General features: G+C 40.3%; 1 protein-coding gene and 1 non-coding gene across 5 annotated transcripts; both read right to left on the bottom strand.

Annotated features, from left to right (window-relative positions):
• Nucleotides 1-33,411: 33,411 nt before the first annotated feature.
• On the bottom strand, nt 33,412-143,200 carry KIZ (kizuna centrosomal protein). Of its 4 annotated transcripts, XM_069495544.1 has the most exons (14): nt 143,073-143,162; nt 136,638-136,700; nt 132,965-133,127; nt 126,561-126,653; nt 107,571-108,210; nt 106,906-107,221; nt 105,656-105,666; nt 70,402-70,484; nt 62,518-62,683; nt 61,536-61,601; nt 48,393-48,497; nt 45,551-45,647; nt 35,647-35,690; nt 33,412-33,557 (listed from the first exon to the last, which is right to left on the bottom strand). In XM_069495544.1, the coding sequence occupies exons 1-14, from the start codon at nt 143,159-143,161 to the stop codon at nt 33,451-33,453; spliced, it is 2,043 nt and encodes a 680-aa protein (XP_069351645.1). In that variant the 5' UTR covers nt 143,162; the 3' UTR covers nt 33,412-33,450. The 4 variants fall into 4 exon arrangements, with proteins under 4 accessions (XP_069351645.1, XP_069351643.1, XP_069351646.1 ...); XM_069495542.1 differs by lacking the exon at nt 105,656-105,666 and having other exon boundaries at nt 70,402-70,495; nt 143,073-143,200; XM_069495545.1 differs by lacking the exon at nt 105,656-105,666 and having other exon boundaries at nt 70,402-70,495; nt 107,616-108,210.
• LOC138401272 (U6 spliceosomal RNA) lies at nt 74,710-74,816 on the bottom strand. Its single transcript, XR_011236436.1, has one exon. It is a non-coding gene; the product is annotated as a U6 spliceosomal RNA (small nuclear RNA).
• Nucleotides 143,201-206,762: the final 63,562 nt, after the last annotated feature.

Raw genomic sequence — 206,762 nt, 5'->3', positions numbered from 1 at the left:
TTGTCTGCCCTCCTGAGTCTTGAACTTGCTGGCGCACACTGAAGATTTGGATTTGCCAGTCTCTATGTATGAGCCAAAATCCTTATAATAGATTTCTTTGTCTCTGTCTCTTTATATATACACATCCTGTTGATTCTATTTCTCTGGAGAACCCTGACAACTATAGATTCTGGTACTAGGGGTGGTGTGGAACAGAATCTCAAAGATGAATTTTCTGAATTGGTTCTGGGGTTTCTGAAAATGACTCTCTAATATGATTAAAGAGATGAATGACTCTGTTTCCAGTAGTTAAGAAAGCAGTGATAGTCCATGGCATGATCAGGTAATAGGAATACACAAAATATCACCATTAAATACTCCTAAGCAGACACTTTTAAAAAGCCTGGATCTGGGTGACCACGTGTGTGATACTTTCTAACATATTTGTAAAACAAGTGAGTATAATGAGATTGGCTGATCGGTCCTAATGTTGCTGGACAAAGTGGGAAAAGAAAAGGATGAGCTCAGGGATTCCCAGCTCAAGTACAACATAGAGGACCTGAAAGCTTCTATGTCTGCCTTATCTCCTATAACTACAGGGCTGAGATTGCTGAAGATCAGACTCAGAATCTCATCCAGTAAGTGGCTGAATTATAACGCAAACTGAACTCTTGGCCTTGGAGAGTGTCTACTCTTAAAGTGAGAGAACTGATTGGGAAAGAATAGGATCACAAAAGTTGGAATAGGGACATGTGGGAAGACCTTGATGGTACCGGGAATATTGAGCCCCTAAATTCTGATGAGTCCTCTTTGCCAGTAGAAGCAGCCTCTCTACCCTCAGTAGAAGTGGCCTCTCCATTCCTGCCTAGGGGATTAACCTTTCATTGCCTGAGCAATCTGTAATGACCTCTCCTGAGGCAGTGGCTTGCAAGGCAATGTTGATTCTCCTGAGGACCCATCTCCATCACTCCTCTTGACTTCTAGAGCTATAACTAGACTCAAATCCTAGTAGTCCTTAAAGGTTAGGTAGAAAATGTTATCCATGAGGTGCACTATACTTCAAAAGAACTACTTGAGCTTTCCAGTTTATACAGCGAGAAATCCAGAGAATATGTATGAGAATAAATATTAAAAGTGTGAGATCAAGGTGGAAGAAACATAAAATTGGATCAGGCTGAATGTATTGATATGGGCCCATTGAGCAGAATTTCTGCATTTAATGTTGCTGCTCAGGGAGTAAGGGCTGTAACTGGTTGGTTGGTTGCTTGGCTAACACGTGGACCAAAAGGTAGGCCACAGTAAGTTAGAAATGACAGACCTACTTTGCTTTGCTGTAGTGAAAGAGAAAATTCAGGCCTTGTTTACAGATAGTTCTGCACGATGTGCAGGCACCATCTAAAAGAAGAGAGCTGTAGCACTAAAGCTCCTTTCTGGGATATCCCTGAAGGACAGTGGTGAAGGAAAAGCCTCCCAGTGGGCAAAACTTTGTGCAGTGTACCTGGTTATTCATTTGCATTGGAAGGAGAAATGGCTACGTGTGTAATTATATACTGATTCATAAGCTGTGGCCAGTGGTTTGGCTGGATGGTCAGGGAGTTGGAAGGAACATAATTAGAAAATTGGCAAAAAGAAAGTCTGGGGAATAGGCATGTGGATAGACTTCTCTGAATGGGCGAAAAAGTAAACATTTGTATCCCATGTCAATTCCACAAAAGGGTGACCTCAGCACAGGAGGATTTTAATAACTGGATAAGATGACCCATTCTGTGGATAACAGTTAACCTCTTTCCCTAACCACACCTGTCATTGGCCAATAGTCTCATTAATGAAGTGGCCATGGTGGCAGGGATAGAGGTTAAGCATGGACTCAACAACATGGACTTCCACTCAGCAAGGCTGACCTGGCTGTAGCCACTGCTGAGTACCCAATCTGCCAATAGCAGAGACCAATGCTGAGCCCCCAATATGGCACCATTCCCTGGAGTGATGAGCCTACCTGATGGCAGGTTGATTACATTGAACTGCTTCCATCGTGAAAGAGGCACCTTTTTGTTCTTATGGAATAGACATTTTGGATATAGATTTGCCTTCTCTGCATGAAGTGCTTCTGCCAAACTACCAGCCATGGACTTACAGAATGCTTTATCCACCACCATCTATCCACTCTTGTGAGAGCTGTATTCCATACAGCATTGCTTCTAATAAAGGAACTCATTTCACAGCAATGAAGTATGGCAGTGGGTCCATGCTCATAGAATTTATTGGTCTTATCATGTTCCTTACCATACTAAAGCAGCTGGTTCGATAGAACAGTGGAATGGCGTTTTGAAGACTCAGTTAAAATGCCAGCTAAGTGGTAATACCTTCCAGGGCTGGGGAAAAGTTCTCCAGGAAGCTGTATATCTTCTGAATCAGAATCTGATATATGGTGTTCTTTCTCCTATAGCTGGGATTCACAGGTATAAAATCCTATGAGTAGAAACCACTTACTATTACCTCTAGTGTATATTTGACCCTCCAAACTTTGTGTTGAAATTTGATTCCGAAAGTTGAAGATAGAGCCTAGTGGGAGGTGTTTGGGTCATGAAAGCAGATCCCTTATGAATGGCTTGGTACCATCCTTATGGTAATGAGTGAGTTCTCACTCTATTAGTTCTCAAGAAAGCTGGTTGTTAAAAAAGAGTCTGGTACCTTCCGCCTCTCTCACCTCCTCTCTTGCCATGTGATCTTTGTACATGCCAGCTTTCTCTTCCCCTTCTATCATGAATGAAAACAGATTGAGGTCCTCACCAGAGGCAAACACTGGTACCATGCTTCTTATACAGCCTGCAGAACCATAAGCCAAATAAACCACTTTTAAAAAAAAAGTTACCCATCCTCAAGTATTACTTTATAGCAACACAAAAGGATTAAGATATCCACTAGTAAGATATCATAGACAAGCCATATATTTATTGTGTAAATTGAGGACCTGCAGGTTTGTCTCGTATAGTCTTAGGCCTATTAATGAGTTGCAAACGGTATCTCCAAGAAGGGAGAGGGGCATGATGAGGCATATCTGACCTGCCTTCTCAAGGCTGACAACTCAGTTTTAGAGTATCCCCTTGGCCAAAAGGGAGTCCATTCAGTTGGGGCTGGGGAAGCCTTAAAATTTTATTTTAATTAACATCTTTATGACGTTGCCTTCCATTGAAGTTGAGGGATTTGCTGACATGGACTCAATTCAAATCTAAAATGAACCTTAGCCTGTTAGGGACCTTCATTACTTTGGAATCAGAGAAACTCAGGGTCTAGTCCTGGGGTCTTGGGTGTGGTGGTTAATTTTATATGTCAATTTGGTTGGCCCATGGTACCCAGATATTTGTTCAAACATTATTCCAGATATTTCTGTGAAGGTGTTTTTTGGATGTTATTAACATTTAAATTGGTGGACTTTGAATAGATTACCCTCCATCATGTGGGTGACCTCATCTAATCAGTTGAAGGCCTTAGTAGAACAAAGACTGACCTCCCCTGAAGAAGAATGGATTCTGCCAGCAGATGCTACTCTTCCCCAGGCCTCCAACCTGCCCAGCCTACCACATCAGATTTTAGACCATGATTGTGAACCAATTTCTTAAAATAAATCTCTCTCGCATTCTGTTGGTTTTGTTTCTCGAGAGAACCCTGACTAATACATTGGCAAGATGCTGGACCTATCTAAGCTTCAGTTTCTTTATTTGTAAATGGAGATTATAGACTTCATAGGATTTCTGTGAAGATTCCATGATACAATGCTCAGAGCACAGTCCAAAACATGCTAAGCACCAGGAAGCCTTAGCCATTGTATGGTTATCTGTTGTGTTCCACACTGTTTCCTTAAAGAGGGCTGCTGCCCACTCTCACCTTCCAGATCACTCCCTGACTCATCTGCACATGGTATTATGTCTTACATTATTTCCTATTTCCTATGTGAACATTCTCTTGCCTCTAATACGTCAGGAAAAGGTAGGCTTTGCTGCAGTAACAAGTAATCCCTGAAATCTCATTAGCTTACTATGGGTAGAGTCAGGCTACTCTCCAGGGCTGTCTTCCCTGTGGTGACTCAGGGGTCCTGCTGCTTTCATGCTATGGTTCTGCCATCATGGTCACTACCAAAAGGGAAGACAGAGCAGGAGGGCTGTACAGGATGTTTTAAGGGCCAGACTTGGTGGTGGCTTATATTACTTCTACTCCCATCCGCTTGGCCCAAACCCAGTCACGTGGCCCCAGCCCAACTACAGAGGAGACTGGTAAATATAGTCTTCCTGAGTGCTCAAGAATTGGAAAAAGAAATAGGATTGGTGAGCACATGGCATTGTTCTGCCACACTCCATTAGTTGCAAATCAAATAACTAAATATCTAGCTAAGATCCATAACCTTTGCTATGTATTTTGGGCACCATAAGCAAAATAAGTTATTGCCCTCAAAGAGCCCATCAGGAGCAAGAACAAGATATAATCACAAAATATGAAATATTAATAATTAAGTCACAGTTTGACCAACAATAAGTCTCCCACTGCAGTGTTTCATTAAAATTCCAAGTGGATTGCATAGATAATGATTGCTACAGACATTTAGAAACAGTAGAGATCTTTTTATCTAATGGAATCATCAAAGACAACAGGGAGGAGTAGAATGACACTGAGTCCTGAATATTACTAAGATTTGGTTGGAAATAAAGAGGTGTGGAAGGAGACACTGTGAGTGCCTTGGAGGCAGGGATGTGTCTTTATTTTTCTTGTGGTGGGTGTCTAGTAGATTCTCAATAAACATTTTTATTGAATTGAATTCTTACAGCCATAGCTCTTAAAATGTGGTCCAGAGACCCTAGGGGTCTCAGAGACATTTAGGGTGTCCATGAGGTCAAAACAATTTTCATAATAATATTAGGATGTGATTTACCCTTTTTAGTCTCGTCAGTGTATAGTGAAATTTTTCAGAGGCTCGGTGGCATATCACAACAGAATGAATCAGAAGCAGATGTGACAATCCAATTGTTTGCTATCAAGCTGGACATTGAAAAGATTTCCAAAAATGTAAAATAATGCCAATGTGCTCACTAATTTTATTTTTGTTTGGGAAAATATAGTTTTTCTTTTATTTCTATATGCACAACTAAAATATAGTTATTTTTACAAAAATGTTACCTATGGTAGCATGTTATGAGTTTCTTATTGTTATTTTTAAGTGAATCAATGAATTAGTATTTTTAAATTTTCTCAGGTTTGATTTCTAACATAGTAAATATTGATAGATATAATCTGAAACAAAAGCTCCTTGGAGTCCTCAATGATTTTTAAGAGTATAAAGGAGTCCTGAGACCAAAATATTTGAGAACCTCTGTCTTAGAACATAAAGCTAGAAATGGAATCTACAAGTTTCTCCTAGAACCCATCCAAAGCTAAATTTATAGGGTTTTGATATATTCAGATTTTGTCTCAAATGCTCCTTGTTTCCTAAAACAATCTGCAATCATTATCACCAAGTGTAATTCACAGGTACAAATGAGCATGACATTGGTGAGCAAATACACAAAACATGTTTGTTTATATGCGGTCTTATCCTCTTTGTGCTTCAGAGCGTTGCTCAGAAACATTGGTACAGAAATGTAATACAGAAATGTAGATAATGGAAAGATGCATTTTTAAGGCCTCAATAAGTGTACATTGATAAATAGAGTCAGAAAGCTTATTTAATTCTGAACTTTCTCAATCTATGCTCATTCCTTAAGTCAACAAAAAACATAATAATGAGTAGTGTATCCCAAAGTATGTGAGAAAGAGGTTCTGTGGTCAAGTAACTTTGGGAACTCTGGGTTAAATTGAACTTAGCAGGCTGCATTTATGCAATCATCTTAGAGCGTTTTTGGTCACCCCATTTCTAAATTTCTCAAACCATAAAAATCCTTTTTTTTTTTTTGGCAATGCATTTAGTAGGCCTTGCATCCCTCTGATACTCTGGGAAATGATGCAATAGGTGTATAAATGTACATAAGCTGCTACTGACATGTTTAGCCACTTTGGCTGTATGTACCTAGGTTTCAGATAACAGGATGTGATGAAAACCATAAATCTAAATCCATACTTGCTATTACATGGATTTAGGTGACAAATCCCATGCTCTAAAACATAACCGCAAGTGATCAAAGCCTGCTAGAACACGATTCACTTATAAAGCAGGTACAAAACATCCTAGATCCAGCACTATGAAAGGATCTTCCTACATTTTGTTCTCTAATGTGACATTTGAGAAAATTCTGGCAGATTTCTGTTTAAGGCCACAGATTGTATTGTCTCTTAAAGGAAAAGACAGGAAGTTGACAGAAGTCATATGTTTCAAAGAGTTGAACAGTAATAATTCCCTCTAGGGGTATAAATGGAAGAAGCTGGATGGAAAAGACCTCGTTTACAGGATAATAAAGCGTAAAGCACTCTGAGAAGTGTTGAAGGTAAGACCTCAACCCTACAAGCTGATAAGCAGGCCCAGACTTTTATTTATAGTGACATGAGTGACATTTATCTGCCTTTCACTAGAACCTGTAATCCGCATGTCAAGGTGTGTCTTAAATGGAGACCTGATTTCTGGTCAGAGTTGGCAGGCTTCGAATACAAATGTGACTGCCCTGGCTGAAGTTCCTGATTGGAAAAAAAAAAAATCCTTGAGATGTGAAATCACCAGGTAACTATATCAACTCAATTTCAATTTGCCTCAGAGAGGACATTGCCTGAAGAGGATCTTGGCTTTGTCATAGAAGTTATAATCTGTCAATTAAAGTAGGCATGGAATGAATTACTGAGGAGTTCACAAATCTCAACATCGCCCTACTTATTAATAGTTTCTAAGTACAATCATGATAGAATTGTAGATGTCGCTTCAGTACCCCAGTTGTTACCTCAGTCCAGTTTTAGGAACTGAAAATCAAGATGAATCAAGGACAGCTAGCTATGGAAACTGCCTGGCTGCTATAGTTAAAGGACTATGGGAGATCGGGGTATAGTAAGTATTCTCTTAAGGAGCTTGTCTTCTAGATAATGAGATAAGGCATAAACACATTTAAAATTAAATAGCTATAAGCATATTCGAATAGCAGTTCAAAGAAGGAAGAAAGCCGTAATTATTTACAAATAACAAAACTTACTAGAATAGTTCAAAAGAGGGAAAGAAGAAAAAGTTGCTGTGGGTGAGGAGTCAAGCAAGAATTTGGGAAGGCAGTGGGATTTGAAACCAGTCTTGATGGAAGAGGGAGATAAGACTTTCATTATGATGATATATCATTCATTAACTGCAGGCCCTGGTGGTCCCACTCTCCGGCCTCTCTCTGTCTCTTTTGCCCTCCCTCCCTCTCCTCTACTTATTGTCCACATGCTTCTTTGGACGCTTGATTCATTCTCCCATCCATTGTTCTTAAACACAGGGCCTTATGTCATAGATCTGCACCTCAGCTTCATCCTAGGCCATAAACACCTTAAGGGAGTCTCTTTTGTTTCCTCCTCTTTGCCTTGTGTAAAGCTGTGCCCAAATATAGTTCTCTTTTTTTAACCAATCAACTTTATTTTGGTATAATTTATATACATGGAATTGCATCTATATGGTTCAATGAGTTTTAAGAAATGTATACACTTGGGCAACCACCATTACAATCAAGATGTAGAATTAATTTCATCACCCTAGAAAGGTCCCTTGTGCTCCTTTGCAGTGGAAACTCCTTCCCTGGCTCTGGCCTCAGGTAACCATTGATCTGGTTTTTGTCCCTACAGATTAGGATCTTAGAGTTTCAGACCACTTGTAGTCTTTTGTCTAGCTTCTTTTACTTTAGTATAATGTTTTTGAAATTCTTTCATGTTGCGTGCATCAGTAGTTTTTTTTTCATTGCTGAGTGGTATCTCATGTAGACATCCCACAATTTGTTTACCCATTCACTGTTGATGCCTATTTGGGCTATTTCCAGTTTGAATAAAGCTGCAATGAACATTCAAGTATAGTACAAGTCTTTTTGTGGAAACACATTTTTATTTCTTTGGACCAAATACATAGGAATAAGGGTTGCAGGGTAGGTGTATGTAAGAAACTAGTGAACTGTTTTCCAAAGTATTTGTACTGTTTTATCTAAATATATGCTTATTGATTATAGGAATGTCCTCCGCAAACTTTACTGCCATTGTCAAAAACTGTGGAAGCCTTTCTTGGAATTCACACTTGTGGGTCTAGCTTCCCTGGCTCGCTACTGTCTGCCCTCATTTCACTTTTCCGACTTTACCTTCCACTGATCTGGTGAGGGCTTACTTCCCTCACTCACCGTTGAACTGCTTACCTGTCCACACCTGAGCCATATGTAAGTGTCAGTGCTTCTGGGACTGCAGATGGACTTACACTAGCCCAGCTCTTCTTTTTGCCTGACTGTGCACATGTTCTATGATGTACAATTACCAGCCAAAAGCTCAGGGTTAGGGCTTAACGGGATCAGGGTTAGGCACACCAGTGTAGATGTGTGACTCACTACATTCTTAAGACAAATTTCACAGACATTATTAATCTTGGAATCTTATTTATTTATTATCTCTAAGGAAAGCCATTCCAAACATGTTTTCTAGGATTTCGGTATCATTTTTGAAGGGAGAGGAGTACAGAGGACATTCTCTCTTCACAGATTCAGTCAACAAATATTTAGTGAACATCTGCTTTAAGCAAAGCTTTCTGGGAGACACAAATATGTAGTTTTTCTCGGTAGGGTGGATAAGAGTCACTGTAGCAGTAAAAAAAAAAAAAAAAGGAAGAAATTAGCAGAGGCTTTCAGAGAACCTAAAGTAACTAAGTGGACTGATGCGATTTTAACTGAAGCACAGACTGGAAAATTGGAATGTACTGTAGTTCATGACAATTACAAAGAGGAAGAAAAAGAAAAATGCAACCCACCCTGTCTCATTATTCATTCATTGCTTAAGCGAATAACTTGCATCATCCATTTGGGGATGATGAATTTGAATGAAGCCTGTGCCCATTAGGAGCACCGTCATGAGCGAGATTTGGTTCCATAAGTTCTCCTGGGCTCAGCTTGTGGTTTCCTCAAGGTTTTTCCATCAGGAAGATGGAAACAAGGAGAGGAGGGGGCATGGGGGGAAAAGCATTATGCATTTTTAAAATCATTAACAGCCAGTTTTGCTCAGTAAGACAATGATATCAATTTGAAGGAGAAAATACCTTAGTAATTTAGTGTACAAAATATGCAAGCACCGTTTCTCATTTCTTCTCTCTGTTTTTTAATCCTGATTTGCACTGTTCTGCAAATCCCCATATTCTTTTCTGAAATGAATCTTCCACCTGGACTAGTGTGTTTCTTTGTCCGAACACATGTTACTTAAATAGAGTCGTTCAAGAAACTTGAATAAGAACTAAAACATGGAATTGGACACTTGTGTTATGCAAAAATGAGTCATTATTTGGCATCTGGCTGGCAATGTGGGAGCTACTCATACTCCAGAATTTAGTACTGCACAATAGGAGAATGCTTTAAATTAATTAGTGCTCTCAGAAATGTAACAAACGCAAGGATCAAAAAGCTTTTCTTCAAGTGAATGGCAGGAACATGTTTCTATCTTTCTATCATGGAGTCAGTTGTTTAAAGAAAACTGGTTTAGAAATCTCCACCTTTTATAGAGAGCACTTTAGCCTATGATTAGGAAAAAAGTGGATATTATGACACCAGAAGACCAGGAATATTTTTTATGTGGCTGACCCCACCACCAGAGGCAAATCGAATGACCTAAAACTCTGAAGAAAATGCATTTCCCTTCTGTCTAGTGCAAAGAGAACTCAGAAAGTGTGAGCCTTTCATTGTCCAATTCATAGAGTCAGTCTCATTTCTGACATTTCATTTGTTTCTATCCAACAGCACTGCCAGGCTAGAAACACTCCTTTCCCAAAAGATGCTGCACTCGAGGGAGGAGGCAGTCCTTCTGCAGAGGGCTAAGAGCCTCGAGCTGTAGCTAGTGACCCAGTCACGTGGCTTGGCTTCTAAACCTACTACTGTGTGGCCATGAATGAGTCTGTCATCCCCTTTTGATCCCACTGCCCTCATTCCATAAACAAGCAGCTAAACCAAGTCACCTCTAAAGACTCCTCTGGCTCTAATGGTTCAGGTTAGATGCTCTCTTCTTTGCCTGAATGTCTGTGACATTTGTGATCTGCATTTAACACATTGATATAAACCGTCTGATCACCACTCGTGTCAGCTGTGTGGGCTCCACTTGTCTTCCTGGAGTCATTCAATTCATTTACTAACCTGCAACAAATACTGACTGAGCAGCCTTGCGCCAGACTCATTTGTAGGTGCTGGGTCTTCAGCACGAAGTGCCTGCTGCCCTAGAGTTGACAGTCTTTTGGGGTGGCAGGTGTGGGTGGGAGAGAGACAGCAAATAAATGGACGGGACAATCTGTCAGGCTGTGGCAGGCTGTGATAGGTGCTATGAAGTGAACGAAAACAGGGCAAAGGGAGTGACCCTGGGGTGGGGACTCTATTTTTAGGACAGGGAAGGCCATTTTTCCATTTCCTAAATGGAGGTATAACTGACATACCATAAGATGCACAGTTCTTTAAGTGTTCAATCAATGAGCTGTGCCAATTGTACAGACCTGCGTTGGTTCTAAAACATGTCTGACAATTCTGTGACATTGTTCCCATCATTCTCACTGTTTCCATCCCTTCCCTTCAATGTGGAGTGGCCTTAGTGATTTGATTCCAATGCATGGACTGTGGCAGAAGGGACATGATGTGATTTCTGAGACTAGGTTGTACAAGGCAATACCGCTCCCGCCTGGCTCAATCTCTCTCTCCCTCCCCATCCCCTTCCCTGTGCCTGTCCTCAGAACCCATTCACCAAGCTGTGAGGAGGCCACGTGTAGGTGTTCTGGCCAACAGCCCCTGCTGAGGTCCCAGCTGATGAGTGAATAAGCCTTTGGATGATCCTAGCCCCAAAACCTTTAAGTTTTCTAGCTGAGGCCCTTGACATTACAGAACACACTGTCCCCATTGTACCCTGTCCAAGTTCCTGTCCTGCAGAAATCTTTAGAGATAATAAATAGTTGTCTTGTGCAAGTAAGTTTGGGAGCAATTTGTTATGCAGCAATAGATAAGAGAAACAACATCCATTTAATTACTATTCAAAATATTGAACATTTTATCACCCCAGAAAGTTTCCCTGGGCCCCTTCCAAGCAATTCCCCCCTCTGCCTGGAGAGACCTGTTTCTTATTCTACTGGCATTAATTGTTTTTGCTTATTCAAGAGAGGGAAGGCTTTTTGGAAAAAATGCTTTTTGATTAGACACCTGAAGGGAGTAAAAAGTGATTCATCCATGCAAAGATCCGTGGGACCTAGGCAGAGGGAACATCCGATGAAAGGCCTCCGGACAGGAATGTGACTGGTAAGTCTGAGAAACAGCAGAGACTAACGTGGCCTGAATGCAGTGAGTAGGAGAGAGAAGCTGGGGGAGGGAGCAAGGGTCAAATTAGGTTGTCTTGACAACCACAGTGAGGAATTTAATTTTTATTCTGGATGAGAGGAGAAGCTAATGGAGAATTTTTACAACTTATGTTTTAAAAGGAAGTCTCTGGAAGTTATGTGGGGAATTATGGGCTGGTAAATGTGGAAACAGACTTGTGTGGTGAACTAAAGATGACCAAAAATTTTTGCCACTGTTGCCATCAAAAGGTGGATTCTATTTCTCACTACTTGAATCTGGGCAGGTGCTGTGACTAGTTGACTAAAAACATGCATAGAAGTGACTCTGTGCAACTCTCAAGGTTGTGGTTTAAGAAATCTGCAGCTTTCCTTTCAGTGCCTGGAATGCTCCTGCTCACAACCCAGCCACCATGCTGTGAGGAAGCCTAAGCAGTTACGTGGAGAGGTGAGGCCCAGGTAAAGGAAAACCAAGGTCTCTGGCTAACAGCTCCAGCTGAGCTCCCGCTGGGTAGCCATCGCCAACTGCCAGCCATGGGAGTGAAGCCATACTAGGCCTTCCAGCCATCCTAGCACCCCAGCTGTCATCACATGATGTTGTAGAACGGCCTGATCAACCCACAGAATCACGGGAAATAATAAATAAACTGATGTCGCTTAAGCCATTAAAGTTTGGGACCATTACACAGAAATAGATAACTGAAACAACCTGTTAGGAGACTGTTATTCTGGATGGGAGATAGTAGTGGCTTGACCTAGGATAGTAGGAGTGGAGACAGTGAGGAGAAAGATGACAAGATTTGTAATTGTGAAGTAAGAGAGAAAGAAAACACAAGGATGACACCAAGAATTTAAGCCTTAGTACTTGAGGAGTAGAGTTGTCATTTACTAAGACAGGAAGAATAACAGAGGAACAGGTTTGGGGAGAAATCAAGGATTCAGATTTGAACATGCTAAGTCTGATATTCCAATTAGACTTCTAAGTGGAGATGTTGAGTAGGCAGGTGGATCTGTGAATCTGAAATCCAAAAGAAGAATTTGGGCTGGAGACTTAATTGGGAAATCAGCAGCATATAAGTGGTATTTAATGCTACAAATATGGACATAGTTACTTTAGGTTAGTATTAAAAAGGAAGAGGAGTTCTGAGGACTGAACCCCAAGATACTCAATATTTCAAACTCAAAAAGACGAGGAGAAATCTCAAAGGAGAATGAAAAGGAGCCACCAGTGAGATGGGAGGGAAATTAAGAGCATGCTCTGTGAGGCCAAAGAAGAACATGCTTCAAGAAGGGAGTAAACAATTCCATCCAATACAGCCAATACACTCCTTGAGTGCCAATGTGAAGGCCACTATTTATACCAATCATTTGATATTTGTTGAAACTTTCTTTGTGGCTGAGTGTTCAACTGATATTTATTAATGTGTATTCTGCAGCAGAGAGGTACAGCATTCTATACATTGACATATATAGAATATATATTATATATGTAATACATATATCAGATAAAGTCTGCTAATTGTGTTCATATCCTCTATATCTTTCATGATTTCTTTGGTCTATTTGATCTACCCACTACTGAAAATCATGAGTTAAAATTGCCCACCATAAGGCTAGGCACAGTGGCACACACCTATAGTCCCTGCTACTCTGGAGGCTGAGGTGGGAGAATCCCTCGAGCCTAGGACTACAAGTCCAGCCTGAACAACATAGCAAGACCCTATCTCTTACAAAAATGCCTACTATATTGATGATTTTGTGTATTTCTCTTTGTAGTTTTGTCAGTTTTTTTCTTTACAAGTTTTGAAGCTATGTTATTAGGGGCATTCAGATTTAGAATTGCTACATCTATAGGAAGTGACTCACTTTATCTTGAGACATTCATTTTTGTCATAAAAATTTATTTTCTGTGACATTAATATAGCTATACTAGCTTTCTTTTGCTACTTGCCAGATATGTTAATATCATTTTCTATCTCTTTTCCTTAACCCATTCTGTATTCTGATTTCTGGTTTTGTTTTTGTTTTTGAGACAGAGTCTTGCTCTGTCACCCCTACTAGAGTGCAGTGGCATCATCAGAGCTCACTGCAACCTCAAACTCCTGGGCTCAAGAGATCCTCCTGCCTCAGCCTCCCAAGTAGCTGGGACTAGAAGCATGTGCTACTACACTGGGCTAATTTTTTCCATTTTTGGTAGAGATGGGATCTTGCTTTTGCTCAGGCTGGTCTCAAACTCCTGAGCTCAAGTGATCCTCCTGCCTTGGCCTCCCAGAGTGCTGGGATTACAGACCTGCACCACCATACCCGTTGTAGTCTTATGTTTTTAATATGTTTCTTTCAAATGGAAAATGGCCATTTTTTTCTTTCTTCTTCTTCTTTTTTTGTATCCAGCCTGTTCCAGCTATCTCAGCCCAGATGCCACATAGGAGACTCAAGAAGTCATCTTAGACATACAGCCCAGTTTAGCATTGAGGTAACTCCAACCACAGCCACGGTTACCACATGCAAGACCCCAGGCAAGCACCACAACGTCCAGTCAACTCACAGAACTATGATAAATAATAATAAATCATTGTTTCAAGACATTAAGTTTTGGAGCAGTTTGTTAGAGGTCAATAAGTAATGTTTACCTGATGCCTGTACCATCATTGTATCTTGGAAGTAAATAACTTGATTTTGATTTTACAGCTTCATAGCTGGAAGAAACTTCCCTTGAGTCTCAGATGAAACTTTGGACTTCTGAGTTGATGCTGAAATGAGTTAATACTTTGGGAACTGTTGGGAAGGGATGATTGTATTTTGCAATGTGAGAAGGACATGAAATTTGAAGGGCCAGGGGCAGAATGCTATAGTTTGAATGTTTGTCCCATCTAAATCTCATTTTGAAATTTGATGCCCAATGTTGGAGGTGGGGCCTAATGGAAGGTGCTTTTTCATGGGGTTAGATTCCTCATGAATAGATTAATGCCCTGGGGGAGGGTAGTGTGGGGGTTCACTCTCTGTTAGTTCCCATGAGAGCACTCGTTAAAAAGAGCCTGGTACCTTCCCTCCAGCTTGCTCTTGCTTCCTCTCTCAACATGTGATCTCTGCACACACCAGCTCCCCTTCACCTTCCCCCATGAGTGGAAGCAGCCTGAGACCCTCACGAGAAGCTGATGCTTGCACCATGCCTCTTGTACAGCTTGCAGAACTGTGACCCAAATAAACCTCTTTTTCTTTTTCTATTTGTTTGTTTGTTTGTTTATTTAAGAGCTGAATCTCTCTGTCACCCAGGCTGGGGTGCGGTGCTGTGATCATAGCTCACTGCAGCCTCAAACTTCTGGGCTCAAGCGCTCTCTCCAAGTAGCTGGGATTATAGGCATGAGCCACCACATCCAGCTAAACCTCTTTTTTATATAAATTATCCAGCTTCAAATATTCCTTTATAGCAACACTGAATGGACTAAGACAGAGATATTATGCTCCTTTACCCCTGAATATCTGATTGCATTTTCTAAGAACAAAGAAATTCACTTACACACAACTCCTGTTCAGTGATCAAAATCAGGAAAATTACTTATACAATGTTATTACTAAACATTCTATATTCAAATATTGCCCTTTGTCCCAGTAGTATCCTCTATAGTAGTTTTTCCAGTGTAGGAGCCACCTATGATCACACATGTACACTGAATTGTTGTGACTCTTTAGGCCTCCTTCACTTAGGGACTGTTCCTTATTCTTTCTTTGTCTTTCTTGACCTTAACATTTTTTTTAAAAGTACAGGTCAATTCTTTTATAGGATGTCCCTCAACATGAGCTTGTCTGATATTTTATTGTGACTAGTTTTAGATTACATATTTTTGGGAGGAATATCACAGAAGCAATGCTTCTCTCTTCTTAGTGCATTGTAGGTCGATAATGGCTCATCACCAGTGATGCTAACATTGATCTCTTGGTTAGGGTGGTGTCTGCAATGTTTTTCCACTGGAAAGTTACTGTTTTTCTCTTTGTAATTAATGAATAATTTGAGAGTGAATATTTTGAGAACATGTGAATATCCTGTTCTTAATCAAATGTTCACGCACTGGTTTTAACATCCATTGATGATTCTTGCCTGACTCAATACCATGACGGTTGCAAAATGGTGATGTTTCTCACTCCGTCATTCCTTCTGCATTTATTAGTTAAATGTGGAAGAAGGGAAAGCTCTTCTTTGCTGTAGAATGCCAACTAACAAGGTATAACTACTATATACAAATACACACATATATTATATATAATATACTAATAAGCTATATGTATACAAAGGCTGTCCAGAAAATATCTAGCCATAATTTTCATAATTTTTCATATTACATGGCTGGATACTTTCCAGACAGCCCATGTATATACTTTATATATATATAGTAAACATTATACTAAATAGTATGATGTCATTACTAATGTATACTAATATATAGATATACACAATATATAATATACTAGTAATGCTATGTACATAGACTTTATATAAAATATTCATTATTAGTTGGCATATATGTAAACACATAGTACATGTGCATGTAATAACCATGGACAGATGGATTCTTTCATTTATGGGTGATAATCCATTACTGTCATTATTTACTTTGATTTATTTTGATGCTCAAATTGTCTCAAATTTGGTCAATGGGAGCCCTTCAAGTTAGCTCCTGCATCCTTTTGATAGGTTTCCAACATTTTTAGAGTATGTCCTTTCTTTCTGACACAATAAGATGTTCCAGACTCATCTTGAACTTTCCCTGCCCCAGCACTGGAATCAGCCATTTCTCCAAATTGCCCTGGAAGTTTCTATGCTCAGAAATAAAATTAGTCCCTTAATAAAGTTCCCAAGTGCCCTGTCTGCTCCAGTGGGATATCCATTAAGCTCCCCATCTTATTATAGTAAAACCTTTTCTTCAGCACTAACATTCCATATAAAATTAAATTTTATCTCATTTAATTTTATTTCTCTTAATTTCTCTTTATTTCTCTGTGTTTTTGTAATATAACACATTGTAAAATGATTATCTATTATAAAGAGAGATTTTTGGCCAGGCGTGATGGTTCATGCCTATAATCCTAGCACTCTGGGAGACTGAGGTGGGAGGATTGCTTGAGGCCAGGAGTTTGAGGTTGCAGTGAGCTATGATGACACCACTGCACTGTAGCCTGGGTAACAAAGTGAGACCCTGTCTCTAAATAAATAAATATTATAAATGAATGAATGAACGAATGACTTTTGATGTGTGCCATATGTTTAAACATCTTATGAAATTTAGAATAAAATATAATATGGTTTCCTACCTTTTGTTTTTGTGCAAAATGAATAATTACAGCCACATTTTGGGGTAACGTAGAGTATTGATTGTATTAGAAAATGCATTCTGAGGGTAAAACCACCAATTTATAAGTGGACTTTGGAAGATAAGATATTTATAAGATGGGTTCAAAGGTAGCTGAATGAGTTGGTGAAGTTTAAATCCTCCTTTGCTTCTAAAATTCTTTTGCTTCTATTCATCTATGATTACCTTTAATTGGAAACCAACTCAAAGTTCAACTCTTGCAGTTGGTGGCAAGTGTCATTTTAGCACATGACTCAGCATTTGTATTTCTTTCCATGTTCTACCAGGAGTCAGTTCAGAAAATACCTGTCAAATGAACCCCCGAGAGAAAAGGGTTTCCTAACAAGTCATATGGTTTGGTGTCATAGTTTGCCCACATGTAAGGATGCGCTCAGAAAACAAGGTGAGAGGGGTAACTAGTTGAACTGCAGAGATACAAGGCAGTGGTTCTCAAAGTGTGGTCCCTGGAGCAGCAGCAATAGTATCTCCTGGGAACGCTTAAGAAATGTACACTCTCAGGCCCCACCCCAAATTTTTGGATTTGAATTTCTGGGATGGGTTCCAGGAATCTAGGGTTTAACATGCCCTCCAGGGGATCCTTATGCCACTTAAGTTTGGGAACTGCTGCTCAAGGGTGGCGGGGTCAGCGCTGCACCCTCTAACAAGCCAGGTGGCGTCCCAGCAAGCAGCCAGCCAGGGAACAGGAAAGGGAAGCTCCGTTACACGTTGGGGACAGGGGCAGTTTGCTGCCTCAGGTCTGGATAAACACTCCCAGGCGTTCAGATGAACCAGAACCTGCAGGAAAAAGCACCACGCAGAGAGTCCCCTACATTCACAGAAAATCACAGTGGACAGTGAGAGCCAAGTTGTGTTGATATTTGCTGTCTCTGGTGGTTCCCCACTGGACAGCTGATTCTGTTTTCAGAGCAGTCTTCTTGGGATGTTGGTTTTCTCCTGGTTGAGTCTCATCTGACAGGTGAGGACATGGGAAATTTAAAGCAAACAGCTGTGAGAAGCCCTGCAGAACATTCTCACGGGGAGAGGGTCAGGGTACGGGGGCGTAGGGCTGGTGGGTAGGGGCCAAGGGAGGATGAACCTCTCCCCAACCCCGACCCGCAGTAGGAATATGGCCACCTCAGGGTTTATGTTTCTAACCACTAGGATGGGGGAAAATGACCGTGATCCCAACCTGCAGCTATAATAAATTTGACATCTATTTTATTATTTATTTATTTATTTTGAGACAGAGTCTCACTCTGTCGCCCGGGCTAGAGTGTCGTGGCACCAGCCTAGCTCACAGCAACCTCAGACTCCTGGGCTCAAGCGATCCTGCTGCCTCAGCCTCCCGGGTAGCTGGGACTACAGGCATGCACCACCATGCCCGGCTAATTTTTTCTATATATTTTTAGTTGTCCGGATAATTTCTTTCTATTTTTTAGTAGAGACAGGGGTCTCGCTGTTGCTCAGGCTGGTCTCAAACTCCTGACCTCAAGTGATCTTCCTGCCTCGGCCTCCCAGAGTGCTAGGATTACAGGCGTGAGCCACTGCGCCCGGGCTTGACATCTATTTTAAAATTTCAGAGCAAAGCTTTTGTTGCCCGAGAAAAGGGACTGGTTGTATTTAGCAGATGGATGCAAAGTTAGAAAGGAGGGGTCAGGAATAGTCATGGACAAGCCTCATGAATGAGCCATGCAAACAGGGACCCGCCGTGCTATTCTGGCTTCAGGGACCAACGTCATCTCCCATTTTCTGAAAAGAGAGGCTTGGAGTGAGTGACTCCCACCTTAGCCTCTTTAGGAAATTATAAAGCTGGGAGCTGTGACAAATGCTGTTCTGATCAGGGCAGCATGGGCAGCCTGAAGATCCACACGCTGCTTACATAATGATGGGCTCAGGCCAAGATGAGCCTTCAAGGGGAAAGTGCCGTGTCTTTTCTGCTCACTCCAGAGCAGGGCTTGAGAGTCCTACTGGGCTGAGAGGCTCTTCAAGGATCTCAAGTTTGCCCAGCAGAGATGATATTGACCTTCCGTTTTTAATCAATGGTTTGTCCCCTGAGGCCACGCAGAAGATCGAGACTGCAATCTGTCCTTTTGCCTTCTTTTCGCTCTCTCTCAAGTCCTTCCCCAGGTCTGGCAGCACTCTTTCCCTGGGAAGAAATCGGTAAACATTTGCATCTGACTCCCAAGGTCCTTGTTATAGCCAGTGGGGTCCTACAGCCTTCTGTTTTCTCATGGTTTCCTGGGGGAGAGAGTGGAGGAAGGGAGCCAAGGGTCATGGTCCCTTTCCCCACTCAGAGGACTTGCAGGAAGGGGCTCCCAGCCTAAAAGGATTAAGATCACTAGTCCATCTTTGAAAATCTTTGTAAACAGTTTAACGTTTATTTCAATAAAATAATGACTCCCCTGCGTGATATAAAGGCAGTGTAAGCTCACCAGGAACCTTCAGCATCCTTCCGTGCAATGTCAATAAGAATCTTTGGAATTTACTAGGCTCTGAAGGAGATAATGCCCACACCAACATGAATTAGTGTGTGTAAGTCTGGCTCTTCAAGTCAAAAAGAAGTGGCTTAAATGCCACGACTAGCATTTCTAGGCTCCCATATCCTGGACTCCTCTCTGGCTCTGGAAGTGTCCCACCTCCTCAGCCACCAACAGGAGCAGGGAAGCCCTAGGTTTACTTACTTTCTCTCTTTTGATACCACACTGCAAAAACTGTTTTACTTTCCTCTTCTTTCCCCCCATCCCCCGATCTCATTCTTTCTAAGTGCCCCCATCCGAGTGATGCATCTCTACTCAGAAAAGGTACGCGCAGCTTGGAATTACTATACAGAAAAACAAATGATCTATCAAGAAATAAAGTAAGAACACTGATAAGGCCCATGGAGAAGCCAGTATGCCAAACAGCAAGTACGCTGGGTGCTTATATGTGAGCAGAAATGAAAATAATACATGTGAAAGCATTTTATAACCTAGAAGGGACCAGTTAGAATAGTGCTCAGCACAAAAAAATGATGGCTCTTACTGAACCTCATAACCTGTGAGTAAGTATTGCTCCCAATTCAGAGAGGAGCAAAGAGTCGCCCAGGTAATAATCACACAGTGACTTCTAGTTATAATCTTTTTCTTCAGTGAAATGCCTTTCCAGAATTCTTTATGTCCATAAAAACCAAATGCAACAAGTAAGCCCTAAGTGGCTCCTTGAGTTAAAAACAATATACTATAAGAGAAGATTTATGTACAAATAGGGAAATTTGAATATAGACTGTATATTGGATGGCATTATTGAATTCATGTTATCAGTCTTCAACGTGGTAATAGTATTGTGACTGGGTAGGAGATGCTGGCTGGAGGATTTAGGCCAGCAGGAAAGAAAAAACCACAGAGGAAAGGAGAGTGAAAGTATCAGAGGACCCAGCTGGTCTGCTCAGGACTGTGCTCAGTGGATGGAAAACACACTGTTTTGAGTATCTACTGCTGCGTAATAGACTGGTCCAAAACACAAGGCTTAAAACAAGAGCAATTGCTTACTTGCCCCTAGTCTGTACTTTGGGCAGGCACTCATCTCTGCTTCATGTGGCATCACTTGTGGTGCTCAAAAGCTTGGGGGTGAAAGGAGTTACTTGCTGTGGGCTGGGTTCCTTGGTTCTCCTCCGTATGTCCTCTCCATGTGGTTAGCTTGGGCTTCCTTACAGCATGGTGGTCTCAGAGTAGTTGGACTTCTTACATAACCGCTGGCTTCCCCTGAAGTGCAAAAGTAGAAGCTGCCAGACCTTCACCGGGCTTAGGCCTGGAACTGGCACTGTGTCAATTCTGCCACAGGTCACAGGACTTATATGCCAGAAGGAGCAGAAGGAGAGCCTCATGGCCTGAGGTGTGTGTGTTGGGGGGGACTAAACAGACATTTTACCACACATAGGGTTGAGGAGCTGTGGCCAGTGGAAATTTCCTGTAGGCCAGCAGCCATGGGAACAGTATCCTCAAGAGGAGATTGTATTTCAAAATTCTTCAGCTCCTTGGCCATATCAAAGTGCCTCAGTTGAAAAGCAATGATCAAACTACTCCACGAAAAAAGGGGAAAACAGGAATGTCCTTATTGAAGGATTTCTCCAAGAATTTAAGAAGCTCACATGCATTGGGGGTATAATATTAATATAAAGCATTTCCCAAACCTATCTGACCACAGTGCATACTTTTATTTTTTAACGACTATCCTTTATGACATTAAAACTGTAAAGACTTCAATTTGGATTCTTATCCTCCAAGACATGGAGGATGAGTTTCTCATTGGATCATAGTCCTGGCTTTTCCGCTGTCTGTCCTCAGTGCCACTGTGACGCCTATTCACTAATCTCATAATGCACATTGGTAGTCTCTCTTCTCCCACAGCCTCCCAAGGGAATTTGCTGAGGTTCAATGTCATGACAGGGTTGGAATGTGAGTCTCAGGAGCCTAATATGAACTCTCTTGGTATGAGAAAATTCTAACTGCTCGCAGGTAAAAATGATAGGGTCACACACTTCCCTTAGCACACATGCGCAGAATGACTGGATCCCCAGCTGTCCACTTGTGACTGCCTATAGGTCCTTTGAAATTCAGTTCAAAGGTTACCTACCGCCTTATCAAAGCCTAACAGGACCAACTCATAGGCAGTCTATCTAATTCTTTAAGTCCATTTCCAAGGAATAGCAAATAATGTGCTGTCAGCTAATATTTATAGGATACTTACGATGTGTGAGACACTGTGCTAAGTACTGGTATTCTAATAGAGGCTTGTCCTGAACCTGACTGTTTAACCATTGCATGGTTTGGCTTCTCCAGAGAGGTTCCTCTATTCATATTTAGCACATAGCATTGTGTGGCAAAAACTGCCAGTTTTCCACCCAAATTCACTTTCTTCTTCTTCCTGGGAATATGGCTGTCCAGCTGATGGTTGTTTCCCAACCTACCCTATGGCTTGGTGTGACCAAGTAACTAGGTACTCACAAATGGAATGTGAGAAATTCCACGGCACTCCTTAAAAGGGCATTTTTCCTAGAACTGCTATTGTTTCCCTCCTGCAAATGCTTGCACCCACCTTGGCCATGTAGACCCGGATGATACACTGGGGACAGTAGAGGAAAAAAATGGAAGAGACCTGAGTTTCTGAACATGTGGAGCAGAGCCACCTGCCAAACTTCGGTCTGTTAATGGGAATGAAATAAACTTCTGTATTCTCTAAGTCACTGTATTTTGGGGCCTACTGGTCACAGCAGCTGAAAGATCACCCTAAACAATTCACCTTGAGATGATCTGGTTTTTCCTGATGAGACAGAGAAGTCTCAGTCTCAGAGTTTGGCAGGGACCATGCCAAACTCATCTCTCTGTACATCTGGCCTGCTATAGTGCCTGGGGCAAAGCAAGTACTAAGAATGAATGCTCCTGTTAAGCTAGTGATTGAATAAAGTGCTACTACTTGTATTGTTGCAAAAATGCCTATGAGAACTGTTTGTGTATTGAGACTGGATGCAGGCAAATCTGAAAAGGCAGAAAAAATGGTCCTCAGAAAGAGCTGGGACCAGAATGCAGGACTGACAGTATTCTCATGGGACTGGAGGGAGGATGCAGTCTGATTTGGGTTGATTTCATACAGTGGCCATGAGTGTGTTTGGTAGTGCCAGAAAGGCCTGTCTGGCTAGACCCTACGAATACCATTTAGTGAACTACCATGGTGATTAAACCACAGGATGCCGCAGAATGGCTTCTAGCTCTTTTCTCTGGCACGTTCTCTCACTCGAGTAGCACCCGGCTTTAAATTTGGGAAGGCAGGAAACAGCAGTTGGGCTGTCCATCAGTGTCATCTGTTGTCATCTTTGAGCTGCCAGCAGGACAGCTGGGGAAGAGGAGGACCAAGTTGAATGGCAGAGTGTTTTACATCTAATGAGTTTGTGCACAATAATAGTTCAATAAATAAGGCTTCAGGGGAACTCGGTTATCTCTAGCATTCCAAAAGTGAGATATGGCCTTACCAGAAGCTCACAGAGCCATCTGTCAGTAAATATTAGTTTTTGTGTCAATGGCTGGACTGGCCTGAGGAAATGGAAAACATCAGTGGATCAAGGCAAATGATGACACCGTGTTGTTCACAAATATTTAAAGGGAGCTGCCTTGAGGAGCCAGAGATTTCCAGATGATTTTGAAATAAATATATAACACCACTACCAAAAGGAGTTAGACTTGAAATCTGGGCTGCTGAATGCTAAAGAGTCTTTCCTTTGGATGAGTTCAGTTTCTGTCACTTGAGGCAAGTTCTTGAGTAATATCATCCTTATCTGCTTGGATTTGGGGCTGGAATTATTGCAATCTTCTTTAATATGTTTTTGCCAGTTTGATCCATCAAAATCTGATTGTCACCAAAGCACTCTGCTGATGACACAGCAGACAGTGACAGGAATAGCAAAAGTGGACAAAAGCTTGAGAATTGGATAAAAGCTGTTAGGATTGGTAGTTGTTTGGTTTCTTCATTTTATTATTGAGGAAATGGAGGAAAAAGCTCACAAGCTGTCACAAATAGACAACTGGGGCCTGAATAAATCTCATCAATCAATAACACAAGTAAACACTGAGTGTATCAAGTCACATAGTAATGGGGGAAGTCAGGGAGGACAGAGTGGCATGTTGACCATTGAAAAAGGATGCAAAATTAGAAAAACAATCCATTGAAATGAAAAGTTCAAGTATAGCCAAGTCCAAGTAGCAGCAAACACTGGAGATTTTATAGGCCTTATATGTCTGTGTAAGGTCTACAGCCAAGACTTGCTTTGGTGGGTTTTTGCCTGGAGAAAGTACGATTTTTCAGTATTGATGGGAGACCCTGGATTGGCCTCTGTTGGGGGGTAACAGGGATAGGTCCCTACGAACAGGATTCAGTGAGGTAGATTTTAGTAGTTTAGACTCACAGAATTCACTATTGGATTTGGTTTCCCCTGTTGAGAACAACCCTCAAATGTATTCCAGGAGCAGTACTGGTAGATATTTACAGTGGATATGGTAGAATGGTACTAAAGCATCCATTCTAGCCCCTTCTCGTATATCTCGCTACACTGCAGAGCCTGGAAAGCTAAACACTACATTTTCTAGACTCCCTTGCAGCTAGAGTTCTGTTGTGATTTAGGCAGGTCCTACCAATCAGGTGTACTTGTAGGAGACTTGGAGAGTGGGAAGCAGGCATGGCAGTGTTGCTGCTGCTGGGGTTTCAAGCTTGCTCACGGTGGTGTCAGCAGAGGTCCCAGAGCATCGAGGCACAGCACCTGACATCCATTTTGCTGGGGGAGATGGTAGAAGGGTAGCTTCATCCAGTAACTGGCAGCTCTAATGGGGATTTCTGATTATGGTGGTTTCCTGATTGCGACTGCTTTCTGACCACTGTAATATCCTGATTGTGGCAAATGGCATGTTTCTGGAGCTGGCAGCTGTAGAGTAGCTTCCCAGTTTGGCAAGTGGTATCCTCTTCGAACAAAAGGCAACAGATCCTTTGATGTCCAGTTCTGTGATGTGTGGCTACATCTGTTTTCTTTAGCCTTCCCAAAGATTCTTGAAGCCATTAATGGTCTGTTGTGGTAGAGAGTCTTCAAAGACAGCCCCTGTCAATTGTTTCCCTTCTTGTGTACACATGCAACAACACCCATTAAGAGGCGGAGCCTGATTCCTCTTCCCTGGCTGGCCCCATGGACTTGCATGAGCAGTGGAATGCAGCAGGAGTGACATTGTGGGGCTTTTGAGGCTAGGTCATAAGAAGCATTGCAGCTTCTGCGTGGGGCTCTTGGAATGCTCACTCTTGGAGGACCGAGCTGCCATATAAGAAGTCAACTGCCTTCAAACTGCCACACTTCGAGGAAGCCCAAGATAGCTGCCTGGGAAGCCAACTGTAGTCAGGAGAAAGCTTAACAAACAAGAATGATGGTGTTTCGGTGCTGGCCTGGTGTGTTCCTCTTCACTGAACCTAATATCCACGACAATTGAATCTATTTTATGTACTGGCTGGGAAAATGGAGGAGACACATTACAAATATTTGCTCTTTGGGCTCTTGTTCCTAAGAGCACATGTTGCCTATTCATAATTATGGCAGTGATCACATGAGTGTATCCATTTATCAAAACTGTATACTTAACATGGAAGCATTTTATTACATATAAATTATACCTCAAGAAAGCTGACAAAGTTGTCAGCTATCTCTCTGGAAGCCAAGTCATGTGACAGGTCTGAAAGGTGGATGTGAGCTGACTTGTACAGATGTCTTTGATACCTGGCTTCATGGAGCCCAAACATTGTAAATTATCAGAGATCTTTAGGACAAAATCTTTCCAGCCAATATATCCATTGTAATACAATCATATACTGTAATCATTCAATGAATTCTTCGGTAATGAAGTCGATGTACAAGTAAGTCTTTTCTCTTAAAAACAAAGAGAAAACCTTTCATAATAAAGACTCAGCAGAGCTACATTTGAAAATGATGAGAACTCCTGTTTGTCCTATCCTGTTAACCAGGCCTTCCTCATCATAAGTGATGAAGTGGGGAGTTTTTGTCTGCTCCAGCCTCAGTTTACTGCCTTGCCTGGTTCCTTTCCTTCCTCTGAGAATGTGTTCTCAGATGCCCTCCTTGACTTCTGATGCCCAAGCCCCAATCTCTTCAGGGGACCTTGTCTTACTGAAGTTGAGAAAGATGCAAAGTTAACTATCTATGCTTATTGATTCATTGCTTATATTTTATCTAAAGTTTCAGTCCAGGGGTTTGGCAGCTACTGTCAAATTTGCCAACCCAACCCACATTCCCTATTTCAACCCCTTTTATTTGCCTTCTTATATCATAGAGATGAGAATGTGGCAAATGACCCTTTCTAGACTCCTTTGCAGCTATGCTGCAGGCCTGTGACCTAGAACCTCCCAATCGAACATCCCCCTGCACAACCTGGATGTAGAAGTGAACTATGGAATGATCCTTCTGTAGAACTGGGCCTTCCAGCAAGCACAGTGGCAGAGGGGTCAGGTTCCCCCAAGCAGGCTCCCCGCCACAATGTCAAGGCAGACTTTGTGACATCACAGTTGGCAGGCAGTGGACAGTAATGGCATTTTTTCTGGTTTCATTGTAGTGGCTGGATGCACATACAAGCCTAGTTAGCTGGTTCTCCTGGAGATTCTGTAGCTATCAAATATTCCTCGATAAATCCCTTTCTGCCTAATCTAAGCTAGAGTAGGCACTGTTGTCTACAAGTAAGGACTCTGACCATTACAAGTGATTACTGCAATCAGGCAATTGTATTTTAAGTGTTATCTCATTGTGAATTAAGAGACTTTTTATTCAATGAAAGGAATTTCAGGCATCAGGGACAAAGGAGTAGAAAAGATAGAAGGGTCAGTTCAGTCTAAGGAGTTTCTGCAATAATAACAGTTGTACTCCTGAGGTCAGTTCTGCTAGATCTAATTTGATGCTTTTGGGTGAGAAGTGGAAAACGATTTGGGACTGTATATGATCTCCTTTCACCAAGGAGATGGCGTCCCCCTCCCCCCACCTGCCAGTTTTTTTTCCCTGTGAAGCATGGGCTGTTTTTTTTTTTTTTTAAACAACCTGAAAACAAATGCATACTGATATACTGTCTCCTTTTCTTTCCAGTTTTTGGTATTATCCCCGATTCCTACTTGCTAAAGTAAAATTATGATTTGCTATTCAAAATTCAACTATTTTAATTCATTTACTACCACATTTGGATTCCAAATAATCCCCTATTTAAGTATATTTTAAATCCTATGTTCTTATGTGTTCAACATTTATTTATAGAAGTATTTTAAAATTATTTCGGTCCATTTGACAACAGTTCATTAAATCTTCCTCTCATTACATATTAATTATTTAATTGAACCTAAAATGTCATCAATTATAAAGTCCAATGTTATTTTATCTACCACTAAGAAGAAAAAAACGCCTTCACTTAATCTATGATATAATGCTTCTTTTTCACTTAGAATATTTGTTTTATATTTTTTGAAAGAACTTTCAGACTTAAACATGGGTACAAAAATCATTCCACAAAAAACCAAACATCTCAATTAAAAAATGGACAAAAGACTCGAATAAACATTTCTTTACAGAAGATATACAAATCACCACTCAGCACATTAAAAGATGCTCAACATCACTAAGCATTAGGGCAATGCAAATCAAAACCACAATTAAATTTCACCTCATATCCATTAAGATGGATACTATTAACATTAGAAAAAAAGACAATAATCTGTGCACTGTCGGTGGGACTGTAAAATAGCACAGCCATAAGGGAAAACACAATGACAGTTTCTCAAAAAATTAAAACTACAATGACCATATGATCCCACAATTTCACTTCTGGGTACATACCCAAAAGAATTGAAAGCAAGGTCTCAAAGAGATATCTGTACATGCATGTTCACAGCAGCATTATTCACAACATCCAAAAGGCAGAAGCAACCCAAGGTGTTTATCTGTGGATAAATAGATAAACAAAATGTGGTATGTACATGCAATGGAATATTCTTCAGCTTTAGAAAGGAAATTCTGACACATGCTACAACATGGGTAAAACTTGAGGATGTTATGCTGAGTGAAAAAAGCCAGACAGAAAGAAAAAAATGTATGATTCTGCTTATATGAGGTATTTCGATTCATAGAGATAGAAAGTTAGAATGTGGGCCAGGCACCCTGGCTCATACCTACAATCCCAGTACTTTGTGAGGCCAGGGTGGGAAGATTATTCAAGGCCAGAAGTTCGAGACCAGCCTGAGCAACATAGCGAGACCCCATCTCTACAAAAATAAAAAAATTAGCTGGGCATGGTGGCTTGTGGCAGTAGTCCCAGCTACTTCAGAGGCTGAGGTGGGAGGATCACTTGAGCCCAAGAGTTCAAGGTTACAGTGAGCTATGATTGTGCCACTGCACTCCAGCCTGGGCAACAGAGCAAGACCCTGTTCTCTAAAAAAATAAAAAATAATAAAATAAAAAGACACTGCTGCTGACCCAGTTAAAAAAGAAAGAAAGAAAGAATGTGGTTGCCAGGGACCAGAGGAAGAGAGGAATGGGGAGTTATTGTTTAATGGGTATAGAGTCTTGGTTTTACAAGATGAAAAGTTCTGGAGCTGGATGGTGGTGGCAGCTGCACAGCAATATGACTGTACTTAGTGCCACTGAACTGTATGCTTAGTAATGGTTAAGATGGTAAATTTTATGTTATATGAATTTTTACCATAATTAAAAAAAATTTTTTTTTGAGACAGAATGCCACTCTGTTGCCTGGGCTAGAGTGCCGTGGTGCCAGCCTGCCGTGGTGCCAGCCTAGCTCATAGCAACCTCAAACTCCTCGGCTCAAGTGATCCTCCTGCCTCAGCCTCCTGAGTAGTTGGGACTACAGGCACGCACCATGATGCCTGGCTAATTTTTCCCATTTTTATTAGAGACAGGGTCTTGCTCTTGTTCAGGCTTGTCTCAAACTCCTGAGCTCAAGTGATCCTCCTGCCTTGGCCACCCAGAGTGCTAGGATTACAGGCGTGATCCACCGTATCTGGCCAAAAAATTTTTTTTTTTTTTTTTTTTTTTTTTTTTTTTTGAGACAGAGTCTCACTCTGTTGCCCAGGCTAGAGTGAGTGCCGTGGCGTCAGCCTAGCTCACAGCAACCTCAAACTCCTGAGCTCAAGCGATCCTCCTGTCTCAGCCTCCCGAGTAGCTGGGACTACAGGCATGCACCACCATGCCCGGCTAATTTTTTCTATATATATTTTTAGCTGTCCATATAATTTCTTTCTATTTTTAGTAGAGATGGGGTCTCACTCTTGCTCAGGCTGGTCTCGAACTCCTGAGCTCAAATGATCCGCCCACCTCGGCCTCCCAGAGTGCTAGGATTACAGGCGTGAGCCACCGCGCCCGGCCCAAAAAAATTTTTTAAAGAAAAAAATAATTTCATTCTTGTGCATACGTAAACAAGAAAATACAGGCCAACTAAATAAATGAATACATTTCCCAAACACTCTATGTGTGTTGTATGTGGTGCTATGATAAGCATAAATAACACTGATAACTCTAGGCTTTCAAAAGGGTAAATCAGGATCCAACACAGGACCCCACACTGTATTTAGTTGTCATGTCTCCGCATCTTCACTGATATGTGACTTTCTTAGTCTTGCTTTTCATGTTGACAGTTTTGAGGAACAATGGCTAGGTGTTTTGTCAAATGTTCCTCAATTTAAGTTTACCTAATTTTTTTTTTTTCATGAGTAGAGTGTGGTTATGATTTTTCAGAAAGAACACTACAGGTGAAGTGTCTTTCTCATTGCAGCGTATTGGGGTACCCGTTATCCACACGAATTATCACTGGTGATGTTAACCTTCATCACTCAAAGTGTTGTGAGGCAGGTTTCTCCACTGTAACATACTATTTTTCCCTTTCCTACTCCATTCTGTGGAAGTGAGTCACTGAATCCAGCCCGCACTAAAGATGGGGAGAGGAAGGAAGAATTAAGTTCCACCCCCTGGGTCAGAGCATTGGAGTCCAGTTCATGTGCCATTTTCCAGATCAGATATATGCAGATACCCAGAGAGATGCTCCAGGAACTGTGCCTGCCACCCTGAGACCTTAGTGGGCTTCACAGTGGGTGGGGTTCCTGGGGGATTTCCCTGCCAACTGGCTCCCATTAATTGGCTCCCATTGTTCAGTTATATAAGGGTCTTCCCCACCCGCTGCCCCAGAGTTGGCAACTTTCCCCCTACATTCTGCAACTGTTAGTAATTGTAACCACTTCATTTAGAAATAGTCCAACCACGAGTACTTAAGGTTCTCTACTGGGAAAAAATTTTTCTTTATTCAGGATCTAATTTGCTTTTTTAAACAAATTTTCAAAGGTGTAATGTTTTTTCAATGAGCATTTGGGAAAACTTACAAGTCTCACTACTCCAAAATTAAATTACACGTGGCCTAATTAGAATATATCTAAATGGGAAAGTAGTGTATTGGTCAGGATAGGCCAGAATTTTCCTATAGTAACAAACTCCCAATTCCAGTGACTTAAACACACATCAACAGGGGAAGTCTGTTCATCCTAGTCACTTAGGGGCCCAGGTTGATGGAGGCTTCATTTTGTCACATGCTTCCATAATTGCTCACCCAGGAAAAGAGGACATGGAAAATAACACATGGTACTAAAGCTTTGACCAAAAGTGGCATAAATTACTTCTGTTCACATTCCATTAGCCAAAGTAAGTCATACTTTTACCTTTTTTTTTTTTTTTTTAATTTTTAGAGATGAGGTCTTGCTCTGTCACCCAGGCTGGAGTGCAGTGGTGCAATCACAGCTCACTGCAGCCTCCAACTCCTGGGCTCAATTGATCTGCTTGCCTCACCCTCCCAAGTAGCTGGGACTACAGGCGTGTACCATCACACCCAGCTAATTTTTTTATTTTTTGCAGGGACAAGGTCTTGCTGTGTTGCATAGGTTGGTCTCAAACTCCTGGGCTCAAGTGATCCTTCCACCTTGGCCTCCCAAAGTGCTGAGATTACAGGTGTGAGTCACCACACCTGGCCATATTTTTTCATTTAACTTCAATCTTTGCCAGGCACACTGCTACCCCTTCCTTGTCTTTTTAGTACCTATTGACAACTTAGTGCCTATATTGCTCTTCACTTGGCTGCCTATCATATTTATATATCACTTAATTTTGATTTGTTTTTTTTAGAGATGGAGTCTCACTATGTTGCCCAGGCTGGTCTCAAACTCCTGGGCTCAATCGGTCCTCCTGCCTCAGCCTCTCAAGTTACTGGGATTATGGGCATGAGCCATCACATTCAGCTCATGTATCACTTTTGACCAACTTTTCTAAAGTGAGAAGGTTTGATGAATAATGTCCCTTTTGACTCTAAAATTCTAAGACCATGTGATGTCTAAAAGCTTTTCCAGTCCTAAAGTAGTTTGATTCTAAATCTTCCCACTGTGTGCTTCAGGCCATAATGTACTCCCTTATTTACCTGCAGAATTGACTATTAGCGTCAACTCCAATTTTTAAATAATGGTTAGGGAAGAAGGAATACTGAAAAAACAACGCTGGAGTATAAAGCTAAAGAGTTTTAAAAACCAAAGAATAAAATAATATATTTCTTACTAGAACAAACAAGCCAGAAAAATATAAATAATGCAAAAACAAAAATAAAACCGCCTATAACATTCCTTGCCTCCCCCCCCCCACGCAGACAAAACCATGGATTTCAGAATTGGATTTATCTTCCCATAGGAGACTTTCTAGAAGAGTGATTCACACTGGCTGCTTGCTAAAAATGCAGATTCCTAGTCTCTGTATCAGATCTGAACTGGTCTCCAGGCTGGGTTAGCAAAGTGTCTGGGACATATTAGCTATTTTTATTATTAGCAGGTAGAACTATTAAACAAATTATACCTTTTAAAGAAGAAAGGAAGAAAAAGGAAACCCATGGCAGGATTTTTCCTAGTTGTCAAAGGCACTATCAAGGCAGCTGTAGCAGAAACTCAGGTGTGAAGGCTCATGTAAGGGTGGTGGTGATGAGAAGAGAGAGAGGAAGGGCCTTGCTAATTTGAGTGAAAAGAAAAAAGAGCACAGGAGTGAGTCAAAGACAACACCAAGTTCTTGAGCCACGGTGAGTGACAAGCAGGAAGTGATTTAAAAAATATATTCACAACGCTCTTTCCATCATTACAATTTCAGAGAATTGGAGGGCTCAAAGAAAGCCACAGTAGTCACAAGACCCACTAGGACTCCAGACTCCTGGGATACACAGCTAACATTTTTTTTTTTTTTCTTTTTTGACACAGGGTCTCATTCTGTTGCCCAGGCTAGAGTGCAGTGGTGTCATCATAGCTCAGTGTAACCTCTAACTCCTGGCCTCAAGTGATCCTCCTGCCTCAGCCTCCCGGCTAAGGCACTATAGGCATAAGTCACCACGCCTGGCTAATTTTTTCTATTTTTAGTAGAGGTGGATTCTCGCTCTTGCTCAGCCTGTTCTCAAACTTCTGACCTCAAGGGATCCTTCTGCCTTGGCCTCCCAGAGTGCTAGGATTACAGATGTGAGCTACTGTGCCCAACCTACCATCCCTTTTTATTGAGCAATGATATTCTATTGTGTGGATATTGTTTATCCGTTTACCACGTGATGGACATTTGGATTGTTTCCACTTTTTGACTATTATAATACTTCTATGAACATTTCTGTGCAAATTTTTGTGTAGATATGGTCTCAGTTCTCTTGGAGTGGAATTGTTAGGCCATATGGCAACTCTATGTTTAACCTTTTGAGGAGCTGTTTTCCGAAGTTGCTGCACCATTTCTCACCCCTCTCCACAGCGTATGAGATGATTTCTCCACGTGCTCCACGACACTTGTATTACATGTTTTTGATTCTAGCCATTCTAGAGGGCATGAACTAGTGTCTCACTTGACTTTGATTTGTATTTCCCCGAACACTAATGATGCTAAGCTTTCTTTCATGTGCTTATTGGTCATTTGTGTATCTTCTTTGGAGAAATATCTATTCATATCCTTCATCCACTTTTAAATTGGGTTGTCCTTTTATTATTGAGTTGTAAGTGTTCTTTATATATTCTGGATACAAGTCCATTTTTAAATATATACATATTTTTTTTAGTAGAGACAGGGTCTCACTCTTGCTCAAGGCAGGCTGGTCTTGAACTCCTGACCTAAAGGGATCCTCCTGCCTCGGCCTTCCAGAGTGCTAGGATTACAGGTGTGAGCCACCGTGCCTGGCCTCTTTGTAAATATTTGATTTGCAAATATTTTCTCCCATTTTGTAGACTGTCTTTTCACTTTCTTGATGGTGTATTTTGTAGCACAAAAGTTTTAATTTTTGTGAAGGCCAATCTATTTTTCTCTTGTTGTTAGTGCTTTTGCTGTCATATCTAAGAAATCATTGCCTAATCCAAGATCATAAGGATTTACACCTATGTTTTCTTCTAAGAGTTTTATAGTTACAGCTCTTACATTTAGGTTCTTGATCCATTTTGAGTTAATTTTTGCATATAATGTGAGAATCAACTTCATTCTTTTGCTATTCAGTTGTCCCAGAATCACTTGTTCAAAAGACTGTCCCCCATTGGTCTTGGCCACTTGTGGAAAATTATTTGACCATAAATGTGAGGGTTTGTTTCTGGATTCTCAATTCCAGATTACATATATCAATCCCATTGATCTATTTGTCTGTCCAGTACTGTACTATTGTACTGTTGTAATTACTATAGCTTTTTAGTAAGTTTCAAAATCAGGAAATATGAACATTCCAACTCTGTTATTTATTTTTCAATATTGTTTTGGCTAATCTGGGTCTCCTGAATTTCCATATGAATTTTAGGATCAGCTTGTAAATTTCTACAAAGAAATCAACTTTTGTTTTGATGGGCATTGCATTCATCACTTTGCTTCCTGATGACATTTAAAAACGAATATGCTAGGTTCATATTTATATCATGAAATTTTACTTGGATAACAATGTGGTCCCAAGTTTTCCTATTAAACAATTAGAAAACTTAGAAGGACATGTTTATTTTGAATATCAGACATGAACACAGGGTTTCAGTTTGTTTAAAGACTTTATTTCCAACAGCTGTTACAGTTTACGAATCATAAAAATCATCAAAATCATCAATGGATGTGTTAGGGTTTCTAGGACGTAAAGCAGCTTCAATTTCTGAGTTACTGTCATCAGACTCACCCCAGAAGGCTGGAAGACAAAACCAGACAGCCACCTAACATTTCTGCCCTCTGATTAAGAGTTTACAAAACAGCACAGCAGGACTACTGTTAACTGGAGCACTGGCCTGCAAAAGGCCTACTAGGGTGCTACATGATGTATCTGACCAGACACACCTGGAATGCATGTCAATAGTGTACAATGTGTAGAGTATGTTCTATGCATTGTTATAGAAAACACGTTGTAGAATACTTCCTTTCACCTTCTGTTGTGCTCAACTCTTTACTATAGGATAGGGATTTCAAATCAGGGTTAACCTGGAAGCAGGGTGACCTGGGCTGTTCTAACAGGCGTGGCTCCCCTCCACCTCTGCTGCTCCTCCACTTCCTTTCCCTCCATTCTGTACAAGAGCAGAGAGGAGAAGGGAAAGGCATGGCAGGGGAATAAGCAGTGATGTTTAGCTTGAGACAGGACTTGGGTCCACATCCTTGATTTGGGAGGTGATCCCAGGAACTGTGGGGGGAATGACACAGGGAAGAGAGGAAGCCAAAGAAGGGCATGTTGACCAGCAGGTGCTGGCAGTGGATGGGAGGCTCGATCCTGCTGGGGACCCTTCTGAGAGACTGTAGCACTCTCCTCAGATTGTCCCAGTGAAGAGTGAGGAAGCCAGGTAACTGGTTCGCCAGTGCCCCTCTCTTGTTTGAGGGTTGTTCTCAGCCCAGGGCATCAGCTCCCTGGCACTGTGGGCTGCCCTGTGAGGGCTGGGCACCACCCTGTGGGCAGAGGAAGCCCCCGGACACAGACACACAGCTGCCTGGTGTGAAAGGCTGCAGGCACAGCTGTGAACTGGAGCTCAGGTGACCCCCAGGTGGTCTGACGGGATGTGGAGGGGCACGGACGCATCTACTACATGGAAAACTTCCCTGATCACACTGACATCCATGTGGCAGGACCTGCCAGCTCTGTGCTGGCTTCTTATACGTGACTCCATTTAATCCTCGCACCAGCCTGGTGAGGTAAGTATTTCTGTCTCCATTTTATTGAGCAATCTGACGCCGGGAGAGGTTAAGTAACTGGCCACAATCTTGTGGGTGGTCAAGCTGGGAGTCCCACCCAGGTCCTCTGACCCACGCTCTCCATCACAACCCACTGGAGTTGGGGCTTAAGGAGATAGGCGCAGAGCGAGCCCTAGCTCAGCAGGGCACATGGCACAGTGTCATGGTGGAAAGACGGTTACATTCTCCCCCTGTGTGCTGGGCATTGAAGGATGAATCAGAGCCCACTGGGCTAAGGAGAAGGGAAAGGGACTTCACACAGAAGGAATGGTGTGAGCAAAGGTACAAGGCATAGGTATGGTGTATCTGGAGAAAGCTGGCTGTGGCTAGACCCAAAGGAGGCAGTTCCTGGGAGGAACAAGCTGGAAAGTAGACGGGGCCAGACCACAAATGGAGAAAGTTTAGGCTCTGTCCTGCAGGTAGTGGGGAGGTATTGGCAGCTGTTAAGCAGGAAGGTAAGAAGGGTAAATCAGGTTTTGGATGCTGGTGGCGAGGTGGACAAGTCAGGGGCTGGGAGGGGCTGGATATGAGGAGGCTGGTTAGAGTTACTCCATAGAGCCCTGGCACGTCATGAGCAATGGGGACTTGTGGGGCACAGGCAGTGAGGACGGGGAGAGAGGCAAGAAACCTTCCGTGGACTATACGGGTGGTGGCAATCAATGAGATGTGGAGGCCAGGAACCCCTGCACATCACACTTGCAAATGAGACTGCTCTGCCATTGTGCTCCACGGCACCTGGGTGGCCCTGTCTTTGAAGAATGTGCCTCAACACGCCCTCAGACCCCAGCCCAGGGACAGCTGCGAGGGGTCACAGGCACGCTTCAGGCCTCACATGAGGGTGTAGAAAACCAATACATGTCACACACAACTTTTTTCATTCAAACACGAAATGAAAATCTGGTGTCCTATGGCTTAAAAATCTACCTTTTGACATAATTTACTTTTTTTTTCAGCAAAAAAAGTTCCACTAAGGTATAATTTTCTAGGCTAAATATCTGTCAGTGTTCCCTTTAAATTTAGTGCCTGTTTCCTTATTTGCCATGACCAAAAGTTATTTCTCTTACCTTTGGACTTTAAATGGGTCAGCAGTTTCGTTTTGTTTTCATGCCTGTAAAATAAAGAAATAGCCTAAGTCCTGAAAAAAGACAACCAGACTAATATTTTTACAATGAGCACATTAAGGAAGAAGCCCTGTTATTCACTGAAAGGCCAGAAATTTACATTTATTTCCCAGATTTTATAAGCAAAAAGAAAATGTTGGGACCCACTATGCCATGGTGGGAGGGTCACTGCTGTGAAGCCATCACCCCTGTCCGTATGTCCCCCTTGGTGCTGCCCCCCGCCGGCTGTGCCATGTGTGCCAGGGCCCGTGTTCTTCCTGGAGGATGGTCACATGGCCGCCGAGGCCGAGGACCCACTTCCCTGCAACAGTCCTTGGAAAACACTGACGTGTAAAGGTTTAGCGCTTTTAGGCAAGCGAAGAGCAAAATAACCTGAAGTAGGAAATTGAAGATGTTAGAATTCTTGAATGCTGGTTCGGTTGACCGGTGTTGGTGGCAGTGAGTAGGGAAATGCAGAGGACCATGGGAAGTATCGGAGGGTAACCTGGCAGGACCTAGGGGCTGATCAAGTTGGTGAGGAAGTTAAAATACTTAGATCTCAGTCGAGCCAATGGCAGCAATACTAACAGTTTCACAAAGGAGTTCAAAGTAGACGTGGGGTAGAGAAAAATGCAAGTACCATGCACACCTATGCTTAGGATTCTGTGTATCAAATACATAAACATGCTGGTGTTGGGAGCGCCTAGTACCTAGTGACTTATCGACTAAAGCCAATATGATAAGCAAACTGGCCCTATGGGATATGATTTCTCCGTGTGCCTTTTCAGGAGCTGTTGCAATTTTAATGAATTTAAAAGTCCCCTCTGAGGCCGGTGGCTCACGCCTGTAATCCCAGCACTCTGGAAGGCTGAGGTGGGAGGATCGCTCGAGGTCAGGAGTTCAAGACCAACCTGAGCAAGAGCAAGACCCCGTCTCTACTAAAAAGTAGAAAGAAATTAACCGGACAACTAAAAATATATATAGAAAAAGTTAGCAGGGCATGGTGGCACATGCCTGTAGTCCCAGCTACTCGGGAGGCTGAGGCAGAAGGATCGCTTGAGCCCAGGAGTCTTGAGGTTGCTGTGAGCTGGGCTGACACCACAGCACTCTAGCCCAGGCAACAGAGTGAGACTCTGTCTCAAAAAAAAAAAAAAAAAAGTCCCCTCTGAGAGCATCATTTGAATTTTTCATTATACTTAGATTCTTTAAGGCTTGTACTGAATGGTCAAAGGTGATATTAGACAAGAAACCATTACCCTGTGCTGGGTGTTTTGCTTCACACCACGAGCTGCCACTGCTCTCTTGGCCAGGCCCTGCTCCTCTGGATGCAGGAAACGCTGTGAATTCATCTTTTCCTTCTCTCTGGGCCAAGTCTGGTTTAACCTATGGCTTAAAAAGCTGCCTTTTGCCTTAATTTACTTTTGTTTTTCTAGTAAACAAAGCTCCACTAAGGTATGATTTTCTAGGCTAAATATGTCAGTGTTCCCTTTAAATTTAGTGCCTGTTTCCTTATTTGCCATGACCATGTAGCGCCCACGCCGTTGCTCCATGAAGAGCAGAAGACCCCTACAGCCATCTGGAAGCTGACAGCCATGGTGCTGCCAGGAATGTGGGGAGCTGCCAGGAAGGTGAAGCTACAAGAATCCATCTCACAGAAAGCGCACACACCTGTGCACACGTACAACAAATGCAGCTGTCGGCTGTACCTACTATTTCCCCACCTCCCATTCCTGAGGACATGGAGCTAGGTGCTGGAGGGGAGGTAGATTATAAAAATGCCGGTAGAGGTGCAAAGAGAGGCTAATTTGCCAGCCACAGGCAGAACAGGCAAGATCACTGACAGCTGGGAGAACTGAGGCAGTGGGCAATGCTTCACACCTGAGGAAGCAAGGTGTGTCCTGGACTCTGCTGTGAAAGACAGAGAGGACTTCCCAGGCCTGGATGAGGGCCAGGATGTGGTGAGTGGGGCATCAGGGAGCCCCTGACACGGGAGCAAGGGTACAGAGGCAGGCAAGTTTAGGCCAGGTCACCATGGCCCCAGGTCATGTCTCTGAGCTCCAGAAACATATACAGTGCCCACCTGGTGGCTCCACTTGGCTCCTCCAAAGTGCCTCATGGTCAACACTCCCGTCTATGACCAAACTCATCATCCTCCAGCATGGTCCTCTCTACCCTCAAAACCCAGCCCTTTCTCCTGTCTCAGCAAATGGCACCCCCAACCTACTAGTGCCTCACAAATCCCTCTCCACTCCTTTGCCCTCCACATCTAGTCAGCCCCTAGGGTCCTGCCAAGTTACCTTCCAATACTTCCCATGGTCCTCACCATCTTCTCTATGCACTGCCACCAACACTGGTCAACAAAATCAGCGTCTCTTGTTGCTTCCCTCCAACAGCCTCCTAAGTGGTGACACCACACCCATCTTGTCCCCCTATGATCCATTTTCCGCTAAGCAGCAAGAATGAGCTTTTCTTTTCTTTCTTTTTTTTTTAGAGACAGGGTCTCACTTTGTTGCCCAGGCTAGAGTACAGTGGCATCATCATAGCTCACTGTAGCCTCCATGGAACTCCTGGGCTCAGGGATCCTCCTGCCTTAGCCTCTGGAGTACCTGGGACTGCAGGTGTGAGCCACCATGTCTGCCAAGAGTGAGCTTTTCAAAGTGAAAACCTGATCACTTCACTTTCTTGCTTAAAACTCTTCAATGCCTTCCCACTGGGTTTGGCACAAAGACCTAAATCTGCAACAGTGCCTAAGAGGCAGATGCTCCAGATGGTCGGTCTCCTGAGGCAGCCTTCCCCATTACCCACCCTCACCCCCCATCCTTAATGCCAAGTCCTCGTCAAAGTTGCTGTTTCATACCCATTTGTGCAGCTAACCGATGTGCCCCGCTCCCCCCTCCACCAGGCTGCAAGCTCCATGAGGGCAGTGACCATACCTGTTTCAGCTTGCCTAGGTAGCTAAGTGCGTAGCACTTTACAGGTGCTCAGTTAGTATGTGTAGAATGAACAAGTGAACCTCACTAAGCACATGGCCCACCTTAAAGGCACTTGATCAATATTCAACAGTACAATATTTGATTTGCATGTTTCTACTTAGTATGTGACTTCAGAATCACATTGTTCAAGTTTCTTTAGCTTCCCTGCTGGCAAAGAAAAAAAATAAAAACCCAGAAAAGCCAAAGGAGGAAAAAAGAGACAGAAAAAGTCATGAATAATGCTGCAAACATGGCCATGTGAAAACCATCTATGCACGTGAGGGTCAGTGGTCACTTAACTCATCAAAAGCAAGTCAACCAGCAACACCGAGTCCCACTGTGGAGATGATCCACCGAGCATTTCAGGGACCCTCACTTGTGCACAGGGCATTCTAGGCAAAAGTGAATTCCAGAAGCCGTGTCTCCACAAGGCCGCTTGAACTTGCTTTTTCTGTTTGTCCTGTGGTTACACAGTGTGGCTCTGAGAACATTTAAGCCACAGGAAGCCAGTAAATGTCCCAGTGAAATGTGAATTAATTGCGTAATGGTTGTTAATTGTCTGTTTTATTAGTTTTCTCACAAGAAACATGTCAGAACTAAGTGTGTATAGTCTACCCACCGAGAAGAGCAGAGCTTTCCAGTGTTCTCTACTCCCCCCTCGTGACTAAGGGGCAATTACTTTTCCTTTTGGGAACTCATCTCTGAAAGTCGATGTGACACTGCAATTCAAGGTTGATTTTTATTACACACAATTCTTAGGGCCAACATTTCTTTCTCTGGGTCATTACCAGTGTGTAAAGCTAAGGCAAGGCTGACAGGGAAAGCATGGGAACTTTCTCTGGAGTGCTGGATGGAGCCAACTTGTTTAGCTACTACAGTGAATAAAAGAAAAACAAAAATAAATTCATTTAAGAAAGCATAAGAAAGGAAAGTCAAAGTCATAGGCCATGGGATCTGGTCACCATGCTCCATGAAATGTGCTTGGAATCCAAGCGCCTAGTCTCTGAGTGTGTGGAAGTGATGTTTCTATGTGATAAGGCAGAGGGTGGCAAAGGTTTTCTGTAGAAAGCCACATAGTAAACCGTTCAGGCTTTGTGGGCCACAGGGCCCACAACTCAGCTCTGCGGCTGTAGCACAAAAATAGCCATAGACAATTTGTAAACTAATGTACGTGGCTGTATTTCAATTAAACTTCATTAATAGACACTGAAATTTGAATTTCAGATAACTTTCAGGTGTCATGAAACATTATTCTTCTTTGACTTTTTTCTCCAATCATTTAAAAATGTAAAAACCACTCTTAGCTTGCAGGCTGTGCAGACCCAGGCAGTGGTCTGAGCTTGGCCCAAGGGCCATAACTTGCATGTTGTAAAAAACTGCCAACATGAGATGCCCGTGCAGCAAAGCAAGGAGCCCGCTTTTCCTCTGCACAGTCAGCCATCCTCTCAGCAAATACAATAATAAATTAACAGTGACACCATGCATCAGGCTCTGTGCTAGGACTGTGGCAGAGAACAAGAAAGAACTCAATCTCTGTCCTTGCGGCGCTCACGTCCTAGTGGGGGAGACAGACACCAAAACAGTAACTGTGACACAGGCCAAAAAGGGCAACTGAGGGGTTGGCTGAGAATTGATGGCAGCGAAACTGGATGTTCCAGGCCCCCCGAAATGTACCAAGAACCACCATGCCCTTGTCAGGGTCAGGGCCATAAGCCAGACATTCTTCCCATCAGCAGATAAGACAGCCATCAGGAAAGGACCCCAATAAGGCTCTCTGTAAGTATGTGCACCCAGGTTCTGCCTCTTGAAACTGTAAACACAGAGTCCATGAGCAGAGAGGTCACAATCAGAGTTGACTGCCAGAGTCCCCTTGAAACTGTGAGTCAACACACACACATACACACACTCGTGCAGCTCAAGTACGTGATGCCACACAGTGGTGAGGGCGCTTGTGCAACTGACTTTTATAAAGAGCAACACTGGTGTGAGCAGTGGAGCTATATATATTGATGTTCATGCACTCAGAAAGTTCCACGGTTATCTAGCACCGGTGATTAAGAAACTGCCCGACCCAATGAGGCACTCACACTGGGTGGAGTGCAGTTACCAGCAAGCGGGTCCCACCCCTGCACTACAGGTGATAACAGAAATAGCTATGGGAGCCACGGGACATGGTGCTCGTATCCTGTACAGCCAGGACCTCTGCTTAGGAAACTTTCAGAAGGGTGAGCTAAGCCTTGAAACATCTAAAAGGCATCAACCGGCCAGGTGTGGTGGCTCACACCTGTAATCCCAGCACTGTGAGAGGATCACTTTAGGCCAGGAGTTTGAGACCAGCCTGGGAAATATAGCAAGATCCTGTCTCTACAAAATAAAAATAATTAGCCAGGCATGGTGGTGTGTGCCTGTGGTCCTAGCCACTTGGGAGGCTGAGATGGGAGGATTACTTTAGCCCAAGAGTTTGATGTTACAGTTAGCTCTGACTGCACCACTGCACTTTGGCCTGGGTGACAGAGCAAGGCCTTGTCTCAAAAAGAAATAAAATAAAATAAATAAAAGGTATCAACCAAGTGAAAGAGTGGAGCAGGGCATTCCAGCAAAAGAGCAGGAATAAAGCCAGGGACATGAAATAGTATGTTGTTATGAGGGTGTGACACACAGCCTAGTGCTGTTAAGAATGTTCATGATATAGCAAAATTGCACTGTACCCCATGAATAGATACAAATAAAAAATAAATGCAACAAAAACAATTGTTCACGAGCAGGAAGGCATGGGGGAGCCGGCTGGCAAGGGTGGGCAGGCCAGCCATGCTTAAGGGGATGCTGGCAAGCAGGGCCCCTTGAGAGATTTGTAGCAGCAGAGGTAGGTATTGGATACTCATTCCTGGCCCTAAGTGGGGAGGAATTTGGAGAACAGAGTGGGTGATGTCCTAATATTTGTAACACACTGACTTTCAACTTCATGGTCAATATCAGTTTTTTTTTTAAAGAAAATTATCCACAGCCCATTACCAAACATACCCAAGTTATTGTGACTTTGAGGCGATGTCTGTGGAGTTTGGCAGTGAGACTCTGAGGGCCCTGCCAAGAGCAGTCTATGGTGTCTAGGATAATGAGGAATGGCTCCCAGCGAGAAGTGTTCTTCCAGTTCTAAGGTCTTATTATAAGGCTGAAAATAACTACTTTTATGAAAAGACATGGTCTCTAGATTGTGAATTCTAAAATTTTTAATGATTTTGACTGCTAGCTGAAATCAGTCTTAAAATTTCTCAAGTAGCATCATCAGCCGGAATTTTCCTCAAAACAGACATGTTTCTGAAAAATAGAAGGAAAAAAAAAAAGCCAGAAAGAAAAAGCTCCCAATGACTGTGCCAACAAATCTCTGTAAATATTAAGTTTTAAAGGCCCACCGGGCTGAAACGCTTTTAATTTGACAAAGTCTGAGCGCCCCCTGATGGTTAATCAGGGGTCCTACAACAGATACCATTTTTAGCTGCTTGGGGTCAACTTAACTTTGTCCCTTCAAATAATCAAGCAAGTGATTGTTCTTATGTGCTCTGTGCAGAAAAAACAAAGTATGTGGGCTTATGATAAGAAATATTGAATATTTAGGAAGCTGCTAATTCAGTAGAATTTAAGGAGAATGTAGTTTTGCCAAGCCAATGACAAAGAAGGGTACTTTTATTTGAGAACCTAAAAGGAGTTCCAGGAAAAACTCATTTTTATTTCACTGGACTATTGGTTCCTTGTGATCTTTATGTTACCCCAGGGAAAATGGCACAGTGATCAGGCAGGAAGAGACAATGCCATGGCCCCCATTAGAGACTCAGCTGCAGGCTGGCGCCCTCCGCTGGCTGCTCATGTCACTGCAGGGCTGGCATGGAATGCCACCCACAGTGGCCCTGCCAGGGTGCAGTGGTTGGGTGACTTATGCTACTTTTACCCCAGGCAATTATGTTGCAAACACATACCCTTTTCTTTTGGTTAAACATTATCTCGATCCAACCAGTAAACTGAATTTACAAGGCAGGAACCAGTAAGCTTAAGTTACAAGGCAGGCTGTTAAAATATACTCTCCATTGAATAAATGGATCCGGGAGAGTGAAAACCGCTTCCTAGGGAAGGTAAAGCAAGACAATGTCTGCAGAGGAGAGGAAGCTCTGGCATGCACCCCTGAACAAAAGGGAACAAGTGGTCTTTACTCGGAGAACGGCTTCCTATTAGGACTCATTCCTTCGTACATTATGCCTTTCATCCCCACTCAACCACAAAATGATTTTGCTGAAGCAAATACAATGGTAGAAAAAGATTTACACTGAAAGAATCTTTAATAATAAACTGTTGCCGATCTGCCTACTTGCCCGTGATTTATAATACAATAAACATCGGATTCTATTACGGCTCATGCACTGAAGCTGCTGCTCTGAAAAACAGAATATGAAAGCACCCAGACCCCACCACCATCACCATGAAATGAGCATGTATAAATGTGCTAAGAGTATCTCTTTGCATCTTTTATAGCTTGTGTGTATTAATCTGTAACGCTTATTAAGAAAGTCATTGCTATGCAAAGCAGCACCCAATCCCTTTCTCTGGCTTTTCAACAGGAGTGCACTGTTTAGCCAATAGGACGGACCCTCTGGCCCTCATTCTGCATTCATCACAGGCAACATTTGCACAATGTATCTCTCAAAGGCGGCTGAAAAGAAGGCCTTAATACTCATGTAAACAACTGCAAACCAATTACTTAATGAATCAGGCCCACACATAATGAGGTGCAGACAAAGAGCTATAAATGCATTTTTGCACCCAAGCCGCTGCTTTAAAGTAAAATCCCTCAGCTGTAGTTTGGGCTTAACTAGCACATCATAATTATTGTCTCTAGGACATCAGAGGAAGCCTTTTTTTTTTTTTTTTTTTAAGGTCCAGTGGGTCTTTTTTTTTTTTTTTTTTTTTTGAGGTTGCTCATCAGCTCACTGACAAAATAGAGCAAAGAAGAATTTTTAAAAGTGCTACAGCAGCACTGCACTGTTATGTTTATTCTCAAGTACTGGGTTTCGAGACCACTTGTAAAAGCAATAAAGCACAAGGAGTGACTGCAGTAAGTGGGATCCTTAAATGTAAGCCTCTAAGAAATTTCAGTGAATCCAGGCACAAATAGCAAAACCGGAGCTCTCCAAAGCCCAGGGTGGCATATTAACAACACCAAACCCAGCACAAGAACCAAACCGTGACAAACAGTGCGCCAAACCCACGCACTCGACGCTCAGACCTTTACATCACTGGATTATTATCAAGTGTCTAGAACTAAGGGTTCCTCGAAGACTCTTTGTGGTGGTGTTTTTCTTTTTAAAGGGGGTGATGAGATTACTTGTAATTTATTAGGAAATTAATTTTATGCAGAAACAACAGCAATAACAAAAGGCCTCTCTTTCAATTTTGAAGGGGAAAAAAGTTTAGTGAAACATAAATCTTTAGTGAAATACAGAAATATTTTCACAAAATGTGAAATTACCAGGCTGAGAAATGTTCTACAAAATCCAATTGCTTTCTGAATGCATTTAAAAATTGCCCAAAGAATATACACGAAGAAAGTTTAAGAAGAATTGGGTTTCTTAGTGCCTCTAAAATATAATGGAGACAAATACTTCTAACAATCTTTAAAAACTAAAAGGATGTATTATTGAGCCAGACGGTAACATTAAACTCTGAAAAACTATCCGTAGAATTTGTCTTTTAAAATTTCTTTTAGTGGACCTAGAACTTGAATTTATAATATAATCATAAAAATATAATACTTTACCACTCTTCCTGTCCTACTTATCTCCCACTTTCTTAAAAAATATGGATGAAAACCCAGGTATTAAAGATAATAGTTTTTGATAATTAAATATTTCCCTAAAATTGAACTTTTCAAGTTTCTAAAAGCAAGAATTTTAGAAAATCAATCTCAGTTTAATATATTCCGGGTCCTGTAATGTTTTTACAAAATATAAATGACAATAGAATTTTTTTCATTTTAAAAATACTACAGTTTGGGATCAAATTATTTTATCTTATGGGATATTATGTGTTACATTAGAAGTGCAAAGTTCCTCTTTCAAAATTTCACTGGGGTAAATAGTTAATTCACATGTAATGCAATCATCTAAAGGACACCTTTTAATGAGCAATGCAATTATCAAAAGAAACTTGCTATACTGTTTTAAATGATATTTAGCCCAAAGCCAAAGGGTAGATATTTCATCAGATGATTGCTTATACTCCCATCTATAAATTCTTTCTAAGTGACTTGAAGCCACTGCATGATTAGTATTTTATGTTGATGACAAATTCAACACACTTACCATTGCTAAAGCAACTTACAAGAAGTGTTAGTTTAACAAATGTGAAAAGATAAAATATGTTCTTTATGGAAAATAAAGTATCAGAAAAGGTAAGAATAAATCTAGCCTAAATACTTGGTAAAAAAGCGGAATATAAAAATGAATACCCAGCAATTGCTTGTTTATATATCAGCCATCTCAGAAAGAAGAAACATGCCACTTTATTTCTTTTAAGGCCTTATGTTTTCTCTCTGCCCTTTTTCTGACAACCTCCATTGTGTGGTCTCTAAGCAGTCCTACTGAGAGCAGCTGTAGACGCTAATTTGTGGTTCACTGAGGTGTCAATTGAGTCTTAAACCAAGGAAACAACAGCTGCAAAACAATACTTGGCTCTGGTGCAAATATTTTCAAAGGTAGACTAAAGTTTCAACTGTTATTTTAGATAAACAAAAACCCAAACCATAACCCTCCAAGTCACAAAACAAAATAATATGCAGCCAGAGTTTATTCATCATGTAGTGACATTTCTCATCTTGTTGCTGCTATTCAGAAAGGCTTTCATGACTTTACCTTGACAAAGGACTTCCTTCCCTAGATAAAAAACTAGCTTCCGAAGTGATTTTGTCAGTTGTCTTTGTCTTGAGTGTACCGCTGCCAAAATTCAAACCTGTAATGAGCACAAACACGGAGAGTGTGTGTTAGCTGCCATGCAACAAGGAAACGAATGAAGAAGCAGCCTCACAATAACTTTGGTGAAACAAATGCCAACAGAGGAAGATGCTGTTCAAGCCCCAGAAGGCAAGGGAGCTTCTGAGGCAAGGGGCAAAATGCTGGTAGAATACTGAAAGGAATGTGTGTGTGTCTGTGTGTGTGAGGGGGCGGCAGTGTTCCTGTGATACTCAAACAGAAGCCCCAAAAAATAAAAAATAAAATCACCCAAAGAGCTCAATTTTAAATCCCAAGATACACATGTAAACACATGAGTCTCCATTATGGCACAAAGCACTGGATAATTCTCATTGTTATGATGCATCAGCAACAAGCCAGGTCTCAGAAATACCTGACACCCTGGATGACAGTTATACACCCTACCCACCCTTAAGCCTCTCTTCCAAATCCTCTATTTTTCATCCCACAGAGGACAATGAATGTCCATCGAAAACCATCACGGCCACTCTTTAACCAGCCTACAAAGGATGAGAAGGATGCACAATCCACCTCTTTCCTGGAACTGGCCTATCCCCACAATGCGCCCACCTGCAGGGGAATCCCTGAATCCCTGATCTCTGCCTCCTGGGAGTTCTCAGTCTTGGATGTTTCTGCTATAGGTGTGCTTCTCAACTGTCAGTCACCGGGGATCACAGATCGTGCATGGGCATCTTTGCAAAAGGCATCCACTGACTCTCTAACCTGTAACCTGCCTGCCTGAATGTAACCTCTGCAGCAAAGTGAGTCTCTTAACAATGTATCTACATTCAGCCCCAAGAGGGTTTCCACATGCTTAACAGGACATGGTCTTTTACAACTTGAAAACTATGGTTCAGGGTTTAAGTGGCTTTCCTTAAAGTGACAGGTCTAGAGACAGAGACCTAAATAGCTCACTCTGAAAGTAACTGAAACATGCACTACTTCTTTGCTAGTTAGGTTTGGGGGTGGCTCGCTGAGTTGAGTGCACATCCCCACCATTACCGGTAACAACGCTGTGAAGTTTCCCTCTGCTCTCCCAACCCACTTTCTGCTTCTCTTTGGAGCTCCAAGAAGTCCCCAGGATCAGAGAGAGAATAGGGATGAAAAGGCAACACAGCGCCAAAGATAAAATGAATCCTAGAGGCAGTATCTAACTATAATCACAGCAAACACCAGCAGAAGCACTTCCATGATTCTAATGCCAGGAAACCTGGAATCTTACAAAGCACACAGTGTAATTTTGCATATGGAGTCAAGTAATTGAATCTAGGGGTGCTTGACTATACAACCCATGGGTGTCATTTCCCTTACAAGTAAATTAATAAAAATGCATTAGTTATTAGTATATTAATAGTTCCATAATTTTTTATACACATCCAAGGGACTACAACTTATGTCAAATTTACTCATCCTTTGCACTTGTCCAATTAACTATCCAAAATATACTTACCAAAAACAGATTTGTAGAGTTGCCTTCCAAACTACATGTGTCTGCTAACCAGCTATCATATTCCGAGGAAGGCATCAGTCCCCTGGGGCCTCATGTGTAAAAGGACAGGGCGGGATAAATACCTTCTAAGATCCCTCTGGATTCTAATTCTGTGACTCAAATGTGAAGAAGGTGATAAAAACCAAATAGTTAAGAGTTTGCAAGTTATATCTATCCAAAGTGATGATGCCTTCCATCAGGACACTCTGTTTTATTCCCCAATAAACTACAATGTCTTATGTTTGCAAAGTTCAAGTAACCACTACTACCACCATGGCTGGCTCTTCCCAGGGGCTTTTTGCTGCCAGGCACTGCTGTACATTTAACGTGCAGTAATTCACCAAATCCCTCAAAACAATCAGAATAACTGAATTTTGCAGCAACCGACCCTACTACTAATTTTATCTAGAAAATAGCTCTCCAAACAGAGACAGCTAAGTCTGATGCACCATAAGTATGTCCCTAGAAAATGTCTGTCTGAAGAAGATATCTTTGAGGCAATTGGGAAATCTGAATATGGACTGAGAATTATATATTTAAAAATCACTGTTCATTCTGATAGGTAAAATTATGGTATGGTGGTTATGTAAAAATAAGAAAGCCATTAATGTGTATTTCCTTCTATATTAATCCATTTTACTTTCACAAAGGGAGTTGAGGTGACTTACAGTTTAAAAAATGGTATAAGAAGGGAAAACCACAGAAAATAATAAATGCACAAGATAGTATTAAAAAAACAAAGAAAATTTCAATTAAAACAAAACTCTAAATTGAAGGAACTATAATTAAGCTTAAAATGTAGCTTTCCTGGGATTTATAGTCTTTTCATTAAAATAACCCAAAATCTCCCAGCATTCTGGTGAGGGAAGGCAGCCCAGCACAACACTGCCCTTTAGATGATTAAGCGGCTGGCAGACTGGGGAAGAGAGGGAATTTGGGGCACCTCCTGTGGTGGTTAGTGACAAGCTACTTTCATGACATGTCAGACAGAATCCAAGGGCCTGTAAGGGCCATCGCCATGCTGGGGCAGCATGTACCCAGGATAAAGGGCTCTTCCAAACGTCCATTCGCTAAGGATGAGAAAGTACTCACTTATTCTGACCTGGTGACAGCTTGTTACAAAGCAAACTCCAGAAACCTTCAAGGAATGAATGACTCCCCTTCCCTGAACACAGCACTGGTTGCTGCCCTTGGCCCCTGGACACTGGCTTTGAGTGTGACTCTGCCCTTGCTCACCTGACAATTGTGATACAGAAGCACTGGCCTTTTGAAATTTGTCTTCAGTTACATTTGTATTATCCTGAATGGTAGACTTCTTCAGCAACTGGTAGGCTTTTGTCTCTATAGATTAAAAAACAAAGCACAGAAATACTGAATTTTCTATGGCCCAGAGCAAAGTTGCTTAAATTCTGAGATTAACTCTTTTCAAATGCATGCAAATTATTTTTTTGAAATTCTGAAAACAAACAAAATATAATTTAGCTGAACCCACGTTTCAGACTGAAAGACAAGTTGTATGAGTTTATTTGAAGTGGCTGAATTCCAGTCATTATTTTGAGAGTGTCTGTGGATAGGTTTAACATCATAGTAAAATAGTTTCTCTTCCCTCTGGGCCTTACAGAAGCAGCTACAGGAATGAACCAGAAGAGACAGCACTAACTTCCTAGGCGGTCAGGTCCCTCAGGTGCTTCCTGACCTGGCTCTCGGGCTCTCCCACTCAAGTGTGGGGGCCCTGGGAGAGGGCTGGGGGTATGGGGAGGTCAGGAAGGGCAGGGGTAGCAGGATGAGCTCAGAGTCCCACAGCTGAGGAAATCTCACCAAGGCTTGCTATGGGGGAGGAGAGAGTGGATTTTCAGGGAGCAGCAGCAGCCTGGACCTGGCCTGTGTTCACAGGCTGCCCTCGGCCACGCAGGGCTTCTAACAGCATTTGCTGTATGCTAAATTGGGGAAGACTGTTGGGAAAAACAGCAAACAAAATCTACATAAAGAACCCAACTGACACAACCTTCCTCATCACTTTAAGTCTTGAGGGAGGGCACCTGGATAAAATGGCAGACAGAAAATTAGAGTTTTAGCATAGACATAACAAAACAGCATCCATGTCCCCATCTTCAATGTGGCCACAAAAGGATTCCTGCTGTCAGTGCCAGCAATTGGCACTGGCAATCAGCTACATTCCTGCTTTTGTTGGCTCAGTTTAAGAACTTAACCATGAGCCCCTTATTACTGGTTTAAAACTACCATCACACTGAAGAATAAAAATATATCTTGCCCTTCTGAAAACCAATCAAGATAAAAATGAGTATTTAAAATGAGCATCATACTTTAGAATATTAAGTACTATATAACTAAAATATGTACAGATCAGAGATTCTTAACTCGGAAGATAATAAATTCTAAGGCAATCCTTTTTAACACTGTTGGATTGTGAAATCAGTTTGGGATGCTGGAACTAGTATTTTGAAAAATGTAATAAACACTGGATGCAGTGCATGCAGAAGGGAAAGTACTGTTTCCTGTAATGTGCAGGTATGTGTGTGTATGAGTATGATCTGGGGTAGAAAGTGTTTCCTGGTGAGGTTGGTCCCATCGTCCCAGGATGGCTCCAACAGGATGGCGTTGTAACACCCTCCAGCTAATCCTAACGACTGTGTTCCTTCACGTGTGCTGTAAGGTAATTTTGGGAGAAGGAAGATATTAATAAAATCAAAGACAGTGTCTGAACTATAAAGAATCACTATCAAAAAGGTGAAAATGCCGTGCTTTTATTATATAAAAATCACCCAGACCAGGCACGGTGGCTCACACCTGTAATCCTAACACTCTGGGAGGCCGAGGCGGGAGGATTGCTTGAGCTCAGGAATTCAAGACCAGCGTGAGCAAGAGTGAGACTCCATCTTTACTAAAAATAGAAAAATTAGTCAGGAGTGGTGGTGCATGCTTGTAGTCCCAGCCACTCAAGAGACTGAGGCAGGAGGATGGTTTGAGCCCAGGAGTTTGAGGTTGCTGTGAGCTAGGCTTATGCCATAGCACTCGTCCAGGTAACAGAGTGAGACTCTGCCTCAAAAAAAATAAAATAAAATAAATAAATAAAAATCAACCAAAAAGTTTTTCAGCTTTTAGGATACAAGCCCAGATCTTCACGAAACTTATTTGGCCAACGAAAAGATAGCAAAGACAGAAACTGAAAAAGAAACAAAAGGAGCAGCTTCTTGGTTAAACAAAGGCTCCCGACTGCTGGAGGCTGGAGCTGTGTTCGCAGGTCCTCTTGTCAATTATCTTACGGAAAATCATTTAGCTCCAGTGAGATGGCTCTCCTGCTTCTCAGAAACTAGGAGAACATGTGTCATTGATGTTCAAGAGAGGATTTCTGTGAGAAACATCGAGCTAGTAGTCCTGAGGTAATTTTAGATTTGTGGGGATTAAGCATTCTGCCCAAATACAAGACACTACTGATATTATTGCTGGTCTGAGTCTACTAGCAAGGGAGGAAATTACCAATGTGAAGTGAATTCACTTTTAGCAACAAGGGACCATTTTAATACTCTGAAAACGATAAGCCCTTTCCACGTTCTGCACACTGGTCTCCTTCCTTTCCTTCTCGATGAATGTGGGCTCTATAATTGGGCTTTCCCTTCAAGACTCCGAGTCTGCTTGTCAGCTGGTCAACAGTCTTGGAGACGGCTCACTCTTCTGCTCCACTCAACCAGAGCCCAAGCCCTTTCCAACCATGCTCCTCACTGGTGTTTCATCCTTAAACCTCTGAAGCCCTTCTCCAAGCAGAGTCACTGAAGCCCACTGGGCAATTTTTATCTGGGAATCAGCTGCCCTGGCCTTTCAGTAATGAAGGGCTGGCAAAATCAGGCTGAGGACTGCTGGGCACATTGCCTACCCCCAACCTCAGTGCATGCCTCCTTCAATGGTTTAAGGGCAAAGTGAAGTTCAACGGGTACAAGGATTAAGTGCATTCACTTGGAGAACAGACACTAACTGAGGCAGGACCAGAGACATTGAACCAGCCAGAGAGGGTGGCGCTGCCAGCACTGCTGCCATCTGACAGCAGGATGACTGTACTGAGGATCACATGCAGCAGAACTGGAGTTGTTCTCCCCAGGGCATGTATCACCCCTTACTTTAGTCAGAACTGCAGCACGGAACAACATATGAAGGACTGGGAGATGATCCTGATAGGAAAAACAAAATTAATAAGGTATGGTTAAAAAAACCTAGGGGAGGTTGAAGGATATACAGCCTGCATAGAAACAAGGCTGGAGAAAGGAAGGTGGGTTCAAGGACACAGACACTGCACATTGACTGGACAAGGTGGGGATTGTGAATGCAGATGCCTCTGGGGCCAAGTAGGTACCACAAATAAGTGACTCTCACCAGTGGGAACTGTGGCCAGCTCTGTGGCAAGCTAGAAAGCACATGCCCTGTCCATAGGGGACAGCTGTTCCTTCGCTACAGCCAATTGCTACCATATGGGAAAGTGGGCCTGCTCTTGCAAGACTTCTGCCTTTTCTTTCTTTCTTCTTCTTTAAATAAAACACTGCACAGGCCAAACAGAACATATCTGTAACCTTGAAACTAGACAGTAGGTGAGCAATTTTTTGTGTTCCCTGAAAGTGGTACAAGAACACATAGGGAAAACCTGCAGCCAAAGGATATAAGCTAGATGTTAGGAAAAGATTTCTTTTTGAAAAGCTTGAAACCCTGGAACATGTTATCCATGGAGGCTACAACAGCTATATGAAGATTGTTAAGTAGCTGTCTGTATCATCAAATGGACCAGGTTTCAGACTCTTTAGAGACAAGAGAGTACTTTTTGCTAGGAGTTCTCAAACAATTTAGGCATCCTCCTGAAACAGCCTAGAAGACTTGACCAGGATGCCAATTTCATGAAGCAAAAGGGTAAAATTACGGACATGATGTTTGTGGCAACTCAAGCTCAAGTTTTTTGGAAAGAAGACAGTGAAGAATCAAGGGGTTAAAAGCTACACTGTGCTGCCTTGCAAATTCAAGGTTATTAAGAATGAACAAACAAAGGAACAAAAGTAACAAATCTAGAAGTTCAAGTTAGCCTGCTATAAATGAGGAAGGAACAAGGTTCACATATTTCCAAGTGGAAAAGAATTTACTTTTCTCAACTGCAAGTAAACTCTAAGTCTGGAAATTTGAGAACTGGGTGGTCAGTTAAGGCTTCGCTTTCTATTAATAGCCTGACTTAATACTCGGGGAAACATTTCCTCCCATTGGTAAAGTTAAACTCTCAGAAAATACTGAGTAGTGAAAACCAATAGATAAAACAAACATTTCTAAAGAATAATTTTCAGCTGGAATGTTCTGGTATACACAGAAACAAATACACATGCACGCTGAAGCTTTCAGTTCTGAATTTCTCAGTCAAGCATCTATTATATACTCAAACCTGTGTCAAGATTTAGTTTAAAAAGCAGAAAATATTGCAGTTTAAAACATAAAACAAGGCAAGGGGTTCCATCCCATGCAGTATCCAGCTCCAGGAGGTTAAAATCTATCCTGCCTATTAATTCCAGACTGATGATGTAATGAGATAAATATACTTTTCTCTACTTTGTTACATAAGCTGCCTGAACCCAATCATCTATCTTCCTGCAAAGTGCTAAAGGATCATTGAGACTGTTTTTTTTCTTTTTGATATGCATTTATTTTCTGCCTAGAAAATAGAAACAGCTAGAAAAAGAAAGTGAAAACATGCTGAATAAAGGGAGGTAGGAGAGAGATGATGCTGAAGAGAGGAGAATGAAAAAGCCTCAACTTCTTATCTTTTATTCTCTTTTATATGCAAATGTACACCTGCTATAATACTTCTAAATCTACAAATAAAAAGAAAAAGAAAATATCTGATGAACAAGTGCTTTTAACAACCCATTACAAGAGCCAGATAAACACGTGGTTCACCAGCCTCTAAGGGGTGTCTCAGAGGCAGGGAATCTGCCCATTGCTTTTGCAGAAATCTTTAATGAAAAGAAGAGTTGGGCCCAGAAAAGGAGACACAAAGGGAGATGCAAACAATACTATCACTATAGCTAGGAGAAACCGACCTTGAACCGACAAAGAACTGGGCATCTTCCAGTAAGGAAGGATAATTACTATTCCTATATGAAGTGTGCAGAAATTTTAAAAATGAATTTGAAAAATATTTTCTGTCCACTGAGTTTCCCAGCACCATTACTTTTCATGTATCTCAACAGCCATTGGAGTTTTTTTCACATTATACTAGATGTGTTGCTGACATTGCAAACTCATTTTTGAAAAAGAAAATAAAAATTGTGAGGTGTATTTCTTAAATTAATTGATAAGATATATATTATCACTGAAAATCCAGAAATCATTTGCCCAATAATCTGCTTAAATAAAAATGAGAAAATAAGATGTGGGTGCTTTCGCAATTCTGAAAATACAAAAAAGTCATCTATAAAGAGGCAGTAAGTCTATGCAAATATGAGATATACAAGTTTGGATGCGTAACCAGAATCTCTTTTCATGTTCAGACTTTCTGCAATAAACTCCACCCTACCAGTAGACGTAGGCCTGTAAATCCACGGTCAAGGTTGCTCTCTGCAATCTCAGGAAGAGGGCTGACGCATAAGAAGAGACAGGAGCCACCTGGGACTGCTTAAGAAAATAGGGATTTACATTATAGTCTTCATTTCTGTGGGGGGCAGCTCAACAATGAAAGCTGAAAATAAATACTAGGCTTGTAAATGACCTTTAACAAATGTTTCCAAAATGAAATGAAACAGTTTGCTGGTATTACTTCCTACATAAATTTATAACCACAATGCTTGTCACTTAACAGTGCTCAATCTTGGGAGGTAAATTTTCAATTCTCAAACTCATGGAAACTTTGACTTTTCAAAGCTTAAGCAATCTTGATCAGAAGCTGTATCTTATTGGTATAATTAGTTTTTTAAAACAGTATTTTTAGCAATTTTAACTCAATTATTTATATAATTAGAGGAATCAGGAATAATGTCTTAGTCCAGACACAGTGGCTCACACCTGTAATCCTAGCACTACGGGAGGCCAAGGTAGGAAGATTGCTTGAGCTCAGGAGTTCAAGATCAGCCTGAGCAACAGTGAGACCCCATCTCTACAAAAAACAGAAAAATTAGGTGAGTGTGGTGGTGTCTCAGGTACTTGGGAGGCTGAGAGGCAGGAGGATTGCTTGAGCCCAGGAGTTTGAGGTTGCAGTGAGCTATGATAACGCCACTGCACTCTAGCCAGGGTGACAGAGCGAGACTCTGTCTCAAAAAAAAGAAGAAGAAAAAGAAAGAAAAAGAAAAAGAAAGAAAGAATGTCTTCATCATCAAGTAGTAGTAGGACTATATAGTAGGACCAGGAGTAATTACTGTATAAGATGCTAAAAATGTAAAATATGAAACAAGTCTCGCTCACCCCTGTAGTAGGCTGAATAATGTTACTGTGTCTGCCTCTCCCACCGCTATTTGGAAATAGGTTCTTTGCAGATGCATTAGTTAAGTGTCTCAAGATGAAATCATTCTGCATCTACCGTGGGCCCTAAATCCAGTGACTGGTATCCCTACAAGGAGAAGAGTACACACAGAGACGCAGAAAAGCAGGCAATGTGAAGATGGAGGCAGAGACGGCAGTGATGCTAGCACAAGCCAGGAGCCACCAGAGGCTGGAAAAGGCAAGGAAGGATTCTCCCCAGAGCCTTCAGAGGAAGCACAACCCGGGTTACACCTTGATTTCAGACTTCTAGCATCCAGAACTGTGAGAGAATAAACCTCTGTTGTTTTGTGATACTTTGTTACAATAGCCCTAGAAAAATAATACAACCTTGACTTCCCAATTTGATTAAAGTATCTAAAGGCTGACCTCTTTTTTCTCTCAATTTGAGTTTCCTGTATAAAATAAGGTGCTACACACCATGATCTACAAGGGCTCTTTTAGCTTTGAGGCCCCTGCTCTATAGTTCTCAAGCCTAAGAAGTCACTTGCATGTGTTATAAAATAGTTATGCCTGGGTGCCACCCTCCCAGAGGTTCTGATATAATTGATCAAGTGTGTGGCTGGGGCATGGATATGTTTTAAAACTCCACATGAGATTCTTCTGTATATACCCCTGGAGAGTTCCTCTTAGCACTTAGGAGTTTATTTCCTTGAACACAGAAACATCCAATCAAGAGCCCCTTTTCAGAAAGGTGCCTTTTATTCTTTCATGGCCACATTAAATAAATCCCCCCCCGCACCCCCCCGTAACATAAGGAGGAATGCTTTGCTACTGCAAGCAGCAGGCTGCAGGCCGCAGGCCCCATGGGTTAAGCCCCAGCAGGCTGGCCCCTGCCACAAAGGCAGGGCAATATGGACTGCAACGGACAATCCAGCAGCATATGGTGGTTCCTTTGGTTTTGCACAAGTTGGAGGTTCCCTGTCCCAGGCTCAGCAGGTAACACGTCTTTCCTGATTCTTGTCAGGAAAGCACTTCCAGAACAGGACAGGTGAAGCATGTTCCTAGTAAAGTCTCAGTACTGGAGGTGTTATGACACTATATTTTGGTGGCCCAAAGTTCTCACGGCAGCTTTTTCCCCCCAGGAAAAATCTTGTCACCCAATGACAACCTAGCCACTGTATGTTTCTAGCCCTTTTCCAATTTGACATAAAACTCAAACAATATTTTGGGAAGCACTGCCCAGAACTCCAAGTGGCACCCTCCGCATCTTTGCTGACCTCCTGGAAAAGATTTTAAATGGATGTTTTAGTATGACCTTGAATATTTCAGCTTGCCAAAGAGTATCAGTGAGGAATGGCACAGTCAGGCAACCACTTTCAACACAGCTTGACCAACAGAATTGGTGTCAAAAGAATGAGAGGCTGAATGGACATTCTTAGTGGCTTAATCCTCTTGAGATAAAAGCCCAGGGCCCTTTTCACATGGAGCTTAAGGAGACTAGTTTTGCCAGGATGGGCACGTGGGGTGGGAAAAGTATTGGTGGAGTGAATGACTAAAAGAGATAGTATTCTGGCCTGAATCAACAAGCATTTAAGGAAATTCCTTAATATTCCCATTTTTATTCATTCGTTTGACAAATTAAGTGCCCACTGTGTGCCAGATACTGTGTGAGGTGCTGGATTTTTATGATATTTAGCACAAGCTACCCCGTTTGCTAGAACTAAAGCTCACTTAATGCTGAAAGGTAAATTTAGTGTGAAAACAAATAAAATTGCCAATGTGGGGAATTTCACTTTGGGGATATGTGTTCAAAGGGAGGCTTTCTTTCACAATCTAGATAAGCATCACTTTCCTCCTGGCTTAAGTGTTTCAGGGAAACACTGACCTGAATACTCTATCTAAACATGGTCTCAGCAGCCTAAGTATGCTCTGGCTTGCTCCACTTTATAAAGGCCAAACCTTTTGGTACAATCCACACTTGCAAATCTTTGCAAACTACCCACCTCTCCAGGCCTGGCCCAACAGAAAGGAAAAGTATGGCTTTGTTCATCATTGTTCTCAAAATCATCCTAGCAAAGTTCATCTCTTGTTATGATATACGTTAATGTTTAATTGACCCTGATTCAGCTGACTTTCTGATAAAATAAAAGAGGCAGTGGTGGAATGGAAGAAGTTCAGGGCTTAAATCTTGATGTTTGTGTTCAATTTAAGATCCAACACATGAGCTACATGGCCTTGAGCAGGATACCACCTTTCTAAGTTTCTGTTTGACCATTATGTAATGAGTTACTAATATTTCCCCTATAGAACTGTTGTGAAGCTTAGAGATGATAGGGCTTAGTGAGGGAAGGGATCTGGTATTTTGAAGACCCTGGCATTCCAGTATTCAGCACAAGTAAAGGTGTAATATACATGCAAACTATATGCTACTCATTATATACAGAAAACCACCCATTCATAGATATCAAAATTAATGTTTGATTTCTAACTGGATTCTTTAGTGAGAACTAGACTAATAAAAGGGGTAGATTGTGTTAACAACAACAGATCATACAGGCTGTGAAATACTTACTCTGTTTGTGTGTGTAGGGGTATGTGTACGTGAGGGTTTCTATGTAAATCTTAGCATAGAAAACTCACACACTCCATAATGATGATTAACAAAGCAGATGCCTTCAAAGTGAGGGCAAACTTTTAAGGAGGAGCCCTCAGCCAAGAAGAACTATGTTTTGAGATGATAAGCAAATGAGAAAGGGAAATAAAGATATGAGAATATTAGCACATTTGATTCCATTAGCACAGAGCGAGAATCACAGTCTCTTAGCATTAGAAGCAATGTCAGAGGTCCCAGAAACAAGAATTCCTTCCACTGTGCCCCTATAAGACATAGTTCCCACCATGGTTCAAGCACACAGCACAGAATCTCACACCTGGAAGACACTTAACCTGGTTTTGCTGAAATGAAGAGCTAGAAAGTTCTTTTGTTACTGAGCTACACTCTATAATTAAGCTGATAAAGGTTCTGCCTTGTACCGGCAGCCCCACAAATATTTAAAGAGATATTGTGCCCTTCTCGGGTAAAACATCCCCAGGACCCTCATCATTCTGAAAATGGTATAACTTTAGAGCTCCCATCCCCAGCTTCCTGTGCCTGCCCGGATTTCACTTCAGCCTGTTTCTCTACTACATCTCTTCTGAAATGGCTGTAAAGCAAATAAAGACACACACAAGGACCCCACACAGAAGAACACTTCTGGACTGCTGGAAGTTACTACTGTAACCTTCTGGTCAATTCCAGGAACAGCTTTAACAAGTAGTTTTCAATCATACCATGTGGGTATAGTTACACTAAAGTAACCCAAAGTCTCATTATAAAACAATCTCATTGACAAGAGAGCTTCCCATAAAATGGAACTACAGGAAAATGTTGAAGATAATTTTAGTGTATTGAGAAAACTGGTTCCCCCATTAGACTCATTGTTTTAAAAACCATTCCACACATATGGGTGTATATTTTCCAAAGCATGTTCCACAGAACATTAATTCTGTTGGCTGTTAATAGGAAGTATTTCATTTTCAAATAGATAAATTATTAGAAGCTCTAGGTTTGCACTTTTAACAATTCCTTTACTGAAAGTCTTCTAAAAGTTTTCAATATGCTCTTGTGTATTATGCAAACTGCAGAGGGACAGAGAAGAATCACCCAGGGTTTGGCCACAAAATATGTATTCGTTGAAGTATTTTATGGGTGGAGCATTGCCCAGAACACATTTTGGGAAATGCTGCATCAGCACATCAACATGCGTGAGGCAGCACGTCAGCCGCCTGGTGATCAGGTGCCCTGCGATGTCTTCCACCATGAGCACGTGAGGGTCACTGAGCATATACAGGCACTCGCAGGCAGAGATGTCTGGGCCTTGACCAATCAGTCCCCAGGAGCCACTTTGTCACCTGTTTGGGATTATTCTCTAAAGGTGTCCTTACAGGACTAACTGGAAGTTCCAAATGTATCATGAAACTCTCCTAAAGATTCCTTTTTGATAAGGTAAGCAAATCATCAGTTCTAGATTGGAATCATCAGTTGTGTTCTCAAGTGGCAATTCCTTGCGGAAGCTAAATTAGTGGTACTGTGGGGAGCGTGGTCTCTGGGGAATCCCAGCAGCACTGTGATTGTTGGGTGGGTCTTGGTCCCAACTGGCTCTTGCAACTCAGGGAAGGTGAGCAGCTGCCAGAGTAACAGGCTGGAGGTGTCCAGACTCTATTCTGGGTGCTTGCCACAGAATGACTCTACGACACTGCATTCCCACTTCCCCTGCTTCTTTTACTCTTTGAGTTTGCTTTGTGAGGTTCCTTATAACTAGACATCACTGGCTTGGAAATGTAAATGATTGCGGGGGCTGGCACATAAGACCAATAACACTATTAATGTTCACATGAATATTACCATTATATATTGCAGATAATATGTATTGAGCAACTAGTATCTGCTTAGGACTTTTTACCCACATGATTTCTTTTATTTTTTTATTTTTTATTTTTGTTCACCCACATGATTTCACTTAAACTTTAAGACAACCCTGTCAGGTAATACATCTGCCTTCTCGGTTCAGAGGCTCAGTAGGGATAGAGAAACAGAGCAAGGAGTGAAAGAGCTGATGCTGATGGCTGTTTCCAAAGCCCCAGCTCAACTACTACATCTTCTCAAACCCTAGGGAACAGCCTCTGGAATATTCCTTTTCTTTGGAATATTCTAGAAGGAGTGCAGTCTATACAAACACAACCAACACACACCTACACAAACAGGAAACCCCAACAGAACTATTATAAAGGGGCAAGCAGACGTTATCTAAACTATAAACTTGCCTTACTCTACTACAAGCCAAATCTCCAAATAATTATGCCAAAGATGCAAACATTTAATAAAGGGATGATGGTCAAGAACTTAGAGATCAAAGTAGCTGCAATGACAGGCACAGCAATAGTATCTAGTGGAGCCAAGGTTAGAAGGCCATGAGGCCCTCAAGCATGAACTCCACGGGAGGTCTGTGGGTGGGGAGTAGTGGAGGACAAGAGAGAGTGTGCTGGTAAGAACAGAACAGCAATGCTCCTACAACGTACGTGGCTTTGCTAAGTTTTTTTCGTATCTACTAAGGTTTTTTTTTATGTCTAATATTTTGGCATATGACAGCTACAAAGCATTTTTTTTTTAAAACTGTCAACTATTGGTTCAGTAGGAAGTTGCTGGAATTATGATTTCTTTTAAAATCTTAATGGCAAATAGCCCTGATTACTTCTAACACATTGGACTTCTTTCTGCATGAAGAAATATTTGAAACCCCAGTATTTCTCTTATAATGCAAGTCTATGAGAAAATAACATTTGCATTAATTTTGGGGAGAGTCAGCTACTCCCAGCAAGGGATGAATGGAAAGAATACTGAACAGAGAATAAGCAACTAGGTCATTTCCTGGTTTCTCCTCAATAAACCTTCATAACTTTAACAGAAATAAATTCAGGGGCCATTGGATACTTCTGCATTCTTAATGGGTACAAATACACAGTTTGATAGAAGAAATAGGACCTAGTGTTTGATAGGTTAGTAGGGTGACATAGTTTACAATAATCTATAGTATATTTCAAAATACTTAATAGCTAGAAGAGAATAATTCAAGTGTTTCTAGCATTAATAAAAGATAAATATTTAAGGTGATGGATAGCCCAGTCACACTAATTTGATCTTTACAAAATATGTGATTGTATTAAATTATCATATGTACCCTGATATATAATTATTACATATCAATAAAAAAATTAATTTAAAGAAAGTAAATGCAGGGAAAAAGCACCCAAATGACTTCTTGGTTATCTGCTGTTTGGAGTCATCTATATTTCCATTAATAAAAATAATCAACAGGGGACCATACCAGTGTTTTCTCAAAATGAAGAATAAAAACAAAATATACATATTACTGGAAAAAAATGTTCAAAAGAAAAGAAAACCTCTGCATTTTGGAGTGAAATATTATCTGATGTGATAATACATACAATAATTGCTCTACTATAAACTCCAGTTTCCAGGACTTCATCACAGAAACATGAGTTTAAAAAATTAATCATTGTGCCATGAATTGCATTGCTGTAACAGCAAGCCATTCTTTTCTGCTTATAAACAACAACAAAACTACCACATATGCAGATGCATGCTTCAGTACCTCGGTGCAATGGTGTATTTACTTGTATAAATATTTAAAGTCAAACCTTTGAATTTATAATGAAGTAGTATACCACTTTACAAAATAAGGTACTAGTAAATTTAGGTATATGACAAATAGAACTCTGTTCAGCATACTAATTGCTTCTGTTGCTATTTTAAAACTAAAAAAAAAATGGTATCATTGAGATTCCATTTAAACAAGCTTAATACATGTGCACAAATCTTAATAAGTCTTGATGAAGCCTGATTGGTAATGTTTGTAAATTATCAGGCTTTGTAACTGGGGCACCTGTTTGGCACTTTTTTCCCCTGCTCTTATTTTAATGATGCACATTCAATTACTACAGGAAAGAAAAGAATAAAATGAGAAATATCCACAGTTTGCCATATAATGACTGGGCATTCTCCATGGAGATGGACATTTTTCACACAGACAGAGGTGCTGAAAGGGTACACGATGGAGGATGCTTACAGGTGTGAATGTGTAACACAATGATGAAGAATTCAATAGATATGGTTATTTTCCACCTTAGTTTATGTTAACATAAGCATGTATGTTCTGTTTTTATGATTAATCTCCTGCTCCAGCATGTAGTAGTTGAATACACTTGCTCTTAGCGGGGTCCACAAACCACTGACCTAGAATGTTCTGATTACATAATAAGGCTGAATCCTTGTTTGAAACTCTTGGGCAACCATGGCTTTACCTGTGATTGGGATCTTTGCTGTCATGCTTTCTTCCTTGCTCTCATCTCCACAGCCGTTTGAAACTTCTAAAAATTCAACACATAATAATAAAAATGTTATTTCAAAGGTAAGGAACACTCATTCAGGTTGCTTGATTCCAGAAAAAAAGAAAAAACAAAGTTAAGGAACAGATCTTTGTTTGGGTTTTTAACTGTCATTGCTTTTATTTTCATTGCCTTCCCACCTTATTTTTTGGCTTAGTTTATTCCTTGTCTGAAATAATATTGTTCCTAAAAGGAAACCTATTCTAAAATTAAGGTATCTCTATGTTGCTTTCATGCAAAATAATTTAGACTGACATCTATCAAATTTGGGTGAGACTTAAAACCAGTGAGCCTCAAACCCTGCACTGACTTCTAAATACTTGCTGAGCTACTCATAGCTGTTCTGGAAATACCATTAAAGCAGTTTACTGGCATGTCTTAGCAGTAATGCTAAAATAATCACAATTTCTGCATACTAAAAGTTGGTTATTAAATTTTGAGGGCATAAATTCATTGATTCCTAATCATCTGTTTAACTTTGATAAGGTTCTATTATAATTAAAAGGCATATTTAAAATTATAAGTAAATTCTATTAAATGTAATAAAAAAACTTCACAGAACTTTATGGAATCATTTTAATAGAATCATCTTCATCTTTGTGGGATGAAAATTATCTACTGCCAAGTGATTATTTTTGTTAAGATTTCATAACTTAGAAACACTTATTTTGTTAGAAATTCAATAGAACTACAGACCTACAATTAGGTCTCCCATTCCTATTGTACTAAAGGAGAACATATATATTAATTAGAAGGCTGTATAAAATAACATATTATGTATATTAAAATCAAAGCTATTCTCTAGTCAGTATTATTTTATAGGTATACCTTGAGAAAGGATGTCGCATTGACTCTGAATGCCTTTTTGCTGTGGAAAGACCCTTTTGACAATAGTTACCTTGTTCCCTTGTACGAACACTGTTGAGCCATAGAGCGGGTTTTGCTTCCTTTATTTCACTATTGTCATTGAGAATAGACGGCAGGCTGCAAGATGATTCATTACTATGAATAGACGACCTATCTTCACACTCTTCAGTAAGGGCTTTCTTCAATAATGCTGTTGCCTACAGTGTTTCAAAGAGAGCACAAAGAAATCAAAACAAACTGTAGCCATATTTCCCTTGGTCTCAAAGATCCAGCCTTCAAATGTAATTTTAGGTTAAGCTTTATGTATGATTTAATTTGCTTCCTAATATTTAACTGAAATTAAAATGCTGTCAAGATAAAATAACATCTGGTTATTTTCCAGCATAATTTAATTATTTCCAACAATTTACCCTGACAATAATATATTTTTTGAGGACGGAATCTTTTGCAATGCACAAGTGTTGTTCTCCTGCGAAGCATGTATATGAATGAGATGTGGCCACCTCTGTTAATCTGCTCTGATTTATCCTCCCTTCGATATATACAAAAGTCAGAGCCCCACATCTCCATTCTGAAGGAAAAATTAACTCTTTCATTGCATGAATCCTGTTTTCCAGGCATGTAAGACAGTTGGTTTGGACTGAGAAAGAGATCTACAAAAATGTGACCTTACATAATCCCCATCCTCCTGGCAATGGTCCCTGAACTTCCCTCAGATGGGAAGACTGCAGAAAAATTTGTGGCCGAGGAAGATGCATTGAGCAAGAAGGTAACTTTTCTTAACCTAAATCCTAATCTTCAATCAAGGATAAAGACCGACTGCACTTTGCCTTTCAGTCTGCTGGGGAGCTGGGGAAACTCACACCCCACATTGCCTATTTTTTCCCCAAGGGCACCAGATTGTCTTACCTATATTACCTCATGTGTCCTGGGCAAGGAGGAGGACACAGATTTTTATTGCAGCCAACTTGAGAGGTGGAGAAAAAGTGGCAGTTCACAGGACCTGGATTAGTAGTCATGACTCTTAATTTTGAGGTCAGCACTTTTCACCGCCAAAATAAAAATAAGCTAGTAACAAGAGTTAAACCTTTAGTAGACAACCTTTGCTCACATCTTTCTGCTGACAGAGTGTACGTTTCTCTTTCACTTCCTACTAAGACGTAGAGATTTGCCCAGGTAGTTGGAGAGGAAACCTTGGTGGTGGTGGTGACCTTTTCCTGCTATGTGACAATGACAGTAAAACAGGGCAGTGTCCAACCCAACCTATGGGAGATGAACATGAGACTTTACAAATTAATATGAAGAGAAGAACTGGACAAAGCCTCACAGGTCATCTTTAGTCTAAGAGCACAGTGGTGACAATGCAATTATCCAGTGAACAAGAGGGGAAAGAATAACCTGTTCTAATGGGGAAGAAGTGAAGAAGCTGGGACAGGGAGAATCACTGAAGCACCGCATGGAAGATCTGGCCTTGTACATTTGGCTTTGGCACTGACATCCCTGCAGAGTTCTTGCCCTTTGCCCTCTGCCCTCCCTAGGACTGGCTGGCCTTCTGGACCCATGGCCCATCCTAGGAGATGGAACAGCTGATTTGGGGGGATTTAAGGAATTCTAGTCTCCTTGGCCAAAGAACTTGGTGTCCAGTTAGGCTTGTAGCCAGGACATTTCTGTGGTCCAGTTCTATGACCAGGGACTTTTCTCTAAACTAGTCCCTGGATTTTACTACAGTTGTGATAAAGTCTCTGTTGGGATGACCTGCTCAGTACCCATTTCTGCAGACCGGGGTTCTGGCATAGAGTCCTACCCTCAGAGCTGAGGCCATGGTTGGTTCTCGTCATTGGCCACCACACTGCTCCCGTGCATTGGTACCACACTGTTGCCTAACCACTGCACTGCACCTGCTTCTGGAATTTGGTCAGGAAAAGTGGGTTGAAATGTAAACACCACCTCCTTGAACTGCTATCTCTCAACTGTCATTGTGTTCTCTGAACTGTTCTGGGGTGTTTCTACCTATCCTGACCTAGTCTGTCTGTACTCAATAATCCTGGATGTATGAAAAGCATTTTAAATTATGAACCAAAAGAATTGGCTCAAATCCCTGTACTGAAAGCTATAATCTTCTTTTTCTGAGATTTACAATACTGCATACATTCTGAAAGCACCTCAGATATGTATATCTACATTATAGTACCTTATGCAATAGTTATAACTAATAATTTCTTGACATGATCTCGTAATAGCCACTGTCTTAACACACATTTAAGAATCAAATTATTAAAGAATAAAGTTTTCTACACTTTTTGCTATAGAATTTGCAGACATGGAAAGATCCATAGGTTTTCAGCAATTTAAAATAAACAACTTTATCGTTCCTTTCCTCCCCTGAACGCTGGCACTGTTTTAGAATGGCAATGACTCACTAACTTCTCACTAGTCCTGCAATGATGACACAATTGATCTCACTGTTTTGCCCTTTCATATCTGACTCTATTTTGCTTTAGCTGGGTTCCAACTGGGCTTCAAAAGTACACCAAATAAAATGTAATAATAATATTGAAAACTGAGGAGGATGAGAGCCTGCAGCGTCTAAGGTCATGGAGGACCAGAAGCCCCCATGGGCCCATGTGGCCCACAGGTGGGCCAGGGTGGAGGGGCTGCAGCGCCTGTGGACTGACCTCACCCTCCCCCCACCAGCCTCACCTCACGTGCTCCCTTCAGCGACCTTTGCACATTTGAGCTGCCCCTGCACCTGTTGCCTGGACTCCAGCCTCAGCTGTCGGTGGGACTCTCTGTCACCCCAGACTGTCTGCCACACATCACATGTTCCTCTTTATCACAACAACAACAAAGTTGCATATAAAGATGTTCCAATAAAGCATAGTTTAATAAATTGCACTTGAAGAAAAAATAATACTATAAACGCTTCGTATGCTTGATAAGAATACCCCCACTGCCACCAATTCTGTGCTGGGCCCTCTTTTCCAAGGTGAGGCAGGTAATGTGGTGAGCACACTGAACACCAGTTTAATTTGCCTCATATACAGATGCTCCTTGACTTACAATGGGGCTACTTCCCAATAAACCCATTATAAGTTGAAAATATTGTAAATTGAAAATGCATTCAATACACCTAACCTACTGAACATCATAGCTTAGCCTAGGCAAACTGAAACTGCTCAGGACACTTATATTAGCTTACAGTTGGGCAAAATCATCTAACACAAAGCGTAATTTATAATAAAGTGTTGAATACCTCATGTAACTTATTGAATACTGTACTTAAAGTGAAAAACAGAATAACTGTATGAGTACTAGAAATATGGTTTCTTCATCATAAAGTCAAAAAATCGTAAGTTGAACCATCATAAGTTGGGGACCATCTGTATTTTATCCCATTTTTCTCCACTACTAAATTCTCACCTCCAAGGTTTCTTACTTTTTTTTTTTTTAAATAGAAATGTTTATAAAAGGACTCATCTTTTAAGATAATTCTATAGATAATTTCTCAAAGGTGAGTATTTTGTGGATGGTCACATTACAACATGAGAATGGTTGTCTTGACTCTACTGAACCATGGAGCCAAGAAAGAGAGCAGCAGATCTTCCCAATGAGTCACCTGTGAAGATATCCACACTGTCAAAGTGCTCATCTCTAAGAAGCAGGGGAAAATAATGAGCAGGGACCCATGCAAAAGTCAGCCTCAGACAGGGACTGGTCATAGGTTTCTAGCCAAAAACAACTTCTGCAGAGTCAGGAAAAAACTGTGTAACACATTCTCAAGATGTATTGTTTGCAGATGTCCTAGAAAGGTGTATTTCCAAGGAAACCCCCAATGTGAAGGAGCTTGCAGCCTGAGACTAACAACACTAACCTATACTTGCAAAGACATAAAAGCCCAGAGAAGAGTTAATAGGTTGCCTCATACATCTCATGCTGGGGCTGATGGGCTATGCAAATTTGAGCTTATTCTCTGAAAATGTCACCAACAATTTTACCATGAGCCTTCTGATAGTGCTTATGAAGGGACTATGCATGAGATTTAACTTATCTGTTACTAATAAAGGCTCTCTTTGAATTATATAAATTTATATACAACCCAGGAGGGAAAACTAGAGATCCTTTCACTGTTCTCAGCAGTCTGAAGCCTAAGTCAATACCAACAAACTAGTCCCTCACGTTTCAACTTTCCCAGGAGCCAGGAGAAAGAGCTTAACAATTAAATGCCAGGGCACACACTGTTTGCAGAATGACTGATGTTGATAACTCCATATTTCAGATCTTATGGCAGAGAAATCATTCTATGAATTACACTTAGTACTATTCTGAATTCTATTAGAATTTTCCTCAAAGTTCAGATTAAATGTGAATCCTACGATGTCTAGAACCCTAAGAGTCATCTAGGCTAACTCTTGATTTATATCCAGAAACTTATCAATTGTTTTATTCAAATGCATAAATATATAGATGAAGATATTAATGGAAAAAACATTGTGCCCACAACACCATTAAGAAAAATAAAAGGCAAAAATCAAACTGCTAAAAATATTGCAACAAAATGTACAAATTTATATAAAAAGAGTTCTTGCAAGTCAATAAGAAAAAATATTACTACCCTAATACAAAAATGAGCAAAGAACATGAACCAGGAAATTATAAAAGAAGAAATACAAATGGCTAACAAATAGGGAGGAAAAAGTTTGACCTCAATTGTAACAAAAAGGTCAAATGAACAATGAAAAAAAATTGGATGTCATTTTCACCTCTCAAATTGGTAACAAAAAAAAGTTGATAGTATCTAGTTTCATAAAGAACTCAGAGAGATGATATTTTCATCCATTACTGGTAACTCGGATGACCCTTCCAGAGTGAGAGTTGGTGATGCATAGCAAAAGCCTGAAAGATGTGCACACCTTTTGACCTAATAATTCTCCATGTAGAAATTCATTCTAACGAAATATCATGGATATCTGTAAAAACTGAATTGCACAGATGTTCTTTGAAACATTTTTACTAGAGGAAAAATTAGAAACAACTTAAATGTTCAACAACAGACAACTGGTAAAGTGGACAAGATGTTAAAGAATATGAAATGGTACAAAAGGAAGTTCACTTTGCAATAACCGGGAGAAAAAAAACAAGGTTATGTATACACATAATACAACCCGTTTGTCCATATATTAAATATTAAAAACCATACACACCACAATGTTAGTAGGGTTATGTATAAATGATAATGGCTAGGGTTTTTTTTTGTTCATTTATCTTAACATTCCAAGGTTTTTTCCTACTTGTTTTTAAAACATTCTAGCTCTAAAGGAATCTAATTTCTGCTATGGCTGGTACAAATACAAAGAGAAGTGAATGCAAAAGCATTTGATAAAATTAAGTTCCCTTCTATATATAAACAAGTGCTACTAATACAGACACAGAAAATCAAGAGCATTAAAAAACACGCTGGATGTAGACAGTGGATGACATTTTCCCCTAATACACAGGTTTAACAGACTCTTCCTCAAGAATCTTCCTTTTGGACAGAAGTAATTTTTTAGTGTTTAAAGAGAAATGCAAGCATTATAACTCAAGTTATATCTAAGTTAAAGGAGAAGAGGGATTTTATCTATGTAGTAGTAAATAAAAGAAATGGGAAAATATTCATATGAGCCGGCAAATAAATATTCAAGAGAACAAGAAAATAGTCCATCATTTAGGGAAGGAATCTCCTGGTGAATAAAATTGGTGTGTGTATGGTGGGGATAGGACCTGACCTACTCTATGAGTGTCACCAGCAAGTTGCTCTGCAGTGACAAACTTCTCCTCAGTAGAAACAGGTATCACTTGGGAGAAAAGGAATATTAAAGCACTTTGTATTTTAATGAAGCACCCAACTCATTTTTTTTCACATAAAGTAATTACAAATTTTTCTGATTTTAAAAGCATGCAGCTCAATTATGTAATTGCCTAATAGGCTATGCAGGGGCTGCAGACCTTATCCGGTCTCAAGGGGACATAATTTGAGTTTCTGTGGCTTTGATGATGTATTTACTCAAGAGAAGGGATTGACTCCAGCTGACAGCACAGGGACCCACAGGTAAACATCATTTACATGTGGCTGTTTAATTAGCCATTTACCCAAGAGATCAAAGTAAATATTTCTGAGCTTCATTAGACTCTTAACCAAGTAATTTCTAGTACAGCTTTCTTAAATTTTGAAAATCACTTACTTTTAAGATTTTATCTCATAAGAGAGGTATTTAACCCAGAGTATTTACTAAATGTCTATATTGTTTCAATACACAGAAAAAACTCAAAGACATTTTATTTTGCTAATTGTAAAAGGATGACAGGTAGACCAAAACAGTTTTAGGACCCACAAAAGCATTTTGTCTTGAAGTTCACAAAGCTTGCCTTACCTGTGTCATTCTGGTACCACTGTTCTTTGGGGCTGTGCATTTCTTCAGTTACAACCTAACCATTTGAGAAACTGCCTGTTTATTTCCATTTTAAGGATAGATTTTGTCATTAATTTCATTGGTAATTTTTATGATTGTCACTAAAATGAGATCACAATGATTTAAAAAGAAACAAAGACCTACTGGGGGAGGCAAAATATCATTTAATTCAATAGTTATTAGTTAGACAGGCCCCTCACCCTGATTATTTGAAAAATTATGAGTGGATTGGTTGCTTGGGACTTGGAACACATTTTCTAATATAAACAGTATGTTTTTTTAAAAAAAATATTAGATAGCAAAGGGCAGCCAACCAACACTTATTTCATCCTTGACATGGCTGAGATGTGATGCACTTGCAGTGAACAAGCATGGCAATGGACATACTCTAAACTTGGGGTTCTGGTTCTTCCCCTCGTGCTTTCCTTGGGAATTTGCTCAAACTCTTTCCATTTGCTGTTCAGCATCTTCAAACGCACTCTCAGCAACAGCTCCTAAATCAGGCCACACCAGGGCTCCCTCCTCCACCATCTCAGTCCCAAACCAAAAATAAAATTTCCTTAGTCGCTGCAGAAATCCTATCATAGCCCAGCTCAAAAAGCTCCAAGGGCTTTCCAAAATCTACTAAACTAAACACAATCTCTCTAGCCCAGGGCCAGACCTGCACAACATGGCCCTCAACTACCTCTTGGGGTTTCCTTCTCACCATCCCCAGCCTGGAGTCCACACTTCAGCCACAAGGACAGCTCCATTGCCTGAATATGTGTTGGGTTTCTGGTGCACTCTTTGGCTCAAAATAGCCCTTCCTTGTTATCCCTGTCCCCCTCCTCCATTCTTACCCTGTCAAAAGCCTGTCTGTCTTTTAACGGTCACCTCACATGCCCCTGTACTCCCTCCAACATGAAGTCTGCCCTTATTGCTTCTCCAGGTGGCTGAAGGCCTATGTTCTTTGTCATTTTCTTACTGCATGCATCCCCCTATGGCATACCCCAGAAGGAAAGGGCCACAGTTTATTTATCTCTTTCCCTCCAACAGATCTGGGCTGGTATCTGTGCACAGTAAGGGATCAATATATATTTGCTGAATTGACATGAATGACTTTACAGTATTTTTAAAGTATGGAGTGGAGACAGAAAACCAGAATATTATAAAATGCTTCTAAACTCCTTGGAAAATGTTGTGGTAGATGTTTAGGTCCTAGATGCTACCTCTAGGACCTACATCAACATTATGTCAGGAGTTGAAATTCCTACACAGAACATTATGCAAAAGGCCTCACAAACTAACCAACCACTTACTACTTTTCTTATCACTATTTTTTTCAAATATTTTAAATCACCCTTAAGAACATAACTATTTCCTCAAATGAATAACTTACACATCTTGAAACTTTTTTTTTAATTACTAACCTTGCCTTCTGGTCCACGTTTTTGACTGAGACAACTTCAGACAGCTTAGCTACCTACCTCTTCTTTGAGAGAATTATCCTTTTCTTCCGAGGTGGCGACACACTGACCCAAGTGTTCCCTCGTTAAGACTGAGTCTGGTGCTTGTTCAAATCTGTAACACAGAAACAGGAGACACTATGGGTTTGTAGTACTAAGTTACTTATAAAAGATTGCCACATTAAACAATTTTTTAATTTATTTACTTATTTATTTTGAGACAGGGTCTTTCTCTGCTACCCAGGCTGGAGTGCAGTGGTATAATCATAGCTTTGGAGCCTCAAACTCCTAGACTCAAGTGATTCTCCTGCCTTAGCCTCCCAAGTAGCTGGGACTACAGGTACCCACAACTATACCCAGCTAAGTTTTGTTTCCTATTTTTTGTAGAGATGGGATCTTTATGCTGCCTAGATTGGTCTCAAACTCCTGACCCCAAGTGATCCTCCTGCCTGGGCCTCCCAAAGTACAGGAATTATAGGTGTGAGCCACCATGCTCAGCCATTTCCCACATTTTTAAAGGCCTCAATCAAGTTAGTGGAAAGCTTATCCAGAAAAGTCTAGAACTTAACATATTGTGGACTATGGGAATTTTGAATGTAAGTATCTCTTTTTTTAACTTTAAAAAAATTTTGGTTATGATTTCATTGCTAAGCGAGCATGCTCACTTCTGCTGCACACAGAGCTGCCTGGGGAGCAGCAAAATCCAGGTGCCTAGGGCCAGTCCTACGGACTCCAACGAGATCGGTCTGGGGAGTGGCCTGGCCAGTGGTATTTTTTAAGGCTCACAGAGTTATTCTAAAGTGCAGCCATGGTTTTGGATCATTGCATAGATGGTCAGTCTCCTAAATGTGGTTAAGAGAAATGGACCACATTTTCATTCCAACAATAGTTTTTTTGTTTTACTCTTACTATAGTCTACTTACAAATAAACAAAAAAATTAAGACACTGTTAGGAAAGAGTTAAAAAGTAAGCCTATACTGCTGCTCAGACTGTAATAGTTATATACTAAAAGAAACCAGGGTTCTTTAACAAAATGCCCTTTTCCAGGTCTTGGGCAAGAAATGTATAAGCCTAGAACATCTTGTTACACCAGAAAGTAAGGAAGCTCTCAAAGACTACTGAGTATTAAAAGGATCTGGGGAACGGGATATCTTGAAGGAGCTCTCACTGGTCAAAGATGGGACAATTTGAGCACCAAAAGAAATAATAACTGCAATGGGCTGAAGCACAGCAAATACCTAAAAATCTACAAGTTTGCTTAGAAATAAGTAAAATTTTAAAAAATTAATAAAAATCTTTGGGTTCAGCCTTGAAAAGGAAGCAAATCCTGTCACATGTTACAACATAGATGAATCTTGAGGATATTATGCTAACTGGAATAAGTCTGTCACAAAAGGACAAATACCATCTGATTCCACTTACATGAAGTACCTAGGGTTGTCAAATTCATAGAGACAGAAAGTAGAATGGTGGTTGCCAGGGCCTGAAGGGAGGCAGAAATGGGGAATTGTTTAATGGGCATAGCCAGGGCTTCAGTTTTATAAGATAAAAAATTCTGGAGATCTGTTGAACCACAAAGTGAATACGTTTTAACACTATTGAACTGTACAGTTCAAAATGGTTAAGACGGTTAATTTTATCCTATTTATTTATTTTACTGCAATTAAGACAAAGTAAAAAAATAAAAAACCTTCAAGGGCTGCTAAGGCAACAATTCAATATTCTGCAAATTGGTAAATAAAGGGACAGGATCAAGTATTTATCCTGTTTTTGTGGTCAAAAAATGCATTTCAGAGTTACTGAGTAGTTGATGAGGGAAGGTTCTTCCAATAAATGGAGAAGAAATGAGCAAATTAAAAAAGTCACCATTTTGTAAGTTCAAATTAATGAATGTATCTAAGAAATGATCATAATTCTGTGAAAACTGCATAATGGTAAACTTTTACACTAGAGTCATCAATCTTCCAACATTTGAACCCACAGAGCAGTCTTAATATCACTACCAATGGGAAAACCAGCATTATGTGCTGTTTGAGAATATGTAATAAGAAGTACCTGTACCACCTATGACAGCTTCCAGCAAAAATAACTGGCCTGGAACGTGATCACATATTTAGATCTAACCACCAGTTTACAGGTAATAAAGAGGAGAGAGGAACTGGTTAAACAATACCATGAGGCTACAACCAGCCAAATTGAGCATGTGAATTCTCCAGGACAAATGACCCAATTCCTTTAACAAATCAGTAGTATGAGAAAACAGAGAAAGGGAATATTATAAAATTAAGAGAGACTTAAGAGACATAACCAATTGTAATATGTAGACCTTATTTGGATCCTTCGAATGAAACAAATGAAGAAAGACATTTCTTGAGATAATCAGGGCAAACCGACAAGGACTAGGTATAAGATAAACTAAAAATTTTGTTGATTTTTGTTAAATGGGAATATATTAAATCCTTAGATGTAAGAGATAAAATTATTTGTGAGCAAAATGATATGCTGTTTGTTTTAAACTACTCAAGAAAAAAAAGAGTGACTGAGGGAAAGAGATAAAACAAACAAGACTGGCAGAATGTGGGCAGCTGGATCTGAGTACATGGGGCTTCAAATGTTTAAAAAATTTCAAAGTGAAAAGTTAAAAAAAGTATACTAATGTCTGCAACTTACTTTTACATGCATAAAAATAAGAGATGGATGGATGATGGATGGAGGGACTGATCAGCAGACAACTATGGGAATGCAATAGAATGTTAATGGTAAAACCTGGGTGGTGGCATATGGATGTTCACTACATGGTTCCTTTTAGTTTTCTGTATATTTGAAAATTTTCATAATAAAATGTTTGGGAAAACAAGTCAGCCTAGCTACAATTCAGAACCTTCTTTAATAAATCTTAATTGTTATAAATTTTGCCTGACCTAACCTTAGTTTTTCCCAAGACTTGAATAAAGTGGGACAAGTCATTGGAATCCTTTAACTTACTTAAAAGCTTCCAAGAATAATTCTAAGGCTTCTGACCAGTTTGACAGAAAGACCCTTCAATAACTTGCCTTTCTTGGTTACTACTGTACCTCAATGATATCATAAAACCACCCAATTTCTTCGTTCTGACCTTTGCATCCTATTTGGTTTCGTAAAAGATTTCTTTACTGGGAAAATGCACTGACCAGTCATCAGTAAATTCTAGCCCATTCAGCAGGTATAATTCTTATAATAAGTAACTCAATTGTGTTTCTGGCTTGAAAATTTAACTAGAATGAATTAAATTAGCTAAATAGTTGGGTAAATCAAATTATCAGAGAACAGTCCCCCTGGTGACTAATACACACGATTTTCTATAGAGGCAAAGCCAAGGTGAGACTCTGTTTATTAACACATCAGCCAACCGCAACTACCCTTTGGGTCCTGGCAGGAAAGAATTAGCTAAAGTTTCTTATAATTATTATACTAATTTCCCACAAAAGGATAAAACTGATTAACTGACTTGCATAAGGTCAAATAGCAAATGAGCTGTCGAAGGAAGCACAGCATCTAGGATTTGTGACTTCTAAAGAGCTAAGCCAACCCTTAAAGTACAAAACCAAACTTTCCTGAAGATTTCTCGCAAGAGCCATGGCTGTCCTTGAATGGAGTCTTGCCCATGGATCTACATAAACATATCATTATCAGAAAATCTGCAAAGTGGTAAAAAGGATTAAATTTTTTTTTCTCTTTTATCTACTTCACATTGGAAAATTTATAACATTGATGCCACACAGAAAAAACAAAGTTTGATGTCAGTTCATTTACATACTTCTTTAATTAAAAAGATAATAAAGGAACATATTTTAAATTGTCTATAATTAATTTCATATGCTTGAAATGGCTTCCCATCAGAAAATTGCAATTTAAACAAATGTGTCAGCTTTTCTAACTTTAAATACAAATTAATAAACACCCTGAATTTTACTCTGAACACAAGCAGAGTAAAATAGGGGTTTTTACATACTTTAATCCAAACAATATAAAGCTGACTTAATTTTTTAACATGAATTTGAGAACACAATTGAGTAATCTGAATGTAGCCACTAATAAGAGACAACTACTTGTACCTGGAAAAAAATAAATAATGGGTAATCTCATTTTTTTTTTCATATAAAACTATTAAGTAATCATTTTTATGTTAAAATGTTTTCCAGAATAATGAACAAAATTTTTTATCACTTATGCCAAATGACATGAATCATATTTTAATAATTCATAACCATATAAAATAATAACTTGGTCCTCCACCTTTCATATGAAGGTCTTTGAACACTTAATCTTTTTTTTTCCCTTTTTTATTTTTTTTTATGGAATGCTTCACGGATTTGCGTGTCATCCTTGTGCAGGGGCCATGCTAATCTTTTCTGTATCGTTCCAATTTTAGTATATATGCTGCCGAAGAGAGCACAACACTTAATCTTTGACATAACATAAATCAACAATGATGACAGGAGTGGTTTTGTTCTTTTATTTTCCCCTGATGATGCTTCATTTTGTGAGCAGGAATTCAGAACTCTCAATAGTATCCCTAGAGTATGCTATGGGGCGGGTGTCCCATTTTACAGATCAGATTAAAAAAACAGATGTGACTGCCATGGCTTGGTCAGAGGCATAGGCAGGGCTGCTGCCACACCAAACATGGCTCTGTTTCGCAGGCTTTAAGGATTCCACAACCTGTTAGAGCCTTTCTACTCTGCCTGGCTTAGAATTCTAGGTAATGACATCAAAGTCATTACTATTAAAGAATAAGAGTAGGTAATTCTCTCCAATTCAGTGTTTCTGGAATGATTTATCAAATTGGCGAGGTGACTGCTTGAGTCCAGGGAAAGATCACACAGCAAACAGGAATATTTCACTTAGAGGAGTTCCCAGCAAAAACTCCTAGGTGCTGAGGGGCGAGGCAGATAGCCAGAGCAAGAGGGGTAGGGGGGAGCCTGGTGATTAAAATCCGCTAGAAACAATCTGTATTTAAAGACCTGATCACTTGTCTCTAAAAGATTGCAAACACTTGGCACTGTTTCCAAGGCTAGAGAATAAAGCAGTGATAATCAGTGTGCATTCGACAGCAACCCCAGTCACAACATACATGACAATTCCAACAGTAACAATGTAACACTGATAGTACAAAACCTTCCTGACAACTTTATCTGGCTTTAAAATATGATTGTGTTAAAGAAATAGTCTTGAAGCCTCCAGATATTAATTTTAAAATTTATGTTGGTCATAAAGAAGGATCATTTCTTATGGAAGGCTGATTTACATATAACTGTAGATCAATAGTCATGCAAAACATAATCTTTCATAATGGAAATGCACTATTATGAATGTTGAGAAACTCTAACAATGCTCACTCTAGTAGATGCAGACAACATAGCTTATTACCCACAATCACAGTTTGGCAGCCTAGGTTAAGAGAGTCACACAAAGAATCATTTACTCTAATAAGCCAGTATGCACAGAAAACTATCAATGCATACATGCTTTCCTTGCCACATATCACATCTGTGGTTTATGCTAAATAGTATATAAACACATATAAAAGGCAGTGAGAAAGAAACAGAAGATTGGTTAAAAACACGTAATCACCAAACGACCTATAGAGCTCAGGAAGACTCCTCCCAAGCCAGCTTTTTCCACAACCTTGTAAAGGAGTATTTTAAGACTGTGGTTTTTATCTTGCATAATAAAAAACATGAAAGAGTTTTCTTGCATTGCCCTTTACTGCCTTAGGTTGAAAAGCTACTGACTGGGAAGGTCATTTCCAGCATTTTCCATAGCTCAAGATCACTTCTGCAGAAGGTAACATAAAACGGAACCACTTCATCTGGTGAAGTTTTCTTGTGACAAAGTCCATTTAAAAACTATTGTCCTGACTTCTACCCATCCCTTGACCTTGATGGAATCCAGTATGTACTAGATTTAGGCTGAATTCTACTCTAAAGAAAATGTTATCCTCTTTATTTATATCATTAACATAAGACAGCCTAAGGGCACGTGAAATGTGAGAAGAGGGCCTGAAATGTAATCTAAGCAGACCCAAAGCCACCCGCTCAGCGCTCAGCCCGACAAGGTCCTCTCAGATGGGCTTTCACTGCCACGTATCTACTGACCACTCCTGATGTGTTTTAATAAGAGGATTGCAACTTTGTGATCCTTTTGATTTTGAAGCATTTGGGAACAAGAATGGCCATCCCACCACAAGAGCAATTTCATGCCAGTAATACCTAACCTGCTTTTCATTGTTGTGGCCCCCAGGTAAGTGTCTTGGGAGCTGGTTGAAGGACAGCTGCTCTGCAAGCTTCAAGGTCTTCTTTTAGAATGTCACTGTGATTACAGAGCCTATAAAATAAAACAGGTGCTGCAGGAGGTGCTTATTTAAGCACAGGCCGTCAGCTTCTAGAATCTATGGTGGTTCCTTGCGGTTTACTGAAATATATCTGTAATATAATCTAGACATTAAAATGCAGGAACTATACTCTCTCGACAAAGATAAAATGGGGCAGTTTGAAAAACTTGTTTGTGTGTATGTAGCAGTTTTAAATCTATCAGAGGAAGTAACTTTTAACCCTTTGTAGACTTTAATGATGTTCAAATCCACAGCTGGGAAATCTCATTCCACATTCCACCTGACTGATAGGTATGCTAGATAATCTTAACAGCAGAAAAGGCTAATTTTATATTGTCAATCATAACAAAGTTAGATCTCTACAACTCATATGAAATTTACTTAAATTGTCACTGCTAAGAAATTGAAAACTTCTGGCCTAGGTATAGTTTATGTCCCTGATTTCTGAATGTAGAAAAATGACTATTATTTTTCCATTCAGATCCCACTGCAGTAAAATTTTCTTTATTCTTAGTAAGAACAGGAAGGCACAGAAAGAGGGATTTATTCCTCATTATCTATTTCTAGTCTATTGAGTAAGTGGTAGAGTCTAACACTTTGGCCACTGTTTTAGGTTAGGTCTGTCATTGTATTACAGTAGCCTCCAAACAGACTGGTTAGTTACTACCTTTTAAAAAATGTCTATTTTTGGGAAACATGATTCTAAAAGCTATGGAAGAAAATATCAAAGACAAAACATTGCTTCTATTTTAAAGGAGCTGATCACATTTGAAGTTGGGAATATTCAACACATACCCCCAAAACAACAAGAAGATTTGCAAAGCAACTTACAAAGCAACATGTTAATTTGTAAAGTATTACTAATTTGCAATTAGACTACAGTTGGTTAAGTTACTGGACCTATTTGATGGCCATGTACCTATCACAAGGCTGAAGGAGACGTGGTCTGTCTACTAGAGGCTGAGTGACAAGTGCAGGCTCAGGCCTACCCCTACTCTGAAGCAGATCTTTATGCTGGAAAGGAAATATTAATGGTCCCACTAGATTCAAGTGCTATTCTTGAAGTGCTTACTCTTATCCACACTGTTGGTGCCCCAGCTTGTTGCCAAGTCCCAAGCTTCTGTCTGAACTCTAACCCTGGATTCTTAGTCCTTGTGGGCCAGACCCAGTGTTGGGTCTTCACTCCTGAGCTCTGCTGCCCCAAACCTTCCTGACTCCATGCCTATCTGACTTATAGTACCTATGAATACTAGGTATTTGTTGCCTAAGCAAAATCTGGATCCTAATTCTTCCTGGAAGCCTTTATCTTGTGGCCGCTCAATTCCCAGAATAACACCCTCCCTTAAGAGGTCCCACCAGTGGTGAGACAGTCTCAGAGCAGTAAAAGGCAACATGTAATCAATGGTAGGATGTACAGGACAGGTCAGCAGACGCTCAGGAATGATGAAGCAGGAAAGAGACAAAGAGATCACTGGGGTCCCAGGGGTTTGATTAAGGAGGAGGAACTTCAGGCAGGTTTTGGGGGTCGGGGGGAAATAACATTTAAAGCTAAAGAATGGCACAGGCAAAGGTGATAGGGAATGGCAGGGTAAGAGGGATGTGCGGACCAGCAAAGGAGACAAGTCTGGCTGGATGGGGCTTGCTGCTAGTGATGACAGGACAATAACAGGGAATTATATTACTATGAAACTTTGGAAAGAATGGACCAATAAACGCGTAGATTTCTAAGCCATTGCTGGTTTCTTGAAAGCAGTGTTTTCGAGAAGGTTAGCCTGGCAGTTCCTGCAAGGAGTTGGTGAAGAGAGAGACCTGAGGCCCTGAGACCAGCCAGGAGACCGACCTTGTGCTCTAGGTGGCAGAGGAAGAGCAGGGGAGGAAGAAACAGTCCCTCATCACTCAGCTGGGGAGGCACTCAAGTGCCTACAGGGAAGTAACCGAGACCTTCCCTGGCTGCTCATGGGGAAGGGCTACAAAAGAGCTCGGGCCAGTCTCCTTCAGTTCCCGCTGCGGAATATGTGTCCCAGTGAGGCTACATTGTCCCAGTTTTTAAGAGATGCTGGCAATTCACAATTGCAAATTTTATTTTTATGTGACAACTCCCAATTTTTAAACCGTGGTGACTAATTCAAAAGAGGATTACACACTGCACTGGACAGACAGAACCCATCTGCAGCCCACAGCTGGGCTTCAGGCCACTAGCTTGTGATCTCCAACTCAGACTGTCTTTAGTCTCACTTTCCGAACCACGTTGTAAGCCCAGAGCAAGGACCATGGCTTAATGATTCTGTACGTCCTCTAAAATGCCAGTACTGTGCAACAGTGAAAACTGGCTGACACTCGATAATGCCGGTAGGGTGCAGGTTAGGTGGGAGTGTTGTAGTGGGAGCAGCCTGCCTCCTCCATGGGGAGGCATATTTTATCTCTGCCATCCTTAAGAATGGTAATAAGAGAAGTCAGACTTACTTTTAGTGATCTGATTACTGTTTTAAAATTCTCTACAGAAAATGTACCCTCTTATTACCTGTATCTGCATTCCCCCTACACCCCCGCACTATCACTATGGCATGCCAGGGCTCAGGAACACTTGAATGTCCAGCCAGGACAAGTGCCAGGTAACCTTTGTGCTTTGCCAAGCTGATCAATCCAAATGTCAGGCTTACTTAGACTAGCTCATCTCATCTCCTCTAGAAGCTTCCCCAACTACCCTACTCACAGGGATCTTTCTTATCCTTGAATTCCTTTAGCACAACACAAGGACAGCCTACCTTGTACTGTCCTGTAGTTATGCCATGTCTGTCTAGTCTTCCCAACAAGACCAAAAGCTTGGTGAGAACAGCAACTGAACTTCTGAACTTTCATTTTACTTTAAATTTCTCACCGCTCTCCTCACAATGCTGAACACATAATTTAATGATACTATGCGCTAAATGACAGGCCAAGATTTAAATCCAGATAACAGAAATTCATATGACATAGCTATTTTCACAGTATTTTTTTATGGTGGTTGTTATACCTGTCCGGGACTTCCTATACCTTTGGCACTGGGTGATCAATGAGATGGTCACAAGCACTGTCTGCACAGTTTATCATCTACTCCAGATTAACTCCCAGCTTTCTCTGGCTACAAGATGAGCTGGTCTGTGCTGAGGATTTCAAACGGTACCCTTCCCACATGATATCAGACTTTAGTTTATAAAATACTCATCAGTTCTTTTGCTGAAAATAATTTTACTAAAGAATTCAAACACTGTATGGAGTTAAATATTAAAGACTGTGTTATAAAAATACTGTAATTATTTTAGAACTCAAGACCTTAATTTCTTTCATCTTTTCTTATATATATATATATATATATATATATATTTTTTTTTTTTTTTTTTTGAGACAGAGTCTTACTCCGTTCCATGGGCAGGCGAGTGCCATGGCATCAGGCAAGCTCCCAGCAACCTCAAACTCCTGGGCTCAAGCGATCCTCTTGCCTCAGCCTCCCGAGTAGCTGGGACTACAGGTGCACACCATGACAACCAGCTAATTTTTCTATTTTTAGTAGAGACAGGGTCTTATTCTTGCTCTGGTCTCAACCTCCAGAGCTCAAGGGATCCTCCCACCTAGGCCTCCCTGAATGTTAGGATTACAGGCCTGAGCCACCACACCCAGCCCTTTTTTAAAATACTTTTTTAAAAAAAAAATTTTTTTTTTTTTTGCTTACTCAGTTATCTATTCTTTCATCTTCTATGTATATTTCTACCAAAATAATTCCTGCTGTAAGGGCAGTGGCCTGAGGAACCCGTGTCCAGACTTTCCTGGGAATGTGTGGACCAGCCTGGCACCAACACACTAGACTAGCCCTACCACCACCCTGTTCTTTGTCAGGTCTGTAAAGTAGTCAAACCTGTCAAATGACAAGTAACCCCTAGAAACATTAATGGCACTTTAAAGAGGGTTTTTTTTGTTTGTGTTTTTTACCCAACAACAGTTAAAGAATATAATAAATTTTAAAAATTTTTGGCCAAATTTAAAATAATTGCTTTCTAGCTTCATTTTCATCTTTCAGTCACACAGCATTTAGGAGATAATTTATGACACCAATTGCATATCAGACTGAGGTGGGGGGTGGGGGAGGGGATGGGGGTATGCCTACACAATGAGTGCATTGCGCACCGTTTGCGGAGCGGTAACAAAAATTGCACCGTTTGAGGAGCGGTAACAATTGAAGGTGCTGACTCGGGAAGGAGGCGTGGGGAAGGGAGGGATATATACTTCATGATGGGTGCAATGTGCACAACCTGGGGAACAGACACGCCTGGAGCTCTGACTTGGGGGGAAAGGCGGTACAGGAGCAACGTATGTAACCTGCAATTCTGTACCCCCCATAACAAGATGAAATAAAAAAAAAAAAAAAACAATCAAAAAAAAAAAAAAAAAGAAAGAAAACAACTCCACTCCAGGCTATTATGAACACCCAAATTAAAGTACAGCTTTTTTTAAAAGTAAGGAAGAGAGAAAAGGAGCTATGCTTTTTCTTTTAGTGTTGTAAACTGAGAATTACTGCTTAGCAAAAACAACCTCGTATGAGGGCTACAGGAAATAAACTTCTTTTCCTTAACCCTAGCAGATAACTTTTACATATTCCTGGGAGTCTTATTTTGGGGGGGGACTAAATGTATATTTCAGTTGTAGCATAATAGGCTTGACTTGCGGGTTTTATTTTCTCTAGGGAACAGCCATCTCAAAATCATGTGGTGATCACTTATCAGAAACCCGATACCCCAAAATATGGCGCTGGACTGACAAAGCAGCCTAAGGTCTCCCTGGCCTTCCCTCTACCTCACCCCTAAACTTCCGTCTCTCCCAAAGCACAGGATGTAGTTCTCTAAAGTTCCCTTATCTGCCTAAAGTCTGGACCTGTCAAAGAAGAAAACAATTCCCTCTGGTTCCTTCCCTGATTTTCACTAACTTAACTCATACTGCAGGAAGAAAGACTGAAGTCTGTCAACACACATGGAGAGACTTTTGTCACAAACAATAGTCTGCTCTGCAGGCCCAAAAGACTTTGCCCTAGGCCACTGTATGTTCTCCAAGTCCATTCATTTTCCCCTAAAAATCATTTACTATCTGCAATTCCCCTGCGCTATATATGTTAAAAATAAATTTTGTTTGTCTTTTCTCCTATTAATCTATCTTTCCTCAGTTGATTTTTCAGTAAATCTTCAGAGGGCAAAGGGAAGTTTTCCCTTTGTCTATACACTTACAAATTACATAATATGATGTTACTTTAAAAATATTTTAGAAGATATTTTTACTGTATTTTTAATGAGACTGAAGAATCACAGAACACTGTAGTTGGTCACATCCAGAACAAAGTTTTAGAGAAGGAAATGGTATTTCAAAATGAGCAACAACAAAAGGCACCATTTGGAGAGGTGGTCCACAAGTGATGAACATGTAATTTAGGAATAACTCATACCCATAAAAGTGAGAAAGTGGCAAGGTGACCAATCTTTGTTTCCAATTCCAGTGCCACAGAAAAAACGGCTGGGAAACTCAGCTTGCACCTGCTCATGGGTTTGGCCCTACCTTCCTTCCTGGTCTTGCTCCTTGGAGCCCTGGCTTCCTTTACTCCAATCCCCATGTTCTCCCCACATCCCAGTCCTGCCCCCCAGCAGGAGCTAGGGTTGGTCTCAACAAGAAGGGAAGGTTTGGAGGTGGAAAAAAAAAAAACTAGAATATTCTTCAAAGGGGAGCTCCAGTTTTCTCACACAAAATTCCTTTTACTTGTAGTAGTCTGTGGCGTGTGCTCGCTCTCTCTCTCTCTGTTTTTTGATAAATGAAAAAACCAAAGAAACAAGACAAACTTTTTGGTCAAACTCATATGCTAAAAATTTTTTTGCAAGTGCAAATCAACTAAGCTAAGTTCTTTTCTGAATGCTTTTTCCCCTTTGTTCTCTTTTGGCACATGTACACAGACACATGGAATCAAAATGAGCAAGCTTCCTTATTTCATATTATTTTAATTTTTAAATCATAATTATTTCTTTAGTCTCTGTAAGGTTGAATTAACAGATCTAGTCACTGTCTCAAAATTATTGAAAGTAAAGAAAAAAAAAATCTAGTTGTTGTTGCTTTCTTGGAACCCCAAAGACTCTGCCTTGGCCCACCGCCCCTAGAATGCCTGGCCACTGTGCTTTACCCCTAGAGGTTCAAAACAACAAGATGCTGTTGTTATTTCCTGGGGAGCCCCTCAAATACCCTTCAGTCCAATGCATTCAATTCCCTTAACATTTCTTAAAAGGGTGATATTTATTCATAAACAGTTGTGTCTACCTTCTTTTTGCCTGGCATGCTAATTATATGGAAAACTTGTAGACTGAAGAGTCCTTTCAAATGATATTTACCATCCTGACCACTCTCAGCAACCAATATAATTCTTTTTACTCCACGTACAATATCACTAATTTCAGTGGCTGGCATAGTGCCTGGTAGGGATACTTAATAAATATTTGTTGAATAAATGAACAAATGCTTTATGATAGAAAAACTGGTAGAATTAATTGGTGATGAGGTGGTCATTAAAATGCCCCAAACTTTCTGTTTCCATTCTAACCTCTGTCAATTTCCATCCATTTAATACAGTGTAATACCCTCTCTCTCTCTTCCCCTACATTCCTGACCAGCTAGTTTCCCTCCCTGTCCCTCACCCCCACCCCAGGCTCAGTATCTTATAATTAGAATTCACTCAGGCCAAGCTGGGCATCTGAAACTCTGACGTGTAGTTCCAGCTTTACAATAGAGAAAAGACAATTTCATCTATTGTCTATAGGTAGGGCAATTCTGAACATAAAAAGGCTTTGATCTTTAAACTAAGAACATATAGTCTGGAGAGAAAAGATTACTTTTAAAACTATCGCTTTATCAAGTTCTGGTCTGGTTTTTTACATTTAATTCCCAAGGAAGTTTGCTGATTAAAATCAACATTTAAAACCCTCCTAAGACCCATGAAGGTTCTTGCTTTACACAGATGTAACAGAATGCATCTACGTACCAAACACTTAAGGACTACAACTGCTACAAAATATAACTAATGAACCAAAGCAGACTGTTGCTGACAGTCAAAATCGGTTATCCTGAAGCAATTTAGCACCTTCACCAATAAGAGAAAAACTTCTAGTGACTCTCCCACCCACAGGTACACAAATAGTACTGAGAACCACAGAGAGGCCTGTAGAAGCTCTACCTCCATAAGGATGCAAATTAAGATTTAAACAGTGTAACAATGGGCTAGAGCTAATCCTTTTACAGAGGTGTAAATGGCTATTCAGAACTGAATTCCGGGCTGCTAGCTTTTGTTAAGTAGCATTACAGACAAATTTCACCCAAGAGCAATGCCCAGACACCAACTCTGAGGACTACTGATATAGTTTAATAAAACCAGTGCAATTTGATATCAAATTTCCTGGCCATAAATCCAAGCATGTAATTATAAAACACATCAAGAATTAGTATCCTGGGAAAATAAACTGGAAGCGACTATCTCAAGCCGGACATCCAATGGCTGGAACAGCTGTCTGTGAGGCCACAGTGAAGTTTGTATATGGGGTTTTGTTTACCACACAAAAGTTGTAGAAAGGACAAACACATACATAGTTAAACAGTATTTTTCTTTTAAAGGCCTGTCTTACAAAACCTATGTTTTGGTGGCTACCTCAGTCTCCATTGTGCAGCCCCCTGGGTGGTCCCTTCCAGGGGGCCACTTGAAGGGAGCACAATGCCAAAAAGGAGGGAAGGAGGGGACAGCGACACAAAGGGCAACAGAGCGAGGCAGGCTGCGGACCAGGGGTCAGCAAACAACGCTCCTTCTCTTTACTCAGGAAACAAGGGCTCCTTCTCTTTACCTGGAAACAGTGTGATTAAGCTGACAGCTTGAATTATGGGCTACATTTTGTAGGGTACCTTCCGTCTGCACTAAGGTCCTCTTTATTGTAGCACAGCCTGCACAAGCAAAACCCCTGCCTTCCCTCCTCCTCCCCCCATCCCCGCCCCCGACTTTGCCCTCCAAACAGACCTCATCATTCTGTTCCACTTTAACTCTCAGAACTACCCCCCTCCCGTACCACTTTTTTTCTTTTTTTTTAAGTTTCTTAATGAGGAGCTAGAAGGCCTGGGAGAATTTATAATAGGTATTTTCCTCTACCTTTAAACAGAGATAACCAGCCTGAACCCATCACCCATTTTTAGCAGCCAAGAATCATTAGTGATGGCTGCAGACGTCCTTTCTGAAATGAATATGTGTTCTCAGTCCACTCTCTCTGGTAACTGTATGGATCTCAAACTTAACACACAGGTTGACAAAAATCCTCCTGACTGAGATGGTTGAAGATGGGAAAAATTTACTCTTGCTTCCCTCAGTTTCTTTTAAACCAGCACTGATAGAGGCATGTAGTCTTTAGGGTGCTGGCTGAGCTCTCCAATCTGAGATGTATAAATGGATCTCTAGGATTTACAGAGCCAGTCACCTAACGTGACCTTGCTTTAAAAAAAGAATGTGGAGTGTGTAGGGTGGAAAGCGGCTGATCCCTTTCCTCCCCATCTAAGAGTCATGGCCGACACCCCCAACAGGTTAATGAGAGAAAAGCATAATGAATTTATTTAGTCATAGTTTTCCAGGACATGGGAGCCTTTAGATTGAACACTCAAAGACACAGGGAAAACTACCCATTTTTATGCTTAGGTTCAGTGAAGAACGGACAGCCGCGTAGAACTGTGACTGGACTAAAAGGGTACGATCTAATGCTAATAGATTGAATGGGGAGACTCAGCAAGGCCTGTCCACATTCTTCTCGGCCTCTCTGTGCAGCATTTCTTCCTCCCTGGTATAGGGCAAGATCCTTTCTGGAATGGGGGGTCTTATGACCTGCAATCAAACAAGGCAGTTTAGAGAATTTCTTTATGGCCAGTTCTTATACAGAAATGCAGAGGAAAGTCAGACTAATATTTTTAGGTTTTATGGCTGGCTTTGGGGAAAAGGGATTCTGTTTCATGCCCTGCTTAGGGAAGAGGAATTCTAGTTTCAATGGCTTGCTTCAGGGAAGAATGAGGTTGAAAGACAGGAGGGCAGGAGAAGATCAGAGAGAAACTTCAATTCTGAGGTCTCCACTTTGGGACATCATTTTCTGAGCCCCAACAATGGTCTTATTATCATACAACTTATGCCTTCCCCAAACTTAATACAATCAAGCCCTGTATTATGGAAAAGTCTTAAAATACTATGAACATATTAATTTTATTTATTAGACATTACTATAATCAATTCTATAATTAAACTCTAAAGGGTGCTTATGGTAAAAAGGCACCCAATAGGGTCAATGAAGAATTACTGCTGAGCTTAATGGCTGATATAGGATCATAAAACAAAACATCAGACTTTGCTGTGTTGCTAACATGTCTGTCTCTCTTTGTACAAACACACACATATATGTGGGTATGTGAGAGAGGAGACAAGGGGACTCAGACTGGGCTGGTAAGGGTTACACTATGTGAGCATATCCAGAAAGAAGGGAAAACAGAGGGCATGACAGGATAGTAGACAGGCTTACTGAGGGCTCAGGCAACATTCAGATCCTGAAATAAGTTGCCGTGTCACTTCTCCAGGATAAGTGAGACTCCACAGAGGCCAATTAAGTCTCATGAATGGGAATGGGGTCCAGTGCAGAGTCATCCTCCACTGAGCAGGTGCTCAGATGAGGATGACAGGTTCCTTCCTGGGCTCTGACTCTGTTCCAGGTCTACCTCCATGATAACATTGAAATAGGAGTAGCAATACCCTGGGAAGGCTGAATGTTTGGTTATTAACATTTGCCCCCTGTTGTATGTACAGGTCCACGGCCTGTTAGGAACTGGGCTGCACAGCAGGCGGTGAGTGGAGGGTGAGCAAGCAAAGCTTCATCTATACTTACAGCCGCTCCTCATCACTTGCATCACCACCTGAGCTGCCCACACCACACTTCCTCCCTGGTCCGTGGAAATACTGTCTTCCATAAAATCAGTCCCTGATGCCCAAAAGGTTGGGGACTGCTGCTTTAGAGGATCAATATAGGTTGAGTATCCCTTATCCAAAATGGTGCTTAGGGCCAGAAGAGTTTTTTTGGATTTTGGAATATGAGCATCCCAAATCCAAAAACCCAAAATCTGAAATGCTCCAATCAGCATTTCTTTTGAGGGTCACGTTGGCACTCAGAAAGTTTCAGGTTTTGGAGCATTTTGGATTTTTACATTTGGGATGCTTAACCTGTACTGTATCAAATTGAAGAAGCTGAATCAATTTATTATTCAAATACTCATTCACCTACGAAGCTAAGCATAAGCCAAAGACAAAAAGAAGAAATAAGAAACAACAAACAAGAAAGTGAACAAGAACAAATTATCATTATGAATGAATAAATGGATTAATTGTAGAAGGAAAGTAGGCAGGATGCAAGCAAGAAAACAACAAAAGCTAACTGGCTCTCCTAGGTAGACCCTGGGAACCAGGTGAAAAGCCTTCTCTTGTCAGTGTCAAGAGTTCAGGGGATGTCAGGTAAGTGTATTCCAATTCTGGGTAAGTACACTTTTCAAAACAGTAGAAACCAATTCCAAGTGTGTTCACGATTACAGATGTAATAATGCTCCTGCAACAACCACGCCCAGTACACATCCACGTGATGTGTAACACATCGGTCCCATGGGCCAATACTGGAAATTCTATTAGGGTTTCAGTTGTCCTGGAAAGCAGTGCTTTTCAAGGGTTAAGGTGGCAGAACACCTGAAATTCACAGAACTTTTTGCCCTGAAGTATTTTATATATTCCATTCAGACAATGAATGTATGTACACAATACAACAGTCAAACCACTAGCACATTTGCCCACGATTAAAAAAATCTGTGAAAGCTAACAAGATCAGCTGTTTTCACACTTTTCATTATTTTTCATTTGGTACTCTCATTCATTTTATTTTCTTCTAGTAGACAAGCTACAGCAGGTACCAAAGTTTTAGTAAAACAATTTTGAGAAAATTCTCAAAATCACAAAGATTCATTTTCCTATGAACTTGGAAAAGACCACTTAACTGTGGAATAATTCTACTGAAATATATCTGAGAATCACTGCAGTAAACAAACCCAAATCTTGGCCGGGCGCGGTGGCTCAGGCCTGTAATCCTAGCACTTTGGGAGGCCGAGGTGGGCGGATCGTTTGAGCTCAGGAGTTCGAGACCAGCCTGAGCAAGAGCGAGACCCCATCTCTACTAAAAATAGAAAGAAATTATATGGACAGCTAAAAATATATATAGAAAAAAAAAATTAGCCGGGCATGGTGGCACATGCCTGTAGTCTCAGCTACTCGGGAGGCTGAGGCAGTAGGATCGCTTAAGCCCAGGAGTTTGAGGTTGCTGTGAGCTAGGCTGATGCCACAGCACTCACTCTAGCCCGGGCAACAAAGCAAGACTCTGTCTCAAAAAAAAAAAAAAAAAAAAAAACCCCAAATCTAGCATTGTTTTTAGCAGATTCAAACACGTTTCTAGTCCATCAAAATGACAAGCAAATGAAAATAAATTTACCCTGACAAAGGAAAATGGTCAGAAAAAAAGTTAGAAAACTAGTTGAAAGCCATAAAAGATGGGATTCAGAATTACTTCTCACATGTCCCTTGTAGGTTAATGTAATACTCTAAGTCTCCCAACCCAAACTCAAAATAGTGAGATTCAGTAGAAGAGTACAGAAAACATACTAAGGTCTCACTTTTTGCTTAACTTTTGAGTGTCAGATTGTTTTACTCACTTGGCCTATCTGCACACCCTTCCCCCTCACTCAAGGGAAGTTTTCCCACTCAGTCATCCAGCTTGAATGTTCTTCAAATCACACTTTAAAATGAATTTGGTTTTTCCAGAAGCCAATCACCAGTAGCTCAAAGACTGTTTTTCACAGGTGAGAACTATGAGTTAAAGAGCATTAAAGGGAAGATATGCCATGAGGAACTGAAGCAGGAGGAATAAAATGAGCAACAAAAGGGAGCAGTGAAGGCAGGGATGCAGAGGATGTCTGGGGGTTTGCCGACTGCCAACAGGGAGCAGATCCCAATTTGCTCTGATGAACCACACTCCCCTATCCTAACCCATACACCTTGGGTGGGGCTGAAGGTGAAGCATGGAGTCCAGGTATAAGCTAACGGTACTCTCCCCTTGCTACAGTCATTATGCAGGGGGTTAGCACATGATATGGTCAGAACCAGTGAGAGAATTTGATTCAGCAATCAAGGACAAAGGCCTCTAGCTGCTGGGCCCGAGAACTGAGCCAAACCAGAGGGAATGGAGCCAACGGAAAAAGAGGAGTCAGGGCTCACTGGCACCAACTGAGCCCTGGGGAAGCTAGCCTGGAGACTGTCCACCTCTGGGATACACTGACATGCGCTACTAAAGTCCTCTTTGACTTAAATCAGTTTAAATTGGATCCTCTGTTACTTACAACAGAAAGAGTCCTAACAGACTCAAAGAGAAAATAAATTTTAAAAAGAGGTGATGTGGTCAATAATATTCAGTAATTTACTGCTTCAGTATCAGTTTTATTTGTATTGTAAGCATGTTAAGCCTTTGACTATAAAATATAAAATACTTTGTACAGATGAAGAATATTTACTATATATGTAAAAAGGAACGGTCATTAAAAGCATCCCCATAATAGAAAAATTTCTAAGGCCATCAGTGAAAGCTATGGAGCTAGCCATGCAGACAAAGATGCCCTTGCCTCCACAAGGCAAGCACCACAGAGCTACAGTACATGGTTTTTAAGCTTTGGCATTCAGGAGATAAAAAAAAAAAAACCCAGCTTTATCAAGACATAATTCACATATAAAATTCACCAATTTGAAGTGTACACTTCAATACAACCATCACACAACCTAATTTTAGAACATTTCCAAAAGACAGTTTGAGGGCTTGTTTTACTTTGATTTTTTTTTTTTCTGATTATAAAGGTAATACTTATTCATCATAGAAAACTTGTATGTGGCATTCTCATTTTAAGCCACCAAGGTCACAGGTCAAAAATCTTGCTGGGGTAGAGTTCTGCCTCTAGACCCGGGTCCTTTGGCTGTTCTCTGCACCTACAAACTCTTCTTTTGACCAAATCCAGCAACACTGTGGTTGCCTACTTAATGTCCATCTCCCTTCCTTTTTGTGGAATTCCAATTTTGTTCAGTAATCAAACTCTCCCTCACGTAATTCTGGGGAGATAACCCCTTGTCTGATTCTGGAGTAGATCATGATTAGTCTAAGCCAGGGGTGACCAAATTCAGCCACAGTCTGCTTTTGTAAGCCCTTGAACTAAGATTTAAAGAGAGAAAGAAGGTAGGGCGCAGGGAAGAAGAGAGAAGCCTAAAATATTTACTATTTGGCCTTTTATAGAAAAGGTTTTCCTACTCTAAGCTAATTGTAATAACTCCTGCAAATAATTAGCTTAGGAATGGACCTGTGACCAAATTTTAGTCGATGAGATGTAGGGGAGTCTAATGAAGGCTTTCCTTGCTCCTAACAGAGACCTAAGAAGAGAGGGTCTCTTTTATCTTTGGAAGATGGACTGTCTAGATGAGGCCCTTCGCACTTATATTAGTCTGCCTGAGGGCACTAAAACAAAATACCATAGACTAGGTGGCTTAAACAACCAAAATTTATGTCTCACAGTTTTGGAGCCTGGGAAGTTTAAGATCAAGGTGCTGGCCCATATGGTTCCTGGTGAGGGCTCACTTCCTGGCTTGCAGACAGCCACCTTCTCAGTGTCCTCACATGGTGGGAGAGAGGAAGAGATCTCTTGTGTCTCTTCTTCTAAGGGCATTTAATTCCATCATGAGGGTCCCACCCTCACGACCTCATCTAACCTGAATTACCTCCCAAAGGTTCCATCTGCAAATACCATCACACTGTAAGTTAAGGCTTAAATATATGCATTTGGGGGGCGGGGAACACAAACATTCAGTTCATAATAGCATTGTTATTGCTAATTTGCTCTTGGCCTCAGAAAGATGTCCATATTGAGGATGTCAAAACAGGGAAATGGAAAGGATCTGGGTCTTAGATGAAAAAAGTGGAGGGCAGTACCAACCAATCGAGGGCCTACTCTACCTCTGGACCTCCAGAAACGAGATATAACAACAAATGTGCTTCAAGCAATAAGTATTCCTGTTATTTGTAGCCAACAGCATCCTGATACATCAAGAAAATTAATAGTTAAATGTTCAACAAGGCCCAAAAACTAAGTCTGAAAAAAGAACTCTGAGGCTGGGTGCAGTGGCTCATGTCTGTAATCCTAGTACTTTGGGAGGCCAAGGCAGGAGGATCGCTTGAGGCCAGGAATTCGAGACCACCCTGGGCAACAAAGAGACATCCTATCTCTACAAAAAATAAAAAAATTATCTGGGTGTGGTGGTGCACACCTGTAGTCCCAGCTACTTGGGAGGCTGAGGCAGGAGGATCACTTGAGCCCAGGAGTTTGAGGTTGCAGTGAGCTATGATGATGCCACTGCACTCTAGCTGGGGCAACACAGTGAAACCATGTCTCAAAAAAGAAAAAAGAAAAAGAAAAAAGAGAAAAGAACTCTGATTGATAGTTTTTCTGTAATTCCAATGTATGTTTCACTGAAAAGAATTTAAAGAGGTATCTTAAATCAACAAATGTGCATCCTGCCCTGTCCCCCTCTTCCCCTAACATGTTTCCTCTTTGTCTTTTTTAAAAATATGAGCTAATAGCAACATCCTTGCCCTTGGTGTAGCAGGGCCAGCATGAAGCAGGACCAGGTGGCGGCTCATGTGCTAGGACTGAAGAGATGAGGAAAAGACCCATGCAGACCCTGAATGTATCCCCTTGGCCTGTAGTGGTGCTATACACTGACATGTGAGCCACTCCTTTGGTTGGAGTAACCAACAGTTCCCAGACATGGGCCATACTGGCTTGTCTCCAGGCCTTTGGTCACACTGCCCCAAAATCTAGAATGGCTAATCTTCAAACAGCCCAACCAACCACCATGGCTACTCTGGTTATCTACTGTTGTGTAACAAAATAACCCAAATGTAGTGGTATAAACCAACAATCAACAACTTTTTATTATGCTCATGGTTTCTGTGGGCCAGGAATTTGAACACGCGCAGGGGAGTATGAGGGGTAGAGGACCTTAACATTCCATTGGGAGATCTACCTAAAGTGTTGTAATTTACTTATATATGAAATAGTGAGAGGAACTGTAGGAAAACAGTTACACAGTCATCACTGCCATCACCTTTTTTAAATCTCCCTGAAGTTCCTTATTAACACATTAACTGCCATGTGAGTTGTATTTAACTCATGCTGTTTTGAGCCTGGGACCTTGTGAAGCATATGTAAATCACACATCTCTTTACCTTGGGGGCCTCTTGAACTATTTTTCAAGTTGCATATAACTCACGCACAGAAAACAATAAAAAATAGCAAATTTTTCATTAAATTAGAAAGGACCGTTTTGTTTTCAAAGTTTTTATTCTATTTTTGTAATAAAACACTGTGGCCCCACAGTGTTTCTTTCCAGTGTGACAATGTGTTTTTTTAAAAAAGAAGAAGCAGCAGAAGAAGAATGCCAGCAGGAGAACAAACCAAAACTCATGGATTTTTCATGAGTTTAAAAATTAAGTTATAATAGACAGCAATACAATATTAGCAGAAGGCTTCAATATCCCACTTTCAATAATGGATAGAAAAACCAGACAGAAAATCAACAAAGAAATAATGAACTTGAACAATGATACAGAACAAATGGACCTAACAGACATATACAGAATCTTCCACCAACAGCAACAGAATATACATTCTTTTCAAGCACTCACAGAACATTCTCCAGAATAAACCATATGTTAGGTCACAAAACAAGTCTTAAGAAATTTAAAAAGACTGAAATCATACCAAGTATTTTTTCTGACCAAATGGAGTGAAATTAGAAATCAATAGCAAAGGGAAAACTGAAAAATTCACAAACATGGAAATTAAACAACACACTTTTGAATAACAAATGGATCACAAAAGAAATCAAAAGGGAAAGAAATTAAAAAATATCTTGACATAAATGAAAATAAAAATACAAGCAATCTTAAGCAAAAAGAACAAATTGGGAGGCATCAATTTACCAGACTTCAAGCTATACTATAAGGCTATAGTAACTATAGGTTACTATAAGGCTATAGAATAAATGGTGTTGGGAAAACTGGATAGCCACATGTAGAAGACTGAAACAGGATCCGCACCTTTCACCTCTCACAAAAATCAACTCATGATGGATAACAGATTTAAACCTAAGGCGTGAAACTAAGAATTCTAGAAGAAAATGTTGGAAAAACTCTTGAAGACCCCAAAGGGAATCATAGCAACAACAAAAATAAACGGGACCTGATCAAATTAAAAAGCTTCTGCACAGCCAAGGAAACTATCATGAGAGCAAACAGACAACCTACAGAATGGGAGAAAATATTCGCATGTTACACATCCAATAAAGGGCCAATAGCTAGAATCCATATAGAACTCAGGAAAGTCAGTAAGAAAAAATCAAACAACCCTATCAAAAAGTGGGCAAAGGACATGAACAGAAACTTATCAAAAGAAGATAGACTAATGGCTAACAAACATATGAAAAAATGCTCAACAACTCTAATCATCAGAGAAATGCAAATCAAAACCACAATGAGATATCACGTATCCCCAGTGAGAATGGCCTTTATGAAAAAGTCCCAAAACAATAAATGTTGGCGTGGATGCGGAAAGATAGGAACACTCAGACACTGCTGGTGAGTGTCTAGTTTAACCTCTGTGGAAAGCAATATGGAGATACCTTAAACAGATACAAGTAGACCTACCATTTGATCCAGCAATCCCATTACTGGGCATCTACTCAAAAGAACAAAGGACATTCTATAAAAAAAAGACACCTGCACTCAAATGTTTATAGCAGCACAATTCACAATTGCAAAGATGTGGAAACAACCCAAGTGCCCAACAATACATGAGTGGATTAATAAAATGTGGTATGTGTATACCATGGAGTTCTACTCAGCCACAAAAAAAAAAAAAAAATATGGTGACATAGCACCTCTTGTATTATTCTGGATAGAGCTGGAACCCATTCTACTAAGTGAAGTATCCCAAGAATGGAAAAACAAGCACTACATATACTCACCATCAAATTGATATTAACTGATCAACACTTAAGTGCATGTATAGTAATAACATTCACTGGGTGTTGGGCAGGTGGTAGTGGGGGGAGAAGGGGATGGGTATATACACCTAATGGGTGCAGTGTGCACCGTCTGGGGGATTCACATGCTTGAAGCTCTGACTCGGGTGGGGCAAGGGCAATATACGTAACCTAAACATTTGTACCCCTGTAATATGCTGAAATTAAAAAAAAAAAGATAAAAAAATAAATAAATAAAAAATTAAAAAAACAAGAAATACAACATATCAAAACTTATGCGATGCAGTAAAACCAGTACTAAGAGGGACATTTACAGCAATAAACATTTGCATTAAAAAAGAAGAAAAGCTTAAATCAACCAACCTAACTTTACACCTCAAAGAAACAGAAAAAAGAACTAAGGTCAAAGTTAGAAGATAGAGGAAATAATAAAGATTACGGCAGAAATAAATGAAATAGAAAATATAAAAACAGTAGAAAAAAATCAATAAAACTAAAAGCTGGTTTTTTGAAAAAATAAAATTAACAATTAAAATAGCCAATTAACCATTAGTTAGACTACCTACGAAAAAAGAGAGAAAGCTCAAGTAAATAAAATCAGAAGTGAAAGAGGAAATATTGCAACTGACACTACAAAAATTTAAAGTATAATAAGAAATTATTATGAACAATTATACACTAACAAACTGGGTAACCTAGAAGAAATAAACAAATTCCTGAAAACATACCAACTACCAAGACTGAATCATGATGAAACAGAAAGTCTGAACATACCTAAATCTAGTAAGAAGATTGAATCCATAATCAAAAACCTCTCATCAAAGAAAAGCCCAGGACCTGATTCCTTCACTGGTAAATTCTATGAAACATTTAAAGAAGAATTAATACCAATCCTTTTCAAACTCCTCAAAAAAATTGAAGAGGAGGGAATACTTCCAAAGTCACTTTATTAGGCCAGCATTACCCTGATGAAAAAGCCAGAGAAGGATACCAAAAAAAAAAAGACAACTACAGGCCAATATCCCTGATTAGTACAGGTGCAAAAATTGTCAACAGAATACTAACAAACCAAATTCAACAGCACATTAAAAGAATCAGACCCCATGACCAAGTGAGATTTATCTCTGGATGCAAGGACGAATCAACATACAAAAATCAATTAATGTGACACCACATTAACAGAATGAAGGATAAAAATCACATGACCATCTCAATAGACACAGAAAAAATGTTTGACAAAATGCAACACTCTTTCATGATAAAAAAACTCTCAATAAACTAGGAATAAAAGGAAATTACCTTGACATAATAAAGGTCATATATGGAAACCTCACAGCTAATACTATACTCAATGGTGAAAAACTGAAAGCTCTTCCTCTGAGATCAGTAATAAAGTAAGGAAGTCCACTCTTGCCACTTCTACTCACTATAGTAATGAAAGTCCTAGCCAGAGCAAGTAGGGAATAAAAAGAACTAAAAGCCATCTAAATCAGAAGTAAAATTGTCCCTGTTTGCAGATGACATGGTCTTATACGTAGAAAACTCTAAATACTCCAGGAGAAAAAAACTGTTAGAACTAATAAATGAATTCAGTAAAGTTGTAGTATATAAAATTAACATACAAAAAATCAGTTGTGTTTCTATACACTAAAAACAAACTATCTGAATAGGAAATTAGAAAAATAATCCTATTTATAATAACACCAAAAAGAAAAAAATGCTAAGAAATAAGCTTAATTAAGGAGGTAAAGATTTGTATGCTTAAAACTATAAAACATTGATGAAAGAAATTAAAGAAGACACAAGCAAATAGAAAGACATCCATGTTTATAGATGAGAAGATTTAATATTAATAAAATGTCTATACTGCCCAAAGTGATCTCTAGATTCAATGAAATCCCTATCAAAATCTCACTGGTATTTTTTTCCAAAAGAGAAAAACAATACTAAAATTCACATGGAACCACAAAAACTCCCTAATAGCCAAAATGATCTTGAGAAAAAAGAACAAGGTTGCAGGCATCATACTTCCTGATTTCAAAATATATTACAAAGCTACAGTAACAAAAACAGTACCATAAAGAGGGATATACTGACAAATGGAATGGAACAGAGAGCCCAGAAATCACTCTATGAATATACATTCACCTGATTTTTGACAAGGGTGAGAATACACAACAGAGAAAAGATAGTCTCTAACAAATGGTATTGGGAAATCTGGAAATCCATACGTAAAAGAATAAAGCTGGACTCTTATCTTACACCATGCAATAAAATCAACTCAAAATGAATTAAAGATTTAAATGTAATACCTGAAAATATCAAACTCCTAGAAGAAAAGAGAAAAAGCTTCATGACTGTGGTCTTGGCAATGATTTCACAGATACAATACCAAAAGCACAGGCAACAAAAGCAAAAACAGACAAGTGGAACTATTTCAAGCTAAAAAACTTCTTCACAGCAAAGGAAAAAATTAACAGAGTGAAAAGGCAACCTATTGAATGGAAAAAAATATTTGCAAACCGTGTTACATAAGAGTTTAATTTCCAAAATATATAAGGAACTCATACAGCTCAAGAGCAAAAAAAAATCCCCAATAACTCAATTAAAAGATGGGCTAAGACTTGAATAGATATTTCTCCAATGTCTCCCTAAAACATACAAATGGCCAACAAGTATATGAAAAGATGCTCAATGTCCCTAATCAGCAGAGAAATGCAAATCAAAACCACAATGAGATATCATTTCATACCTGTTAGGATGGTTGTTATCAAGAAGAACAAAAGAAAATAAGTGTTGGCAAAGAGGTGGAGAAAGTGGAACTCTTGAACAGTGTTGATAGGAATGAAAAATGGTACAGATGCTATGGAAATCAGTACAGAGATTCCTCTAAAAATTAAAAATAAAACTGCCATATGATCCAACAACCCCACTTCTAGCTATTTATCCAAAAGAATTGAAATTATATTTCAAAGAGATATTACCACTACGATGTTTATTGTAGCACTACTCACAATAGTCAAGATGTGGAAACAACCTAAATGTCCATCAGTGGATGAATGGATAAAGAAAATATCTTTATGATACATACATAAACAATGGAATATTATTCTGTCTTTAAAAGGAAGGAAATTCTTACACATGCTATAACACAGATAAACTCTGAAGACATTATGCCAAGTGAAATAAACTAGACATAGAAGTTTTTGCTTACATATCTTCAAGCTCACTGATTCATTTCTCTACCATGTCCAATCTACTGATAAGCCCATTGCAGTCTTTCTTCATTTGTTACAGTGTTCACTTCTAGCATTTCCTTTTGATTCTTTATTATAGTTTCCATCTTTCTGCTTACATTACCCATCTGTTTTTCCAGATTATCCTCTTTTTCCATTAGAGCCCTAGCTTACTAATCATAGTTATTTTAAATTCACAGTCTGATAAATCCAACATCTGCCATATGAAAGTCTGGTTCTAATGCTTTCTCTGTCTATTCAAACTGTGATTTTTGCCTTCTAGTATGCCTTGTAATTATCTGTTGAAAACTGAACATGAGGTACCAGGTAAATAGCCCTTTAGAGTGAACAGATAAATAGGCCTTCAGGGTGAGGTTTTATGTTCATCTGGCTAGAAGTTAGGCTGTGTTTATTGTTTGTTGTGGCTGTAAATGTAGGTATCAGAAGCTAAAATTTCTTTGGGTGCCCTTGTTTTTGTCTCCCTGTTATCTTTGGGTTTCCCTAGAGATGACTTCTTAACTAAGGTCTGAGACATATGGTTCATTCAGTGTATTTCCCTATTATTATACAGGAGGCCTACTGATGTGGTGGTAAGGTATGAGGGAGAGGAAACATTCTGTAGTCCTAGGATTAGGTCTCAATCTTCTAGTGACCTGTGCTTGTGGGCTGTGACTTTTACAAGTGCTTCTCAGTCCCAACCCCTTCCTTTGCTCCATGTCATCCATGTTCTTCTGAGGGAGGCCAGCAGCCCATGGTGAGATGGCTGGCAAAAGCTGGGGAATTGAGTTCATTCAAGTTGGCCCATGGAGATTTTTTTAACATCTCCTGTACAGACACCAAGTGACAATGACTGTGATTACTGCCCACCTTGCTGACAATCAGGTCTCAGAACTACTGTCAGGTCTCAGGACTACTGCCTTCTTAGAAACCTAGCTTGGACTTTTGAAAATTTAAATCAAAATAAGGATAGGGAAGTCTTAGATTTTTCAGAACAAAATAAGTAAGCTAACAAGAGAGGCACAGGCGATACTGGGGAATGAAGTGCCAGGCAGAAGACAAAGGGGATACCCTGATGGCCACATCTAATAGCACTGGATTATTTTTCCAGAAGTATAATGCACAATCTTACTTTGGGAACAAAGGCCAGAATCTATGTGGTGGCAAGAAAAGGATCAGGGCTACCTGTGTTGAGGGGGCACGGGTCATGTCCAGAAAAAACAAGTGACTGTGCTGATGTAAACAGACATGAAAGCCTAACAGCATTTGAAGCAATGTTGAATTTGTAAATACGCTTCCAGTTTCTCATAAAGTGACCTTAGGGTAAATTCTAAAAGAATACAGTTCGAACCCATTATGTCAGGCATATGATCTCCAGCAGAAAGTCTTTCTCAGATGCAATAACTTCTTTCCTATATTTTAACTTTGAAGAGGAGCTAAATTAAAATCACTGGATAGGATTCAATCTATGTGATCACATTTTTATGACCCTGAGAAACCAAGGCTTTCATTTGACTTAGTTTAAAAGGCAGCATTACATTCTGTTTTCAGTCATACCCCAGAGGGAGAGAGAACAAAGCAACTTTGCAAGTAGTTTGTTCAAGCCTGAAGAAAGGCACATAGCACTTTATTGGCCTATTTGAGGCTAGAAGGCCAAAAATCAATATAGATAGAGAGAAAGGTCAAATTGCCACTGCTTAGTTTTCTGGTTTCTTTTTCTAATTAAAGAATCTAATTTGCTTCTTGAGCTTCCTTTTTAACCTTATGAAATATTATCCACTAGCTTTCTAGAGTTACTGGGAGCCAGCACAGGGGACCAGTTAACAACACGGACTCTGGACCCAGGGGGCCAGTTCAAAGTGCACTGAGCCACTTTATGACTTGGGACAAGTTACTTAACTCTCTGTACCTTAGTTTCCTCATCTTTAAAATGGTGATGATAATAGGATTAAATGATTACAAATAAAGTTCTTACAACAGTGCCTGGCATGGAGTCAGTACTATCGAAGGCTATACCACCATTATGATTGTGATTTGGGAGGTAGAACATAGAAATTAAGAGCATGAGTTCTGGCACCAGCCTGTCAGTTTGGACCCTAGCTGCATCTCTGACCAGACTGGTGACCTGGGAAGGTTATTCAATCTTTCTAAACCCTAATTGAAACATTCTACTTGGCATCTACGGAACAACTATTCCTGGTTCTCCTCATTCTTTCTTGAAGCTTCTTCTTAGACTCCTTTACTGATTCCTTCTAATTTTCCCAAGCTTGAAGGTGGAGTTAAGCCTTAGATTGCTTTCCTATTTATGCTCACTCCCTAGCAATCTTCTCAGAGTTTACGGCTTAAACATACATTTATATGCTGATAATTTACAAATTTATTTCTCCAGCCCTGACCTTTTTCTGAATTCCAGATTCATAAAATCCATTTGTCTACTCAACACCTCCACTTGAATGTCAAAAAGGCATTTCAAATGTAACATATCCAAAACTCCCATCTTGATATTCTTTCCCTCAAACATGTGCTTCCTATATGCTCCTTATGTCAGTAAATGAGTCAATGGCTACACTCCTAGTCACTGTGCCTCCAAACCTTGGAGTCACCCTTCTGCCCGCTTTCTCTCATAACCCACATCCAGTAATGAATCCTCCTGGTTCTTCTGAAAGATATATCCAGAATCTGACCATTTTTCCCCACCCCACTGCTGCCACCTCTCCCCCAGATCACTGCGATATTCTTCAAACAAGTCTCCTTGCTCCCACCTTTTCCCCCAGTTTATTTTCCATTAAACAGCAAGAGTGATTCCCCATTTCCCTTGAAGTACAATCCAAAGTTCTTCCTACAGCTTACACGACCCTTCAGGATGTGGCCCACTGATACTTCTCAGTCCATCTCTTCCCTTCTCCCTGTCACCTCTTCTGATCCAGCTGCACTGGCCTCTTCGCTGTTGCAAAAACACCAAGTGTGCTCCCACTACATGGCCTCTGTACGGTGGCTCCCTTTGCCTGGTATGCTCTTCCTCAAGATATATCCCATTCCTCTCCCAGATACAGAAGAAGAGAGAAGAAATATAAACTGAGAAATAAACAAATATGCCAGGGTAAAAATTAAGATGACAGAAAACAGAGCAGGTTAAGTGAATAGGAGAGGGCATGATTTAACATGGCTTACCCACTCACTTATTTACTTCAGGTCTCTACTCAATACTGTCTTACCGGAGAGACCTTCCCTGACTATCTTATATTAAATTGCACCCATGCCTTCTTTATCAACTTAACCTGCTTATTTGTTGTCATAACACTTTTCACACAGGTGGCTTATCCATTTTTGTTTCCTTCCTGCCCTCCACGTGCATGAGCATAAGTGCCATAAGAGCAAGAACAGTGCCTGGCACAGAGAAGGCATGCAATATTTAATGTTAAAAGAATATACTCTTTTTCTAGTTATCTTTAGACTTATAACAAACTACCCTTCTGGTTCATATATTACTGAGAGAGGTCATATGGTGATATCTAACTGTGGATGGACTTTTCTGTAGAGTCCTGGAGGCTTCACTTACATGTCTGGCACTTTGGTAGGGATGACTGGAAGGACAAGGCTCAGCTGAGACTAGCGACTAGAGCACCTACAAGTCATTTCTTTAGCACAGCAGCCTCAGCATGGTTAGACTTCTTACATGGTGGCTCATGGTTCCAAGTGTGAGTGTTCCAGCATGCAAGGTAGAAACTGCATAGCCTTTTATAACTCAATTTTAGAAGTCATATAGCATCAATTCCACCATGCTCTATTTGGCTGAAGCAGTCACAGCCCACCCAGATTCAAAGGAAAAGGACAGAGACCCCATCTTTTGATAAAAGAAATATTGAAGAATTTGCAGTCATATTTAATTTAAATTGCCACAACCCCATAACTCACAGAACAGAGCTTTAGGCCCAGTAGATGTTCAGGAAATTTTGGTTGAATCAAAATGAAATTACTGAATGGGATTTTCAATTATAGTATTATAACTGGAAGGGAGAATAATTTGATTCTCTTTTTGAAGATTAGTCAAGTACAGTAGTGAGAAGGGGAAAAGAGTAGAACAAGCAGTTCAATCTGTAAATAACATTAGTTTGATTCTTTAATACAGGGGCTTAGAAAGAATAATTAATTTTAAATTGTCTGTGTTTTCAATACAAAAAATAGTAAACATCAAACTCAATACAGAATGCCTGTGGTGATTTTACCAGTAGAATGGACATGGTTAAGAAAAGTATCAGTCAGTTTTAAGATATGTCAATACAAATCTCCAAAACCGAAGTGTAAAGAGAAGGAAGAATGAAAAAATTGGAACAGAATATCCAAGAACTGTGGGACAATTACAAAAGGCATAAATACATATAATGGGAACACCAGAAGAAGAAGTAGACAGAAAGAAAAAAAGAAAAGAGTAGAAGAAATATTTGAAGTAATAATGGCTGAGAAATTTCCCAAATTAATGACAGATCCCAAACCACTGATCCAGGAAGCTCAGAGAACACGAAGCAGGATAAGTACCAAAAAATCTAAACCTAGGAATATCATTAAATCCTTAATGTGAATGTCCCTAGCAAAGGAGTATCAAAGTACAAAGGCACAAACTGGTAGAAGTGTAAGGAGAAATAGATACATTCATTATAGTTGGAGACTTGAACACACCTCTGACAGTTCCAGCAGGCAGACTATAAGGACATAGTCAAACTGAATAGCACCATCAAACAACTAGACCTAACTGACATTTTTAAAACTTCATCTAACAACAACAAAATACACATTCTTCTCAAACTCAAAGGAAATATTTACCACGACAGACCACGTTCTGGACCATAAAACACACTTCAACAAATTTAAAAGGATAAACTCACAGAAAGTTTGCTTTCAGAGCAAACACAATACAAAATACCATAGATGAAGTGGCTTAAACAAATAAAATTTATTTCTCACAGTTATGGAGGCTGGCAGTCCAAGATCAAGGTGCCGGCCAATTCAGTTCCTGGTGAGGACTGCAGGTGGCTGCTTAATCTTGTTGTGCCCTCACATAGTGGAGGAAAGAGAATTCTGGTGTCCCTTCCTCCTCTTATAAGGGCATGAGCCCTGTTGGATTAGGGCCTCACTTTTATGACCTCATTTAACCTTTATCACCTGAATTGTGTTTTGGAAGGCAAAGGGGACACAAATATTCAGTCGATAATACTAGGCTAGCCAAAAAAAAAAAAAAAAAAAGACAAACATCAGAAAACATAAATATCAGAAATGAAAGAGAGACCATCTTTAATATCTCATGGATATTAAAACAATAATAAAGGAATATAAGAACTCTATGCCCCAAAATTTGATAATTTAGACAAATGGACCAATTCCTTAAAGGGCACAATCTACCAAAACTCACATAAGAAGGAACATATAATCTGAATAGGCCTATATCTATTAAAGAAATTGAATCAATATTTAACCTTCCTAAACTGGGCTCAAATGGGTTCAAATGGGTTCAAATTCTATCAAATATTTAAGAAAAAATTATACCAATTCTCTACAGTCACTTCCAGAAAACAGAAGCAGAGGGAACACTTCCTAACTCATCCCATAAAGCCAGCATTACCTAACACCAAAACCAGATAGACATTATAAGAAAGAAAACTACTGATCAGGCTCTTATGAACAAAGAGTCAAAAATCCTTAACAAAATATTAGCAAATTAAATCCAACAATGTATACAAAAATTATATACCATGATCAAGTGAGATTTATCTCAAATACACAAGGCTGATTCAGCAATTGAAAATTAATAAATATAATCTATCAAATCAACAAGCTAAGGAAGAAAAACCATATGATCATATCATTAAGTGCAGAAAAACGTGACAAAATCCAACACCTGTTCATTATAAAAACTGTCAGCAAACCAGAAATAGAGGGGAACTTCCTCAACTTGATAAAGAACATCTATTGATACAAAAAACCTATAGCTAATATCATACCTAATGGTGAGGAACAAAATGCTTTCCCCATATAATTGAGAACAAGACAAGGATGTCCCCTCTCACCACTCCTATTCAACATTGTACTATAAATCATAGCTAATGCAATAAGACAAGAAAACGAAATAAAAGGCATACAGATGTTCACAGATGATGATATGATTTTATATGTAGAAAATCCCAAAGAATTGACCTAAAAACTCTTGGACCTCATAAGCAATTACAGCAAGGTTGCAGGATATAAGGTCACTTGTTTTCCTATATACAAGCAATAAACAATTGGAATTTGAAATTAAAAGCACAATACCTTTTACATTAGCATCTCCCCCCAAATTTAAGAATAAATCAACAATATATGTACAACAGCCACATGAAGAAAATGACACAACTCTGATGATGAAAGAAATCAAAGAAGATCTAAATAAATAAAGAGATATTTCACATTCATGGATAGCAAGACTCAATATTGTTAAGATGTCAGTTCTTTCCAATTTGATCTATGGATTCAATACAATCCCAATCAAAATCCCAGAAAGTTGTTTTTTTTTTTTTTTGGATATTAAAAAATCAATTCTAAAGTTTATATGGAAAGGCAAAAGATCCAGAGGAGCCAACAAATTTAATTCAAATTTAGTTTTGAATTAAAACAAAATCAGAGGACTGACACTACATGACTTTAAGACTTGCTATAAAGCTACAGTAATCAAGAGTTTGTAGTTTTGGTGAAAGAATAGACAAATAGATCAATGCAACAGCATTAGTGAGCCTGAAAATAGACTCACACAGATATAGTTAACTGATTGTTTACAAAGGAGCAAAGATAATTCAATGGAGAAAAGATAGTCTTTTCATGAAATGGTACTGGAAAAAATGAAAATCTACATGTAAAAAAAATGGGAATCTAGACACTGACCTTACACCTTTCACAAAAATTAACTCAAAATGAATCATAGATTAAAATGCAAAACTATATATAAAACCTCTGGAAGATAGCATAGGAGAAAATCCAGGTGACCTTGGGTTTGGTGATAAGTTTTTAAGATACAACACCAAAAGCATAATCAATTAAAGGAAAAATTGTTAAGTCTGACTTTATTAAAATTAAAAATTTCTGCTCTGTGAAAGACACTGTTAGGAGAAGGGAAAGACAAGCCACAGACTAGGAGAAAATATTTGCAAATATAAAGCTGTATTAAAAAATTAAAAAAAAAAAGCAACACCAAAAATGACACTTGGCTTTACTTTTCTCCTTAGATGGGAACCATTCAGCATACTGCACTTCCCTTTTCACCTTCACTGGTAGGAAACTGAAGACCAAGTTTTATGTTCAAGCACAACAACTTAGCTGGCACAAAGATTTGCTAAAACATAATAGCTACTATCATCATTGTTCTCATCATTATCATCAAATGAGAGATTCTAGATTCCTGTTCATATTCTCTTTATGTGTCTTCCTTTGTCCCACCTCTTCATCTTTGTTAACTAAAATTCATTCAAGTGATTTTTCTCCAGGTCCCCAACAGACTCTAAAGTAAACTGAGATACTGAACCTTTGAGGTTATAGTGTTAGCTCTATAAATATGATGCTACAGTCTCAGACTAATACTTAACCCTCAGAGCAAAAAAGAAGAGCTCATGCTAAACAGTAAATAAAGAGAATGTGGGGCCTCAAAAGCAGTGGAGATGTCAGCAAGTTAACCAGCATCATTTAAAACCACCTTCAACCTACTCCTTGGAGAGTACTTTTACCATAGAAAATCAAAAGGTTGTCAGAAACAACCATTGCTGACTGATCTTTTCATTCTGGGGGCATTTTACTAAGAGAAATACTCAAATATTCTCCAAATGCCCATATTTTCCAATAAATATTGGAAAACTGCACCCCAAAATTCCAACATTCTTGACTTCTAGAGAAATGTTAAGCAGTAATTCTATATACATATGCAACTTTTTTCCCCTCAGAAAAAGACTGAATCCTGGGTAAGTACACTAGTTCCCCAGTTAGCCTATTGAAGTACTAACTTGTCCAATGTGCTATAAAAATAAGCCCACAAACACAAAATTAGAGATAGATACATTCTGTGTCTGGTAATAAAATTTCTGATGACATAATAATGTAATATGTATTACCTATATCTCTTTAATGAGAGAAGTATCATTACTAGAAAAATCCATTTGCTTGCCTTTCCGATAAGTCAAATTTCCCATTGACAGGAACCATGTTGGTTCTTCCATCCATAGTGCAAGTACTTTCTACTAGGACATGGTCTTAATAAATATTTCCTGAGCATCAGTTTGGACACAGACTGTAAATTAAACTTTTCACCATAAATAGATAATGAATGGTGAAAGGCAATATTTTAGATGGTGTAAGGGTGCTCTAAAACAAAACGTGCCCTTATATACAAGAATGCCCACTTGGCTTCAGGACTTCACTGCTACCAGGACTGTTGGGATGAAAGACGGCCAGCATTACGGTGTAACTGGAAGTTTGGCAGGGTGGGGGTGGGGGTGGGGGTGTCAGGAAAACAGGGTATATGGAGGGTTCTGCCCTAGTGGCCTATGTGGCACTACTATGCCCTTGGCCTTCGTTTCCTCATTTGTAAAAGGTGAGAGCTACCTTAGGTTTTTTTTACTTAGGTTTCTTCTATCCCTAAAAGAGATTTGATATTATTAGTACTATTTTTTATCACAGAATCAGTTTTCAACAGTTAACAAGTTTTCTACACAGTGGATACATAAAAACTTCCTACAAAGTTTTCTTCCACCTAGTATCTCCAATCAATAGTAAAAAAGTATATAAGAGCTTTTATGAGTTAGGTAAGTGCTCAAAATGTAGAACCCTAATATTCCTATTTAACATTAGAGATTCCAACATTCTCCTATTTACATTCAGTAAAGGAAATCTGGTTTAGATATAAAATTAGAAGGACTTGTTAACTCATTTAATCAGATGGTAAAAATGACACTATGGGAAGGAATATAAGGATTAAGCAAATTAATTAGATACAAACTTCTTAGTCTTGAAAGCTGAATTACTAGTAAGTTTAACAATTTGTCACCTTCTATGGTACCAAAACTTCAAAATGGATTTATTTTCTAAAAGGTTGGAGTGCAGGGGCTGGGGGAAATGACTTATAAATTAACCAGGGATTGTCTGGATATAATCATAAACTGCCAATCACCATGATTCAATGATATTCAGACTTTTCTGAGACCAGGGTCTCATTCTGTCGACCAGGCTAGAGTACAGTGGCATCATCATAGCTTATTGCAACCTCAAATTCCTGGGCTCAAGCAATTCTCCTGCCCCAGCCTCCAGAGTAGCTGAGACTACAGGCATGCACCACCACACCTGGCTAATTTTTCTACTTTTTGTAGAGGTAGGTGTCTCGCTCTTGCTCAGGCTGGTTTCCAACTCCTGGCCTCAAGCGATCCTCCCACTTCAGCCTCCCAAAGTGCTAGATTACAGGTCTGAGCCACCACGCCTGGCCAATATTCAGACTTTTAAGGCTATTCTGTTAAAGACAGACAGAAAGAAAATTAGGTCTTATCTAAAAGACTACTTACGAGACTTAAGGAACTTACACAAACATAGTTGAGTTTTCAATAACACATTTCCAGTGAAGTAGTCTCTTAAAATGTCTACAATTAAAAAAACAGTAAAAAAAAATTGAATGGCTTACTCTCTTGTTGGTGAATTAGTGGAGGATTCCTTTTTTGAATCAGCAGAGCTTAGGGTTTTCAAAATACAATTATTTTTTCCAGTGGATAAGGCATCTCTTTCTTGCTCAGTGTGGATTAATTTTAAGGCTTCTATTCCATCTTCTCCCTCTATCTTGTCACCTGGATTTGGCTGTGGTTCTGGACTCTTTAAAATCAGATCATCTTCACTTATAGAAACTGTGAGGTCATTGCTGCTGCACGAACTTTCCTCCTCCTCCTCTTCCTGCATTTCTCTGAAGGGTTTTTGTGACTTTGGGTCCTCATGAGCAAGATGATCTGTAAGAGAGGATATGAATAGATTACCAATTGCTAACTTTAGAAAGAAGCGAGGTAACACAGAGCAGAATTACTCATCGGTTAAAAATGTGTAGAAACAATTACAGTATTTAAAAACTTGAAAATATTTTAAAATATAGTAGGTTTTAAAATCAGCAAATTCACTTGCAAAATTATTTCTACATACATATTTCAGAACTCATTAGAAGGGAATTTGTTGGCAAAGTCACTATATTGTTTTTGACAGAGATAAAATTAGAGCGTATATAGTCCTTCTATAAGACCACTACCACCCAGAAAAACTAAATATCAACAAAAACCAGCACACAAACTCAGCCTCTCATCCCACCTGAGACACCTGCCCCAGCAGAATACTTCTCTTGAGACCACTTACTTTCAGATGCACAGTATTCTGAAACTGATATCGCAGAGACTGGCAGGCTGGCTCTTTCTTCCTCGACTTCAATATGTTTCCGTGTCAGTATTTCTCCCTCTGATCCCTCTGATCTGTGGGAACTGTCACACTTTAAATCAGTGGTTCTGTTCTCAGGACTTAATCTTTCCCATAACGGGGAATGGAGTTCAGCAGACTTTTTCCCTTCAGATAAATTACTCTTGCCGTGACGTGTGTTGCTGTCTATCTCCAAGCAATGAGTTTGTTCCTCCTCAGACAATACACCGGCTGTGACTGGCGTTTTCTCACCAATCTGAAGAGATGTCTTTCCATTTATTTTGTCAGACTTATTTAAGCACTGTGTGTCACTACTAGTTTGTACTACACAGCTGTCTGTCACATTACTGCTCTGGGCTGTCTGTTGGTGTGAATGTGGGTCAGGAATTGAAAAGTTCTTTGTGGGTTGGGGAGATTTCTGCTCTGCACTGAAATCTCCAATGCCTGAGACAGCTGACATTTGGCGGCCCATAAAGATTGTTGCTGGTTGATACAATCCTCTTGACATGGATGTTCCTGAGTCCGCCTGCACTACAACCTGCAACACCAAAAGAGATGTGAGTTACACATCTTATGTATGAACAATTAGTATTTTTCATAAATAAAAGGAGGTAGAGGAAGCATGACTACTGAAGTCAGCACTTACGATGTTTTATAAAACTCAAGGCTTCCTACATAATGAGTGAACAAAAAACAGTACAGTTAAAACTATTTAATTTTATAACAATGATATTTTATAAAACAAATATAGTGAAGCAATTAAAGAATTTACATTTTTGAAAAAAGAACTGCATGTTTCACATAACATCATCAGGAAAGTAAAATGATAACCCAAAGAATGGGAGAAAATATTTGTAAATGATATACCTGATAAAGGTCTAGTATCCAGAATATATATAGAAGTCATACAACTAAGCAATAAAAAGACAACCCAATTAAAAATAGGAAAAGGATTTGATATACAAATGGCCAATAAACACATAAAATGATGCTTAACATCATTACTCATTAGGGAAATGTAATTGAAAAGCACAAAATACCACTTTATCTACTATGATGGCTGTCTTAGTCCATTCAGACTGCTATAACAAAATACCATACACTGGGTGGCTTATAAATAACAGAAATTTGTTCCTCACAGTTCTGGAGGCTAGGAAGTCCAAGATCAAGGCACTAGCAGATTTGCGGTCTGGTGAAGGCCTGCTTTCTCATGGGTGGTACCCTTTTGATGTGTCCTCACATGGTGGAAGGGTCAAACAAACTCCCTCAAGCCTCTTGTACAAGGGCACTAATCCCATTCATGAAGGCTTCACCCCATGATCTAATCAACTCCCAAAGGCCCCACCTCTTAATTCCATCATCTTAGTGGTTAGAGATTCAATATATGAATTTTGGGGGGACACAAATATTCAGACCATAGCAATGGCTATAAAAAGACAGGTGTTTTAATTTAGGATCTTTAAGATAGAAAGCAACCCTCTAATAATTAGGCAAGAAACAGATGGAAATAAAGATTTTTAGGACTTACAGGTCCTGGGGGCTACATGGCATGCCTGGAGGCCACACACGTGGAACAGAGGTCAGGGAGTGCAGGCAGGAAGAGAGAAAATGACCTGTACCTTCACATGGTAGAAAGGGGCGGGGGGAGGAAAGGAAAGGAAAGGAAAAAGGAAAGGAAAAGAAAGGAGGAAGGAAGAAAGAAAAACTGACCCGTGGTCCAACACCTTTATTGGGTCCAAGGTGTTATTCAAACAGGTTTCCATAGGAAGCCCAAGAAGTTTGAATTAGTGGGTCTAAAGCAAGCAGGCACAAGTTTTAGAAGGTCACCCAGTGACCGAGAGGTGGTCATTGTAGCACATCTGCATAGGCTATGCAGGGTGTGAGGGTCAGCAGGGCCAGTCAAGCAGGCTGCATCTAGCTGTCTCACAGGGAAGTGGTCACCAGGGACCAGGTATGTAGGACAGATACTTGTATCAGCCACATTGAGGAAGTAGAGGTGGGGAGGGGGAGTGGAACTGTAAACTGTGCCAAGGGTGACTTAGCCCTGCTTCTGGTATGAGCAAGTCCAATTTATATTTAAAATGGATGCTGCTGCAATATAAAATAGCAAGAATTCACTACAAAGGGCAATAACAAGTGTTGTCAAGGATGCGGAGAAATTAGGAACATCATATATTGCTGCTGGGAATGTAAAATGGTACAGTCACTTTAAAAAACAGTTTGACAGTTCCTGAAAAAGTTAAATACAGAGTTACCATATGACTCAGCAATCCCATACCTAGGCATATACTCAAGAGAAGTGTAAATATTATATCCACACAAAGTCTTGTACAAGAATGTTCACAGCAATGCCAAAAAGTGGAAACAACTCAAATATCTATCATCCAGTGACTAAACAAAATTTTGTCACATTTTGTCACACAATGGAATATTATTCAGTCATGAAAAGGAATAAAGTACTAATACCTATTACAGTATGGATGAATTTTGAAAACATTATGCTAAATGAAAGAATGCAGTCACAAAAGACCACATATTTTAGGATTCCATTCGTAGGAAATGTCTAGAATAGGCGATTTTTTAGAGACGGAAAGTATATAAGTGTTTGCCTAAGGCTAGGGGCTGGATGGCAGGGTGGGAAACTGAGGGGTGGAAGGAGTTGGTGGAGACAGGAAATGATTGCTAAAGGGTGTAGGGTTTCTTTTTAAGCAATGAAAATATTCTCAAATTGACTGTGATGATGGCTGCACAACTCTGTGAATATAATGAAAACCATAAAGTTGTCACATATAAAAAAGAAAAAGAACAAATGAACAAAAAAATCTTTATAAAATAAATTAAGTTACACGGCTAATTTAAGATTAGGAAAAATACATCTGTGCCCACAGAGGGGGAAGAGAAGGGGTAAGAAGATCCAGTAGGATAAAAAGAATAGTAGAGAAAGGAAATTTTCTCTCTCTGATCCTTTAGTCCTCCACCTATTCTCCCCAGAGATAGTAACTCTGACAAGTTTCTTGCAGAAAAGATCTGCATAGACTAGTAAGTATTTGTGTGTATACAGGGTGGCAGACTGTGCTTTCTAAGTTTAACAGAACATTATCCTATTCTATAGATATACCATAATTTCTTTAACCAGTCTGTTATCGAGGGACATTGGTTTGTTTTCCACCATCTACCACTCCAAACCACATCGCAGTAATTTTTTTTTTTTTTTTTTGAGACAGAGTCTTGCTCTGTTGCCCGGGCTAGAGTGTCATGGCATCAGCGTCGCTCACAGCAACCTCAAACTCCTGAGCTCAAGCAATCCTCCTGCCTCAGCCTCCCAAGTAGCTGGGACTATAGTACAGGAGTGTGCCACCACACCCAGTTAATTTTTTTCTATTTTTAGTTGCCTGGCCAATTTCTTTCTATTTTTAGTAGAGATGGGGTCTCACTCTTGCTGAGGCTGGTCTCGAACTCCTGACCTCAAGCAACCCTCCTACCTCGGCCTCCCAGAGTGCTAGGATTACAGGCATGAGCCACCACACCCGGCCCGCAGTGATGATTGTTGATTGTCTATCTCTCTGAACACAGGTGAGTATATTAGTAGGAAATCTTACTGGAACTGAAATTGCTGAGTCAAGCCTGCCTTACAGGATATTGCCATTTTGCCATCCAAAGAGGCCATTATGTCATTTTTGAGAATTTCCCATTATACCATATGGTTTAAGTAGCATTATAAATATGTGTTCGTAAATAGTATTAGTGACACAATAGGTCTTCTTTCCTTTTGTAATCAAAAAGCTGATTTAATAACAAAGACAAATTTTAAAACAGGCAAAAACCATCTATTACCACTACCCTAATCTAGCAACTACTATCATTTTTTCTGCTCAAAAAAAAAAAAAAAAAAAAAAAGCTGTTTAAATAGATGGTTCCAAGGGATGAGTTACTGTGGACTGTGTGGAACTGTGGCTGCTGAGTGCTGAGGCCTCAGAGTGCATGTACAATGGCGGTCATTTGGTGAAGGCCTGAGGCAAATCAGTGATCAGACTTGTAAGTATGGGACGCCTTTGATTTTTCACTTTCGAGATCATTTGAGAAAGTGTTAATGAACCAATACCAGAGCAATTGCTGACCCAGCACAGGGAGGACACAGCAGTCCTAAGCACTTCCCTCTTTTTTGATCTGCTAAAGACCAAGACACAAAGCAAATAAGAAGGCACACCTCAGAGATAAGAAAGTCACCTAGGGAGGACCAAAGGAAGTGCCCAGGAGTTACTCCTTTCAACCGGTAATTCTCAAACATCTCTGACCCCTATGAGAGACAAAACTGAGCAAAGAATCCAGAGAGCAAAGAGCTGGAGAGAAACAACAATTAAAATGGTAAACTGCACAATCAAGAAAAGTGGCACAGAACCATGATTTAACTTAAGAGTAAATGCTTCCAGAACCATAGACAGGGAAGACAATGACCAATTCAAGAAATGACACTATTAACAGAGGTTTACTTCCTTAAAAGAGAATTTACAACTCTCTGTGAGAGTTGTAGTTATCAGGTTTGCTCTGTAATTTTGTCAAGCATTGTCAGGCTTCTTGGAATAATACCTCTGGGTCCTCAACAAACTCAAGCAATACATAATTTAACGAGAACATTACATTATAGTGGCCTGCAATAAATCAGGAGTAATGAAAACGTGGCCCTTAGTTATATGCAAAAATGAAAGCCTATGGACTGGTGCATTATTCACTCATTAGGACCAAAAGTGGCAACTTGCATTTGAGGATTTGCTGAAACCCAACAGGAAGTTTTTCCTGCTACATATATTTCTAGTTGCTGCTGGTTTTATTTTTAGGGAGTGGTGACTTTTTATTTTGATATAATTTTAAACTTACAGAAAAGTTACAATAATCACACAAAACACTCCTCTAATACTCTTTAAATGGATTTACCAATTGTTTACATTTTGCCCCATTTGTTTTATCATTCTCCTTCTACATATATGTTTGTATAGATATCTGTGTATGTATATTTATATATATACATACTATTTTTTTCTGAATCATGTGAGAGTAAATCGAGATACCCTGCCTCTCTACCAGTAAACACTTACGTGTATATTTCCAAAGCTCAGGGACATTCTCTTTCATGAACATAGTTCATGATCAAAATTAGGAAACTTAACATTGATATAATCTTATTGTTTATTCCACAGTCCATATTCAAATTTTGTCACTTGACCCAATAATGTCCTTTAGAGCTAGCTACCCTTGTTTTAGCTTCAGGATCCAATCTAGAGTCACGTTTCTTGAGTCTCTATTCATCTGGAGCAGATCCTCAGACTCTGTCTTTCCTGACCATGACATTTTTTAAGAATATAGCCTGGATACTTTGCAGACTGTCTCTCAAAGTATGTTTGACTAATGTTTCCTTATGATTACATTTAGGTTATACATTTTTTGGCAGGAAGCCACAGAAGAATGTTTCTAGTTTTTAAGTAACAAGAATAATACTTTGATAAAGTAAGTTTATTCAGGAGGGGATTAGCTCCCAATCTTCCCACTATCAAACAGAATACAAAAAATATACTCATGTGCACATAGTGACAGGGATATACTCTGCGAAATGCGTCATCAGGCAGTTGTGTCATTATGTGAATGCCAAAGTGCACTTACACAAACCTAGATGGTATAGCCTTCTACGCACCTAGGTTATATGATACAGTCCAAGGGTGGGGAACCTGTGGCCTTCTAAGTCCTTAAGTGTGGCCTTTTGACTGAATCCAAATTTTACAGAACAAATCCTTTTATTTTTATTAATACATTTTTCTTCATCTTTTAAATTTTTATTTTATTTTCAAAATGAACATATTTAAAATACCAAAGAATAAAGTAAGTTTCAATGAAATAATCCTCCCAGATTGACTGGCACAATTAGAACATTAGTAAGGCATAAGAGCTAAACTGACAGCTGCTACGCTAATGATTTAGTTCTAACTTCCCCGCCTGACTTGGCGCCACTACCACACGAGGCTGGTTGGTGACAGTTTATGGGGGTTGAGTATGCCAGTCTGTCATCAGCTTTTGACAACGGTGCACTGTGTTTCTGTTTGAAGTGGAATTTGTGAATAGTTTTAGACAGTATTTTTAAATTCTGTCTGCTTAATAGCCCATCATGTCAAACAAGACCAAGAGAATGCTGAGGAAGAAAACAGATTTTTTAATGAGGATTGGGAATTGCAATATTATCTTGTTTCTGCTAAAGATAAGATGATTTGCTTGCTTTGTGATGCTGAAATATCAACATTACAGAAATTCAATGTTCATCAGCATTCTAACCCTCATAAGGATCACAAATATTTTAAATTAGAGGGAGAGGCGTGAAAGACTGTACTACAGAAGGAGAACGATAACTGACTAGCAGCATGAATTAGGCTTCAACTTAACAGAACAACTTCATAAAATAGTTCAAAAGGAAAATGTATATTATTCAATCACTTTGGATGAATCAACCGATACTACTGACTCTGCACAGGTTTTATACCTCATTCAGGTCATAACAGAAGATTTTCTTTGCTATAGAGTTACTTGCTTTGCGCACTCTTGTGAACAGAACGTGAGGAACAAGATATCTTCAACAATTTTCAAGATAAATGTAGTGAAATTGGACTGAATTGATAAATTTAGTAAGTGTATGTACAGATGGTGTACCTTCCATGTCAGGAAAACATGAAGGGTATACTGCACAGATAAAAAAATGTATTAACAGATCTAGATGCTCTCGTTTCTTTTCATTACATCTTGCATCAGCAAAATCTCTGTGCTAAAGCTATTAATACTATTTTAAGTGACATTTTGCAACAAATTATAAGAATTGTTAACTATATTCATGCAAATGCAACAAGACATTGTCAGTTTTGTAACATGCTAAAGTTGAAGGATGAGGTATTCAGTGTGGATTTGCCATAACAATCTAAACTGCACTGGCTATCACAGGGACAGGTGTTAACCAAAATTTTATTAATGTCTCTGCAAGAACAGATAGTTAAATTTTATGAAGAACAGAATCAGCAATGTGAATTATTGAAAGAAGATTTCTACAGGAATGCAGCATTTTTGTGTGATAGCATGTCAAATCAAAATGACTTGGATATTTCTTTGCAAGGTAAAACTAAGTCTGTATATGATATGTGGCAAAAAAAATCCAAGCATTTTGAAAAAAGCTACCTTTTTTCAAAACACTTCTTCAAAAGGAAATTTTGGATGAACATTTTCCCCAGTTAGCAAAGGTCATTGATGAGCAGGATGATATATGCGAATGATTTGAAGAATATGCAGCTATTATAGACCTATTAATTAGAGTATACAATGAAAGGTTCACTGACTTTGAGAATCATGACATCATACTCAAATTAGCATTTCAACCTCACCTATTTGATATCACCAAAGTATCTAAAGAACTACAGATGGAATTGACTGAGCTCTCAGTAGATGACATTTTAAAGTCATTGTTTGATGCTAAGAAAGATCCAATTGAAATATGGAAAATACAGTAGAATAACCACACCTTTGGCAACATGTCCCCAAAATGCTTTTTTGCTTGTCAACCACATATTGCTGCAAATCTACATTCTCCTACCTAACCCAAATCACAATGCCATAAGGTCACAAATGACTGATACCTATCTAGAGGATCAACTGACACTGTGGACCTCCATGCTGCAACCAAATATTCAAATGCTTTCTAACAAAAAGCAGACAGAACAAAGTCATTAAAAGTTTAGTCAACTTTAAAATTAACAAATAGTTTTCATTTTTTGAAATTATTAAATATAGGATAGTTAGATTTTTACAAAATAGTGTACATTTTTAAGTATATGTAATTGAAGTTTCTTGAATGCAGCCTTATTTGATTACAGTTATATTAATGCGGTCTTGCAACATGAAATGTCCCCCACCCCTGGTATAGTCTATTGCCGTTAAGACTACAATCTTGTACAGCACATTACTGTACTGAATACTGTGAGCAACTGTAACACAATAGTAAGTAGCTCTGTATTTAAACGTAGAAAAGATACAGTAAAAATATGGTGTAAAACATAAAAGATGATACACTTGTATAGGTCACTTAACCATGAATGGAGGTTGCAGGACTAGAAGTTGCTCTGGGTGAGTGAGTGGTAAGTGAATATGAAGGCCCAGGACACTACTGTATGCTAATGCAGACTTTATAAACTTTATATACTTAGGCTACACTAAATTTATTTAAAAATTTTTTCTTTCTTCAATAATAAACAGCTTACCGTAATTTTTTTTCCTTCATGAACTTTTAAATTATTTTTAAACTTTTGACTCTTTTATAATAACACTTAGCTTAAAACACAAACACATCGTATAGCTTTACAAAAGTATTTTCTTTCTTTATATCCTTTTTTATAAGCTTTTTTCTATTTAAAATTAAAAATTTTTTTTTTTTTTTTTACCTTTTAAACTTTTTTGTTAACTAAGATGCAAACACACACATGAGCCTAGGCCTACCCAGGATCAGGATCATCAATGTCAATATCTTCTGCCTCCACATCTTGTCCCACTGGAAGGTCTTCAGAGGCAGTAACACACATGGAGCTGTCATCTCCTATGACAATAATACTTTCTTCTAGAATATGTCCTGAAGGACCTTCCTGAAGCTGTTTTACAGTTAACTTTTTTTTATATAAGTAGAAGGAGTACACTCTAAAATAACAATAAAACTATAGTATAGCAAATATATAAACCAGTAACATATTTCTTATCATTATCAAGTATTATGCACTATACATAATTGTATGTGCTATACTTGTATACAACTGGCAGTGCAGTAGCTTTGCTTATGCCAGCATCACCACAAACACAAATAATGTGTTATGCTATGATGTTACGGTATCACTAAGAGATAGGAATTTTTCATCTCCATTATAATCTTATGGGACCACTGTTGTATATGTGTTCTGCTGTTCACTGAAATGATGTTATGTGGCACATGACTATAACTAAATATTCTCTCAAAAGCTTGGCTTCTTAAAAAAACAAAAAAACAAAACTGACAACTATGTAATATTAATTTATACTTATTACAATAAATATATATGTATTTTCTTTTTTTTCCAGACAGTCTCTGTTGCCTGGGCTATACTGCAGTGGCATCATCATAGCTCACTGCAACCTCAAACTCCTGGGCTCAGGCAATCCCTCTGCCTCAGTCTCCCGGGTAGTTGGGACTACAGGTGCACATCACCACACCCAGCTAATTTTTCTAGTTTTTATAGAGACAAGGTCTCATTTTTGCTCAGGCTGATCTCAAACTCCTGGCCTCAAGCAATCCTCCCACCTCAGCCTTCCAAAGTGCTAGGATTACAGACATGAGCCACTGCGCCCAGCCCCATTACACTCAATTTTTCAAAATTAAAATTACAATACTCAATCTTGTGTTGGGTCCTGGAACGGAAAAAGGATATTAATGGAAAAACTGGTAAAATGAATAAAATCTTGAGTTCAGTTAATAGTAACGTATCTGTGTTGGTTTCTCAGATTTGACAAGTGTAGCGTGGTAACATGATATGTTAACAATGGTGGAAACTGGGTGAGGGATGCAAGGGAATTCTTTTTACTATCTCTGCAACTTTTCTCCAAATCTAAAATTATTCTAAAATAAAAGTTTATTAAAAAAATGAAAACCCCCCAGTACTGAGGAAAGTTAGGTGAAATAGAAGCTCTCACTTACATTGTTGGTAGCAGAATAAATGGGCAGAATCCTTTTGGAAAAGAATATGGCACAAAAAATCCTAAACATGTTTGTTGCCTTTTATTCAGTAATTCTACATGGAAATCCATCTTAAGGAAATAACAGGAAAAAAAAGCTATGTGGACAAACAAGTTCATTTGTAGCATTACTTAAATCATGAAAAGTTGGAAGCAACCTGTATGACTATACAATAGGGCAAGATTATGAAGTCATAAAAATGAGGCAAATGAAGACTATCTCATAATAAGGAAAATGCTTAGATATGGTAAATTAAAAAATTATATACCCAGCATTACCTATATAATGATAAATTTAAACACAGGAAAAAGAAATTCACTTAAAGATTTGTATAGGATTATGTCAGGAATATAAACATCATTATTTCCATCTTTTCTTTTTTCCAATTTGACAAATTCAATCTGATTTAAGCTTTTAAAAACAGTTTTATTGAGATATTATCCACATACCATAAAATTCATCCTTTTAAAGTATACAACTCAGTTGTTTTTAGTATATTCATCACTCCAGAAAGAAACTCCATAGCTTTTACCAATAACTCCCTATCCTCCCTGACCACTAATATACATTCTAAAAATTTGCCTACTCTGGACATTTTATATAAATGGAATCATTTAATATGTTGTCTTTTTTAACCAATTTCTTTCATTTAGCATAATGTTTTCCAGGTTTATCCATGTTGTAGTATGTATTAGTATTTCATTCCTTTTCATGGCTGAATAACACTCTGTTCTATGGATATGCCATATTTTGTTTATCCATTCATCAGATGAACATGTGAGTTGTGTCCACTTTTTGGCTATTATGAATAATGCTGCTATGAACATTTGTGTACAAGATTTTGTATGGACATATATCTTCATTTCTCTTGGGATATATACCTATGAATGAAATTGTTGGGTCAAATGATAATTATATGTTTAACTTTTTCAGGAACTGCCAAACTGTTTTCCAAAGCAGTTGTATCATTTTGCATTCCCACAGACAATTATTTAAACTTTTATGACAAACAGTGTATGAGAAACTTGCAAAAATCAACTGCTGCTCGCTATAAGGCAATGCTACATTTCAATTAGCTCAATGTTTGCACAGTAAAATACTGGCTCCAGGAAAATACAAGTTGAGCTTCTGTAGGTTGGCAGCTTTCCCATTTGCTGAGAGATCGGGCCCTAAGACAGGTGTCTCTTTTCTTTTTAAAAAGAGTCTGTCATTTTGTTGGCTTAGCAACAGGAAATAGGGTGTACTTTAATCTTAAATTCTGAACATTATTATGTGTCTTCTCAAAGCAGTTTCTGAGCTAGGGAAGCTGAAAACAGAATGCCATGTTTCACATTATTGTTGACACACGAATATTACAAATTCAAAAGTTTTTGAGAGACAGGTGTTACTGCCAAAAGAAGAAGCATGTATCAGTATTTAAGGATCTGATACAATGACCAACTTTTCCACACCTTCCTATTACTTTCTGCAGTTGAGTGCTAGAGATAAATCTATAATCCAAGATTTTAGTTCAGTTCTTACTTTTTCTGCCATAGTTATCCATCTGCAGTCTTAAAAAAATGTTGGAAGTTGGGGAAAGTAATAGCAAAGCAAATGAACACGATTGAAAATATTTACTGTGAGCAGAAGGTAACTTTTTAAATCAGGAATTCAACCTTACTGGGGGAAAGAGGAGGACCAGACAAGGAGATAGCAGCAAGTTTAGAATCATTGTAATGATGTCTTAATCATCTCGAACTATAGTATTCATAGCAAGTAGATCTTGACTAATATTGGACTTTGAAAAAAATATATTTATGTTATACTTCATGTTTGGCAAAATACTAAGGAAATCTTTGTTTTTTTCTTAATATTTTTTTCACAGACAAGAGGATGAGAAGTGAGAGCATGTTGTATGCAACCCTCTGCAACTTGCTTTTCTTGATTAACGATATACCCTGGAAAGCCCCAGATCATGAGGAATACACTCAATTCTACACGATATATGCCAGATTATGAGGCTGCTCCCTCTTCCCTAGTTCAACCATCCCTCTACACTGGTCATTCTGATTGCTTCCATGTTTTTGCTACTAAAAATAATGCTGCTACAGACAGACTATATTTTTGCAATTTTGAACCAAAGCTTTTATTTCTAGGGGACAGATAACCAAAAGTGGGACTGTGGGGACAAAGCATATGTGTATACTAATTGTGATAGTCATTGCCAGATTCCTTTCCAAGAAAGTTCTAGGCACTAACACTTTTTTTTCAAGCTGCATAAAGCATATCTTTTTCTAATATAGTATTTCATGGACTATAAGTACATGAAATTTGGAAAGCCTTCTAAAGAACAAGAAATCAATATTTGTTCTCTTGTGGAGGTTCTGTAATCCCTTGTACTATCAGAAGGAGAAAAGAAACAGTGTTTTCCACAAAATTTATCTTCCCCTTGTTAAACTGACTTATGTTTCTTTTCCCCTTCCCATTCACATTCTCCCTCTTCCCCATCACTCCACTGCAAGAGATGCAAGCAACCGTGTTTATGAATACACTTTCCTCACTTGTAAGAACCTTTGTCACATAACACACTTGTCACATAATTCCACTGCAGAAGAGAGCAAAGGAAGATAGCTGGCTAGCCAAATGTCCCCACAAAAGTTTCAAAAATGTTGTTTTTCTTCGATTCTTGACTATGAGAGAGAAGCTAAATCCCTTAAAGAGAGGCCCTCTCCCACTATTTTTCTAAGTAAATATTTTCTTTCAGTAACTGAAAAGCAGGCTGATGTATTTGTTTATTAGTTAAGACTCTGAACCAGTCTGCTGGGATCTGAATCATGGCTCTGCCACTTACCAGTTGTGTGACCGAGGGGCAAGTTACTTAACTTTTTTGAGGCCCCATTTTCTAATCTGTAATATGGATATTAAAATAGTTCTTATTTTGTAAGGTTGTAGTAACAAATGTGTATGTGTGTGTTCTTATATGAATATATATATAAAGTCCTTAGAACAGTGCCTGAAAGACCAACGTGTTAGCTATTAACTCAAGCCACACTCCCCACTGGCCACTTGGAAGGTATCCCCAAAAGGAAACAGGATGTGGAAAGTCCAAATTTCATCTGCCTTCTAAGGCTACCTGGAATGGAATGCATGCCTCACTCAGAAAACAGCTCTCCCCTCTTCCTCCTCTCGGGTCAGCAGGGCATGGTCACTGACAGGTGCAGAGGGGAAGGGCCTGGGCCCTCTCCTGTAGAAGTCATGGTCTGTGAGCTGGGAGAGAAGAATATTTTCTACCCTCTCCTGAAAAAAAGGTCTACAAATCTAGTCTTATGGCCATGACTTGAAAAACTATTTATGTCATGAAGGTGAATTTCTAATTGTTTTCCGAATAGAAACACGTATAAATAAAAAGCAATTTAATACAAAAGAGGCCCTGCTGAACACAGATAGACGACCTTGTGACTTGTCATGGCTCTAAGTCAAATACAGCCACAACTCTGAGGATGGCAGAGCTGAGGGTCACCATCTCGGTGAAGGCAACTGCTCAGAGCCCTGCTCTAGGGAGATTTTTCTTTTGTTTATAGTTCAGCAGAGATTCAAGGAGGCTGCTGGAGAAGGCAGCACCATGGCTAGTAAGGGTAAGAAATCAGGCTTATACAGATAACTAAGTAGTCACCCAACCCTCTCCCTCCTCGAGCTGTGGTTCCTTCCCTTAGCAGGTGTGAGAGGGCCAGGCCCATATCCCTGGGCTCTCCGACTCCCAGTACATGCCCAGTGTCCTCCTGAAAGCACCTGTGCCTCTTGGCCTGCGCACTTCTCTCAGCTGATGTGCAGTACCAGAAGAGGAGCCAGGCACGACACGCAGTCAGTGGCTGAGTTGGAGGGGAAACACCCCTCTTTCCTACCCCTTGGGTGAAATACTCCTGAGCCACGTTGTACACAGTCTCGCAAAGTTCCTGAATGGGGCTGAGCACCAGGTGCTCCCAGCAGTAACCCACTCAATCGCACACTCTTACAAACCACTTTCCCTTCCCCCCATCACTTTCCTCCCTCTCCTATCTGTGCTTCCTGGGGCCACTTCCCAAATAAAGTACTTATATTCAAACCCTTGTTTTAGGATCTGCTTCCAGGGGATTCCAACCTAAGTCACTTGCTGTTTACATGGGGACATTTCAGCATAGTTTTAGGACTCCTTTCCCTCTTGCTACAGTATTTATTTCAATCAGGTTTCCCTTTCACAAGATCTCTTCACTCCTTAGGGATGAGCCAGGCCCTACAGCCTTAGTCTTATGAATACTGCTCATATCCTGGAAGCAGCAGTCTGTCCCATCAGGAATGGAAGAACCCTTCCCACCACCTAACACTGGGGGGTTATCTTCTCCATCTGGTGCCTCTCCCACAGTGGAGCTGCTCCCGGTCGCAGCTCAGCCATCTCTCCTGACCCACTCAAATCCATGGCTAAAGCCACTGCACGGCTCATCCCTGCACACCAGGCACAGCTGTCTCCTGTGGCTGTGTAGGCTTTCTGCCTTCAAGTTCTTCTTCAGTAGAGCTGTAAGGTATTTCTTCTGCCCCACAAAGCCAACTGAAAAGGATGCTCCTTTTATTGCAAACGTGAGCAGCTTAGAGGTAGGCACTCTGCTTGCTATGGCTCACCTGATTCAGGTGAAATATTAAACACCAAGAAGACCATTCCACTCCTTCCCAAGGTTAGGTAAAAACACAGCACTCAAAGCTGTTTTTATTTCACCAGGAATTTCTCCTAATTTTTGAAGAGCATTTTCCCATACTACCTTAGAAGGTAGTCTAACAAGATGATTAATAGCATGGATGCTGAAGTCAGATAGTGTGGGTTTGAATTTTGGCTCTGCCTAATCCTAGCTGTGTAGTATTGAGCACTTAACTAACTTTTCTGAGCCTCACTATAAAGTGGGGCCAACAACTGGGTCTCCTTCCAGAATTGTTGAGAAGATTAAATGAGTTGATGCATATAAAGTGTTAATGCAGCACCTGGCACAGAGTAAGAGCGCAGTGATCATTACCCACCATTACTACAAGTATTAGGAGTGGGAGTAACAACCTTCATAACCATTCTCCACGTGACTCTTGCAGGGAGGATTACAACATTGGAAGTGACACTCTCCAACCAGCCTTTAGCCCTGGGATGAAATGTTCTGGTCCTCCACAGTTCTCCAGCCATGATAGACTATAATCATTTCATTTCTACTGCTAGTAGAATATATTTCACAGCATAATAATTCAAAAAAACTTGAAAACCCTATTCCAAAATTTATACTATCATTCACAAATGCCATCACCATCTCCCTAGAGTACAAATGTTTTGATGTGTTTTTATGTATATTCTGTACTGCTCATATCAAAAAAATTGAGCAACCAGAAGAACATGCCTAGAGACAAAAAGAGTTTATCCCAAAATAAAAAATGACAACAGGCTGGGCATGGTGACTCATGCCTGTAATCTAGCACTCTGGGAGGTTGAGACAGGAGGATTTGCTGGAGGTCAGGAGTTCAAGACCAGCCTCAGCAAGAGTAAGATCCCCATCTCTACCAAAAATAGAAAAAATTAGTCAGTCCTCGTGGCGTGCATCTGCAGTCCCAGCTACTCAGGAGGCTGAGGCAGAAGGATCACCTGAGCCCAGGAGTTTGAGGCTGCAGTGAGCTATGATGATGCCACTGCACTCTACCCAGGGTGACAGAGCGAGGCCCTGTTTCAAGAAGAAAAAAAAAGACAATATATAATAGAGGGGAAGAATTATTATAGCAAAATTTATGAGGATTCAAATGGGGCCTAAACTTTGTCTTTTTACTATATCAATTTTTGTTAAGTTTACTAAGTGAATTAATAGTGGAAACAAGCTTGAGGGATGAATAGACTTAATCCTTTTAAGAGAATGCATGATTCTAAAGAGCAGCCACTGGATGCATGCAAACAATGGATGTCATATACCAAAACTGAGCCAGGAATTTTACATTTAAAAAACGGACACTCACTACTTGATGACTTTTCTTTTCTTTTTTTTTTTTTTTTTTTTTTGAGACAGAGTCTCACTCTGTTGCCCGGGCTACAGTGCCATGGCGTCAGCCTAGCTCACAGCAACCTCAAACTCCTGGGCTCAAGCGATCCAACTGCCCCAGCCTCCCTAGTAGCTGGGACTACAGGCATGTGCCACCATGCCCGGCTAATTTTTCTATATATATTTTTAGCTGTCCATATAATTTCTTTCTATTTTTAGTAGAGATGGGGTCTCGCTCTTTCTCAGGCTGGTCTTGAACTCCTGAGCTCAAACAATCCGCCTGCCTCGGCTTCCCAGAGTGCTAGGATTACAGGCGTGAGCCACCGCGCCTGGCCTACTTGATGACTTTTCTTGGCATCCAAGCCACACTGCTTGTGGTTGAAAGTTGTCCAATCACTTTTTAAAAATATCTTTTTATAATTCAGAATCATCACCAATTTGACAGATCCTATCCCCTTCATTAGTATTTTCCAAGTCAATAGCCACCGCCAGTATAGGCCCTCAGCTAATTCTCCCTGTCTGAACTGACCCTGATTTCCTCAACTCCACTTACTCCTTCCCCAGGTTCATCTTGTACAACCTTGCCAGCCTCATCTTCCTACAACTGCATACCTGTGGTAACTGCTCTGCTCACACGTCTTTCCTTCTTCTGCTCAAACACACACCCACACACATATGCACACGTGATAATTCGAGGAGGAAATCTCAGTTTTTGAGCATGGTACCATAATTTCAGGTACCTATCCCATGATGTACCTTTCTGAGCTCATTTTCTACCACTTCCCTATGAGAATTTTAGACTTCAGCCAGACTAGACAACTACCCACTGGGATTTTCTGCTCCTGCTCCTTCATTTATAACATTTCCTACCCCTACAATGTCCACCATATCCCCATGAACATCTGCCCATCCTTCAACACCAGCTCACATACCACCTCCTCTACCAAGGCTTGGGTTACTCATTTCAGAGGAAGTAGTACTTTCTTTCTTCTGTAGCTCATGCCTGTCCCATGTAAGCAGCACTTATCACACACAAGCCTGTGCCTTAGGAAGAACATTTCTTGGTAAGAAGCACCTTGAGGGCAAGAACTGTGGCATTCATAGAGGGGCCCACTGTGGCTTCTCAAACAGAACAGTTGCTCGACAACTATTTACTAAATTCAACCAGTGAGACTATACTGTGCATCAGGAAAGTCCCTGGAGACCAATGGCTCTGGGCATGGAGACTGCCCAAAAAAGAGGAACTCAGATTTCCACTAAAAAATAAAACATCATTCATATAATAAGAAATTGTTCAGGAATTAGAATATAATAAGGATTAACTAATCGTGATTTTGCTGAAATATATTTACCTTTTAACTGATCAAACATCAATGGAAAATTGGAAAAGGCAAGATATAAATTTCTCAAAATGTTACCTAATTGAATCTATGTAGTTCACTATGTAGTGAACAGTTAAAGCTTTTGAGATGACATTTTTTGGTATAAAGGAAAAGACTTCCCCTCTAATTATTATATGTAGCATTTTAAGGGGTCATCAACTGTCTCTTGTCCTAATTTTAAATATGACTTAAAAGGAGACTCCATAACAACATGTAAGCAATCCGTGCTGTGGAGCAAATAGAGAAAAAAAAGTCTCCCATTTTACTTAAGTACCATTGACACTGCTGTACTAAGAATGTGTCTATCAGGAATGGCATAGAAAGAACAAACCGACCTATAGATTAAAAACTCATCAATTATTTCATGACCAAATGTCAAACAGAAAAACTGCCTGAATGGTTTCGAAGTCTATCACATCGTACCACATTTGGCCTACATCGAATGGCATATACATCATTTATCATTAAAGGACTTTTTATATAGGTCAAGGTTGCTGGGTGTTTCGTATCTTACAGTTTAAAGAATGCTCTAAATTCTAGGTTTTTTAACTTTTTAATCTATGGGGAAAGAAAACTAAAACTTCCTATAAACTCAGATTAATGCCTGCTAATGCACAGAAGAAAGAAAAACTAAAACCTTCCCCCTACTATAAAAACAAAATAGTGTGGCCTCTGTTTCTTTTCTGATAAGAGTCTTAAATACCAAACAGTTAACTGCATAATAACATTTACTGGCAGCCAGGCAGCCTGCTTAGCAGATATATAAAGCAGGTAAAAGGAGAAAAAGTTAATTTCTTGGCTGAATGATTCCATCGGTAGCTATAGGGCAAACCTGAAAGTCTTTTAGTAAAGTAGCAGTTGATTCTTCTATCAATCTGTAGCACACATACTCTTCCAAGGAAAGCATTAAATATGAAAATCATATCCCGTTATCATCTGTTTCCAGCTTTCAGCCCAGTAAGCTTTTCTTAATGAATGCTGCAGCCTAAGGAACAAGCACGCTGTTGGCTTTTCTGAATAATGGAGTGATGCTACCATTTTTGCTTATTACAATATCGACTGGCTGAGGGGGTTTCACACATAGTCACAAGTGACTACTCTTGCCAGCATGCTCCAAGTTATTACAAGATGTTTTTAGACATTTCATCTAAAAGAGCTTTACTGCTTTTAGTGAAGAAAACATCTATGGTCTTGAACAGAATCATTTATATGGAGATAGGCAGGAGGATTAGAAGCCTGCATTACAGCAGATACATAGTAGAATTTATTTAAGTATTCCTTGCCGATCTTTTTGTCTATTGCTTAGATATGCAATTTTTTCTTTCCACTTTCTCTTTGAAAAGGTTAAAATGTACAAAATCACATATACAAAGGAAACAATCAAAATGCCACATTTGGTTACTTTTCATTTAAAACATTTCTCAAACTAAGAAAAAAGCATCTACAAAGCATGTTTTACAAAAACACAATTTTACCTACTAACACCACTAAGGTTTTCTTTGGAGTTCATCTCTTAACCCCAAGTGATGCCTCTCAGCAAATTTAATTAAATTAGATACTAAAGCAATATTCTATCAGCAAAAATCTTTAAATAATCATTTAAGGTTTAATCAAAAAGATCTTTGTAATAAGATAATTTTATTTAAAACAATATCTTAAAATATGAACACTCCAGAAATCCTTTGTTAATAGAAAGTTTATCATTTTAATTTATTACCTTTTCTCTGTCTTCATCTTTCAGTTCACTTTCTATTCCCAGGCTATCTTTTGAAAGTAAGTGCATCTTCTTAGTTTGAGTCTCATATTCAATCTAAATATAAACAAAGTTTGATTTTGTGATGAATATTATTACAACTAGGTCCTGTCAATATCTTGCAGTCTTTACAACATAAAGGTAACAGTGAAGTAAAAAGGAAAAGCTGATGTTGTCAAGAAATTTGATTTATTTAGAAAATAGACAATTTTACAAATAACAAATATCCAAAGTTGAATTCTATAAAGTCCTATAAATTTTTAAATAAAATAAGGCTTGATGGACTTTTACTTAGTCTTTCATCAATTTAGAGAATAAAACCTTAAGATATATATACATAATAATGGCTTGACATTTCATTACACTATCATAAAAATCCAGTTACTTTATTATGAAAATAACACATTAGACAGTGTTTCCCTTGAAAACTTTTGTCCCAAAGGGAAAAAAAAATCAACCCTACTGATTTCCTATCTATTTGATATCTACATAATATCATGGTCCTGATAGTCATGGCAATTGAGTATATACTATTTGCTAGATCATCACCTTAAAACAAATTCCATTTTCTATGACTAAAAATACACTGTAGACATCAATGATGAGTACCATACGAATCAAGTTTGCTGTGGCACTAATAACTATATAAAGATGTTTGCATCATTACCACACTATAATTGGTGAATGTGATTCAATCATAAAATGACTTTTTCTTAAAAGGCATAAAAAAGCACTTTGATTCAGTACATTAGTAATTAAAGCCTTAAAAAAGTCACTGATTGTGGTCCATCAAAGATAAATATCAGAACATTTTCTAAATTAGGCAGTTATGAATTGCAATTAGAAACATACCTATGAGATAATGAAATTGGAAAGCTGCTTCCTTAGTTCTCAGTCTGAACATAAAATAGGCCTGAGCTGTGTTTTGACAGACAAAAACTGAACAGGCAATAATAACCAAAACTGATTTGTTTCCCCTCAAAATATTTTAAAAGGTCTTATTTGCTGTCCTATTTTTAATAACAGATAAAGATTTTTTTTCTCTAGCAGAATGCTATTAACATGATAGATGGCAGTAATGATTTAAACGGATACCTAATTAAGTAAAAATTTTACTGATAAAAATGATAAAATAATAAACTAAGAAAAGATAAATAAGACAATCATGAAGATAAAATTTACATTTCTCTATTCTATATCTACTCCTTTGAACTTAAAGATGTTAAATTTTTAACCCCAAGAGCTTTAAACAGGAATACTTGATAGATTCCCAGGGAAAGTATCTTTAAAAATGGATGGGGGATAGTTTACAATATAAACATATAATTACAGGTTAGTTAAAAATTCTTTTTTCCTGTGACTACAAATGTTTTCTTATGCTCTTTGAGATCAGTGGACATTGTACTTTATTTCCTCATTATGAGATCATTTCAGAGCCACGCCTTCCAAAGGCAGAGCACTTTCTTATGGAAACATGAGAGTTTTATTCGATTCATTTTGCTGAAGGAAAAAGGAAGTGATAACTACATAAGGGTTTCCTAAAGAACAGTAAGAAAAGTATCTTCAAGAGCTCAATTTAGATTGTTCTCAATACATTTGAAAAATTTACTGAACTGTACTTTTTATAAATTAATGATGCAAACAGAAACTGAACAATGTACTTTGAAATCAGAGAGATACTATGATAAATTGATTATTGATACAAACTGTAACTTTGCATTCCCTAGGACAATGCATTTCCTTCCATCTAAAAATGTTTTGTTTTCTTCTTTTGCCTTTTATTTTTACATAAAACACTTTGTTATTATCCATCAAATCCACCTCCTGAACGCTGTGGAAAACTCCTGTTCCACAGTGCTCTGTGGGGTCTACTCGTGCCACAGTAACCTCTCCTGCTCTGAAACCCCTCTAAGGATAAGCTCCTTATCCTCCCCCTTTTGCCCCCGGGAAACCTGCTTTTAGAAACCCAAGAACATTGAGTTAATCGGTCAGGGAACTTGTTCTGTCTGTTACTGTATTGCTTCATGGCACTCACTGGCTTGATGCTGCCCACCTAAATTTAGGAGGACCTTCCCATTCACTTCCTCACTAAGCACAAGCAATTTATTTCAGCTAAGTTACTGGAATCTGTTAACAATGATCTGGGGTCATGGGAAGAGGAGACGGAGGTTCTGGCAGATGTTTCAGGTCTCCGGGATGTCTCTCATGCTCACAGCACATCCCATTTTCCATTATGCTTCCTCCTTCTGTGTTCACACATTCACCCTGTCAATTTTCCCTCCATCATATTACTGCTTGCCTGAAAGTGCCACCACTACCTTTTTTTCCACAGGCTTCCTTTTTTCATTCATCTCCAGGATTGCACAGTTAATTCTCAAGTTACAGAATAAATGAATAATTGAACTGAATAGTCACTGAAGATCGGCTGGCCCTGCCTCCTCAAACTAGAGTTGAGGAAATGGGTACAGAGAGTTACATACATTGGCTGATTTGATTCTCGGGTGAATATGAGAGATGGCCCCCAGATTCACAGTCTTTTGTTTTCTCTTCCCCATTTTTTCCCAATATATGTGCTTCCTCTCAGGTGGTGAACTTTTACCAAAAGAGATGAGGAACATTTATTCATTCAACTAATACATATTAATAGGCAAGACACTCTGGTTGATGAAAAATGGAATTTGCTACAGACTTTGTCCTCCAGTGTCGTGAAGGCTATGCCCTGCCCACAGTGTCTGTCACAATGCCTAGTAGGAATAGAACGAGAGCTCAAAAGATTTGTTCTCAAATTTTATCCCCTTGGGCACATACAACCGAATGCCTGCATTTTCAAAGAGAATCACATCTTTAAATAATGACATTGTATCTTCAGAATGCCTCTGCTATTAAATGCAAATGCCTCCTGGGAGAGTATAACATAGGGTATAATCAATACCACATTAGTTCTCACATACATGTTCATGGTCCATAAGAGAAAGAGACAAAAAATATGGAAGAATGAATTTTCAGTCAAACAGGAAGTTTCAATGCTAACTGAGTGCTTGCACTCAAGGGGGGGGGGTGGTCTCAATGCTTACTGAGTGCTTGTTATGTGCCATATTCTGGGTCAGATACTGAGAGCACTGAAGTAAGGAGCTCACAGTGAAGTGGGAAAACAGACGCATAAACAATTACAATACCATGAAGGAAGTGCTTACTGAGATAATTATGACACAGACCTAAGGCAGGGCAGAGGGAGAAAGGCCTTCTAATTGAAGGTGGTATGAGATAATGTGGTGCTTTTAAGGAAATGCAAATTGTTCGGCACGTTTAAAGTACTGTGGGTGCATGTGAGTGTGAGTGTGTGTGTGTGAGACAGTGCATGTGTGCAGAAGATAAAGATGTAGAGGGACAGTGGGAAGATATAGGGGTGGAGGAATTAGAGAATCTGGAGGAGATGGGTGGGGAGATTTAGGGGTAGGGAGAGACAGGAACGGGGAGGGGAGCAAGAGGAGGGAAAGATGGGGATAGAGGGAGAAGGTGGAGGGGGATAGATCAGGAAGAGATGGGCACATGGTTGTATTTGTGTGTGTGTGTGTGTGAGAGAGAGAGAGAGAGAGAGAGAATCTGCCCTTCCCTTCATCAGGGGAGTCATAGGTTGAGGCTGGGCAGTGGCGTGAAAGAGACCAGTGTCTGGGCTTTGACCTGAAAAGCGTGGGCCTGCACTTCAGGCCAAGGAGAGACATAACCTGATGATGACTCTCACCCAGCACAGGGACCCTCCCTGAATGCCTTGACACACCAGCCCCACGCCTGGCTCTGCTGCCATGAGGAGGCTAAAGCAGATGCTTGCGATGCTCTACACATGTCCTTACGACCTTTCTGGATGCTCCTAAGTTTAGTATCCAGGGCTCTATACTTAAGGCTTTTCAGAAGCCTGGGGAGGCTGCTCTGCCCACAGGAGCACACGGTTAAGTCCCTACCACCTGCACCCTCGCCCATCAGTGCTCAATCAGTGCTGCTCAGGAGCTGCTGTATACATATCCCAAATACTTCAAACTACTTGCCAGAGACTCCTATAGAATTAGGCTCCAGTGGCTGACTGTGGCAGTTGTCTTAATAATACACCCTGTGCCCTCTCTGTCTCCCCTCCCCACTAGCCTACTGATGTTCCTTCATCCCAAAAAACCACTAATAGTTGGATCCTCATCTCAGGGGTCTGCTCTGGGGAGAACCCAACTTGACACAAGGACAATGGGCACCTGAGGAAAACTGTTCTAAGTTAGGACCAACTGAGGCCCCCTCTGCAAAAGCAGCTAATGCAAGGAGTAGGGGGGGACAGAATGATGCAGAGAAGGACCCAATCCTCACCGCACTAACACTAATATTTACATTCTTGAACTGAGTTTATTCTGTCTCTTTATCCAACTGACAAGTAGCAATAGAGATGCAACACTGTATTTTCAAAACTACATACCAGATCAATATCCTTAAAGGCCCTAAAAATTATTATAGGCCCCCAAATAGAGTATTATGAGTCATAAAATAAGCTGAGAGTGTTTTCAGCATTTAGCTCATTTTAAAAGATTTTAATTTTATATAATAAGGTGGGCCCAGCCCACCTCTACAAAGAGGGAGAGATTCACTTGGTATAATTTGGGCAAAATCCCCACTTTCCCACACTGTTTCACTTTCTGGAATTCTACCCCATTTTGAAGTTCATTTGCATTAATTGTACTCCACTGGAGCAGAAATACCCCTGGCATTTTGGGGTGTGCACTAGACTTGCTCTTAGACTTAATGGGAGGTCAGTCAACAAAGGAGATCTGATACCTGAATGGGCAGCACTAAGAGGAGACAGGTGATTCTGGCATACCTAAGGCCACCGTTAGACACTGGCACAAAAGGCAGAAGCAGAAAGAAATGGAAGACACCAGAGACAACCATCCCCCATACTGAACCTCGGCTTCCCGCACACTCTGCTGAGGTAAGTGGGATCACTGGTTGGGTTTCTGACATTGCTGTCTGGGTTTGTGGGCACAGAACAAGCACTGGTTTTGGACTTACAGTGACTGCCAAAGTACAGTTCTCCATGGAACTCATATCCTTCCCCACTATAGCTACAGGATCTGCTCTTTTATGTCATCAGCAGAATTTTCTTAAAAAGGCATTCTGTATCCAAAATTCAAAAAATGAACATCTACATAATTTTTGAGTCATGTTTATGGAGAAAGGTTTTCATATTCCTAGTTTGTTATTCTTTTCTTTAACATGGTCCCCTAAGCTGATATTCTCTAGTAGCTCATCATACAAGTTTTTTTTTTAACATAGCCTGTTATATACAACTAATGCTCTCAATATAAAAATATTTACAAAAGATGATTCTTCCTTTCAAACTCTTTCCTCCCATATTTGGTTATAATAAGAAATCAATAATTAAATAAAGTCTCAATATGAAAATAAGAGGACATTTTCTATTATTTCCTTTATTCTATTGGGAAGGCAAAATTCCCTGCTTTGTCCACCACTTTAGTTTTCTCCATGAAACCTTTGAAAAGTGGTTAACAATGTTGATAATGACAGCTTTTTGTGGACTTGAAGCATTTTACTTGAATACTAAGAAAAATTGGGAGTGCTGAAACTTGCTATTGCTTGAGCGCATCGAACCTCAGATCTTGGTCTCTAAATATCCTTCACCATTAAAAGGAACTATAGCTTCTTGGATAAAACTCTAATTACACGACTGAGCAGTTGCTTTGGGTCACACAGCCCAGGAGCATGAAGGCAAACTCCTCAGGGACAGTTCTACCCCTCATTGCTATCCCAACGCACTGCTTGACCAAAGAGAAGTGCCCATACCACAGAAAAAGAACCCTTTAAAGAGGGAAGCAGTTTCTAGAGTGAACCCTAATGCTGCTCAAATTCAATCATTCAGCCAACATATACCATATGTCAGACACTGTGCCAGGCAATGGTGCATGATTTTGCCTGTGTTATAGATATTTCATTAAGTATGGATCTTAGAAAACGCAATTTCAAATGCTCTGATCAAATTTAGCCATACGATAATTCACAAAGATGATACTTAATCTTATGTATGAACAACTACACATTAGTGACTATCATTGATCTGATCAATGAACTTACTGCTCATTATTTCCAATTTTAGCAAAAAAAGATTAAAAATAAAACATAAGCCAGACATGGTAGCATGCACCTACAGTCCCAGCTACTTGAAAGGCTGAGGCAGGAGGACTGCTTGAGCCTAGGAGTTCAAGTTCAGCCTGGGCAACATAATGAGACCCCATCTCAAAAAAAAAAAAAAAAAAACAAGAAAAACCCACCAAACTAATAAAAAATAAAATAAAATATAATACAGAACAAGATGTCACCTTCAGTTTTTGAAGCTTCTCTGTATTTGTGGTAAATTGTCCAACATGAGCTTGGAAACGCTCAAATTGCTTTAAATATTCTTGGTTTCGAATATGAGCCTTCTTTTCAGATTCACATATTTCCTCTAGGTATTTCTTTAGTTTCACATATTTCAGCTTAACTCTAGAAAAATAAAAGATTTTTAAACAATGGAATTAGACTTTGACAAAGCTAAAGAGGAGGATTTTCTTCAAAAAAAAAAAAATTGATAATGAGACAATGTAGTCTAATATATTTTACCCAAAGCACTGAAACCCAAAGGACGGAATGTATACACATTTTTAGAATTAAAAATTAATGTAGTATTACTGAGGTATCACGTTGGTTACCTCTAGGCATAACTCCTGAGAAATGTATACAAGGCCACATAACATTCACACAGTAAAGATTTATATGGATTTATTTCTTACAATTAAATGTGACTTCAAGAACAGTGTCTATGTGGCCATGTTCAGACAAATAGCCCATTAGCATTCTTATATATGACAATTTCAAAACTACTTGCTCATATGGAAATTGAATCAAACTATAAATCACAAGCCATAAAATTCAGAAAGTTTAAAATTTAAAGTACCAAAAAAGCTCTCATTGAGATAATGTAAAAATTATTTGTTAAACAGGACGGTAACTCTACTCAAACTGTTAAACACCTTTAGAGACTCTTATCCAAAGAGTAATATCAAATAACATACTGGATAAAGTTGTACAGACTACTCTTATGGTACCAACACTACTAATTCTAAGTCTTTCTTTACAAGTATTTAAATTATAAAACAGTACCTGTTACGCAGTATTTCTATTGCTGACTCAATAAATTGTTCAACATTCTTTCATCAAGCAAAAATAGGTTAAAAAACCCCACAAAAATATTCACCCTCAAAACACAGATTTGCAAAGATGCTGGAGATGTGCAAAACTGCTCAACAACAGGCTTTAAACTTTTAACCCAACAATTTTCAAGGAAGTCTTTATCTTGTTAATAATGCTTTGTCCATGGTTGGCTGTCTCCATTTTTCTTTCTGAACAAAAAACTTAAGACTGGTTTTACTGCTGCCCATGTCTGCATTTTTGACACAGGCGATAGTGATGGAGGTAGAACCTAACATACTGTCCTTTACACTCAGGCATTTAATAAAGCTGTTTGTGGTGTCCTATGTCTACCTGGAGTAGGTACAACAGTAACCATGCCTTCTCCATCCAAATTCTAGTTCCATTCTTGCCACCACATTAACCTTCAAAGCTGACCACACAAGTAAGTCATTCATCTATCCATGTGATCATTCATATATTCAGCACTCTGAATATGAAAGCCTTTCACCTGAGGTCAACAGTGAAAGCAAACAATTAAATAAATACAATGTGATGAATGCTATGAGGGAAACTAAAAAGGACTTCTACACACTAGGCAACTTGACCTAGTTGAAGGGGTTAGGGAGGCCTTCCCAGTGGAAATAATTTTTCAGCTGAGACCTGAAAGACAAATAAGAGTTAACCAAAACTGGGGAAAGCAAGAATGAAAAGATGAGGGAAAAACACTCCAGACTGGGGAAACAGCATGTCAGAAAACTCAAAGGCAATAAATAAGACCAACAATATTGATAAAAATAGTAATAAGTAATAATTGCCTCTTACTCTAGGTCAGATACTGCTTTAAGGATCTGTATGTATTAACTCACGGAGTTCTTATAATTATCCTTATTCCTACTTGACAGATGAAGAAATGGAGGCACAGAATTTTGAAGTAATTGTCCCAAGGTCACAGGAATAGGAGTGATGAGGCTCAGGGTGAACTGAGGCACCTGATAACAGAGTCTACAGGCTTATATTACACTACAAAAGATTTTGTCATGCTTAAGAAACCAAAGTGTCAGCCAGTGTAGAATTTTAGAGCGAGGCTGAAAAGAGATAGTGATGATGAAAATTAAACAGGGAGCAGAAAATGAAGAGTTTGGTGGGCCACTGTATGGGACACTTCTTGTGCCTCCTTACATCCTCCTGGCCCTTTTATTCTACCAGCCACAGCTGCAGCAACCTGCTGTATGTGGTGAACGTGAACCCTGAGAACATCTGCTGTTACCTGAGCCGCACTTGGTATGTTGCTTTCTCAGGGCTGCTCTTCTCAGTTTGCAGCATGGAAAGCCTGGATGTGGGAAGCAGTTAACTCCCTGTGGGGCTGCCTCTACCCCTTCTGGGGGTCAGAAGCCAGCAGGAATACAGCTCCGTCTTCCTTCACTTGCATGGACACTTGTGTGGAGCAGAAGGGTAGTCTACAGGGCTCCTCTGAAGGCCCTTTTGCAGGTCTGCAGGGATCGAGCCCCAGGTGCCCACAGCAGGGAACAGCTCCTATTTCATTCTTTCCAGCCCTGAAATAAACCACCACCTACACACAGGCCCCATCTCAGACTCTGCCTCCTCAGGGATACCAGGTTAAGGCAGCCATGTTAGACAGTTTGGATTTTATCCTACAGGCAGTCTGAGAGAGGCTATTTTTGGCAAATCATATTCTCTGTGTTCCAGGAAACAATAAGAGGCTGAGAGAGAACAAACTCAGCAAACTTGGTAAAGGTACCCATTCTTCTCTCACACTCACCCCTCCCACCACCACTATGCCAGGAAGCTGCCCAAGAATAAGGTGCATGAGAATACTCTACCCTGTCCTCTGCCCCTTTAGCCATGGGCTACAAAAATATTAATAGCAGCTGCCATGGATACTCTCAGACATGGGCCCACTTTGGAGGCCATGGAATCCACAATGCTACTATTTCTTCCAGAGACAAAACAAGCTATTTCCTACCTCTTTTAGAGCTGCAAAAGACTATGTCTGTCTTGACTGGAAATTTTGGAAGTACCCTAAAATTTAAAACCAAAGAATAATTTTGAAGATGAGGAAATAAATGGACCTAATAGGTGATTTGGTTTTAAAGTCTTCTTGGCCTCTTTCTTTTCTGGATGAGAGCTTTTCATTTCTCACTCATAGTGTGACATAGATAAATCACAAATTTAATGCTAACAAAGCCAGAAATTCTTCATATGAATAATATTTAAAGGTAATACCGTATAATTGGCTTAAGGATAAAGTTCAGTTTTTATAAAATAGAAATTAAGATATTAAAAGTCTGCTCTTAATAGTAGGATAAGTAACCTAAAAAGGATAACATGTACTATATATTATCCACTGCTTACATATAATAATTTTAACAGTCATTCCCATCTATCCATGAAAAAATGAGGCACCAGCTAACCCTGCCTACAGAAATTTGTTGAAAGATCAGCTATAGTAATGACTTAATTGTCACACTAGCTTAATGTGTTTAAATTGTGACCGAAAACATAAGACTATAATGTGTCTTATTTTAAGATATGTAAGCAAAACAGATTATTGAAATAACACAAATATCAAATAATGAAAATAAGATAATTTCAATCTTGTACTAATTTTAACCAAATTTATTCTTTGATAGTGATTACATTAAATGGCAGGTTTTTTTTTTTTTACTTCAAAGTGTTACACACTAAAAATAACAGAATGGTAAAAGTAGTCCAACAATGGTATTTTTGATATAATATTTGGGTTAAATTTTTGATTAATATATGGAAATTGGCTTGAAAACTGTCACCATTGTCATCTCTTACCTGTATGTATCAGACTGATGATATTCATAAAGCTTCTGTTCCAGGTCCAATCTCTTCTTTTCACTATAATACAGAAAGAAAACATTTTATAAGTAATTACATTAATATGTAATAGGCAGTTTTATTTAGACCATGCCCTCCTTCAAAATCATGCCTTTGTGAGAATGCTTCTCTGGTCTAAGGAGCAGAAAATGCCAAATGCATTTGAAACAAAGACACAAAAATACTTACCAGTCACCAGGGAACCCTAAAAAACAAAATAGACACCAATATGAGGCAAAAGAATCTTTTCCCAAAGTAAATGGGAAATGCAATAGGAAAAGGCTGGGAAGCAGGTTCATTCAGTCAGCGAGTATTTCTTGAGGGCCTGTCATGAGCCAGGCACTGTTCTATGCCTAGAGACTAATCTAGTGAACAAGCCAGCCAAGACTCCTGCTCTCAAAAGACAGTTAACATTCTAGGTGAAAGGACAGACAATCAACAAGTATATAAAATGTAATATGGCCAAATTTCTCTGGGTTACTGACATTTGAGCATTGGGGGTCCCACTGGGTGTGGACACAATGCTTCCACAAATCCACCTTGGATTAAAGACTGGTAGCTTGCTCTGCTCCCAACCAAACAAGCCTGGACATAGCCAAGTGGCTAAGAAAGGACCTCTAAAAAGTAAACCTGGCCTCACTTACATTTGATGAAGACCAGATCTCCTAACACTATCATTTCAAATATGGGGTAATTTGTTTTTACGACTTTACAGTGTTGCCATAATTTGTCACTAACTACTGTTTCCCTGAAGCTACTACCAGTAGAGACTTACTTAACCTGTGAAATTCAGGTGAGTGCTGGCAGTGAGCTAGAGGAGAAGGCCTTTCTTATCCCACGCCCAGCCTTGCCAGAAGTAGGGAACACTGGGCAGCAGAAGCGGCAGCCACAGCCAAAGCCAAAGGGCTGTGGGGTAAACGTGCTGGATGGGAAGTCATTCTATCCCAAGAGGAGTCCTTAGGAGGTTTAACCACGGAGGGTTCCACCTGACCACCACCATTTGCTTCAATCCCACCTAACTGAAAGACAAATTGCTAACCTAAGTTAACATTAAGCAAAGGCTGAAAAAGAAACCACAGAATATCCAAGAGAAGAATACTAAACAAAAAACTGTGAAACAAAGATAAGACTCCAACAGAAGGTGATCTCAGGCTGGCCTCTGAGGAAAAAGGGCTGGCCTCACATTCCATGTTTCTGTTTTTAGGTTCTGTCTTCCTTCAGATAACTTTTTAAAAATTATTCCAAAAGTTACTGTTAGCTACATTATAAGTTAAATAAGTTTTCTTTCCTTAGCATAATGTTAAATGGAAACTATCATTTAACCAAAATACTTTTAATGGAAAAATGGGGTCCAAAATCCAAATACAGAACCTGCTTGGGGAACATGACCTATTCCTCAGTGGGGTTATGTCTGTGTTAAAAATGAAAAAAATTATAAACACACACATTTTTAACCAATACTGTCACATAGATCTTTACTTTCTCATTAATAAGACTGAACTTAGAAGTGAAGAAAATATGGTATAATTGCTTCCAGGTTAGAAACTTTAATTAGTTACTTTTTCCAATCGCTTCTTGGCCTTTTGCTAAGATCAAGTATGTAGTTACTTTTTCCCCTTCTAAGGTTTAATGACCAATTGGGTAATTAGTTCATGAAGAATGAATGACTAGATAGTGTGGGCAATTTGTCATTAAATTATGAGGACAGAAAGACCTTTAACTATGACCCTGTACCCCAGTGTAATGTTTCACTTCTGTGGTATTCCTGACAACAAAGCAAGACTGGAGTCTGGGCATGAGGAACCATCAGACAGACCCAGCTTGAGGGTCACCCTCTAGAATGCAAGCTGTACCATGAAATTGTCAGGAACATTAAAGACCAGGAAAGACTGAGGAATTATTCTAGGCCAGGCAAGACTGAAGAGACATGGCAACCAAATGCAACCTGAGTTCCAGATGACACCTTGGACCAGAAAGAAAAAAAGACACTGATAAGACAGTAGGTGAAATCTCATGGGGGTCTGTGGACTGATATATCAAGGTTGAATTCTGGACAGGGAGGGTTGTATGGCGATTATGTACAAGAACATCCTTGGTTTCTTTTTGAAATACACATTGGAGGTTTTTAGGACTGATGGGGCATTATATCTATAGTTTTTGAATGGTTCAGAAAAAACTAATGATTTTAGATAAACAGAAAGGGAGAATGGAAGTATAATATTAATACAATGTTAAGAGTTGAGGAATCTGGGTGAAAAAAGTATTGGAGGTCACTGTCCTGCATTTGCAACTTTTCTGTAAGCTAGAACTTAATTTACAATAATTTTTTTTTTTTTAATTTTTTTTTTGAGACAGAATCTCACTCGGTTGCCCAGGCTAGAGTGAGTGCCGTGGCGTCAGCCTAGCTCACAGCAACCTCAAACTCCTGAGCTCAAGGGATCCTCCTGTCTCAGCCTCCCGAGTAGCTGGGACTACAGGCATGCGCCACCATGCTCGGCTAATTTTTTCCATATATATTTCTAGCTGCCCATATAATTTCTTTCTATTTTTAGTAGAGATGGGGTCTCGCTCTTGCTCAGGCTGGTCTCGAACTCCTGAGCTCAAACGATCCGCCCACCTCGGCCTCCCAGAGTGCTAGGATTATAGGCGTGAGCCACCGCGCCCGGCCAATTTACAATAATTTTTAAAATTCATCTATGATCTCCAGTGAAAAATGACCACAGTCTCTTTGGAAATCCATCACCTCCAAGCAGCAAGTTCTTTTGAGTAATGAATGTAAAACATCTTTGTTCCTGTTCTGTCTTCAGTAGATGCAGACATCTGTTGCGCATACTTCTCTATTATAATGCTTTATACACTGAAATAACCACAGTCAAACACCTCTTGGCCTTCTCTTCCAGGAAAATGGTGCTAATCTTGTTAACTCTCCATCACAGGCCCATTTCCTAATGCTCATCCATGTTATGGTGCCTCTGAATACTAAGTCCTGCATAACTATTTTAAATTTAAGACTTAAAACCAGATATTTACCCCCAGTGAAAAGCCAGGGAAAGGCTTATTGCAAGGAATCACCTTGCAATTCCTACAGGTCTCTATTTCAGAATCCCTGAAATGCCCAGCCCTGGGATGCTTACCCACAGTCCATGTGTTCAGTCACCTGCACCCCACACCTGGACCTTTCAAAGTTTTACACCGTTAAGTGGTCCTTATGTGACTGAATTTTCTCCTTTTAAGCCAATTGTTTTTGACTCAATACCACAATTCTCTACCATCTTCAGCTTTATCCAACTAATATCTCAGTGTCAATTTCTGGACTATTATGATATCTCACCCTGAATCAATATTGGCATTGAAAAAACTGGGGCTTGTTAATGGCCCTTTCAAAGGGATGTTTTTATATAATTGTAAGAGTCAATTCCACTTACATGTTTCTACCATGCATGTAGGCACTATACACACTGTAACAAGTCACTCCATTGACTTTCACCACAAAGCATAGAAAATACGGTATTCACATAGGAAAACATTCAGACTATAAAATTACATCTATGTGTGATTACAGGTACGATGACTTAGGTTAGAAATACACCAGTTACAAGGGAAAGGCCCAGATATTTGACCAGCTAACATTGCAGTGACCACTTCTAAAAAGGCTGAGAAATGGTGAGTTTTTTAAAAATCTCCCACTTTCCAGAACTTCTAAATTGATAAAGCAGCTGTGACTACTCAGGGTTGCAACCTCTGAAATGACTCTGGAATTTTAGGAGACAGTGGTTCCTGTGGTCACTGGGATTATTTTTGTTTTGTTTTGTTTTTTTAAAAAGGTATATCCAGGCCGGGCGCGGTGGCTCACGCCTGTAATCCTAGCACTCTGGGAGGCCGAGGTGGGCGGATCGTTTGAGCTCAGGAGTTCGAGACCAGTCTGAGCAAGAGCGAGACCCCATCTCTACTAAAAATAGAAAGAAATTATATGGACAGCTAAAAAATATATATAGAAAAAATTAGCCGGGCATGGTGGTGCATGCCTGTAGTCCCAGCTACTCGGGAGGCTGAGACAGGAGGATTGCTTGAGCTCAGGAGTTTGAGGTTGCTGTGAGCTAGGCTGATGCCACGGCACTCACTCTAGCCTGGGCAACAGAGTGAGACTCTGTCTCAAAAAAAAAAAAAAAAAAAAGGTATATCCAAACACTCAAATTGGATACAGACAATAGTATTCCTTACACATTGCTTTGGAAAACTGTAGCTTTCAATTTTTTTTTTTACCTTAAGGCCCATTACTCTAGTAGAGAGAAAAAAAAAATCTGTGGCCTTACTTTACATATTAGCCAAGCTGCCTCATTTCTGGTGAAGAATCAAGATTCAGAGAGCCCAAACAACCTGCTCAAGGTCACTTAACTGTTCATGGATTAGAAGAATCCAGGTTTCCATGTTCCTACTGCAGCTTTCTCTGTAGCTAAAGTTATTTGCCTCTATAATTGTGTGTAATATGCATTAATTAGAGTTAGTTATTGATTCTTAAAATGAAAAATGAATATACACAGCAACGGATTTGTACTGACTTAAAAAGAAAACAAATCTCCAAATGCAGAACCATGAATAGGCTATAAAATTTGACTTGAATTCCTTATATAATTTCAACAGCCTCACCTTGTTTAATAATTAAAGCAATAAGTGTTAATCATAAAGTGTGTAATCATTACACAATTATTATACCATAAGGACTATAAACAGCCAGGTGTTCCTAGCACAGGAAGCAAAAGTGATAACTCACAATTAACTTGGTTCAAAAAGAATGTCATTTAAACCAGAAACATTTTAAAATCAGGACTTGGGCAAAGAGACACTAATAACTAAAGGTCTAGAGTAACTAAGCCACTCTTCTACTTCAACAAACACTGAGCCAAAAGCACTTTAAGTATACTGAAACACAGAGCAATGTCTTGTCTTTTAATTATCAGGTATTTGCAGACACGTAATAAAATCTTGGAAATATCACATGATTCACTTTCCTGGTTGACTGGAAAGTGGTCATTATTTAGTGACAACGTGTGGCTACTGGGTTCTATATTAGACATTCAGAACTCCTACACACTAGCTGAGTTGACTTTGGGATTTCTTCCAATCAACAAAGATTTATCAAGTACCTCCTTCACCACAGATACTCTATTTCGAGCTAAAGATCCAGTTATAATAGATATGGTTTCTGCCCTCCATAAATGGCAAGTCACTTAAGCCATCATCTAGAGTGCTGTAAGAATGCTGAGGGTCACAAAAGTTAGGGAATGGGTTGGAACAGAAAAGGCTCTGCACAAAGGGATTTTTATTTAAAGTTGGAGATGAAGAAGCCACTGACATAGTGAGTATTGGTATGTCAGAAAGAAAACAGAATGTAGAAAAGGAGTAAGAGGTAAAATAATGGTGAGGACAATTAAGGAAGCCTGTTGTAGGTACTCTATAAATATTTGACAAAAATTAAGTCTAGATAAGATTAATGTAATTCCTTTTCAAAACTACTTCTGCCTTTACCTTCCATGTAAATTACTGTTATCATTTTAGAATTGTCACACATACACACAGCACTCCTGTTCACTAGAATGATTTTGTAACTTTTAACCGTCATTAAACGTTTTGTTTATCAAGGGATCCAAAAATCTATTTCCTTTCTTGTCAATTAATGAGATTTCCAACTCCAATTAATTTATTATAGCAGCTAAATAAGAGGTCCAACAACTTATCTTTCATGTGAATTGCTTTATAATTTTCCTTCTTTATACGCTCTTAGATCTAGCTGTTTTCAGTGGTTCCCATCTTTCATATCTTAATCAAAAGCATCATGAACCCTCTGGAAGTTGGACGTCTATCACTGGAAATCTAGCCAGCCCCCGCTTCCCCAAAAAGTCTCCTGCATTTAAATAGGGCAGCATATGTTTGACAAACACACACACACTCTCTCCCGTTTGCGTTCTAAGACCTGTCATCATTGATGCAGTGCAGCTGTCAAGGTGGGATGACAATTTGAAGAGAGAGTGGGAAGGGGAGGTGTAGAAGGGGACTAGAGAAATTCACTGGCTTGATGGAGAGTGACAGGCAGGAGAACTAGCACTTTCACTTCTGAGCAAATTCAGTGACGCGGCCGCATCCTCCAACTGGAGAACGGGCTTTAGTTGTTGTTGGGGGCAGGGGTCTCACCTCTCTCCACGCTCACCCCCAATACAGGGGGCGTCTCTAGCAAACTTTGTCCTCTAGGCCCCACCGGGAGCTTGGAGGGCGTCCCGGGCAGGCAGTGGCCCCAGGGGAACCACAGGCAGGGAGAGTAGGAGGGAACAGGGGGGCAGGGCCCCAGAAGACACTTCGCGCCGGCAGACTCCCCGCCCCCTCCCCTGGTGGTCGTACCAGTCCCGCAGCCCGGCCTGGAGGTGGCCCAGCCTCTCGTAGTAGTCGGGGCTCGGTAGGTACTCGGACAAGGAAGGGGTCCGGCGCATGCTGCAGCCGCTAACGCCGTAGCCTCTCCGCACCGCCTCAGAGCAGAGTTTGGGCCAGGGTTGGCCTAGGAGACGGCCCCACCATGCACTGCGGGTAAACACACGCCCGCCTCCGGCGGGGGCGTGGCGGAGGCGGGGCGCGGGGCGTGGCGGGGGGGCCGTGGCGGAGGCGGGGCGCCAGCCGTGCAGGGGGTGGGACCTAGGCAGGTTGTCGTTGGTGGGCGGGTCGTAGGCGGGGCGTCGTGGATGAGGGGACAGAACACCTCGGAGGGGGCGGGCAGAGGCCACTTGCAAGTGACGGGGCCGGCGGCCTTGAGCGCTCGGTGTCTTTACCTCTTTTCCTGCACACCGACGTTTCCTTTCCCCTCCTCCTTCAGAATTCGCACAAACTGCATTGATTTTACAAGGGACGTTCTGTCTTTCCCTCCTGCCTCCCTGGCTTCCTTCTTTCCCTCCCTCCTTTCTCGGGAGGATTTTGCTCAGTGCCAGGAACCGTGCTAAGCTTGTTCTCTTACCAGCACTCAAAAACAACACAAAACACCACAAAAAAGACAAAACTCCAAATACTAAATAGCTGTGCTCTGCCCTCGCAGCAGAACAACCCCGTACTTGAAAATCCATGCTGAACCTAAAGATGTGTTTAATGCTCCAGGTGCTATTACTGTTGGCACAGAGGGAAAATTTTTTGCGAAGCAGCTATTTGTGCAGAGGTAGGTAGAATGGACAATGCTACAAACATACTGTAGAATCCTCTAGCAGGAACTTTGGAGCCAGACTGCTTGGGCTCAAATCCCCTCCTGCACTGCACACGTGTGTGACCATGTGCAAGTCACCCTCTTGAAGCCCAGGTTTCCTCATGTGTAAAATGATGGCTGTTAACACAGCATTAGTTTAGGATTAGGTTAGTTAATATGTGTTAGTGTTTAGAAGAGGACCCAGCACATAGAAAACATCTGTTTTTATCATCATCATCATCATCAACAACATGGGGAAAAGGTTTCCTGAAAGAAGTCAACCATATTCTAAAACCCACAGGGCAGGAAAAAAATAAAAACAAAAACAAAACTATAGAGTTTCTTTAGTCTTTTATTTGTCACTTCTTTTGGTTTCTTTTCTAAGTCATTAATTTCACTTATGTGCAAGGTGTGACAAACTGAAATTGGCCATGGGTAAGAGAGATGGAACATTTAAAGGTCAACAATATAAAATTATGAGACTCAGCCATTTATTTACATTTGCCAGGTCCAGGACAAGAGTACAAATGGAGGCCCCCATACCATCTGCTTAAATATTAGTAAGTTATAATTCAAGGTAAGCTGTAGATAAAATGTGTGCTCTCCTCCCTACCTTGACCAATGTGCCTTTCGTAAGAACCTGGAAAGCCAGAGTGGAATTTAATTCTATGACTCCTTCCCTAGTCCACCCTCTTATTTCCCACCCCAGGCTCAGTCTTGCACTGGGAGAACCCTCATATTCAGGCATGGATGTGTGTGCCCTGCCTCTTCCCCTCCCACTCCAGCCCACAAGTCTAGCTCTTTCCACATCCCCACTTCACCCTCCTCTTGGCCTAATAGTGAGCATACCAGTGATGGCCACCTTTGGAGGAAAGACCCAGGAAAGAGGTCTTTGAAGGCATTGGAAAGCCTTCAAAGCCCAGAATGTCAGGGTGTGGGGTATCTGGGATGAGTTCTAGAAGGATGGGGATGTGTGTGAGCTCCAGGTGGGTATGTCCTCTGCCCCGGGGCCTTCTTGCCTTGTGTGGAGTGGCATGGCCACAGAAGGGCCAGACCAGGCCCTGTGAAATACAGAAGCCAGGGCAGGGGCCCTCTTGCCATGGTCTAAGGGTAGCAGTGATATGACTTTTATTTGGTTGTTATATCAAATCATTCTATCAAATTGATTCAGTGCTAGTATAGAAAGGTTTATTGATTCTAGTGTAACTGACATTCTACTAGAAACCTCGTCAAAAAAAAAAACCCAAAAAACTTGCATTTCAATTTTCAGATATTTAATTTAGGCCCCCCTCTACCCAGATTAGTTTTATTAAGGGAAAAAAATCCACAAACAATTAATATCACTAATTATTTTCAGCAAATTGCACAGAGTAAGCAGATGAAGCAGTCATTTAGTATCCCAAATTTTTATTAGGCCAATTTAGAAGAGTCTAAAATTAAATATAATTAAACATTAAATAGATAATTCAAAATAATTATAATTTCCATTCTGTGGTTGATTCATTAATGACATATGACAAATCTAGATGTAGGACTTGTTTATTAAAAATAACACACAGCAAACAAAAGGGATATTTCTAGAGTATTTATGCTAAAATTATGCATTTTAAATGGTGACAGTCTTTTAGTAAGTACAGAATTCTTCACTCCGAATATTTAATTTGCTGGAACACTCTCTTTTAATATTTTTCTTCAATCCATTTATATTAGCAGAGATGATTTCTGTAAGCAGCCCTGCTTTTAGCTTTCTGGACCATGGGTCACTGAGTCTTCCTAGATAGTCAAGGCTTCTTGTAAGTCCCAGAATTATAGGAGGCCTTAGCTGGAAGTTAGAGGGACTCTAGCCTCACCCCCTTGTTTTACATAGGAGGGAAAAAGTTCACAGCAGTTAAAGGGCTTGGCCAGGTCACACCGTTGGTAATCTCTATAATATTAATGAGTCTAGTTCAAAACATAGGCCCCTAATAATAGCCCCAGTAAGCAAATAGCAAGGGAAGCTAGTGTCTCAACACAGTAATTGTATGCATCTTAGGGTGAACCATATGAAATTGCTGTTTTTGTAGCTCAAAGACAGTTGAGTTAATGAATGGAAAATTGATTTGGGTAAATACGTTGAAATTAGAATTTTACATTTTAAAATATAAACACTATGTAATTTTCTATTAAATTGTATATATCTGAGTCAACAACTGCTTGGATATTGTATTAGTTTGCTACAGCTGCCATAACAAAGTACCACAAACTGGCTGGCTTCAGCAAGAGGATTTATATTGTCACAGTTCTGGGGAATAGAAGTTCAAAATCAAGGTATCTGCAGATAGTTCCTTCTGAGAGCTGTGAGAAAAAATCTGCTCCATACATCTCTCATAGCTTCTGATAATTTGCAGGCAATGTTTGGTGTGACTTGTCTTGTGGACACATCACCCTTACCTCTGCTTTGATGTTCACATAGCATTCTCTCTGTGTATGTGTCTCCAAATTTCCTCTTTTTATAAGGGCATCTATCATATTGGATTTGGGGCCCACCCTCTTCCAGTATGAGCTCATCTTAACTAATTACATCTACAACAACCCTATTTCCAAATAAGGTCACATTATGAGGTACTGGGAATTAGGCCTTCAATGTATGTATTTTGAGGGGACACAATTCAACCCACAATAGATATGAACATAGGTAAATATTTCCTTTTGCAGTTACTATGCAGAAATATTAGACATTGTATCCTATGCCATTAGACCATTTGATTTGCAAGTACACATGAATCAAATGTAGGAGGGAGGAGAAAGGCTGTGAGGTCACATATATGTATGTGAATGTGTAACCCCTCCCACCATTGAACATTTACACTGATGTGAGCATTTATTGCCTCATTTAAACCCATAATAGTCCTCTGAGGGCACCACAAATTTAAGCAATTTGCCCAAAATCACATAGTCAGTGTGTTCTTTTCAAACAGATAGTAGTGGTAGGATTTGAACATAGGCCTGTTCCAATTCCAAAGTCCATCCTTTTATGGCCTTAAAACTCAGCATTTGACAGCTACTGATATTTTTTTATCTTCCTTGTGCCAGATGTATAAAATATATACTATGCAACCCATAAGGGTTTTTACATTTACATGGTTCATTGTTTGGGGAATAGTATGCATTCACGTAGAATGCATTTTCCTACATGCTGTTATACAGCATGATATGCTCACCATTCTGTTTAGTTTTCTTCCTTGGCACTCAGAAAGACTACATTTACATCCTTTCTAGCAGTTAGGTGGGTCTACATAACAGATCTGATCCATGAAATGTGAGCAGAAGTGATGTAGCCACTTCCAGGCCTGGTCTCAAAACATCCTGCACAATCTTCCCCAGTTTTCATTAGTTGGCCAGCTATATGCAGAGGATCCAGTGGAAAACTCTGAGGCCCTAGCAGAAGAGTGAATGACTACAAAGATCACAGGACTGTGACCTGAGCAAGAAATAAATCTTTGCTATGTGGAGCCACTAATATTTTGAGGTTGTTTTAGCAGCTGGCATTGCTTATCCTGACTAATACATAAGCATTCCATGCACAAATTACACAAATACATCAACATATCTTTCCCCAAAATTCTCAGTGAGGATGTAAGTGACTATCCAGATGGTAATGGAGACTGTAAACCTGGAATCATAAGATTAAGAGTCAATATCCAAGGAAAGAATCCTAGATAATGAAGGCAAGGCTATATATAGAGAACCATCTAGAGCAGCTCGGTCCAATGGGACTTTCTGCAATGATGGAATGTTCCATTCTGTGCTATGCAATGTGGTAACCACTAGCCACATGTGGCCATTGAGCAATTGAATGTGGCTAGTGCAACTGAGGGATTGAATTTTTAACTTATTTTAATTTTAATAATTAAAATTTAAATTTAAGAGGCCACATATAGCTAGTAGCTACCGTGTTAGAGTAGGGAAGCACAGTAGGGAAAGCACAGTAGGGAAAGAGAGGGAACACATGTCACCAGGAAGTGAAAAGGCAGGAGCTAGAAGGTGAGATGTCACCCTGGATGGGAGCTGATGGTGGTCAAGAGGAGAGATGTGATGGTGAATTTTATGTGTCAACTTGGCTAGGCCATGGGGGCTAGTTGTTTGATCACACATTAGTCTAGATGTTGCTGTAATAATGTTTCCTGAATGTGTGTAATATTCAAATCAGTAGACTTTGAGTGAAGCAGATTATCCTCCATAACATTCGTGGGCGTCATCCAGTCATTTGAAGTCCTTAGGAGCCAATTTCTAAACATCTTTCTCTTTATACACATATGCACACACACACACACACACACACACCCTACTGGTTCTGTTTCTCTGAAGAACCCTGACAAATACAGAAAGGCATGAGGTTACTAAGAGCATTTTGCTTAAAGACAATTATAGCTAGTTTAAAACAATAAGTATTGGGTGCAGATTCCAATAAATAAAATTAAAACAGATTTCCTGATGTTATTTTATATCATATAAACCAACAAATAACATATGGGGCTCTAAAATATCCAAGTTTTATGAAAGCTAAATAACAGCCAAAAAATAGAATAATAGGGTAGAATAATAAATGCCTCCAGCTAGAGACTCACTACTTAAATTAGACGGGCTCACTCTGTCTCACAGCTCTTGTATGCTTATAATTTTCTCTGATGGCCTTGAATTTGTGCTTCCATGAAGTCTCCAGGATTATCCCTTTGTAAACAAAGAGGAGTCCTTAGAGATGACAGGCTTGAAGCACCAAATCCTTGTACCCTTTTTCCTCCTTGCAGGACTGAACCAAGGCTTGGTGTGCCAAGCAGGGGCCGCTTGGAAGCCCTGCAGCCCTGAAGCCCTGGGTGCATGAGAGCAGGCTATAGGTACTGACGTCACACAGGAACAATTTTTGAATGCCAAGATTCTCTTCAAATATCATTTGGTGGATTTCATAATTGTTTGCCACTTGGATGCACTTCTCATCAGGGTTCAACAAGTACTCCTAACAACGAGGGTTGGAAACAAAGGGATGCTGCAGGCCTGTTCTTACAATTCATAGTCAGGTTAAAACCAAAGGGTTTTGCATAATAAATACCATTTATTTGACAGCTATGTATTTATGTTTACAAGGTAACAGGGCACTGGGTGTAGAATATTCCACTTCTTATTGTCTGCCATTACCCACAGTCTTTGTAGAAATGTTGGCTTGATTCATTACTGGGGAACCTCGATGGTGAAGGCCACACAGAACACCCTTCCTATACTTGATCAACAAACGCTTGCTGTTACATCCTTGAGAAGGTGTTGAATACAGGGATTTAGGATTTTGGCTCAGGTACCCCCTCTGCATGGTATACTACCTCTTCCTCTCACAAGCTATGTGACCTTGGGCAAATTACTTACCCTTGCTGTGCCTAAATTCCTTACCTGTAAAATAGTGATAGTAACAGTGCCTTCTTCTCAGGGTTGTTGAGCGAATTAAATGTGGTGATCTGTGTGATGCACCTGGTAGAGTTAGCTCTCAATCAACACAAGCCAGCATCGTTTCTGCGGGGGGCAAGAAGAATATCCCTTTGCGAGATGCAGAGAGTCATCAAAGGTAAGGGCCCAAATTCTGCTTCTTATGATTATCTCTACCTCTCAAAAGCATTTCCTGAGCTTCCTCTCTATCCTTCTCTATCAACCCTGCTGACCCTGCACTCACCTGCCCTCTCAGGGTCAGGTTCTCGTCACCTAAACTCATTGCTGGTGACTCAGAAGTTGACTTGAATGAATGTCAGAAGTTGCCATTCTGTTGGGAACCTCAATCTAGGATTTGGTTTCACTTCTTTTGTGTCAATCCTGGCAGTTGGAGAGATCCCAGCCCATCAACCCTCAGGGATGGAAATCAACCACCCAAGGGCAGCACTATATTGTCTAAAAATCATGTGCTTCAGCATCAGTAGAACTGAGTTCAAATCCTGGCTCTGCCTCCTATCAGCTGTGTGGCTCTGAGCACATCTTTTAACATCTTGAATGCCTTATTTTGCTCATTTCTAAAATGAGGGTAATGATGTTTTTATTTACCAAGTTATTATGAGGAGTAAATGAGGTAGCATTTAAGATGTTCTTAGCATAGAACTGGCCCATAGAAAATACTCAATAAGCAAATGGTTCCAATTTCTCCCTGAAGACAAGGAAGCATTTCTAATTTGCTAGGACTTCTAAATGTAACCAGAAAGGAATGGCAACTTGTGTGTATTCACATGCTCATGTACGCCAATAAATATCATCCAATAGCGAGTGGGATGGAGTCTTACCTTGTGCCTAGCTTTTTACACATGTTATCTCCATTTTCCAGATGAGGAATTTAGAGCACATCAGAGTTAAGGAACCCGACCAAGGCCACACAGTTTGTAAAAGGAGGAGTGGCCTTATAACCCACACGATGTGGCACCAGAGCCAAAATTCTCAACTGCGATATCCTACTGCTTCTCACAATGGGGAGTGTTTGTTGGAGCAGGGAAGCTGAGGCATGAGAGGCTATGTCATGTCCAAGCTGGGTCACTGCCACTGGAGTGACAGTCGGGGTGGGTGGAACTGTGGAGGTGTTATGGAGGCATTGCTTCTCCCCAGTGGTGGGCGTTTTGGGGTTGGACTCACTCTGGAATCTTTTTGTTACTTTGATAATGCATTGTGAGTATTTTAAAGCCATGTTGCAATACCACACTTGATTATAGGCCTTCTGCAGGGAGGAAGACCATGCTATATTTCTTTGGTATTCCTCAGTCCAGTTCTGGGACCAGAACCCAGGCCAGAAGACCACCCAAAAATACTGCATGATGGTCAGGATGCTCAGCATAATGGTAGCAGTAAGAAGCTATTTTTTAAAATTGTGATATAGTTCACATATGATAAAACTCACCCTTTTAATGAGTACAATTCAGTGGCTTTTAGTATATTCCCAAAGTTGTGTAACCGTCACCACTATTAATTCAAGAACATTTCATCACTCCAAAGAGAAACTCCATACCCATTAATGGTCATTCCCCATTCCCCTGTGCTCCCAGTCCCTGGCTACCACTAATCTATTTTCAGTCTCTATGGACTTGCCTATTCTGGAAATTGCATATAAATAGAATGATGTAATGTGTGGCTTTGTATCCAAAGAAGCCATTATATTTAATGCAATAAAGTGGTCTGTATAGAAACCAGCTTCCACAGTGGCCCCTGTGTTAATTTGCTAGGGCTTCCATAAAAGAGCACCACAAACTGGGTAGCTTAAACAACAGAAATTTATTTTCTCATGGTTCTGGAGGCTAGAAGTCCAAGTTCAAGGTGTCAGCAGGATTGATTTCTTCTGAGGCCTCTGTCCTTGGCTTGCAGATAGCAGTCTTCTCCGTGTCTTCACATGGTCTTCCCTCTGTGTGCCTGTGTCCTAATCTCCTCTTGTAAGGACACCGGTCATATTGGATTAGGGCCCACCCTAATGGCCTCATTTCAACTTAATTATCACTGTAGAGATCCTATCTCCAAATATAGTCACATTCTGAGGTTCTGGGGATTAGGATTTCAACATATGAATTTTGAGGGCATACAATTCAGAACTCAGCCCCTAACAGCTCCCCAATGTTCCTTTCCCCTGGAATCCATGCCTTTGTGTAGTGCCTTCCCACATTATACCAGTGCCAACTTCTGTGATGATATGTGACTTCTAAGGATGGCTCACTTGGTGGTAAATCAGCCGCCAGATTGTGAGGACACCTGAGCAGTCCTGAGGGAAGGGCCATTGGGAGAGTAACTGAGGCTTCCTGCTAACAGCCAGTACCAACTTACCAGCCATGTGACTGCATGGAAGTGGACTCCCCAGCCCTAACTTTCAGATGACTACAGCGTTAGCCAACTTCTGACTGCACTCTTACAATGGACCTCAAGAGAGAAGTGACCAGCCAAGCTGCTCTTGAATTCTGACCCATGGAAACCATGAGATAATAAATGAGCATTGTTTTTTTAAGCCATAAGTTTGGGGATGATTTGTTATGCAGATAACTTATAGATTGAAAACAATCAATGATTATTGTATGCCCACTCTCTTTCAGCCATAGAATCGTCTGTGGGAATCATCTTCCTCAAGCCTCACTAGAGCTCTGCAAAATATGTGTTAATCTCCCTGTTTCATTGAGGCTCAGGAGGTTAAGGAATTTGCTGATGGTTTAAATCTAGCTTAGCCTTTCTCCAAGGTCTTTGTGCTTTCTACTATATCATTGGGTCCCTATTATACGATGCTACCACCCAGGATTGGTGGGTGTTAAGTATGCAGTTAACTACTTGCTATCACTTAGCAGCAACAAGAGTGACCCAAAATCTATCTCACACTTACCTTAGAATTTTACTTTGGAAAAGTCGCCATTTTGCATTCAACTTTTCATTCTCTCTTTTTCTCACGTTTCTTTCCTTTTTTGTGTATATGTGTTTTAATGTCTTTAAACAAAAATGACTTATTATTTCTCATGAAGCTGTGGATTGGCCAGGCTCAGTTGGATGACCTGGATTAATATGAAGCACATTCAACCAAGAGGCTGGGACATCCAGGACGCCTTCACTCTTGTATCTGGACCTCAATATAGCTATTGTCTGGGCCTTTCTTTACACATGGTCCTGCATCATTCAGTAGTCTAGCCTCTTTCCATGGTGGCTGGCTTCCAAGAGAGCTCTCATCTATTTCTTCATTATTATTTTTGAAACAATCATCGTGCAAAATTCAATTGTGAAAAAGATAACAGTGGAAAAATATCCCTCTCATTGCTGCCACCAGGCCTTCAGTTTCCTTTTCCAGAGGCAATCAGTTAGCAATTTCTTATGTGGCCTTTCTGAGTTATAAGAGGCATATATTTATATCTATGTCTATATGTATATGTATATCTCTACATTTCTATATATAGCTATTATATCATTTAAAATATAAATGGTAGCATTCTTTACACATTGTTTGCATCTTGTGTTTTTTTGCTTAACATATCTTGGAGATCTTTCTCTATCTGTATATGGAAAACTATAGATCTACCTGAGGCTCATGCAATCCTCCTGCCTCAGCCTCCCAAGTAGGTGGGACTACAGGCATACACCACCATGCCTGGCTAATGTTTCTTACTCTTTGTAGAGATGGGGTCTCTCTATGTTGTCCAGCTGGTTTCAAACTCCTGACATCTAATGATCCTCCTGCCTTGGCCTCCCAAAGTGCTGGGATTATAGATGAGAGCCACACACCCAGCGTACCTCATTCTTTTTTACAGCTATATAGAGTTTCATTTTATGGATACTACATGAAGCAATGTATCTACTCAGTCTTCTTTTGATGAACATGTTTTTATTTCATATACTATGATATTGGCAGTGGTGGCATGTAATGCAATAACTTCTATTTAATTCTTTAAATTCAACTTAAAAATGTCACAGAGGTAGGAAGCTTTCTGGTACAATATAGCACCGCCCCACTGTAGCACCACTGATGAGTCATTTGTCAAATGTGTATGTGTGCTGTGGTCCAGTAAATGCTGCTGACCAATACTTCTGGGATTTTTAAAGCTTGCGTCATTAAGTCATGCTTACAGATGTACTCCAGTGCTATAACCTCCTCCCTGTAGTTGCCATGAGATTTTTTAAAAATCCCATATCACTACAACTCCATTATATTAAAGAAATTATCCCCACTTAACTGCAGTGACCTTCACCTCAGTCCCCCCTTCAATCATTAGCTGCTTGAACCCACTTAGAGTCAGATCCGTAATTCCTAATATCAGCCTTAGGAGACTAGCGTGGCATGCAGGGTCAGTACTGCATTGTTAGTGTTCAGTTGTATACAACTGGATATTTTGTTATTATTGTGTTATTATTGTGCTTGAAGTGTATTACTCCCACATCTGGTAAGACTAAAGAATGCTGTAATATACTGCCTTGATCAAAAGGGAATGGTTCAACTCTCCATGCCCAAAATTTGGGTTGAAGAATTCAGTGGTGCACTCAGAAGCTGGAATATAGAGAGCATTAGCATGAGTAGGAGGTCTTATCCTGAGCCTAAGTCTTGGACAAATTGGTTGCCAGTGACATTAGCACTCCAGTGCCTTCAAGAGCAGACATATATTTGATTTTCTGGCATTTGTTGTTGTAAGATTGAGAGCAATGCTCTTTCTAGCTCTCTTTATCCCCAAGCAGTAATTGAAGTTGACAGAATGAATTTTAAATAAAAGTAGAGGGGATGAAATGATTCAGTGGTCTAGAAGTGACTACATGAAATGAAATGAGAGCCTCAGGCCAACTGATATGAAAAGGTGAGTAGAGCAACTAAGATAGCAATAAGTCAAAGTTCTCTATCACTTCCCCATTTTCAACATTCCATGGGATTCCTTCTCCAAAATTCTGTACATTGCTTCCCTTTCTTAAGCCTCGTTGAATATTTTAGAACTGAATTTCTGTATGGGAATAAATTTCTAATGAACATGTTGAAAATTGTGACATCATCATCTCTGAGCAATAAAAGAACAGAAAGGGAAAGAGTTATCTGCTATGGGGGTGGAAAAGAAATACAAAGGCCAGTGTCATTGTGTTTCACAAAAGCATCAATAAAAGCTCCCTAATATAAAACGACAGAAATATTTTAAGGTTTATTTAAGCAACTTTATAGAAAAAGCAGAATAAATCCTTTTTCACCTTAACCTACCAACTATTAATATTTAATTAATTCTATAACCTTTTCAGGTCCTACAATTTTTATAATTTAATAATCTGTCCACATTATCTTATTTAATTTTTTATTTATTGTTTCACATTTTGCTTGCCTTGATATATTAACAAAATATGCATTATCAATTTGATGACAGCAAAATGGTCCATTTCATTAAGGAGTCTTGGGAATTTGAGAACAAGAAAGTTTGAAAAGATCTAAAATGTCAATCTAGGACAAGATACTAACTACAGAGATGATGAAAATGAGGCACAGAGAAGCAGAGTATAGTAGACAATGTCACTTCCTGTTCTGACTATTCCAATTATCTATTGCTGCATGATAACAATTTTTTATTACTTTTTATGGTTTACTGGGTTCAACTGGGTGGTTCTTAGCTTGGGTCCTTTATCAGCCAGAGTTCTTCAGAGAAATAGAACTAATTAACAAATATATGTTTTTTATATGTGTGTGTACTATATATATGTAACTTTAAAAGGGGGTTGGCTCTCTCTCTCTCTCTACATATATATGTATATATATCTATAATTTATTTATTTAAAGGAATTGGCTCATGTAATTACAGGGGTTGGCAAATCTGAACTCTGTAGGACAAACTGGCAGGCTGGAAATTCAGGCAGGAGTTGATGCTTAAGTCTTGAAGCAGAATTTCCTCTCCAGGAAACTTCAGTTTTTGCTTTTAAGGCCTTCAACTGATTGTATAAATCCCACTCACATTATCGAGGATCATATCCTTTACTTAAAGTCAACTGATTTTAGATGTTAACTACATCTATAAATTACCTTCACAGTAACACCTAGATTAGTGTTTCGTTAAATAATTGGGTATTATAGTGTAGTTAAATTGACACATAAAACTAACCATTGCAGGGTCTCTCCTGTGGTTACTGTCAGATAGAGGCTGAGCCACAACTTCTGAAGGCTCCACTGGGCTGGACCTCCACGATGACTCACTCCCATGGTGGCTGCTCACTCCATGCTGGTGGATGATGCTGGCAGTCAGCTGTGACCTCAGGCAGGACTGTTGAATTGCATGCCTACTGGATCCCTTTCCAGATGGCTTGAAATTCTCTCAGCTTAGTGTCTGGGTTCTGAGAGGGAGTGTCCCAAAGAGCTAGCATTTCAGGAAACAGGAAATGAAAGCTGCTTGGGCACTTAAGGCCTACAACTGGAGCTAGTACAAAGTCATTTTCAAGTGTTTTATTGGTCCCAACAGTCACAGGCCCTCTCAGATTCAAAGGGTGGAGAAATAGGTCCTACCTCTTGATGGGAGAGTAGTAAGGCCACATTACAAAAGAGCATGTGGACTGGGAGGTACAGTTGTGGCCATTTTTGGAAAATACAATGGTACTCACCATTTATTTCCATGCACATTGGCCCACCACCCAACTGCCAGCACCTGTGACTCTTTGCCTAACGGCTTTCTTTGAGCAGAGTCTGCTCTGCCTCCCGTAGGGCAAGTCTGCAGCATGGACAATTAATGCTCACCCCCAGCAGTCCAAAACCAAGGCCTGACAAGAGATACTACAATTCCCTTGCCTCTCAAGTAGTTGTCTAACACTGCCTCCCAGAGTTTCTCTAGCAGTATTAAGTTCCACTTCCATAAAATGGTAACTTGCTTGATAATTCACTATGCATTGCTGCCTTCCCTTCCCTGTTTCTTTGCCCTACTCGGCCTACTATATTGCTCCATGAGATCACCTTCTGAAAAATCTACTTGCAGTCATCTTTGGCTCAGGGCTGGCTTCTGGGGAACCCAACTCACCTTAGAGAGTGACTTATCCAAGGTCATAAAGCCATAACTAAGGGCTGAGCTGACTCCCAGTCAAGAGTACTTTCTACATTTATTACAACATTTAAAGAGGTTCAGAAAATTAAAATGTTTAACTTTATTGAGTGATGGAGGAGGGCTTACAAAAAAGAACAAATTAGAAGTTCATATGTTAGCTGTCTGAAGTAGATGTTGCTTGGAAAGAGCGCTGGCCTAGGAGACAAGAAATGTGGGTTCTTGCTTTTGCTGTGAGTCGTGAGCAAGTTCTATAACTTTCCCAAACCTCAGGAGGGGAGGCTATAGTCTCATCCTGTACTCAGACCTCTAGCATTCCAGTGAGAGTCAAATGGGGTGATGTGTGCAAAAGAAGTGTGATGAAGAAAATAGGCAAATGAATGGAAGGAAGTAATTTTCCCCATTTTTGGTGGCTCCATTCAACAAACCTTTATGTTTTACATTTGTTTTGAAAACTTCTCATCTAGTCTTGGTCCTCATTCTACATTTCAGAAGTAGACAATAGCCAGGTCCACCAACCCATGTTGTCTGGATAATTCAGGTTATGTCCAAAGTCTCTAGTTTTAAAACAAAGTCTTCAGCTATGACTTTTTAGCAGGCAGTTGCCAATGGCCCACTTTAACTACAAAGAGCTCCTGGGATAAAAAGTGGTCTTTCAGTCCCTGACAACAAATGTCCCTGTCATTGTAGAACGTACATAGGCAAGAACTGACTGGATAAAGATAGTCAAGATATTTTTCTCCACTGGCTTATGAAAAAAAAAAATCACATTATATTATAGATTTTCCCGCCTCTGCACTAGCTTCTTTAGGATTTATGAATTTCACCCAGCACTGTGTGTGTTGAGTTTTGATACCTATCTCTTTGTGTGTTAGTGAGCAGGGTAGAAAAATGCAGACAACAGATTAATAGGAGAGAAAATATCTCACGAATGGTCTTGGACACATTTAATATTATCAATGATATTCTGTGATAAAATATAACCATGGGGTCAGGATTTATGCACTTATTTGCTTACTAAATTAATCATACTTTCTGGTAGAAAAGTTATACTCAATTTAGCTGCTAAGGATTTTATACATGCCCTGAGTTGATATTTGTTTTTATTTTATATGTTAGAAAGAGAAAACAACTTGATTTGATCTGCTATTTGTTTAGAAACCTTGGCTTGCCCACTTAGTGAAATTCATAGCAGTTTCCTGTAGGAATTGGTCTTCTTTTGATACATACTACCTTTGGTTTATGCTAAGGTGGGAAGAGACTTAATTTGGGCACTACATTTTTTCCAGAGACTAATGTCAAACTTGATATTTAAAAACACTTGTTGGTTGACAGATTTCATATCTACACCACTCCTTCCAGAGGTGGAAGATGCTTTCCCTCTTGTTTATTGTTCTGCTGGCGTGTTAGAACCCAAATGCTGAGACCTAATTAATTACCCACCTTTGTGCCACTAAGACAACTTTTTATGAGCACTTGCTTCTTCTATTGCATGGAATGAAATCATAAGAACTTTCATTTAATTGGTTTATTCATTTGAAAAGATCCCTCTAATACCGAAAAAAGAAGGAAAAAAAAAAAAACACCCTAGAAAATAAACCAGCTTCTAAGCACTTTAGAGTGAAACGTGTGGATTATTTTTTAAAAGAAACCCCTAAATTAATAACTTAATTTTAAAATTCTTTATTTTTCTTTCTTCATATTTATAGCGTGTGAAATGCAACAGTCCTTTTGAGTTAGGGAAAAGTTATCCTTTGAAATGACTTCAGTGATCTAGCTCCATCTGTATTTCAAACAATAACTTCATACTGTCCACAGTGGGTAATGAAGATGCACAGATGTGGGTCAAATTCACCCTCCTGAAAAACTGCAAATTAAGATGCTGTTGATTATACACCGTCGGCTGTCTTAATCATCAGGACCAAAATCCAAATACTAAGGAAAGGGGCCGGGAAGAATGCATTTGGACTTTTGACAAACCCTCCTGCAAACTCTGAAGCCCAGCCTGTGCTTTTCCAAATCTTTTTCTAGGCAAGAGGCCCCCATCAGCCCGCGTGGGGCTCGCGGTGTTTCTCAAGAGTGGTTAGACATCCCCCCACCCTCAAACCAGACACACCCCGACCCCCGCGAACGGTTCTGGGCTGTCAAAACATGCGGCGGCGTGTTCAGTCCCAATAACTCGCGTGATGATTAACGAGAGGCTTGATAATTTAATATCGCGTGTGATTAAATTATAAGGCGTGGGGGAGGGGAGCGCTGCGCTCTCTCGGCCGCCGGGGCCGACGCCGACCAGCCAGCGGGTCTGGGCTGCGCGCGAAGCCGCGCTCCTCCTCTGCACAGCGCCCGGCGAGGCTCGGCGAGCGGCGAGTCCGGGCCTTCCCAAGGTCAGTGGGTCTGGGAAAGGAAGGGCGGCGGGGCTGTGGGTGGGGGACGGGGTAGCTTGCCGAGGGGAGGAGAAGTGTGGGCACTGGACAGCTTGGCTCTGAACCGACGAGCGGAGAGAGCCGCCGGCTCTTCCCCCAGCAAAGGCGCGGAGGGAGCCTTGGAAGATCTGTTTTATAAATGCCCTTCTCTCCAGCACAGGGGCTTAGAGAGTTCCTGGGATCCTAAAACCCCGGGGAACAGGAGGCACCGGGCAGGGCCCACTGGGTAGCCTCCCGGCCTCCCCCTTCCCTGCCCCCCGACTTTGAGAGGGTTTCCCTGCAGGCGGGGCCGAGGTGGCGGTCGGGTTGGGCTACCCGAAGCCACTTCTCTTCCCCAGCCCGCAGACCCGGGCCCTGTCTAGTGCCTGGCGGGATTCACGCCAGCCCAGGGTTCAGGCATGTCCAGAGGAATAGAGGGTGTATAAAGCCGGCGAGAGCCCAAAGCTGCGGGAAGACGGAGAAACGCCAGCAAAACTCTAGGCTCAAAGTCTCCGAGGTTTCCAGCTTCGCTCCTTGGGGAGGAGGCGAGGGAATCCGATCTAAACTGAGGTTACAGAGGGACTCCTAGCTGTCACTCTTCTCCTGAAGGGGCTGAGTAGAGGCTCGGGCGTGGCCACCCCTTCCCCTGGGAGAACCTGGAACGCAGGGCTCCCGCCCGGTAAAGGGGCTGGCCGCCCTCACAAGGTCCCCGCCGCCAGGCGCAGTTCCGCCCTGAGCGAGGTAGGTGGCTGCTTTTGCTGCTGTGCAGAGCGCCGGGTCTCCACGGGGGACAGCAGCCTCAGAGGGGGACCCCGAGAGGCCACTTGCGGGTCACAGGGAGCATCGCCTTTTATTTCATGACCGCATCGGAGGACTGAACATTTGGCCAGGGGAGGACAGGCCCTTGAGGGGGAGGGATGTCCCCAGAAGACCCTAGGAAAGAGTACCCCCATGGTTTGTTCAGATCCGAAGCGGGAGGGTGAAAATTAAAGCGCCACGACTAGGACTTCAGAGGGCCCTGCGTCCAGGCCGTGCCTCGGGCCTGGGGGGAGAACCTCTGCTAGCTGGATTTTCAGCCGGTAAATGACATCCAGAAGGAGACGCCGCGGGGCTGTGCCCGCCCTCCTTCTGCCTAACAGACCCCAGAGTGCCAGGAACGGGCCCGGTGTCTGGTACCTTGGGCTCCAGGTGCAGCGACCGAACCTCCCTCCGAGAAAGGGCTGGAAGCTTCCTAGGCTGAGCTCCTTGCATATGCAGGAATGAACATTTCTTCCCCAGCTTCTCCAGATATTTGGAAGTAGCTCCAAGGAAAGGGGAATATCATGAACCACCAAATGGGGTTGTAAACAGAGGTTACGGTATGGGAAAACATACATGTATGTTTATGTGTGTGTGCGTGTGTATATATATGATATATATAATATACTCCCCAAACATTCACACAGAATATAAAAACAAAGCCTGCCTAGCTAGAACAGAAAAAAGCCACAAGTTGGTTCTAGGAGGCTCTGCCTGAAATGCTCCAAATTGACAGAGGACGTAGGCTGTGACTACAATTCCAGGATACTGAGAACACTAAAACCCTTCTTAGGAAAAGAAAAAGGGAGGAGGGGAAAGGGAGTACGGGATGGGGAGGGAAGTGCCGGCGAAGCCGCGTGGCGTCCTTGGCCCGGTGTGGCTGAAAAGCTAGCTGCACCACTATCCTGCCGACGCACCCCTTCTGATACCCCCCTAGCCCTCAGGCTCTAAAGAGGAGGCCACGCCCCTCAAGGTGCGTTAGTAATAATTAAAGAGGGTTTATGGGCAAGGCTATTGCTTGCGGTCGTCTCTGCAGCCAGGAATAATTTTGAAGAGAGACAAAATTATTTGATACTCTTCACGGCTATCATCCATGTGCGCGCTGGCGCTCGACCCCTGGGTACTGACACGCCCCGAAGGCCGAAGCGCATGTTCCAGCGTGTCGCTTTTGTTTCTGGCATTAAAATTATTCCTTAAATTTGCTCCTCGTCTGTGCTACTCTAAGACACAAGCTGACCCCCTGTATCTGGTTCCACCAACAATAGTGGCTGGGCCCACGGAGGACAATTTAAAAACTCAAAGCCAACCCTTTCCTCCCAAAGGTACCACATATTACAGCGTAAATAGCGTGCGCCTGGCGGGGACAGTATCTTTCCCAGGAATTAAATTTGGGGTTCCAGAAGCCGAACTGGAAAGGTGCTAGGCAGAAGTGTGTCCTTGGAAGAAAGGACGCAGTGTCTCAGTATTAACGTGGGGTAAGGAGGGAGGGATGAGGAGCGCCAAGCTGGGTTTTCCTTCCCAGATTTTCGTCAATCTGCTGTCCGACTAGGCGATGCCAGGATGGTGATTTTCAAAGTTGCGAAAGGAGGAAGAGTTAGGTTTATCCACAAGATCCACAAGATCACTCAAGTCTAATGATTTCAGACACCTGCAAGATGACGTCGAAATCTGTGGCGCGTTGGGTGGCATTGTTCACTCGACGTGCCTGGACGCGAGCCGAGCTGCCTTTTTCTGCCTCCCGAGCGCGAGATGGCGCGCATTGATTTCACCCCTCGCTCTCCGCCTCGCCGCCGAACACCATTTAGGCCAAGATCGGGCATAATGGGAAACACCATCAGCAGACAATTACCCTTTCAGAGGATTCACTTCTCCTCACAGACACTGTTATTTGAGAAATAGGATCATTTGATTTCATATTGCACTAAATAACACCCAGCCGGTTCAAATTGCCAGCTTCTTAAAAACCGCCCATTGGAATAAATTGCAGCGGCCTCTTTTGCCTTTCAGGGCAATATGATGGGCACCGGGGAGAACTTGTAAAAATAACTACAAAGCCAGTCCTGAGCGGTCGCTATTGGTGGGAACAGCTCTGCCGCCCCGCAGGCAAAGGCATCCAACTACCCGGTTCCCTGCCACCGCCCCCTCTGCCCGCCAACTTTGAGTTCAATCACTTGGCTTTGGAATGGAAATGCACAGCCCCAGCCACCTCGAGGAAGCGCTTCGAGCCAAAGGCGTGTTAGTGTTGAGTGGAGAAAGATGGGCGGGTGCTCGAGACACCTATTTCCGTGTGTCCTGCCACATCGCCTGCGGGGCTGGCGCACTAGGAGACCGCCGAGGGTCTGGGGCTCTGCGGCAGGGACGTGCGTCCTTCAGGTTCGGGGGTTCCTAGTGCCGAGTGTGCGGGGCCGCGCGGGTCCAGCCGCCGCGCCCTACATACCCAAGCGCCCTCCTAGTCTGCGGGTCGTGGCGTCCCTCCCAGCTCTTAGCACCGGCGCCAAGCGGAGAGCCGTGGCTTCCAGGCTTGGGCTAGGGGCAGAAGGAGTGGAGAGGAAGAGAGGGGAGAGGGGTGAACAGTGAGCAGCGAGCTGGAGTTGGCTGCACATCCACCACCAGAGACATTTCAGAAAGAATTAAGCTTTTTGAAGTTGGCCATGAGCTGTGTGGTTGACACAGTTCAACTGAGTGGGAATTGTTCAGCTCGGTGGGGGCGATCCGCCCTCCCCCCCACACCGCTTTTTTTTTTTTTTAATAAAATAAGGTTTGACTCCTTGGTCCTTGGTTCTTTTGTGCCAAGGGGCAAGGTGTATTTGAGACAGCCAGGGCTTTGGGGCTTTTGTCCGTTGAAGTCATTATTACATTTGTGCGAATGAACTTAAGGAAGGCCGAGTTAGATTCTCTCTCTCTCCTAGATAAACTGAAGGCAGGATCCGGACGCTCACCCGTGCACCCCTATTCGGGGCGTGAGCTGGAAAGACCCTTCTAGTGGGTCGCGAGACCTGGAGCAAGTTAGTCTGAGCCTTTGGGGACAGAAGCCTTTCCCCTTCCTTGGCACTAGGAGGAGCCAGGGAGCAGGGGGTCGTGGGTGTGCGCCCAGAGGGAAGGTTCCAGACACGTCGAGAATGAGAAACTTAAGTTCCCTTCCCTGGAGTGGGCGCAGGCTTTAGCTCCGGGGCCAGGTCGGGGGTTGCGGGGAAGGTGTGGATGCCTCTTTAAGATGGGCTGATGGGGAGCGGGGGGCCTTGGCATGCCCTCATTCTCCATTTGGCCTTGTCCTGCGGACCCTGATCTGCGCCGCTCCTTCGGGTTACACCAGATCACTCTTCTTTCCAGCAAATAAAAGCCCCAGCCACGAGGCCCGAGTGTGCCCAAACCAAAACCTGGGCCGCGGGCCTTCCGCGCTGCCCAACTTCCCATGCCGCCAGATGTGGCCCTGCATAACCAGATCCAAGGATCCAAGGCAGGCCTGAGGCTGCCCAACCGAACCCAGGGAGAGCCCCGGAGCCTGCTCCATCCGGGTCCCCACTCCAGGGCCGTCGTGCCCTCACCGCGAGCCGCTCCTACCCCCCCCCCCCCCGGGTGCCCCTGCTAGCCTCCAGCCCCCTGCCTGCTGTCAGGGCGCTCTCTTCCAACTCCCCAACTCCTCCCCATGAGGGCCCAGCGGAAGGCCCCTTTCTTGCCAAACTGCAAGCCCAAAGGCGGTGGCTTTTCCAGGAGGTAAGGCCAGGGCGGTTAAATTCGGAGGAGCGGAAAAACACATCTTGCTCGGCTTCAAAGTTCGCTGACTGTGCGAACCGAATTACAGAGCTACCAGTGCAACCGCCGCGCCGCCCGCGTTGGGACTCTGACGTGGGACGGGAGCCCTAGGGCGGGCCGAGGTTGCTGCGGCAGCGGACTGCGCCCCTGGGGGCACGGAAGGGGACTCCAAGGACAGCGTGGGTGGCCTTTCCCTCCGCACGCGTCTCTTTCAATCTCTTTTGGGGCCAGCGCTGGGGCAGCGCGATACATTGAGGTCGACCTCCATCCAGCACAGGGTGGGGGAGTCTTGTATCCGCCTTATTCTGGCCTGGGAGCCCTAGGCGAGGGCAGTAAGAGCCAGCTGTCCTGGGTCCCGTCGGCTCTGGCCTCGGGCTTTGGCGGTGGCTAGCAGGTCAGCCCTTGCCCAGTATTCCTGCCCCCAACCCCGATCGCGTCCTGGTGCCGGCTCCCGCGCTCCCCTCCCTCGCCCGCGCTCCCTCCACGTCGCCGCGTTTACCAGCGCGTTTTGTTCCCCAGTCGGATTCCGGGCCGAGGGGCTGTAACCGTGCTCTCCTCCGACGGACGCTAATCAAGTAATTTCCCCATCCCAGCCCCATCAAATTGCTCTTTAGCTGTTGAACCGCGGAGTTTTGCTCGCCTTTTCACATGCTAATCACGCCCATTCAGCGGCTCTCGGTGGGGCTGTTTGTCGCGGGATAAATCTTCTTGTTTGCCCGCTGCATGATTAATTGATATTGTTGTCTGGCTTTTGTGGGGACCGCGAGGAGCTGAAAGGCGGCGCGTCGTGGCTGCGCCGCGGGCCGCTGGCGACATCATCGGGTTCCCGAGGTCCTAGCGAGGTCGGGCCCGGGCTGATGACATTATGCGCCCGATTTGGTTCTCCTTATTAGACAGATGATGAAAGACTTGGAGACTCCAGTCTTACAACCCACCACCGGGGCGCAGAAACCGCACAACGTTTAAGCGACAAGTGCAGACAAAGCCTGGGTATTTGCTCAATTCAGGGAAAACAGTGTCACTTCTCCACGCAGGTGACAAATAAATCTTATTTCGGCCCACCCGGGATTTCAGTGGGGATGAACATGAGCGCGCAGCGTAGCGGTTTGGAGGTTGCAAAGACTTAAACACCCTTAGAAGATAAGTAAACCGAAGCCGGAACTCCGAGACCCTGTAGGCAGCGGTCAAGGAAAGTCGCAAAGGCGTTTCTATGCCAGACCCCGAGCGTTTGGGTTTGCGGAAGCGCAGTGCTTAGACCGAATCCCCGGCCACTGTGAAACCGGTGCTAGCGCCGAGCTCGCGCGATCCCTGAGGCCAGCGTCCGCCTACAAGCCAATGTTTTATTTGTCATCACTAGTCCCAGCCCGCTGCTATATTTTCCTGCCGACCGCAGGTGTACGGTCAAACCAACAAATTCCTCCGCCCCCTGCGCCCCTCCCGCCTTCTCCCCTACGCCCTGGGGTTTTTATCCTCCACGGACATCCCTAAAAATTTGGAGATTCGATTAAATAATTCCAGTTACGCAGTGCTTCTACCGCCTGCTTATTGCAAATATTTCCTTTTTCAGGTTCTTAAAAAAAAAAAAAAAAAGCAAAGAGAAAAGAAAGTGTCGCCTTCGCTTTCACTGCGCGCGGGGTAATTGATAGGCGCCATCGGAGGTCAGAATTTGCATAAGAATTAAGAGCAGTAAATTAATTTAATATTCCGTGCACATCTCCAATTATTCCTGGAGACCTTTGTCTTCGCGGCTGCCAGAGAGGGGATTCAGCTGCTCTTCAGCCAAACAACATCTGTGCGGTTAATAATTTGATAAACAGCTCATACAAATAGTTTCTGAATTATCTGGCACCCCAATGACTATTCAGTTTGGAAACGTTTTGGCAGGGTCTCCCGGAGCCCTCCGAGGGCCTCAGGCGCCCGGCGAGACAAATGTCTTCTTATCTTTTAAACATCAGCAGACGACAATGTGTAAAATAAGTCATTATCATTAAGTAATAACCCCAATCCTTTAAAAAAAATACACACACAACAAAAGTACCGCCTGGGTCATCAGAGTGTCAGCAGGTCGTCTATTAGACACCCCCAGAGATGAAAAAACACTGGGAGTGGGCTGAATGGAGGACAACCTGAAAGGGTAAGGGAAGACCTGGGTGTTGGGGAGGGACTGCATAGGGGAAGGGAGGCTGTTTTTTTCTTTTTTAAAGGTCCTGGGTTGAAATTGAGTGACTGGACTTGTGCGTGGAAATATCTGCAAGAAAGGTTCACGGTTGCTACGGGAAGGGAACCGAGGTAGGTGGGCTACAGCAGACCAACTGCCCACTGTGCTGCTTCTTGTACCTTTCACTTTTCTCATCACAGGCAAGTATTATTTATTCCAAAAATAAATTCATAAAAAAAAGAAAGTAGGGGTGAATTATTTTGGCAGGATATAATCCTTAGGTCGTTTGTCCCTATCCTCCTCCTCCTGACCACTATCCCTCCTTCTTACCTTCACCCCCAGCAAATGCACCCTCATCCTAAAAGCACAGGCATATATGGGAAGACATGTGGAGAGGGCACACATCCTCCCACAGTTGGCCCAAATTGGGAAGGAGGCCCTTGTAAAATGATGCATCCTGTTGTTAAAACAGGCCCAGATTTAAACACTTACCTCTTGCTATCCCTGTCTGTGATCTGCTCGTTTATCTTTCTGCCACCTATAGCAGAGCCTGTTCCCGATATAATGTCTAGAAAGGAACCATTTGATCTTGAACGAGACTCAGACTGCTCTAATTCTTACAACCTGCACATTGCAGCTATTTACTACAAGCTTGTGTTTACCCTGGAATTGTCCTGCACTAACTCCAATATAACAGGATGTTTGACAAGGATCTTTATCTATCTATACATTCTCACGAGTTGGATGCCTACACCTCAGCCATTCAATATTCTACTTTCTATTTCTTATACTGCTGACAATCTAAGTACTTGAAGCCACTGAAAACTACCTAGAAGTTCTGAGTAGTGTCAAAGCAGTAATATGCTAGAGCTTTGTCCTGGTACTCTAATGAGCCCCGAGTAGCACTGAGCTTTAAATACAGGCAAACCCTTCAGACTACAGGTTTAAATATACAACTTTACAATGCATACACTGCTTGCCTGGGCTCAATGGAAGAATTACTTTTCCAGAAAATAAGTCATTGTGTCACAAGAATACCACAATAGTATTTCTACCAGGCACATTCATTTCTATTTTTAACATTTTCTTCTTGCATTTCATTAGATTTTTTCCCATAGAACTATAGACACCACTGGACCTTGCAGGCTTTTATACCCATAAAGTCATCTCTGTTATTTATGATTGGGGGTTTCTGTCTACATCCTGTTATTAATTTCTGACTTTGATTCAGACTTCTCTAGTCAGTGGAGTGATTTGAAAACATTTCTTTTCTTAAATGGAACATTATCAATTCTTTTGGGAACCATTTTAATTTTAAACACCAGCATATTCAGTTTCTTAATCTGCAGCACTGGTGTTACTCATTTTTATGCACACAGCCCCATCCCCTTTGGCGGTAGTTCATTTATGCGTGATATTTATCTTCTTTACATTTGCTTGACTATTTTTCAAGGCAGTATATGGGCAGAAAATGGCTATTAAATGAGAAAGCAAGGAACTCTGATTATATTTTTTACTATGTAAGTAAAGCCACATAACATGGAAATTTTGAGAATTTTTTAATTTTACTAATGAGCTCTCTCCAGAAAAGCCGTCTGGATACCATTAAAGTTGATGAGTTTGGAAAGATTATCCTGATAAATGCTTGGCTTTTTGGTGATTAGACACATATTTTCAACATAGACTACTGGAGACTGAGGTTTGCATTTGGAGGGAGGTTTGTTCAGCATAACTGGAAATTTTGGGGAGAAAAAGTCCTGAGTACCATCTTACTGAGTAGAGTTCGAATCAGAAGTAGCTGCTACTCATGTTCACTTGCACCAAAAATATTAGAAATAGGCCAGGCACAGTGGCTCATGCCTGTAATCCTAGCACTTTGGGAGGCGGAGGAAGGAAGATTGCTTGTGACCAGGAGTTCGAGACCAGCCTGAGCAAGAGCAAGATGGTGTCTCTACAAAAAATAGAAAAAATTAGCCGGGTGTGGTGGTGCATGCCTGTAGTCACAGCTCCCCAGGAGGCTGAGGCAGGAGGATTGCTTGAGCCCAGGAGTTTGAGGTTGCAGTGAGCTATGATGATGGCACTGCACTCTAGCTGGTTGATAGAGCGAGACCCTGTGTCCTAAATAAATAAATTGTAATGGGTAATGTTCAATAACTTAACACAAACCTTGGTAATTTCCAACCCTACTGCAAAAGATATATATTTTCTATCTTGGGAAAAGTTAAAGAATGGCCAAGGCAGAATAATGATTTAAAAATTGAGTACAATCTCTATTGAGGATAAAAGATTTGTTTAAAAAATTTTGAGATATAAGAACAATGCAGAGCTATTAAACAAATTCTTCCAATAAATAAATTCTTCCAATTAATTTGCTTTCACTGTCCTTTAAACAAAAACAACAAAAAAGACAATTTTTACATATATGGACAGCTTAAACTGAAATCTAGTGGAAAACTGAATTTGAAAAATACATGTTAGCATATAAAAGTTCTGAATAGGATCCACTTATATAAACCTGTCTGCTCTCATTTTCTTCTATTTTAATTTGTAAATGAGCTGTGCTGGGTGAGCTTAACCTTCTAGCATCACCATCCGTGATACTGGGTTCAAAAAGAAACAGCTTTGTCTGTCTGTGGATAATTGGAAGCCATAGAAACAAGTTCAGGTTCTTCAGAGATGACTGTAAAAAGTCTGATCTCCATGGATGTCAGCCAGCCCACTGGTTCTCTCCTCTCCCTCTCCTGGCAAAGATTCCAATCAGATAGGTTGAGCTTCACATAACTTCAGGGATGCTCTTTACATAGTTGTGGATTATCTGGTTTGTATGGTTTTTTTTTTTGTTTGTTTGTTTTTTGTTTTTTTGAGGTAGAATCACACTGTTGCCTGGGCTAGAGTGCAGTGGCATCCATCATAGCTCAGTGCAACCTCAAACTCCTGGGCTCAAGTGATTCTCCTACCTCCCAAATAGCTGGGACTACAGGCCACCATGCCCAGCTAACTTTTCTATTTTTGGAAGAGACGGGGTCTCACTCTTGCTCAGGTTGGTCTCAAACTCTTGGCCTCAAGCTATCCTCCTGCCTGGGTGGTATGTGTGGTTTTTAAAGCATTGCTCTGGTGTTTGGCAATAGAGTTCCTTGGAGAAGGGGTGCAGTTTTTTAAAAATCTGTACCATGGGGGCAACCTGGGCTAGGAGTGATCTGTCTGGCTCTGCTTAAAAGGGAGAGTCATGGGCAATGGTTACCATGGACCACCTATGCTATTTACTTTGGCCAGAAAGTCCAATCCAGCATTCTTGTGTAGACTGAACCTGAAAGAGGCTCCAAGGGCTTATTTGCTGTGCTGCTTCTGTGATAAGAGGAGATGTACCCTGCAGAATATCAGACTCTTCAACGCGACATTTGAGACCTGCTGTAGTCTGGCTGGAATCAAAGTGAGAATAGTAGGAAAAAAAATAGTGGGCTGAAAGGCTTATAGTTCTACTTGTCCACTAACTAGCTGCAGGCACTTGGGTAACCACCTAATCCACCTGTGTCAGAGACACAGTTCTGCCATCTCTCACCAATTTATTCTCTTCTTGCTGGGCATGTGGCTGCCCAGCTGAACTACATTTCCCAGCCTCCCTTGCAGCTACACGTGGTCCTATGACCAAGTTTTCACCAGTGATGCACAAGCAGAAATGATGTAATTGCCATCTCATACTTGCACCTTCCCATTCCTTCTTGCTGGCTGGGAGATGCTAAGGGGAGCCATATCCTGAGGATGGCAAAGCTTTGCCAATGGCCTGGGGTCCCAAGATGACTTACTGGAGCAGAGTCTACCCTCCCACCCTAGACTCTTATATGGAGAGAAATAAATTCTTATTTTGTTTTAAAAGCTGCATATTTTGGTTCATTTTGTTATAGCACCCACTCAAAATAATCTATGTCCTGACTTTATTTTTCTTAACTGTAAAATGAGAGTATCTTAGTTTGGATTTCTCCAAAAGCAAGCAATTTATTATTGGAAGGTGATCTCAGGAAACATCAGGAGGAGAATGAGTGTGAGAGACAGAGAAGGGTAGGCAGCCATTAAAGTGCATTAAATAGCAGGTTACCACTGTGGGCAACTGGGGAATTTAATTCTACCGAGGGAACTCTGGGAAATGGCGTGGAACACCTGCCTTACATTGAGTCCATTGAGCTGGGATAGTTATACACCAGCTCTCAGTCATTGGCTGAGGACTACTCTTTGTGGGCATTATTTTCACAGCACTTCTGGCCTATTGCATGAGCAGAGTGAGCTTAAAGGGCCAAAAAGAAGCTCATGGGCAATGAAACATTGGTGGTTGGACATTGAGCTATGAAGCAAGGAGCTATTAACAGGACACTGACAGCATCTACTACAGAGGGCATTGGATGGATCATTTTGAAGATCTGCTTCCTGCATTTAAGTTAGTTGGGCCCAATTTATCAATCTATATTCTCTAATTGCTAATGTGAAATGCCTGATTAGCCAGATTGGTTTACTCAATTCAGAGCTCCCCAAATACCATGTGCATTCATTCTCATGTTTTTAATGCTATCTTTTCATGTGGAGAGCAGTTCATTGGTCTCGTTCACCCCTTAATCCCTATTCTATCACTTACCTATTGCTGCTTAACCAACCACCCAAAAACTTAGTGACTTAAAACACAACAATTTTTTTCTCCACAATTCTGTGGGTCAGGAATTCCAGCAGGACTTCTCCACAGAGGGTCAGCTGGGATTATTTATGTAAAAGTCTAAGATCCCCTCTCATCTCCCAGGGCCTGTCTTCATGGCCTCTAATCATTCCGTAGACTGGCCTGGACTTCTCTGTAACATGGCAGCTGGGCTCCAAAAGGGAGGCAGTGGAAGCTGCTAGTCCTTTTAAGGCCTGTGCATCCAGAAATCCCAGGCTGTTACTCCCGTCTCATTCTATTGGTCAAAGCAAGCCACATCCTCAGGCCGGATTTAAGGGGAGGGGAAATACGTTCCTCCTCTGGGTGGGAAGAGTTACACGGAATGGGGTGTACACGGTAGGGGTGTACACGGAAGAGTTACACGGCCGAGGGTGGCCATATTTGATACTGGTAGCATGGCTGCCCATCCCTCTTTCCACTTATCCCCACTCCAGAGGCACACTCCTATCCTGCTTCACACAGGAAGCCTTTCCTACCATGCTAGTCCACGGGACTCCTTCACACTACTTCCCCTAGCTGCTAGCACACCTGGTATCATACAAATTTGTCATTTTGTCTTTAATCATTTACTGTGTTGTGACGCTTTTTGTTGCTGCTTATTGTTGGCTCTTTGAGGGCAGGAAATGCAAGTTAGAGCTCCAAGAACACTACGTACAGTTTGGAGCACATGGTGGACTCTCAATGTGTATCTGTGCAAATCCAAAGGGAAGACAGAGAAGCAAGGGCTAGGTGGAGAGTAACCAGTATGCATGTGCCCTTAGGTTAAGATGAGATCAGTAGGGCTCATTTCTAGTAGATTTATCTAGAGTCATCAACCGCTTATTCTGAAAATCAAATAATTCTGAAATCCTCCCAGGCTAAGTGAGGCTTAGATGACATAAACATATATGTGTGGGAACGGCCATATTTGTGACTGCAATGGGTCACCCAGTGGGCTTCCCCTTCCCAAATCCCCACCCCGCCATGATACACTGTTCCCTTGTATCAAGCAGTGCCCTCTTTTATAATGCAAGTACTACCTGTTGGAGATGGAATGGGAAGGAGAGGGTGTAGACTTGAATCTCTGGTGTCTTAGTGCAAATTAACTGATGAGAGCAATATTTTTCTTTCTCTCACAGAAGAAACTGGGGCAACATGAATGTGCTGGAAGAGTAGAAGCCGCTGATGCTGAAGGAAGGAGAATGAGGAGGCCGGGTTTCTAAGGACAAGTGGCCTCCCTTCATTTCAGCCAGGTCAGTGATCCAGGAAACATTCTAAATGATGTGTTATCCCTGGGCATTAGGAAGTGGCCAACATTTTCAAGGACAGCAGAGAAAAACAAACATGAGAAGGAGAAGATTCCAGAACCTATGACACATTTGTGCATGTTTGAAGTCAGCAGATGGATATTCCTCAAGTCTTTGGAAAACAGTCTCCTATATTGTGACTGGACCGTTAGTCATTAGTTTTCCAAAGGCAGAGTAAATTCCACAGGAAGTGAATTAAGTATTGTTGCTTTGTGGTAGAACAACTAAAGGAAGATCGCCAGACAATGGGGATAAGTATAAAAACCAAAGACTGACAAGACTTTCTCAGATGCCCCTACTGACTTGTGGGAGCGCATCTACAACTCCCTGAATACATTTTCCCTGCAGTGCCCACCACTTTTTATTAAAATTCCTGAAATGGCTCTCTTGGATCAAAACTTCCTTTATTATATCAGTCAAAGAAGGCTTGCTTCAGCCCAGCTCATGGCCAAGGATATCAGATGTGTAAAAGATGATGGTTTCAACACACTCATTATCACAACCTGGCAACTCTTTCTGCATTGATGATAAAGGTGCTTTACAGGGTCCTTGGGAATTTGTAATGGATGCTGGCTCTAGAAGAGACAGAATAGAGCATGGGCTCTACCATGGGTCACACCTGGGTTTAAATTCTGCCTCTGTCACTAACCATGTGACCTTGAGCACACTGAAAATCTAGATGTGTGAGAAGGTTTTCTTATCCATAAAGTGGGAATGGCAATACCTAAGTTACAGGGTTGTTGTAATAAGTAAATAAATGTATGCTAATTTTTAGAAAGTTCCCTGGCACAAAGTTGTATTTAATAAATGACTTTTAAAACAAGGTTTTTTTTGGTTGGTTAGTTACCATCTTATCATTTCATCACATCCCTGTGCTTGCAGACTGTGTGTATGCATTTTCCATTAACCATCAGAAAATATACGTAGGCACCTGTGACTTCTAAAGATAGGGAAGAAATCCAGAAGATCTGGGATTACTAGCCATCCTGTTAATTGAAGAGAATATTTTGGTGCCAATTTGGGGGATTTCTAAAGAAGATGAGGCATTAAAGCCACAACAGAGAGGATTTCTCTTTTATGGTTGAAATATCAGATGAGCTGGTTATAAAAATTGGCAGAAGCTCCTGGATGGAATACTCTCTTCTATCTAGAACATTCAATCCTAAATTGCGCATTGCCTGGGCACTCCCACTGCTACATCATCACATTCTCTTATAAGTTTGTAAAGAAGTGCCTTGCCTTTTGGATGACCCCTATTTATTAAGAGTCATCATCCTTTTTGTCATTCTATGAATTCCAACCACATTGAGACTTGCTCCTCAGACAGGAATGTTGGTAAATAGTCCCTCTTGTTCCATCTTTATCCCTTGATCAAATTTCTGCATGTGCAATTGCATCCTTCCAATCATCTTCCTGTCTTCTAAAGGCTATTTGTTGGTTGATGATACTACAGAATTTGCAGTGTTTCTAAACAGTTGGTGGAGTAGACATCTCTCCATTGATTATTTAATTAAGTTGAAGCACCCTGAGGAGGGGCTCTTTATTTAGCCTTTTCAGTTAGCCATTTGTCAGAAAGCCAGGACTCAGGGATTTCAGAAAGAACTAAAAGAACTTGGTATCTTTATAAAATCCCTCTCCAAAAATTGGAAAGAGAAAAAAAATGCCTGGAAAAATTTAATTTAAAGGAAAATAAATACCAAACAAATCTGGGAAATTGCTGGAAATCAATGTGCTTACAGATGTCACTGTTACAGTCTTATCAGGTTCATTGCCTGCTCCTCAAGAGGAAGCCAATACAATGAGACAGCAGGAGTTACAGCAGAGAAAGAGTTTAATATTGCAGGTACCATGGGAGAAGATGGGAGGAAGTACGCAAATCTGTCTTCCTGAGAATTTGGGAGAGAGGTTTTTTAAAGATAGTTTGGCGAGCAAAGGGCTAGGCAACTGGGTGTGCTGATTGGCTGGGTTCTGGGTAGAACCATAGCATAAGGGTGTAGAAATTGTCTTCTTGTGCTGAGTCAGCTCCTGGGTGAGGGTCACAAGACCAGTTGAGTCAGTGTCTTGATATGGGCCACTGGTCTGTGTGGGTCAGCTGGTCCACTGGAATGCAGGGCCTAGAAGATATCTCAAAAACTAGCTTTAAGTTTCACAAGAGTGATGTTACCTATGGAAGTAATTAAGAAAGTTAAGAATCTTTATGACCTTTAGCTATGTGACTCCTGAGTAGCAATCATAGAAAAACAAACTAGGGGACAATGGCTGGTTATATATATATATTTAACTACACAGGTACATTTGCAGAGTTCAGGACCCTACCACAGTTCCCACCTTGTGGCCCTTTATTAATTTTATAAAGGTGGTTTCATAACCTTTCTAAAAGCAGTTAGATTCTTGAGTTGCATTTCACTCAGTGTAACCTGTGCCCATTTGCCAAGGACATATGCTTCCAAGGAAAGTAAAGGCAAGTTTCTTGGCATCTGCTTTGCTACATCTCTAGCAAGAAAACTCATTAAAGGGCCATTTTTGATGGCAGTCGGAAATGTAAATGAAATGGCCCCATTTTTAGTATTCAGTTGAGATGGCACAAATGTTTGGCAGAGTCATTAAACCTTCTCCAAGCAAGATTCATAAAAATCAACAGCAGTTGTCGATTCTCAACATCATTAAAGTTATGTCTGTAATCACCACTGGAGAAAAATGGAAGTCAAGTTTGCATTGCAGAATGCACTCTGTGCAAAACTATGGGTTTATCTCCACTTTTAGGGGGCAGGGGGTTTGCACAATCTCTCTACTGAGTTTTTAATCGAGTTGCTATTCCACTCTTTCTTTTATGGCAATATAGAAGTGTCTGTAATGAAAGATTAAAATGGTCCTGTGCAGTGGTTTGCAGTGGCTATGCCCAAATAAAATATGACAGCTCTCTCGTAGGGCCTATATGTAAGCAGAGGGAGCCGATAACAAGCTGCATTACGCTCTCTGCCATGCATACTGATTGAAAATTGTGTGGGTTATCCTGGATGCTATAAAAAAAAAAAAGATGTGTGTATGTGTGTGTGTGTGTCAAAGAGAGAGAGGGAGAGAATTTCTTTCCCCTAAATGATTATGAACCTCATGCATAACAAGCAATGAAACATTGATGCTCAGATTTCCTGTAGCAGAGGTATCACGTGAGCACGCGTGCATGCAGACACACACACACACACACACGCACACACACATTTGCACACTGACAGGCTAATGGCTACTTTCCCAAAGAGTGGTTAGAAAGAAGTAGTAAATGGGACTGTGTTGATGCCAGGAGAAGACCCGGGCAAAGATCAAGATACCCAGCAACATATCGGATAACACATAATTGGCGGGTCACAGCCAAATGAGTGTAGTCATGCATCTCCGGGCAGGCCTTTGCCGGCGATAAAGACACTTGTAAACAATTCAGTCCCAGAACATGGCAATAATATGTTGATCCGGCGTGTAATGAGGTGTTCCTGGAATCAATAAGCAGTCATGGAGAGCAGGGAGCAAGGGCAGCCGCTGTCTTTTTGATGACCTTTCCTCACCACCGAGGACCTCATCTCCCCTGAAGAGGACTTTTCTCATTTTGCAGCAAGCTCGGAGTGTCAGAACTTCCATTCGCAGCCGGCAAATGAACAGCCAGGCCCTGCATGCTAATGAAGTCCAGGCTATTTTGCACCTTTTCATCCGCACATTATGCTCTTGACTCTGGAGAAGGTGGGAATTAGGCTGGACCCCGGTGTCAGACTGCCTGATGGCTCGGCTCCGGAAAACTGGTAATTGAAGCTGATGACTGATGCGAGGGAGGCCTGAATTTGGAAATAAACAGTTTCAAGCACTGCATGTCATTTCTAGAGAGACTGCTGAGAGAATGGAAATGAGCTCCGTTTCTTGAATCTAATGCAGTTTCTCAGCAGGAAAAACACCGTCTTTTAGACAACAATGCCAGTCATTAAGATTTAAATGTTCTGGCGATAATAGAAGAACTGGCCTTCCTGTTCACAAACAGCACTTATGTAAATGTCTTTCAACACCCAGATCTTCATTTAATCCACGCCCAAGAAGATAACTGTGTCAGAAAGCGGAACCAAATGCAATTCGGAGTCTATAAATATCGTTCATAAGGAGAGAGAGGAAAACAGTAAAATTGTTTGCCAACATATCACATAGCATTGCCTGTCAGCGCTGGAGAAAACAGCCCTGAAACAATGGGAGGATATTCAGAAGTCTACATAAAAACACCCGAAGCTGCATTTTTACTGGTTATTTTTGCATTGCTGTATTTCATCCCAAATAATATACCACCCTTTTAATGTGAAAATGGCATGAATATTGCCTACCGTGTATGCAGAGCCTAAATTTGGACAGTGAATGCTCATGTTTAATGTTGCAGTAGAAGCCCAAATCTGGACCACCTCACTTGGAATCTCTTAAAAGAAGCTCTTTTATTGAGTATTTAAATTTTCTCTGAGCATAACTAGATTGTCATGAAATTGCAGACCAAACACGGCAAATTGTTTTAGTTCTGTCTCCCCAGTCTGCTGAGATGAATTGGACATTGTTTGCTGTACGCAAAAACAAGGGCTTATAACCCAAACATAGGCTTTTGCGTTTTAAGAGGCTTTAAAAATCATTTTTACTAGACATCCCTCCAGCCCAGTTCTTCCTGTGCAGGTGAAATACCTTCAGGGAGAAAATTATGAGCCCAGCGAAGAGGAGAACAAGGCCACTGTTATTTATCATGGCAGGCTGGGAGTGATTCATGAATAACCATCAGTTTGCTCTTTTCTCACTTCCCTTTCCTACCAGAAGTGAGGTTTTGATATTTCAGGCCTTTTTCAATTTAATGGTGACATACAGGATTCTCACAGGCAGTCTCTGGTTTGTTAGAGACATCAAGGATATCAGCACAACTTGAGAGAAACCGAAGACGGCTTGGGTGTTATTGTCACTTCAGTTTAAAGGTAGCAAACCTATCTCACAAAGGATCAACACTGAATTATTTCAACATTTCAAAAATATAGATAAGTAATGCATTTCTAATAGCATACTTGTGGATACTAGATAGATCAATGAATATTCAGCAATCCTTTGCATGAAATATATGAAACTCGACAAGAAAAAGGTTAAATTTTAAACACACACACACACACACACACACACACACACAGGCACACCTACTCTTCAGTATGACAATGTTGCTCCATTCTGACATGATTCTTGTGTCTCATAGAGTCTCCCACGGCCTAATGGCTAAAAAAGGAGAAACTGGGGTCACTAAAATCTGAAAATTATAACCACAAGGCTCTCTGTGCATGGGTTACACAAACACTAGGAATTCAATATTCATATAGCAATTTCTTTCATGTTCAGAGCAGCATTACTTTTTTTTTTGAAAAGCTTTTATGTGTATTTTGCCATTGGACTCTCATCACAAGCATATGGCACAAAGATCTATTTTATTAAGATGTGAAAAAAGGGAAACTGAAACGATGTGATTTTTCTAAGGTCAACAGCAAATACAGTAGTAAAGCCAACATCAGAACTTTCTGCTTGTAAACATTTGCTATGTTGTTCTTTTCTATAAATCCACACTTCCCTGTATAGATACTATCAATAAAGAAAGTGATACAGTGTTACGCTATTTCTATTTTTACCTTTCATAAGCACTACCTCTTCCATTGTTGTTATGGGGGTGAAGTTATTCTTGTTTGGCAACAAGACTTGCAACTCCAATTGTCCTGAGAAGAATAGCCAGTCTGTATTGGCCACAGATGGTGCCTTCCATAGTAATAGCGTCCGTTTTGTGTGGAGAGTGTTAACCTGGATCAGAAGGAATGACTCAGCATAGTGTAAGGGTCAAGAACATGGGCTTGGCTTTGGTTCAAATACTGGCTCCATCACTGTATCAGTAATAACAGAAAAGCAAGAGTGAGTTTGCTCATGTAACAAGAATTCGTAGGTGCCATATCTCATGCCTGTAATCTGAGCACTCTGGCAGACCAAGATGGCAGGATGGCTTGAGCTCAGGAGTTCAAGACTTGCCTGAGCAAGCGTGAGACCCCGTCTATACAAATAGTAGAAAAATTAGCCAGGAGCATTCCTGTAGTCCAAGCTACTTGGAAGGCTGAGGCAGGTGGATTGCTTGAGCTCAGGATCTTGAGGTTGCAGTGAGCTATGATGACACTATTGCCCTCTAGCAGGGGTGAGAGAGTGAGACTCTGTCTCAAAAAAAAAAAAAAAAAAAAAAAAAGAAGGAAAGAAAGAAAGGAAACAAGAAGAACTCCAGAAGCAGATAGTCTAGGGTGGAAGAGAACTGGCCCCATGATGCTGTCAATGTGCCAGGTTCGTTTTGTCCCTCTACTCTGCCTTTTTTAGAATCTCAATTCCATCTCAAGTTTGCCTCAGTGTCCTCTCATGGCCGTTGCGGTTCCAGTCATCTCATCTGAAGGAGAAGGAAGAAAAGGGGGCAAGGCCAGCCACTCCCTTCAAGGAACTTTGTGAGAAACAGCTCCACCCTCAACTCCTGGCTGTTAGTCTTTGGAAAGAACATAATCCTATGGCTATTTCTACCCACAGGGAGGGCTGGGAAGTGCGGATTTGAAGCTGGACATGCTGATTGAACCACTGTCTGGATTCTTGTACTGAAGAAAAGGAGAAAAGATAGTGTGTAATTAATTGGCAGGAAGAGTTTACTGCCACAGACATTTACTAGATGTGTGAATCTAAGTGAGTTACCTAACTTCTAAGCCATAGTTTATTCATCTGTCACCTGGAAAGAAAATTCTCACTACCACACTAGGCATGGGCTGTAAAGGTAAAATGAAATTGTTCATGTAGAGTGCCCATTGCAGTTCCTGGTCCATAAATGTTAAGGTATGGTGACTTAAGATCTGAAGCATCAAAATACACTCAGCCTTTCTGGAGATTGAGGAAAGAAAAACTAAAACACCAACAGGACTTCATGTTTCTCTCCCTTCCAACTGACAAAAATTAAAGTGAATATTAATGTATAATGTTGGCAAGATCATGGGGAAATGGGTGCTCTCATAAACTACTATTGAGATGTAACTGGGATGATGTTTTTAGAGGGCAATTTTGGCTGCAATCCTTCTTGGAATCCATTCTATGTAAATTTTTGACAATTTATAAAAAGACCTATCTAGCAATGGTCATTGAAGCACTGTTTATAATAGAGAAAATAAAACCTGAGCATATTCAAAATGGGAATATTTAATTGAACTGTGGTATATCCATGCCATGGCTCTCTATGCAGCTGATTAGAAGAAGGAAGATCTGTAGGCATGCAGTAAAAAGGAAGAAGGAAGAGAAGAAATGCCAAGACACTGTTATGTGAAAACAAGTTGCAGAATGACATAGAGGGTATGATGGCACTTTTTAAACTCATCCTCCATGCACGCACGCTCTCTCTCTCTCTCTCCATAGATAGATATAAATATAAATATAAATATATATGTAGGCCGGGTGCGGTGGCTCACGCCTGTAATCCTAGCACTCTGGGAGGCCGAGGCGGGTGGATCGCTCGAGGTCAGGAGTTCGAGACTAGCCTGAGCAAGAGTGAGACCCCGTCTCTACTAAAAATAGAAAGAAATTATATGGACAACTAAAATATATATATACAAAAAATTAGCCGGGCATGGTGGTGCATGCCTGTAGTTCCAGCTACTCGGGAGGCTGAGGCAGGAGGATCGCTTGAGCCCAGGAGTTTGAGGTTGCTGTGAGCTAGGCTGAAGCCACGGCACTCACTCTAGCCCGGGCAACAGAGTGAGACTCTGTCTCAAAAAAAAAAATAAATAAATAAAATAAATAAATAAATATATATGTAGATAGATAGATACTTGTAACTGTATAGCTAGTGGTCTGGAAAGGTATGTACCAAACAAATTATGATCATCTCTGACACTTGGAGAAGGGGAATGTCAAAGGAACTAAAATTCCTTTGGCTTTGTAATGATTTACCTAAATGATTTTTAAATGTATGTTGTTATTACAATATTTTTGGGAGGCAGTTCTCTATAGGTCTTGTGTTTCTGTATGTCTGGTGAGCAAAGGCACTGACAGCTTTTGTTTCTGACTCTCTTTTCAAGGATGTTCATATAGTGAACAGCCTTGGAAGACAGAGAGAGAGTCTTCCTCTGAGGAGGGAGTAGATTTGTTTGCTGTCCAGTGTGATAAAGATAATGTCTCCCTCTGGGACAATGTTTGAGCAGGGTTTGCTTGTGGTTCCTTTAAAAGATTGGGGTTTCCTAAGCTAGGATTTCTCAGCTCTGATGCAAATTCACTGTGTGTGCAGCAGCCACCAAGGCTGACCTCCGTGTCACCCCTGTGATACTTGAAGGTCAAAGGAAATTTATGTAAACATGAAGCTCATAATTCCTGTGAATAATGAAGTCCTTTGTCTCTGACCCAGGAGTCTTGTGTCTTTTATCAGCTTCCATGAAATCATGGCAGGCTAAAATCCCAGATCCTTCACAGTTCTCATAACTATAATGTAAATTTTTATAAGTACACATGCAATAAGTATATCACTGGTGAATCTTTGCAAAGTGGACTCACACATGTAATCAGTACCAGATCAAGAAAAATGGTATTATCAGCATCACAGAAGCCTCCTGATATCCCCTTCGGTCAATAACCTCCCAAGGGTAACCATACTCCCATCTAATAACATGGATTAGTTTTGCCTGTTTTTGAACTTTACAATATGTACTCTTTTGTGTCTGGATTTTTTTAATGTAACAAGATGTTTATAAGATTCATTCATATTATTACATGTAGTTTTAGTTCATCATAATCATTGCTGTATAGTATTCCATTGTGTCAATGCAATTTATGTATATAGTCTATTGATGGACATTTGTATTATATCTAGTTTTTACTATGTAATTATTTTTATAAGAATATATTAATGTGTGATTTTTGTTATGGAATTTTCAAACATGGATGCAAATATGAAGAATGGAAAATTAACCCCTAGATACTCATAGCCCAGCTTCAAGTATCAATTTGTGAGATTTTGTTATAATTAAATTACCATTACAATTTAATAATATTTAAAAAAGAATAGGCTGCCTTTATTCTCCCCTGAATTACTTTCAGGATGAAAGTATCTTGTTCTCTTCCCTATCTTGAAATCTCTATGATGAAAGAATAACACCAACTCACTCTTGTGGTGATCTTATCCTGTCTCGTAGCTTTAAATTCCATCTGTATGTGGTTGATGATATCCAGGTTTATTTCTCTAGCTGAAACCAATCTAATGAGCTTGACATCTCTGCTTGGATGTCATTTTGAATCTGGTTCCTCAGTAGCAGACCTTAGATGAGGGTTTGTGCACAATGAGCTATAAGGAGCCACTCTTAAAAGAAACTAGTACGGGGGTGGGCAAAGCAGGACTGGACAGGGAAGGTGAGGAAACCAAGCAGGGTGTGATATCAGGCAAAGTTCCACAAGGGTGGCTTCCACCTGATCCCATTACAGATCCCAGGGCTGCTCACACCACAAACTTGGTAGTTTGTCCCAATGCAAGCAATGGGAGCTGGGCTGTTCTATTCCTGAACTCATCTGTCATCATCCAAGTGCTGCTCCGGGTGAACATAAACTCCCAGGCACCTCTAGCTTGGCAGCAGAGCACCAGCGGTCTGCTACAGAGCCTAGTAGACATCTCAAACTTAACATGTCCAAAACTTCTGGACTCTTCCCTCCTCCTATGCTCATCTCCAAAGTCGATTCTTTCAGGGAAAATATCCATGACCCCTTTCTATTACACCCTTGTCAATATATTAGGGAATCATGTTTATCTTTACCTTTAGATTGTATCCAGAATCTTCTCATCACCTCCACTACTACCTGTCTGGTTTGAAGCCACCATCATCTCTTCCTTGAATTACTGCCAAAGCCTCTATTAGTTCATCTCCAGGCCTCTACTGGGAAGCCTACCCCCGACTCCCCACCCCTCATCAATCTCTTCTCAACAAATCAGTGAGAAAAGTCCTTTTAAATGAAGGTAATCATATTAGTCTGATCTCCACCTTTCAATGGCTCTACATTTCCCTCAGAGTGAAAGTCAATATCCTTACACAAAGGCCTTCAAGGCCATTCACAATCTGCTCCCTCCCCTCCACCCCTCCCCTCCATCCCTCCGCCACACCACCCTTCCCTCTTGACCTCCTCTCCTACTATACTCCCTGTTACTCCCTCTTTCTCCAGATACACTGCTCACCTTGCTATCCCTTGAACACACCAGGTTTGAGCCTACCTTAGGACCTTTGCACTGGCTGTTCCCTCTGTCAGGTATACTCTTCTCCCAGACAATTACATAGCTCCCTCCACGCCTCCTCCAAGTCACCTTCTCAAAGAGGTCAACCTGGACAACCATTTTAAAATTACAATCATTCTCCATCCCCCTGTGCTTCTCATCTCTCTTTCCTGTGCTCTTTGTTCACAGTGCACCCTACCATTTCCTTTATTGTTTACTATCTTTCTCCTCCCAGTAGAATGGAAACTCCATGAGGGTGGGAATTCTTGTGAGTTTAGTTCACTGATATATATATATATATATATATATATACACACATACATATATATATATATATATATATATATCTCAAGCTTTTGGAATATTTCAGACACATGGTCTATGTTTACCAATTATTTACTGAATGAATGACCTTCTGAAATCTCAAAGGGACATGCTCAAATTCATAGTCCAGCAGTCTTTTAAGTTGTACTTTGCAGAGACCAGTGATTGTATTAAATATAGACTGTCTCCAGGGAGGGGCAGACAGCTCCCATCAGCTAAGGTCTGTTTCCTGGGAGGGACTCAAAAGTGAGTCCTCAGGAGGCAAAATGACATCTAACCATGCAGTGAGTGCCTCAGCCCTAAAGTAGGAATCTGGGTGGTGTCACAGCATCTACTCCAGTGGCCTTTGTGTCTCTCAGGTCCACTTGCTGCATGTAAACTCACCCCTTCAGGATTCTCATTGTTTTTTTCCTGGGGAAACTTGTGAGAGGAAGGTTAGTGGCATGAACCATAGCTCCCAGTGGTACAGCTGTCTTGGGACTCATCTTTTTCCTCCTCCACTGTCCAGTCTAGATTTCCCTCAGTCCCAGCCAGCACCTCTCCTGGTCTAAGTGGCTTCCTTGTTGGGGTGACCCAGATCTTCATCCCTGAGCCTCTGTTCTCCATGCCCTTCTCTGACTGTGGCTGCTTATTCACCATCAAAACTGGGCAGGGGAGTACCCAGAGGCACTCAACAGGTCACCTGGATGCCACACGCATTCCTCCCTGCCCCTATATGTACTAGCAGCTCTGCCCTTTCCTAATGATCAGAGTCAATTGGTCCTTTCCAAGGTGGTGACTCCTCTCCTTGCTTGCTGCTCTCTTGGCATGAGAAGCCCAATGTTGGCACTCACAGCCTAAAGTTTAATGATACACTTGCATCCTCAGATGGAAGTGCTCTTCCCCTGGGAACCAGATGTGTAAAACCACAGAAAATATTAAATAGAATTGGAGAGATAGGAAGCACAGATTTCCAAAGAAGTCACTGGAAGTGATGGAATGGGGTTACTCCTATGTTCAGACCTTAGTTCCATTTAGGGTGTGTGCCATGTTGTAGGGGACAGAGCCCTACCCTTGAAAGATATTATCTCTCAGCACTTTTGCTGTGCCTTCAGCAGGTAATTTAACTACTCTTTCAGGCTGGCAGCTTCTTCCTGGTGTTGAACAAAGTAGGACTAGTAGACTCCAAGGACATGCAACCATTGCTGCACCACCTTTGCTGTAAAGTGGGCTTAGTTTTGTGTTGTTATAACAGAATACCCGAGACTGGGTAATTTATAAAGGAAAGAGGTTTATTTAACTCACAATTCTGGAGGCCAGGAGGTCCAAGATGGGGCAGCTATGTCTGGCCAGCTTCTGGGGAGGGCCACGTGCTGCATCATGACATGGCAGAAAAGCAGAAGAGCAAGCGTGTGTGTGCAAAGAGGGAAAAACACAAGAGGCAACCTCGCTTTTAACAACCCAGTCTCGTGGTAACTAATTCATTCCCACGAAAGGGAAAACTTACTCCTGAGAGACTGCATTAATCCCTTCGTCAGGGCGGATCCCTTATGACTCAATCTTAAAGGTCTCTTAAAGGTCTCACCATCTCTCAGCACCATTACTTGGGGACCAAGCCTCAACATGAGTTTTGGTATGGATGAACCGTATTCAAACCAAAGCAGAGACCTTTCTGTCCAATGGGACATAACGTGGGATCTTGTGTTGGTGGATCAAATACTCCGTAAGCCCTTTAAGTGTGGTGCTGACTGAGGCTCCTAGGGCAGGACAAGCAATCTCATGCTTGGAATATATGTTGGCTCTGGTCAAGATGAATAGCCCCTCCTTCCAGGGGGGAAGGTGTCCAATGTAATCAACCTGCTACCAAGTAACTGCTTGATCTCCTTGAGGAATGGTAAAGAATAGGACCACTGGTCCCTGTGGTGGGCATGTTGGACATTCAGCAGCAGCATTGGCCTTGGTGAGTGAGAGCCCAAGCTGGGGGGCCCATGCATGGCCCTCACACCTGCCATCATGACCATTCTCTTCATACACTTATTTTTCCCACACAGGGGTGGCTGATGATAGGGGATGGCTGATGTTAACTGGCCAAATTACTTTGTCTATCTGGTTTTTTACTGTCTTTTCTGTGGTGAGTGCTTTTAACATGAGATATGAAAATCTTTACATTTGATACCCTCTTCAATATGTCCATTCACATGCCTTTATCTCAGAGTTTCTTGTTCCTCCTCTTCTAATCTTGCTCCTTCCAGGCCCCTGATCAGCCATCTAAGTCATTTGCAAGTGCCTGTGAGTTTTTATATATTTTTTCCCTGGGCCACTTCTCTTTATCACACAGAGTGGACGATCATGCATTGCCCCAAGATTCTGCCTATTGGGAGGGATTTCCCACAACACTGACTTTTAGGGCCACACCCTAGTAGGGCTGTAGTGCAACTACTGTCCATTTTCTGCTTCCACCCAGCTATTGAGCCAAATGCATCTGTGAGCTAAGGCTGGTGTTTTTCGTTCTCTGTCGGCCAGGCCCACCTATGTGGTTCAGGTATTAACCCACCTATGTGGTTCAGGTGTTAACTCAGAGTGAGAAGCTGGTGATGGATGGCATGGGAATCTGGGCCACATGCTCATGTAATTATTTGCCCCTTCTGGACCTTCTCATGCTCCATCCTATATCTACCACTTCCATCTCACAAGGGATCACTATTGGGCCTGCCCCATCTTGAACTTTGTGTGTCTGATAGAACCCAGCTCATGATGGGCTATTCTGGCCACAGACTCACTTGATGCTTCATTGTCAGGTACTCAAGCTTTACCTGAGCCCAGAAACCCACCAGGAGGAGTCCCCTAGCCCCAATTTTTTATTGTAGTATAATACATAAAACATAAAATTTACTATCTTAACCATTTTAAAGTGTATAGTTCAGTGTTATTAAGTACATTCATATTGTTGCACAACCATCACCACCAACCATCTACAGAATTCTTTTCACCTTGCAAAATTGAAACTCTATGCCTATAAACAATAACTCCCCATTCTTCTCTCCCCACTAGCCCATGGCAACCACCACTGTACTTTCTGTCTCTATGAATTTCAGGTACCTCATAGAAGTGTAATCGTACAGTATTTGCCTTTTTGTGACTGGTTTATTTCACTTAGCTTAATGTCCTCAAGATTCTTTCATGTTTTTGTACTACGTGTCAGAATTTCTTCCTTTCTAAGATTGAATAACAATTCCATTGTATGTATGTCTCAGTCTGTTTTGTGCTGCTATAACACCATAACTGAGACTGGGTAATTTATAAACAATACAAGTTTACTTGTCTCACAGTTCTGGAGACTGGGAAGTCCAAGATTGAGGGGTCACATCTGGTGAGGACCTTCTCACTGCATCACAACAAGGGGGAAGGCATCATCACATTGCAAGAGAGCATACACGTGAAAGGAACAAGTGAGGGCCAAACTCACTTTTATAACAAACCCACTCTCGCATAATGAAACTCCTGTGATAACAACATTAACCCAGGCATGAGGGCAGAGCCCTCATGACTTAATCATCTCTTAAAGGTTCCACTTCTCAACACTGTTGCATTGGGAATTAAAGTTTCCAACATATGAACTTTGGGGGACACATTCAAACCATAGAAGTGTATAATATAAACCAAATTTTGAGGAGCAGGTTTTTCAAAAATGGTATAAAACTCTCTATTGCTGATGGGATGGATTCATTCCAGAACTCTAGGGTCTACATTGTGATTCTATTGGAATTTGAGATAAATGCCACTAAGCAGCTTTTCCCACCACTAATATTACAAGGTCTGTCAGATTGTATGACCCAAGTGCAGGCTTGATTGCTGCAGAATCTGTTCATGCTCTGGTCCCCTTTCAAAGCTGGCAGTGTTTTGCATCACCTGGTAAGTGGGTTGGAGAAACATTTCCAAGTGTGGAATATTTTCCCACCATAACCTGAATAGGCTTACCAGACACTGTGTGAGAGGCAATAATTTGTTCTTTTCTTTAGAGAGGATGTCCCAGCATACCTCAGACCCTAAGAGCTTCAATTATGTGTAGGTTCTTGAATCTTCCCATTCTCTGGAACATGTTTTTTTTTTTGTTTGTTTGTTTGTTTTTTTATCATTTCTTGCTCATTTGGTCCTATTAATATAATGTCATGGATATGGGGGCCAATGTGATGGTCTGTAGGATGTCGAATCAATCAAGGTTTCTAGGGTCTATAGAGTACTTGGTCCATAGGTCTAAGGGAGGAAGAGTTTACCTAGCCCTGGGGCAAAGCTGCAAATGTAGAGGGTTGTTTATCTCAGATGGATACAAACTGATTCTGGTCCTCATTCCTGAAGAGTATGGAAAAGAATACATTCTCCAAACCAATGGCTGTATGCCATGTACTTGGATCATGTTAATCTGCTGTGTCAAAGGTCCCACGTCTAGCACAGCAACTTCAACTACAACTATGACTTGGTCACATTTGCACTTTGTCCACTGCCATCCTCCAGCATCTGTCTTGTGTTTGTAGTGCCAGATTGGTGAACGAAATGAAGATATGAAGACAATCTCTCCTTCCTTTAGATCTTTAAGGGTGGTAATAATTTCTGCCATTTCTTTGAAAATATAATATTATTTCTGATAATATAATATCCCCCTTGACTAGGGGCAGAGGGGCCTGTTTCTAAGGTTTTCACTGGGCCTTCTCTGCTATGACACCTCACACTCCATAGATAGAGGTACTAATATGGGGATTGTACAAACTACCAAATATGTCCTTTCTATACATCAGGTAAGTCCATAGATCCAGTGGATCCACTGGGAGCCTGGGCCAGGACTCTAATGCCTGGCTAGCTCATTCAATAGAGATTTAGGATAAGGCTTTTGTTCCCAGTGTATCTATCTTAGTCTGTTTGTACTGCTGTAATTTATAAAGAGAAGAGATTTATTTTCTCACAGTTCTAGAGGCTGGGACGTCCAAGATCAAGGCACCAGTAGATTCCACATCTGGTGAGGGCTGCTCTCTGCTTCCAAGATGGCATCTTGTTGCTATGTCCTCACATGGCACAAGAGATGGAAAGGCCAGCCAGATCCCTGAAGCCTCTCTTATAAGTGCATTAATATCATTCATAAGGGTAGAGTCCTCATGATTTTTTCACATCCCCCGAAGCTCCACTTCTTAATGACACCACAATGGGGATCAAGTTTCAACATGAATTTTGGAGGGACACAAATATTCAAACCATAACAGTATCACCCAACATAATGTTTGTGAGATTAAGAGTGAATGCTAGCCAGGCATGGTGGCATGTTATGAGTAGCTGTAGTCCCAGCTACTCTGGAGGCTGAGATGGAAGGATCACTTGAGCTCAGGAGTTTGAGATCAGCTCAGGCAACACAGTGAGACTCTGTCTCTAAAAAATGAAAAAATAAAGAAAAAGAAAAAGACAAGAGTGATGATTTTGATGCTATTGTAAGTGACATTTAGTAATTTATTTCCAAATGTTTGTTCCTGGTATGCAAAAATATAATTAATTTTGCATATTGACCTTGTATTCAACAGCTGCATTCTATTCACTTAGTTCTAGTAGATTATAGACATCTTTGGATTTTTAACATATACAATCATGTCATTTGTGAATGAAGACAAATATATGCCTTTTTCTCAGTGTTGATTCTTTTGCTTCTTGAGTTTGCCTCTTCTATTTTATGGTATTTATTTTTCTTAAATGCTTAGTGCTTTTTGAAATGTCTTCTGTTTATTTTCCAAGTTTCCTATCTGTGAGTCCTATATGTTTTAAAGTAGTTTGTCTCCAGTACTTCATGGGTGAGATGCAGAAATCTAGAACAACTCCCTAGTTTTTGCCTTAGGTAATGGAGTGAGAGTTATTCACCAAAATAGCAAATGTAGAGTGAGAGCATGTCAGAGGGGAAAAGATGGAGACTTGGGATTTGGACACACTGAATTTGAGGTATCTATACTATTATATCATCTGTACATGTTCACCAGGCTATTGGTAGAGAACTGGTACTTTGGAGAGGACAGACTGGTTTGTTAGCCATCAGCATAGATGAGGGGTTTGATACATGGGATGACGTTACCCATGAAGAGTGAATAGAATGAAAACATGAAAGGAGAGAGGGTAGAGTCCTGAGGAACACTCTTGAAATGTACCCATTGGATTTGCTAATTAGGAAGTTGTTCATGAGAGCAGCAGATTGAGTGAAGTTATGAGTCTTTTTCAGGTTGCAGGAGAAGCATGGTGGGATGGAAAGGAGAAAAGAAAGAGAATGAGTGTTTTGAATGGGGGTTGAGTAGGGGGTGGGGATTTTGAGGCAAATGACAGCAGGTGAGAAGCAAATGGGAGATATAAATGCAGACTGGAGATTATTCTCTCTCAAATGAAGAGATAGTCTGAAAATAATACTTGCATATAGATTAAGAAAATCAAAGAATGCAGAAGGGCTTACAATAAAAAGCAAAATATCTTTAGCAACTTTAAACTCTTTTTGATTTTCTGCCTTTCAGTAGTTGCCTCCATAAGTCTAATTAACATAGCCTCCCTAGTTCTTGATTTTTTCCTTTTCATATTTTCTACTGAACTTGTTATACTAGATGAGTACTTGGTTTATGTACACCCTTTCTCATCTTCCCCTCCCAAGTTTTGGTAGGTAGATCTTTTGTGAGTCTGCTGGTCATCTTTACCAACCTTTCTTTCCCTTCTATTTTCTAATGTAAGCCACTCTGCCACGTATTGTTGCTACTACATATACAGAGAGACTTTTGCTTTATATATATAAGATCAGACACTTATATGTCACATTTCTGGCTATAAATATTTTTTCCCCTTTTGGATCTGAATGCATTTGTCATCTTTGATTCAATCTGCATCACTTCAATTAAAGGACCAAAAAAAAAAAAAAAAAAAAACCCCACATGGGAATCCTTGTGTGTGTGAAATGGATGCCTCATCAAATATTAACCACACACACATACATACACACACACTCGCACAAAACCAAATTCAACACCTGAGTCTTCCTTTTATCCGAGTAATACGGGTGAGAGACTCTTTGAAATCCTCTGTGGATTCCATGTAAATGACCAAGACAGTTAGGTAGCAAATGATCTTCAAAGTAGGCCACCTTCCAACAAATGTTTGCATTGATTTCGTTATTTCTAAAGACTGATTGATGCCAGAAAGAACAAAGAGATAAGGCAAAAACCATCTCTTTGATTGTTCCTCTCGTCCTGTATTTTACAGTGAGGATAGAACATTGGACCAATGCTCTGTTCATTTAGGGAATTTTAGACATTTCCTTTCAGGGGCTAAGAGGGGCTGGTGGGTGAGGAAGGGCAAACAGCATCAGGGGCTCAGGTGCTGTTTCTTAGTTGTTCTTTATGACATTTGGAGATTAAGCCACTTGAGAAAGGGCTAGAGACAACCAGCCAGTTATTCTGACTTAATATCAAACAATTTTTTGTTTGAATTTTTAACCTTTAATTCTTTATTTCTTTCTTTATTTTTTTAAACAGGGTCTTGTTTCTCACTCTGTCACCCAGGCTAGAATGTGGTGGTGTCGTCATAGCTCATTGCAACCTCAAACCCCTGGGCTTGAGTGAGCCTCCTGCCTCAGCCTCCGGTGTAGCTGGGACTACAAGTGCAAGTCAATGTGCCAGGTATTATCTTAATTTTAGTGCAAAGGACACAAAAGAACCTGAAACTTTAATCATTTTGGTAAAAGGAATTTATATCTTAGTTTATTTACTGACCCAAATTTGATGAGCAATGGGGTGCTGGAAAATCAAAGCTTAAGTCTAACCCAGTGCTGTTCAATAGAAATATGGCGTAAACCAGACATATCATTTTAAATTTTCTAGTAGCCACATTATACAAAAGAAAACAGGTAAAATTAATTTTAATAATATATTTAATTTAGCCCAGTATATTCAAAATATTTTCCTTTCAACACATAATCAATATAAAAATTATTAATGAGATATTTTACTTTTTTTCATTCTAAGTTTTTGAATTCCAGTGTGTATTTTACAATTTTAGCATATCTCAATTCAGATACTAAATTTATAATGGTTGAAATGAAATGTATCCCTACCAAAATAATAAAGTTGTCCTCAAAAGAGAAACATTTTTATACTTCTTTATTTTTAAAATTTAAATTAATTAAAATGTAAAAACAATGAAAAATTTAATTCCTCAGTCTCACTGGCCACATATCAAGTGTTAATAGTCTCATGTGGCTGTTGGCTACCATTTTGGAGAGTGTAGCTCTCACCAAAGGACACCCTTAAGATTTTCATGCAGTCTAAGCCTGTTGCCAGTCTTCTAGCAAGAACTTCTTAGGTTAGAGTATTTATAGTTTGTGACCATCCTGGCTGTTATAGGCTGAGTTATATCCTCCCAAAATTCATATGTTGAAGCCCTAACCTCCAGTACATCAGAGTGTGATTGTTTTTGGAAATAGGCCCTTTAAAGAGGTAACTAAGGTGAAATAAGGTCACCTGGGTGAGCCCTAATCCTAACCTTATAAGGACCAGTGTCCTTATGAGAAGAGGAAATACACGAAGAGATACCAGGGATGCCCTTGTACAGAGAAAAGACCATGTGAAGACAGCAAGGAGGCAGCCCTCTGCAAGCCAAGGAGAGAGGCCTGAGGAGAAGCTAAATCTGCCTCTGACTCCGAGCCTGCAGATTGTGAGAAATAAAACTCTGTCATTTAAGGCACCTAATCTGTGATACTTTGCTATAGCAGCACAAGCAAGCTAATGAAGTGGCCCAATATATAGAGGGATAAATAAAACTCAGATGAAGCTCTTTACCATTTCAGAGGTGTTCCTCCTATTTAGTCACCAGCTTTATATTCAAGTGTCCCACAGATTCTTAAAGCTTGGCTCTCTGAAAACCAATTTAAGGAAAATACAAGTCCACGGGGTTGTTTTTTCCTGAACTGGCCACGTGTGCAAGTTCTTTATTGGCTGGTTGGCCAAGATGTTGCGTGTGTTTTCCATTTGGAAGGTGGGGAGTGAATGAGTCACACCTGAAAACCACAAACACGGCTCTGAGGTTCAAAATGAAGAGTCTGTGCCCATCAAGCAGAGCCTCTTGCCTTTGTCCATCACAGACACTGAGCCTCTTCACGATCGGCAAAGTTCGTTAATAACGTTTGTGTCTATGCTAATACAATCAGAAAATTATGCAGACCATCTATTTCTTCCCAGAGAGAACAGGGTGATCAGCCATTAGTGATTCACACTGATGAGCCTCCACTAATTGCACAGAATGTAATTAGTGATTATATAATATTTGAGCTCTTGCAACTGTCATTAATGTCCATGATTCACCAGAGATGGGCCCTGCTGAATGGAGTATGATTGCTGCATGCTAAATCTAGTTAATCCGAGGTATGTTAATCAGCAAGGATGCACTTTAGCCAGTGGTTAAAAGCACTAGTGACCTCAGGAAAAAAACCCTGCCATCCACCAAAGTCTGAATCGTGTACAATAGGGATCTCTTTCAAAGGGGACATTTAATAATTAAATGGCCTGGAAAACTTGAGGGCAAAGTTATTGAATGGTTTTAATACATTTAGATTTTTTCTGTAACAGATATGGTGATCAAAATCTTGTATTGGTGCTGGCATTAATTTATGATACATTTGACTACTGACTCAGGGTGTATGATATGTTAAAGGCATGATAGTTTTATCATATGGCTAAGGAGAACTGGATTAAGAAATAGTTCTAAGATGGAAGGTGACTATTTATATTTGTCCAGAGCCCTATTAGAGCACAGTTTTGGAGGTTCATTTTATGGAACAAAGTTTTAGATGCAATCATATTATAAGCAATTCTGCTTCCTGTAATAAATAAAAGTTGAGTTCTAAAATGGTTTCACATGATAATACATTTCACCATGTTCAGGGTCACTGTAGATCTTCAAGACACGTGTACCAAATGCCGTGGATGCCCCATCCTGTGTACCCTCTGTCATCGAGGGTACAAGGGACAGCTACAGGGGATAGTTTCCTATATCCTGTGTACTTCTCACCCCAAACATCTTTATCTTTCTGCTTTTCTTCCTGAGAATTCTCTGGAACCTCATCAGGTTGGTCAACCCACTTATAGGGCAACCTGCAAGTGTGAAGGATTCAACACCTCTGGGGAGAGCTTCAACCAAAGGTGAATGGGAGTTGGTGGATAAATACTGCAGCTCCTCCTTCCCTTGGTGGGATGATTCTCAGGGAGTGGTCCACACAGTTTCTCAGAGGTTCCCATTTGCCCATGTGGTCACCGCTAACGATGGCTGTCTTGACTGGTTTTCTCCCTTTTCCATCTCACTTCCCGACTCCCTCTCTTGTGTTTCCTGGAGTCATGTCCCAAACAAACTACCTGCACCCAAGCCCTTGCCTCAGGCTCTATTTTGGGGGGAACTCAACTGAAACAACCATTCCTTCTTACCTTCCATCCTACCCAGTCCCCGTTGCCCTAAGAGAATGTAACCAATTGTCACAACTCCCAGTAACCTCTTAATATGTGTGGCAAGCCTGAGTAGTTCTCTCCTAGATATGTAGTTTTTACCAGTGAATTTATGTGAATTAAAAATCTTTTATACCAACCATAATTTGTGTTTTAAGTGACAGTACATATAAATGGCTGTTTCCAACGTGGAATTAGTGCAGGTTTACAAATTTCCAAGGCCTGAGTAATTTAATAGGGTCCAATTTTTCATAAAATAATATGGTGGCCGTAGCCCCCAAGGAAAATGGCAGCTTGTGATTTATATGATTTCCTCCTGTTTACGTATTTTATATAAATAATAAATACACTGGCATCTTTGCTTCGTAAGGTGCTTTCTAGTAGTCTTTTAAGCAGCTCAAAGTCCTTCAGGTGTTGTTTACCAGACACTGAGAAAAGTTCTGCTAAATAATAATGATGACAGGAACTTGTGTTGCCACTTACTCTGTGCCAGGCGCTGTGTGATAGGCTTTCTGCTACAAGAACTATTAATAGCATCATCCCCACTTACAGATGAGGAAAATGTAGCTTAAGAACGTTAAGTGATGGCTTGCCAAGGTCATCTGACCTGTATGTGATGGAGACAAGAGTCTGTGTAGAGGCACCTTGCTTTAAAGCCTATCATTGTTTTGGGGCTGAAAATGGAATGGATTAGAAAGGTTCCCCTGTGTTCCTCCTGATTTGCTTTCATTGGCACGCACTGTGTTAAGATCCAGAACACTGCAGCAGTCCTGTCTGCACGTTGGCTCCCCAAGGCCAGTGCCTGCATCTCTTTGTCCACAGGCTGCCCTTAGGGCTCTTCAGCTTTGGTGGTCATTGGAAGTGTCTTAGGGCATCCTTCTGCAATACCAGAATGGAGCAGCTATATACACATTGCAGCATGCTTGCCCTGGTCTGGACACGTGGAAGAGGGACTTACACTGATCCCAGAGCCCCTGTTGGACTGAAGCAAAGTCACCTTCCCAAGTGGTCTGCTTGACACTACACCTGGCTTGGCCTCCTTCCTGGTTCCACTTCCCATTCTCCCACCAGTTTTTCCTGGCATTGGATCCTAGTGAGCTACATTCACATGAAACCTCATCTCAGGGACTGCTTTTGGAGAACCCAGCCTAAGACAGAACCTATGAAAGGGTCTATCGATTTTTGGAGTCAAAGGCACTCAGGAAGGTAAACCTGCAAGATGACCTTCAGTTGGCGAGGTTATTCACTTATACGATTGGGATATAATTGGTAACAACTTGCATGTCTCCCAGTAATGGATTAATTGAACAAATTATTGCACGTTCACACATGGAAGAACATATAGCCATAAAAGAGAATGGCACAATCATGGCTCATTGCAGCCTCAAACTCCTGTGCTCAGGTGATGTTCAGCCTCCTGCAGGCATGCCACCATGCCCAGATAATTTTTAAAAATTTTTTTGTAGAGACAAGGTCTTGCTATGTTGCCTAGGTTGGTCTCAAACTCCAGGCTTCAAGCGATCTTCTCATCTTGGCCTCCCAAAATGCTGGGATTACAGTTGTGAGCCTCCACGCCCAGCCTAAATAAGAGTTTTCAAACCAAAATCTAGTTCTTTGAAAAGATTGGTAATATAGACTGACCTCTGACCTTGGCAAATAAGGAATGACAAAGAGTAAATAACTACAGACACACCAGGAATTTAAATAAAGTAAGAAAATATTATCATATATGTATGCTAACCAATTAAAAATCTTAGAGAAATGACTAAATTCCTATAAAAAATATAACAACCCAAAATTGATGTAAGGAGAAAGAGATAACTTGGAAGACCAATAAATATCTAATAACTTAACATAGGCCAAAGACTTCTTTTCTCTGACACCTCACATGCCTAGATGGTTAAGGTGAATTCTAAAAAAAAAATTTCAAGGAGCATCTAGTTTTTCTATAATATTATACAAATTGTTGCAGAAACTAGCAGAAAAATAGAAGCTACCTGATCCACGTCATACATCACTTTGGCTCTAAGACTTGATTGAGGACAATACAAAGAAAGATCATAGGCCCATTTCACTTATGAATACAGATGAAGGAATCCTAAATAAAATATCAGTTAACTGAATTCAATGGTATATAAAAATATTTCAGGATCAAGTAGGATTTATCCCAGGAATAAGAATGGTGCATTTATCATAATAATAAGATAGAGAAAAATCATGAGATCTTAGTTGATGCAGAAAAAGCATTTTCTTTCTATAATCTTTTTTTTCTTTTTTGAGACAGAGTCTTGTTCTGTTGCCCAGTCTAGAGTGCCGTGGCATCAGCCTAGCTCACAGCAACCTCACACTCCTGGGCTCAAGTGATCCACCTGCCTCAGCCTCCCAAGTAGCTGGGACTACAGGCCTTCGCCACCATGCCGGCTAATTTTTCTATTTTTTGTAGAGACGGAGTCTCGCTCAGGCTGGTCTCGAACTCCTGACCTCAAGCAGTCCTCCTGTCTCGGCCTCCCACAGTGCTAGGATTACAGGCATGAGCCATGGTGCCCGGCCCAGAAAAAGCATTCGATAAAGTTCAATATCTATTTATGATAAATTTAGTGAATTGAGAACAGAACGAAACTTCTTTCAGTTGATATAAGTTTTGTACCCAAAGTTGCAGCAATCATTATACTTAATGGAAACATTTAAACTCATTTCCTTTAACATAAAGACACTGTTGAGAGAGTAAACTGGGGGATTAGACCAGAGGATGCCAGGTACAATTAATGCAATAATGTCATAATAAATACACAGGGATCAATCTACCAAATGCTTAAGATGAACGTTACATGCTGAGATTCTCATTCTTTTTTTGGAGCCTCCCAGAGAGTTGGAAGTCAAGTCTAGGTAGAAGAATGGAAGACTCCATTCCTGGAAATCTGAGCAACCCAAAAAGAAAAACTCAGTGATGCCTATATTGAAGATTTGTCAACAAAGAACCCACCCAGATCATCACCTGGAAGTGAGGCTGAAGGGCTACAAGCTCCGCATCAAAACACCAAGGAAATACAAGGCACAGTGAAAAGGTCTAACCGTGTGAATTTGGAGTCCCAGAGGGGAGAGGGAGGGAATGGGACAGAGGCAATATTTGAAGAGATTGTGGCTGAGAACATTCCAAAGCTGATAAATGATATCAAGCCACAGGTTGAAGTACTATGAACCTCAGCCAGGATGAATACAAAGAAACCATATCTGGGAATGTCATGCTAAAACTGATAAAAATTGAAGACCAAGAGAAAATCTTAAAAATAGCTAGGGAGGGTGGTGGTGGTAGTGTATTAACAATATCATTCCATAGTTTCTGTCGAAAAATTATAAGCTTAATTGCTGCTCCTTTGAAGGTAAACCACTGAAAGGAAATAGCTGCCAATAATTCTTGCCCAACAAAAATATCCTTAACAATGAACATAAAAAGACAATGTTTCCAGGCAAACTAAAACTAGGGGGATTTTTTTTTTTTTTTTTGTCAAAAGAAACATACTAGAAAAAAAAATTGAAGGTAGAAGGAAAATTATCCCAAAGGAAAGCACAGAAATGCAAGAAAAAATAAAGAGCAGGGTAAGATATTTGTGTAAAAAAATCTAAAGTAGTGGTTCTTAGCTGAAGTCAGTTTTGCCTCCTGGGGAATGTTGGCACTGTGTGGAGACATTTTTGGTGTTCACAAGCTGGGTGGTGGTGGGGTGCTACTGGCATCCAGTGGGTAGAGAGCTGGGGTGCTACCAAGCATCATACAATGCCTAGACAAAGACCCTACACAAAGAAGCACCTAACCTAGGTTGAGAAACCATGATCTAAATTAATATTGAATGTATAAATAAACAAAAATAATACTGTCTTATGGGGTTAAAATCCTTAATTAAAATAAAAGTCAATAATAGCATAAAAGGTCAGAGAGAATAAATGGAGTTGGCGTTCTAAAATTTTTTAATTGTCTGTACATTATTAATTTATAATAGATCCTGATAAATCAAGGTGTATGTTGTAATCTCTAGGTCAACCACTAAAAGAATCATGAAAGAATATGTAACTTACTAACAGAGGGTAAAAATGGAATAATAAAGAAACTTGTTTAATTCAAAAGAAGACAAGGAAAAAGGAATAAACAAAAGCCAGGACACATAAAAAACAAATATTAATACAATGGACTTAACCCCAAATATACTACTGTATACATTAAATACAAACAGATTAAATATTTTAATTGCATGTTGCATTAAAAATTCAATGCTGTGCTGCTTAAATAAGACATAGCTTTAATATTAGGACACAGAAAGTTTGAAAATAAAAGTCTGGAAAAAATATATCATGCAAGCACTAACAAAAAGAGAGCTGTGTTAGTATCAGACAAAATAGACTTTAAAAAAGAGGAATTACTAGAGAAAAAGGGGGAACATTCCATAATGATGAAATGTTTAACCCAACAGGAAGACATAAAATCCTAAATTTGTATGCAGTTAATAACACAGCTTCAAAATATACAAAGCAATAGAAATGTATGAAACTATAATCCAAGTTATAATTTTTTAAAAACTCCTCTCAGTAAAATTCTAGATTTGGACAACAAGATTAACCAACATGACCTAAGTAGCATATCTAGAATACATCAAACAAGGACTGGAGATAGACTTACTTTTCCAGTGTACTTATATGAAACATTTACCAAAAATGACTATATGCTGGGTCATAAATCAAGTTGTACTTCAAACTATTAAAAACATAGGGAGCATGTTCTCTGAGTTCAGTGGAATTGATAATTAAAAATCAATACCAAAAGATAATTAGGGAAAATCTCTGTTGGAAATTAAGCAATGTTCTTCTAAATAACCCATGGGTTAAAAAAGAAATCATAATGGATTTTGGAAAATATTATGAACTGAATAACAGTGAAATATGGCATATAAAACTCATGAGAGGTAACTAAAGTTGTTCTTAGAAGGAAATTTGTAGCTCCTGATGCATACATTATAAAAGACAAGTTATGATGTAACTATCACTCTCACAAAGTTAGGAAAAAAAACATTAAATTAAACCTAAATAAAATAGAAAGAAGGACATAAGAAGGATAACATCAGAAATTAAGTAAATAGAAAACACATATAACAGAGGAAATCAACCCAGGAAAAATTTAGCTCAATGAAAAAAATTAGTAAAATTATTAAGCTTTTTGCAAGAGAAAGCCAAAACTTACTATTTTACAATGAAAATTACGAATTACAATGAAAAAGAATACATCACTACAGATCTTTTGTATTTTAGAAAGATCAAAGAGGATATTTTGAACAACTTATGCCAGTAAGTTTGAAATTTAGATCAAGTGTACAAATTCCTTGAAAAACACAACTTACCAAACATGAAGGACACACGAATAAGTAGAAAATCTGAATAGCCATCCTAGATTTATTAAAGAAATTGAACTTGTAATTGAAAAACCTTAACATTAAACTTACATTGACTCTTTCGGAGAAAAAAGCAAAACACTTCCCAATTTGTTTTATGAGGCCAGAATAATTTCAATATAAAAATTTCACAAGAGGAAGGGAAAATAATAGCGCAATATCTATTATGGATATTGATGAAAGATCCCAAATTATTAGCAATTTAAGTTCTGCAATACATATAAAAATGATAATCAGGATTAAATTGGGTTGATTCCAGGAATTCAAACTTAGTTGAATATTTGAAAATCAATTGTTGTCATTCATCACATTAACAAAAATAAATAAAAAAATATAAAATGGGCTGGGCACGGTGGCTCATGCCTGTAATCCTAGCACTCTGGGAGGCCAAGGCAGGAGGATTGCTTGAGCTCAGGAGTTGGAGAGCAGCCTGAGCAAGAGCGAGACCCTGTCTCTACTAAAAATAGAAAAAGTTAGCCAGGCATGTGACATGTGCCTGTAGTCCTAGCTACTTGAGAGGCTGAGGCAGGAGGATCACTTGAACTCAGGAGTTTGAGGTTGTAATGGGCTATGATGATGCCACTGCACTCTGCCCAAGGTGCTAGAACAAGACCCTGTATCAAAAAAAAAATATATATATATATATATAAAATGATTATGTCAATGAAAGCAAAAAAAAAAAATAAGTAACATTGAGTTAAGTTCATAATTAAAGAACTCACAGCGTACTAGGAGTATAGGGAGTGCAGCAGGGCAGGTCCCTAGATGACCTTGGTAGACCCAGCTCTTTTTTCTCTTGCTTGCAATTCGTGGGCGGAATGTACCAAGAATGCAACATCTTGAGATAAGGAGGAAATGTCCAGAACACTCTAGGCTATGCTCTCATTTCTCCTAGAACAGAATGTTCTGTAATCCTTGCGCTCAGTGAGTCTAGGGCAAAATTCTTTGAGGTCCTTCAGTTGGTGTGGTACATGGGACATACACAGAAGAGACTCCATCTATTTGGGCAGCTTTCCTGAGCCCTGGGGAACTGGCTAGCAATGCATCCTGCGCTTCTGTTTATTTCTGCTGCCTGTGAGTAATAAAGCTGCTCTACCCAACTTGTGTGAGTGTTCGGTCTCACCAGACGCATGCAATCAGGAGAGAATCTTAGCAGAGAACTTCCCTAATAATATGTGTCTGTATAAGCCCTATAGACAACATCACAGTTAATGGTGAATTATTAAAAGCTTTCCCTCTGTGAATGAGAAAGAAAGAAGGATGCCGCTAGCACCTCATTTATTCAGTATCATACTGATGGATCTGGCCAGTGCAAATTGGGAAGAAAAAGAAAGAAAACGTACAGTTTACAGCTATAACACCCTGAAAGTGCCTGATCCCATCTGATCTCTGAAGCTAAGCAGAGCCTGGTTAGTACTTGGATGGGAGAAAACCTATGAATGTTGGGAAGGAATAGAGGAAGAAATAAAAAAAGAAGAAATAAAACAGATGACATATCTGGTGCATAGAAAAGTTAAAGCAATCTATAGATAAATAATTAGGATAAACGAATGGGCTAAGCAAGGCTGCAGAATACAATGACAGCATGGCAAAATCAGTTTAATTTCTATATATTAGCAATAATGGAACATTAAACATTTTAAAACAATGCTATTTCCAATAGTATTAAAAGTTAAATGTTTAGGAATAAATGTGGATGTGCAAGAGATCTACACAAAGAACTACACAACAGCACTAAAAAATATTAATGGATTGGAAGGCTCAATATTATAAAGATGCTAATTCTTTCTAAATTGTCCTATATATTCAATGCTATCTTAGTAAAAATCAGCAGTTTTCTTTGTGTGTAGAAATTTATAAGTTGATTCTAAAATTCATATGAAAATGCAAAGGGCCAAGAACAGCTAAGGCAATTATGAAAAAGAACAAAGTTAATAGATTTACTTAATTACTGGTGCTTTATAATACGACAAAATGGAACATACGCAAGATGGACAAATACACCAGTGGAACTAATGGTTCAGACAGAGACTTGCACACATTTAATCTCTTGATTTTATTGCAAAAGTGCCACTAAAGTGAAAGGGAGAGGATGAGCTTCTCAATAAATGATTCTACCTACACTACACACAAAATAAATTCCAAGTGGATTGTGCATCTAAATATGAAAGGGAAACAAATTTGAAAGGTAGCATAGCAGAATATCTTCATGACTTTTGGAAGGCTAACATTTCTTAAATGGATTCAAAAATCAGTAACCATGAAAGAAAATAGTGAAAAGTCAAGCCACACAGTGGGAGAAGATATTTATAGGATTTTTGTATGTATCAGACAATGATACATTGAATATGAAAAAAAAATTCCTACAAATCAGTTGGAAAAAGACAGACCACACAATTTGAAAAATGGGTAAAAGGCTTTTAAAGACATAAAGAGCTGCTCAACTTCATTAGTCAGCAGGGAAATGCAAATTGAAACCTCAGTGAGTTACTACTACATGCCTACCAGAATGCCTACAGGTTAAAAAAGAAAAAAGCCAATACCAAGGGTTGTTGAGCATGCAGTGGCATTGCACACAATGAAATATCAGGGACAATCAGAACTCTCATATACTCATGGTGAGAGTGTAAATTGGTACAACCACTTTTGAAATCTGTGCTAATATCTACTATAGAAGGGCATATACACATCTTATGACCTAAGAGTTTTCCTCCTATGTAGCCAACAAAAGTGTACCTATGTGCTCGAGAGGATTGTGCAAGAATGCTTCTAGCAGGATTATTCAAATATTCCAAACTGGAAATAACCCCAGACTCTATCAACAACAGAATGAATAAATAAATTTTGGCACACACTGGAATGTAGCAATAAAAATATAATAAATATGTAATAAAAACAAAATTAATGGAATACAGCAATAAAAATTAAGGAACTATACAGCTATTTCTACATGCAAAACCATGGATGAATCTCACCAATTAGGAAGCAAAAGAAGCCAGACATACAAGAATGTACTGTACACTGTACATTTCTATGTATATAAAGCTAATAAATAGTCAAAACTAATCTATGGTGATAAAGGGTATAATAGTGCTTACCTCCATGGGGGATTAAACATGGGGAGGAGCATAAGGGAAATTTACCTGGCTTTGATAATGTACTATTTCTTCAGTTAGGTAGTAATTAGGCAAGTGTATTTAATTTTTAAAATTCATTAAACTATATACATGATTTATTCCTTTTTCTACATGATGTTCTTTTTCAATAAAAAGTTTTCTTAAAAAAAGAATATTTGGAAATTTTTAAACATTAAAAACATGATAGCAGAAATAAAATCCTTAGTAAAAGGCTTGGAAAATAAAGTTGAGGAAATATCCTAGAACCTAGAGCAAGGAAATGGGAAGTAGTAGAAAAAGAAAATTAGAGAATCAGTTCAGAGATTCAACTTCCAAATAATGCAATTCTAGAAACAAATGGAAGGAAAAAATAATTGAAATAATTTAAGAAAAAAATCCCAAAACTGAAGGAGTTACCAAATTGAATGTTTCCACCAATTATGAGCCAAGTGGAATTTCATCACAGTGAAGTACCAGGGACAAAAAGAAGCTCCTAAAGAATGAAAAATAGGTTTTGTACAAATGATTGGGAATCAAAGTGGCTTAAGAAGCAAATATCAGGAGCAAAATAACAATGGAGTAATGCTTTTGAAATTTTAAAGAAAAGTGATTTCCAACCTAAAACTCTTTATAACAGTGAAACTAGCAAATAAGCATGAAGGTAGAATAAAGAAGTATCGATAAAGGAAATTTACCTTCCATATAACCTTTCTCAAAAGAGCTACTGGCGGATGTGCTCCACTAAAATTAGGGCGTAAACAAAGAAAGAGGAAGACACAAGATCCTGAAAACAAGGGAGACTATTGTAAGAGGAAGTCTCCAGAAGGATGGAGAACAAAGACCCCACCCAGGGTGATAGCTATGCACCAAGCACAGGGAACAACTAGTATAGACAGACCAGAATGACTCAAGAGTCAACTTGGTAACAGCAGCATCAATATATTTGCTGTCATTGTATAATTTTTGTGTGTGTGATGTGAAGACAGAACGTCTAGGTGAGCCTGGCCCCAATTTTTATAAGCCCTTGGTCATATTGACCATATGCGGAAGAATCTCCTGCCCTCCGGTCCATAACCCGGAGCCTGGATTGGCTGATGGCACTCATTTGAGCTTACAGAAGTCTTCTGCTTGGACCTGCTCATGAAAGACTAAGGTAGGGTATGGTGAGTCTAGAAATAGAAAATGCAGAGTGCCCCTTGCTCACTGATCATACTGGTCCCACTGAAGTCCTTTTAGACACTTGACTGTGCTCAGCTCCAAGTTTCTCAGGTTTTTATTTCAAAGTCTTGCCCTTTTGATGCCTTTAAAAGGGGCTCCTGTAAACTGCCTAGATAGCTGATGACAAACTACATCCCAGGGAATATCTTCAGTTTATTTTCTCCTAGAAGCCTTCAGTGGTAATACTGTCCTTTCTTTATTCAGAGAAGTTTGTACTTCTTACCTGATTAAAAAAATGTGGCAATGTATTGTTTAGGAATACATGCTTAGGTGTTAGATGTATTTAAGCAAAAGAAAAATCAAAACAAAAAATTATTGATACAGAAGTTCTGATGTTGGTTGTCTCTGGGGAGAGATGAGGAAGGGAGGATAGTAAGATATGAGAATTGTGCCCCATTGTTTCTGTTTCTTAATCCAGGTGATAGGTACATGGATGTCTGTTGTTCTTTAAACTGTATGTTTTAAGCTTTCTGTTTGTATCATACATTTTATAATAAAATATTATTTTAAAAAAGTTATCTGTCAATGCCTGTTACCATAAAAAGGATAAGAACCATCAGGAAATACATAACTTTAAAATAGTTTTACCAACCAACCAACTAACAAAGAGTGAGCCTGAATTTGATCAACCTGTATATCAAACTATAATTACTTTTCCAGAAAATACACAGGACGGAGGAACATGGACACCACACAGTGGCGATGAACTCAGCAAAATCCAGATTATGCGAAGCCATTTGGGCCAATCAACATACTTTCTTCAAAAAATAAATTGCAAAGAAAGAAAAGATAGGGGTATACAATAAAATAGATCCAAAATACACGATAATCAAATGAAATGTATGGGCTTTATTTGTTTCCATATTTAAAGAAACAACTAGAAATTTGAATACGATGATATTGTGGAATAATTGATTTTTGTGAGTGACACGGTAAATTTGAAAGTCAGATTCTAAGTTTAATTTATTTAAATTCTTGTTTCTAATCTCTCAAAAATAAGTCGCCACACAAAGTTTTATATATCCAAGTGGAGGAAGTGCATCAATGGCTGGGCTAAGTCATAAAACACATTTGCAATCACATCCTTCAATTTTCAAGAATGTGTATTGGAATTTGGTTAAGTAAACTTTATTCTCCTTGATATCAATCTTGCAAAATGATTGAAAAGTGTTGCATTTTTATATTTTGAAAATCTACTCAGAACGAAGAAAAATCCTGTGTTTATAAGATTTTATAACAAGTTAAAAATTCTGTTTGTGAGAGGGCAAATATGGGAGCTTTGGGTAATAAATATACTTGCGTGACGATGGAAGCGTTTCCAAACACAAACTTTTAAAAACACTTCATTATAGCATGTGTTTCTGTATAAAAGCAGTTACTTTTTTATTCCTTGACAAGTAAAGGGCACTTTCCTTCTTTTTTACCCTAAAGTAACAGATTATGTGTTTGTTTATTTATTTGGAAAATATGTGTGAGGTCACATACTGGTGACACTACTTGTTATCACAGAAAAGCCCAGAAATCTGGAATCCTTTTAGTTTCCCTGTTCTTTTAGGTAAACTGTCCAAAGGAGAGCCTGTGTGGTCCAAAGAATTTTTATGGTCATTCCCACACTCATTACAAAATATGATAAAGATTCAATCATATTTAGCAAGTCTTGTTTTTATAAATTTAACCCCATAGGTGACATTTTATTGCAGTTTGCTTTTTTCTTTCAACATCTTGCCACACTACTTGCTAAAAATGGTGCAGTACATGTATTTTATGTGTTATGCTTTCTTTGTTAACTTTGCTATAATTCTTTCTTTAAAAAAAAAAAAATTCAGCCATTCCACCACTAGTGATTACACTTACAGATTTCCAAACATTTTTTCAGTCATTTACTATTGAGAATATAATGGCTTAGTGGCTCATAAAAACTGGCCCTTGGTGTACTTCATTATTGAAATTGCATCTAGCAAACACCACAAAGCAAGGGATGTTGGAAGTATCTGTACTTTCATTCAATTCTTTGGCAAACCTCTGTGAAGCATAATTTTTTCTAATGTGTGTATCTTTAAATCTTCAGCATTGTTTGGTACGCATTTCCAACAGTGTTGCTAATAAAAGAAGGCTTTTTAACTTACCGCCCTATTGTTCTGTCTGCATTATTACAGCCATTTTTACTGTGGCATGAAGAAAAGGGTTTACCCAAAGGTAGGTAGCCTTTTTTGTTTTTCATTATTTAAAAACTTCAATATTTTTCAGTAAACTGTGTGAAACTTTGATAAAATACTGGATTGAGTCTCTTCACAACTTTAAACATTGCGAAAAATCTTGTAGACATTTGTTTCTACACATCAAATGCTTACTCTCTGCATGTCTTGGTTGTCACCGTGACTTTGTATTACCTCCAGCTAACATCTTCGAACCACAACATACGTGTAGAATTCATTTTCAATGACAATGGTTATGTATGTTTATTACAAGTAGTTTTCTTTGTAAGGTCAATATTTTTGGCTGACTTCTTCTCATACTAATGAGATCATTATAATTTTTACTTTGTAATGAGGCTAATGGGAGGTAATGGAATGGAAGGAAGAGTTCTACCATTTTTTTTTTCTTCCTTTGTGCTTATGGTATTAGGATTATTTTCAATCCATGATTTCTTGGCTAGAATATTTTAAAGCCACTTTCCCAAATTGGGAGAGTTAATTTAGTTAAAGCTGGATTTATATAATCAGGACATTCATTTAATGGGGCTCACAAAAGCCACCAAGTGAGTGTGCCACTCTCAACAATTTGGAGTGGTGGAATTTCCACGTTCCCTTGGAGGAAACTTAGGTACCAATAACGCAAGACTCTGACACACAGACCCAGGAAGGTACCAGTGTTAATCAGTATAAAATATTTCAATACAGCTTAAGCAGTTTTCACCATTTTTTATATAAAAACTTACAAATAGAAGTCCCCGAATCTTCTTTCTTACCCAATGAATTGTCATGCGCACCCCATTTGGAGACCCTGGCTTAAGGTTGTGTGTGTGTGTGTGTGTGTGTGTCTGTGTAGCAACAGAAGTCAATATTTATGGACTACCTTCCAGTGTCAAGCACTGTGTTGTGTGAGTTCCTCAACAATATAACAGCAAGTCACATCTATTTATTATGGGTGTCACTAGGCTAAGCCCTTTGCACACATACCTTGCAGCAACCCTGTGAGTTAGGTATCATTACTTACCTGTTGCATAAGGTGAGAGAGGCTAGATAGCTCCTTGGTTCATCTAGAGAATTGCTCTGGGGGAAAGCCAACACCCAGAAACACACAAGCTTGCTCACACCTCAGAACCCAGCCTAAACATTGTCCCTTTTGATCCTTCTGATTTTTAACTATTAAAATTCTTTTGGTTTTTAACTACTACTTTTTAAAAATAATGGGCATCCTTGTAAAATATGAAATCTCTCACCTGTGTCCAAGTTTGGTAACCTCAAGGGGGCAGGAGCCCAGCTGTCTTTAGCATAGTTATGTCATTAGTGTTTAATACAGCGTGTGGCAGAGTAGTCATGCAAATATTTCTTGAATGAATGAATGAATGAATTGAAAGTTTTGCTTCTGGAGAATAGTAAACATAAAAGCCTATCTAAAATATATATTAATTTTTATCTTTTACTGTGTCTATTTTATAAGAATCTTTTAAAATTTTTGTCAATTAAAAAAATCTCTGTGTGCCCTTGAAAATGATAGCACCCTTCTTTATATTTTACAAATTTTACTTTATGTGGTCTTGAGGGAGGCTTTCTTTCATAACTTTGCAACTTCCAAACAGGTGATTACAATACCAACTGAAGCACTAGGCTTCCTGGAAAATTAAATCTCAGTTTTAGGATATATATCAATTGTATAGACATGAGCAAACCATTCGTTAACTATTGAGAATTCTGAATATTTTCCTAAGGGTTTTCATTTAGGTTTTTTTGTTTGTTTGTTTTTTAGGTTTTTTTGAGACAGGGTCTTGCTCTGTTGCTTGGGCTAGATGCAGTGGCACCATCATACCTCACCACAACCTCAAACTCCTGGGCTCAAGTGATCTTCCTGCCTCAGACTCTTGAATAGCTGGAACAACAAGTGTGCACCACCACACCCAGCTAATTTTTCTATTTTTTGTAGAGGTGGGGACTTGCTATATTGCCCTGGCTGGTTTTAAATTCCTGGCCTCAAGTGATCCTCCTGCCTCAGCCTCCTAAAGCGCAGGGATTACAGGCGTGAGCCACCATCCCCAGCCTCGTTTAGTGTTTTAAATGGACCTTTCAGTATGTTTATGAAAGGCTTTGCAAAAATATCCCCAACTTTTTCTGAAACGTGGCTCAGCTTATTTTTCTTTTCTCACTCTAAAATGCAGCATCATGGGACTGTAAACTAGTACAACCTCAAAGTATGGA

The sequence above is a fragment of the Eulemur rufifrons genome, chromosome 20, assembly GCF_041146395.1.
Source record: "Eulemur rufifrons isolate Redbay chromosome 20, OSU_ERuf_1, whole genome shotgun sequence".
Lineage (NCBI taxonomy): Eukaryota > Metazoa > Chordata > Mammalia > Primates > Lemuridae > Eulemur > Eulemur rufifrons.
The sequence above is the reverse complement of the archived record's forward strand: the minus strand, read 5'-3'. Positions and strand labels throughout refer to the sequence as shown.

What these genes read in the sequence shown, in the direction of transcription:
- KIZ (XM_069495542.1), bottom strand. Translation starts at nt 143,161, where the DNA reads ATGCGCCGGACCCCTTCCTTGTCCGAGTACCTACCGAGCCCCGACTAC. An exon ending in CAGGCCGGGCTGCGGGACTG is followed by an intron (nt 136,701 to 143,072) that starts GTACGACCACCA and finishes TCTGTATTATAG; the next exon opens with TGAAAAGAAGAGATTGGACC. An exon ending in TTCTGTATCACAATTGTCAG is followed by an intron (nt 45,648 to 48,392) that starts GTGAGCAAGGGC and finishes TGCTCATTACAG; the next exon opens with GTTTGAATTTTGGCAGCGGT.